General features: G+C 46.1%; 1 protein-coding gene and 1 long non-coding RNA gene across 2 annotated transcripts; one reads left to right on the top strand and one right to left on the bottom strand.

Moving 5' to 3' along the window:
* The first annotated feature begins 91,284 nt into the window (after positions 1–91,284).
* EPHB1 (EPH receptor B1) lies at positions 91,285–236,069 on the top strand. Its single transcript, XM_039256473.1, has 14 exons — positions 91,285–91,354; positions 91,460–91,615; positions 114,892–115,227; positions 136,571–136,695; positions 144,273–144,435; positions 151,421–151,529; positions 152,363–152,427; positions 164,427–164,549; positions 179,233–179,480; positions 187,252–187,467; positions 222,320–222,469; positions 229,424–229,617; positions 231,458–231,613; positions 235,589–236,069. Exons 1-14 carry the CDS (start codon positions 91,285–91,287, stop codon positions 235,695–235,697), a joined length of 2,220 nt encoding a protein of 739 aa, XP_039112404.1. The 3' UTR covers positions 235,698–236,069.
* On the bottom strand, positions 194,629–195,506 carry LOC120248231. The gene is made up of 2 exons (XR_005532530.1): positions 195,387–195,506; positions 194,629–194,922 (listed from the first exon to the last, which is right to left on the bottom strand). It is a non-coding gene; the product is annotated as an uncharacterized LOC120248231 (long non-coding RNA).
* Positions 236,070–246,899: the final 10,830 nt, after the last annotated feature.

Genomic DNA, 246,899 nt, shown 5'->3' with positions numbered 1-246,899 from the left:
TATGCTGTGCACCTCACTTTTTTGGGCGTGTAGACTCCCCGTACCGGGGGCACAGCCGAAGTTGGTTGCACTCTTCAACCCAGGCCAGTTCCAATCTCCAAATCCCAGTCCGCGCGCCCCACTGAAATTGCCTTAGACATAGCTTCCCAGGCAAACCCCTCGGGCAATTCCAGGCCCTCTGCCGAGCTCTGGGGGCGGAGTCAGAATCGCTGCTTCCTTCTCTGGGTCGGGCTGGCGCGCATGCGCAGGGGCTTGCCTGTCGGGTGCGCGTAGCCGGAGCCCGCTGGAGTGAGGAAAACCGGGTCCCTCTATGGCTCGTCACCCGAAACACGAACTCACAGGCAAATTTCCCAGTTTTTAGCTCTTTGCCTTCCCTCTCGAGTTCCAGCCTTAGCTGGTTCCTTTAAAGTCATTCCCGTCAAATGCAGTGCAGCTTGAAAGAGGCTTTCTTAATTGCCAATCCTCACAAATAAGCATATGCATCGATACTTGTCTGTGTGTATGGTATTATGCATCCCAGCCAACATGCAGCTTATTCTGAACATTTGCCTGAGGGACAGGCTGAGGTTCCTCATCAGCCAGACCACTTGAAAACACCCAAGTGACGTCATGGTCCAACTTACTTATCTGAAAAATGGAAGCCTGGGACAGAGAGCTCTGCTATTCCAGTTCATGTTAGACCAGAGTCCAGCCCATGAGCTCTAGACTTCTGCATGAAAAATGATATGAAAAATACCAGGTTACTAATATAAGCTTTCCATTAAGGATAGTAAAGCATAAACATGCACTTGCGCATGCGTGCTCTCACACACACACACACACACACACACACACACACACAGAACCCAAATAAGAACATGAGAGCTGTCCTCCGTTGTTGGTGCATCATTTCTTTTTTTTTTTTTTTATGTTTATTTACTTATTTTTGAGAGAGAGAGTGAGAGTGCACAAGCAGGGGAGGGGTAGAGAGAGAGGGAGACACAGAATCCGAAGCAGGCTCCAGGCTCTGAACGGTGATTGCAGAGCCCAGTGTGGGGCTCGAACCCACAAACCGAGAGATCATAAGCTTAAACCACATAAGCTTAAGTCAGACTCTTAATTGACTGAGCCACCCAGGCTCCCCTGTCGGTACATCATTTCTTAAAGGGAGATTGGTTTAACACCAAAACAAGGAGAAAGCAGGGGATCCCTTTGTCTTCAACTTAATGTGTGTCATCAGAATTCTAGAACAGCCTCATTACATGTTTCCAAAATAAAAAGAGAAAAAAATACAATTTCAGAACTTACATGTTTAAGAACTTCATCTTTATGAAAATCTTTGCAAATTTAATCTTTGTGAAAATTTCACCACATTACATTTACCCCTGTGTGCATATAGCTTTGTCACTTCCAGCAGATCTAAGTGTAGGAATAGCTGTTCTAGCCCGATCTTAAGATGAACGACATTTTCTTTCTTACCTTACACACCTCATCCAAACACTCACCTGGAGGGAACTTTAACCATGAAATGTTGGGCACTCGCTGTTCTTCAAACATTAGTCTATCATGACTCAATATTTTGAAAACAACAATATCAGTAGTAATAATTACTAACATTTATTAAGCATGTAGGATGTATAGGCACCATCCTTCCTAAGTACATTCTGTGCATTAGCTCATTGATTCATCACATACTGAATTGTATCCCCAGAAAATTCATATGTGAAAGCTTTAACCTTCCATGTGACTGTGTTTGGATTGGGGCTTTTAATAAGGTGATGAAGGTTGAAGGAAGTCGTAAGAATGGAGACCTAATCCGATAGGATCCATGTCCTTATGCGAAGAGGAGGGGAAACCAGCTCGCTCTCCATGCATGTGCAGAGAAAACGCTGTGTGAGTACACAGTGAGAAGGTACCATCTGCAGGCTCAGAAGAGAGCTTGCACCTGCTGGCACCTTGGTCTTAGACTTCCAGCCTTGAGAATCATGAGAAAATCAGTATCTGTTGTTTCGACTCCCAGTGCATTGTGTTTTGTTAGGGCAGCCCAAGCAGATTTGGAGTCGGTGCTTCCGACAGCTCCGTTGTGCTGAGGAGGACTTTGAGTCCCAGAATTGTGACTAGCATGTCTGAGACTGGACAGGAGTTATGGAGCTTGGTCTTGTTCCTGAGCTGGTAGCCACATAGGAGCTGCCTTCCACTGAGATTGGAGTGGCTGGGAGTTGGGGAGATAGTCTTCGCTCTTCAGTCTAAGCCCGTAGCCCTGTCTCTCCATCCAGTGGGGCTGCGGTGGTACAAAGAGAATGCATCCCAAGTGGTGGGCTCAGAGCTGGGCACCAAATGGGTGAGACCTCAGGAGATGCTAATGGGATGTGATGAGCAAATAAATGTATAGTATGCTGGCATTCCTATATCTTCAGCTTAATGTGTTCTATGACCATAGTCATAGAACAGCTTAATGATATATTTTTTTTCAAAGAGGAGCAGTTAGCCTAATGAATTGAGTAAACATGAGCAGAACGAATCATTGTCAGATTCTATAAATTGTGTCTTGGAGTGCTAACTGCGCTAATAAGAGCAACCACAGTAAATGAATGCACCATTACCCTGAAAATAGGACTATCAATACCAGAACATGCCTGCCCTCTCACCCTCCTGCTTATTGCTAATGGATGCTAGCTGGACAGGCTATGACCGACCGACACGTGGTACAAGCACTCAGGTAGCCATATCCATGTGGTTTTTACTTGTTATTACTTACAGGGATTTGTGTGTACAGTAATCCCTCCCCAAACACAGATTCTCTTTTTATGAAATTCTGGTATCCTTGGATTTATTTCTGTATACTTTGACAATTTCTGTTCCAGGATACTCAGGTTTTGAGTCACTGCTGCTGGAGATAATTTAGAAAGAGAGGAACTGGTGGGTGGTAGGAGAAAAGAGAGTGAGTGGAAAGCAGAGTGGTACCAGACGCTTCACAACACAGTCTTGGCGGAGGGTGTGTGATGCCTTCCTGGTCCGAGTCTGCTCGGGGGAAGGGGACTGAGATGTGCGTGACTTGGGGTCAAGCTTCAAGGCCGGAAGCTAAGGAGCTCTGGCTGTCTCTCCCTCATGCTAGTGAGCAGGCTGAGGAATTAGATACCCGCGGAGCTCTTCAGAGCAGATTATGTAAAGATTCCTGAAAATGATTTAAACTCCCCAATTAGTGTGTGTCTTCAGCATCTTAAGTGCTAGGGTTAGGGCCCAAGTAGCAGGTGATATAAATAAGAAAGGCTTTGACTATTTGATTGGAGGACAAGATAAGGCAAAAAAAAAAAAAAAAAGAATGAGTGTGTACATTGACTACACCAGAGCAGGAGAATTACAGGTGCTTTTTCAAAACTGTGCAGGGGGTGCCTGGGTAGTTCATTCAGTTGAGCATCCAACTCTTGATTTTGGCTCAGGTCATGATCCCAGGGTTGTGAGATCAAGCCCTGCATCAAGCTTCTTGATGAGCATGGAGCCTACTTGAGATTCTCTCCCTCTCTCTCCCTGCCTCTCTCCCCTGCTTGTCCTCTCACTCTCTCTCTAAAATAAAATAAATTTTAAAAAACTGTGGAGAGGGAGATTCTGAAAACATTTTAGCAAATAGAGGCTAGTAAGTGAGAATTACTAACATGGAAATCCTAATTATTACTTTAACTTATGCAACTTGTTATTGATATCCTTTTTGTGTGACATTTATACTTTTAGAAAACTGACTTTGTTTTTATTAAAATGACACATTTTTATTAACATTCCAGAGAAGATAAAAAGAAAAAATATAGCAAGGAAAGTAAAACATGACTTAAAAAATCCAGAAGCTACCATTGTTAAATTTAGGTCAATACCACTTTATACATGTCTGTATAATCTATCTTCACTATGATTGGAAAGAGAGATGGAGAATCAGAGCCAATTTTAGAAAACTGTGGTAATGCTAAATCTTGAAAACATTAATTTTCTTTAAATGTAACTGAAGAGAAAGAAATGAATACAAAATGGAGGAAGTCTCTCCATTTGGTGCTTCTTCATCACAAAGTATATTATTTCTTGAAAGATTCTCTTAAGATTAAGAAAGAATATTATAAAAATGATGAAATTAGAATCATTGTTCTAAACTTCTATTTCATTTTTAAGCAGCTGACAGTTAACCCCTTTCTATGAAAGGTAAAGAAATTGTTGTACCTCTACTTCTTCTCTTTCTTCTCCCCCCACCCCCCCGGGTTTTTTAAATTTTTAAAATTATTTTTTCATGACAAGGTTTATAACAACTTCAGAATGTTTTCATTTTCTTTCTATATTTAAGAGGCTGTCATGACTCCCAGTCGCCCCATCACAAGTTGTCCATGCTGAACTCATTATTTGGATTTATCTCTTGGTTGATTGAATTTCATTATCAAGTAATTGTTCCCTGTGGAAGGACTCTTCATTACCTGTGTTTCTACATCCATGAGGACACCTGCCTGTGATTGTCACTATAGACAAGTCTGGGGCTCGCCTACGCTTTCACTTATTCACCTTAGAGTGACTGCTTACTCTGTCTGATGGCTGAATACTTCTTTACGTTTAAATTCAGGAACTCCACCAAGTTGTGCCTTGGACTCTGCTGATTATGCCTTCATTTTCAAAATCATTTTTTCCTATTAGCTCTCTGAGTAGGCATCCCCTCTTTTTTTTTTTTTTTTTCCCCCTGACTGGGCCCTCTAGTTTAGGAATACCAGTTTTCCTCCATAGATTATTTTGAGCCTTTTCTTTGCTAATTACCTGTTTTTTAAATGTATGTACATGATCTTAAACTTGATCAATTCTGTAGCTACTTGTGCTTTATTAATTTTATGATGTTATCTTGATCTGTAGCTTGTTTCTTTAACTCTGCCATCTCCCTTTCTAATTTTATTCAATTGTTTTATCGTCTGGTTTTGAGCTTTGGTATTATTGAATTCATCTGAGAATGAATCCTTATGGATACTTTTCTTCTATTTCCTGAACTATATTTTTTTTCCCTACTGAGCTCTTTTTCAGTTTCTTTTCATGTTATGTTTCTGTATTTCTTCTTTATTTTTCAGACAGCTGTTAGCGAGTTTGCATATTTGTTCTATTGTTCCTTTCTTTTCGTTGTGGTGACTTTTAACAAGGGTAGCTAAGTGCAGATCTCCCTGTTTCTCTGAAGGACAGTAGGTGTCTCCTGCTGGACCCTCTGCCCACATTGACTGAGCCACAGTTGGAGTGCTGGGTCACCGCCCCCGACCCCCACCCCGGCCCTCTTTTCTGTACCTGGGGCAAGAGGAAAGCTCATCTGGGTCTGTACACAGTCTTTGAGGGAGATAAATATGTCTACTTTCTGCCTGGAACTTTGTTAAATGCTTCCAGCCAGGACTGGTCTTCCTTGAATTTGGGATGGGAGTAGGAGTAAAGCCTTGGCATTTGAATTCTTTCCCTGCTTCAGAGTGGAGCCCTACAGTTTATCTTTCTGAAAGGGTGTTAACCCTGGAAAATAAAAATAGATGTTTAAAAATTGTTTTTACATTTGTTTACTTTTTAAGAGACAGAGTGCAAGTGGGGGAGGGGCAGAGAGAGAAGGAGACACAGAATCCAAAGCAGGCTCCAGGCTCTGAGCTGTCAGCACAGAGCCTGACACAGGGCTCGAACCAATGAGCCATGAGATCATGACCTGAGCCAAAGTCAGATGCTTAACTGAGCCACCCAGGCTTCTCTAAAAAAAAAAAAAAAAAAAGATGTTTAGAAAGACCCTTTCAGCTTGCTTCTTTCTAGCCATCCAAATGAGGGGGTCCAGAGGGAATTCTCAGAACCCTAACCCACCAGTTGTGCCTCAGAGGGGCCCCACAGACCTGCATGGATTGCTTGCCTCACCCCTAACTCCAGTGCACACCGCTGTCCCCCTTGCTGGCTGCCCTTCTTGTGAGCCAGCATCCCGTTCCTTGCCTAGCCCTATCTGTGGCCTTCCAACTTAAGGCCTTTCCAGCATTGATCCTTCTGCCTGGCTCATGCCTCCCTTTCTTCCCCCTCATCCTCTAAGTCACATTGCAGCTCAGATGTCACAACCTCAAGGAGCCCTCACGGACACTTCACACAAGGCCACGCCTCTGTTGTTTGCCTGGCTCTGTTCTCCGTGGTGAAATTTGTCTTCTTCTCCAAGTTGCAGTGTGCAGTTATTTTCTTGGGACTTTCCCTCTGTGGCTGAGTCTAGAAGCAGGCCTGTTTCCAGGGCTGTTTTTTCTAGTCATCCATTTCTCCCTGTGACTCTCTCTGCCTCTATTTTTCCCAGCTACATTGTAGAAACTTTAATCCCAGGTGTACTGTAAGGAAAACCTGACTTTTTTTTCCTTTTAGTTTTTTTTAAAGGTCATATTTTAAATGGGCTTGATGTTGACACCTTAAGTGACGCACCGTGGCTATAGAGACCTGTGATTTATGGTGCCAAGACACCAGCCCTGAACCTGAGGGGGTGGTCCAGGGAGCGAATGGGCTGCTTTGGAGTGAAAATGAAGGCCTGAGATCTGCTCTCCTGGCTCTATAGGAACCTCTCACTTCAGGCTGCAAGCTTATGAGAACTTGGTGATGCCTCTGGGATAGGCGTCCCCTGCCATGTGGCAAACGATGCATGCTCCAAACTTCCCTCTGGCCCCAGGACCAGGTCAGTGTAGTGAAAGCAAGCTGCTTGTGCTCCTGTTTCTTGAGACAAAGGGGCTACAGCGAGACAAACATCCCATTAGTTTTGATCTCCTGTGTGCCAGGCACTACTGTAGGCATTTGAACATGAGCAAAAAATGATCCTGACATAGCGAAAGGGATCTTTGCTAGTGGTTGGGCTGCCGAGGTGATGCCCTCAAAATCTCGTGAGCCCACACCCTCAGCAGTTTGCTTCCAACAGAAAACAGAGTGTACGGGGTCAGATGGTGGCAAGGTGGAGCCTTGGTGGCTTGTCATACCTTCCTCTGTGCTGGGAGCTCCCGGAGGGCAAGGCCTCTCTCATTCATCCGTCCACCTGCAGTAAGACAATGGATGGAACAGAACCATGCAAGCCCCCTTCTTTCTCTGGTCCTACTCTTGTGGGCCCTGGACACCGCTGGTGAGAGGAGCCTCTCTGTGGTTTTCTGCCTCTTGGTTTTCACTGGGTTTGGGGCTGACTGGTGGTCTTCCCCCATTCCACCAGCCCCTGTGCTCTTCTGAAAGCCTTTGTCCAGAGTATATTTGTTCCCAGCAGGCATCTCAAGGTCTGGAACGATGCCTGGCTGGCCCGCGAGGGGGCTGTGCCCCTGTCCCTGCTGCGCGCACCACCAGGTTGCCTCTCTGCGGTGCTTGCCTGGTCTCTTTTGAAGCACGGCCGCACAGGCTGCCGGCTGCCCTTGCTGCCAAAGCACAGCCCGGGAAGCCATCCAGTCTCATCCCCATGCCAAGCGAGCAAGACCTGGGGAAACAGATAGATCTAATCCTGGCCTCGGAGGGGACAGCTAAATTGTCAAGCAGCACACTAATGGGGGCTGCTGACTGCACAGGTATCTCTGGGTTATAAATGCCTGGCACCAGAGAGCCTCCTAAGTCACACGGAGGACAACTTTATGATCCAGAAAGTAAAGAACTGGAGCAAGATCAGCTTGTGACAGGGAGCAATTGATCGGGGATGGGAGAGAGCTTGGCCCAGGAGCTCGGAACTCCATAAACCATCAGAACTCCGTGCTCCCTAAGGAGTCGTGTGCTGAGCGCGGCACGGGGAGCCCGGGAAGCTGTGTGAGAGCTTCAGAGGGCTATGTGGTGTTGGCCTGGAGCTGGGATTCCCTGCACCACCCCGGTTTATTTCCCTCATTCTCTCAGAATGATCTTCTCCTGTGGAAAAGATTTCAGTGGATTCTCTCCAGCCCCCTAAGAGCAGGCCAGACTCCTCAGTATGGCGTTCAGGATGCTGTGGGCTCCTGGGTTGGATGAGCTTTCCAGCTGCATTTAATGTCTTGGGTTTCCCCAAGTGTGACACACAGTTTTTACCTCTGGGCCTTTGTACAAACCGTTGATTGCTTTTCTCTCAAAGGCCATTCTCCCCGACTTTTTCCTCCTTTGGCTTGCTGTCACTCAGGCTTCTGGTTTTAGCCCAGGTGCCACTTCTTCCAGAGTTGGATGCCTCTTCCATACACATACCCTGTGCATATCTGTACATACCTTGTCACAACATTTATCACACAATGATGTATTTGCTATTTCTGTTTGTTTATCTCCCTGTCAAGATCTTGGCTGGAGTGGGGTGGGCAAGGCTGGTCTTTTACTTGTCATCTATTCCCAGGCTATGGGGTACTGTCTGTCCCATGGAGAATATTTGTTGAACAAATGAGTGAATGACTTAATACATGAGTGATATGATAAATAAGTAAAACAGCATGACACCATGGGGAAAAAAGTTGGCCCTCCCAGGGCATCCTCTCTTCCTGTCTGCCCTCCCAGAGATACAGTCTTCCCAGGACCGCAGGCTGCGTCCCCAGCCTCTTGCTCTGTGCCTGGGGATGCTCTTGCTGGTTGCAGTCACTCCAGATTCCTCAGTCCTTTCCTCAGAATGCCTCCCGGAATCCCTCGTGGGACAGAAGTCCCACTGTGCCTCTCTGACCGCCAGTGATCATGGGGCTTCTTGCATAACTATGGCTTGACACATATTTTGTTGTATTTTTTATTGTATATTTTGTCCCATTGTTTTTAACTTTTTATTTTGAGAAAATTATAGATTCTTAGGCAGATATAAGAAACAATACAGAGAAACCTATGTGCCCTTCATCCAGTTCTCCCCAATGAGAACATCTTGCATGACTGTAGTTCAATGTCACAAGGAGGAAATTAACACTGATCAATACCATCCATTGATCTTAGGCAGATTTCACCGGTTTTTGCATGCACTCACTCTGTGTGTGTGTATGTAGATCTATTCCGTTTTATCACATGTGTAGAATCAGAGGGCCATCACCACAGTCAAGATACAGAGCAATTTATTTTAAGCATCCTTAGTGATCCCCTTTTATAGCCATAGCCAACTCCCTTCCTCCTCCTCCCTCACCCCTGACAACCAGTCTATTTTCTGTCTTTATAATTCTGTATTTTAAAGAATGCCGTATAAATGGAATTACACAGTTTATAACCCTTAGGGATTTCTTTTTTACTCTGCATAATTCAACTGAGATCTTCCAAGTTGTATGTATCATAAGTGTGTTCCTTTCGATTGCTGAGTGGTATTCTATGGTATAGATGTACTTAAAAAATTTTTTAATGTTTTCTTTATTTCTGAGAGACACCGTGAGCGGGGGAGGGTCAGAGAGAGAGAGGGAGACACAGAATCTGAAACAGGCTCCAGGCTCTGAGCTGGCAGTCAGCACAGAGCCTGATGTGGACTCGAACTCATGAGCCATGAGATCATGACCTGAGCCAAAGTCGGATGCTTAACCGACTGAGCCACCCAGGTGCCCCAGTATAGATGTACTTTAGACTGTTTAACTTAATGAGAGACAGTTTGGGTTGTTTCTAGTTTCTGACAATTATGAATAAATGCTGCTATGAACATTCATATATAAATTTTTGTGTGAAGTTAAATTTTCATTTTTATACAGATGGACCATAAGCACATAAAATGGTGTTGAACATCATTAGTCATTAGGAACATATCAGTTAAAACCACAGTGAGAAATCACTGCATATCAATCAGAATAGCTAAAATTAAAGTTAGTGATAATACCAAATGCTGGCAAGGATATTAGAAACTAGCTCTCACACATTACCAGTACCATTCTGGAAAAGAGTGTTATGATTTCTTTCAAAACTTAAGACGTGATTATCACATGACCCAGAAATTGCACTCTAGGGCATTTTAATTGTATTTTAAAATAAGTTGGAAATAATTCATGCATAATTCATATTCATGGTAAAAAAATAGAAATACAAGTAAAGTAAAGGAGAAAAAGCTGTCATCTTACTATCTAGACATAACTATTAGTAATGTTTTGGCGTATGGTGTGTGTGTGTGTGTGTGTGTGTGTGTGTGTATTTTATAAAAAATGGTGGCATATACTTTTATGACTTTTTAAAAAATAATGTATTGTTTCTACCTCCATGTCAGTGGGTGCCTATGTTATCATGTTAACACTTGACTTTTATTAAATTCAGTAACTTATTTCACTAAACTGAGACCTGTAGGTCATTTCACTTTTTTTCTCCTGCTATTATAATAATACCTGATGAAGTTCCTTGTTCACATATGTTTGTTAACTTAATGGATGATATTCTAAAGATAAAGTCTAAGCAGAATTCTTGGATTAAAGTTTTCCCCATTTTTTTAGCTTCAAATTTTTACTTTTTATTTTTTAATTAATTAATTTTTTAAAATAGTTGATTATCAGGTTGGTTTCCATATAACACCCAGTGCTCATCCCCACAAGTGTCCTCCTCCATGCCCGTCACCCCCCTTCCCCTCTCCCCCACCCCCATCAGCCCTCAGTTTGTTCTCAGCATTCAAGAGTCTCTCATGGTTTGGCTCCCTCCCTCTCCCCAACTATTTTTCCCCTTCTTCTCCCTCATGGTCCTCTGTTAGCTTCCTCCTAATCCACCTATATGTGCAAACATATGGTATCTGTCCTTCTCTGCCTGACTTATTTCACTCAGCATAACACCCTCAAGTTCCATGCATGTTGCTACACATGGCCAGATTTCATTCTTTCTCATTGCCGTGAAGTATTCCATTGTATAGATGAACCACACCATTTGATAAAAATTTCCAGTTGCCGGTCAGAGATGCTGTCTTGATGGGTCCTTCAGATCCTAGATGACTGTGAGTGACCTCTGACTGTTCCCACCATGGTCCTTATAATTCACTTTGTTTTAGGTTAGTCTGATAGCTGAAAAATGCTGAATTTTAGCTATTTGAATTTAGATTTTTAAATCTGATTACCAATTGGACTAAATACTTGCTTGTCTTTCATCTGTTGTTAATCACCTGTTTATAGACTTTACCCGTTTTTCTACCGATTTGAATGATATGTACCTTCATCATATATATTTCATTTTTTCCTAGTTTTGTAATTTGATTTAGAACTATATTTTTGCAGCAAACCTTAAAGTTTTTCTGTAGTTATTCTATCAGTCTTTCTCCTTATGTGCTTTTCCCTCTGGTTCCCTCTTTGAAAGTCCTGTTTCCCCTGAAACTTACATAAATATTCATCTGTGTTTTGCCATATTTATTTTTATGGCTCAAATTTTCATCTAAGTATTTAATCCAATAGGGATTCATTTTGGGGATTTGGTATCAAAAAGGGCTTTAATTTGTTTTCCAGCAGCTACCTTGTGTCACTGAGTCATTCACTCTTTCCCCCGGACTGGAAAGGTCCTCTGCGTTACTGCCCATGTTCTCCTCTCTCCTCAGGTCTGTTCTGTGTCAGAGATGTCTGAAGCCACCTTATTCAACCTGTGAGCACTGCTTTGTCTCTCCAACATTATCTTGATTATTTTCCATGATGTGTCTAGGGTCTCTTTTTGCTGACTTTGCCTGGTGAGCCCATCTGGCTATACACACAGGCCTTTATCTTCAGCTCGGTAACATTTCATTACATTATATCTTTCATTTCTCTTGTGCTTCATTTGTGGATTCTATTTTAGGAATCCTCGTTATCTGCATGTGGCTCTTCATTCTCTATTTTCCAGCTCTTTCACCTTCTGCCATATTGTTTTAATTTCTTTGCCATTTGTTTTCTATGTTACTGACTTGATATGCTGAAGCTTCACTGCTAGTCTTCCCTGCCTGCAAAGTGGCTTTGTTTCTGTGATTGCATTTTTAGTTCCCTTGCTATCTTTCCCCTCTTGGAAAGCATCTTCTTTTCCATCTCATCCTGCAGATGGTGCCTTCTTGGGACTTTCTCCTCCTGTGGCTGAGAAGCCATGCTTTCTTGTACACACTGAAAAAGCATACGTCTTCCTGAATTTTTCTTTTGCGTTCCTGGGCATCTCGTCTTTAGAGGTGTACTCTTCCTTGGAGTCTAAAGAATGATGTTCCCATTCTGGTATATGCAGTGTTTTCCCTTTTCCTTCGAGCATGATGTGCTTTGTGGGACTTGGTGAGGCTCCACAAACAGGGTGAGTGGTTTATCCTGAGGCTCTCTTTCTGCTCACTTTCAGGTGCATTAGCTGCAGAGTCCTCATCCCCTGCTCATGTCTGAAATGTCTCCCTTGGTGTGTCTCTGCTCAGCACAGGGGGCATATTCCTTTGACCTACAGCATCTGGTTCTTTGTTTCTTCTGGTCTGATGCTGTATGAGAAGATTACATAGTGGCCCCTGCCAGTACCACTTCTGTGCAGTTCTCTCCTCACCCCTTTCCGCGAGTGCTCTCCGCTTTGGCCAGCAGCTGCCAGATGCTTGACGCCACTTGCAGGCCTTGGGCAACCATGTTCTATGCAGCCGTGTTCTGGGAAGGGAAGAGAACATAAGGGGTGAAATGGAAACTTCCTTGATCTTCAGCATAGCCCAACTCCTCCCTGGTAGCAGCCCGGGCCTCTGAGACAGAGACGGTGGGCGGCGCTTACTGCCTTTTTCCTCTGGCAGATTCTGTTTTGGGTCATTGTGTGAGGGAAATAGTGTCCTAACTTGAGTGGGTTTTCTCATCCATTCTGGTGCATCCTCCTCTCCCCTACTTGGACACTGGCTTATCTTTCAGTATTAATTTGAAGAAAGGTTGTCATGAGCTTTTGCTGTTTGTCTGACATCATAATAATTGTACTGAAAGACTGGGAGTGTCTTGGGGACTGCTCTCCCCACTTTGAGCCTGAAAGTCTTCTTCATGTAGTGTGTTAAATCATCTATCTATCAGTCCGGCCCCGCCCCTCTGCCTGACATTTGTCTGTCAGCTTTTGGAAAGAATTATAACCACAACACCAACAGTGTCTAACGCAGTGCCTTGTGCCTGCTGTCTAATAAGTAGTTTTTGAACTACACTGGGATATGATTGCCAAGAAAGGGAACATACAGAGGAGAAGGAAAGGAGAGTGGACAGGGGAACCTTGAGGGACATGGCAGCAGCAGGCAGAGGGGCATAGGCCAGTGAGGGAGGCACAGAATTCGCAGGCGCAGAGGTTGGGGGAGGGGAGAAGGTCTGAGGAAGCACCGGTGCCTGGGGGACACCAGAGGGAAGACCAGTCAACGACACAGTCTTAGCCCAGCTGGCTGAGAAGGGTGATGAGGGAGGAGATTGCATTCCTGGGCCATCACTGATGACCTTTAGTGTCGGAAGATAGTGACAGTCCTCTCCTGAGTTGGAAGGTTGAGCGGGTTGAGGAAGAGGAAGCAGTTCCGTGCAGACTGAAGGAAAAAAAAGAAAAGGAGGAAGAGAAAAAAGAGAGCCCGAGGGAAAATCAGCATGCCAGAAGGTTTTTGTTTTGGTTACTGATGTTGCTGTTGTTGGAATGGGGAAGATTTGATCAGCTTTATATCCTAAGGGAAGGAGGTTGTGACTAGAAAGAACAATTTGCAGGCTGAGAAGGAGTATTTGAAAAAGCCGGTCTGCTCTGATCTGCACAGGGTGAAGTCAGCCATGTGGACAGAAGACGTGGTCTGTGAGCTCCAGAGGACAAGGGCTACCTCCCCCTGGGTCCGGCCAGTGCCCAGTAAGGCAGGCAGGGCTCCTGTCAGTGGGGACGGGAGGGTGGCGGGCTGTGGTGGATTCACCTGAAGGGGACAGCGGAGATGGGGGGAGGGCGTGCCCCCTTCTTCTGCCTCCTTGCAAAGGAGGGAGCAGGGCACTGCCAGGCCTGGTGTAGAGAAAAGGAGAAGAATGAAAAAAGGTTCCTGGCAGCCCTAGGGCCCTGGGGCAGACTAGGGGCAGAAATTGGCCTCTCAGCTGGATGCTGGGTGGCACCGTGAGAGAGCTTTGAAAGGCTCTCACTTCAGGTGGCCTTTTGCCACATGCTGACATTGACTGCCTTTCTGGAAGGCTTGAGGAAGGCTTTGAGGCAGTGGCTCTGGTTTAGCCAGGAGAGGGGCTTCTTCTGGACCCAAATCCTCTTTTCCTCTCCTTTCGGGTATTGTGAGGTATTGCTCCCCATAGTCTCCGGAGACGCGAAGTTCATTGTCTGCGGACACACAGTACTGTGCTGTGGCGATGTCCTTTTCTGGTCCCCAGACACCAGGCAGTGCTTGTCCTCACTCCCCTCTGTGTCCCTGGCCAACCCCTCTCCAGGCATTTACCTCTCTGAGGGCTGACTTGAACTCAGCCAGCCTGGCTCAGCACTGTCAGCTGGACAAGAAAGCTTGTAAAATAGCCAGCACTGAACTTGGCTTATGATAGACTTCTGGGGTTGAAAAACAGGATCTTAATCTTACTTCATTAACTAATTAATCAATTAATAAATAAAACATCTTTGAGAACCTTCTGTGTGTCAGGTACTGATACCATAAAAGTGATGAGGCCATCATCCGTGCCCGTGAGGGTATATATCTGGTTCAATGAGGGGACACTCACTTAAATAAAGGCTTTTAAAATAAGGGGGAGAATTCATGTGAGGTGTAGACAGTCCATTTAAATGAGAGGCAGAGGGATGGATTAAGTAATCCCTGGAGTCCTGTCCCAACCAAGTAGTTTCATTATAAAGCAGGACCTGCAAATTGGCTTTTCCTTTCAGTTTTCTTCATTGCCCTTTCAAACAAATAATTAACCATGCAGAAATCATCCAGCATATTCTAGAACTCAATTCCTAGTACTACTCTCCAGAGTACTTGAACCGTGCCCTGGGGTTGGCATTGTTACAAGAAATTCTTGATGAGAATAATGCCTGATATTGTGCAATTGTGTGCAGTTGGCCTTCCTTGCATGGTTCTGTGTATGCACATCAATTACACGCATTCGGTATAATTTGTCTTTTTAAAATCACACCTTCTATTTCACCCCAAGAAGATAAATGGATCCTGCCTTGGTCCCAATTCCATTGATTTCTTTGTGATCCTATGGTGAAGCTATTATCAACACTAATCTCAAACCCTGCTAGGAGCCAAAAAGTCCTTAGAATACAGAATGCCAATTTCTGCGACTTCCAACTTCTTTTTCTTTTCACTGGCTTTTGTTCTGACTCCCTTCTCCTCATCTCATTTTCAAATATGATTTGATTATCATCCTGTGAGGTCTGTTCCACTGGCTCTGAGCAGAAACCTTTTTGACATACCCAGCCTGGAGGAGGTTGCCAGGGGTCTCTCTTGATGGAGCGTGACCCTCCCCAGGGCAGGGTTTCCCTGCAACTTTGAAGCCCCACTATGGGCTCACTTTCCAGAGGTGTGAGCCCACACCCTTCACCTTGCCGCTATCAAAATGGCTTTTCTAGGGAGAGGTGGAAGAAAAGAAGAAACATGGGGATTAGAATTGAGAGACTACAAGGCACCGGGGAGGCTTTTGACAGTGAACTCTGTTTGAAGATGGGGAAGCAGTGATGTTCGTAGGACTTGAAGGGATAAATGTCGGATGGTTATTTGCTTCCATTTTCCAGGGCAGTTCTGCAGCCTCCTGGCTGTCACACACCCCACCTTCTGCTGGACCTGTGACCATTTTCAAGATCTTAAGAGATCACATGCCAATTAAGAAGCATATTGATTAATTTTCAGAAGGCAAAACATCCAGTTCATTAAAATATTTCCAACAGTACAAAGGGCATACAGTGAAGAATAAATCTTTCCTTGCTGCTGACCCTGGGCCCACTGGCCTCCTGAGCACTGCTCTTACCCACTCCCGTGGAGCCTTTCAGAGACAGTCTATAAATCAGGCATGCAGTCAGTTCCTCCTGCTACCACCATTGTCCATGCCGCTCCTTCTCTTCTCCTCCTCTCCCTTTCTTCCCTCCCTCCCCTTCCTCCTCCTCCTCTTCCTCTTGCTCCTCTTCTTTTTTAATGTAATGTCTTATAGATGGTCCCATACCAGAACTCATAAGCCTGCCTCATTCTGAAGGTTTGGATGGTATTCTACTGTGTGGATATGCGATAACTTATTTTACTAATCCCTTATTAATAGCTATGTGGTTTGTTTCCTATCTTTTTGCCAGTAAAAATACTCCCCAGAAGAATTGAAAGCAGGGACTCAAACAGATATTTGCACAAAAATGTTTACAGCAGCACTATTCACAATAGCCAAAAGGTAGAAACAACCCAGATGCCCATCAGGAGATGAATGGAGAAAAAATGTGGTATGTCTACATAATGGAATACCACTCACCCATAAAAAAGAATGAAATATTGATAGATGCAACATAGATGGACCTTGAAAATAGTATGCTAAGTGAAAGAAGACAGACACAGAAGGATGAATATTTATGATTTCACTTATGTAAGGTGCCTAGAATCAGCAGATGTATAGGGACAAAAAAGAAGAGAGGTTATGTGGGAAGGAGGAAAAGGGAATGGGGGTTCTTGCTTAATGTGCACAGAGTTTTATGTTAGGGATGATGAAAATGCTTTGGGTATAGATAGTTATGGGTGTTATTGTGAAACTATTTACTGCTGCTAAATTATATGCTTGTAAGTAGTTAAATTGATAATTAGCATATAACATGTTTCACCACAATATTAAGAAATGATGATAGAAAGAGGGAAATAATGCTGCTAAAGCCTAAAAAGAAAAAAACAAACAAACAAACAAAAAAAAACCACACAAAAAACCCAGGATGCTGCTGCACTGAACATCTTTGTACAATAGAGAGCTCTGTAGGAAAGCACGTGTATTTGCCTGATACATCTCCAGGAATGGGGTTATACAATGACAGAGTGTGTGCATTTAAAGTTTTGATATGTGATACCAAACTTTCTTTTAAAAGATTTTGCTAGGTAATGCTCTGATGAGTGAGATACAAAGTTGGTTTGATGCCAAACACAGTCTGATAGCAAGTGTTTGGATCTTTGCTACCCTGACAGCTAAAACATGATGCCCCTGGTAGACTTAATCTGCATCGCTCTTTGGGGTTTATGCTTTATGTGTGGGAGACTCCAGAGATCAGGAGTCTTCTTGGTCCCAGGTCAAGACAGGAACAGGTCAGGAGCAGCCTGGAGGCACCAGGGAGGGCTGGCTGGCTGGGCTGACTCAATTTACTCCTTCCTTAACCTCCCTCCTCCCTCTGCTTGCTGCCTCAACTTTATCATGTGATTCATGGGGCCCTGGAATGGCATTTGGAAGAGAGCCTGAGGGATCTAGCTACCTAACCCAGCAGGAATCCTTGATCTGCTCCCTTCCCAGCCTTGAAAGCCTCTGTCCACAGCTAAGGACAGTAGGCTTACTCTTTCCTGATCCTTGTGGAGCCTGTGCTCCCATCAAGTGCATCTCCTGGATTCCAACCCATACTCTTTGACCTTCCAAAGAACCAGAACAAGGATAGTCCTTGCTTTAGCAGCTCTTAGGCCAGCGACTTGCAAAGATAAAGCAAGAAACATGAGGGTGGTGAGGGGATCCATGAAAAAATGAATTCTCTTCAAACTCTAGTCATTCATGTTCTTATTATCCTGTGGCTTCCACAGCAGCACAGAATTCTTTGGAAGGAACCTCTTCAGTTGAGAGGACAGTGGGGGATGCAGCTCTGTCCTGGATCAGGGCAGGAAGCAGGTAGTCAGTTGGCATTCCTTTGTCTTCTTCACAGAGTGCACTGCGGAGCCAAGGCTCCTTGATTTATGTACATTTATCCTGTCTGAACAGCACCTTCTCTTGGCTTCGGTCCAGAATTCCGAACCCCCCTGATCAATCTGAGTGAATCTTAGCTCACTCGCCAGCACTTGGGTCATTTCTTCCAGCTTTCTGTCACTTCCTGATATGATATACATTCTGTTAAATATTTTTCCTCCACGTTATGGATTAAAATGTTGATTAGGTCAGGACCAAGGGCAATGTCAGGTGGTGACATCCCATTCCTCAAGGCTGACAGGTTACAGTTGCTTAACAGAATTATTACTAATGGGATGGCTAAGGTCTCAGCCAACTGTCATGTCCATGGTGAGATCACGAGGGGCTCAGACTCTGCCAAAATCGAGATGCCCAGGTCTATGGGGAGAGCCATGGGGCAAATGGGGAAGGAGAAAACATAGTGCCTGAGTTCTGACTGCCATGGAAGAAGTAGATTGTGCAGTGAAAGTGATGGGAGGAAGGGAGGTCTCAGGACAAAGCACCGGCTCAGTGTGTGGAACTGAAATAGGAGAGAAGGATAGTTACCTTCAGACCTGTAGGTACAATTTGAGAACACAGATAATGAACATACACATAGTGCTTATCGTGTGCCAGACATGGTCCTATGCACACACATGTATATGAACTCATTTAATCCTCAAGCATTCTGTGAGGCAAGGGTATATTATCCCCATTTTACAGATAAGGACGCTGAGGCACAGAGAATGGTTAAGGAACTTGTACCAGAGTCATACCTCTGGGGTTTAAACCCAAGCAGGCTGGCCCCAGAGTGTGTGCTCCTAAGTACTACACTTCTGTGGCCTTGGTTAAGTGCAGCCTTCATCACATCATCTTATTGAGTGGATTTCAGTGAGTGCACTGGCATGTTCAGCTTCCAGAAAGACGACTTGGAAAATTCCAGATTTCAGAGTAGTCTCTGCAGGGCCCGCAGTGCCTGTAGAGTCTTCTCTCAGCAGAGTGGAAGACTGAAGGTGACCACTAGGGGTTGTTAGATAATCTCCCTCCAGAGGTGTCCCCGCTCTGTTGTGAATGCATGGCTGCATTTCCTAACTCATGGGAATGGCACAGAGCCAGCAGAAGAAGGTCTGCTTTGCCATTACCTGACACCTTGGTCTTTGGTCATTCCAGCTGTGGAAAGATGAGGCTGATCTAGAAGATAACTTTAGTGTAGTTATTGTCTTAAGCAACAGTTTAGTGTGCCTTGAGAGGGGGAACGTAAACCATGTATCTGAGTGGCTGTGAGATAAGTGTGTTCAGTGCTGGCAGACCTTTTACTGGTTGGGTTTGTCACTGGCCTGATGGACTTGCCTACCCATCACACTCTGCTGCAGAGTCACAGGGCCCTGGGTTGCCTGGGGAGACAGGGGCAGCATAAACCCACATCCTTCATTAGATCCAAGAGCAGCAGATGTGAGAGCAGGGGTTCTCAGCCCGGCCACAACGAGAGCCTTCTGGGAAGACCAGAAGTCCACCGAAGCCATGGCCCATCTACAGAGTCTGGTTCACTCCTCACACTTTGGGGGGTCGGGCAGAGATCAGGACCACTTGGACAATATTTCCAGGTGTGATTCTGAGAATCATCAGAGTTTGAGAAACAGTAGTCTGGAGTGTGGCTCTGAGTTATTTCTTAGAGCTTCAAGTAGTTTACTGGGCAGCTAAGGTAGTACAATGGGCAGGCTCTCCTGTATGTAGGTGTTAGTGGTGCAGAGGTAGCAGAGGAGAGAGAAGCTAAGGCCAGCCTTGGTAGGCTCACTTGGGAGGGGCAAGTTTAAGGATGGGCCACCGCCCAGGCTGCAGGCACCTGCCCAGGGCACCAGAACCCTGGCGAGGGCCAGAGGGTCTGCAGACTGCCAGAGAAACTTCTCAGTGCAAACCATTGCAAGATTTTCCTAACATCCTGATACTGGAAAATCTAGGTCTGTTGGACCTAGACTAGTTCAGTTGTAAGCTAGCTCATCTTCCAATCTGTCTTCTTTTAACCTCATTTTAATTATTTTTTTCCTTAAGATTTATACAAAGTACTAACTAGAACATCATTGAAATCTGTTACTTTAAACAAAGACCTTTCTGAGTATGCTTTTGAAGAACATTTTTTGTGAAGTGAATTCAAGCCCATTATTTGTTTTCTCAAGTAATACGCAAAAGTACCCAAAAAAAGGAAAACGAAAAAGAAAAAAAGAAAAAATTACTTCCTAATTCCACCACGGAGAAGAAATTAACATTTGGTGAACATCATCACCACATTCTTTCTCTGATAGAATGATAGCTAATTAGGTAAATTGAAACACTTTTACAAAAATAGAATGGTACTGTACACATTTTTAAATTAAAAGCAATATGTTTAATTTGATTTGAATTTAATAGACAAAAAAATTCGAATGGAACTTTAAAAAGTGCTGGAGTTCAGAAATATTTCTCTTCATTACAAGTTTTCAGTTTCTGAAAGAATTTCTGTAAAGTTATTTATTTATTGGGAGGCAGGGGGAGATGCTATTTTTTTATTCCCAGTTCTAAAATTTCAGTGTCTGTCTGTGTGCTGCCACTCTCCTGGTCCCAACTCTGGATGTCTTATGGTACTATTTTTACATGGAGCAGGGGTGAAGCACCTATGTTCTGTTCCTTGCCTGGGAGGCTTTGCCTTGCCCTCCACTCCCTCCAGTGCCATTCCCTGTCTTTCACTGGGTTTTTTATTTCAGCCTAATGAGTCCCAGGCTTTAAAGTGCACATGAATCGCTTGAGGGTTTGGGTAGATTGCAGATGCTACTGCAGTAGGTCTGAGGTGGGGCCTGAGGGTCTTTACTTCTAACAAGCTCCCTTATGATGTCAATGTTGCTGCCCTTAGGAACCACGGTTTGGTAGACAGTTTCTAATTTTTTTTTACTTCAGTATTAACCAGATTCCTTCCTCCCTCACCACCTCCACCCACCTGGCCCTCGCAGCTCATTGGTGCTGTGTTCCCCGAATGGTGGTGTTCTTGTCAACGCCTGGATCTTCTTGCCAGTTTGTGTGCATGGGGTGGCGAGCAATCTGCCTGGCTTTAAAACACATCGTGACCTAAATGTTTTTTTCCTCAGGACTGTGGACATTACTTCAGTGTCTTGTGGCATTGAGCATTGCCGTGGTCAGTCTGGGGCAAAGCCAGAGTGTTATTTTTTTAAATATATTATGTTTTTTAGGTGATTTGCCTTGTTCCACCTGGATGTCCAGAGGAGTCCTTCTTTACTCTTGAAGTTTAGTGATTCGCCAGGATATGTCTTGATTTGATCTTGGGACATATTCTGGCTTTTTCAGATGGTACTTTCAAGCTTTTAATTCAGGAAACCTTTCTCCCATAGGCCTGTGAGTGGTTGCCGCTCTCCCTTTAGTGTCTCTTCTGCAGAGCAACAATGATGCGTAGGGATGCATCTTTTTGTCACAGGTGCTGGGGGCTGTGACCCACTGAGGCTGTTTCCCTCCCTCCTCCACAGTCTCTTCTGGAAGTTCCCCTGGGTTGGGGTCTATCTGCCCAGGAGCCCTGAAAATGGGGGCAGAGGTAGAAGAACACCCTCTGGACTGTGCCACAGACTCCCACAATTTCCTCTGCACCTGGCAACTCTCATATGCTGGGAGGACTTTCTGGACGCTATATTGGCTTTTAGAGAAATCTGGAACTTACCCAATGTCTGACGTTTGTCAGCTTTCAGTACTCTTCCAAATTCCCCTGCATTTTTCTACTATGTGGATTATAGTGCTGGCTGTTTCTTTATTTTAATAAAGATTGATATTCTCTTCCTACAAGAAAAATCCCTTTTCTTTGTTTGCATTTAGCTGGAGATCTATGGGAGGAGGTAGAAGGCCTCAGAAACAACTTTGCTTTCCTCTACCTTTCTTTCTTGGCCAAGTCCAGGATGTGGTTTAATTTGATCCACAATTAATTGGCCTATTTTCCCCTCTCTTCCCAGATCAACTTGTCTAATGGGTGGGGGCACATAACCAATAAGTGCCTGGCACTCTGTCCCCATTGCCCCAGTTCCTGTAGCTGTAGCAACTCAGTTCTGAGGCTCCCATGGGCCAACTCCATGAGAGGGGAGTCTCTTTCAGCCCAGGTTCTCAGCTAGTGTCTCTGGGAAGGCTATTTTACTGGCAAATGATGAATGAGAAGAGAGTCTGAAACTACCCAACTCATTGACCCAGCTCCTTGGGTGAAAGCCACAGGCACCCATCGTTTCATGTGCTGTAATTTGCATATCTGTGCTTTATTGGAAAACAGGGAATGTTGGCTGGAAATACTTTAAGGTGGGCCAAACCTCACTTCTTCAGTTAATTTCAAGCCATGACATCATAATAGATGTGGCACCTGACCTCTTCAGAGTGAAGGCCGCCTTTCAGTTTCCAGAATCACTCCCACCTTTAACCCACTGGTAGGATTGTGCCCAACTGGAGGGGTGTCTTTTGTACTTAGGAGAAGGGAAAGTTGAGAGCACAGAAGTGGGCGTCACTGACCCACCTTGCTTGTACCAAAAGCCATGAAACAGGTGACGGTAACCTCATCATCTCAGGACTTTAGTAACAGATACCAGGGGATTGAGGAAGGTGTGGAGTGTGGTCTCTCCCTGTGATGCCTACCCAGCGGTGCTCACCCTCTCACGGATAGTGGTGAGATGGGTGCCTGCCTGTTGGGGAGGATGGGAGCTGAGCAGATTGCACGCACTGGGACGCAGCAGCCTGACTCATGTATCACCTCAGTGTGCCTCAGAGCCCAGATGGCAGAGGATACCTCTGGGACAACTGGCTGCCGATGTAGACAGACACCCTTAGTGTGGCAGCAGGAGGGGGAATGGGAGGACGGGTCAGCCCCTGGGCTGACAATCCTGGGACTAAACTCCACAAGGAAAGAAAAGTAATCTTGTCCAGATCCCTGCCTCCAGCCAAGATTGCAACTGCTGCTCCCCCACTCCCAGGCCATAGGTTGGAAATGATCTGCTTTTCTATAGGTGCTTGCTTTCTACCAAAACGCCTCCCTCAGACAGTGTCCCCAGCCTCCCTTGGTAACCAGAGGCTAATGTTACAACTGCAGCCATTTCCTCTCGGCTGTGGCTTTAGCACATTGTAAACACTAGATTGTAAAACTGACTCAATTACACACCTCGCAAGAGAGCTTATTTCTGCTTAAATTCAGCTACTTATACAAAGTCTGATGGAATAAAGTTGCTGTGGAAGCTGACGATGGGATTCCATGTTGTAGTGGGTATGCGTCTGGTGTGTGCAGGTGGTTAGGGGTACTACCTGGGTGTGAACACTCCCCTTGGAGGTGGGGAGGTGGGGAGAGTATGAGGAAATCCAAAGGGCCCGGGTGTTCCTCCTTCCCACCTCCAGGGAGCTGGAGCATGGGTACCCTGCCCGGTAGCCCAGCTACCTGGATGCTCCTGACTAAGGCTGTGACTTTTGAGAGAGTGGCTGGAAGATTCGGGAGAACTGGGACATTTGCCACAGCATTAAGTCCTAGCAAGTGCATCCACGTCATTAGGAGGGTGAGCAGGGCACAGAGGCTATTGGGAATGCATAGCATGGCCTAGACCCTCCCTGAAGTGTGGCTGGGGCTCTGGGGCCTGCCTGCCTAGGCTCCTGCCCAGACTGTCTGTCGATTCTGAGCACTGTTGTATGTTCTTCCAAAAGGCTGCCTTCCTTTTTTGTCTCTTTTTTGAAACACAGTCAATTTCTGTTACTATAACCAGGAATCCTCACTGATAGAAGAGTGATGCTGAGTTTTGAGTCAGACTTCCTAGGGGAAGGCTGCTTCTAGTAGAAAGACCATACCTATTGATTGGATCAAGAAATGCCCATTCCTAATTGAGTAAATAATCAAGTATAGGCTGGTGGTGGGCACTGTGCTAAACCCTAGCAATCGTGTGCCCTCATGGAGCTTAGGCACTGGTAGAAGAGACATGCCTGTCTAGCTTCCAGATCACTGTTCCACCCGGGTCCCATCTGGAAGGCTGCGTGCCTGGTAGGAGTATGTGCCATAGGCCATGTATCCATGAAGCAGGTGCCCAGCAGGCCTTTGTGGAGAGCCAGGTAAGGTTCTTGCACTCAGTAGTGGCAGCTCTTCTGGAGACTGGCTTTCATGAGGGCACAAATCACCCACTCCTTTATGGGTTATTATAGCTATTTCATCTAGTTTTTACTTTCTCATTTTATTTTCCTTTCTTCTTAATTAATAGACCTCAAGAGGGAGAGAATTGCTGGTCATGGCCAATCCTAGGTTTTATCCTCTCCCTTTAGGAATGAAGGGACACTGGGCTGCCAGGTGTGTATGTGTTTGGAGTGTTGGGAACCCCCACATCAGCAACCTAGGCTCCCACACAGTAGACAGTCTCCAATCCTGAGTCCTCCTTTGCAAGGCAGTTCCATTTGGGCTTGGAGCCTGATTGTACCCTTCTGTGGGCTGGGCCATACTTCCCATCTTCCAGTTTCTGTGCTTTTCTTGCTTATTTCTCCATCCCTAGCGATACCGGGCTTATTTCTCCATCCCTTTAAGTACCTCCGTCAGTCTCCATCATCCAGAGCCTCAGACTCTCTGGCTGGTCAGCATTGGCCCAGTGGCCTTTAGCATGCCCCAGAGAGCAGGCAGGGGTCATCTTCCCATGAAAAAGTAGCAAACATAGCAAACGTCCCTAAAGTGCTGATCCAGAGGTTCTTAACCTGGCCAAACTTGAGAACAGCCTGGGGAGCTTTTCAACAAATAACAATGTCAGCTCCCATCCCTCCCCTGTCATTCTGACTGAATTGGCCCTTGTAGGGTATGGGCAGAGTATTTTTTTTAATCTTTCCAGGTGACAACCATGAGATTTCAGGGTTAAACATTGTTTGAGGTCTCTTTTCCTGAGCTGACCCTTCAAGGAGGCACCAAGAAAAGGTTAGGAAAAGGAAGGGTTAGGTCAGAGATAGAGCTTGAGGAAAAAGTGGTGGGCATGGCTGGTGGGGCCAAGGAGAGAACCTAGGAGTATGGACTGGACTGTCAGGCTTTGCCCAAATATAGCCACAATCTTGATACATCTATAGCAAGAGGCACCCAATTGTTTCTTACTTTTTGTTTTTAATGGATCTGCCCTTTAGCCATGACTCTGGAGAAGAAAGGAGAGGAGCAGACCCTTTTAGTCTCAATCCCATCACTCTATATAGCTTATCCTTTCTCTGGTGGGGTGGGGGGAAAGGGTCTAAAGCAACAGTCACAAGAATTTGAGCTTAAGACAAGGCCTGGGAAGGAAGATGGAGAAAAAGTGTCTGGAACCGGGGCTACTTTAGGTGGTTAGTCCAGGAAGTCCTCTCTGAGCTGAGGGCAGGAAAATTAGACACCATTCCAGGCTTCCCAAGTATCATGAATTGATGCTTGGGAATAGCATTCCAGGCAAAGGACCCAGCAAGGACAAAGTCCTTGAGGTGAGAAGATCTTGGCAAGGTTGAGGTTAGTTCTGAGGAGTAGGTCAGGTGCTGTGGGGCTTGTAAGTTGTCCTCAGCTTACTTTTCTGACAAGTAGAGATGACCCTGCTCCTCTTCAGCATCATCTTGCCTCATCCTACGTAGGTGAAGGTGGAGATCTGGAAATTAAAGAGCCTTCGCTCTGAAGTAGTCAGGTGACCTATTTATTATGATGTCATGGCTTGAAACTATACTGAAGAAGGGAGGTTTGGCCCACCCTGAAATACTTTCAGCCAACATTCCCTGTTCTCCACTAAAGCACAGGTGTGCAAATAATTGCACATGAAATGATGGTTGCCTGTGGCTTTCACCCAAGGAGCTGGGTCAGTGGATTTGGTAGTTTCACATTTTTTTCTCCCGTTTGCCCATAAAACGGGAGAGACACAGCTTTTGCAGAGACACAGCTTAGGCTGAAAGTGTTTTCCCCCTCTGAGTGTGAAGGAAGCCACTAGAAAGTTTTGAAGAGGTAAATGATGATCCGACTTAAGTGAAATAATAATACACTAATAATACGTACACCCTGGCCAGGGTGTGTAGAGAACAGGTGACAGTGGAAGTCAGAGGGCAAGGTAGGGGTGCCTGGGTGGCTCAGTCAGCTGAGCATCCAACTTCCATTTCAGGTCATGGTCTCATGATTCATGGATTCGAGCCCTGAGGTGGGCTTTGCACTGACAGCCCAGGGCCTGCCTCAGATCCTCTGTCTCTCTCTCTTTTTCTCTGCCCTTCCTGCCCTTCTCTGCCCCATTCTCAAAAATAAACAAACATGAAAAAATAAGAAGGGAAGGCAAGGGGGCTGAGGCTGAAAGGGGCAGTGTCCCTCTTGTGGCCACCCAGCACACGAGTGACAGACAAAACTGAGCCCCACCAGAGCCTGGCAAACCAGGAGGGGGCATGCCATTCCTGACAGGAGCCCAAATCCAGCATCCTGAAGTGCAGAGTCCTCCCTCGAAGGGCTCAGGCTCCTCCTACTTGCCAGGAAATCAATAGTTATACCCCCACCCCCACCCCGCCTTCTTTCAAGATCAGAATAGGAATTTCACTCGACATTTGTGGCTCCCATCCCATCCGTTTGATGCCTTGCCTTTAAAAATATCTCTTAGGCTTATTTCTTAGGACCCTGGCCAGGAGTATTTTCTTCCTTCAGAGATTCCCAGGCAGTTCTCCCCTCAGGCCTGGGCTTTTACCAGCGAATGACTCTCTTCCCTTCTCTCTAAGCAGCGGATGAAGGCCTCCAGCTTGAGGGGGAGGAGGAGGCAGAATTGGCAGACTTTTTCTTCAGGCAGGCTCGGAAAGATTGTTTAAATTTAGGCCTTACCCTCCCAGAATGAAAATAAGTTATTTTTATGTGAGTAAGTGTTAGTTATTGAATTAAATATAAGTACAGGGCACTTCTCCTAATTTATAGCTCCATTCTGGTCGCTGAGGCAGTCTGCGTCATCCGGGCACCCTCCTCCACGGGCCACACTGGCTTCTCCCACCCTCTGTGCTCATCTGTCTTGGTTGTCTCTCCCAACTTTGTCAAATGTAACGTGAAAGAAAGGGAAATTAAAAGAAAACAAAAGAGAGATTTTCCAAGAGGGGAAATCAGATTTATCCTGAGGTAATTAAATGTGTAGGAAACTGAGAACAAAGGATTGCAAATAGCGTGTGTGTCTGCGTGTGTGTGAGTGAGAGAGAAAATAAATCATTATTTCCCAGGCAGCCAGAGCCCTCTGATGAATCTTAAATTCAGGTGCCTTTGAGGTAGAATTGGCAGCGGGAGCAGGGAGCAAATGTGGGCTTTGTGTGGCTGCAGCTGACTGCTCAGGTGTCCCGGGCAGCTGCACACACCGTTTGTCAGCTCCCCGTGTCTTCCCCGCTCTGCCTTGGGTCTGGGAGGGGAGGGGGGAGGAGTCACCGAGGGACCCATTCCCTGCCAAAGCTGGGAGAGAACCACCATCCACCCCCTTTATATGTAGCCTTCCTCTCCCTCCCACCTCCCTGCAGAACTGACTGGCCCTTAAGGGCCTTGGACTTTTTCTTTTGCCTTTCTCATCCACTAGGGGCTAAATACATTGGGGTCAAGGACCATATCCTTTATTGTGCATTCCTAAGTATCTATGGCAGGGTCTGGCCTACTGTGGTCCCTCAGTATGTGTTTGTTGAAGGAGTAAGTGAATGAATGAATAAATGAATGGGTCTAGGAGGGGCCCTCGTTCGTTCAGACACGTTAAGGTCATCTCACTGCCGTATTTGACAGATACATCGCCTATGCCTAGGCTGTGAGGTGGGGTGTGACTGGAGCTCCCAGAAGTTCAAGGTGTGAAGGAGGAGGAGGGAGGTAGAAGGTGGTGCTTAAACTGGGCCTTGACAGATGTTCCGTTTTTGTGAGGGTCCCTTAAGCAAGCAGCAGTCACCCCCCTCTTCCCCCCACTCTGCCCAGCTTAGACCGGTGAAGGCATTGGCCCTCGGAGAGACTGTGCTCATGAGTGGCCGGAAAGGCTTTCAAAGGCTATGATGGTCATGTTGAGCAAGGGCTGACCTCCTCGGGAAGCTTTCTAGAGCCATTCCTGTCTTCCAGCCTCGGCACTTTTGCTGATACTGTTAGTTCCTTCTGTAATAGCCGTCCTCCCCTTCTTCAGTGACCAGCTCAGATGTCACCTTCTCCCCCTTTGCAGATTCTTGAAACCTCTGTTTATGCCATGGCCACTGTCCACCCCGTCTCATGACTTGCTCCTGATCTACCTTTGCCTATGACCCAGCCATCCCTGAGCGGCACAGCCATCCCTGAGCGGCACATGAGTGACACGGCCAGCATCTCACTCAGCTAGCCTGGTAGCTGCTGAATGAACGCAGGGCTTATTGCCTTTACAGACCAATGTCCTAATGTTTTTTGAGTGATGCTGTGTGACAGGGATTTTACGTGGGCTTTGCGTGATCATCTCAATTTCTTCCTCAGTGCTGATAGGAGCGGGTCTTGCCAGCTAATGGGGACTGAAGGATAGAAATTTGGGGCTGAGGCTGTGCCCTGGAAAGGTTGAGGCAGAGGGGGCCAGAGGGTAAGTGGCAGCCTGGGGTAAGTCAGCCCGAGAACCTGTGCGTTCAGAGTGATCTTGTCCTTTTGCCAAGGCTTAGCCATCACAGGCTGCCCAGATGATCTCTGCCTGGAAGGCTCCATACTACGGCCCCTGCAGAGGCATCTGCCAGCAGCAGGCTTGGGTACTTGGGGATTCCTCCCCACCTCTTTCTAGAGGTCTAAAATTCTGCCATGAGATATTGTTATTATTTTATTGTGATAAAATACACATAACCTAAAACTTCATTTGCCTAACCATTTTTTTGAAATTAAAAAAATTATTTATTTTGAGAGAGTAAGGGAGAGGCAGGAGTGGGGGGAAAGAGAGAGAATCCCAAGCAGGCTCCACACTCAGCCTGAATCCCGATGCAAGGCTCCATCTCAAGACCACGAGATCATGACCTGAGCCAAAATCAAGAGTTGGATGCTTAACCAACTGAGCCAGCCAGGTGCCCCACTTGCTTAACCACTCTTAAGTGTACAGTTCAATGGTACTAAGTGCATCCTTGCTGCTGCACCTCCATCACAGCCTTCCATCTCCAGAACTCTTTTCATCTTGCAAAAGTGAAACTGTCCGTATGAGACACTAACTCCTCATGACCCGCTGGCCCTGGCCCTTGGCAACCATCATTCTATTTTGTCTCCCCATTTCCCCCACCCTCTAGCTTCTGAACTACCATTCTACTCTCTGTCACTGTGACTTTGCTGGGTATGCGTGTATATGGATGTGTGTGTTTATATACACACACACATATAAATTCATTCTACGTGTAAGTGAAATATTGTCTTTCTATGTCTGGTTTATTTCACTGAGCATAATGTTCTCCAGGTTCACTCATCCATGTTAAAACCAGCAGCAGGATTTCCAGCCTTTTTAAAGACTGTATGGTATTCCATTATATTATGTTATATCACAGTATGTATAATGGAATATATGTATTCCATTATAGTAAATATATATATATATATATATCACATTTATTTAATCATGAAACATTCTTTTCACTGGATTCTAAAGGTTCTTTAGTCTTTAATATGATCCATGTCAGAACAAATATCACTTTGGGGTACCTGCATGGGTCAGTCAGTTGAGCATCTGACTTTGGCTCACATCATGATCTTGGGGTTTGTGAGTTTAAGCCCTGCATCGGGCTCTGTGCTGACACCTCAGAGGCTGGAGCCTGCTTCGGATTCTGTGTCTCCCTCTTTGCCACTCCCCCACTCATTCATTCATATTCATTCTCTCTCTCTCAAAAAAAAAAAAAAACATTAAAAAAAATTTTTTTAAAAAGAACAAATACCACTTTGGACTAAAAGACCTTCAGGCTTATCCATGATATCAGCTTTATTATTCTTTGTGAAACTCAGCCTCACAGAGGCAAAACGCCTAGATGAATTAGAGCAAATGAATGGGGGGCCCTTAGTGGCATGATCTGAATATTCATGTCTCCCCAAAATTCATACATTGAAATTCTAACCTCTAAGGTGAAGGTGTTAGGAGGTAAGGCCTTTGGGAGGTGATTAGTCATGAATGTAGAACCCTCATGAATGGGATTAGTGTCCTTATAGAAGAGCCCCCGAGCGCTCTCTCCTTCCTTCAGCCATGTGAGGACTCAGTGAAAAGTCTGCAGGCCCAGAGAAGCCCTCGCCTGACCATCCTCTGACCGTGACCTCAGACTGCCAGCCTCCAGAACTGTGAGAGGCGAATTTCTGTTGCTATAAACCATCCGGTCTGTGGTGTTGTGTTATAGCAGGTCATGGGGAATAACACAGTCAGCTTGGTCAGAAAAGGTGGGGCTGCCTTCAGGAGGGTGGCTGGGCCTTTACACCTGCCCCCCCTGCAGTCCTCTGGGGCAAGAGAAGGCGGGGACGGGTGTATGCAAAGCAGATACCAGCTTTTTAAAGGGATTGCATTGCAGTTATTCCTCTTCTGGCCAAAGACTTATCTGCAGATGAATATTCCAGAAAAATGACCATTGTAGAAAACAAAGACTATACAGGAAATATAAAGAAAAACTGACAATCACCCAGAATACCACCACCTAGTGATCTTTTCTGCCAGCCCTTTGGTGTATTTCATTTTAGCATTGTGTGTGTATGGGATCGTATTGTAAGCAATTTTATATCCTCCATCCATTGAACATTACATTGTGATCATTTTCCCTGTCATTAAATTTATTTGAAGACATCATTTTTAATGGCTGCATAATATTCAGCCTTGTGGCTGATCCATAATTTATTTAACCATTTCTCCCTTTTTGAGCACTGATGTTCATTCTAATTTGTGAATATTATAAATATCCACAAATAATGATGCTGTGAACATCCTCAGACATAAATCCTTGGGCACTTTGTACTTATTTCTTGAGGACAGATTCCTGGATGTGGAAGAAAGGGGTTATGTATCTAGTAGTAGATCTGGATGCTTACTCCCAAGCTGCTTTCCGGCACTGTCTCCTGCTGAAGGCTTTGCCATAGGAGAAAGGAATGTCTTTGTTCTAGTTACTTCTTCTGCATTGAGCATTTCTTTCTTTCTTTCTTTCTTTCTTTCTTTCTTTCTTTCTTTCTTTCTTTCTTTCTTTTCTTTTCTTTTCTTTTCTTTTCTTTTCTTTTCTTTTCTTTCTTTCTTTCTTTCTTTCTTTCTTTCTTTCTTTCTTTCTTTCTTTCTTTCTTTCTTTTTCTTTCTTTCTTTCTTTCTTTCTCTCTCTCTCTCTCTCTCTCTCTCTCTCTCTCTCTCTCCCTCCCTCCCTCCCTCCCTCCCTCCCTCCCTCCTTCCTTTCTCTCTTTCTTTCATTTTTTTTTTTCCTGAGAGAGAACACATGTGCACATGAGGTGGGGGGAGAGAAAGGGGGGAGAGGGAGAGAGAGAATCTCAAGCAGGCTCCACACTCAGCGTACAGCCCAACTCGGGGCTCTGTCTCAGGACCTGAACCGAAATCAAGACTTGGCCGCTCCACTGACTGAGTCCCCAGGCATCCCAAGCATTACTGTTTCTTAAATCACTGCTAAGGTGATAGAAAAATCACTGTTTGCTAGCCTCTTAGCCATTTATTGTCCCTTCATTGTCTGCCCAATTTTCTAATAAGGTGTCATCATTTTGCTTACTATTTTTAAGTGTTCCTTATACAAAAAGATTATTATTATTTCCCCAAATGTGTTATAAATATTTTTCCTGGTAGGTTATTTGCCATTAAATTTTTTATAACAGCTTTATCGGGATGTAACTCACATACCATACAATTCACCCTATTAAAGTATACAATTCAGTGGCTTTTAGAATATTCATAGAGGTGTGCAGCCATCACCACTATCAGTTTTAGAACATTTCCATCATCCTAAAAAGAAACCGCATACCCATCAGCAGTCACTCCCCATTTCACCTCAACTTCCCCTCCCCCGGCCCCTGGCAACCACTAATGTACTTTCTGTCTCTATGGATTTGCTTATTCTGGACATTTTGTATAAATGGAATCATACAATATATGGTCTTTTGTAGCTGGCTTCTTTCATTTAGCAGAATGCCTTCAAGGTTCTAGCAGATCTTAGCATCTCCATCGCTGTTCAGTTTTGCTTATGATTTTTAATAGTAGAAGTTTAAAATTTTTATGTACTAAATGTTTTGAGCTTGCCTTTCATGATCTGCCCCCTCTCTCCTCAGGGCTTTTATGCTTAGAATGTCCTTTAGTTAAATTTACAACTATATTTTCTGGTAGTTTTTTTTAATGATTCATTAAAACATTAGAATAATTAAATCTCAGAGTAATATGTGGATATAGTCCTGTTTTAAATGGCTTTCATTTTTATATCAACCCTTCAATCCACCTGGCGTGTAGTTTAGTAAATAGTAATAGGTTGAGAGTCTAATTTAATTTTTTTTCCAATAGCAATTGTCCTGGTGCGTTTCTATCCCATTTACTGGGACTGCTTCCTTTGTAATTTATTAAGTTCCTAAATGTACTTGGGTCTATTTCTTTTTTTTTTTTTTTTTTATTTCTAGGAGAGAGAGAGAGAGAGACAGCATGAGCAGGGTAGGGTCAAAGAGAGAGGGAGATACAGACTCTGAAACAGGCTCCAGGCTCTGAGCTGGCAGTCAGCACAGAGCCCGACGTGGGGCTCGAACCCACGAACCGCGAGATCATGACCTGAGCGAAAGTCGGACGCTTAACCGACTAAGCCACCCAGGCACCCCACTTGGGTCTATTTCAAGATTCTTCTGTTGCGGTGCTCTATTTGTCGATGATTGCTCTGGTGCTACACATTCTAACAGTTGTAAAATGCAAGGGACAGACTAGTTATTAGACAGGTTACCTCCCTTTAGTCTTACTTCTACACTTTCTTAATTCCTTTACCCTACTCATCTTATCAGAAGATCTTAGATTTTTTTCCTTCAAAATCCTGTCCCTTCTTTTTTTCAAATTTAGTTTTGAGAGACAGAGACAGGATGAGCAGGGTAGGGGCAGAGAGAGAGAGAGAGAGAGAGAGAGAGAGAGAGAATCCCAAGCAGGCTCCCCCTGTCAGTGCAGAGCCTGACTTTGGGCTCAAACTCACAAAACCGTGAGATTATGACCTGAGCCGAAACCAAGAGTCAAACACTTAACTGACTGAGCCACCTAGGTGCTCCTCTTCTCTTCTTTTTAACAGTGCTTCTTCCCCTCCCCAAACCAAACACCGCTCATAATTTCATTGGTTATGTTGTAAAGTTATATATTATTTTGGGAATTAATTAGTCTTCCATCTAGGAACATATTCCCATTTTGTCAAATTTTATTTTATATATTTTAGTAATGTTTTTAATTTTCTTCATTTTGGTGCCACAATTTAGGACTATTCTGTCTTTGGTTGCTTTTGATATTTTTTTATTGCTGCTGTGAGCAGAGTTTTAGAAGTAGCTATTTCTTGTATTTAAAAAGGTTTTTTGTTTTTCTTTTCTTTTTTTTTACCTTTGTAATTGTCTACATTCCTGAACACTCTTTCTAATTATAAGATATTTTCCAGTGGTTTCCTTTGCAATTTCTGTGTCTGATCATACTGTCTGAAACAATGATTATTTCTTCATTTCTAATAGTTATATCTCCAATTCCTGTTTCATTTCTTATTGTCTTGATCTGATCTTCCAGAAAAGTATAAATCATTAGTGAAAGGAAACAAGCTCATTTTCTCTCTAATTTTAACAGAACTGACTTTAGTTGTTTCATTATTAAGAATAGTGTATGTTCAAAGTAGAAAACTAGGAAGAAAAATAATGTATATTTACTTGAAAGAATAAGAATACATTCAGTATATTTGAGATAAGCATATGATTTTCCTTATTGCTCAATTGACATGAGGTTTTGGTCAATGTTAAAATAAAAATGATAAAAACTGTATTTTCACTTTTGAGTATAAATCTTAGTTGGCCATGGTGAATGATGTATTTGGTATACGGTACTTTTATTTAGATGCTCACATCTGTATCTGTATGTACATTTTTATTTTATTTTTTTATTTTTTTAGTTATATTGGCACATTTTGGTATAAGGTTTTAGTAACTTCATAAAACAGACTATAGTTATATATATACATTTTTAATATCTAATATTAACTGATACATAATATTATAACTTATAATAACATATAATAATACATAATGTTAAAGCATGGAGCTACCATGTTTTTTAAATGTTTAAAAGAACCCCCTATACAAGTATTTAGTGTTGGAATCTTTTCCGGATATAAACTTTGGTAATTTTCTTATTCTACCTTCACAACTGATTTCTTGAGGTTTTTGTTTTATCCTGTGTCACACTCTGATAATTTACAATTTCCAGAAAAGCCATCCAATTTGTTGAGATTTTTCAATTTATTAGCAAGTGCTGTACAGAGAGATTTTTTTAGACTAGAAGGAAACACTGCTTGTGGCTGTATCCCTTTTCCTGTTACTTATGATACTTATTTTCTCTCCTTCTCATTATTTACAATAATAATATAGAGAAGTTTACATGTAAATGGGTTTTATCGCTCACCTCCAGCCTCACCATTCTTGAGTTCTTCATTTTGATTCATCACTCAGTCGGGTGGAGTGTGTTTTCAAGTAGTATTTTCTCTTCTAAATGATTCATGTTATAATTTTAGAGTTCATACATATCCTGAAATGCCTTCGTGGCTCCACATTTAGACCACGGATTATTGTATTGGTTGAATATGAAATTTCAAGCCACAACCGTTTTCTGCAAAACTCAATGGATATTGTTGTCTAACATCTTCTGTTCTTTGTGGTGTTGCAGAGGTGGTCTGAGGCGAGTCCTCCAGTGGTTATCTCTTTTTTTGTTTTGCTTTGTTTTGCTTTTTTTCCCTGCATGAATACTTGTAGATTTTTAAAAGTTCTTTTAGTTAACATTATTAGGTCCTTGAAACCTAATATATTAAAGTGTATGAAGTGTGTCTGTCTGTGTGTATATATTTGTGTGAGACAGAGAGACGGAGAGAGAGAGATTCAGTATGATGGGGAAACAGGCATTCTCGTTGCCTTCAAGTATATCTCCCATATGGTAGAGCGGTTTTTCCGCTTGGCACTGCTGGCATCTTGGTCCAGACACTTTGTTTGGAGAGCCATCCTGTGCATTGCAGGAGGTTGAGCGGCATCCTTAGTTCTCTACTCAGTAAGTACATGCCAGGAGCATCCTTTCCCTTGAAGTCATGATAGCCCCAGACATCCCCAGAAATTATGAAATGTTTCCTACGGGGCAAGATGGGCCCCTGTGGAGAATCTCTGTTGCAGAGGGTGGCGTGAGCTTGTGTTCTGAATTCCAATTCAGGAACTGAACATCCTGCGTATATTATTTCAGTTGGGCTCTAGTTCAAGCAAAAAAAAAAAAAAAAAAAAGTACGTATGTGTCTCAGTTTGTGTTTTTCACTTCAGCTTCCATGGCTTTACAATTGGTGGAACTCCCTCAGGGTTTAGCACTGTATCAGATTGTAGTTAATGTAGTGGCATTTGAGTTTTTACTTGCCTGGTTTTGACTGGTCTTTAGTGGGAACCTAGGAGAAACTGTCAGGCATTGCTGGCCAGCCACTGTTTAAGACCATTTGCTGTGGATTTTCTCACTCTGTGCACTTTTATACTTAAACTCTTAAAAAATTTTATTTTTGTTTCTTAGGGGAATTGCTCTTAATATCTATGCTGGTGTTTCGGGTGAATATATCACTGGTTTGGATGGTAATTTGGGATGCCCAGTGAAGCAGTTTCTTCTGGGCCACATTGAAAAATGGTCCCTCTGTGACCTTAAATATGTGGTCAACTCCTCAAGACCCGACGACACTTTTCTCAGGCCACGTGCGCTAATGACAGCTGAGCTGAGCTATCAGCATGCAGTCTACACCGTCAATTCTGAAACCAGGCAGTGATGAAAATCCCCTCTAAATGCAAAGAAGTGTGAGACGCAGTCGACGCATAGTGTGAAAACAGTTTGGCTGCATACCCTTTGCCCAACTTCATCTCAAGAGACTCGGGGAAAAAAACACAGAAACACCTCCTTTCCAGTGTTGTTTATTTTCACGTCATAAACTGTGCGGTGGGATGAAAACAGGGCCCTAGTGTGGCTCTGGTTGTGAAATGTGATTTTACTTCTTCTATTTTTAATCCCAGAGTGGGAAAGTTCCAAATTATCTGCAAAAGCCACCTTCTTTGAAACCTTTCAACGGCATGGTTTAGGAACAGCGATTGGTGGTGGGGCACCTGGGTGGCATAATCAGTTAAGTGTCTGATTTGGGTTCAGATCATGATCTCTCAGTTCGTGGGTTCGAGCCCCGTGTTGGGCTCTGTGCTGACAGCTAGCTCACAGCCTGGAGCCTGTTTCAGATTCTGTGTCTCTCTCCGTCTCTGACCCTCCCCTGCTCGCGCTGTCTCTTTCTCTCTCTCAGAAATTTAAAAAAGAAAGAAAGAAAGAAAAGAAAGAAAAAAGAGAGTGATTGGTGTCACCGGAATTTAGGAGGGACGTCCAATCCCCAGCCAGAGTGGACCATGTGTTTGGGGGTCCTTTTGCATTTGGCCTCTGACTCACCCCACGGGATGCACCCGCACCGTCTTTTCCAGGCTGTGGTGGGCCCGCTTGGGGGAGGGGCAGCTTTTCATTTTTATAATTAATTTTAGTTTTTATCAAAGTAGTGGATTTAAAAATCCAATGTGTTCCAAAATGAAAGAACATCAGCCTCCTGCCCACATCCCCCACCCCATCCTGTTCCCTGACACTTGGATCTGTTTCTTATATTTACTTCAGTGTTTTGAATTATGTGCTTAAATGCTACTTGTTGATACTGATTTAGACCTTATCTTTTGACTTCCTCTGGTGGTTGCTGAGAGTTTAGCTCTCTGTTTTGCTCTTCTCCATATTTTCCCTCTTCTTTTGTTTTACTAATACCTCTCTATTGCTGTGTTACCTGTCTATAATGTTTTGGTTTTACATATATGACTTTGGGATGTAATAGGTGCACAATATAAAATTTATCTCTATTTGTTACTCTCTGTAACTTTTTGATGCAATCCATATCATACTCGTATTATTATATTTGTGCAACTATCTTTCATTGCTGAGCTCAGTAGAGTAGTATATGGTTACTTTCCATGTACCTATGATAAAATTTGGGATTAATTAATTTCTCCATTTTTTCATTTATCGACTTTTCTGCGTACTCTTAGGTTGTCCCCCCTCCCCCCACCCCACAGATCTGGCCAAATCTGTCCAATTATAAGCAGGATTATATCCCAAATACTCAGAAGGTTCAATCTCCCACCTCCTTCCTGCAAGTGGGTTCTGCTTCTGTCCTGATCACTCTCTGGTCCTACTGCACAGTTAGTGTGTTAGGACTTTTCTTTGCTACTTAGGTGCAGTGTTTATGTGATGTGTACCCGTGCTCTGTTATTTATCTGCTTATTTGTTGGTGCAGTGGTACCTGCCTGCATGCTTCACCTTTGCCTTCCGAGGACCATGCCTCTGGGTGTCCTGGTGACCGAGCTGCTCATGTGGCTCTGTTAGGGACATGGGCATCGTGGTCCTTTTCTCAAAGTCAGTGTTCACTCCTTCCTCCAAAATGCATACACACCTTTGTGCACGGAGTCCCCTTCCGAGTGCTCCTCATCTGTGACGATCTCACACCTTTCTGTTGTTTATTGTCATTTAGTGGGGTTCCAGGAAGTTGCCAAGAAAAATGTGTGTTTGCGTCAGAGATTTGAACACAGATGGCTTTGGTGGCAAAAATCCACGTGTCTGAAGACTGTAACACCATGGGGGAGAGGAACCTGAGGCCATGGCCAAGAAGGACTAAGAGCCTCCAGGCTCTGAGGAGGATTCATTTTGTGTTGGGATAGGGTGTTACAGGAGAGTCCTGTCCCGCAATGTGACAATTAGGACAGAACCTGTAATTGTTTACTGAAGGTTTGGCTTAATGGCAGAGGAATAGACTCAAAGAGTCCAAGACAGAAGCTCACCTTGAAGACAGGGCAGCAGTGTCTCCTGGGGAAGATTAGCTCCCCCTAGAACCTTCTGTTGTGACAGCCACTAGTGTCCCCAGAATCATTTGTCACCCAGTCCTGCAGGAAACATGCAGGACAGCTGTTCTCTCTGCTGTGTTGATTCAGTAGGCCTCAATCCTCCTGGCTATAGAGTGGGGAGATTGTCTTCAGCCTTCTGGGGAATGTGCCTGTGAAAAACACAATATACATGAGTATTTGGAGGCTCCATGAAAGCCTTCGGTCATGACTGAGAACTAACTTTGAGCCAGGCCTGGCACTGAGGATTCACACACGTAAATCCTCATCCACAGTGGATTTTAATATCTTCGTAGGATGATGAGAAATAGCTCAAGCCAGGGTAATATCCTTTAAAAAGGAGAAACTGCTGCCTCTGAATAAATTGTTTGCAAATAGGTGGAAAGAGAGAATCAGGAAATGAAGACTAATAAATCACTAGACCTTTCCTGTTGCATCAAGAAGGTTCCATCTGATTCCTGTGTGCTCCAGCCTTGGCCCTGGAGCACTCAATAACGTGTCACAGATTCAGAGAATTTAGTTGCTGGAAAGGGACTGAAAGGTTCTAGCAAAACACCTTCCTTTGTAGATCTTGCCGCAGACAAGCCATTGTGCGGCACGCTCTCCCTCACACCATTAGTGTCAAACCTTCGTCAATATTTAAACATTCATTATTCAGAATTTCATTTCTCTGCTCCTCTTCTTCTTTTTTTTTCCCCCTCACTTGGAAAAGGAAAGAAAAACAAGGTTAGCAACTGTATCCTGTATTTTCGGCAGGAAAGAAATGAGCCACTTCAAAGCTGAGCTGATTTACTGGATAAATATATATTTAAGCTTTTGGGGACTTTAAATGTATATGATTTACCAGAGAAATAGGGGGCATCCTTCAGAATCCACTATGCAAAGATATATTGACACAATTTCAACTGTATGGTTATGTCTCTGATAAATCAGCCTGCCTCCTTCAGACCTTCATGGTCCACTGGAGATAAAATATGCATCACCCTTTAGGGGAGGGCAAGGGGCAGGCAGGCTGGGTCTGCAGGGAAGGATCTTGCAGGGAGGCTCCTGTGCAGCACAGAAGGCCGAGCCTGGGAACCTGTGCGAGGCTGCGGGCTCCTGACTGTGCATCTGTTGCGGGGTTCAGAAGGCTGTGACGGGCAGCTGTTGTCTGCCTAGGGGAGCTCTGGAGGCTGAAACCCTGTACAAGAAACTGGGGAGGCAGACTGAGGTGGAATGATAGCTTTAGTGCCTGGACAAGGCTCAGCTCCCGGCTGCAGCCAAGGGACCCTGGCCAGGTCCTGCGATGTAGCTTTTCCCAGGGAGGCCCTGCATGCAATCTCAGGTGACCCTGTCAGGACAGCTGTTGTGGCTTTTAGTAGCAGTGCTTTCTAAGGTTGCCAGAGTGGGGCTTGTGAATACATAAGCAGATGGGGGACCTGGGCCCTAGAGCTGGCTTATAAATGTAATGTTTTCTCACAGGGGAGTCCTTTGAAACTTCTCCTGCAGAGGGTCCTATGGGATGGACCCTGCTTGTAGGGTCTGAGTAGGACTTAACGACCAGAAAGAAGGACAGCTGACAGAGAGGCTGCCAGTACAGGTGAAGAAGGACAGGAGCTGAATATCAGAGGCTGAAATGGAGGCCCAGGGCTCACAGGCTCTCCAGGCTGGCGGGGTCTTCCCATGGGCACACCCGCTCCCTGCTGAGAGCTCACAGGCATTTCCAGGTTTCTCTTAGGCTTATAGCTTTGTCTTCTGCCCCTTTCCACAGAGAGGGACTGGCTTATTACCCATGGGGTTGGGTAGTGCTGTTTAGTTCCACGGAAGGGAGTGCTAGAACTGCATGGGAAAAAAGAAGTCTTTTATTCCAAGCCAATATTTACAATAATTACATGCAATAGTAAATGGAACTGAGAAAGCAAATTACTTTCAGTTTAAAGTAGATTCTAGGGGACACATCCTTGGGTATTTCAAGATGGTTGAAATCCAGTAGGTTCTGAGTTTGGGCATGGTCTCCCACTCAGGACTGTCCTGCTAGCCCCCACAGCTGCTCTCATACCCTTCACATGGGCCTGGCTCCCCTTGCTGGGAAAAGCGAAGCCAGCTGGAGACTTGGTATCTGTCGGCCTTGAGGTTCTATCTCAGCATCTCCTGCATCCACAAACATCCTTGTATGGTGCATGAGACATAAACTATCCTAAAGCATATTTGCTTGTGGCAAGGGTCAGATGACTGGCCCACGTGGAGGCCTATTGGTAACATGCCAGCACTGTGGTGTAACACAAAGAAGGGAGAATTGGTCCCTAGGAAGATTGGCACATGGGACTTGTCAAAGTATCTTGTCTGGCCAGATCCATGGGTTTGAGAAAAGGAGGGGCATGGGTGCATGGAAATCCCATTCGGAGCTAACATTTATTTATCTCTCCGTCCATCCTCCCATCTCCATCCTTTTACTGATTCCACATCCATCCACTGAGTATCCTCCAGGGACTACCAGGCTCTGGGCTAAATGCTGAGAAGCTACTCCTGACCCCCAGGAGCCTACGGTTGGGTGGAGGAAGACAGACCAAGCTATTTGCATGAATCATGTGGTGAAGCTGATGGAGCACTGTCTCTGGAGGACCAGAGCCTCAGGCCCATATTATACTTAATGGGGGCAGAGGATGGGTAGTGCCAAGGAAGGCTGGGAACAGTTCGACCAAGCTGCTAGGGCTTGCTTGAAATAAACGGGCTGGGGATTAATTAAGGAAGTGGTGGAATGGGCACACACCTGTCCTCACTGGCTAGGATGGAGTTGGGGGACAGGCTTGATGGCCTGTGAGGTCAGGAGCTCCTTGCGGCTTTACTATTCTGGGCCATGTCTACCATGTGAGTACCCTGCAGTGTACAGATGATTATGTCCTGAGATTGGGAGAGATGTGTCCCCTACAGGCTTGAACATCTTGGGTGCAACTATCTTTATCTAATATTAGCCCCTCCTTCTTAGACCTGTGGAGGGTCCTCCTAACTCATCCACCATGACAGTGTAACTGGTAGGTGTCCTGGTCCTTGCCTTCCCCTGAAGGTATGTCTGAACTTGGGATAGGTGCCTTAGCCTCTCTGGTAAGGGGGGACATTGTGCCTATTTAGGAAACTTCTAGAATAACAGGTTGTGCTGATGACAGGCAGCCAGTTCAGGAAACCCAAATGTGGACTCTATAGTTGGGATCTGGAGGCGGGTAGAGCAGTGGACTGAAGTGGCTGGGATCCGGAGCTGCAGGGACTTACAAAAGTGGGCACCAGGGCTTGACGAGCCATCACAATGTAGCTGTAAACATAGCCTTCTGCTCCTCTGATTCAGGCAGTGAAATACCAGGCGAGATGGGCAGGCCTGGAGCTCTGGGATGGTAACTGGACTTCCAGAAGATGAATGTGTTGTTATTCTGCAATCAGACAGTCTGAAGGCATGGGGCTGCATCCTGACCTGGGATACCACCAACCTCACACCCGGCTCTTTAACGAGAGAATTAGCACATTACCAAGGAGCTGGAGTAACTGCTCAGGCCTGGAAGCAAAATAGAGGATTTTCAGTGCAGTGAATCATTCTGAAACTCAATCTCCTTAGCCCAGATGCACACTGAAAATGAAAAGTTCACTCTGTTTCAAATCTCTATGAGATGGGATGAATAGTGAGATGAGACTCTGGCCTCTGGGAAGATTTGATCGAATCCTTCATAGTCTTGGCCTCAAAAACTGGAGAGGGTTCAGACCCTCCAGGTGATGTCCTTTGAGGATAAATATGCGGAGAAGCGCTTGTTAGTATGTAAGGGAGAAAATGATTGGTTCTGCATGAATTTGGCTTTCAAAGATCATTGGCACTAGTTCCCAACGTCAAAATGTTGGAAGAGACTTAGAAAGCATGTAGATTAAGTCCATTTTACGTAAGGGGAGACTGAGGTTCAGAGCATTTAGGTGACTTACATATGGCCAGGGAGAGCATTTGTGTCTCATCCATTCCTCAGCCCTCATCAGCACTGACTTCTTTAGAGCATTTTGCACTCTTTACTTGTAAAGTTGAGTGAACAGCTACAGTTTTGCATGGTATCTTATTTTCACACCAGTCTCATTCCTGAGCAAGCCAAGAGGTGCGAGGTTGAAATGTGGATTTTACATATTTTGGAAGTTCCATGACGTCTGCATGGAGTGTTGTGTGAATGGTGGATTTCATCAGGCCATATTTGCTCTGCTTCCTTAGCCTTTGACTAGTTGGATGGCTTAATGCAGAAAAGTTGCAAGAATTCTGCAGTTAGTGTTAGAATACTTTCCTGGTGTGCCCCATATCAGAGCCCCGCCCTTCATTGTCATCATCATTATTTTCACTCATTAGATCCCCCATCCTAAGGGCCCCAGGAACATCTGGTCCTATTCATAGAGCTCTGGTGTATCCCCTTTGTGCAAGCCTGCTCCTTTTGTCACCCTCACCAGAATAGACGTGAGGGGCCTGTTGGCCATTTGTAGCTCCAGTGGGGTAGATTTGCCAGGCCCTGGCTTATGTAACATCTGTGGGTTTACTTGTTACCTGTGGTGGCATAGGACAGCAAATCCTTAGACATTTGTCCCATGCAGAAGTGGGACCCATTTACCCTCCCCTTGAATCTGGGCTGGCCTGTGGCTAATTTGACCAATAGAATGTAGCAAAAGCAACACTTTGCCACTTCCAGGCCTTGCCTTTAGGAGCATGTGTTGCTTCCTTCTTGGTTTATTGGTGTCCTGAGCCACCATATAACAATCTAGTTACCCTGCTTAAGAGAGTACATGGAGAAGCCCTGATACTGCAGGCCAAGGGAGATGGGCCCAGCCGAGTGCAGCCTGCCAGCCGGCCCCATCAAGCTGCCAGCAGGTGAGTGAGGCCATCACGGAGCCTCCAGCTCAGTGCCACTTGGAACTCAAGAATCACCCCACAAAAACTTTTTACATATTAAAAGCATGAGCTTAGAGTCCAACTTCCTGGGCTTGAATCTCAATGCTGCCACTTTCTGATTGTGTGGCCTCAGGAAAGTGCTGATCCTCTCTGAACCTTAGTTCCAACACCTATAAAACTGGGGTAGCAGTACTTTTCAGAATTGTGAAGCATTCACCAATAAAGGTATAAAGGGGTTGGCAGATAGTAGATGTACAATAAATCCAAGCTGTCCTTTCAACGTTTTTCATTGAGCCAGAAGTCTCTCAAGTGGGGATACTTTGGGAATGTCTCCCTCACATGCACTCTGATATCCCGAGAGCCACCTGACTTGCCATTTTGGGGACCTGCAGTGTTAGAAGGGAAGGACCACCCAAAGACACTGAGTCTTGAGTGTGGGGATATTTGGTGAGCTGGAGGCCCATGGTCCAAACTGCAAAGAGCACAGGGACCACACACGGTTTGTAGATGAGACACGTCTGCCTCCACGGGCATGTCCATGTGCTGCCCATGTACACACGTGTGTGTGTGTGTGTGTGTGAGAGAGAGAGAGAGAGAGAGAGAGAGAGAGAAGGGAAGGAAGGGCTCAGAGGGTGAGGGTCCAGTGAGCGTGGCTGTAAGGAGCGCTGGAGGAGGAGCCGTGAAGTCTCAGGGAACCACGGCCGAGCCCAGGCAGGTCACTGCACTGCCCAGCCTCAAAGTAATGCCTGGAAAGCTTTTTCTAAACTGTAAAGCACTCTATGAACGCAATGCATTATTCTTCATAGCTTGACAAGGAGGAGGAGGAGATAGAGGAAGTGGACGAGGAGAAATCCGCCTGAATCCTCCTGATAACAATTTTACATCTATAATTCCTTCCCCTTCTTACGGCATGGGAATTTTATGGGGATTAGTGAGCATCCAGTGCGGAAGGCCTGGAGGCCCTTAGGAGAGGCTCAGCCTGGACTTTATTTAATGAATCCCCTCAGAGGGGATTTTCTTTTGTGTCAGAATATTCCCTGCTGGTAGGGGATGTCTTCCACTGCCTAGGGCCCCTTCCCTGGGTTTCTGTAAACCAGGAGGGGAAGGACATATCCACTCTGCAGCATGTCATCGTGGGTGTGTTGGTTGACTAACCTGAAATTCTGGAGCCGCAATTACAGTTTCCTCCCTTGTCGTCTCTGCCCTGGAAAGAATAGCTCCTAGCCCTGTCGTTCCCCATGGCTCCCCTGGGGACCCCTGGACTTTACTTGTGTGGCTCAGAACTGCTGGGATGTTGAGAAGCGTGAAATCCCTGGGGGGCCTTCTGCGGTCCATGGAAATGTGAGCCGTGCTGCTGGGTTCTGTGCCTGTGTGACATGGAGTTTGTTATGAATGCAGGTGTTCCAACTAGTCTTGCGTGAGGAACCCCGTGGTCTTAGCCTCCCCTCACAGCCCTGAACAAGCCCACCCCTCTGAAAATGGCAAGGAAGCTCCCAAATGGCATGGGCAGGAAAGTGAGAATTGGAAGCCCAGGATTTGAGACCATGACAATAGGGTGGCCAGACAAATACAGACTTCCCAGTTAAATTCAAATCTCAGATAAGCAGTGAATAACCTTTTAGTGTAAGTATGTCCCAAATGGACTTCTCACAAAGAATGATTTTTTGGTACAGGTCCTGTGCCATCTTTGGGATGTACTTACACTAAAAATGTTATTGAAATTCAGATTCATCTGGGTAGACATCCTGTATCCTATTTGCTAAATCCGTAACCCTTCCTGAGGAGGACTGCCCCTCCTGCAGTGGTGGTCGGGCCTTGCACACTGACCGGAGTTTGGCTGAGTCTGCACAGCAGCCTTCACTGAGATGATGGTCTCCTCCCAGCGAATTCGCTTGCACTAAGGTCAGTGGCCCCAGGTAGGCAAGGTGGGCCTTCTTATGGCTTATTATCCGGTCTGTCCAAACAGCAGGTGCATTGTTCAGCTTATCTGGAGAAACCTCATGATTCATCCCCTAATGCCCTGTCTTTAAGCATATTGATAGCTCTCTACGCCAAACAGCAAATGCTAGACTACTGAGTTGGAGATAAAGAAGTTAACTCCTCAGACTTTACTTTCTTGTTTATATGCTACTCTCAATTCAAAAAAAATATGGAATACCTGAGCCCCTAAATATAGTTGGGTACTTTTCTCTCTAGTGTTTTAACTATTAGTATACCAGACTCAAGCTTAATCAGGATTAGAACAGGGCTCTCTCTTGTGTACAAATATCTGTCTCAGAATGTGAAGCTCTCCATGAGGTACATTTATGCCCCTGGGCCTCCCTGGGGCCAAGGTCTCGGATGGGGACCTTCCTGGCATGAGCTCTCCTCTCTTCCTCCCTCTGCCCCTCCATCTTCTCCCCTCCCCTCCCTTTCTAGGGAGGCATCTGTCACCGTAGCTGGTTTGGGACGCTCTGAGGACTCCCTGTCCTCTACCATGGAAGGTCCTGCTCCGTCTCCATACCAGAAATTCCCAAGATGCGTTCCTTTGGTGGAAGTCTTTTGCATCCATAGAAATATAGTTGCTTCTAGTGTGGATGACACCGTGTGACTGGTTGGACCCTGTACCTCAGACTGTGCTCCGTAGGTCTTGAGTTAATGCTTGTGGAGGAGAAAGCAGGACAGAGGCAGATCTGCACATTGTCCAAAGCCCAGGAGGAGGACAGTAAAGTGGAAGCACTGAGAACAGGGCATGTTGGCTTCCCAGGGAACCCCCACCAGCCCTGCCCCTGGAGTCTCCTCAGGCCCCCACTCTTCCCAGGCTGACATTTGGCTGGGAGTGGAGGGTGGAGACTCACCTCGGAGTGAGAAGGACCATCACTGACTGGCGGATTTTGTGTAATGTGTACCCTGAGTAGTGAATTTATTAAGAAATGGGTTCTAATTAAAACTGAATTTATCTCACACTCAAACCACACTTAAAAAAGAAGTCTGCTTATATCTCTCCCCTATATTTGCTGCAGTTCCCCAGGATGACACGGGGCAGACATTTCTGTGTATGTCACAGTATGGTTGGGGCCCCTGTGGTGTGTGGTGGCTTGCTGCCGCCATTGCCGCTGTAGCAGGCAAAGGCAACGGGACTCATTTTGCGGCAGAGCCGGGCTGTCCTGGGGGAGAGCAGCTGTGCCTGCATCTGCCCTGAAGGGACGGTCCCCACGGATGCAGGCCAACGTCTCGCCCCCGGCAAGTAGCCAGGTAACTTCAGCTCAGCTGTGTGGTCAGCTGTGCCCGAGGGACTTCAGAGCGAAGGACTGAGCTCACAGCTGCCTGGTCAGACGGAACCAGTTCATAATTGCGCTTCTGCTCTCTTATTACTGCTGTTTAATACAGGGTGCATTGCTTTGCCTTTCTGAGTCTTACTTTCCTGGTCTGTAGATTGAGGTAATTATATTTGTTTCATAAGGTTGTTGGAAAGATCAGACAGGATAACATAGGCTGGGGTCTCTACACAGTGTCTTCCCATAGTAAATGTTTAACAAATGGTACTGATTATTATTAGAAAACATATTAATTGGGTCTGTAATGTCATAACACATTTGGTTATTTTTAAACTGATGCTTTTTAAGCTAAATTAAGCTGCTTCCTTAGTTCAACTGTATACTTAGTGCATGCACTGCGTAAAGACTGTACCTTCCCTGAAATGTGTTTCCCCTACATGTTCACCTTTGTGTTTTCTTTTCTTAATGTGTTTGATCTCCCAAAGCATCTCAGACACAGGGCCGAGTGTGAACAAGATAGATAGATATTCAGGAGATATTTGAGAAGTGCTGAGGAATTTAATGCTCCAGAGGTCCTCAAGATGTGCTCCATGGACCTCCCTAAGGGTTCCTTTTGGGAGGTCTTCAAGGCCAGAGCTATCTTGATAATAAAACTTATATGCCACTTGCCTATTTTTCTGTGTTGATACTTTATTTTTTTTTAAATGTTTATTTATCTTGAGAGAGAGAGAGGAAAAGAGAGAGAGAGTGGGGAAGGGGCAAAGAGAGGGGGAGGGAGAATCCCAAGCAGGCTTTGCACTGTCAGCTCAGAGCCAATGTGGGGCTTGATCCCATGAACTGTGAGATCATGACCTGAGCTGAAATCAAGAATAAGACACTTAACTGACTGAGCCACCCAGGTGCCTCTTATTGGTTTGATGGTTGCATGGATGGTGGGTAAAAACTGGATCTACCTGACTGAAGCTGGTATTTTTAATTCTTGCATAAGTAAGAATTAGAGCAGGGGTACCAAAGTGTTCTAGTAGTCATTCTGTTCTTTACCAACAATCACTCATTAAAACAAACCAAACAACCCCCCTTCTAGGAAAAAAACAATGTCAGTTTCACTTAAGAATATCCTTGATGGGAGCACCTGGGTGGCTCAGTCAGTTGAGTGTCTGAGTTTTGATTTTGGCTCAGGAATGATCTCTGGGTCGGTGGATTGAGACCTGTGTCATCTCAATCAACAGAGTGTGGAACCTGCTTAAGATTCTTTCCCTCTCTCTGTCCCTCTCCCCTGCTCCCTCTCTCTCTCTCTCTCAAAAAAAAAAAAATGGCCTTGATGAAGCAGTAATTTTTTTAAAGTCTTGATCCTTGAATACATGTCCTTTTACCATTTTGTAGGATGAAATGGTAAGTTCAAACTGTGGAGATGGAATCCAGCAATCTGTGGTTTAACAAGCCCTCCAGATGATTCTGATGCACCCTTAAATTTTTGAACCTTTAAATCCCTTTTGTTCTCCCATATGATGAAGAATAGAACTCTTACTCCTTAAAGTTGCTGAGAGATTACATAATACTCATAAAGTGGTTGGCGATGCCTAAGTAGGACCTCACCAAGCAAGACTTATTTTATTCTATTTATTTTTTAAAGGCTGGGTGTGTATGTATGTATGTGTGTATGTATGTATGTATGTATGTATTTTGAGAGGGAGAGAGAATGGGGGAGGCGCAGAGAGAGAGGGAGAGAGAGAATCCCAAGCAGGCTCTGTAATGTCATGGCAGAGCCAGATATGGGACTCAAAGTCATCAACTGTGAGACCATGACCTAAGCCAAAGCCAACTGAGCCACCCAGGTGCCCCAACCTGTTCTTATTTTGAAAGACAAGAAAGCCTAAACTATTTTACATCGTACCGAACCATTTTCTTGTCCATAGCCCCAGCCCTTGGTCACATTCAGTGGCCCCAAGCCCAGGGTGAGGAGTGTGGTTTGGTTGGAGAGGGAACAGAGATGCCCAGAAAGCTGAGGAAGGATAGTATGTGGCCACATCCCTGAACCTTGTTTCCTTTTCCTTCTGCATGAAAGTCTGCTGATATTTAGCTGCGCAGGTTCACTGGTCCTCCCTCAGTGAGGGACAGCACCCAACAGTTTAGTCAACTCCAAAAAAGGCCCTGATAGAGGGAGGAAGAGAAGTGAGAGCTTCAGGAGAGGTCAAGAGAGGAGAAATGTGGAGCAAATGAGAGCAAGTAACCGTTGCAAATGGCAGCTGGGGAAACAGAAGGTGAGAAACTGTCATTCCAATTTGCAGCTTGACAAAGAAAATGAATCAGCACCTTGGGAGACCGGTGCCTGAGCTTCCCTGTGTCACATTCTGCAGTCTGGCTTATCAGAGCCCCCATTCCTATGACCCTATTGAAGGTCCATTGGCATCTGCAAGTCTTCTTGTTAATTGGAAATGCATCAAACTGCACAGTCAGCAAAAGCCCATTGAGAATTCAGGGTCTCAGTAGGACTGACTGACCTATTAACTGCTTCTCTGCCTATAGCTCTCAGTGTATGTACCCAGAGTTTCCTGGAGGCAGTACGCTTCTTCTCCAGAGCATTGAATGATTGATTGATTGATTCATTCATTCATTCATTCATTCATTCATTTCTCTGTTCATTTGTTCTTTCTCTTAACAAACATTTATTCACCCACTGTGGCAGCCTCTTTTTACTCTAGACCAGTGGTTCTCAAATAGGGACATTTCCCCCCCTTTTCTCCCAGGAGGAAATTTGGCTTTTGGGTGTCAGAACTGGAGGGCGGCGTACAAGCAAATGGTGGTAGAGATGCTGCTGCTGAGCATCCTGCAATGCACAGGGCAGCCCCTGACAACAGAAAATTATTTGGCCCCAAATGTCAGTAGTGCCACAGTCGAGAATGCTGCTCTAGATGGAAACTGGGTATTCGAGGGTTACTGAGGGAGTGACTCAACATGAAGATGATGGATACCAAACTCTATCAGCAAAGTGAAGAGCTACACAGTGGGGTGATGGCTTTAAGAGAGAGCGTGGGGAAACTTAAGATTTTTCTAACAGTTGGTGGAGGACAGCGGTGCTAGGGAGGCCATATGTGACTGCAGATCAAGGTCTCAGGGGAAATGGGGAAGGAAGCCATCTTCAGCCTGTCCTTTGTCAAGTCTTAGAAAGTCCCTCCTCTCACTAAGGACCCATGACCTTAGGTTTGAAGCAGATGTCGTGGGGCATCAGGGGGCACAGTAGCCAAGTCTTTGCACCTACCACTCTGCCATGGGCAGACTCATGCTGGGATCTAGTCCCATTGGGTGGGTAGTGAGAGCTGTGTTCTGGCACCCATGCCTCCACAGCAGGGCTGAGGGACCCTTGATTATGGGACTTATGTGGCTTCTGGTTCTTCCAGCTTTGTGAGGAGGCACAAAGTCAGTTCATTCCTGTTTCCTTCCCCTGTGGGCTTGATTGTTAAGCACACACAATGTGATCAGGGAGGAGTAAGCATTTGGCTGTTCATTCATTCATTCATTGATCAAATAGTCCTGAACACCAACTTTGTGCAAGGCTCTGTGTGGAGACAGAGGTGATTAAGCCACGCCTTCTTCCTTTGAGGAATTCAGGTATCATGGACTGCTAACTTCTAGACCTTTGACCTCTGTTCTGAGAGTTCTTCCTGGTTAGAAACCTGAGATGGGGCAGAAAGCAACTGGGCTCTGAGTCCACAATGTTGTTTTGCTTTCAGCTTCTGATGGTACCCCAGGACAAGCAACCCAAAGGGCCTCACTCTGGAAGTGAAGCCTGCCTCCCCATTACCTTTCAATATTCAAAGCCAATGTGAGTTTAAGCTCAAGTACAGTGGGTTTTCCATTACATGTATTCAAACTGATATAAGAACAGAATAGAGGGAATGATAGAGGAATGCACGTATGCATGGCAGTCATGATGGCTGTTGGAGGGGGCTTTCTAGGATTAGACTATATGGCTTTTGCCTTATTTCTTGGTTTCATAGCCTACACTTTGAGTTAGATATGGCCCCTTTGAAGCCACTGAAAATATAATGACCATCTACAGCCGTTGTGAATTCCATAAAAGAGAAGACACTTTAATCCCCATCCTCCAAAGTAGCAAGGACATAATAATAAAGGACAGTCCTTTTGATGAAAGTGAATTTATCTTTATTAAAACATACTGCATTTTCACATTTTTGGCATCATGTCACAGCCTAATAATCAACGTGGTAGGCACTGTCCTCCTGGGGCCCTTCCTTTCCGCATGGAGGGTGAGTGGCCTTTGATTGCTAGGGCGTGGTGTCTGCTTCTCACAGCCGTGGGTCTCATCTCATTCAGGAGGGTCTCCTGAGCACCTCTGATCTATCCTAGTTACTGACAGAATAACTCAAACGTCTGTCACCATATTTAAGAGTCCTTCTATGCCAGACTTTCTGGGCTCTGTTATCTGATCTTTGAGAATGGCCAAAGGAAGGGCAGTGAGAAAGGCAACAAGCTAGACTGGAAGAATCATTTCATTCTCATCCACCTTTACTCTTGGCCTGGATCCTTAATCACTTTTTCTTCTTTGCCAGGTTTGCTTATTTTTTCTTTGAAAACCTAACAGCATAAAGGCACCAAGGTAGTGGTAATAAAACCTAACAGGACAAAGGCACCAAGGTAATAAACTGCTCCCCACCCTCCTTCCTATCCTGTGTTAATGACTTAGTCCCTTGGAGGTTCCCCCTTGGAAATTTAGGAATGGCTCAAGCAAGCTGTCATCTTTTGAAATCATTTCTGATCATAGCCTCAAGATTGATTAGCACCTGCTCTCCTATTTTCCCCACCCGCAGGCATCTCTGAGAGCAACATGCTGAAAAGATGACAACGGTAGGGACCTACGTAATTCATAAATGGCTCTGACTATATGGGTTTTGATGAGGCAATATGGAAAATGATTGCATTAAGCATTGCTATTTATTTACTTGACTTTGTACAGGACAATCAATTTGTTCATGTTCCGTGCCTCCTGTCAGGAAGTTAAACGGCAGAGAAGGCAGGCTGGATGCATTACCTCATTGCTCTAAGAGATGCTGTCACTTCTCAAATCACTTTAGATTGTTTTTAATAACAGCATCTTTCATTCCTGTCCACTGAGGGAGTGGAGAATTCTCTTTTCACAGAAAACAGGACACTGAGGAAGGTGAGGTCTGACCAGGAAAAGATGAGCTCATTTTTTTCTTGGACTATATGAAAATGCTATTTCTGTAGGTCAAATATCAGCAGTTTCATACAGATCAACCTAATAGTTTAGCACAAGCCTCTGCCAAAATGGGTGAATCTGTCCTAGGCAGGCAGGAATTGGTCCTATTTGAGCCTTTAGGGAAAAAAAACCCTCCAGATCCTCACAGAGAGAGCCAGTCAGTATTCAGCCTTGGTCACAGCAGACATCAGATTGGGGTTATGTAAAAAGATTGCGGGTATTACGAGGCTGAACTAGACTCATGGAATGGGCCCAATGACAAAACACATGCATCTCTGTTGTGTGTTGATGGAATATTTGGAGAATCTAGAAAATTTATCAGGATGATAGCTCGTCTCTGAATTTGAATAAAGTCTAGAAATTGGACTTCTTGGTTGGAGGGAAGGGCTGGTTAGAGAAAGAAAAAAAGAAAAAAATGCTTTTTATTTAAGAAGTAAAAAGTGTAAGAGAGAAATCTTAGACAGACAGTTGAATTTGAGTTTAGAATCTGCCAACTCTGTAGACAAGTTCTGTCGTCTCCAAGGAATAGCATGTTTCTTTTCTTTCTTTTTTCTCATTTGTAAAAGTATAAGGTTGGTGTGATGGCTAATTTATTACATCAACTTGGTTAGGCCACAGTATCTGTGTGTTTTGTCAAACATTATTCTAAATATTTCTGTGAAGGTAGTTTTTTAAATGAGATTAACATTTGAAGCAGTAGACTTTGTATAAAGCAGTTACCCTCTTTAACATGGGTGGGCTGCATCCAGTCAGTTGAAGAGCTTAATATATGTATATATACTTTTTAATACTGACATCCCTCAAGGAAGAGGGGGTTATGCCCGCAGACCTCTTCTCTACTTGAGCTACAACACTTCCCTGGGCCTTTAGCCTACTGATCTATCTTCCAGATTCTGGATTTGTCACTCTGTAATTGCATGAGCCAAATTCTTAAAATCTCTCTCCCTCTCTCTTCTCCCCCCTGTCTCTTTCTTTTTCTCACACACAGACTCTCACATACATGCAACCACACTCAGCCTGTTGATTCTGTTTCTCTGAAGAAACACTCTGTTTCTCACTAAACAGTGAATAAGATATTTTTTATGTTATCCCACTCTTTCATTCAAGGCACGAGGCACCTGCTCTGGGTCTGACCCCGCACAGGGTATGTTGACGTTACTCTAACCTCCAGGAGATCAAACCTGTCCCACTCCCTGCTGGGCATCTAGTTCTCTGCACAGCACCTAGCACAAAATTCATTCCTAGTAAATTATCATTTCCTTTCCATTTCAGCCCTTAAATCCTGGGTCTGTTCCAGAGGAGGGGGGGCTTGACTTGGAACTGGAGCAGGATGGTCCTTCTGGGACACCTTTCTGGGCAGATGCTAGGAAGTCTCCAGATGGGAGTACTATAAGCTGAGCATTTGCTCTCCTCTGCCCTGGACGGCATCAGAGCATCATACGCAGGTGAAGGAAGGTGAGTATCTCAGAGCATGGCCAGCTGAACTCGCCATTGTCTCAGCAAGCACCCTGATCATCTGCAGGGAGCCTTGGACTTTGCACAGCACCAGCTAGTGTGATGTTAGCTCGTCAGATCTTCACAGATTTATCATAAAAGATTTACATCGTATACATATTTATCGTTCTTTTTTCCAGATGCAACCAATTTCCACAAACACTGCATATTTATTCCTTATAAACTCAAATTTATTATAGATTCAATTTTCTTCTTCTCTGCATGGGCTTATCTTCTCCTTTCTGCATGTTTTGCCTGATTTTAGAGATGCTTCCTTCCAAAAGCGTCCATTTGTCCTTATGCTTCCCATGGCCTTATAGCTCCTTACATCCTACATAATATTTCTCTGGCTCTCAGTTTTTCTTATTTTCATTCAAGTAAATTAAGATTTTTAAATATGGAATTAACAGATGCCTACTGTCAGAAATTTAAGAAGCTAAACATAATAAAGAAGTAGGCAAAATATTACCCAAAATTCTGTTAATATTTTGGTATGTTTACTTTGACTTGTAGCCTCTTTTTCTAGTTCATTAGCATTTTGTGCCTAACAATCTAGTCTAAGCATTTTGATTTAAAAAATCATGAACCTTATTTTTAATGGCTGTCCATTTGGCTGTCTACCTTTGGGTATAATATCACATACAAAACAATTTCCGTAATATTGGACATTTGGTTTGAATCTGCTTTTCATAAAATGACTATGCATAACTCTTCAAAGAACATATTGTACCTACATCTCGTCTGCCTTTTGGGGTACATATTTAGGAAAGACTCGATCATAATGCTGGCTCACATCTAGTGAGCTGTCCCGTGAGCCAGGCCCTATGCTAAGTGCTGCCTGGTTGTTTCTGAAGCAGCCATATGGAACTGATAACCATGATTCCCATTTTTTAAAGATGAGCACACATCTTTACAAGGAGATTGAGTGACTGGGACTTGCCCGTGATGACCACTCAGTTAGCAAGTGCCAGAGCCCAGCTCTGAGGATGGACAGGCCCATGCAGTCAGGACCGGCCCCAGCCTGACACTTGGCAGGTGCCATCAGGTTGGCTGCTGTCATTTCTCTGCTGAGGCTTCCCCAGCCCAGGTCTGAGAATGGGGCTCATTCTTCTCTGCTTGTAGGGAGTTTCTCTCTGTCCTCATTCGTGTACCTTCCTGTCCTGTGGCCCAGAGGATAGGGAGATAGGATAAATACAGTACTTCCAAGGAGTTCTTCCACTTGGGGTTCTCCCTCATCCCCCCCTATGGCCTGGCCCACAGCTTTTCTCTCTCCCCTGTCCTAGCCTTAGTAGCCTGCCTGTCAGACTAATTCCCCAGAGAAGGAGCTGTGTCTACTTCTGAGCCCAGTCCAGTAGTGCCAGTGGCCATGGAACCAGAGAACCTGTACATCACTGTTGAGCGTCGGGCTGCTCCCTGCAGGGCTGGGTCCTTCTGCCTCCAAAGCTTCTATAGGGTGGGTGCCCACCACCCTCGTAGGAGGGGTGAGGCTCCTTCCTGCTCGCCGGCGCTCCTTGTGGGCCCGCTGACTCCTCAGGCCACTCTGCCTCCCAGGCTCTAGACACTCTGTGGACTCTTAACCACACTTGTCCTCCTTTTAGACGGAGCAGCCCCGCTAGGCTCTTCCCAGAATGCATTCTCCTCAGTGGGCACTTGAACTCTCTCCAGCCTCTGGAAGGGCCTGTCATGGGTGGAGCTGATATGATGCTCTGTGTTTTTACCCAGGAGGCAGCAGATTTCCCCATAAGGGTCAGAGCTGGTGTGGAGACTAAACTCAGGTGTGCTGACTGTGCCCTGGGGCTCTCCTGAGCAAAGGCAGGGCCGCAACAAGGCAGACATGAGATGGCAGCATCAAATCCAGAACTGGGAGAAAGAAGTTAAATTCTGTCTTTCTATTCTACTCTGGTCTCATTAGATTTCCATCAGATTTCATGCTTCCAAATGCATTTGCCACACGGAGATGCTTGGGGTTTCTTGGAGCCCGCAAAGACAGATGGTGGAGAGGGGTGGAGGCTGTATGGTGGGGGGCTCAGCTCTGAGGGCGGGGCCGACTTGCAAGCAGGGAGCCTGAGGAGTATGGGAGGGGATAGAAGGCAGGAGCCCCAAGGGCTGCCCGCTGAGAGGAGATTCCTTTCCAAGTGCAGATTCAGGGTGGCCTGCTTCTCCTCAGCTCTGCTCAGTACCATCCATCCATGTGGTCTGGGAGAAGGACATTCACTTAAGCAGAGTGGGCAGACCAAGAAATCCCTTAGGACCTGCTCAGTAACCTCTGATTAAAATCTTTACTTGGTACTTTGGAGAAATCATTAGGACTCCCCTCTCCCCCTGCAACACAGCAGGGCCACATCCTTCTTGATGCCTCAGATCATAGGAGCAGGTGAGGCAGGGACTGGAAAAGGAGCCAGTGCAGGCTCGGAGGCATCCTGTTTACACAGATGGGCTCCACATGCCACATGCAGCCCAGAGTATCTTTGGAGAGTGTCTTTTCTGTGAGAAATCCCTAAGCAAGGAAGGCTTATAGGAGAGGAGGTCAAAAAGCAAGAGATTACAGGCCAGAGGACCTGGGGGCAGGTGAAAGGGATGGAAAGCAGGCTCTATGGGAGCCTCACAAGCCGTCATCATCCAGCGCTGAGACCAATGGGTTCATTCTGCATCCTGTTTTAGGGACCACACCCTATTCTTCTTTTCTCCCTTTCTTCCCTCTCTATTATTCCTTTGTCCTCTGAGGAGTTTCTTATGTGCCCTAACAGTGGGGTTATCACATCCCCCAACCCCCTAGCCCCACACATTTTCAAACCGCCCTTCTGGGCCCATGAAGGACCCATCTGTGTTGTGTTCCTTCTGTGATACTTGCAGGTACCCTCCCCTGTCCTGCCTTCTCTCCAGGCTCCCTGTCCAGCTTTTCAGAGGGGTTCTGTCCCCCAGCTGACATGGATTTGGGCACTGTTTGTCCCTTGCAGGTTTTCTGGCACATTTTCCAATCTCAAAATCAGATTCCCTGATAAATGTGCACTTATGTTGTATGTATGCATACGTCTGTATATACACATATGCTGTATATATATGCATGCATATATCTGTAGGATATAAACAAAATCCTGTCCTTGGTTGCCTTTATTGAAAGCACCAGACAACCTAGGCTGCAGGGCTGAGCCCCACCCATTCAGGTTCTGTGTTCTGGCTTTGTCTTTTACATTAGCTTCATTTGAGCTCCCTTCTTTTAGTGAGTTTATTTTTCTCTCTCAACTGGAAAATCACATTTGATCAGCTGTAGAGAGCAATCAGATACCGCGACATTGGGAATTCGCCCCGGAGGCAGCACCTCCAAAGCTGGTACCGATTCTCTGGGGTGAGGTGAGACTCATGGAGGGGTGCACCCCAGCCCCGGGAGCAGTGGGTCAGGCGGATGATGGATGGGCACAGATGGGGCAAGAGGGGAATGAAGCAGCCACATCAGAGGCTGGAGAAGGCTATACTGAACTGAGCGCTGGAGCCCTGTGCATCTGGGTTTGGGCTGTGGGGTTCTGTGTGCCTCGTTGTCTCCCTCATTCCTCTGTTCTCCATTTGTCTTGATGAGCGTGGTTGCATAGGTGAATGGAGTGTCATTGTCTCGGCACTGGTGTCCAGCCCGTCCCCTGCCAGGCCGTGCTGAGTGCTGTGAATGGGAACGGTAGCCTGCCCGACTGGCCAGTGAGCTCTGCCCTCCTCCCTTCCCTTCTCCCTGTTCTGCTGCCAGTGAGCCACTGCAGGCCCTGGGGAGGCCACACCAGCGACTTCCTTGTTAGCCTGCTTTCCCCACCAATGTGGATCTCCTAAGTGTGGCTCTCTTGCTGCTATATAAACAGTTTGGGCAGCATCTCTGGCCCTCTTCCCATATAATCCTCCTGGGGGGGGGGCACATGGTGGTTCACAGTCCGGAGGGTCCTCCCACCACCCTCCTCATCCCACCTTTGTGTATCAGCCCAGAGCCTATCAAACACCTTACTTGCCACTGCTGTTTAACCATCCCCAGCATCAGAAGCTCAGCCTGCTCCTTCACCGAGGGCTGCCCGCCCCTGCCCCCACCACCGTGTACCTTGGCTCAGCCATAGCATCTCCTACCTACACACCATAGAGCCCTAGCTCCTTCAGCTGACACAGGGGGTCTGTAAACAGAGGTCTGTGGCCAGAACTATATGGGATGTGTGTGTGTGTGTGTGTGTGTGTGTGTGTGTGTGTGTGTGTGTGTGCTGTGTCAGGAGGGTAGTTCTTCTGCAGTACTCCACAGACCTCTCTGTATCCCAGTGTGCTCCTTAAGACTCCAGTAGGGGTATTTAGTATTTATCTTTTCCTCAACTCTTTGGCCACAGGAAGCTTTTCTCCTCAGAATCCAGTTTGGGGGAGGTGGTATGGGAGAAGCAATTTGTTTTTAAACTTGACTCCTCACTCATATTCATGAAAATGATCCTTGTGGCTATTATCAAATAATCATATTAGCAAATATGTCTCATGAACCACCTATGCACAGTGTTTCAGCTTGGTCCCTGTGATGTAGCAGATCCTTCTGTCCAAATTCTGTTCCGTGATAAAACTAGGGATTGTATGTTCAGCTTCTCGACAAGGTTTACTTGTGAGGTAGGAGCAATTTTATTACAGAAAGAGTCTGCTCTGAGTGAACACAATCATTTACTGCTTCACAGCGACTAAACTGACATTTAGAATTCAGGTGTCACTGACAGTGCTTGAAGTACCGCGTTATCTGGAATATTATGACATGGGTCACTTTTCTCCTGTAGGCCTGGTCCCTGGCAGCTCACCCCATTATAGGGAGGGCTCCTGAATTGCTTTTACTGGAGAGTAAACTCCCACCTGCTTGAAACAACTCAAAAGGGGGGAGAGTAGAAGAGAGAGGAAGAGGACAGAGCAGAGAATAAAGGAGGAGGGTAATCAGGGAGGAGAAAGTGTGGCACAGGCAGTGGCTTGCACCCCATGAGAAATTTGGGAGCAAAAGTTGCTGAGCCTCCTGGCTTCTCTGTCAGTGTCTGTTGCATGAGCACGGGGCTTTAACTGGTTTTAGGAATGATGGAGCTTTGCTTCCTAATGGGAGTAGGTGATGGTGGTGATAATGTAGATAGTCCAAAGTCTTAAATTCCTAAAGAAGCTGCATAGGCTCTTCAGGGCCCTGAGGAATGGGGATCCGGGTCCTGGTTCCAGCTGTGCCACTGCTAATGTGTGACCTTGGTCACGTCTGTGGTGTGTTTGGGCCCCGGTGTGCTCGTACATAAGGTGAGAATCACTCCTGGCCACAGTGCTCAGATGCAGTGCTTATGGGAACCAAGCGAGGAGCAAGGCAATGGGGAAGGATGGAAGTGTTAGTGTGCATGCACATTCCTCCCCTTCCCACCTCTCCCCTCCCCTCCCTCCTCTATATTTCACATACCAAAACCTTTTAAAAGTGCTTTTTAGTATATTCACAAATTTGTGCAGTCATCACCACTATCTTATTTCAGAACATTTTCAGCACCTCAAGAAGAAATTCATACCCATTAGTAGACTCTCACCATTTCCTCCTCCCCCTCAGCCCCTGGCAACTGCTAATCTACTTTCTGTCTCTATGTATTTACCCATTCTGGACATTTCATATAAATGGAATGATATAATGTGTGGTCTTTTGTAACTAGCTTCTCTCACTTTGTGTAATGTTGTCAAGGCCCATCTGCATGATAGCATGTATCTGTACTTTATTACTTTTTATAGCTGATTAATATTCCATTGAGTACATATGCCACATTTTGTTTATTTTCATAGACATGGAAATGACTACTTTTTAGTCCTTTTGAATAACAATAAGCATTTGTGTATGTGTTTTCACATGGATATATATTTTCAATTCTCTTGGGTTTAGTATTGGAAATTCTAGATCATATGCTAGCTCTATGCTTAACTTTTTGAAGAACTGCAAAACTGTTTTCCAAAGTGGGGGGGCCATTTTTTATTCCTACCAGCAATGTATGAGGATTCCAGTGTCTCAACATCCTCTCCAATACTTGTTATTGTTCATCTTTTTGATTATAGCTGTCCTAGTGGGTATGAAGTGGTACTCTTGAGTTTAAATTTTTTTATGTTTGTTTATTTTTGAGAAAGAGACACAGAGACAGAGCATGAGCAGGGGAGGGGCAGAGAGAGAGGGAGACAGAATCCAAGGCAGACTCTAGGCTCTGAGTTGTCAGCACAGAGCCCAACGTGGGGTTTGAGCTCACAAAGCGTGAGATCATGACCTGAGCCAAAGTTAGATGCTTAACTAACTGAGCCATCCAGGCACCCCTATTTTATTTTATTTTATTTTTTTAAGGCATTTTTATTATGATAAACTAAACATTACATGGAATTTCTCATTTAATCATTTAAAAATATTATTATTTTTTTTTGATGTTTTCTTAACATATTTTTTTTTTTACAAATAGTTTATTGTCAAATTAGTTTCCACATAACACTCACTGCTCATCCCCAAAGTGCCCTCCTCCATGCCCCTCCCCCCCTCCCCCCCACATCCATCAGTCCTCAGTTTTTGTCAGCATTCAAGAGTCTCTCATGGTTTGCCTCTCTCCCTTTCCCCCACCATTTCCCCCCTTCTTCTCCCCCTTGGTCCTCCGTCAAGTTCCTCCTAATCCTCCTATACGTGCAAACATATGATATTTGTCCTTCTCTGCCTGACTTATTTCGCTCAGCATAACACCCTCAAGGTCCATCCATGTTGCTACACATGGCCAGATTTCATTCTTTCTCATTGCCATGTAGTATTCCATGGTATAGATAAACCACATCTTCTTGATCCATTCATCTGTTGATGGACACTTAGGCTCTTTCCATGTTTTAGCTATTGTGGAGAGTGCTGCTATGAACATTGGGGTCCATGTGCTCCTATGCATCAGCATTTCTGTATCCCTTGGGTAAATTCCTAGCAGTGCTATTGCTGGGTCCTAGGGGAGTTCTATTGTTAGTTTCCTGAGGAACCTCCACACTGTTTTCCAGAGGGGCTGTACCAGTTTACATTCCCACCAACAGTGTAGGAGGCAGGCACCCCTATTTTAAATTGCATTTCTTTAATGGTGCCTGGGTGGCTCAATCAGTTAAGAGTCCAACTCTTGAGTTTGGCTCAGGTCCTGATCTCACAGTTTATGGGTTCAAGCCCTGTGTTGGGCTCCGTGCTGACAGCCTGCTTGGGATCCTCTCTCTTCCCCTCTCCTACTTGCTCGTGCTCTTGCGCTCTCTCTCTCTCTCTCTCTCTCTCTCTCTCTCAAAATAAATAAGTAAACTTTTTAAATAAATAAATCGCATTTCTTTAATGGCTAATGTGATAGAGAATCTTTTCGTGTGCTTATTGGGACTACTAATACATTTTCAGAGAGATGTCTCTGACTTTTTTTGCTGATTTTTAAATTTGTCTTTTTATTGTTGAGTTTTTAAGAGCTCTTTATATATTCTAGATACTGTTCCCTTTTCAAATATATGATCTGCAACTCTTTTATTCCTCTCTGTGTTTTGACTTTTCACTTTGTTGCTAGTATCATTTGGAGCTCAAAGCATTTAATATTTTTTTAAGTTAAAACAATTTTTTAAAATATTTATTCTTGAGAGACAGAGAGAGACAAAGCATGAGCAGGGAAGGGGCAGAGAGAGAAGGAACCACAGAATCTGAAGCAGGCTCCAAGCTCTGAGCTGTCAGCACAGAGCCAGATGTGGGGCTCAAACCCACTGACCATGAGATCATGACCTGAGCTGAAGTCAGACATTTCACAGACTGAGCAATCTACGTGCCCCTCAAAGCATTTAATTTTCATGAAATCCAATTTACATATTATTTCTTTCTGTTGCTTTTGCTTTTGGTGTCGTATCTAAGAAACCACTACCAAAATCAAAGACCATAAAGGTTTATATCTATGTTTTCTTCTTAAGAGTTTAATAGTTGTGGCTCTTAGGTTTAGATGTTTCATTCATTTGAGTTAATTTTGATAGTGCACTCTCTTAAGACATTCACCTCAATCAAAAATAAAACAAAGCCTCTAAGTTGGGCCAAGCCAAACCCTCTTCTGGGTCGCCAGTTTTGCAGGTTCTGAGCAGAGGGTCTCTAAGAGCTCTCTGCTGCTTCTCTGTCAGACTGCCTGCCTTTTGTGAGTTAGTGAAGAATCATCTAGATAGAACCCAAGGGAAGACAGTTTACAGCAGGACCTCCAGCAGCAGTACAGGCCAATGGTGGCTGTCCTGTGCTGGGTCATCTGAAGAGGAAAGCCATATGGCCATGGCCATGCTTCTGAGCAGGCCTCAGAACGGAGTAAGGCCTTGCCAGGTGAGATTGAAACCAAGGGTGGGTTCTGTGGGCTTCAGCCTCATGTATTTGCTCACACATGTCCTCCCGGAGCCCACTCCCTGGCCTGGTTTCTGGAGATCTGGGTCCTTTGGTTAGTTCCACTGTAACCAGCTATGTAATCCTATGTCACTCACTGTGAACCACTCTGAGCCTCTAGTTCTTGCTCTGAAACAGAACTTTGGTGACCTTATTAAAGATTTTGACATTTCCTTGGGTCACTCTGACATGAGATACTTCCAAAAGTAAAAATGGTTTCATCATGGAAGTGTTGAATAGTGTTTCCCCAAGTGTGTTAGCATACAAATGAGAGACACAGTGGTTGTGTGGCTGAATGACTGAGGAATACTAAATCAAACACAAATAGATTTCTTTATTAGGGGACTTTTTAGAGCCTTTCTTAGAACATATCATCTGAATCTGTTGGAGGGGGATGTGTTATGCAGCATTTCCTAAATTAGTTCAACTATGAAAGAAATATTGTAAAATGTGAATGTTGCCAATTTCAAACAATGTGAATGAAAGCACAGTCCTGGAGCCGGACTTCTGTCCATGAGTTGTGATGCTGTGTGGGTCAGGAGCCACATGATCTAACCAGGTGTATAGAAGTATGCCTCCCAGAGTAAACCTTGCACACTGGTGTGCCTACAACAGTCCATCAAGCTGACCTAGATTATGGAAGGAGACTCAGCCTGTGGGGTTTTCCGATTTTCACTCCTGACTGATCTGACATGGAGGGCTGCCCACATTCCTTTCTTGGGCAGCATTTAAGGGAGACAATGCCAAGAACCCCAGGATCCACCCGACCTATCCCACAGATCAGTGCGGCTTTGATCTTTGATCATGTCAGAGGTAGAAAGCCAGGTGTTTCTGGGCTTACTTACTCCCCAGCATTATTGGCAGTAGAACTGGCCAGGCCACTGGGAGACTGAGCCCTAGGGTTTTAGAAGGAGTCCCAGGCACAGGGAGGTAAGGAAGGGACTGACAAGGCCACTGCAAGGTGACCTTTCTCTTTGCATCAGCCCAGGTCATTAGCTTATCTATTGTGAGGAGTATTGGGATGGGATGGGTAGAGATAGTAACCAAGGAAGAAATTATACACAAACAATTGAATAATTTATTCAAAAATAATTTTATAATATATTCTTTTTATATTCTACTTAACTCCCCAACGCTACAGTTTTAGACACATGTTTGCATTATTTTACAGTCCTAAAGTACAGGTTAAGAGCTGCTTGACGGATAACAAGATTGGAGGGAGACATGGGGTGTGGAAGAGGGAGTCCTGTACCTTAGATGCGTAGATGAAAAGGAACGTCAGACTGTAGGCTCTCTTCTGCACATAGTAAAAAATAGTGCACATGGATAAGCATTCATTATACTGCTGTGTAAGTGTCACCAGTTGGGCCAACTGGTATATCTGGTCTGTGTTTTCTCTCTCCTCTCACACCTGGAGGCTTTTTGGGGTCAGCGAGGACCTCACAGATCCTTGCATAGGATCTTTCTTAAAGGCTAAGGAGTCCTGACCGCCCCCTCCCCCAACCCTCCTTTGCTGACCTGCTCTGGCTCTGCCTTGCCACAAGTCTTGTAAACCTTCTTTAGCAATTAAGTGTATTTCCTTGATAGTGTGATAGTGGTGAGGAGAAGCAGGTTCCAAACATCCATCCTGTTTGTTCTGGGTTACAAAGGTGAGACTGAGGTGATGTCTCCTCCTGGGGACATCACCACAGTCTCACCACGAGGGACTGTGCCCACATAACCACACCGCTAGGCTAAGAGCAGTAAGATCTCGAAGGAAGGCAGATACGGAGAGGAGTGAAAGATTGTTTCCGGCTAGTCTGAAGGACAGGAAGCCTTGATGAGATTAGAAGGACTTTTTAAAAGAGTCTTTAAAGATGGTAGTGCTAGAATAAGCTGAGATGGGGGAAGGACTCATGTGGCTTCTTCCAAGAATACATGAAGGGCAGCTGCAGTTATATGACAAGATAATGTGCTGGACCAGGATGTTCAGTCTTACATTCTAGACCCTGGGGGTTGACAGTTTAAAGCAGTTTGACACCTCTTTCTGTTTCCAACACCATTTCACTTGAGGTTCAGGGAGCCTTCAGAAAGGAGAGTGGTGCTCCTCTTAGTGCTTTATTTTGGTAATGCATGAAAAAGCTCATAGCTCTAAATACCATCTATATGCTAATGACTGCAGAATTTACATCTCCAGCCAAGACCTGAGCTCAAGAGTCATATATTCACCTGCTGGCTTGACATCTCCCCCAGGATGGCTAATAAGCTTTTCAAACTCAATGCATCCCACCCCAAACTCTTGATTTTCTCCTTCACATTGATTGCTTCCCACTCTTTAGCATCTCAGTAAATGGCACTGTCACAGGTCCAGGTGTTGAATCAAGAAAAGTTAGGTTATTCCTGATTCCTTTCCTCAGTATCTTTCCCAGCCCTGCTTCCAGTCCACTAAGCTCCATTGGCCCTTCCTGAAAATATGTTCCTGCCTCTGCTTTGTTCTGTCTCCACTGTAGGGCCAAGCCCAGTCTGCCATAGTTTTTCCTCTTATAAAATCCATTTCATAACAGCCATATTTGACCAGCCCTCACTCTGCCCTCTGATATGTCATTTTCTACTCTGTCCAGGCTCACCCAGTTGTAGCCACACTACCCTGTATGCTGTTCCATATCCCCCTAAGGTCATTCCTGCCTGAAGCCTTTGCTTTTGCTACTCCCTCTGTCTAGATCTTTTGTGTGGTTGGCTCTGACCTTAAAGTCTAAAGCACTCTCCACCCCTCATTCCTTTCCCCTCGTTTTCCCTGTTCTATTGTTGTCAAGGCATTTATCAATATATGAAAATTTCTTGTGCTTTAATTTATTGTCTGTCTCCACCTCTCCTTCCCTCCCTGCTAGAGTGGAAGACCCATGGGCCCTATGAGAGTAGTTTTATTCTTTGTCTACTTAATCATTGAATCCTCTGCACCTGCCACCTCATATGAACTCAAAAATATATTTTTAACATATTTAAAATGGAAAATTTCAAGCACGTACAGAAGCAGAGAGAATAGTATAATGAACCCACTTCTACCTATCACTCAGCTTCAACAATTTATCAACCAAAGGCCAGTCTATTTCCATCTGTCCCACTATGTTGAAACAGATCCTGGTTATCATATCACTTCATCTGTAAATATTTCAGTGTATATCTCAAAGATAAGGGCTCTTTGGAAAAAGTAAGTACAATGCCATTATCACTTAATTTATAGTATTCCCTTAATGTCATTAAATATCCAGTGAGTTGTCAGAATTCCCTGAATGTTGTGCTTTTTTTTAAAAGTTTGTTTGAAGTAGGCTCTAAAAAAGACCTTTAAATTACAATTGATTTATTCTGCCTTTTCAGTCTCTGTTAATCTATAGCTCTCTCTCTCTGCAACTTTCTTGTTTTTTTTCTTGAAATCTATTTGTTGAAGAAAGTAGGTCCGGCAGAGTATCCCATAGCCTAGGTTTGCTAATTGCATTCCAGTGGTGTTGCTTAACATGTTCCTCTGTCCCCTGCATTTCCTGCAAATTGGAAGTAAGAGGCTTGATTACATTTAAGTTTATTCCTTTGGAAATAATAGTGCAGGCTCATATTCCTCCATCAGGAGGCACATTGTGTCTGGCCGTCCCTCTGTGATGTTAGAGGTATTGATTCTTATTGTCTGGTTTCTGTATTTAATTTCAGGTTACAAAATGTTAACATTCTAATTCTGTCATTACTTCTGCATATATTAGCTGGAATACTTTTATAAGAAGCTTACCGTCATTAGTTATTTGATTACCCTGAGATATAGTTAACATAGGAAAGGCAGAAAAACACTTGATTCTTTCTTGTGTTAGATTTCAAGGTAACATTTTGGTTCCTACATCCTCCAAAGTTGACCAATGAGGATTTTATTTTAAGTATCATCATGAGCTCATAGATTTAAGTATGCTTGATGCATTTCAATCAATAGAAATATGCTGAATTAATGAGTGAATAATTGAACAAATGCAAATTTAGGAATTTCTGTAGGCTTTCGGTTTTTTCTTTCCAGACTTTATAGGCCCAGATTTCATATGCAAAACCATTGCATGATTTTTTTCTAGAGTTAATTCTATTCCTTGAATTTTTACTTAGTACTCTGGGGTTTAATTGAATAAGTGAAAAACAGGCCCTGCTTTTAGGAATATTCTTATCCATCTGCCACTGAACAAAACAGTTTTAATTAGATCTTGAATCACTTCATTATTGAAACCCAGTGATGCATTTCCCACCTGAGAAGGTGCTGGTCACTAGCCCAGGAGCAGTGGCACTCATCTAGGCCTGGTTCAGGCTCCTCTGCCCTGGGCTTGGGCCAGTTACTTCCGCTCTGTGCCTCAGTTTTCCCACCTGAACATGTAGGGATGATGGCAGGTCATTACCAGGGCTCTTTCTAATTCTTCTATGATGGGAAACTCTCCCTTCTCCCTACTACATGTGACCTCTAGGTACAGGCCATATGAGTGTCGGAAGGGTCAAGCAAGGCAGTGGTGGAGCCCTGTGGAGTTAGGAAGGAGAGGCCAGGAAGGAGAGCCCACTACACCTAATGCATCTGCTCAAAAAGAGCCGTGGCTGAAATGCATTTGCCAAAATGCATTGTGCTCTTTTCTTTTAAAAGCTGCCTAGAGTCTGGTGGGAGCAGTGGGTGCTCACCAGGTTAGGAAGCATTCCTGGGAGCATGTGGTGGTCTCTGAAGGAAGAAACACTAGGTGCTGGGTGCAGGAGCCTGGTGCTCTGACGCTTGAGGTGTCCCACCCCCTGACCCCACACTTCCTGGCAGGGCAGCCCCCACACCTTCAGTTCATCCCCCACCTGTCGCCGGGGCCTTCCTGGTGGCAGAGGAAACCTTGGCAGCTCCTGGCAGCCTTGCCCGTCTGGGAATTCAGACATTCAGAATGCCAGAGAGACCGCTGGCATTTTCCTTTTGTCCGTGCAGGGCTAGATTGCCGGAGAATCGATAGCCTGCATTCCAGGAGCTTTCTGATGAGCAGGCCTGCTGCTGAGTTGTCTGCATCCAGCTCTCAAATCACAGTCCTCCCCCCCGCCCCATTTTCCCATCTCTGTCAGCGTGCAGCCCAAGTCCCCAAGAGGAAATCAGTTTATCTGATGCTCACATGGATCCATGAGGTATCCAGACGTGATGGAATGTTTCTTTTTCCTGCTTCCTGACACTAGCTGCCAATAGCTAGGGCATGATGGGCTTTCTGTTAGCCAAGAATGGGGCCTTGGCTAATAAGGGGGTGTAGTGGCTTACATGGCATCATCCACGGCTCCTCTCATCCCCTCTGTGGGATGAAGGGGAGGCTCTTCTCCAGCCTCCCCACCCCACCCTCACCGTTCTCCTTCACTATTCTTTGCCTGGCTGTGAAATGGTGGGCAGCAGCCTCTAAGAGTGGGGAGATATGCTCTGTACTCCGCCAGGGGCTGCCATGGTGAGGCACCCACACCTTTCTTCTCAGCACCTTGTAAGTACTGGCTACCCTTCTCCCATTTGAAGTCCCTGGGGATGAAGGGATGGTCAGAGTTCTGTTGGTGGTGGGAAACTGTCCCATAAAATGGTTCCTGGCATCCTTAGATGGTTCCTGGCATCCATTTAGAAGGAAGAGAGAGCAGTGAGGCAACTGGAGCTCCATGTGGAAGACAAGCAGACCCTTCCCGCATACCACCTGCCAATACTAATTCAAAAATGGTCATAGACCTGAATGCAAAAACCAAAACTATAAAACTTCTCAGAAAAAAAAAAATTGTGACCTTGTAAAGAAAACTTCTTAGATATGACTCCAAAAGGACAATAAATAAGAGAGAAGATTGATAGATTGGACTTACTGGAAATTAAAAGCCTTGCTCTTCAGAAGGTACCATTAAGAAAGTCAGGAGACTTAGCACAGATATGAGAGAAAATATTTGTACCTCACAAATCTGATAAGAGACTCATATTCAGAATATAGAGAATCCTTAAAATTCAATAATTAGTCAAACAATTCAATTTAAAAAATAAGCAGAAGTTTTGAATAGGTATTTTGGTAAAGAAGACATATAAATGGCTGATACACACATGAAGAAAGGCTTGGCATCATCAACAAGGAAATGCAAATAAAAAACACAGTAAGATACTACTGCACACCCACCAGGATGGTTATAATTTTAAATTTAAAGAATGGAACACTGATACACTACTGGGAACTTACAGTTGCACAGCCACTTTGGAAAACAATTTGGCAGTGTCTTAAGTTACACCTCAATTAACGATATGACCCTGCAATTCCACTCCTGGTTTTCTACACCAGAAAATGAAAACATGTGTCCATACAACAGCTTGCATGCAGATGTTCACAGGACCATTCTCCATACTGGCCAAAAAGTGAAAATAATACATATGTCTGTTAACTGGTGAGTGGATAAATAAAATGTGGTATGTCCATACGATGGAACATTATTCCTCAATAAAAAGGAATGAAGTACTGATACACACTACAATATAGATGAAACTCAAAAACATTGAGTTAAATGAAAGAATCCAGATGCAAAGAAAATATAGATTGAGTGCATGAAATATCCAGAAAAAACAAATTGGTAAAAACAGGAAGCAAATGCGTGGTTGCCTGGGGTTGGGGGTGGGAGCAGTTATTGGCACCAAATGGGCATGAAGGAACTTTTGGGAGTGATGGAAGTGTTCTAAAATTGGATTGTGATGATGGCTGCACAACTCTATAAATTTACTAAACATCTTCACACTGTACACTTACAATTAGTTTTATAGTATGTTAATTATCCCTCCGTAAAGGTATTTAAGAAAAATGAAAAAAGGGAGAGAAGTAGATTCCAGCATGTGCTTTGCCAAAGGTACCACAGAAGGAAAGGGAGAAAAGGGGAAAGTGGGCTCAGGACCCTTTGGAACATGTCTCAGCTTCCAGGGAGGGTGCAGAGCTTATCTTGTCCAGCCCACTGAACTGAATCCCAAGCATCTTTGAAAAGCAGTCAACAGCAGATCATGGATTAGAGTCGGAGCAATCAGTTTGGTTCCTGCATCTGCCCCGCCTCCCCAAGTCTCTGCCTAGTGTGGGTTTGATGGGGTAAGAAGCCAGACTCTTAAAGGCGCCATATGAGAAGGCTGGCGGTCCTCAAGACAAGTTCATCCTCGGGACTCAGTGTGGGGAAGAGGAAGGAAAGGAGTAGGAGAAGAAACTGACATGCTCTGAACAGAGGAGAGGCATGGGTTCTTCTGGGAAGATGTCCTGGAATCCTATTTCCTGGAGGGAGGGAAGCTGGATGGGCAATTCACCTGAGCCTAGCTCCCCGGCTCCAGCTCCTACATCTATAGGGTGCACATAGATGGAAGCCTGGGCCAGCCGCTTTGTCCATTCATTTGCACACTCTGGCTTGTGCAAAGCCAGTACCTTCCTTGGCCACAGCTAGCTTGCAGAATGGAGGTGTCTTCTGAAATAGCAATCTGTAAGGCCAGTGTGCTGATGGCCAAGGACAAAAAAAGCACCACCTATTTAAGTGTGAGGCAGTCTAATGCAGAGAGAAGTTGGGAGCTGGGTTGTACTCTGCCCAGAAAAATCTGGGCATGCATCTTTCTTAGGGAGAATTCAGGCCCATGGTAGCAGGGGCTGGGCCTAAAAGACTCCAGTGACAGAAGACTCTTGAAATTCAAGAGAATTTTTTGCTTTCTCCTAGTGTGGCTTCAGATTCAACCTGCACTTCTTAGCACCTTCTATATGCTTGGCTTTCTGGACAGAGGCCTTCTCATGGATCTTGACAGGCAGATTCTCTTCTCTGGTCTCTTTTCCTTTGTTTTCTGCAACCTCCACCTTCTCTAAGCTTTGATCAGGTGCCCAAGCAATGCAGACCTGGGTTGAATGTTGATTCTTTCACTTACAGCTCCTTCCAGAGAAGGACCTTGGGATAAGAGTACTTGTGAACAGGTACCTCCAACATCTAGTGTCTAACAGCACAATGCTTAGCCCCTAAAAGTGCCTGGGGAGTTGTGGATATAAGTTTAAAAACCCAACAACCACTAAAGGGTTACCCATTGTAACATATACTTGGAGAATTGTGCCTCTCTTGGGTTTGGGCAGTGATGACCTAGAAGGTGAAAATGAGTTGACCATAGAGCTCTGAGTTTGCAGAATGATGCTAACCTGCTTATGGGCCATGCCTTCATCCAGATGGATCCCCTACTTCAGTCCAGTGGGGACCCATACTTCCATCCAAAGTCCCATGCCTCTATTCAGAGGGGCACCCATGCCTCCATCCAGTTGGTGCCTTGTGAGGACACCTCTGCCTGCCACTGCCACCACACATTCCCTGTGTGGGAATTAATTCAGAGCATTAAACCAAATGCTCTGAAAAGCTGTGCCCCTAAACTCCATGTGAGGGGAACCCTCAATCTGCTTCCCACCTCCGAGAGACCATCCTTTTATATAAGATAGTGCTTGTGGAGAGCAGGGGAGGGAGGCTCTTGAAAAGCAGTCCTGAGCTCCCTCAGGGCTATTCTCCTTCCCTTTTCCTTCAGCTTGATTATTATTCCAAAGGCCTCGTTATGGAAATTACAAAATAATGGTTCTGCAATTTGTGCATGTGTGGCTGTGTGCACGCTAATTGTCATCCATGTACCCTCTCTCAGAGGGGCTGCAGAAGGATCCACATGCAGCTCACTCTCTGCTGCAGCCTTGCCTCCCTCCCCTCCTGTCCTCTGTCACCATAGCCATCTCCCTTTCCCAAAGCATAGGGATGCATGAGTATCTGACCAGAAATGACCTCCCCAAGGCTACCTACATACATCCAGAGGCACCGAAGACTCAGAGATGTTCCTTGGCTAGAAGAGGAGATGTGGATCTCTCTTTGTGCAAAGCACATACTGTTTTAACAGAAAGCCTGTGTGGGGTGGTTTGGGGGCACTGGTGGAGATAAGGAGGCACAGTCCCCCTTGGCACTGGAATACTGTGGCAACTCTACCTCCCTGGTTTGCACCATCCCCCTGGGTTAGGGAGTTGTTTGCACAGCTGAAAAACGGAAGCTGCAGGGGAGGAGAGGCTTGTAGGGGGTGATGTGGTATTACTGAGTGATGCTCTGAGTTGGGTGAAATCTTGGCTCCAGAGGAAGGTTTGCAGAGTGGGTGGATGGAGTGGCTCTGAACCAGATGCCTTTCAGAAGGGGAAGCTGCGGCCAAGGCAAAAGGAAGAGAGGGCAGGAAGAGACAGGAGCAGGGACAACCTGCCCCAAACCTGGATTGCTCAGATTCTTTCTAAAGGAAATTGTTTTGTGGGGGACATCCAATCTTTCTTTTCAAGAAGGGGTAAATTACTTTAATGTAATTACCCCTAGGGACACTCGGGGCGGGGCAAAGGCAGAAGTTTCAGAGGGCCACGTTTGGACAGCATGAGGAGAGTGTGGTCCTGCGGAGAGGACCAGGGCAGGATGCGTGAGAGGAACTCAGAAGCATGTGCTATCAGCGGGACAACTTGGCATCTTTAGGATTTGAGTGCCAGTGAGATGGCTGGAGGTCATGACCAGAAGCTTCAACCCCACCTTCTCTAAGCTTCAATCAGGAGCCTGAGCAGTGTAGACCTAGGCTGAATGTTGATTCGTTCACTTACAGCTAACTGTGGGGCCTGGGATGAGCTACTTAACCCTGCTGTACTTGGGTTTCCACATTTATTTAAAGGTGTAGTGACAGCACCGACTTCATAGGTTGCTGGGAGAATCGAATGTGACAGTGTAGCTAAACCCTTAGCACACTATTCACCCAGAACACGTCCTTGTCCATCGTGGCTATTTGCTGTTATTATTGCCAATGGTTATTGGGTTGTTTTAAGAATTCAATGATATAGTTGTATAATTCCTGTTTAGCTCTAGTACAGACCCTGGAGTGTAAACACTGTGTATTCGGCATCAGTTGCTGCTTTCACACCCATCCTCTTCCGGGTCAGATGGACATCTTACATTCCAAATCTCCATCCTGTCTCCCACTAGAGAAGTGAGGAGAAAGAGGTGAGGGGCTGGGAGGAGAAGGAGGGCAAGAGCCTAGGATTCCACCTTACCCTCTCTGGGCCATCAGCTAAGCTCGCGAAGTCTTTGTGGAATTTCAAAGTCCTGATACTTTTGAGTATGCTCCTCACAAGTTCTTAGAATGTGTGACATAAAAAGAGGTCTTCAAGAAGAATTAATTTTAACCTATTTTAGTAAAAAGCTGTGTCTGTGAGGAGGAAGGGAATTGACATGGAAATATCGCAGGTTGTTTCAATTAGAAGCAGTTTTGATAGGAATTCAAAACTCTTGAAAGAGACGGGGACACAGAGGTCAGACTAGGCCCCTGAGTACTCTCAGATTGGCCACCAACTTCCAGGGAGTCTTTAACCAGAAGATCCTGTTGACCCTGGTCACAGCACTAACACTGAGGCAGGTGCAGAGGAAATGGCTGGGGGGTCACTGCAAAATGTCACATGTGCTAAAGCCCACAGGCTACTCACCAGCACTCCCAAAGAGCCACATCAAAGCTACTGTGTCTTTTCCCTTGCATACGTGGTGAGTGGGCCTCTCATTGGTGAGCTCTAATCCGAACCCACAGGCTAGCATTTGGAGCAATGCCATTCCCCTGCTTCCAGACTCTGTGAGCCTGGAGGAAGCATAAAAGGTGGTGGGGGGTGATTTTCCAATAGGTAATCCATTGAGTTGGAGATCGGATGCTTTTAAGATCTAAAAGTCAGAGGTCACGAGTGCAGAGGCAGGGCCTCAGGACCACAAAAGGACACAGAAGGCACCCCCATGTTCTCGTGGGCAGAGAGTTCAGAGCTGCACAGCTCCTGGTGGAGAAGGGGAAGGAGAGATGGAGGCCTGGGTACCTCTCTGTGAGGCAGATGAGACAGCCGCAGGAACCGGAAGATCTCAGCAGGAGATGCAGGCTGGAGACATTAAATGCAGACCCTCCCCAGCATGAATGATCGGCAGTGTAGGTGGGACTCAGAGTTAATAGGAAACGTGGTATTGCCTCAGAGGACTCCTAGATCTGGATCAGGGCCAAGAGAAGAGCCTGGGGAAGCCCCGGGTTCAGTGGGAGGACTGCAGGATCACCACGACAGACATGAGAACCCTAGGCCAATGGGGATATAAGGATAGTCTACAATAAATTAAACAAGTACCGGGATGCCTGGGTGGCTTAGTTGGTTAAGCGTCCGACTTTCTCTTAGGTCATGATCTCACGGTTCGTGGGTTCGAGCCCCGCGTCAGGCTCTGTGCTGACTGCCAGCTCAGAGCCTGGAGCCTGTTTCAGTCTGTGACTCCCTCTCTCTCTGACCCTCCCCTGCTCACGCTGTCTCTCTCTCTCTCCTAGAAATAAATAAAAAATATTTAAAAAAAAATAAAATAAATTAATTAATTAATTAAACAAGTACCCAAAGCCACTACCTGGGTTAGGCAGGACCTTGGACACAGAAAGGCAAAAGCAAGACCTGGGTACAGCCCATGCTCTGTGAGAGATGATGATGATGGTAGTGGTGGTGATCAGGAGGAGGAGGATAGTGATGAGCTGAATCTTTTGACTGCAAATTAGATATTTTTACATGGATTATTATGCTTAATCTCCAGCAGTACAGGTAGATACTCTTATTATTATGTACTAGAGTTATATACTATTACTATTATATGCTACGATTATTTTAACAGGAGCTATTATTATGTCTAATTTACAGATGGGGAGCCTGAGGCTTAGAGAGTTTGGGGACTCACCTGTGGTCACAGCTGATATGAGGTAGAACCAGAATCTATCTGTGGACCCCCTGACTCCATATCCTGTGCTATAATACAAGGCAGAGAGCATTGGTGGGGATGACATTATGTAAATGCATGGACAGTGCTCAGGGCATCCTGGGAGGAGACATTCACACCCACTAAAAAATGAGGGACTCAGTCATGGCTAGGGTGGAATGTGAGGTCAGCTCTAGGGGATAGGCCCTTTCAGGTGCAGAGATGGGCAAGAAAGACATCCAGAGGGCGGGATCCATGTTAGCAACATTTTGAAAGGCCTTTAACAGTCATATAGTAGGGAAAAGTAAAAAGAAGAGTCTGAACTCTTAGAAGTTTGTCTTGCCTCTACCCACCTTTTTGCTCATTCACCACGAGGACGTGAGTGCTGTTTATGTCCTGGCAGGCAAAGATACCCAAGGAACCAGGAACAGCTTGGCGGGGGAGGCAGGCAGGTAGACAGACAGCTGTCCCAGTGTGGGAAGTTCTGTGGTGAAGGCACCTGGGAGTCTAGGACTGGTGCAGAGGAGGGCAGTTCAGACACATGGGTGGGAGGCCCTCAGGCAGCTGCTAGGGATGGGTGGACAGGGGCAGCGAGAGGCTGGAAGTTAGCAGGGTCATCAGTCCTGAGGGGCCGTGGAAAAGCCACGTTCAGGCACAGGGCTTCTTTGCCAAGGCACGGAAGCCCTCGGAGGCATTAGACAGGAAAGCGACACCATGTGATCCCCGTTACTGGAAGATTTCTCTAGCAGGTGTGCAGAGGAGGCAAGCAGAAGTCGAGGAAATCAGGCAGGTGGTAAGAAGATGAGGGTCTGAACGAGGGTGGGGACAGACATTAGGAGATCTGACAATAGTTCAGAATGTAGAGACAACAGGATGTGGTGACTTTTGGCTATGTTGGGGGGTGAGGGGATGGTTAGGGAAGCAACAGGTTATGGGACATTTGCTGTGAGCCATCCACATGTCCTATGCACAGAGATTGGGAGCACAAAAGAAGGGGAAAACGATGAGGGCAGGGCTCAGATTCTAGCCCTGAAATGAAGCTGGAAATGAGAGGGAGTGGGGTGGAGGGGGTTCCTCTCTGTGACAAAGAGAAGCTTCTGAGTTCATGGCCGGTTTGGGGGGTGTGTGGCAGATGGGAGGTGGTGAGCCTTCTGTTTCTCTAACTAGAGGTTTTAATTGTGTGTAGTAGGCGGGAGTGAGTGCTACGTGGGTCAAGTTAATTAAAGCCTATATGTTATATATAATCATAATCAAGGCCAAGTGAGTCCCTCACATTAACGGGGCCTCCTGCTCCACCCTCTTGCTTTTCAGGAAGCCTGGGGCAGTCTTTGAGGCATCCTGGGGCCCCCTCACTTCCCAGGAGCAGATGACAATGGCACTCACACAGGTTTGTGTTTGTGATGGCAAAAGTGTGCAATAGTTCATCTAGGCAGAGAATGAAATCTTTGCTGGATATGGTTCCTCCCTCTCCCTTTGCAGGAATAGATTTTTTTTCTCAGCTCAGTAATATGCCAAGAAAATGAAATAAAAGTAAAGGGGAAAGAGAGAGACCCAGAATATGAGCGAGCCAGTGAGAGAGAGTGCACAAAGTGCCTTTAATTTGAATAGCTTTTCCCCATGTGAAAAAGCGACAGTTCATTGCAAAATATTTATCTTCATTACGGTTGGTATCATTATTGATGGAGAGGCCCTGCAGACTAATGGGAAAATCTCTCTAGGAGGCCTGAATCCAGATGAGCTCTTTCCACCTTCCTTTCGACATGCTGGGTGAGCATGGCTTTTAATTTCTAGGTGCCCCAGCTGACCCATCCATGCAGCCTGAGAAGGAAAGTCTTCATGGCTGGATCAGCCTCAGAGAGCTGGCAGAGGTCTTCCAGATCAGGATGTGATCTTCTCATGGCATGGACTGCTTCTTGCTTGCCTTTGGATCACATAGGTCCTTGCCGTGGGGCTGAGTGATGGATGAATGGCATGAGGGGGAGCGTGTGTTAAAGGGATAGGCGAATCAATGGATCCGGTTGAACCATTCATTTCTCTGAAGGAGCATTGTGGTCCAGAGAGGGGGCTCACACCCATCAGCTGTGGAGTCAGCCTGAGGTTCAGCTCTTCTTTCCCAGGGGCCCCTCTGTCCCTGTCCCTTCTGCTGAGATATGTTGTAAAACATAAATGAGAATGTGCTCTTGTAGTTGCTTTTGCTATTCAGAATAAAAGGAGCTTATAAAAATCAAAGTATCATTTATCATGATGGATGTTTGAGAGGCTCAGGTTAGCAGCATTGGAAGCTGTAACTCACAGTAAAATCAAGCCTCGTATGTGTGCGCCAATCAACAGCAAAGGCAAGGAGCTCTCCGTGTCCCCTTCTCCCAGACGAGCCCACTGCAGCCCAGAGTAACTGCAGGGATACTTACTTGTTCAGGACTTCACAGGTAGCAGGGTTTTAGGAGCTGGTCCTGGAACCCAGGTGTGTGGAGTCAGCACTCAGGGTGAGTTCTGAGCTGCCTGGTTGCCACCTCCTTTGACATTCTGGGGCCACATATTGAATGTGCAGCCCATGAGCAGGAGGGTCCAGGGCTCAGAGCTATTTTCCCATGCCCAAGTCAATGGATTAACACTGGAGGTACTGAGAACATCTCTGACTTTGAGGAATTCCTCAAGGGGAACTGAGTGTGTCTTCCCAAGCTCATTACCTGGTCTCAGAACTTTATAGCCATACTTCATAAATTGGTACCATGTGACATTTGGCTGTTTGCTTGGCTGAGACGTCAGGGATGATTTAGAGCTCCTACATGTGGGTTTCCAGTATGTGTCAGTGCATGGAGGCCTTTATGCATACCCAGCCACCTTCGGACCCAGGTTGACTGCTTTGAGATCGTAAAGATGCTGAGGAAGGGAGACTGGGCTTGGCTTTTCCTGTGCCTGCCTGCCATGGATGGCATCTGCTTGTCTGGACAAAGATAGTATCACACATGTCTGATGGGGGTGGCTCACCTTGTCCTGAGGGTATCATTCAGCACTCTGAGCACACATTCATGCCTCACAGCTGCAGCAGTGAGGCATCCAGGCCATGCCCTCCCTGCTTCTGTTCCCCCCCAACCCCGTGACTAGCATCCTCCACCACACGTCCATCTCAGCATATTACCGACACCTCCTTCTGTCTTGAACCGCTTCCCTTCCCCCAGGGAGTGCTATGGGTTTGAAATGATGGTCTTTAATCATTTCTTAAGTGACCAGCCCAGAAATCATTTCTTAGTGCCATACACACAAATTAAATCATAAATCCACACTGGGCCCTGCCCAGGAAGGACTGAAGTGCATGCAGCGTGATTCAGAGAAGAGAGGAGGCCTCCATGGGAGAAGGAAATCAGCATACACCTAGAGGAAAGGCTGGGGCCTTGGAGAGAAGGAAAAAGTGTCCCTACTGTCAGAACTTGGCTGCTATAACAGTACTATAGACTGGTGGCTTAAACAACAGAGATTGATTTCTCACAGTTCTCAAGGCTGGGAGATCCAAGATCAAGGTGCTGGCAGATTCTGTGTCTGGTAAGAGCCCCAGTCCTGGGTTGCAGACAGGTGTCTCCTTAAGTCTTCACATGCTCTTTCTTTGGGTACTTGCAGTCAGGGGGCGGGGGGAGGTAATGCAAGCTACTGTCTCTCTCTTTTTATAAGGGCATTAATCCCATCACTAGGACTCAACTCTTATGACCTGCAAAGGTACCACCTCCAGATACCATCATGTTGGGGATTAGGGCTTCAGCATATGAATTGGGGGAGGGGAGTGCAAACATTCAGTCCCTCAGACCTACTGACAACTTCCCTTTCACAGAAGGTTTCCTTTGCATTATTTCTGTTGTCTTGCTCTAGATAGAAGAGGTCCTGGAGAATGCAGACAGTTACGCTCTGGGCATTAGGAGGTACCCATACATCTCAGGGTTAGGGGGTCTGGGCAGATCCATCAAAAGCTGAGCTGTCTGTAGCCCACTATCCAGAATGAGCCAGGCTCATGAGGTTCTCGGATTACCTGTGAGAGGTCAGAAGGAAGGGGGCAAGCAGGATTACCTGGGAGAGTGAGGAACTGGGAGGCAGTCCTCAATAGAGATGCACTGATAGGGGCTGAGTATGGTGTTCCTGAACATGTCTATGATTCTGTTTATTTTGAGGCCCAAGTAAACATTATGTCCCCCTTTAAGACTAATTCCAGCCTATTTGGAACATCTGATCATCTGTCCCATGAAAACAAGGCCTCTGCTTCACTAGCTTGGTAATGGACATAGAGTAAGGACACTACCAAACTTTTAAACATCCTTGACTATTTCCTACCACTATGTCTTTGCACATGCCATTTCCTTTATCTAGAATGTCTTCCTTCATTTGATCTACCTAGTAAATCCCTATTCATGTTTCAAAACCCAGATCAGCTGTCATCTCCTCCAAGGGGCCTTCCCTCACTCCCAACTAACAGAGAGAGGGGACTACTTCTTTTCTCACTAGTCCTATACATGCTTCTCTGTTCACAGTACTAATGCTATTTTATAATTACTGTTAGCATTTGATTCTTCCATCAGGCTTTGTGCTCCTTGAGACTCTAGCTTACTCTGCTCTATATCTCTAGTGGCCAAGCCAAGGCCTGGATGTAAGGAGTGATGTTACTAAAGCCGTCTAATGAAGTGGTTGGGGCCCCAAGGTGAAAGAGCTGCTGCCTGTCTTTTCTTTGCCTCCAACGTGCTTTGTTTATGTAAGCCACTCACTTTCTGAGTTGAGATTCTGAGTTTCTTGCTCTGCAAGATGGAAGAAATAAAATCAGTACTTTGACTATTTCAGAAGCCTACAAAGAAGATGAAGCTGAGAGTGGGTTGGTGGGGGGAACGTGTCAAAATGCTTTAGCTCCTTGAAAAATTCCATTAGAAAGTCAAGGTGTTGGTATTGCAATTATTATTTGATTCCCAAATGGTGAGAGCGCTTCCAGAAATGTGCTTTGCTTGATGAACCAATACATTTTCAGCCCCCACTGATGAATTTGGGAATCGAATACCTGTCATCTTGAAATAATTGACACATCTTGGTGAAGCACTTACATTCCTCTGATGAAATTCTGGGTTCTTATTGAAAGCGAGGAGAAAGACGTGTTACATGGGAGCAATATTGTTTTATGGACCTTTATCTTGGTTATTAACAAATGAGCGTTACGTGTAGAAATGGGAAAGGGGGAATTCAGTAATGAAGTTTCATAGGATTATAATGATTATTAGCCTGATGATGATGAAATCCAGATTATATTGCATGTGGTTTCCTTGGCACTCACTGTTCTGTGGCCCCTAATGCTGATGGACAGCTGGCTGGCTACTTTTGTCCTTATACCCTACCCTGAAGTTATCTTGGAAGATAGGCTCCTTTAGCGTATTTGGACTGGGAAGTCAGTAAACAATAATAATTACAGGCACCCGTATGTCACGTCAATAGCAAATATCTTACATACTCAGAAACTGGCACCCACTAGAGGTAAGAGCAGTTAGTGCCACTGACCACTTACCCACAGGCTGCCGCTGAGCTGTCCAAGCACCCTCTAGAAAAGGCAACCAACCCACCATTTACACCCTCTTCATTTCCCTCAGCACACCGGAAGCTACTGGGAAGATGAATTTGCCTTTCAGAGTAGGCCTCTGCAGAGTACCCAGTGACCACATCCATACATCACCTTTTTACATCTGGTCAGGAATTCAGGTAGGCAGGGACTCAGAGGTCTCAGAGCCAGCATACGACATAGACCACACTTTTTGTGTGTTTTTCCCCTCCCTCTGGAGGCAGGGAAAGTAGGGCAAGATGTCTTCAGTAGGCAGAAATGAAATACACTTGTCCCTTTCCAAGCTTCTCATCTGAATTCACGTGCATCCTAATGCGTGTTCCTGAGCCTTAGCGCGCGTGCCCATAAACACAGATGGCCCCCACCCCCACAGATAACTTACCTTAGTAAAGAACTGGAAAGGGCATCAGCATTCAAGCCTGGCAGACCTGGTTTTGAATTCTGCCTCTGCCACAGACTAGCTGTGAAAATCAGGCCAGTTGTTTTACCTCTCTGAGCCCTATCATCATAGTCAGTGAAACCGGAGATAAGGACTATTGTTATTATGTTTTTAGAGGTGAGGAAATGGAGATTCAGACAGATAACAGAACTCAATTCCTATGGCTGTAAGTTGTCCAACCTATCACTCAGAGGCCTTTACTCTTGTCCCCATGAGGTTATGTTGGTCATAGTTTATATTTAATGTAATAGACACTAACTTTTGTTGCTTCCAAGGAAATTTACTTGATTTTAAAATATTCCAGCCAATTAGCTATCAAGTCTGTAGAATCAGGCAGGCAGCCCGTGTTCAGTGCCTGACTTCACCACTGACTGGGGGACCTTGGAGAACCTGCTGACCTTATTTAAGCCTCAGTTTACTCATGTGCAAAATGGGAATGATTGTAGCACTCTTAGGGCTGTTGAGTATAAAATGAGGTCAGGCTGAGCACCTGGCCCATGAAAAATGCTTATTTAAATGCCGGCTACTATTATTATTAACATTGGTATTCCTATCAACACAACTTTATAACCAATTTCAGCAGATGGTAATCAGCTTGGCAACCCACGGACCTTACTCTAGGAAGGTGTGGAGGGTGGGAGCAGGCTGATCCAACATCCCACCCTATCCTGTGCTCTGCAGGACATGCTGGTCTCTCATTTAATAAAAGAGCTTTCTTGGCCTGACCCAGAAGCCTGGGGGCATAGGATGGACAAGGAGGAGCAGGCCCCTCATGTTGCAGTGCGGAGAGAACCAGCAGAGTGGTCTCCTGTCCAGCCAGCCTCCTGTCATCCCTTCAGCCCTGGACTCCTTCCCTTTGGGCGAAGGCCTTTCCCAAGTTGCTCAGCAGGACCTGCCCCCACCTTTCTCTCCCCTACCCCCCACTCCCTTGGATATGTACCTCCTTCCCTAGGCCCTCCCTGATGTGGGGCCTTCAGTTGAATGGCTCTTCCCATAAGTGCACATTGAGATCTAAGTGCTAAGTGCACCCTTAACACCTCTGATCTTTGCTGCAAGCTTCTCCCTTAATCATGTTTAACTGACAAACCTGAAGTCAGTTCGTAATGCTAATGCTCATCCAGGAACTGCAAATCGGGAGGACACAGAGCATTCTGGAAATTACCTCTTGGCACTTGGGAATAAATGTTCACTCTGGAGAACACAACTATCCGATACTCTCCTGCCTCCCCCTGCAGCAGGAGCCCTCCCCAGCTGCTCTGATTGTAGCAGCTGTGGGTCTGCTCATGGCCTCCTCGAACTGTTCAGGAGGAGGGCATGCTCCCTATTCTAGAACCTGTGAACCCCATTTCTCTAGTCAGAGGCTACTGCAGATTTGGGGAGGTTCCTGAGCAAAAGTCACGGGACAGACAAAGTGGATTCTGCCAAATGTGTCTGCCTTTCGGCCCTTTGGATAAATGTCATCCAACTGGTGTGCCTTATCACGTTCACTCCTGCTTGGAGAATCTTTGGGGATGAGTATAACCTTGTGATATTAGTATTGATTATGTTACTTATGGTAGTTTCACTCTTCCAGAATAGACTCTGGGACTTGCAAAGGGCTACATCCACTGTGACTGCAGTTCAGGAGCTGAGATGGGGTGGAACAAATCCTCCCTGGCGAGGGTGTGGCAGAGCTGGTTAGATCTAACTTTGATTCCTCTGTGACCTTGGACAGGCCGCCTTTCTCTGACATTCTGCCAAGAGGCCCATGCCACACTCTTTGGCTGACAGACAAGGCCAAGGCCATGTGGAGGAAGGATTCCTGTCCTTTATGTGCTGATCAGCTCTGGTAATACAGCTTGAGAATTTCAGCCTCAAAGATTTTGCTCTATCATTACTGTAAAATAAAAATTATTCCTTTTGCTCACTTGTCTCACTTGAATAAATCTGTGTTACAGATTTATGTGTTTATGACTTGGTGACCTGGTGAGAAACTAGAGATTCCACTGTGCCCATTTCTACTCCTGGGTTTCTGTAAAGGTCACAGCAAAATTATTTTATCAAGTACACCACAGAAGGGGAAAATCTTAATCTTATATTATACATATGCAGCACTTGACCTTCTCTTGAGATGCAGCACCTCTTAGCTACACTTATTTAAACATAATGCGGCTCTTTCCCGGATGCACATAGAGAGAATAATTAGGTGCCCTGGCATCCCAGCCAGAGAGGAGGCTGCACTGTGGGGCTGACCTCCAAGATGAGAAGGATAAAGAGTTGAGGGCAGTGGGGGGCAGGGATGGGGTGAGCCCCCGGAGCTGCAGCAGGCTCATTCTGATGAGTGGGCCATGTGGGCAGGTAGAGCAGAACACTGTGGCTTGCTCTGCCTCCTCTATCAACTGTGCACCTTTGGTAAAGTCATTCCTTGCCTTCTCTGGACCTTAGTTTCCCCATCATGCGTATGGGATGTGCCATCTTTGATCCATGGGGAGTGGCTGCCTGAGGCATTGTGTTAAAGAATCTGAGTCCTGATCTGGGTCAAGTGGGAATGAGAGCTGTGATTGATTAGTGATGTCTGCTGTGGGTGGTATGTGAGGTAGTGATTGTAGCAGTGCTGGCTAACCTTGTTCTAGGATATTACTAAGGTCTTTCCCCACTCTGGCTACCTGCGATTTGTGGCCTTGCCAAAGCCCTGAAGCAAGGAAGCTTGGAAGAGGAAAACAATAACAAGCTTTCCTAACAGAAGAGTACTATTTGCTTTGTCAGGTTTTGGAGGGGAAATGATATTTGTGTGATGCATCCAAACATGGTTGGTTTTTTTTGTTTCTTTTTTCTTTTTCTTTTTTTTTTTCATACTTGCTCTGTGACAATCAGAGAGAGCAGGGCTATTTTTCTGGGTATGATGACTCACCAGACCCAGCCATCTGTGTGTGTGCAGGTGGGCAGCCCATGCCCCCTGGCCCACAGGAAAGAATGAGGAGCCCTGGGTGGCTTCTCACTATTGTCCAGCCTTGAGACACACAGTGAGAAGTCACCTTCGTCTATCTTAAGAACTTGGTTATAAATTATTTTTTTAAGGGAATTCATCAAGGTCTGTGTCAGGGGAAGTACTTAAAATAGGTTTTTCTCAAAGGGTAAACACTTCAGTTTGAAAATGTGGGAAGCCGCCTGACTTCCAGCATATGTCCCCCTCGCCTGCTGCCCAGAACTACCAGATTGATAGTGTTTATAGAACTTTGGCAGCCAAGTTCTGACGTTTACGGAGACAAGGCCTGAGGAGGGGACATCTGGGAATTCCCTACCCACCCCCCTGACATAGAAGTGGAAGCTTAGGCCTGACAGCCCTGGTGGCCCAATGGGCCCAATCAGGAGAGATGACCTTGGGGCCCCTTAGATCTGAAGTGATCTGAAGTGACTGAAGTGATCTGACCCTCATCTTCCTGTTTGTTGGGTCCCAGGGGCCCTGTGAAGCACCTCCTTGGTGATGAAGAGGGAAATGGGGAGGCCATACTCCCTTAAAAGTGTCTGTCCTGGCTACAGGCAGGGTACTTCTGCTCTCTTCTAGAGAACAGACCACCCACCCCATCACCCCTCCCCCAGCCCCAAGCAGGGACTAACCTACCTCTTTCACCATCTAGCTACAACCCTGACTCTCTTCCGGGAGGCCTTGCCCTGACCTTGGAGCCCAACACTTTGAGAATTCCATCCCCATCTGGCCATTTGCTACCTCTAGTTTGGGGGCTCCTCCAGGCCCCCTCCCACTTCTGATTCCCTGCACATCTGCCACCATTCCTTAACAATAGCCCTCTTCTTTCCTGATGTAAGAAAAATGACTCTCATCTCTAACTTGGGGCACATAGAAAGTTCCCCCAAAAGCGTGTTGCATGTAATGAATGAGACTGGCATATCACAGGAAAAGGCTCTGTGGGGCCAAAGTTTTAGGAAACAGCCAGGGGCTTTCAGCAGCTACTGGCTATCCTGGTAGGATGGGGGGGAGGGGCTCAGGTAGTGCCACATCTTCAGAATCCAGCGAAATAAAGGAGATGCAGAGCTGGCTCTCCAGCTAGCGGCCCTTCCCTGTCCCATTACCAAGTCCTGGAGGCTGTTCTGGCCCTGCTGAGGATTCCTGGGTCTGAAGACTGATGCATCTCCTCCTCAGTGCAGGGGCTGCCCAAGCCCTGTTTGCAGGCTAGCAGTTAGAGGACAGGCAAAATTGGGGAGCAGTCACAGCCAGCTCCAAGGGGAGCAAACCAGTCCCAGTTTCTGAGTCCCCACCCCCACCTTCCCTGCTCTGCGCCCTTTCCTAGTGTCTCTCCCGATCCCCTCAAAGTCATAGACACAGTGGACATACTGCCAGGACAGTGGATATTTAAAAAAGAATTCCAGAGGGGCCCCTGGGTGGCTCAGTTGGTTAAGTCTCCAAGATCAGCTCAGATCACGATCTCACATCTCAGAGTTTGTTAGTTCGAGCCCCACCGTTGGGCTCTGTGCTGACAGCTCAGGGCCTGGAGCCTGCTTTGGATTCTGTGTCTCCTCTCTCTGCTGCTGCTGCTGCTGCTGCTGCTGCTGCTGCTGCTGCTGCTGCTCCTCCTCCTCCTCCTCCTCTTCTTCTTTCTCTCTCTGTCTCTCTAAAAAATAAAGAAATATAATAAATAAATAAATAAATAAATAAATAAATAAATAAATAAGAACTCCAGAAAGAAGAAAGTGTACAGCTCAAGTGGATGCAATGTAGAGGGCGGATTCAGTGCTTATCTGCTGAATGAATGAGTGATCCCTATGAGTCACCAGGTCCTTCTTTTCTAAATGACTCTTGAATCCCTCTGCTTCTCCCTGTTTCTACTACCCTGATAATGATCACTCTTTCTGGGCCACTGTGTCTCTACCTAACTATCCCCACCCCTCCAGTCCTTTCTCTTCCCAGCAAGCAATGTGATCTTTCAGAAACAAAAGTCTCATCATTCTTCCAGTCAGTGTCTTACTTGAACCTAATAATGATGATGATAATAAGATAATAAGGCTTCTTGATGACATGAACTCAGGTTATATTTCTAGACACCTCCTCCTTGCCACTTGACCCATGCCTACCCCGTGCGTGATTTCTGCCTGGCCATGGAAATACTGCTCTCCGTTTCTTCACTGAATCACATTCTTTCCCCTCGGCCTTTCTACATGCTGCTCTCTCCTTGTGGAGGCCTCTCTGCCTCCCCTCACTAACTCATCTTACCCAATCTGTACAGCTCTTATTTAGTCTTTGTGTCTTAGCTTGGATGCTACTTGTCTGAGACCCTCCCAGATGGAGTTAGGTCCCTGCTCTGGCCTCCCCACAGGGATTCCCACTACTGGAATTTCCACTTTAGAGCCTGCCTTCCCCCACTAGCATGTCAGCTCCATCAGAGAGGGACTTTGTGTGTTTTGTATCCCACTGCCAAGCACAGCTCCAAGTAGAGAGTAAGGGGTCAATTTAAATAATTTAAATTCATCCTGGGTCCTCTCAGAAAACATCCAGTTGCTATTTATTGAGGAGATGCTACATTCCAGAAAGTTTATATACATTACATTGATCTTCACAAAGCTGTGAGAAATCTCTGTTTTACAGAAGTGGAGGCTGAGATTCGGAGGGTTAAGTAACTTGCTTAAGATCACACAACCAGTTAAGTAGCAGTTTTCCCAGACCGGAAGGCTATAATGTTTCCACTGTACCAGGTGGTCAAGAACAGTGGTTCTCAAAGTGGAACCTGCATCAGCCTCTCTTGGAGGACTTGCTATAACACTCACATCACTGCGCCCCACCCCTTAGTTTCTGGCTCCGTAGGTTTAGAATGGGGTCGGAGACTCTGAATCTCTGCAAGTTCCCAGAGGATGCCACTGTTGCTGGTCGTCTGGAGACCACAGTTTGAGAATCGCTGGTCTAGATTATTAGGAACCACCTAGGTTTGCTTGTGGCTACCCACCCCCTCTGACCACACTGACCTTGGATGGAGACTGAAGGATGCAGCTCTGAGCTCCCTTCTGAGAAGCTCTGATGCCTGCCACATCCAGACCTGGCCTTCGATGTGCTGTGCCTGGCTGCTCCCTGGGGACAGACTGCCATCACTGACAAGGACCTAAGTGTCTGCCCCTCCCCCCTTGGGACCCTGTACTTCTGTTTGTCATCCTTCAGTCCTGACTGGTAATCTCCCCATTCCCACTCCACCCAGGCAGAGGCCTCGGTCTCCATCCTGCCTCTTTAACAACTTCCATGCTGATTGATGCATTCGAGGCTCGCTGCTGCTGCTGCTGTCTGAACAGCTTAATAGCACTGGAAGTTACAGTCTTGTCTGTGTCGTGGTGCCTGCAGCATTCATCAATTTCAGCAAGTGTCACCAAGAGTGATATGAGTGTGTGACACAGCTAAGTATCCCCTCTGCACAGGCCATTACAGCTGGCACCTGGCCCAGGGAGGCAGAAACCGGAGACCCGTTTGGCTTCGTTTGTGCAGGTTGACATAGAAGTGCAGCTCCTGCATGTCCCCTTTAAGTGCTTTGCGTTCCTAGCAACCTTTAGGACTATCCAGAGTTTCTCCAGGCACGCCAGACCCCTGCTCTCTCTGTCTTGGCACATCATCTTCCCTTTGCCCTACCTTTCCATTTCTGCATCAGCTCTTACCCATCCTTCAAGGCCTGTCCATGTCTACCTTCTCCGGGAAGCCCTCCCAGCTCGCCTTACTCTCCCCAAGACCTCCAGCATGGGGCATCTCCCCCACTGCCACTGCCATAGAGTTTTTCTCAGTAAATGACCCACTCTGACCTGCTGTGCTCAGTTTAGCTCCCACTGGCATGTTCTGGGGTTGCTCAGGGAGGTCCGTTTCTGGAAAAAGCAAAGACTGCTAGTAAGAGTGGATGGGGGAATCTCAGCACAGGGGTCCAGCACCTCCTCCCTTCCATGGAGCTTCATGCCTGGGGTTCCAAAGCCAATAACCCATGGTGTCTGCCACCAGTAATGTGAAGGTGTTGGAGACATTCGGTCACAGGAATGACTACATATCAGGCCCCACGTGGGGCCACAAGAGCGCTGGGGAGAGCTGTGCAGAACCATGCGCATGCCCTGCAAGAAGCTCCTGTGTCCCTCCCCTTCTGCCGCCACCACTTCTCATCCCTTATTTCTCCGCAGCTGCCCACAGAGGCTCTTCTGCCTTTCCTACAGAGGAGGAGCAAAGCGCTGAGAGGAAAGGGAGATTTCAGGAGCAGAGAGCTGAGCTGAGGGGGATGGCCAGGAGCGAGTGCCTTGCCCAGCTCACTGTCGCCCCTCGAGGCAGGCAGACCTTATGAGCCGGCTGCTGGGCTGCACCTGCCTTGAGTAAAAGGCACCCGGTTCTTAGGCAGGGGATGAATATTCATGGGCATGAACCTTTGCAAACTCATTTGGGGAAAAAAATTAGATCAGGAGAAGTAATCAGATTATTAAAAAGAAAGCAAGGACAGAAGGCGGCAGTGGAGGGAAGAATCGCATTTAAAATGCAAGGAGAGATTTCCTTCCTGCAGAGTAGCTGTGACCCCCTGGACCATGCACCAGGAATAGTTAAGCTCTCCCACATTTCTACTGCATAAAAATGTTGTTTTTTGCAGCTTCAGTGGATGGGGGAGGGGCAGAGGCAATGTGTACCCTCCGTGTACGAAAATTATAAAATAATGTTTTGAGGTTTTCATATTATCTTCCTTGGCTATCAGAAAAAATCATGAGAGCTAAAGAGGCTATGGTGAGTGCTGAGTGACAGGTTAAAGGGCTCCAATAAAGATTAGATGGTCCACTATCTCCTGAGGAAATTGCATAAAAGTGGTTATTCCCTCTTGCTTCTATTAATTTCCTTTTCCTGGCTGCTTGGAAATGCTTCATAACCTGATGCTGCAGATGGGGACGAGAGGCGCTTTCCATTATCTCAATCACTGCACTGTTTATGAGACACTTAATCTGTTTCTTTATAAAGTAATAGTACTGTAGGTGATGGATTTAGTGTCACTGGAAGTCTGTGTGCAGGGACGGGAGGGGAGGAGGGTTCTCGAGAGCATTGTAAGCACCAGGTAATTTGTTACATGGTTGAGGCTCTGAGAAGTTGGGTGGGCATTTCAAGGTGACCTTCAGATATCAGCTACAGGTTGTGTGTACCAGTCCCTTGTCACTTGAAAAAGGAGTGAAACACTGTGTGTTTTGCCTAGGGAATGGCAAATACACTCATGCTTAGGGACCTGGTACTTAGGTCTTGTCTCTTCATCTCTGCCAGAGTTGGGGGTGGGGAGGTGCCACCGGGAAGCTCTACTTATCACCTGTCTGAACTGTGATCACTTGCAATAGAAGGAAACAAAACCCTTTTTCTTAAGGAAACAAAGCAATCTGGGCTGTGCTGGCATCAGAACCATACAGCTCTTCTACTTACAGGTGTCTTACTAACAAAGGTCTTGTGCCAGTATACAGCCAGGTACATGCGGCTCTTCTCTTCCCACCCACCTCCTGGAATAGTAATGAGCCCCTTCTGGCTGAGATAAGGGCTGGGTACTCTCTGACCTATATTTCCCTTCCTACCTCTCCCGTTCTTCCAGCTCTTCCCTTCTTGCTTTGTCTTTGCTTCTCCCGAAATTTGCCTCCTCCTTGTCACAAGAATATGTTCCCTCTGGTCCTCATCTCATAACGACAGACCTTCATCCTGAGGCACATCCCACCTGACCAGTCCCCTCAGCCTGTGCACACAAATATCACACAAGTCATCCCATATGGGAATCAGGTTTCATTTCCATTGTCTCCCTCCCTCACCTGGAAGGGTGCTTCCCAACGCCTGCCCCCCTCCCCCCACCTCCTGCACTCTGCTCTGTCCTTCTGGCAAAAGATCTCTAGCACCAGGCAGCTCTTCTGTAAACATTTATTGAATGAGGGACTCATAACTGTAGTCATTGTGCTGACCATACTTTTATATCAAGAGAAAGGCAACCCTGAGTTGGTTATTAAAGCAAAGAACTGTGCTATCTACATACAAATTACTTGAAAGTGTGGATATGTGCTTGGTTAGTTTATCACAGTATTTAATTATTAGTTGTGTAAAACCGGAGAGCATATAGGCAGGTATGCTGTCAGCAGGCTGCCCAAGTCCCCACCATTCTTCACTATGTTACTCCCACCTGCTTTACATATTCAGGTGACTTAATTTGGGCTGAGACTGCTTGCTTTTGCTTCCCTTGGCCTAAATACTCTTTGTTAGAATCTACCCAGAAGCTCCATGTATCACCTCTAATTAAAGCTGCATTTTCTCAAGGGGCAGCATTATTTTCTTATTTATTTTTCTACATTAAATTTTTAGTAAAATAACAATGTTGTTAACTTCTGTTTCTTACTAGTGGTGTCTGATACAAGATGAGTTAAAAAGGCTTTGTAGACTAGCCCAGCACTTTAACCATTATTTAAAGCATTAATTCTTTGAGAAAATATAGCTCAAGTATGCTTACAAGTTACGATCTAAAACCTTAATAACTGAATCTAGAAATGTTGCTTCTTTATAAATTAGGGGATGCCTAGACACAGGTTTTATTAAAATGTTAACTTATGGAATCTGAATATTAAGGAGATTCATTCATTTTATAATTACATGTAAACATATTTTCAGATGTAATGATTCACTCTTACACAAATCAGAAATAAAATGTGCAGAAGCACGTTCGTCACTTGGGTTCCAAGATCGATTTGCCTGCTTTGGGACTCCAAACTTATATTCTGATCCTGAATTCTAAAAGTTCCTGCAAAGAAAACTTCTTTTTTAACAGGGAGTGGGTAAGTAGTAGTAGAAAGAAATCAGCATTATTTAGTCATATTTGAGTTTATTAAATTCTAATGATCTGTGGGAGGTGTGAGAAGTGTATGTTTCTTTTTTATAGATCCTTAATACAGACGAGCAGGTTGAGGCTCTGAGGCATTCCATAACTCTCCAGTGGTCACCCAGCTAGGAACCGAGAGCCAGGAATAGGACCCAGGACTGTCTGATCACAGAGTGTTCACTATCCTGGAAAGGATGGAGTCACCACCCCTCCCAAGACCTCTCTCCCCAGCCTTTCTCTGAGCTTCTCTCCCTAAAGTTCAGCTTAAACCTGCTTTCCTCCATTTCCTCCCTCTGTGGCCTTCCTGGTATCTAGAGACTTCAGGCACCCAGTTCTGTCTTAGTTTCTTCCATCAGAAATCTTAGAGGAAGGCGCTTTCTAAACCCTCTGCTACTTGTGGATATCAGAATGATTGTTTATGCTGTTAACTTATTAAATGCAAAATGAGTAGGCTTTTAAAGGCTAGAAAGAAAGTGAAAACACCTTGTTCCTCTTGGAACATTAAGAAAATTACAGTGTAGCAGGGGACCCATGAATACATTCAATTCACAGTCTCCCCTCCCCCAGTTTCCAGGGAAAGGGCTTCTGCCTGTTTGGATAGCACAGGCCTGGGATTTCTTTCTGTTCTTCAGCTCCAGAACTGAATGGCCCAACAATACTGGATGATTTACAATGGAAAGGATCAAATGCTTCTCAGAGGAGACAAGCAAGAGATGTAGAAAGAAGAAAGGGAAGAAGAGAAAAGAAAGGGGGAGAGGCTTTACTGAGTGAACTTGGAAAGATAGATCAGTAAACCACATTATAGGATACTTTAGGTTTGCCACTTAGGGACACACCGATATTTTATTTGTTGAAACTTCAGTAAAAATGTAATTTTTTCTTTCTACTGAGAAGTTTTCTTTCTAATGTGCTGAGGTGGGTAGGCAAGCGGCCCATTTTCACGTGGGTTACAACCAGAAATCTTATTGGATCTAGACAACATTTATGCTAGTGTGTTTCATGAAACTTAAATCTCAAGGGATGCTCCACAGAATAGGGCTTCTTGGTGAGAAAAGAGCATCCTGTATTCACTTTTTGGAAGTTCTGAGAAATTCTGTAATAAAAAATGAGATTAGCTTTTTCAATGCACATTTTAAAAATATCTAGCCACAGAACGTTTTTGTAAGTAACAGGTGTTAACAACCCAAAGAACATGGACTCTGTGGAATACTCTTGGGCACTGCCTTTCCAGAGGATTCCATTTCAGAAATTATCTCTCATCAGAGATAAGCTCCTGCCCCAGAGCATTTCCAGAATAACTGAAACTCTGTACTTCACTTCAGGAGAGCAAAGGAGTGCAAAAACTTTCCCAGCATAGGAAGTAGTTCTTTCTTCTTCTCTTAGTAGAAAAGCTGTGAATATTTTTCAATTAGTTTATACGTATATCATCACTATCATTTCTCCCACTGTGTAGTTCTGGGCAACTTTTTTAACCTCTCTGTGTCCCAATTTTCTCATTAGCAAAATAGAGATAATAATAGCTACCCTATAGAGTAATGCGTGCAAGGCACTTAACAAGAATGTTTAACAGATGGTGACTACTGCTGTTATTAAAGAATACTCTGTACTTTCTGAAGGGAACAATATATTAGATAAGATGAGCTTTGTGTAAGTAGAAGCCATTATAATGGTACTTCTGTTACAGTGACAATCACGTTGTATTATAATTGTATGACTACACTAGATCAAGAGCTGCTTGAGGGCAGGCTCTATTCTCTAAATTCCCTGAATCAGTTTCTCAGAAGAGTTGCAATAAATGTTCGTTGAATGAGTAAGTGAGGAAGTCAAATAAGTTGACCATGCAGTAAGTTTTAGTCTGTCACAAAGGAGGGTGAGTCAAAGCAAGTTTCCCAGGGACAAGAAGAGTCTGGAGCTGTGATGGTGAGGAAGAGCCTAAGGGAAGTAGGGCAAGCAGAGGCAGTCTTTTGAGGAATCTGCAAAGGAGGAGACCAGATGTCTGGAGTAGAGAGTCTCTGTAGATGAGGCATGTTGAAGGCCTTAGGGATGGCCTGGAGACAGACTTTTTGGGGCATGGCTTCTCACAGCCAGACCACACAAAGAACTGAGAAAAAAAATGCTTCATATATGAGGGTACCTCTGGTGGACATTGTGCTGTACCAGGCATTCCAGACCTTTTGCACTGCAATGTACATGATAGATGACACTAACTGTGTGACATATTCTCTGGTGCACTGACTGAAAACCCTTTTTTTTTCTTTTTGTCGCACCCCCAAGCATTTCAAAATGCAATTAAGGGAGAGTGATGTTGTTAAGCCAGTAACCTTGAAATCACTTTAATTTCTTTGTAAAGAATCACTCATGAATTTCAGTTCTTTACTATCATTCATAACAAATGCTTGTTAACACAGCTTCCAGTGTCCCTCATGTGTATTGCAACATGACATTTAAGAACTATGGGTCCAGCCCATTGTAAACCAGGAACCCTTTCCATCTGAGGATATCAGGTGAGATTTTTTTCAATGAGTGGTTCAGGGTAAGGCCCTGGCTGTTAACCAGGTGGAAGAGGGAGGGAATAACCATTTATAAAGCACTTATGTCTCAGACAGTGAGCTACACATTAGATTCATTTTCTCAATTAAATCTCTCGACACACCTGAAAGGGAAGCATCATTATTCATATTGTTCAAGTGAAAGAAGTCATTGGTACCAGGAAGGTATATTTCACTAAGGATGTTTGAAGAATTGGAAGTGTTAAATAAGGAGTTCCTCAATCTGAAAAGCTCACTTTGTGCAAAGAGAGGTATCTCAGTGTCCTTTTCTGGGGGGGCAGAATCTTTGATTTTCCACCTCCAGGGTCTGACTGACACTCTTCGATTAATTCTCAGATGATCTCTTTGTTTTCCAGCCTGCCCTGCCGGGATGTTCAAGGCCAGCCAGGAAGCTGAGGGGTGCTCCCACTGCCCCTCCAACAGCCGATCCCCTTCAGAGGCGTCTCCCATCTGTACCTGTCGGACCGGCTATTACCGAGCGGATTTTGATCCCCCAGAAGTGGCATGTACTAGTAAGTGTCTAGTAGGAACTCTGCGCTGTTGTTGAGTTTGGCTCCCTAACAGTGCAAGTGCCTGGTCTGGGGCAGGGGAAACTAAGAGCGAAGCAGAAATGCTCCTTGAGGTGCTGAAGTGGACAGCTCCTGTGCTGGGCATGCAGACACCCTCTGCTTAATAGCACAAGGTTGAGATTATTGTGTTCTTTCTTACCTTTCTCCCAAATGGGAGAGTCTTCCTCCCACCAAAGCAAGGCAGCTTCTTTCCACCAGATGTTAAAAATCCCAGCCTCAAGAGTTCTTGAGTGCAAAATCAGGATCCATTACTCGACTGCAATAATCCCTAGTCCCCTTCTCCAAGAAGGCCCGTTGGTCCTGACAGCTGAGAATATTCTCTGTCTTCACTGTACTTCCTGTATCTCTGTGACTAGGTTCCTCTCAAAGTCTAATAATTTTATTAGTTGCCCATTTCTTTTGTAATATGCCTTCTCAGTTACCAAAGAAAGGTCTATGTGTGCCAGGACCAGATATTCATCTCCCTGTGTCCCTTCCAGTGCCCAGTATGGTACAGCATCTGTGTATCCCTGCCAAATGATAAGACCAGAGGCCGGGCTGCAGCATGGGTCTCTGAGGCAGAGACTCTGTGAGCTGGGGCTAATGCTTGGGCTTCACCGCTCTCCCATTCTCTGTTGTAGAGGGAAGGACAGTCATCTTGCCAAAAGTGGATGAGTGGCAACTCCACTCCCAGGGTGTCTCAATATTCTCCTCCATAATCCTGGGGAGACAAGAAGCACACAGCGCTTTAAAGCACTTGCTCCCACTCTCCTATGTGTTGTAGCCCTGAAACAGACATGATTTTTTTGTTTTCAGTATTCTCCTCATACTTGGAAGTCAGTGTTCCAGGCTTGCCCCTAGTTATGCCACTACTTTCTTCTGTATTAGATGATGTTGTCTGACTCCCTCGACTTCCCTTCACCTCTTTGAACCAAATCCCTTCCTCTGATCCCCAGGTAGAAGGGCACAGAGGGAATGTTTCATATATACCTGCAGTTTGATGCATAGGACAAATGACTCAGGTCTGTATAGAAGACTTTCTTAATTCTAGCCTTGCAGTGTGTGTAATCTTCGCTGGGGAAAGAAATGAAAGTGTCTTCTAGATCAAGGTTCTGAGGTCGATCAATGCTTATAGATTTGAACTGAGGAAAAGCTCATCCTCTTGCAAACTGAATTTCCCCAGACCTCCCTCGCTAGTGCTTGACATGAACAGGAATTATTCCATTTCTGCTGACTGGAGTCCTTGTCTTCCTCTGGTGGTATCATCCCTACTGATTTCTGAGGTTCCCCTGTGGGTCTCTGTGAGCATGTGAAGCATTGTTTAACGTACTGCTTTAGAAGCTGAACCACTGCTACCTGGATGTTCATCCCAAGGACTAGTCTCCATAAGTGCCGATGCATAAGCCAGGGTCTCACCGCTCCCCTCCTAAAAACATTCCCGTTTACTTCTGCCATGAACTCTCTCTGGCCAGGCTCCCTCTGCAGATCAACTCATGCAAACAGAAATCTGGGCCTCCAGCTTCCCACTTCAGCAGACATACCCTGTAAATCCATCCAGCCCCTGGATAAGGTCACCTACACAGATGGTAGGTCATTAACCAGATGCTCAGGATGCCGGCGTGGGGCTGTCCTCCTTGCTGTACAGCACCTCCCTTGTCCACCTCTCAAAGCTTTTCTTCCAACCACCTAACCTGATGTGCTTGAACCAGTAGGACCAATTCCTGGAATAAATAGCAATGTCCCAAAGCTTTCAGTCTGCCCACTGTGGACCCTCCACTCTGCTTACCCATGTCCTGAGTTCACCTCGTTAAAAAATCACACCTCACTGGCTTTTCTCTCCCATCTCTGGTCCAGCTAGCTCTGGGGATAGGCACACCTTCCTCACCCCGTGTGGCCCCACCACAATCTCCCTGCCTTATCCAGAGCGGGGGTGAATGCTAGACTTGCCCGTGTGTGTCACCACATTCTTTTACATGGTTCTGTGCTCTCGTGCCTCCAGATGTAGAGCACTAGGGTCAGACCAGAAATTGCCAAATCAAGGCCACATTTGTCTGTAGTAGTCAGGCCCCTGAGCAGCTCATGGATGCATTATCCAGTCCCTGGTCCTGGCCTGTGGAGGCAAACACTTGGTGAGAGAGCCAGAGGCCAGGCCAGGCTGCAACACAATACTAGGCAAAACAAACGTAAATAAACCTTTTATTTTATTGAGCCTCATTATATATTTGATTTATTGTGTGCCAGGGAAGTACTGTATGAAAAAGTCAATTTGTTGGCTTTTATAATCTCATTAGGGTTTCCTTTTAAAGCATTCTAATTGGAGGTGCCATCTGTTCTCTTAAAAAGGCATCACGCGTCACCACAGTAAATAATTTTTCAAATACAAGGAGCATATCTGGAACCATTGAGGCCAGGCATGGCCTTGCCCTATAGCCTTGGGGGCCCTGACTGGTTCTGCAAGTGGAGCAAGATAGCCAGGCATAGGCCCAGCCTGGGAGAGGTGGGGTGGGGAGATGCAGGTGCTGGTTTACTTTTGCACATGTAGTTCTCCATCCATCCAGTCAGGAAAGAGTTATGACCCACCGGGACCCGGTGAGGACCCAGGTACCACCGGGACCCGGTGAGGACCCAGGTAAGGGGGAGCTCTGTCCCTCAGTGGGTATCTATAGGGCGTAAGTGGTGTTGGGATATAGGGATAAGGTTGAGTGTGTCCAAGAGCCCAGGGCTCAAAGTCTGGAAAAGCCTCAGGGTTGGCCTTTGCCATCATCTTTAAAGGAGAGTCCTTCATCAGTCACACTCATTTACTGATAACATTGAAATACTTAAAAAAATCTTATGATTTAAAATGTGTTCTTTTACAAAGCTAAAATACCTATAGTGCATTAAAATGTGTATTTTTAATGAATCCTGTTGGTCTCCTGGGACCAGCAGATATGTATTCATAGTAGTTTTCTAGTGTTAAAAGTGTTAATTTATTCTAAATTAAACATTTAGAGTGCATGATAACTTTTGTAGCCTTGTGTGGGCATTTCTTCATTTTCTTTTTATTCTCCTGGGAAAGCCTAGGCCCTTCTTGACATCTGAGAGTCCCTGGCGGTCCTGTGTGTTCAGCATTGTTTTTGACAAGGTTAGACTTAGCAGGGATTTGGGTACACCCCAAGCCAGTGCCACAGGGGCTGGCGTGAGCTTTGCACGAAGTCCAAGGAAGGGGCCCCCTGGGCCCTGGGCCCGAGTGTGATGATGTTACTGTTGCTGCTCTGTGGACACCCACCTCCCTTCTTCCTTCATCATCCTCACACCTCTGCCAGGATTAAGCAAAATAGTTTTATAGTCTTTGGCACAATGCCTGGTTCATAGTAAACTCTCAATCGATGTTAGAACATGCTTTGCTTACATCCCTGGAAAGTGTGAAGATTACAGCAGATATGGAAGCTTCCAGCTTGGTAGAGTTCTAAAAATAAAAGTGATGTTCCCAGGGAGAGTCCAGGTTGACGCAGCCTCTAGGCATCACAGCAGAACCCACTCTGTGGCCCCAGACCACTTGGCCTGAAGGTGCTGATGAAGGCAAGTGAGGTTATGGCCACTTGGAACAAATGCACTGTGGGAGAAGGAGGGAGGTACAGACTGAGCATCCCAGACTCCAGGTGCTCCCCAGAGGGCTGAAGAGCTGGGCAGGAGAGGTGGCCAACAAGACTGCCTTCAGTCTTCAGGGTGCAGGGCCCACTGAGTCCTCAGGGTCAGACACACTTCTTTTCACAGGACGGTCTGGTGGCACAGCAGATGTGACATCGTCAGCAGAGAGGGGGAGAAGCCAGGAATGCACGGGAAAGTGCACAGCAGTGTGAAACCAAGCACCAAAATGCACATCTTTGGTTTTAAATAATTTCTAATTTACTGGGGGACGAAATGGAAAGGAGGAATTTATGAAGCAGGTAAAAATAGATAATTATGCCTTATAAAATTGCTGTCTGTGAAAAACTGCAGAAGGACTGGTGTAAAAATAATTACCTTGCTACATTTCTGACCACCAAACCCTTTTTCTGTCACTCACATGGAAGAAACTTTGATGAATCACAGAGACAAGCTAGTGCTTGTCTTGCTTCTTTATTTCTTCTTCAAATGCAGTGGATTTCCCTCTGCTGTTTTGACCATAGAAATGTAATGTGGGGACTTCAGAGATCATTGTCTTGTCCTCTGGACCCTTCTGCTGTGAACCCTCTGGGATCCCCTGGAGAGCACCTGACCTCCCTCCTGACTCACATGCAGAGGCTGGGAAGTGAGTGGGGAAGGAGGAGCTCTGGGTGTGGCTCCCAGCGGTGTGCCCTGATGTCCAGTACAGCTGTGTGAGCAGGGACTTCTCATCGGCAGAGCTGGGCATTATGGGACTCACAGCAGGAGCTTGGGAGAATAACATGACAGATGTCAGTTATTCCCAGAGGCCCTGGGATGAAAGCTCAGGTCTGTCTTCCTCCAATGCCATGAACTCACATACGCTGAGAGCTAAAATTTGGTAGCCCTTAGGAGGTTGCTGCAAATGTCCATGGGAGTAATTCATTCTTGAATTGACTTCCTACATGGAAGAATAGGAATCCACTCTTCCCTCCCCCATTTCTGAACACTCCAGTTTCTCTTCCTTAAGCTCCTGCTTTCATCCTTTAAGGGGCTCCCCTTCTTTCATCCCAACAAACGTAGGACAGCAGGGTGGTCCCTGAGGCACAGAGTGTGTGCTACTTGAATGGACTTCCCTAAAGTGTGGCATTTCCCAGGCCCTACTCTTTCCAGACAAGCTGAGTGGATTGGAGGAGGTGCCAGGGCCCAGAGGGTGGGAAGTGCCTCTGGATGGCAGGAAAATAAGGAAGTGCTCTGCAGCCAGGAGTGATGGCCTTCAGGGCATTGTGAAAAGTCTGTAAGGACATAGCCTCATAAACCTTGTTCTACCAGTGTTGAGTCCTGCTGGGCCATGCTCCACCAGATCACCTGTTTATTCTTTACAGCAGTGGTCTTTAAATACTTATTTTTGAGAGAGAGAGAATCTGAGGCAGGCTCCAGGCTCTGAGCTGTCAGCACAGAGCCTGGTGCAGGGCTCAAACCCACAAACTGTGGGATCATGACCTGAACCAAAGTCAGACACTTAACTGACTGAGCCACCCAGGTGCCCCACAGCAGTGGTATTTAAATGCAGTCCCTGGGCAAGGAGCCTCAATGTTACCTAGGAGCTGGCTGGAGATACAGATTCTCAGTCCCTCTCTAGACCTACTGGATGAGAAACTTGAGAGGTTGAGGGGTGGGGAGGCAGTGATCTTAGTTTTAACAAGCCCTCTAGGTGATTCTGAAGCATTCTAAATTTTGAGCACATTGCTTTAAAATAAGGTTGAGTTTCTCTGTCCTCTGCTTTATGGCTCCTGGAGGAGAAAGGCCACTGAATGAGTTTCTGCAGACTGGAACCACAGGGCCTGCCCCTCCGCATTAGTGTTCTGTGTGCCAGGCTAGAGAAAGAGAGACAGAGACTGCAGACCCCTGCATGTGGAAGAGCAGGGGTAGGGTGTGACATGAGAGTGAATGTGGGAGTGTGCATCGATGGTTGTGTGTTTCAAGGGACAATCTCACTGGTTCTCAGAACACTCCCACCTGTCCTGGCTCTGTGTCCAGTCTTTCTCCCTCTGGGGTAGTTGGAGCAGTAGGGAGGCCTCTGGCACGACATCAGCTGGGGCTGTGGGCATGATGGGAAACAGAAGTGGGTGGAGGTCAAGGAACATGGTCTGAATAGAGCAGGTTCAGGGAGGGCTGAGAGAGAAACTGAGGCAGAAGGAAAGTGAATGTTGGGGAACGTTCCCCTGAACTCAGATGGAGGATTGGGCAGGGAGAGAATATAAATGGGCGATGGGCTCATTACTCAGCTGGTCTTCCACACCATCCAGCAGGAAATAGGCCAAGAGGAAGTCTTAGGGGCTGCCACAGCAGACAAACAGGGCAGGGACCCCTTTCCCCCAGGATCACAAACATGCCACCTGAGTCAGGGATCCAGTTTCATGAATTGAGGACTGCTTGCTTGTCTACATGCGCGCTTTGGGGATAATCTTTAAAAGCATTTACCTCTTTGAATGTAGGAGTGGCAACATACTGAAGGAGGGTTCCTTTACCCATGGCTTATCAAAGCTTTAGTAAGAGATACACCGTCTATCGCATTGTATAGGTAAAAGACTGCTTGATTTTACTCTGATACATGATCCATGTTGCACATGAAAAAATATCATTTGTGTTTTTTAGAGGGAGGTAGCCTGTGTTTCCCTTGAGGTGGAATTTGGGCAGGGGTCATAGATGAACAAGAATCCTAGGTCAAGCTGTATTGCAGAGTTTGGCTGGTTCATCCACCTGGATGCAGATTTGAGGGACTGTGACAGCAAGTTGAAAACTATTTATAACTGTCACTGCTGTTTCAGAAAGGGTCAGTGCTGCCTGTGTAAACACACTTCCACACTTCTATCATCTACAATTTCCTTTCACAGTTGTTGACCCAAGTGGGTATAACCCTTAGGAGGCTTTGGAGAGCTCTCAGTTTTAAGCTGACAGCCAGGGACACGCTACATTTCTGCTGTGGCATTTCATCACGAGGGCGTTTCGAGTCACAGATGGTTAACATTCAGAGCAGCCTTCTAGGTCTCCCCACCCAAATTCTTCCTCATTGTCAGTCTCTCTCCAACAACCCTGAATGTTGTGATGACAGACAGCTGATATGTTTTGCGAGACAGCTCTGTCCCATTGCCAGGCAGCCAGCATCCATCACCGAGGAGTCTTCCGGCCCCTGAGTTGGGTACTGCCTTCCCCCTCTCCTCACCCTTGGTCTACCATGGAGGACCAGTGTTGTGCAGGCCACCAGTTGCAGTGTTTAAGGATGAATTCCTCATCCTTTGTGAATCCCCTACCTTAGGCTAACCACCTGTTGTGTTATCTGTTCCTCAAGACATGTGATTTCTGAACTCCACCATCCTAGCTGGCCTTTTCTGAATCTCTCACATTTATCAGTAAAACTCTCAAGATGTGGTAGCCAGAATGAAACGTGTGACCCTCAACCCAGAGCATGGTTCAGTGGAAAGGTGATGGATCTCCTCCTCCTGCGCCTGGGATACTGTGGATTACTCACTGTGGTTGCAGTCCCCATGCCCTAATTCCTACCAGACTTTCGGCCACTAAACATCTGGTGGTTTTGTTTGTCCTTTCAGGAAATGCTGCCCCTTTGGGTCTTTTCTTTTCTGCACTGACGAATGTGACTTCAGAAATTTTGTCTTGTGGATTTAGTTAGGCATAGTGCACTGTCAAGTCGAGATTATTTTGAATACTGATTTTTGTTGTCTTTCAAATGAGAAGTGTTAGCATAATTGTTAGGACCGTAGGCTGTGGAGTCTGTGTCTGGGTTCAAGTCCTTCTTTGCTGCTCGCTGGCTGTGTGATGTGAGACAAGTGACATGGCTCCCCTGTGTCTTTATTTGCTCATCCACAAAATGGACAGAGTATTGGTGTCTGCCTCACTATGTCATCAGGAGTATTACATATCATAATAGTATTGAGAACACTGTTTGGCATATAGGAAGCACCCAGTGAAAGTAAGCAATATCATCTTATGATGATTAATAGAGTCGCTCATCCTACTTTGATGCTATTTTCAAAGCAGCTAAAACCTAAGCACTGACATTATCACTTAGCTAACATTTCCTCCTTTGGTCCACAAGTATTAGTGTGCTTTCTTTAAGTTACCATGGTTGAAATCTAGGCATACTCTCTGTACGCTTTTTCTCCATAGACTCATAAACATTTGGAAAAAGAAACAATGTCATTTGGCCTGACTTATGCTTAGAGACACATGCTGGTTCTTGTCCCTCTTTGCTTGAGGCCCACAGAGCACTGACTTAACTGTGAAGTTTCAGAAAGAGGAGGGGATTGGGATAAATTGTAATCCATTCTCTTCTCTCTTTTGAAAATGTGGAAAGAAACCGTCCACTCCATGGTTCTAGAACCCTGATGCCAAATTTGCAAGCTCCGGTCCCAGGTGGGGCTGGTCTGGGATGCATGCTGGAACTTAATGGTATGTGTAGTTCCTGGTTCTTAAATCTTCCCTGCTCCAGTTCTCTGCCTCAGAAGGGAAGACAGTCAGGAATAGGTGACTCTGCATCCTTTGTTCTCTGCCACCACCTTGCCTCATCCCCAGGAAGGAAGGAAGATGCCTTGCCTTACTTTGCACACTCTGAATATTCTTCACTAGTTGGAGCTGTTCGGGTATAGGACTCTCTCTGTCCACTGGACCGAGAGCTCTTTGACATGCTAATCTGATTTATTTATTTTTTCCCATCTCCATGATCTTACGTAGTAGGTGCCCAACACAGTTGAGCGTTAAGAGTCCTGCTGTTGGAATCAGGTAGCCTGGGGTTTACTCTCGGCTCTGCCCTTCCCTTGCAGTGTGGCCTTGGGTAGATTATCTAAGTTCTCTGAACCTCTGTTTCTTTTTCATAAAAGGAAGATATAGTTTGTTATTGTGCCCACTATGATGGTATATGTAAAATACCTCAGTGCTCAAGGACATGTGGTAAGTGCTTCATAAATGATTGCCCTTGTTATGAATAAGGATAAGAGGTGAGTCAGGGTGATATCTAAATTGCATAATCCAGGGGCGCCTGGGTGGCTTAGTCGGTTAAGCGTCCGACTTTCGCTTAGGTCATGATCTCGCGGTTCGTGGGTTCGAGCCCCGCATCGGGCTCTGTGCTGCCTGCCAGCTCAGAGCCTGGAGCCTGTTTCAGAGTCTGTCACTCCCTCTCTCTCTGACCCTCCCCTGCTCACGCTGTCTCTCTCTCTCTCTCCTAGAAATAAATAAGACATTAAAAAATAAATAAATAAATAAGACATTAAAAAATAAATAAATAAACAAACAAATAAATAAATTGCATAATCCAGAATAAGAACAGAAGAAAAGTGTGGGGGAAATGGACATTTTAGAGCAAGTATCCCTGGAGATCCATTCTAGGTTGGCTGAATTGTGACACCATCACCCCTGTTTCCACCCCATCATAATGTGATCTCAAATCTTTGTATCATTTGTGCAGACTATTTTGGTCCCCAGATTCTCACAGGTGGTCCCCAGATGACCTTCTGATTCCTCCACTCTTCCCTCTTCTATCCATATTATTCGGTATCAGACCCTGATCCAGTTCTGACACCAGAAGGCCAAGCCCACATGTCATGGTGGGGTCTGGGATGTATCTCACTCCTAGACCTCTGTCTAGTGTTGTCTCTTTGGTGACCGTTCAAGGTCACCACTGTCAGTCAGCCCTGGAACCCATATCGATCCACTCTACCACCTTGCTACTGACGATTGACCCTGAGAGCCAGCTTTGGAATCTACCCTCAGCTCCATAATGACAGGGGTGGGGGGGGGGGTGTCCCTGGCTCCACCCCCTCTTTCATTCCCTGACCCTCCAGTTGCCATATTGGAAACCTGGTATCAGCCAGTCCTTTCTCAATCCAGAACTGTGACCTTCTAGATTTCCTAGTTTGGTGACACATGTGAATGTGGCAAGGATGCCAGAACCAGAGATCCACATATATCACGATGGATCACTTGTGTTTGACAAAGCCCGGGACACCAGGTGTTTTTGACTCTCATCAAAGATTTAAAAGAAGGAAGCCACTTTCAACTTAGTGTGAAGGTAGATTACAAACATTGTCCAGAGAACAAAAGCCTCCTGAGTAATTATTGATCTTCCCTAATGGGAAATGTATAAGAGAGATGCTTGTGGGCCTGCCAAGAGGTTTCTGAATTGTGTGGGAAAGTGGGCAAAGTGAACAAAAATGGATCTCATAGTCAATTTGGATATACTCATGCTCTCTGAACTATGTGTGGTGTACGACTGGGATGCCAGCATTTTGTGATTTATTTTGAAACTGTGTGTCAGGACTTCTGAGAAATTTTGCACACAATTGGCTGGAAAGTGCCCAGTCAGAGCCAGGCACCTGAGAACTCCTATGATGTGGGGTTGGCTGTGGGCTTAAAGACTGGACTCCCCAGTGGATAAATGATCACGAATGACTTTGCAGAGGAAAAGTAGGCTTCAGTCGGAGGTCAGCCTGTGGAAGGACCAGGATTCCCTCCAGCCTGTGCCAGAGGCCACCCTCCAGCCCACTCCGTCAGGAGTGCTCAGAAGTCACATCAAAAAGAGTGACTTGTCTCAGAGGCAAAAGGGCAGAGGGCCAGAGGTTTCCTGGACACAAAGGTCCCTCTCCATTCTGTAGAGAGAAGGTCAGGGCAGTGGTGATAGTGGTGTGCTGTGTTCTGCATGGCTATGGCCTCAGACTTGCAGGAGATCCCCAAGGTGGCCTTTTGAGCATCTCCTCTAGGTTACCTCTGAGATCTGTTAACCTTGGAAATGGGGACCAAGGATGTTCAGTGTTGCCATCTGGAGTCAGGCCTTCATGGCATCTGTGTAGTGAGATGAAGCTTGGTATAGGCTGGCTCTGCTGGACCAGACTTATACACAAGGTGGGTGATTTGGTGGGGGTGAGTGGTCCGGGGGTGGTGGGAAGCAATGGGCACTGCCAAGCCCTGATGGTGCTTACAGATGGATGGCCACTCAATTCCCACAAAGAGCACGCTATCTGCCAACCAGTAAAGGGGAACAGTGTGTGAGGTAAGGATTTGTTCTCCTTGAGAGCGAAGGACAGTCTTTGTACCCATACTCAGTGAAGAGACTTGTGCCTAGAACTATAGCCCCTGCTCAGGACATGAGGCCAAGGCCTCTTCTGAGTAGACCCTATATGCTGTGTGCCATGGTGCTCTACCATGCCAGCGACAGCTGATTAGAGTGAGAACGCCTGCATGTAATAGCTGGCTCTGACTGAGGTCTTAACTCATGTGAGGCCAGCACGGTGCTAAGCCCCTGACATGGATCTTCTCTGTCTCACAGAAGATAATATAGGCATTCCTTGTATTCCCAATTTATAGTTAAGACAACTGAGGCCCAGAAGGGCTTACACATTAATGAGTGGCTGGGCCTGGTTTCACCCAGGCCTGACTGTCAGGGTTCGGGGCTCTTTACCCTCAATGCTAGGCTGCTTCACTCAGGAGGGAAGACCCTCTGCCTCTTCTAAGGTGGCATGGCACCAATCTAGTGACAGCCTTTTTGGGACAGTGAAGGATCACATTTCATCAGCTAGGACTCATGTGATCTCTAGCATCTGGGAAGCGTATCTTCCTTGAGACTGGGGAAGAAATAGTTGGGCAGGGGAGGCACCAGTGACCTCTACTGTGTTACATAGCCCCTCTGGGTGGGCATTTAGGCTAACTCCATCCTCTCTTCAATATAAACAAGACTGCCACAAAAATGCTCAGACATACCTTGGGGGGCACATATGCTTGTATTTGTGCAGGAAATTCACCTAGAAATAGAATTGCTGGGTTGGTGGGCACATACGCTCAGAAAGCCAATCAATATTACCCAAGTGCTCTCCCGAAGGACTCAACCTCTTTACACCCCTAGTGTGTGCCTTGCAGAATTCTCCGCACGTGGGCCAGCTTTTACTTTGTGCCAATTTGACGGATCTCCCAGTATTTCCCTAATTATAAATTAGGGTGTAGTTTTCATATGTTTCTTAACCAGTTTATTTTGTCTTCTGGGAATTGACTGTTCATAACCCTTGCCCTTTTTCTATTTTAAAAAATTGATTTCTAGATGCTCATTAATTATATATGACATTCTCTGCCCCCCTCCCCTGCCCCAGCCCTCCACTTATTTTTAACTCTATTTATGGGTATAGTTTTTTGTATGGTGGGGAGTTTGGGTCATACTGACGTTTTTAATTTTAAAACTCAAACCTGACTATCTTTTTGGTTTTGGGGATTTGCATATTGGCGTTTTGCTTGGGTTTGGTGTCTGTCCTTCTGTTCTAAGGTATAAAAACAGTCTCTTATATTTTCTTTTAATTCTTTATATAGTGTTTATGTTTAGCTCCTTCCTCCATCTGGAATTTATTTTTTTGTGTAGGATGTGATACTGATGTTCTGTTACATCTTATTAAGTATAACATCCCATCAACTCCACTTGTATTGTCCACATGTTAGTGAGATGCCCCTTTTATTATTTACTAGATGCCTGGCACATACTTACCTTTATGTTTTCCTGTGGAGAGAATGTTCTGTTCTGGCATCACTTCTAAGCTTTTCTAAAGATGGTAGCTTTATAAATGTTTCAATAACTTGTAAATCAAACCCCTACGTATTTGCCATTTGTCAAAAATCCCTTGCCCATTCTCAAACACTTTTTTTTTTTTTTTTCAAGACGAGCTGTGAAATCAGCTTGGCTCATTTCATTAAGCAACCCTATTAAGTTGTGGGGTTGTATTGAATATATGGATTGCTTTAGGAAGGTCTGTCATTTTTATGATATATCTCTCCATCCAGGAACATGGTATTCAAGTCTACGTTGGTGCCCTTATGTGAAGTTTTATAGTTGTCTTAATATGGGTATTATTACACAGGACTTGTGAGATTTAATGCTAGGTATTTTATGGGGTTTGTGGCTATTGTGAGTAGGTACCTTTTTTCATTATATTTTTAAATAGGTTCTGGTTATTGTTGAGAGATGGCTCCTTAGTAGTGAGCTTCCCATCTGTGGAGGAATCAAACAGAGGCTGGGGCACCTGGATGGCTCAGTAAGTTAAGCATCTGACTTTGACTCAGGTCATGATCTCTCAGTTTACAAGTTTGAGCCCTTCATCAAGCTCTCTGCTGTCAGCATAGAACCTACTTCAAATCCTCTGTCTCCTTTTGTCCCTGCCCCTCCCCCACTTGGACACGCTCTTGCGCTCGCTCACTCGCTCTGTGTGTGTGTGTGTGTGTGTGTTTGTGTGTGTGTCTTTCCCTCTCTCTCAAAAATAAATATTGTTAAAGCCAAATAGGCTAGCCAACCAGGTAGGGACTGTAGAGGGCATTCTCCACCAGGGACACACCATGATCTCCAAGATTTCTTCCTGTTCTTAGAATAAGTGTGTCTATAAAGTGTCAGAATGGAGGACTTGATTCTGGATGACCTGTACCTTTCTGGGAGGAATACCTACTTTTTCAGTTTCTCTTTCTGTTCCCTTGGCCTTGAATTGTTCTCTTTGGAGCCTGGATATTTTCTTTTTTTTTTTTTTTAATATTTTTTAATGTTTTATTTATTTCTAAGAGAGAGAGACAGCATGAGCAGGGGAGGGTCAGAGAGAGAGGGAGATACAGAATCTGAAACAGGCTCCAAGCTCTGAGCTGGCTGTCAGCACAGAGCCTGATGCAGGGCTCAAACCCATGAACCTCGAGATCATGACCTGAGCCGAAGTCAGATGCTTAACCGACTGAGCCACTCAGGTGCCCCAGGAGCCTGGATATTTTCTATGTACCTGGAGAGAGGCACACAAGTTTCTTTTAGAACTGAATGCAATAATGCCTGGAGGATCTGTCAGTGCATTCCCAAGGAAAATTGAATGAACAATCCATGAATCTGGGATCGCATCTCCACCAGCTTTGTCAGTCAGTGGTGTGTGTAGCTGTAGCACAGGTGCCCACATCCCCTGAAGACTTTGGATGACTCAGGGCAGATCTCAGTGAATTTTTATATCATAATCTTATACACAGGGCATATAGCACATACTAGGGTCTCAATAAACACGTCTAGATCTATCAGTCACAAATCAATCAAAGACAAGGCTCAGAGAGTATAAGTGACCTGCTTATGGTGCAGGCCCTGTGCAAAGCTGGCCCTCAGCCCTGGTCTTTCCCTTGTGAGTCTGGTGTGTCTCTCACCACTCCACAAGGCCACTGAGCCTCATTGCAGGGTTGGGAAAGAGGTCTTAAAGGCCGTGTCTTTAAGATGACATGACCTATAGCTCTCCTTGACTTGAAGTGTCTCCAAGAAACCTGCAGGAGAGAGTCATGTCAAAGTGTCCCTGTCTCTGGCCATGCCTTGGGCCACAAATAGAAGATTCACCTTGTATACCTCCCCCATGCAGGTAGTGGTGGGAGACATTCCTACTGAAATAAGCGACTTTACAGGTATAGGCGTCTCAGACATCCTCCAGGGGTCCTGCAGACTTGTAGATATTGAACACTTGGGCTTCAGCTCAGACCAGATAGAGGGGCTCTCTTTTTTCCCCAGAAAGTGAAACTCACTCCCTCTCTCCCAGACAGTTAGCTCCCCTGAAGCAGGAGAAACAAGAACTACTTTCTACAAACATTGTTGTTGGGCAAAGTGTGTAACATTAGGTTCTCTGATGTTCCCGAAATCCCTCTCAGCGGGGTCCCTCCTTGTTTTGACTAATCATTTCTTCCTATTACTAACTGTTATGATTAGGAGAATTGCCTGAGTACAGGCCCAGTGTTTCCAAGACCCTAATGAGCAACACGTGCAGACTTGCTCATTCGTGCTGGAACTGCGGCTGCTCTGTCTCAGTAGGGAAGCCACTGAAACAGCTCTGGAACAAGAGCTTCCTGCCATCCTGAGAGACCCATCCCCCACCCCAGCACCCAGCTGCATTTGAATTACTCCTGCACCTTACAGTCTTAGGTGCCCCCACCTTGGGTTGGAGGAGTTGCTGAGGATGAGCTTTGAGACTGGCCAGGCCTGGACTCAAGTCTTGATTCTGCCACTCACCAGCCGCATGACTTGGGCACGCTCCTTCATGTCTCTGAGCTAGTTTCCTCATATGTAAAATGGGTACAATAGTTCCTACCTCGTCGAAAGTTGGGAGATGGGGTTTTATTAAATAACATACCAAAATACCTAAGGTAGTGCTTTGCATATAAGGCTTGTTATTAAAACAAAACTCGGGATTCCATATAGAACTCCAGGAAATGGAAACCAAACCTCTGCTCTTGGAAATGATCGTTGTAGGACTATACTCTAGAAAAACAGCTGATATTAATCACTCAGTGGCATAAAGCAAACAAGTTCCACCAAATCAATGTCTTATCCTTCTGATGTCCATGCAGATGGCACAGGTGTCTGTCCACAGGAAGCTTATGTCCCTGGGTTCATTTTAAACTGGTTCTAAAGGTGGCATAAAACTGTCTCTGGAAATACTGGGATCTAGGAGCGTTAGGAAAAATAAAGCAACCTGAATTCCCCAGGTTTCAACTACCTCTCCTCTCTGCCCCAAGGGGAGTTTATATTTTGAAGGGACCATTCAGGGTGTCTTGCTTGCAGTGGAACAGGCACCATTCAACTTTCCAGCCCTGCTGCCTCAGGCCTCCAGCACAACTGCCTCTTTGGAAGGGACACCTCAGAACTTGACACACTACCATCTTCACACTAAGCAAAACAGTGTTCCAGATGTCTGGTGCTCATCACTCACAAATTGTAGACAGTCCTTGGTCTGTTTTTTGTAAGGATATCAGTCAAGCCCTTATAAGCTTCTACTATACTATTGAGTGGAAGATGCCTCACTAGCCCATTTTGATGCCACTACTCAGCATCAGGTCTCTGATAAAGTACTTGTGGTTTTCTGGTTCGTCTTCAAACAGCCACCCCGCATCCCTCAATAAGACCTGAAAACTCCGGCTGCCACTGACTCCTGTTATTGTGGTGTTATTAGTGCCTGACATAGAACCTTAGCAACTGCCCCCCTGCTGTCCTGGGCACCTCTGTGAAGGGAATGGGAGCACACAGGCACATACCCCTCTCCAAGGTTCTGAACCAGCATGGTACATGACATCACAACCCTTTCCTTTAGGACAGTGGGCATTCCTGTCCAGTCTCTCCCAGGAATTCTACACCTAGTGCAGGAATGATGGGAGAGGAATTGGTGTCTCAGGATAGAAAGAGAGGGAGAGAGAAAGCTGAACTTAGGCTGGGGAGTGTCATAGCTACACATGACACCTAAAAGAATAAAGAGAAGTTTCTTTGTTTGGTATTGTTTTCAAATAACCAGTTACCATAGAAGGAACTACAATTGAATCTGAGTTAACTTCATGGTTTCTGATTGCAAAATTTCCCTCTTTTGGCTTATGTTATCTTCCAACCTATCCTGCTTTCAGCTCTGTATGCAGTATTGAGGTCAAAGGCATAACAACCAGCCTGACCTGGTTTGCTGCATATTTTGCCTCCATAAAAGAGCTTGCCATAACTCTCCAGCTCCATATCCATGTCTGCCTCTGTTCCTAGACTCCTATATATCTCTCCATAATATCTCAAAGAACTTTCTCTTTTTTCCAGAAAGCTTCCCAATTATTCAGACATAGTCTTAATTATCTGTGTCATGGTGAACAATAAGTAAAGGGATGTCCCAATAGTACTGTCATTTTTGGTACCCAATCCTGGGCCACCCCACCTATGTCTTCCTGGGCCAAAAACCACACCATGGTTTTTGCACCATCCCTACTCCTGATGTCATTTTATGATCTCCCTTTCCATCTCCTCTTAACCCTTAGCCTTTATTAAAGTATTTTAATAAAGTCAGCTTTCCAAACTACCATCTTGACTCTGCTCAGCCACAAAAATATTATTTCTGCACTCTTAACTTAAAGTATTTAAGAATCTTGAGTATCATTTGTCCTTCTTGGCCCATTCCCAGACTGTATCTCAGTCCTTCCTCCTAAAAGAATATTGAGTTGAGGATATAGTTTGCTGTAGGAGTAAAGGAGGTATTTCCCTGCCCACAGGTGAGAGAGGACAAGCAACCCAGATACCCTGTCAAAGTCAGACCACCTCTTGAGAGGCTAGGGAGTAGATATACGGGAGCACAGGAAGTAAAAAAGAGCTAGATCCATTCTGGAGACACAGCCCCATGCCCAACATTAGGACTCTCCTCCTTCCTGACTGTGCTAGCAGGGATTAGTTACCCTAAAGTGTATAGGCTAGAGCACATAGCCTCCAAGTCTATACATGTAGCTCCAGCCTATAGACAAGACTCCCAGACACCATCTCTGAATATTTTGTTCTGCATTGATCTTATCTTTTCCCAGACATCTGTAACTCTGTGTCTGTATTAATTACTTTGATCCTTAACTGTATGTGTCCACAGATTCCAGGACTCCAGGGGTGGGGTCTTGCCTCACTAGAAAGCATCTAGGTTCCCCAGCATCATGGGCTATGGCCTACATAGCTTTATGGTTTTCATAGTGCGCAGCACAGATCTGGGAATAGGGTCTCTGCTCAAGGAATGAGGGGCTGCACAAGATCAGTTTTAATTGGATGAATGGTATAGGGTTCCAAATCATCTAATAATGGCAATACTAATAATAATAGCAACTGGTACTTATAGGAGTTCCTCTGTGTACAAGCCATAGAGCTGAACTCCTTTGGTATATTGCCTCATTAAATCCTTAAAACTATCACTTCAGATGAGAGTAGGCTCAGAAGGCTTAGAAGTTCACCATCTCAAGGTTCACCAACAAGAGAATATTTCTGAACTCGGTTGCTGTGAACATCTAGGGGGTTCATTGGTTAGTTTCAAGAACTATGAACCTCTCAGAGTCTCTGAAAACCCATGTTTGTGTTTTAGCATTTGTCCATTTTTTTCCTGATGAAATTCTTTTCTTTCGTTTCCTTTCCCTTCCTTCTTTCTTGCATCAAATCCTTCAAGCTGTTGTTCACACAACCTGGAGGATCTCAGCCTGCACACGGGGTCTCCCTGGAAAGCTTCACCTCATCATTGTTGTCACCTGCACCAGCTCCTCATGGGGAGGGATGCACAGATATAGATCCTGGTGCAGCAAGGCTGGACCCTGCCTGGTTGGCACCTTGGACCAGGCTGAAGTTCGCAACTAAATTCTGAGACCAGGAAGTTGGCCTTATTAAGATTCCTGATAAAGGAATTGGCTTTCAGGGCTTACCTATTTTCAGCAGATTTTCCATTTGATTACTCAGGAGTGCTCTTATTTCCAGCTTAATGCCTACAAATAAACTCACCCACTCTCTTCCACCCACCCTGCCTCTCTATTCTTTAAAAAAAAAAAAATTCATCTTGCCCAAATCACATTAAGAAGCAGGAGATTCTGTCTCAGTATGGCAACACTTGGGCTAATCCTGTGTCTCTAGAAGGATCTTTTCTTCTTAACTCTTTGAGGCCCCAGTGCCAACTGTACTCACACAGGCTGAGCCAACCTCTCAGACACATTCTGGAAAACACAGAACCCTATTCCCACCACCCAGGGCTTACCATGCCCCTCCCACTTAAGCCAACTCAGTGGTTTTCCCATCTTTTAAAAGGACTGAGTCTCCTTAGCCCTTTTCACAGGAAGCTTTCATCAGTAGTAACCGTGGCAACAGATCAGAAAAGCTTCAAAAAGCCTGTCTGTATGTAATTAAGAAAAACGAGGACACGGACGCAAGAGCAGGGGGCTTAGACAAGGGGACTGTGGCTCTTAGCCTCTACCACTGCATGCACTGAGGGCTTTTGCTGATGGAGATGGATTTTCTTCTCTCTCTGACCTCCCTCTCAACTCCGCCTTTTAACATTTTTGTTTGGTTGCCTCAGTTGGCCTCCTTCCTGGGGATGTTGCATGGAGCTCTGGTTCTGGATAGTTACTCCCCACAGGGGTAGGGCCTCAAGCCCAGGGAGTGGTGCTTGGAGTGGTAGAGGTGGCCTAGCACCTTTCTCTAGGGAGGTTTATTCAGAGACCAAATGTGCTCTGGCTAGACTCTCCAAACACAGGTGAGGCTGAGCAGCCTACTGGCAGGAATGTGCCCTTATCCTTAGGCTGATGGAGCATTGCCATTTTAGCCACCCAGAGACTGGGCCCTAGCTTGCCCTGCCCAGAGAAGGCCTCCTAGGAAAAAGGGCAGGAGCTAAGCATTGTTGCATTGTTGGGAGACAAGCTTTTTTTTTTTTTTTTTTTTTTAATTTCTTTAATGTTTATTCATTTTTTTTGAGAGAGAGAGAGAAAGAACTTGAGCAGGGAAGGGGCAGAGAAAGAAGGAGAGAGAGAATCCCAAGCAGTCTCCAAGTTGTCAGTGCAGAGCCTGATGTGGGGCTCAAATTCATAAACCATGAGACCACTACCTGAGCCAAAATCAGGAGTTGGATGCTTAACTAACTGAGCCACCCAGGTGCCCCGTTGGGAGGCAGTCTTAACCTGGGGGCTATTTTGTTTCATAGCACTTATTTTTATCAGAAATTATCTCATTTATCTCTATGTTTCCTTCTTTCCTATCTGTTTTCTCTCACCAGAATGTAAGCTCCATGGGAGCAGAAGCTTGTCTGTCTGGCTTTTTCCTAACCTCTGAGTGCCTAGAATAGCATGGGAATATTTGTTAAAGGAGTGAGTGAGTAGTGAACAGGATCCCAATCATTGTTTGTGGCCCAGACTTGGGCTGTCTCTAGAGATATGTACTATGAGCCCGGGCACTGTGCTGGGCTCAGAAATAGCAAGACACACTCCTACTCTTGAGGACATGGCAGGAAAGGACACACATCAAGACATATTTTGGTTCTTCTAGCTTTCCTTGAAAGGAAAAGATTCAGATGCCAGCAGTTCTAGAATCAGTAACTATGACCCCTAGAGGGCATGCATTCATGCCCCACAGATGGATTTGCTCTGGAAAGCAGCCATGAAAGAGAGGGGTGCAGTAATTGCTTTATATGAAGGCTGTGTCTAAATAAACATGAAAAATCTTCTTGGAAACCTGCCACTTTTCTTCCTGAGTGGGGAGTAGATGTGGGTCAACATCAAATGGGATCTTCCCAGCTGCTAGGGACACCACTGTATCAAGGAAGAGGAAGTCCTCTCCAAACCAGCTTCTCACTTGCCACTTTTATCTCACTAAAGCCTCTACCACTCAGGGCCATAAACAGTAGGTCTTCACTGTTACCACAGCTGTATCCTCCTTTGCCCCGCAGCAGGGCATCTCATGCTGGGATAGGATGATCTTAAGTCATACACCCTGAGCAGAGGTCAAAACCAAGTGTGAGAGGCCTCCTCTGAACAAAGGAGCTGGGGCACCCATGGAGACAAGCCAGCCACAAGCCCCCGCCCACCAGGAGGCCACACCGTGGTGAGGACAGCACAGAGGAAGAGAACATCACAGTGCAACAATGGAATCTGTGTTAGCTTCTAGAAATGGGCTTACGGAAGCCCACAGGTGGGGGATGGGGTAAGTAACTGCAGGCATCAGAGAAGCCTCCTGGTGGAATCGAGTGCTAGATCTTGGAGGGTGAGCAGGAGTTCATCAAATGGATAGGAGGAAAGGAACTGCAGACAGAAGAGAACACTGTGCAGAGGCCCAGGGGCACAAAGAGAATTTAGTGTGCACGGGAAAGCACAGGAATCTTCCTACAGGCCACAGTATAAGGGCAAGGGTCAAGTGGCCAGGGATGAGATCATGAATGACACGACTACATGGGGACGTGAAGGATGTGGAAAGGAAGTAAACTTTTGGGCAACTTCAGTTTGAGCAGGGGAACATGGTGACCTCATGGACATTTCAGAACCCACACTCTGACCGAAGTGGAGGATTGACAAGAAGGCTGTTGCTCTAGGGCAAGAAAGTCCACAGGGCCTGGAATTCTGAAGGGGTGAAGATATTGAGGAAGGGAACATTCTGAGGACAAAGAGATGGGACATTGCTGTGGTGACAGCCTGTTTGTGGGGGACACAGACAATGTGACTGTCAGGGTCTGGCTGGTGATCATGCAGGGTGTCAGGGAAGGGAAGGACTGAATGGTGTTCCCTGCTTTTGTCAGGTGGGATGCCAAAGGAAAAACAGTGACAAAGGGGTGGGGAGTATCGGAGCTGCGCTTGGCCAAGCGAGGAGAGTGGAGAGCCTCCAGTTTAGAAAGCCTGGCCAGGGGGTGAAGAAGAGAAGGCATGCAAGGTAGAGAGATGCCAGTGAAGGTGCTTTGGCTTTTAAAATGGCAAATATTTGGGGCGCCTGGGTGGCTTAGTCGGTTAGGCGTCTGACTTTCGCTTAGGTCATGATCTCGCAGTTCATGGGTTCGAGCCCCGTGTCGGGCTCTGTGCTGACTGCCAGCTCAGAGCCTAGAGCCTGTTTCAGAATCTGTATCTCCCTCTCTCTCTGACCCTCCTCTGCTCATGCTGTCTCTCTCTCTCTCCTAGAAATAAATAAAAATATTTTTAAAAAATAAAATAGCAAACATTTATGGAGTTTAAGTGGAGAGGATGGAGCCAGGGGAGAGGGTGAAGTTTAAGGTCATGGGAGAAGGAAGATACTTCACATGGGGAGGCCTCCACAGGGTGAGAAGGATGGGTGGTTACTCTCCCGGGCAGTACCTATCTCTGCTCTGCCACCCAAGGCTGCTTTCCAGCGACGGCATCCCAAGGATGCAGTAAGATAACATTGTTAGAGAAGCCTTCCACACCCAGCAGAGAGCAAGCGCTGGACGGATGTATTTGTGATGAGTGTGAGAGATGGTGGCCTGTGACAGAGGCTAGGCTGTCTGCTGAGACAGGGAGCAGTGGCACTGACCACTGGGAGCTTGTGGTCCACATCTCATCAGTCTGAGCAAACAAACGTGTCCAAGACAGGCACTGGCCAATATGCACATTAATGAATAGTACAGCGTGAGGTGACGCTGGCGCGGCTGAGTAAGAACCCACCAATGACCATGCCACCTACCCTCTCAGCCTAGCCGTGTGCTGATTTGAGATGAGATGGATGTTTATCCCTGGGCAGATGGGGTGGGAATTCTTGAACGCTATTTGCAAGACTTCAGTAAAAATGCTTCATGAATCCTGCCCTGTCACAAGCCTATATGAAAGTTGTGCTTTAGCTCAGGCCTAATGGGCTTTATATAGTACAGTACTGATTTTCTTTCACGTTTTAATAGAATCGATTTAATATTTGCTTTCTGCTCTAGCTGCTTGCCGTTGACTGATTCAACACAGAATCCTTCCGTGGTGCCCCCCGACCTTGTTGTTATTCCTTCATTTTGTTTGTTGGCATTTGATTCCTGTCTTCAGCATGAACCACTTTACACATGTCTTCGTTCAACTGGTGACAGTCACGTGTGTGAATTCTGAATGCATTACTATCCAGAGCGGCTGCTCCAGCAGACCCACTGTTCAGAAGGGGGGCTTCTGGGTATGATTCCTTTTAATCATTAGACACTGAGGAGATACAGTGCTTAGCTTGGGAACCTAGGGCTGTGATCTGTTCTGTTTCTGGGCCGGAGATTCTCAAAATGCCCAGCATTGTGGCTGTTAATTCAGAGATATGTTGCCTTCCTACAAAGGACTAGGTTTTCTAGAATTTAGTATTTAACAAGGCATTTGGGAAGACTCCCAATGAGTCTTACTGGTTTGTAGGAGTGAGAGTCTGTTCAGATCTCCTGTTATCCGTGAACAGATCTGATCATCAATCTTTGGAGTACCATACCAGTGTAAGGCCAGAGTGGGAAACAGCTTTTCCTTCGTAGGAAAAGGTAGCTGTTTTTCCTAACAGGCAGCGTAGGGCTACTGTTAAGTGCATGAGCTTTGGGGTCAGGCATACATGGGTCTCCATACTGACTTCAATTCTTACAGACCATATGATCCACAGCCAGTCTCCATTCTCAGTTTTAGTTTCCCCTTCTGTAAAATAGAATTAATTTTTATATCTTCCCAGGTAGATAGGTGTAAAGCAGCTAGCAGAATGTCTGGAACAAGCCTCTATGCTCTTCTCATGTCATGGGGTAAAACCTGGTGGCTGTATGAACCTCCCAGCCAACTTTGCTTCTTATCTTCATTAAAGCTTGGGCACTGTGAATATTCATCTATCCAGGTGATCTCGCAGCAACAGAGAAATACCCCCAGCACCTAAACATCATGCAGACTCCAAATTGTGTGAGGTTTTGTGTAGGATGCCAGGATATGTTAGGGCTTTTGATGAGCCACTCCCATCCCTCAACCCTTGAGTTCTACACCAACTAAGAAAAGACAGGAATCCAGTAAGTGTCTACTACGTATACATATTATACCCTAACACTGACTAGAGGAAGTGCCTTGGGCCTGAAAACCAAAGGGCTTGAACCCAAATCTCTGCACCCTCCTCTCCTTTGGCACACATGATTGCCACTGTCCCCCCTGGGACAACTGAGAGGAGAGCTTAGGCCAGGTTGTCATCTCTGTCCACCATATGTTCTTGGAATGGATTATAGCATGGAGATTTGGGATTGACAGGCTGGAGGTGATACATGCGTGTGACAGGGAAGGAGATACACCAAAGGCAGATAGAGAGAGGCTGGAGGAGGAAGCTTCTGCCTAGCCTCACTGGGCCCTTTTTTGTCTCCCTACAGGTGTCCCATCAGGTCCCCGCAATGTCATCTCCATCGTCAATGAGACATCTATCATCCTGGAGTGGCATCCACCAAGGGAGACAGGCGGGCGGGATGATGTGACCTACAACATCATCTGTAGAAAGTGCCGGGCAGACCGTCGGAGCTGCTCCCGCTGTGACGACAACGTGGAGTTTGTGCCCAGGCAGCTGGGCCTGACCGAGTGCCGTGTCTCCATCAGCAGCCTGTGGGCCCACACCCCCTACACCTTCGACATCCAGGCCGTCAATGGAGTCTCCAGCAAGAGCCCCTTCCCCCCACAGCATGTCTCCGTCAACATCACTACGAACCAAGCCGGTGAGTCTGGAGGCACCTGTGCTCCTTCTGTCTGTCTCTGTGGCTGGCTTCCTGTCCGTCCCTATGAAGGAACGAAGCTGCAGCCACACCCATTCTGCTCTCAGGCCTCCTCCCGGGAGTGAAGGTGTCAGGCGATGGGCATTTGTGGACATGGAGGAAACATGGCAGAAAATAGTGTTTCACCTCTGAGAGTGAGCTGGGTTCTGAGGGGTATTTTCATGCTCAGCATAAAAGAGGTATATCCACAGCAGCACAGAACCCAGTACCCTGCATCCAGCTGGGGTTCAACAAATGCCTTTGGAAAGACAGATGGACAGACAGGTGGATGGATGGTATGGACAGACAGATGGATGGGTGGAAACCCTGCATGATCTTGAGAACCAGTGCCACTTTATCAGAAAACCCAATGAAGGAAGCTTCCCAGAAATCGTGTGATAAAGTGAGGATTGCCTTCATAGATTATTTTTCAATTAAACCATGTAATTCAAGAGTGCATTCTCCTGTATAGTTTGCTTAAATGAATGCTCCACTGTTATAGAGACTTCAGGTAGTTGGCAGTAGATCACTCCTGATGGCCAGTGCATCCCTGTGGCGTGCACAGCTCACCACACATTTTCTTCTCTTCTCTTTATTTCTCTATCTCTCACTCTTCTGACCTTTTCTCTTTATTACTTTTTACACCTCGTGTGACAATCCATTTCCTTTAATGTCTATTTAGCCAGCCCATTCATGCACTCACTCACTTATTTATTTATTTACTCACTCATTTTTAAGAGATGGTTAGTTAGTGCCTGACATGGGCCCAGCTGCGGATTAGACACTGTGAGAAATACAGTGATACTTGCACACCACCGTTCTTCCCATAAAACTTATTAAGTGAAGAATTTACGGGGCATAGACACAAAATACGAATCTGCAGCCTGGTGTAATCTAAGCGTGTGTGCCGTACACATGCAGTAAATACCAAGGGAGTTAGAGAGAAATGAGCAGTCTCTCCCCTGGGGTGATGGTGCAAGACTGCAGAGGGAAAGTCTATAGGCAATAGGGGTCGTGGGCAATGGACTGTGATCTTATTTGGAATTATGGATTTTTTTCAATCAACAAATTCTAGAAGGACAGCTTGTTAGTGGAATAGCTGGAGCCAAGCACGTCTCTTTTCTGTCTCTCCCTCCATGCAGCTCCCCCTTCCTAACCTCCTCTTCTCCACTCCGTCCTTGTCTGCTCCTCACCTCCCCATCCTCAGGCTCCTTCTGCCTCTTTCAATCCCAGGCATCTTTGATGGCAGATGATTCTTGGGTTTAAGCTGTCAGAACTCAGGAGAAAAAAAGGTGTTGTAGGAGAGCATAGCTGTCCAGATGGCTGCGTTGTTGCTGTGAGCATGTGTGTGTTCGTGTGTGCATGTTTGTATGTATGTGTATGGTCACGTGTTTGCATGCATGCGTGTGCCATGAGAAAATAGGCGTGGAAGTGTGGAAGTCTCCAGCTGGTGACCACAGCCCCAGTGCCATGGAGACAAAGGTTGTGACAGTCTGTCTCACCCAAAGAAAAGGAATGGTAATTTCTGCATCACGTTGAGCATGGAACATGGGCAGCCTTTGTCAGCAGTGTTTCCCTTGGAGAGTTTAAGGCAGAAAACTGGCTGAAATATTTTAGTGTCCCAGCTTCTGGGACTAATAATCCTGCCAGGCTGTCATGTCATGCTGGGCTTGGCTGTCTGCTCTCTCTCTCTAAGAATGTGCGAACAAACCTGCCACTTATGGCGGTTTGCTTTGATTCCTGCCCCTCCCTTTCCTTACCCTGCTATTCCCGAACCTGCCCATCTGCTTGTCTTGCCATCTGCAACTTCCCGGGCTGCAGAGGCGCTGAGGGACCAGGGCTTCTGCAAGGGGCCCAGTGTTGCCGGCATTCCAAACATTTGTTTTGATCTTCGCTCATTTGCGCTTCCACCAGCACATTTCTCATGGCCTTTGTTCCCCGTCCAGTGGGCCCTCTGTTCCTAACCTTCCATGATTTGGGGGTCCCAGCTCCATCCACATGTTCCAGTCTATGATTTCTTTTTGGGAATTCTGGAATTTGGGTGTCAGAACGTTTATAGTCAATAAGAGAAGGGTGCTTCTCGGTAGCATATGGTTGTTACAAAACAAATGACAAGGGGGCCCATAGGTCCTAATCTGTGGGCTTTGGGGCTCTGAGGAATTTGGTGCTATCACAGCACTTTGGCAGATCCACGTGTGAGTGCAAATTATTCTTAACCAATAGATAACTCTTTTAAAAGATGAGATCTTTCAAAATAAACACTTGGGCCTCTTTCTCTTTTAAAACAGTTTAGAAACCTGAATGAGTGACACCGTTTCTAAGAGATGAAAGAGAAACTAAATAGCAGGCATCATAAAAGCCATATCACTCAGATCCATTAACGGATGGGATAGATGGACCCATGCAAGTCCACAAGTCATGACATGTCTAATGTCTTTCCAGGGACCCCTGAGCTCTTCCACTCAGGGTGAGGTCCAGCTCAGCACCCCCACCCTGACCTCATGGTATGGCATGGTCCCTGCCACCACTGTCCTACTGTCTGGGTCATGAGTAGGTAGATGGAAGGTAAAGAATTTGATCCAGAGCTGTCCTGGAATCAATTACTAAATCAAATGATAAGGGCTATCAAGGACCTGTTCTGGGTCCAGAACTGCCCAAACTGAAATAACTGGGGACCATTGAATGGATTCTGACTGAGGAGAAGTGAATAATTATTATCATAGCTTAACACTTCATGTCTGTCAGTTTGTTTTGTTTTGTTTTTGAGTTGACAGAGAATTTTGGAATACATGGACTCATTTGATCCTCATAGTTACCTATGCCTCAGGCATTGTTTGTATGTGTCGGACAAGGAAGAAGAAGCTTAAAGGGGTTTGAGAATCTAGGATTAGAAGGGGCACAGCAGGGCATCACCTCTGATTCTGCCTTCCTGTATCCTGCCCTTAACAGTGGGCAGTCCCTCTGAGCATGGAGAGGGTTTTCAGAGACAGCCTGTGCCCTCCGGCTCAGAAGGGCACCTCACTGTGCACCCTCTGTTACTCTTCCACAATTTTATTTGTGACAGGGAACCATAAAAGATTTCCCTTGCCTCTGGATCAGAACAGAGATGAGTGTGTGTTTGTTGAGGGATCCAAGGTGTCCCCCAGGGTGAACTGAATCTTGACAGTGTGTGTCAGTAAAGGTCACACAAGAGAAGTGTTTGGATAAGTTGGCTGCTAGGTGGTCTTGGACTTCATCTGAAGCCTGATGCTCATGAGTATCAGACTCTATCCTGGGAAGCTGATTGCTGCTTTGGGCTGGTGCTTCCTTTGCTTGGGAGCTGCAGACCACATTCATGGCTGGGCATGCAGCTCTTACTGTTCAGACACAGAATTGCCATGCCCTTCTTTCTCAGGGCCGCTCAGGCACAACTCACTGATGCTGCCTTCTGCTGCCGTCATGAACCCTGCCCAGTGGAAGCTCAGTCTTAGCTGATTGAGGTATCCAATCATAAGGACTGGTTGGCATCAGTCCATCAGAAGAAGTCACCATGAGGCTTTTCTTGACCCTCCGGGCTGTGATCTAGGACCATAGGAGATGTTATAATCGTCTTTTGGTCTGTAGTGCACACCAAGACAAGCATCACATAGGGAACACTGAAGGATCTTTTGGGTCCTGAGATGCAGAGGGCTTCCATCTCCTTCCGTAACAGCTTCAGCCATGTCTATAGTCATGACTACTCAAGGATCTCATATTGCATGGAGAGTATCAGGATCAGATCCTCACCCAGCCCACAGGCAGTGGCAGAGAACTACTATTTTTAGCATCTTCAATATGCCAGGCGTCTGCCAAGTTCTTTACAAAGTTGAAGTGGATCGGACGAAGAAACCAGGGTCAGAGTGCTTTCAGAATTTGCTCAGCGCCTCACAGGCAGCAATGATGTTTCTAGGTTTCAAACTCAGATTTGTGGCCATTTTATCCTCCAACTGATCAAAAATCGCATTACGGCAAGCTGGGTAAGTTGTAAGCTCCCTTTAAGCCATTGCCACATAGCTGGGCCACTTCAGCTGTCAAAAAAAAATGTCCATCATCTTTGGTCAGGATTGGTCATGAATTATGCAAGCTCAGATTTACTTGAGGTCTTCAGGGATGCAGCCTTGCACTGAATTCAACTGCCTTGAGTTTAAAATAGACCAGCTCAGGTGGAACTCTCTCTGTTCCAGTGGCCAAGCGATCGGAGAGAGGTTGTTATCACCACTAACTCCTGCAGTCACTCTCTGGCACCTGGCCCCAGATTCAGACTGATGGCTGGATCATCTGGCTGTCAGAGAGAATTAAAGTGAATGACAAACTTTACTTCTCTTTTCTGCCAACTAGATTCAGAGTGTCAGAGTTGGGGAAGGGGACCTCAGAGGAAATCTTGGAAAAAATAAATAAGACAAATCAGACCGGCACATCTTAGAAATCAACTTGCCGCAAAATAAAGTCAGTGAATTTAGGACCATCTAAGCCAGAGAGAACAAACCCAAAGGCCCCCGAGGTTTGGCTGGTGGTGGAGAGGAGCAAAGCACGGACAAGTGTCAGGGAGCAGGGAGTTGTGAGAGCCACAGAGGACTGTAGAGAACAGGGTGAACCTCCACTCAGCTCCAGCAAGTGATGCCACACCCAGCAGGTCCGGAACTTAAAAGCTGAGAGCCTAGATTTAAAATGTTGACAACTAATTAGAAAATTTTAAAGCACCTGAGAGCCTAACAAATCCAATTCTAGATTTGGCCTCTAATTTAGAGGGCTATTCTGATTTAGCCAAGCCTGAGTGGCATGTGTGCTGTTTGGGTCTAGCCCTTTTCCACCATGGAGCAGTCACCTTTCTCACCTCTTGAGCTGGGTGTGGCAGAGGTGCAGCAGGGGTCCCTGCATCTGGACCCCCATTCAAGTTCATATCACTCGTATGAGTGATGATCCCTCCTTCCTCAACTGTAAAATGCAACTAATGACACCTGCTTCCGAGTGCTTTTGTGACAAGCAAATGAAATGGGACAGAAAGTGAGTTTGTGAACCATGCTATGGACAGGGAGATGAGCATCATTTCTGAGCTAGATGGCAATTTGCTGGACTCTCTTCCTAGGCTGTTTCCTTCCAAGGCCCCCCATTCGTTTGTTTTGGGACTGATATCATCCCCACCAGATAAACGGCAGGTATGGGTTTGTCCATTCTTTGAGGCAGGAGTAGGCCTTAGAAAGGCGAGTAGTGGAGTCCTAGTGAGTTGATGAGGGCAGCGGAGCCAGAACCTGTGTAACTGGCACAGACTGATCCTGCCGCTCCACGGAGCCTGTCTGTCCTTCCTTCTCTTGTATTTGGAGAAGCAGCACCTTGCCCCTTACTTTCATGATGCCATCAGCAGTATCTATATCTTACATTTATATTATGCACAGTCCCTGTATGCCCCACTGTGCTATTGCATGTGGAATATTAAGATATTCGCTATGCCCACGGACACAACCCATTGCTTAATTTTGTTTAAAAGATAGTGCATTCCTTCTATTAATGGTCATAAGCCCCAGTAGTTTGTCCATTTTTAAGGCATTTTTGAAGCTCCTAGACAATTAAAGTCACTCAGAGATGCTACTTTTTCTACAAAAGAATTACCTAGCCCACCCATTCCTCTGAACACATAACCCAATTTGCATTATTCCTTGGTTAAATATAGTATTTGCATGCATAAAGAATAATCTTTGAATATGAAAAGGAATTTTACGATATTGCAATATATCGAGCTCTTTGGAGGAAAGATATTATGTAAATCTCAAAATTAAATATTAAAACAATATTACAGTGCTGCCTGTAAAAATTTAGAGTGTTAAGATCCATATGCTGAAACCAGTTCATTTTTAGGGGCTGGTCTCATTGGAAATTAGTAGGCGAAATTTGCTCCAAAGCAGAGGAAAGATTGAGTCAGAACTTTAAAAAGACTGAAATGACTTTAAAGAAAACTTTCATCGAAATTAATAAAGAAAGTTTAAAACCCTTAAGTAAATGAAATTTTCACTGTTCTATTCAATTTCATAGCTCATTTCATTGGTTTCTTCTCATTGTTAATTCTAAAAAGATTGTTTTTATTGTTTCTTAAGCCTTGACATTGAGAAGGAAATTTTAAGTGGCCTCAGAAAGGTCTGGGCCATTTGCAAACAGTTTTGTGTTGTCTGTGGAGCAGAGTAGGTCAGCAGGAGTACTGCTCAGGGTCAGAGTCATGGCTTCCACCCCTGCAGCCTTGGGACTCTCCACTAGATGGTGAACACTATGGAAAATCAGATTTTCTTGCCTACCCCAGCTCCTTGAGGGAGGGACCACACTGTACTAGGCATGGGGAGACTTGATAAGTATTTGCCAGGATCCTTTAGTCCCTACATAGGAATTAGTCCATAAATGTTTACCTGCAGGGTGGTGACAGCCAGCCACCTGACTAGATACCTTCCTCCTCTGTGGCTTCTAGAAGGAAAACTGAAGGGAATGATCTTAGGATGATACCAGCAGCTCTGATCCACTTAGAGGAGCACAGAGAGATTCACCCATACTCAGAGGGGTTTGTTTATTTGTTTAAGCACTTCAACTTTGAAAATGTATTCATTCATTCAACACAGCCTTGTGACTGCTTTCCACAGGCCAATTCATTGGTTCCTGCTTCTAGGGGCTCCCATTCATTCAGGTTCTCAGCAAACATCACGGAGGCTTTCTGTGGGTCATACACCCCTTTAAGCACCAGGAACAGAGGAGCACCTTCCACCAGGCTATTGGTCCTACAACCGGCTGTGACACCAACTCTCACTTTACAAAAGTTAGGATGGAACCGCATGCCATCCATAGAGAGCATCTCAGCCTGCCGCAGCTGCTGCTGAAGAGTGACAGTGTTGGGTGGGCTATTGTTTTGCTCACTAACTGACCAATTTGGATTTCTCACGGACAGATATCATCTGCTGGGCCGTGCGGTTGTTGCGTGTGGGTATTCTCCCTGTTCTGGGTTGTGAGCAGTGCCTGGGGATGCTACTAACAGCTGAGAATGCCCTGCCTTGCATCCCTGCTGGGTTGATGAGAGGGCTGTGGGGCTCGGGGCACCATTGCTCATTTTACTCCACCTTGGGCCAGGCACTCCAACTATGTGGCTTGTTGAATAAAAATGGGACACACTGCTGGCAGTAAGATTGTAGTAAGTTCCTTACCCTGTTCGAAATCCAAAGAGATTGCAATAACCCTCCTTATGGAGGGAACTCACAGAGGGAACTTCTAGCTGGATTGTGAGATAGTTGCCATTCGCCCCGTGGCCTTGGCAAAGTACGTGGGAGGGAGGAGGAGTTCCCGTGATGTGTCTGCCCTGCCCTCCTCTGGCATGTGTCAGCTCCATGAGCCACAACCATAATCTTCAGGACAGCATGCCTGTATCTGTCTTATTGGTTATTGTTCCCCAGTGTCTAGTTAGGTGCCTGAAATAATAGAAGTCAATAAATGTTTATTGAATGGATTAATGAATTATCAAGCAAACGTATGAATGGATGCCTCACTCTTAGCCTCATCCCAGGCATCAGCAAATGGTGCAGCTTGAGCTCTCTCTGTGGTCTTTCCTTCCTCAAACATCTTTAGGCGGGTGCTCTGATTGGAATTACGCCTCTACATTCTTCCAGATGTTGCCGAGACCTGCAACTTCGTGGGGGCACTGTTCTCCCAAAACATGGCTCTGTGGGGGACCCTCTTCTGTGACCTGGGCTGCCCCTCCCTCATGGGCAAGGACCCAGCTGTTGGGGCAAGCAAAGCTGGGGGTAGGGAGATGGTACACCAACGCTGCTGTCTGTCCACCAGCATGCCAACTCCGTGCCTGTCATTTTCACAGCACCGGCCACGTTAAACAGGCAGGAGCACCAGGGGTTTTGAATGCCGCAATTAACAAAACAGTAATCAAGCTAAGTGTTTAATTTCAGAAAATTAACATCTTCTCAGAGCGGATGTGAAAGATGGAGAAAAAAGGCACATGAAATGTTCTGGGTAAATAAAGGCAACACCAGACCACAAATATTTTCCAGTGCAAGAGAGACTCTTGCCAACCCTCTGGCCTTGGGATCAGTTTCCTTCTGAGACCTGAGCTGCAGGATATCAGTGATAGAATTGAGCCCTAGGATTTTAAAATTTCTTTCTTTCTTCCTCCCTCCCTTCCTTCACTCCTCCCTCCCTCCTTCCTTCCTTCCTTCCTTCCTTCCTTCCTTCCTTCCTTCCTTCCTTCCTTCCTTCCTTCCTTCCTTCTTTCCATAGCAAATACTGTATCTGTCCAGAAAAACTCAAGGGAACAAGGGCCCTCTCTGAGTATATCTGCCCCATAGAAATCTTGATGTGTGTATTGTCCTTCTCCAAACTGTACTAGTTATAAGGATGACACAGTGAGTTCTTGAATGTACATTAGTTTTTCATGTCCTTAAGGCTGTATTTTTTCTGGTAGACTGTATGACTCCCAAGGGAAACGACCAGATCTCACTCCTCCAGTAACTCCTGTACGTCAGCTTGGTGTCCTCTCCTCTGGGATGTCCTGATTGGCCTTATATAATGTTCATGGTCTTTGGTGCCTCATAAACTGGCAGACTGGCATTCGTTTGCAAGAACAGATTTGCTGTGTGGGGAGGGAAGCTTGTGAGGAGATGAGTGTGCAGGGGACTTGATGGAGACAAGACGTCCAGGTGTCTGTTGTTTATCTGATGTTCTGGAAGAGAGTGAGGGCCCAGGACAAGGAGTGGGAGGCAGCTTTGCAGGAGGAACAGGATGAAGTTTGAGTGCAACAGGCAGCCTTGAGGCTAGGTGATGAGGTGCCACAGTGCAACAGGGAGGTCCGGCTCTCAGAGGTTGTAGGGCTTGTGCTGAACATGGCCACAGGTCCTCAGGGAGGGAACTGGAAATGTGGCTTAGTGAATAGCTTTCCTAGGGGGGTGTCTCACAGGCAGCCAACATAGTTAACAGAGAAAACAGCAGGAAATTGAGTGGATGGCTTGGAAATACATAGGAAACATTCCAGGGCCTCCCAGAAGTGTTCAGGGATGGTGGCAAGGGGAGGTGGGGTCAGTTCTGTGCATGTGTGATTTGTGGAGCTTTTGAGCTCCCAAGTCGAGGTATTAGTTATGCAGTTGGATATTTTCTCTACAATGTGGGAGATAAGCTTGGTTGCTGAGGGTGAATGGAGAAGTATTGAGGTCCAAAGTTTGAGAATGGCAAGTTTGGCAGTGCCATTGCAGAGAAGGGAAGATGGGATTGAGCAGAGAAATTCTGCATTTCTAGAAAGCGTGAGGGCTCCTTGGAAGCCAGTGATCATGTGTTTACAAAGCTGCCCATCTGCCCTGTTGCGAGACTTTCCCAGCAGAACATGGCTGACCCTACATGAAGTTAATTGTGAATGTCTCTAGGGACGAGTTTTGTTGGTTGTGTCCTCAGAAAAGGTAAAGGCAACTCCCACCTGAGGGTTGATAGAGTGTTGCCAATTATGTTCTTGCAAAAATGGAACTGGGCTGAATGAGGAGACGCAAGTAAGGAAGAGGGCTGATGCGTGGGGTGGAAGTCAGGGCCAAGTGGGGTAGACGGGCCAACAAAAGTTGCACTAGGCTCATCACAGGTTGCCAAGAGGAGGGAGAAAACTTGAATTTGTGGCTTTGAATATGGAACATCAGGTGAGGCTGAATCCAAGGGGCAGATGGGGAAGAGTTGTGGGGGTCGGAGAACAGAAAGTACACTATTCTGGTGGACATGGAAGTCATTCACTAAAGGGCCAGTCCTGGGATGGAGAAGACAGAAGCCCAAATCTTCATGAGTAGGGACTGGTGATGGAAGGGAGTGCACAGTGGCCCCGGGCTTAGAGTGCGGTGGCCCAGCTGAGTGACATTTAACAGAGGGTGTGGAAGATGGTGAGCATGATGTAGAAGTAGTGACTGGAAACACAGCCCACTTCTCGACCCAGAGCCGTGCTGGGCATGAAACTGTAAACCACCACCCTTCAGAGGGCTGCAGGACCAACGTGTCCCCAGGAGTCAGAGTCAAGGGAAGGGAGACCTGTACCGTTGTGGGCATGGTGACATGCAGAGAGGGGCTCACAGCTAGGCACTGCAGGATGGAAACTTGCCTGCAGGATGAGGGGGTCTGGGCCCCATGGCCAGAAAACTTCCATCTCCAGGCTCAAGGAGGACAGTCACAGAGACTACAGGCACAGCGCACAGCCTGGTGTCAGTAGTGACAATGTCAGTCTTAGGATGATGGTGGTGGGTTTCCCAGCTGTTGGGTGGGGGGGGGGTGCCCTGCTGAACATGTGTGGGTGACGGCCAGGGAGCAAGGGGCATACAACCTGCTGTAGGGTATCCTTTGCTCTCTCCCATGGCCTATTCAGAGCCAGGCATTCTGTGAACTGCCTTCTGTGATCAAACATGCAACAAATGGGAGCTGCCATTGTGCTTCCCATACCCGGAAAGAATGACAGGCCTGCAAGAGGCAGAGCTGACGGGTCCATCCTCAGCCTCGCTGCGCAGAGACAGGCACCGCCTGACAAGTGCCCCTCATACACTCACATATCCTTCTAGAGCCTCCCACTGCCACAGGGCCACAGCATTCAGGTGTGCATCCTTAGGGCCATTTCCTAGTGTGCTTTCTAGTTACCCCAGCAGGGTGAGAGAGCCAGGTGGGGTGACCTAGGAGGGACCCAAGTCCCCACTAGCAGGGATGCTTCCTTCCGCACAATTCCACCTCCCTGCTGGGAACCCCTGATATCTCTGAGGAACTGCCCCCCCACCCCGTGCCCCTGCCCCACCCCATGTGGGGCATCCTTAGTGCCTAGTGCCTGAGTGCAGGGGGAGGGGAGTGATGGCCAGAACCATCATTCCTACTCTGCTCTTGCCTGCTAAGGACTTAGGGAAGTCACTTTTCCTCCAGCCTTCAGTGCTCAAATCCATAAATTTTAAGAATTGGCAGAAAACCAAATGACCTCAGATGTCCTTTCAAAGTTTTACATTCTGATTTCTAGACAAATAGATCTCAAATTTGAGTGTGCATCAGAATCCCCTGGAGGGCTTGTTAAAACACAGATTGCTGAGCCCTACCACCAGCGTTTCTGATCCAGTATGTCTAGAGTGGGGCTCAAGATTCTGTATTTTGTGCCAGCTCCCAGATGATGCTGGACTGGGATCACATTTTGAGAACTAGCAGAGTCAGTTGGATGATCCCAACGAAGAACCCCACCTTCATCAGCACTAACATCACAAAAGAGAACCTCTGCTGTAAACCTGCATCCCCAGAACGGCCCCCAGCCTCCACCCCCCAGTTGTCTCACCCCCTCCCTTATCTTGGAACCAGGCCCTTCGTGGATGGACCCAAGATGGGAGCACATTTCTGGGATAGAGGGCTGACTCAGCCACCCAGGCCTAAAGCCCTCACTTTCTCTCCCACTCCTGCTCCACTGAGCCCATGGAGAGACTCAGCCAATATTCTACAACAGAATCGAAATGGTACCACCCCCGCAAAGCAGTCCTGTCCTTAGTTGACTCCAAGGTGAAGAGGGAGATTGGAACAGGGCGTCAGGATCATCTCAAGGCAAGCCCAGAGCAAAAGCCAAGAAGCCACTGTCCACAATAGGAGAAAACAATTAGAAACATAATTAATTCTGCTTTTGTATTCATATCCAGTCTCCAAACTAATTGCTTATTTGTTTAATCTACTTTGGCCAGAAGTGTTACTGCACCAAAAATATTTAATGAGTCAGGCTTCCTAATGTAAAATTCAAGCATATTTCTGCAGTGAAATGAGTTTTCATCATCAGAGGGAGAACCTGTTATCTGAGCAATACCTTCTCGACAAAGTTATCTCCTAGAATAGAAATGTCAGAGGAAACCCAATTCCTCATTTGCACAGTCCGTCTGTGTGCAAACTGTTCCTCTTTGTCTTCAGTAACTGGTGTGCCTGAAGTCTTTAGTTGACATTTAAATCTAGATTTTAGTTTTGTCCTAAGAATGCATTTCATGTAAGGAGCAAGATATCCCACCACCCCCAACTGCTCAGTCCCCATCTCATCACCCACACCTTTTACAAGCACCCATAATTTAGTCTGAGGCCTCAAGGGGACTTTGTGGAGGCTTCCCAGCAGTTTTGGATCTCTCTGTGAGCCCTTCAGAGTCTGGATTGGGAAGATAGGAAAGGGACTGGCTTCAGGGCTCTAGGACTCCTGCTCCTGATTCACCCTGAGCAGCTGAATTGTTCTGTTTCTCCTTTAATGCTTCAGGGAAAATTCTGTTGGGAGAAAGGATTCCATGACTCTTAAAAAAAAAAAAAAAAAGAAAAAAGGAAAATTAGAAAACTGCTAATGTCAAGGTAGCATTTCAGCTGAAACCTCCTAGTGAGGTACGGATGACTCCAGCCTCCTGGCCTCTGCCTCTGGGCCACGTAGAAGCGCTCCTGTCCCCCAGTCTCCAGGACAGCTATATTCAGACCCAGTCTGTCTTCCTCCCCAGGTAGACTCCACCTGCTCCCCAGTAGGCAGTTCACGACCTTGCCTCCCCTGCCCCCTTCACCTTTCTCCCTGGAGGGCCACTATTCATGTTAGGTACAGGTACATGATTTTCTGACCCTTTTACTTCCAGTGTCTTTAGAGAAGAGACTGAAAACATTCCACTAAGAGCAAACCTTTATGGAATATCTGTTATGTGTTAACACAGTAGGAAGAGGCTAAACACATGACTTCTCCCCTAAAGAGTTTATTCCAGTGATGGAGAGCAGAGATGAGCACCTGGAAAGTTAGATCTGTCCCAAGGTGGCAGTTACAGCTTAATGTGAGTTACTAAAATAAGGGCTTTTAGTGGGGAGGCAGGAGAGAAGGGGTAGGCGTGGTCAAGCTGGGGTGAAGGCAGGGTAGTGTGTGGTTCTGAAGCCTACTGGATTATGAAAAGATGTGTCAGAGATCCCCAAAGCTGGGTTCTGCTGGGACATGGTGTGTGGAGTAGTTAGAGGAAAGCAGTGGGATTTTCTATGGACCAGTGGGAGGACATGCCTGGACCGACCAGTGGCTGCCACGCTGCTAAAATGGTAGAGCGGACACTGGGACTTTTTCCAATGGGGAACCATTGAAGATTTTTGAACATCAGAGGAACCTGGGTGAATCGAGTTTTGGAAAGATTCATCTGGCTGCACTGTGGTTTGAAGTGAAGAGGCCCAGAAGTGTACAAGAGAGGTGGGGCAGGATATCAGGTGTGAGGAGATACAGGTGACAAGACCAGGAGGGGGACCAGGACAGAGGCAAGGAAGCATCCATGGCCCCTGGGCCTGACTCACACTATCAGATGGGTGGGCCATGACCAATCCTCTCCTCTGAGCCAAAGGTCTCTTTGTCCTCAAGGACAAGGCACCTTATGGTTTACATCCTAGATTACTTCCAAGAAAAACTTTCAGTCCTCTTGAGATGTCACAGGAAACCATCTGTCTTCTGGAGCACTTATCAGACCAACCTCTGGGGAACCCTGCCATTAACCTTCCCCTTCTCCAAGCTATTCTTCTCCATCACTTCCATTCTGACTGGGCAGACATGTTTATTTATCCCTTCAAAGATATTTATCAAATAAATACTCACAACTGTCACTGGATTGTGCTTTTCACATTTACCTCCGGAACTTTGCCCAGGCATTGATCTGCATATGTCAGGAGTAGTGGATCAGAAGGAGACTGTGAGGTGGTTGCTAAGACCCCTGGCCTGGAAGACTAGTTCTAAGTGGAAGGAGCTATGGGCCATACAGGGTTTACCCTCAGAACATTTGAAAGATCCATAACATAAGGATTAATACTCCTGTTTTACAGTTGATGAACTTGACCCCAAGAGGTTAAGTAACCTTAATCCAAGACTGCACTATAAGCAGATGGCAGAATGGGAAGCCGCATGTCTCTACAGCGCCTCCATGTCCTATAGTTCTTCTCTAGATTTGCCAATTCCTACTGTCCTGGACTGGGCCCTAGGGCCCTGACTGTTCCTTACCCTGCCTTGTTTACCTCATAGCTGGCGTCTGTGGTCTAACAGATAGCAGGTCATTAGTCCAAAGATGGTTTGGCTGGAAAAGGCTTTTCCAGAAAGAATAGAAGAGGTTATCATTACCATGTGATCCAGCAATTTTGCAATTAGAATATATACCCCCAAAACTGCAAACATAGGTCCACACAGAAACTTGTACATGAATGTTCTTAGCATTATTCGCAACAGCCAAAGTGTGTAAACATCTCAAATGTCCATCAACTTAGGGACATGTGTCCTAGAAAAAGCAATGCCTGGGAAGGTAAAGAAGGTTACTAAACCTCAGAGGTGCACCATTCAGTCTGGGACAGCAGCATCTCTCTGAGGGGTCACTGGAAGGACCTTCCGTCTGCTGCAGACACATGGCAGGGCCAGGAGTGCTCCCCCACCCTGCTCAGCATGAGTTGTCGTGAGGAAGGAAGGCGGGCTCCTCTTTCCTTGGGCCTCCTTGGCAAGTTCAGATATGAAAGTCTCCCTAAGTGGAGAGGTCATTTATCTTCCAAGAGACTTATGAGGGCTGTCACCTGAGCCAAGGCAGAGGGGACTCAGCTGTGACCTGCACCGTAGCTCCTAAGGTGAGTGAGAGGTGGTCTCAGAACAAGGTCGCCCCTGGCACAATTTCTATCTGCAGAAGCAACATTGCTGTAGATGCCAAACTTTGAAATCCAAGTTTCATATTTTTACGAACACTTGAGGCATTTTACTGCAATAGATCGACTTAATTTTGGACAGTATGTGTTTGTTGCTATTTTTCTTTAAAACTACTTTAAGTACTTTTGTTGTCTTACAATATTTTAACACAGCAAACTGTTATTTATTATTTCTCCAAATGGACTATGGTTAAAACTGTTGAATTATTTTAACACAAAAATCAATTAAGACATTAGGAGGCAATTTTTATTCAACAAAGATAATGCATTAGAACTTAGTACTTGTCCTAGAAAATAAAGCATCAACGCATTCTCATATCTTGGGGTTTGAGATGCTTAATTGTTGGAGGAGGGGGGTATGCCCTTATCAGATAAGGATAACAGAAAGGATCAGCAGAAAACGTTGAATATGACTGAGTTTGTAACTACATTGAATGGCCAAGGAATGTCCTAAACATAAAAGGTATGGTCCAGGTGAACCTGAGATGTGACAGCAAGGTTTCCATACATAAAGACTCAAGGTTTCAGATTTGTGGATAACTCCTGGCATAGATTCATGCCACCCTCCCAGACCACAAGCACTGCGATCTCCTTTGGAGCCTTTCTTACCAACAGAAGGCTGAGTGGTGCCTGGCCAGGCCCAGCTCAGAGGCCATAGGTGGTGACCTGTGACCAGTTTGGGTCCAGTTCCACATTTGTCTGGTGTCACTTGTGTGGTTTTTCATAACTTGCAGCCGGGGCCATCCTGTTCTGGCAATTTATCCACATCTCATTTGTCAGCTCAGGCAAGAACATTCTGTACACTTTCTCTGCTGTATGTGATATACTATCTTGGATCTGCCTGCTTCAAAAGCAGTTTGGGAGTATGATCTCCCCAAAGTCTTCGTTGGTGAATAAGAGGCAGTGACTCACGGACTCAGCCTGCCTTTGCATTTTCTCCATCCCCCAACCGCTTGACCAATGGACGTTAAGTCTCTCTCTGTTTCTGATTCATTTATTTATTTGTTTGTTTGTTTACTTTTGAGAGACAGAGCATGAGCAGGGGAGGGGCAGAGAGAGAGGGAGACAGAGAATCTGAGGCAAGCCCCAGGCTCTGAGCTGTCAGCCCAGAGCCTGATGTGGGACTCTAACCCATACACTGTGAGATCACGACTTGAACCGAAAGTCAGATGTTTAACCTGCTGAGCTACCCAGCAGGCACCCCTGCTTCTGACACATTTAAAGGGCCTCTTATTATTGGTGGTAGCCTCTTTCTTTGGACACTCCTCATTCTGGTTCTGGTTGTTTTTGAACCTAGCTATTTTACTCAGTGCTTGACAGGACATTTTGCCTTGCCTCTCTATTCTCTTCTTTGTATCCTAAATTCTTGTTGTATCCAGCCTCTTTATTTTCCTAAGAAGGAGTGCAGGAAAGTTTTGATGATATTTGGGGATTTCCTCTTTAGGACAAATACATCCTTCTTGAGCCTTTAGCCTTTCTTCCAAATAGTCCCTAGGGTAACTCTTTATTCTTACTTTTTCTAAAGAATGGCCCATATTTATTTCTTTGCTAAATTTCAATGACATTATGAACCCTTTATTTATTTTTTTAATGTTTCTTTTAATTTATTTCTGGGAGAGAGAGAGAGAGACAGCGTGAGCAGGGGAGGGTCAGAGAGAGAGGGAGTCACAGACTGAAACAAGCTCCAGGCTCCGAGCTGGCAGTCAGCACAGGGCCCGGCGTGGGGCTCGAACCCACGAACCGCGAGATCATGACCTAAGCGAAAGTCGGACGCTTAACCGACTAAGCCACCCAGGCGCCCCTGAACTCTTTATTTTCATTTTCTTCTCTGCATAGAGTATTTAATTTAGTGAAGAGCATTCTTGTGATGCAGAGACCTTTTCAAGCATTCAGTGAAACTTTCTTCATCTGAGAACATAGGTTTATGGAGAAAAGAAAGGACTTACTGTTGAAACCAGGATATTCAGGGTTCTGAGGGGCTGCTGCTTGGCATTAACCTTCCCACCCCTCTCAAATCTGACTTAGTTTTCCTAGGTGGTGTTTGAGTGGATATCTGCACTCATTTTCATTTTCAGTTTTGTTGGAAGCTTTTATAGCATGCAGAACACCACATTTAGAGGTGGCGTTTGCACTTGGAGAAGGAGGAAAAAAAGTTTGTCGCTGTAGGTGATCACCAGTGTCAGACCACCAAATGTAAGCTGTCTTGGACTTTCAGGGAGGAAGTGTAATACTCTGTTTATCTCTCCCATGTGCTAAATCCCATCTCAATTAAAATGGAAGACATTTAGAGTGACCCGTGGGAAGATGAACAGCCTGCAAGGGGGCCTGTGAACATCTGTCATCACCGTAAATCTGAGCAGTGTAGGCAGCGGTGACCCTTACCCTCTGGCAGCTTCTCCCGGATCCATGTGCTGATTGGCGGCTGGGAGGTCCTTGCTATCTGTGGCTCTGGATCGCTTCTGGATCACCCTGCTCTATGATTGCCTCTTTATCACCTGACTCCAGCTACATGCCAAGGATATTCAGGGGAGGGCTGTGGCTTTTTATTATTTATCCTTCTGTCCCCAGTGATTAGAGCAAGGGCCTGGCACAATGTTTGGCAAATATGTTGAGTCTTGAACGATGGTTTTCCAGGGATTAGAGGCAAAAAAAAAGAACCACATCCATCAAAATTGTCAAGTCATTAGGGTTAATCTTTCCAATTTTTAATCCATGGTGTTTTAGCTCTTGGGGCAGAGGAGGATCCTAAAAACCAATATGGTGCTGACAGGGTTGGCAGTATAGAAGTCATGTTTCCATGTGAGCCCGAAAGGGCAGCTGGAGCTGCACAGTAAGTGTAGTAGGGTGGGAAGCAGGTTTTCCTGGACCATCTGTGTTGGTGAGCCCACCAGGATCCACCCCCCTGCCCTGACTCCAGAAACTGCCCCACCTTCCTCCTCTCTGGGGCTCTGCACAGTGCGTGCAAGGTTGGGAATGCTGGCCATGAGCCATCCCCACTTACCCATCCAGCCTGTTGCTAACTCTGTGCTCAGTTCCTGGTTTCCTTTTACGTGACTTAGCAGCAGCACTCCACACATCCTCTCCTCCTAGAGACACTCACTGTCACTTGACTTCTAGGTATTCACACTCCCCTGCTTCCTTCTAGCTCATTGGCCTTTCCTTCTCAAGTCCCTTGGCTGTTTTTCCTCCTCTCCTGAACCTTAGATGATATATTCCCTTCTCCTGATTCTCGTGATGATCTCTGTTAGTTCTGCTGCTCTTGGTATCTCTGACAGACCAGTGGATCTACACTGGCATCTCCAGTAAGGACCTCTTATACATGCATTTGCCTACTTTGACCGCTCCTGCTGATGCCTTGCCACATCTCAGCTGATAGCAGCTCAGGCCAAAAACCTTGGAGTCATCTTGGCTCTTCTCTTTCTTCCACATCCCACATCCATTGAGATGTTCTAAATCTTTTCGGCATCTGACCACCCCCATTATCACCACCTCCACTGCTCCGAACCCGGTCCAGGTAACCACAGTCTTGCAGCTGGACTATGACAACAGTGTTAAGATGGGGCTTTCAGCTTTTGTGTGGCCCCTGCATTCTATTTTCAGCATCACCCGATGCTGTTAACATGCAAGTCAGATTACGTCACTCCTCTGTTTGCCCCCCTCCCATGGCTCTCCTCACTCAGGGGAGAAGCCATCATCTGTGGCCTCATCTCTGCTCTAGTCCCACCGGCTCTTAGCTATTCCTCTGAAACAACAGGCTGCTCCCAGTTTAGACCTTTACCCTGGCCTTTCCTTCTCAAATGCTCTTTTCCCAGGTGCCTACATGGCCCTCTCCCCTCCTCCATCCCCGTGCTGCTGCATCTACTTCTCAAGCAAGGCCTTGCTGACCTCATAATTTAGAATGGCAGGCTTCTCCCATAGAGCTTCCTCCGTTTGGACAATTCTGTGTCCCTTCCCCCCTGCTCATTTGTTCTTGTTGTACTTAATATTTTAACATACCTTGTGATTGATCACATCTGGCCTTTGACCACCCCCCTCCCCCACTAGAGAAGAAACTCTGTGAGGGCAGAAGATTGTATTTCACTCACTAAGGACCTCTAGAACCTAGAGTGGTGACTGGCACGTGGCCAAGGCCCAGTGAACATTTGTTTAATTCGTTCATTAACGGACCTGTGCCATGATGCTAAGTTAGGAGGAAGAGAAGGTGTGGTTGATGGTTGAGTTGGGATCAAAAAGTATTTCAGCTTACTAGATTAATAGGCCAAATGTTACTCCATAAAGGTAAAAGCATATGTATAAACCCGTGTAGTCAAACTGACAAACTACAAACAAAAGTTGAGGAACACACCATGAGGAAACCTAAAGGTTATATTTGATAGTGATTTCAGAATCAAATGGCAGGGACATGTTTTTGATCCCCCCCCCCCAAAAAAAAGGCTAATGGTCACCTTAACTGATATCTGGTACACAGATCGTGGAAGATACTAGTTTCACCCTAATCTTTGCTGCATAGACAGCAGTGAAAGAATTGGATTTACCTCTGGGCCATATGACTAAAGAGAGATTTAGACAACATGAGCCCCGTTTGGAAAAGAGCCACCTCAGGGGGCAGCATGTCATGGGAGAAATGTTCATAGGATCTGGCTGTTCTTTTCAGCAGGAAAAACTCGGGGGAGCCCTAACTAGCTTCTTTAGCTATTTGACAAGCCATTCGGTGGAAAAGAGAACATTCTCTGTTACTTCAGTCGGTGGAACTGAGATCAGTGAGAAGGATACGAATTTCAGATAGGCAGAGGAAGACATGCAAATCAGTGAGAGCTACCCAAGGATGAAGCCACAGCTCCTAGAGGTAGTGAGCGGCCAGTCCCTGGGGATGCAGTGGGGCCCAGCAGAGAATACTTGATAGGGGGATTCAGAACTGCATTAAGTCAGGCCCTCCATGAGGCAGACGCCAAGATGGGATTGGAGGTGAGAGATTGACTGGGGAGGTGGTAGGGGAGGCCAGAGGAGGCCGGCAGAGCCATCAGATCACAGTGAAGGAGGGAGGGTAGTAAGGAGGATTAGGTGAGGAGACCCTTAGACTGCCACGCTGTACAAAGAGACGTTGGTGGGTCCAGTGGGGAGTCTTTGAGTGAAAACTGCCCAGCAGAGGAGTCAGGAATGGGATTATCAAAGTATCCTTACTGCTTTCAGTCATTGGCTGGAAGCAGCCCGTGGGACATGGGGCCCTGCATGGATGTGGTTCTGGTTTCAGGGCGCAGCAGCCAGGGCCAAGAGTCAGCTATGCTCCCAGGGGTGGGAGCCCTGAGAGGCACCTTTTCAGGGCCACCCCAAGGTCCCCAGTGGGAACCCTGCGGGGCCTCTGATTCTAAGCCCTCCTAACACCACTTCTCACACTGTGCTCTCTGATGGCTCCCTGGACTGTGGGCATCTTCACAAGTGCTCTGCAGCCCCTCCCCTGGCCTGGGGGCCAGCTCCCTGAGAACTCACTGAGAGCATAGTGAGTAGAGAGCATGGTGATCCCCCATCCCCAGACCGGTAGCCGTGTTCTGGAGGGGAATTAACTTAAAGTGAGGATAGTAAATGTCAGCCCACCACAGTCCCCCAGAGAACCCCTTGTAAAGTGGAGTTCACATGAGGAAATGACCTTCGTCGCTGCAGAAGTGCCAGAACTAAACGGAACAGCCCCTAAGCAGAGCGCAGACTGAAGCCTCATCCATTATCCGCCTCTTCTCTAGAAAGACAGCCCTCATTTATTATTTCCAGACTGTTTTCATTTTATTTACACCGTGTGAAAAATGTTGAATTGAGAAATAAATAATATTATTTCCTAACAGAGATTTTGGAATCACTTCACAGATTTTGGAGTTATTATCATGTTTCCAAATGTTTGGTTTGTATATCATTTCTTCATTTATATTTGTGAGCTCTTTATTGCCAATGTCCTCATTTGGAAAACTCCGACAGAAGTCTGAATGAACTCAGTTGGTAGTCTGTGTTCGTGTCTTTTTGAGAGCTGCCCCCTCTCTTTCTTTTGAAATGCAGCAAAATCTTACATGCAGTTTCAGAAAGAGACATTTGCTAGAACGTTCTTTCTATGGCAGTAATTCTGTACTGACCAGTTCTAGCCTCTCATTACCATCCCTTGCCTCCAGGTTCTCTTCTCTACAGGAGTTTAGCCCATTAATGCAAGACTGAGATTCCTTCAAAACCTTCTGCTCAAAAACATCCCATTGTGCTTCCTGTCCCACTGGTTGTCATGCCCTCCCTAACTGGCTGTGGCTTCCCCAGGCCACAGTGCTTTCATGTGATTCCTCCAACCATCTCGTCTCTTTGTGGTCAAGCCTTTCTCCTCCCTGCCCAGAAAACACCTTGTCCATTCCAGCCCTGCCCTGACACATTTAGGTCCTCCTGTCCTAAATTACCACCTTTTCTCTCCTTTCTTATCCATCCTCCATTCACTATGCAGAACCCAGAGGAAGTTCTGCAGATCAGCTCAGCTGGGAAGAAAGAAAGGATAGGTTCAAACCCAGAGACACTTCTCTCTTCATTTATCTCTGAAAGACGATGTGTTTCATATACTTGAGGATCTGTTCATCTTCCCTGTCTCTTCCTCTCTCCACAGCCCCTTCCACTGTTCCCATCATGCACCAGGTCAGTGCCACCATGAGGAGCATCACCTTGTCGTGGCCCCAGCCGGAGCAGCCGAATGGCATCATCCTGGATTATGAGATCCGGTACTATGAGAAGGTGAGCCAGCTCTGTCCCCAAGCTCGCGAGACCCAGGGCCAGCTACCGTTCAGGGGATGGTGACCATCTGAGGACTGGAGGAAGTTATAAGGGAGGGAGGGATCTGCTGATGGAGGCCAGAGGCTCCTTGGAGAGTTCGTCAGGTCTTCCTTGACAAAAGTCTCCAAAGTCCAGACTCTTCCTGTGCCAACTCAGAAGAGAATCTTCCAGCCTACCACCCTGCTGTCTAAACAGCTCACTGGGCCTGTATGGGCAGAACCAATCCCATTTTTCCCAGTCATATGCTTGCTATATTAATATAGATGCTGCAAAGATCCAGGTGTCCCCTGAACTTCCCAAAGATTTTGTGGGCTTTGTAGACTTGTGTCCTCTAAAGCTTTTGATCATGTTCTTCCAATATAAGTTTGTTTATTTATAAGTCATATGCATGTACTGCTGCAATAGTATGTTTATAGAAATTAAAGACATGCAAATGGAAATTTTAAAGGATGAGATAGAAATTAATAGAAATTTGTGTGCTGTCCACTAACTGCTCTGTAGCAGCTGCTCCTGGGGCCTGCAGCAGGGTGCTACTACCAGGAGTAGGGAGGTGGTGCCTTGTGGAGCTGCTCCCCTTGGTCTCTGTGGGGGAAGCAGGCCCTCCTTCCCACCATGTTAAACTGCAGCACTTGCAAAATCCCAGGAAAACACTGACCCAACACATCATTCGTAAAGACACCAGATTCATTTTTTGGTTCAGCAAATATTTATTCAGTGCCTGCTATTTGGCAAGTACTATTCCAGGATGTACTAATGATCCAAACAAAGATTCCTGCCCTCAGAGAGCTTACTTTCCAACAGAAGGAGACAGAAAATGAACATTTTAAGAGGCCTATTCAGCTGTTCCACTAAAAACAGTCCTGCTAGATTACAGTCAACTAGAACAACAGTGATGGTGGCTTGATCAGGATGGAAGGAGATGGCGGGCGAAGCAGAGTAGATTCTAAATATATAAACTAACGACAGAGCAACGGCATTTCTAACAGTTTGGACTTCAGATGTGGGAGGGTGTCCAATAGAAGGATGCAGCCACCATTGACTTAAAAGGGGACTTGTTATGGTAGAGCATGTTTGTGGCAAGGGAAGGGACAGAAGTTTAGCTTGATGTCTAAAAGACCTCTGAGGTAGCCAAGTAGTGCAGGCAGCTAGATGTCCTTGCCTGGAGCTCAGGAGAGAGGCCGGGTCGGAGAAGTCAATCTGGAAGCTGTCAGTATGTAAATGAGCCTGGCAGAACTCTCCAGTGGGTCAGTGGAGGGAGGATCAGGGACCGAGACTCACAGTCATCCAGCATGAAGGCAGGGTTGAACAGTGGCCCATGACTGCCTGGGGAAGGAGCGCCCTAGTTTCTAGTGCCCTCCATAACTAACCAGCTGAGCAGCTGTGGTCAAATTATGTAACCACTCTGGGTCACATTTTTCACATTTGTGAAATAATAGCAATTTATGTCCCTAAAAGTGGAGGGCCAGATGGATCACCAGTCCATTCTGTGAGGACCTACACCCTTCTGCCTGGTGGCCAAACTTGCAAACAAGGTGAGGATTAGCTAGTGTTCTATTCCATTTAGAGGATATTGGGTTTTGTAGACAGTTTATTCAGATAATTCAGTGAATTGGGGATAATTTAAACCATCTGAATTCATAAGCAACCATTATATCCAACCAGCTTTGAATTGGGAGCCTTTGTTTGCTAGATATTTTTTATCAGTTAATAAAGTAAATGTTGGCTTTCCACAGTGTTTTAGACCAATCTTTCTGGACCAGTTGTCCATACAGTCTCATTTCATCATCAGAATTGACTTAAGAGTTTGATAGAGTCATGTGTGGCCAGCATATGATGCATTGTCAGAATCACAGAAAGACTCTAACAGTGCCCCTTCCCACACACACTTGAACTTGAGCCTTATAAGCTCACTTCAGAAAAACAATAGTAATTTCTCCCTAGTCTGCTCCTCTTGGGTGCCAGCAGCTTTATAAGCATTATCTACTTTTCTCCTCACTACTCGGTGTGGTAAATATTAGTATCATTGCTATGGGTAAAGAAGCCAGTGCACAAAGTAGTTCAAAATAGGACAAAACTTGCCCACGACCACATAGCTAGGAACTGAGACTGTCACAAGTGGCAGTTCTGGAGAGCAGCTACGTACATGGGAGCCACTGGCCTCCCACTTCATCTGCCCTGCCAAAGGCACCCACCCTAACATAGGTGTGGGCTTTGTGACAGGCTCCTGCTTGTATCCCCTGGCTCCTGGTTCCCCAGTCCACACCCAAGCTCCTCTGCTACTTTTCCCTTTACGTGCAAACCTTCTCTTTTGAAACACTGTAATTAACTTCAACTCTTGATGCCATGAAGGAAGCTTATTCTCCCGTTTCAGACCACGTCCCTACTTCTCCGTAATTTATACTAATTATTAACAGACACACATGCACAGCAGCTCAGTGCCTGAGGCAGCTTCCACACCTCAGTGAAGCATATTATTGTCCTCACTCCAGAGGATAAAATGCTTTCCTTGGAAACACAGAAGGTTCTTTGCCAAAGCACTGGTTACCATTCACTATGTTACTAGACCATTCAGTCTCCTTCACTTATAAAGTGCTTGACTGTAAGATCTGTTACATTGCCTGGACCGTTTCTAATACAAATAAAGAAAAGGACATTACCCCGTGAGGGTATTTTGAAATAACCACAGTGGTCATAAATCATCATATATTGCGTACTTGTTATGTGCCAGATATTCACAGACACATTAGCTCTGATCTTGAAAAGAAATGAAAAGAAAGATACTTGAAAGCCAGATATAACCAATTTGTAAGTGATGGAACTAAGTCGCAGAAAGGTTAAGTGACTTAGCCATGACCACAAAGAATCAAAACTCTGGACGTTTTTGTTATATTTCAGTGGTACAACCTTCTGAGTTCAGTAAGGAACTGGATAATAATCATGCTGATGCCGAGGATCTCAAAATTAATGTGACCTGTGGAATAAGGGAGTGTATCTTAATTTTAAATCCAAATGCTTATAAGCAGAATGATCTGCCTACCTGCTCCACAAGGCTGGCAAATGCTGGTCTTTAGAAAATGCAAACACAGTAGAACTCAGCCCAGTAGATATCCTGGATTCACCCCGAAGAAATAAAACCCTCATTCCTCCGTTCTGTGCCACTTCTTCTAAGCCAGGAAGTCAACAGAGTTTTTCCATAAAGGACAAGATAGGAAATATTTTAGGTTTGTGGCCATTTAGTCTCTGTCCCAACTACTCAACTTGCCTTTGTAGAAGAAAAACAGCCGTAGGCAATATATCAGAAGGTGGACATGATTGGGTTCCAATAAGACTTTGTTTACAAGAACAGGTAGCTAGCCATGGATTGTAGTTTTCCAACCCCTGCAAACTCACCCTGGGCCTCCTACCTCACATCGCCCTCTTATTTTTTTTTTTCCCCTTTTTTTCTTTTTTTAAAATAGTTTATTGTCAAGTTGGTTTCCATATAATATCCAGTGTTCATCCCCACAGGTGCCCTCCTCCATGCCCATCTCCCCCCTTCCCCTCCCCTCCACCCCCATCAGCCCTCTTGATTTATGCTTGGAACACCTTTCGATTTCAGCTCTATAAATAGAATCGATGAGGCTTTCGCCTCCTCCAACAGCTCATTAATAGAGACCTCTGATGCCATCGAGCTGATGACACTCCCAGAGCCTCTCCATGTTCATCTCCTTCCCATTTTCATATGCTTCCATTTATCATCCTCTCTTGTTTACTGTCTTGTAGCACTTTTCACTCCTGGTGTCAGCGCTTGTAGGCGAACCATGGGAGGGGCATCTACATCTGCTCTCAGCTGTCTTCATGATTAAGCGCTTAGACGCTCACTTGCTCTTCATAATAACTGTCTGGGCCAGAATGGGCTGGTTTAGGCCTTGGGAATTTCTACCCTTCAAATTTTAGGATCATTTTCTCCTAGAAACTCTTTCAGGCCTTGGCAATATCTTGTGCTCAATCAATTGGTTCCAATAACTGGTCTGAAGTGTGGTGTTTATTCATTCATTTAGCACTGAACCCTTTAGCACCCCGGCAGTTTGGTGCCAGCCCTGGGCTACAGGTTGGGGACGGCAGACCTCTCACATGCTTACGGAATCAGTCATGAAACAAACAAACAAACAAAGCAAGCCCTTGCTCTTTGCTCTCACTCATTTGCCTGAAGTTTGATTAATGGGTTTGAAAGGAAACAAGGATTAATACTCATTTTAATCACTGAACTTCTTGAAGAATGTGTGGGCTCTAAAGCGATAATGGGTTAATGTTTTGTCCTCACATTCCAAATACTAATATGCTTAAAGACAGTTTTCAGTAAGAAAGCCACGTAGTCAATCTTTCACTTCTTTCAAGCAGTGCCTAATTCCACAGATTCCAGTAAAACCGGAGAATCCAGCTACCCGGATTTTGTAGCAAAGGGATTTTGTCCTAATTTGCAAGGTGATTAGATGATTTTTATAGTGTCAAGTCTTGGATCTCCAGTGTGTTAGGACAGTAATGACCAACCTTCTGGCTAATATCCCTTCTATAGTGGGCAGTCTTCTTTCTGGTGGATCCCTGATTGGGGGTGGGGGTGAGGGGATCCTCCCTCTCTTTAAATAGATCAAATAGCAATCCCTCCCAGGGGTCAGTGGATAGCCCATTCATGAGGATGAGCATGTAACCTTCAACTGTCTATTCAAGCTGACCTCTAGCCTGTGGTTTCTAAAAAGTGCTTCCGAAGCATGTGTCCCCACCCCAATGTGTCCCCACACTCCAGATAGGCCCAGTTGCTTGCAGGCTTCTGATGTCTTTGGGCCTTGCTTTCATGTGTTCTGTTCAGTTCTCACTCTCCACATTTGACCATGTGGCTGATTTCTTTCACCTTTTTCGTGACTCAACTAATGTCACCCTCCTGATCGCCTTACCAGCCCGAGCTGGGTGACCCTCTGCTCTTTCCTCACAACCCCCTAAGTGGCCTTCTGCCAAGTCACTCAGTCAGCACCGCTGTCAGTATCTGAGTATTTTCTGGTCCATCCTACAAGTTTTTGCGTCCCCAAGGAGAGGGGTCGTGCCTTGGTCCCTGCAGCTGTGTGTAGGTAGCCCCCAGAACGTGGTAGTATGTCATAAATGTGGCTGCCTGGCTAAATGACTGAGTGAATGCACAACAGGTCACTTCTGCCTTTGCAGGGTAGATGTTTGCATATTTTAAAACAATGGCAGTTTTTTGTTTTTTTTTTATCATTGCACTGTATTCTTTTGTTCTGGCCCAACTCCCCAGAATTCTGTTGCTTGTCTGAGGATGTGGCTTACACATCTCTTGCCATCAGCTCTCCCCTCATTTGTCACCATGCCCCTCAAACCATTGTGCCTAGAACTCATCACAGAACCCTAGATCTGCACACGGGACTTGGGGGCTTCCCTCTCAGTGACCTAAGCTCTTCATTTTCACCAATGTCCCCATTTCGCTCTGAGGCTGATGGTATAGACAGGGGCAGGCCCAGATTTGAAACTTTTGTTCCTGCACACTTGGAGATAACCCACAGTCTCCATGATGCACACATGAAAATGATCAGAGGCCAGGCTGGTGTAAATGAGGGAGCTGAAAGGAGGGTGTAAAGATAAAGGACAGTAATGAACAGAGTCCATGGGAAGAAGGGGCATTAGAGATGTAGGCATAAGGAAACTGCAGGTTGCAGAAGAGCACTGAAGAGAGGCATTTTAGACTCTGGGAAAACCACCTAAGCAAAGGCCCTGGGACTGGGGGTGTGGCCTTTAGAGGGACAGGGAGGTGGCAATATGGGGGATGTGAGAGACTGGAATTGCTTCATAATGAAGACCCAATAAACCTAGATTTAGGAGTTTTGTTTTTATCTGATAATAACTTTAGGGAAGGTCAGAGATTTTTTTATTTTATTTTATTTTATTTTTGAGAGAGAGAGGGAGAGAAAATGTGAGCATGAGCAGGGGAGGGGCAGAGAGAGAGGGAGAAACAGAACTTGAGGCAGGCTCCAAGCTCCATGCTGTCAGTACAGAGCCCCCACGTAGGCTCGAACTCACTAACTCTAAGACCATGACCTGAGCCAATATCAGACGCCTAACTGACTGAGCCACCCAGGCACCCTGTTAGAAAAGAAGTTTGGATTTGGTGGAGGGAGTAGCTAGAATAAAAGATAAGAGGCTGCAAAAGTCTAGGCAAAAACCAAATGTTACATTACATAAGATTAGCAGTAAAGAGGGGCGCCTGGGTGGCTCAGTCGGTTAAGTGTCCGACTTCAGCTCAGGTCATGATCTCACAGTTCGTGGGTTCGAGCCCTGCATCGGGCTCTGTGCTGACAGCTAGCTCAGAGCCTGGAGCCTATTTCAGATTCTGTGTCTCCTCTCTCTGCCCCTCCCCTGCTCACGCTGTCTCTCTCTCTCTCAGAAATAAAAAAAAAAAGTTTAGCAGTAAAGAGAGGAAGCATCCTTTAAGGGCACCAGGCATGGGCAGGGGAGTCAGAAGGCTGAGAAAAAGGAGCAAAATCTGTGCGCACCAGAGGACACTCATGTGCAGATAACAGAGACACAGAGACTGTAAAAGACAGGGCAGAAGGTGCCAGGGAGAGTGATGGGGATGGAGGGCTGACCCTTGAATATGTGAGAAGGGACAGGGTCTGTTCTCCAGGAAGAAGGGACATGTCCTCCTGATGCTGGTGGAGAGGGAACTGGAAGTTGGGACACAGACACAGGCCAAAGTGAAGACAGAAGCAGGTATGGGAGGTGGCTTGGCATGGCCTCAGGCTCTGCAGCAGAGTGGACACTAAATCACTCCGCTAAGGACTAGGACTTGTGGGAGCTTAAGGGGTGATCTAGAATAGCCATGGTGAGGAGATACTGAGTGAGGAGAGAAAAGACAAGACTTCAACAGAAGTGAGACAAAGGACGGGGGCACCTGGGTGCCTTAGTCAATTAAGTGTCTGACTTTCAATTTCAGCTTAGGTCATGATCTCACAGTGCATGAGTTTGAGCCCTGTGCCAGGCTCTGTGCTGACAGTGGGAAGCCTGCTTGGGATTCTCTCTCTCCCTCTCTCTCTGCCCTTCCCCCACTCATGTCCCCCCCCCCCATCTCTCTCTCTGTCTCTCTCTCAAAATAAATAAACCTTAAAAAAATAAAAAATGTGCAACAAAGGGCTGATGCTTCCCAGCTTGCTTCTACTGACATCAGAGACACGACAGGATTTTGCAGAGCTGAATGTGCACTGAACCCTGGATGAGGAACAACTAGAAGATGACAATGAGCCCCCCAGCCTAGCCCTGAGATACTAGCCACTTGCTCAGAGCCTTCGTTTTAGAGCATGGCCACCTCAGGACACGGAGCTGATCCTTCATTCATTCCCTTGGTCCAGGCCAGACTGTCCCCCATTCAGAGGGAGGGCCTGGGGCCTGTGGCAGCTTCTAGCAGATGTGTAGGACCAAGATGTGTGCTCTAGGGTGGAGCAGGTGGGGGCTCAGCCCCCAGGAGGAGACCGCAGACCGTTCTCCTCACTCTCTTTCAGGAACACAATGAGTTCAACTCCTCCATGGCCAGGAGCCAGACGAACACGGCGCGGATTGACGGCCTACGGCCGGGCATGGTGTACGTGGTGCAAGTACGTGCCCGCACGGTGGCGGGCTACGGCAAGTTCAGTGGCAAGATGTGCTTCCAGACGCTGACGGATGGTAAGAGGCAGGCCAGTGCAGTGGTACAGGGCCAGCACTTGGGGGAGGGGAGGCGGCCCCGAGAAGCTGCCAAGTGCCAGCCTCTCACTGGATTCCAGTGTGATCCCCTTGGAAGGCTTTGCCTTGGGGAGGGCGTGGGAGCATGTGCTCTTGCATCATTCACAAGGCAGGGCACCCTTCTCAAGTCTGGCCTGTTTCTCTCCTAACATCGCTGGGGTTTGCCTTCAGTGGGTCTCTGTACCACATGCAGAGAGGTGCCGCCATGAGACCCACACGCACCTCAGGGCTCATGTGCCCTCCTGCCTCAGGACCAGGGACCAGATGCTGCCGTTGTTTTGCACTCACTCCCACTTCACCCCTCCGTTCTGGGTGACTGGGAGCTGAGCTCACAACCCAAGTGCACAAGATAAGGTCTCCAGGAAGGACACGGAGGGGCAAATTTGGGGATGCAGCAGTCCCATGTGCCCAGTGTCTCAGCCTATTTGAAACACTCTCACATGTGATTCTCGTCATATATCTCCAGTGATAACACACAGATGCTGTCTTCTAAACCATTCCCCAGGCCAGAAAGCCTGTCACCCAACATACTTCCATCTTTGGGCTTTGTTAGTTCCCCACTGTGACAGTCTCTTCCAGTCCTCTGAAACCAGGCTTTTAAATGGTTATGAAAACCTGATTTCCCTATAGCCTGAGCACTGAGCATGGGGTATCTGACTGTGTTCCCTCACTCTTTTTCTTAGCCAGCCGTTTACCACGGCATATGCTTTCATTTATCTACTCACTATCTGTTTTATTTATTCATTTGTGAGCTGTTGCCTTATCATTTTCCAAATACCAGTCTCTTCTCAATGCCCTCAACTGAAAGCCTTTAATTTTTTGCTTATTACTTAAATTATATCCAAAACAATCTGCCCTTACGTAACATTTTATTTTAGGTTGGCACTCTCTGACTAGGCACATAATAGGACTTGAGGTTTTATATTGACTCACATTATAATTTTTAACAATTTGAAAATTCACCAGAAACATTTAAAATCACAGGATTTCATATGCAAACCATTATATGCATTTTATTGTGAAAAACTGCAAAGAAGCCATTGCTGGTGGGCATTGTAGGGGGAGGGCCGTGCCCCTGAGCTGAGAGGTGGCTGCCTCCGTGGGGTGCTTGCCCCTTCCCAGTGATTTGTACCCGGATGCTTTAATGTGAGTTGTCTGGCTTCTATAGGATTGGAGTTTGCAGCTCGTTTTGAGTTCTTTTTAGGTGAATCTTCGCTCATGTTTTGAAGATGGTGAGATGGGGTGAAAAGCAAGCCAATTTATTCAGATTAATAATGCTGCCGGAATGAAAAGAACGCCGGCTGTCTCCTGTTCCTTAAGGATTCTGTCTCCTCTTTGCACCTCACTTACCATCTAGATTTATGGGCACTGTGGCAGCAGGAAGTACACAGGATTAAAAACCCAAAACTCAGAATGCTCTGAGCACTGGTCTCTTGGCAATTCTGCTAGACAAATCAAGAAGTAACAAATTTCTCCCAAGAAGACTATTCCTTTTACATTTGGCAGTTAAGTTTTATAAACCCAAGAGGGGCTAGATATAAGAGAGTTTTGGTAAATGGCCAAATTCAGGAGTATTTATCTTAATGACTGAGGTTTGCACATTGGTAGTAATTATGTTCACTGAGGCTTCAGGCCATCTTCAGCACAAAGGTGAGGCTGAAGGTTGATCAGTGATAGGGTCATTGGAGCAGGGAGGGCCTATAGGATTCCACCCAGGGTCAAAGACCACGCTTTAGGCAGGTTTGACCTCCACCTAACGGCAGAGCAACCATGGTCCTGGGCTGCTATTAGCTACAGTGTGCTAACCTTTGACTTAGATGCGTTTTTTAACCCGTTCATAAAGCAGGATATCTGAATGTTTATCAAACAGTCCAGGCGATTCTTATGCTCCCCGGTGTTTGAGAATCATCCTTCAACTCTGTGAGCGAAGGAAGACACTTCTAAAGATAAGGATGTTGGTTCTTGAAGTCTCTCACTCTCTAGAAATCAGTTTTAAAGACTGAAGGTCACATTGCTTTATGAAGTTTTTAAGTTATAAAGATGTTTTTTATGGACTAGTCATTTTGGTTCCTTGTTTTGTTTTATTTTTTGCCAAAAAAAAAATTTTTTTTAAGTTTAATCACTTACTTGGGCGGGGGGGTGGGCAGAGAAAGAGAATCCCAAGTGGGCTCCACAGTCAGTGCAGAGCCCAGTGTGGGTCTCAAACTCCCAACCCGTGAGATCAAGACCTGAGCTGAAACCAAGGGTTGGATGCTCAACTGACTGAGCCACCCAGGCACCCCTCTCTGCCCCCAATTTTTTTTAAAAACACATGTTATAGAAAGTTCTCAGCTGAAAGCTGAGAGAAACTGAAACTCTGCTTTCAGTCTTTAAAATGTATGTCTAAGCTCACCTAAAGGAGCTAGAGGCAGAGCAACAAGAACGCCCTAAACCCAGTAGAAGAAGAGAAATAGTAAAAATTAGAGCAGAAATAAACAACATAGAGACCAAAGAAACAATTGAACAGATCAATGAAACCAAGAGTTGGTTTTTTGAAAAAGTAAACAAAATTGACAAACCTCTAGCCAGGCTTATCAAAAAGAAAAGAGAGAGCACCCAAATAGACAAAATTATGAATGAAAATGGACTTATTACAACCAACCCCTCAGAAATACAAGCAATTATCAGGGAATACTATGAAAAATTATATGCCAACAAATTGGACAACTTAGAAGATATGGACAAATTCCTAAACACACACTCACTACCAAAATTCACACGGGAAGAAATAGAAAACCTGAACAGACCCATAACGAGTGAAGAAATCGAATCAGTGATCAAAAATCTCCAAACAAATAAGAGCCCTGGACCTGATGGTTTCCCTGGGGAATTCTACCAGACATTTAAAACAGAATTAATCCCAATTCTTCTCAAGCTATTCCAAAAAATAGAAGTCGAAGGAAAACTCCCGGAATCATTTTATGAAGCCAGCATCACTCTGATTCCCAAGCCAGACAGAGATCCAACAAAAAAAGAGAACTATAGGCCAATATCCTTGATGAATACGGATGCAAAAATTCTCAACAAGATCCTTGCAAATCGAATCCAGCAGCATATCAAAAGAATCATCCACCAAGATCAAGTGGGATTCATTCCTGGGTTACAGGGCTGGTTCAACATTCGCAAATCAATCAATGTGATCCATCATATCAATAAAAGAAAAGATAAAAACCATATGATCCTGTCAATAGATGCAGAAAAAGCATTTGACAAAATACAGCATCCCTTCTTAATAAAGACTCTCGAGAAAGTTGGGATAGAAGGAACCTACTTAAACATCATCAAAGCCATCTATGAGAAGCCTTCAGTGAACATCATCCTCAATGGGGAAAAACTGAGAGCTTTCCCCCTGAGATCAGGAACACGACAGGGATGTCCACTCTCACCACTGTTGTTTAACATAGTGCTGGAAGTCCTAGCATCAGCCATCAGACAACAAAAGGAAATCAAAGGCATCAGAATTGGCATAGAGGAAGTCAAACTTTCACTCTTCGCAGATGACATGATACTCTACATAGAAAACCCGACAGACTCCACCAGAAGCCTACTAGAACTGATCCAAGAATTCAGCCAAGTTGCAGGGTACAAAATCAACGTACAGAAATCGGTTGCATTTTTATACACCAATAATGAAGCAACAGAAAGAGAAATCAAGAAACTGATCCCATTCACAATTGCACAAAAAACCATAAAATACCTCGGAATAAACCTAACCAAGGATACAAGAGATCTGTATGATGAAAACTATAGAAAACTTATGAAGGAAATTGAAGAAGACACAAAGAAATGGAAAAACATTCCATGCTCATGGATAGGAAGAATAAATATAGTTAAGATGTCATTACTACCTAAAGCACTCTACACATTCAATGCAATTCCAATCAAAATTGCACCAGCATACTTCTCAAAACTAGAACAAACTATCCAAAAATTTGTATGGAACCACAGAAGACCCCGAATAGCCAAAGTAATACTGAAAAATAAAACCAAAACGGGAGGGATCACCATCCCAGACTTCAGCCTCTACTACAAAGCTGTCATCCTCAAGACAGTATGGTATTGGCACAAAAACAGACACATAGACCAATGGAACAGAATTGAGAACTCAGAAGTGGACCCAAAAATATACAGCCAACTGATCTTTGACAAAGCAGGAAAGAATATCCAATGGAAAAAAGACAGCCTTTTTAACAGATGGTGTTGGGAGAACTGGACAGCAACATGCAGAAGAATGAAACTAGATCATTTTCTCACACCATGCACAAAAATAAACTCAAAATGGATAAAGGACCTGAACGTGAGACAGGAAACTATCAACACCCTAGAGGAGAAAGCAGGAAACAACCTCCTTGACCTCCACCGCAGCAACTTCTTACTTGACACATCCCCAAAAGCAAGGGAATCGAGAGCAAAAATAAACTGTTGGGACCTCATCAAGATTAAAAGCTTCTGCACAGCCAAGGAAACAACCCAGAAAATTAATAGGCAACCAACGGAATGGGAAAAGATAGTTGCAAATGACATTTCAGATAAAGGGTTAATATCCAGAATCTATAAGGAACTCACCAAACTCCACGCCCGAAAAACAAACAACCCAGTGAAGAAATGGGCAGAAGACATGAACAGACACTTCTCCAAAGAGGACATCCAGATGGCCAACAGACACATGAAACGATGCTCAGCATCCCTCCTCATCAGGGAAATACAAATCAAAACCACACTGAGATACCACCTCACGCCAGTCAGAGTGGCTAAAATGAGCAAATCAGAGAACTCTAGATGCTGGCGAGGATGTGGAGAAACGGGCACCCTCCTGCACTGTTGGTGGGAATGTAAACTGGTGCAGCCCCTCTGGAAAACAGTGTGGAGGTTCCTCAGGAAACTAACAATAGAACTCCCTTATGACCCAGCAATAGCACTGCTAGGAATTTACCCAAGGGATACAGAAACGCTGAGGCATAGGAGCACATGTACCCCAATGTTCATAGCAGCACTCTCCACAATAGCTAAAACATGGAAAGAGCCTAAGTGTCCATCAACAGATGAATGGATCAAGAAGATGTGGTTTATCTATACCATGGAATACTACTAGGCAATGAGAAACAATGAAATCTGGCCATGTGTAGCAACATGGATGGACCTTGAGGGTGTTATGCTGAGCGAAATAAGTCAGGCAGAGAAGGACAAATATCATATGTTTGCACGTATAGGAGGATTAGGAGGAACTTGACGGAGGAACAAGCAGGAGAAGAAGGGGGGAAATGGTGGGGGAAAGGGAGAGAGGCAAACCATGAGAGACTCTTGAATGCTGACAAAAACTGAGGACTGATGGATGTGGGGGGGAGGGGAGGATGGGCATGGAGGAGGGCACTTTGGGGATGAGCACTGAGTGTTATGTAGAAACTAATTTGACAATAAACTATTTGTAAAAAAAATAAAATAAAATAAAAAAATAAAAAAATAAAATGTATGTCTATAGGGTGGCCTTGAGAACAATATCCTTATCTTTGGAAGTCTCTTTCTCCCCCCACAGAGTTGAACGGTGATTCCTAAACTTTGGGGAACATGAGAATCGCCTGGAACATTTGGTAAATATGGAGATAGTCTGCTCGTCACTCAAAGATTCTGATTCAGCAGATCTCAGGAGGAACCCAGAAAAAAAAAGTCATGGTTAATTATCAGGCTCAGGTGATTCTGATGCAGGACATGGAGAACTTCACTTCAAGGGCTATTGTCATTAGGGTTACCAAGTAAAATACAGAACAGCTGGATAAACTTGAATTTCAGATAAAGAACCAACAATACTTTAGTCTAAGTATCTCCCATGCAATGTTTGGGTATACTTATACTAAAACATTATTTATTGTACATCTGAAATTCAAATTTAACTGGTCAGCCTTTTAAATAGTGTGTCTGGCAACCCTAGTTGTAATAGAACATATTACAAGCTTGATCTCCATATGCCTCACTCCTTGATGCCAAGTGAGGAAATAACCACAATAATAATAATAATAATAATAGCCAGCTAGGCCAAGTGTTTTCTATGGATTAAGGAAAAGAGTATTAGGATTTGGGGCACCCATGATCATACAGACATTGCAAAAGGTGCCTCACATAATTTGATTTATTATTACTTATTTTAGCAGAAAGGAATCTGAGGGTCAAAGAGACTAAAGACTTTGTCCAAGATCACAGAGCTCACATGTGGTAAAGCCAGGGTTTAGAGGAGCTCTGTTCACCTCTGTGACTCAGGGGCTTCCTTTTCACCTGTGTAATATAGCACGGTTCTAACCTCGGCGGAAGCCTTGATGCTGTTCTTCTTGAGTGGGAACTTTGGAGCGCCAGGCCACTTCTCCGGTGTGTCTTCATCCTCCACAGCTCCTGGTGTAGCACCTGCTGCCCAGTTGCCGATGTCCTTTAAATATCTGCTCAGAGAATCTGTATGCTGTGCTGTGTTTCAACACCTGTGTGTTTTCAAAGGTCCTTCAGCAGTGGTTTTTCTTCTTTCCCTTAGACTTATCCCTAGCATGACTGACCGTCGTTTGAGAGACCTTCCCAACAAGGGGATGTAGATTGGCGTCACCTCTGCTGTGGGGACTCATGTCATCAGCATTTAATTCTGAGCTTCTCTCTGTCACTGCTGTTTTGTTTGTATTGTTACTGTCATTTGCTTTTAGTTGTTCTTATTTGTCACTAGGAAGATCATTTTTAGTTTTAGTTGGTCTTCCAGCTCTGAAGCACGGAACTTGGTGTCTCCATATACATACATACATACGTATATACATACACACACACATATATATTTATAATGTCTTTAGCGTCATGCATTGAGTCCCAGCTGTATGCAAAGAGCACACAGGAAGGACTCTAATGCCCCTTTTTCACCTAGATGACTACAAATCCGAGCTGAGGGAGCAGCTGCCACTGATTGCTGGCTCAGCAGCAGCCGGGGTTGTATTCGTGGTGTCGCTGGTGGCCATCTCCATCGTCTGCAGCAGGTAGGCCCTCTACTTCCACTCCCACCTGCTCACCTTGGACCCAGGAGGCCCCTTTCTGCATGCAGGCCCCTCCCAGGCCACGCAGACTGTATGGGGCCTGACCATACACAGCCATGCTGTCAAGCTCATGGTCCTCCTCCCATCTCAATCTACAGGCAGCCTAGAATTTGCCAGATGTTTTGTTTTCTCTGTCCTGGGATAAAATCCTCCATAAGCACTGGGCAAGGTGATGGGTAAACAGCATCCATCTTCAAACCTTCTTTGAGTCCTCCTCACCATCAGAGTGGTGGTTAGCATCACACCGTGTACCACAGCCCATCCTGGGGTCAGAGAGCCAAGGCCTTCAGCAGAGGGCACAAGGTGGGCAGGCAGGAGGGGAGCTGAGGAGGAAAACAGGAACTCCAAGTTCTGCACAAGGGCGGGCCCTGAGACCTGGCGACTTTTTAATACTGTTGCTACTGCCTTTGGGGTTTAGCTCAGATTCTGCTGCGGAAAGCACTGTGGTTTGCTTTTCCAGAGCAGGTCCGCGGTACAGCCCGCATATTGATGGGTGTCCTGAGAACCTCTCCCCAGGCTCTGACGGGGACCCACGGCCCTGCCTGGTCTCTGAAGAACCTTGACTTGAAAGCAGACCCAGCTGCCCATGGAGGTGGTCAGGCCAGGACGCAGGATAGGAGCTAAATGTTAAAGTGGGAGCAGCCCAGTTCCCAGTCCCAGGAGATGGCCAAGAGAGCCCCCATTGAGACAAAGGAACTGGGGTGGGGGGATGCTCCTGGAGCAGAGCAGTGGGGGTGCACTCCACCTAAAAGGGCTCCTCTTCCTCGCATCCACAGGAAACGGGCTTACAGCAAAGAGGCTGTGTACAGCGATAAGCTGCAGCATTACAGCACTGGCAGAGGTGAGTAGAAAGCACATGCCCGCTGCCTGGTAGAGCAGGTGAGTGCTTCGAGTGCTCCTGACAGCCAGACCAGCCAGTCCCAACGACAAGCCCCCTTCCGGTCCCCAGTGCCCCAGAAGCGTCCTCTCTCTGCAGGTCTCCAGGGCCACAGGCTGCCCGCCCCATCTGCACTCTGCCCACTGTGGGCACTCATTGGACATCTGGTGGGTAGATTATCTTCCACATTGATAAGCCCGTATAGGACACAGAATGTTGGGGGGGGGGTGAAGATTGGGTTTAGCAAGTCAATGAATCCTGAAATCAGACTCAGTGGGAAAAGATGGAGGGTTCTCTATTAACATCTTCTGCCTTATCTTATCCAATTGAGCGGCTGGGGAATGTGTTAACCAAATTCACAGATAAGCCAGAGAACATGAATGTAGGGAATTAAAAAGATAGCAGAGCCCAAGAGGCCAGAGTGTTGGGATATCTCCCAAGTGTTTTCTTTTAAACAGTGCCTTTGAAAGTTTTTCTCACTCATTATCGTACCCATCTCTTTTTTTTAAAACAATGTATACGTAGTATTTTTATAACTAAAATTTCTCCTTACCAATGTACAGTGTAAAGTCCTAGCCAAAACTATTCTTTTATCTGTGTAATTGCAACATTGCAGAATCTTAAAAAAGGTCACTTAGGCCACCTCTCTACCTCCAGAAAACTTTGATCCTCGGGACATGTTGTCTTGCTAAAGAACTCCTTTTAAATTCCACAGATGCCCCACCAGAAACCCATCCCAGTACTCTGCACTGTGCCCTGTCGTGCGCGCGCGCGCGCGCGCACACACATACACACACACACTCAGCATGCCTTCAGTGGGCAAAATTTTTCATGGACCAAACTCCTCCCTTCTCTAAACCCAAGGCAGAAAAGTGAGGCCAGGACCTTCGCCCAGCAGCTCAGAGGCGTTTGCCTTCCGGCACAGCCAGTGCTAACTGGGACTGTACAAAGGCCGCCCTGCAGATATGGCTTTGTTCTCTGGAGTCTTTCAACCCAAGACCAAGAAACTGCCAAGGGTTTGTAGAGGACCAGGCCCCTGGTAGCTGGCTGCTATTCCCAGGCAATCATAGCTGGGAGGGAGGTGACAGCTCAGAGTGGGCTCAGAGACACTGAGACTTGCCCACAGAGAACCAGGGCAGCCTCCAAGCAGCAGCACAAATGTGGGGGGGTGGGGATTGGGAGAGTGGTCCCTTCTAAGGCTACCGGCAAAGTTCCTACAACACTCAGAATCCCATATACTCCCCTTCCTTTCTCTGTCCAGGCTGCTGTGGGCCTCCATTTCACCCAGTTGTAACTGCTTTCAGAGAAACCTTACTATGTTCTCTTTCTTTCCCTATGTCCTGACTCAGTGCCTCACTGCAAAATCTACAGATGTGTTTACCCATTTTGACCTGTGCATTTGCCCTTCTGGGCAGAGCCTTCACTTCCCCAGATGAAAAACAAAGACTTCCATTTATCTCTAATTCTCAAATGAAGATGCCCACGGCACGTCAGAATTACTGGAAAGGCTTTCTCCATTTCCCTGCTTCTCTGCCTCTGCCTCTGGATTTTGATACTGACACACCAGCCACCGGCTCTGGGTTGACTCTCTGCCATATTAAAAGCCACTGTGGGGGCACCTGGGTGGCTGGGTTGGTTAAACAGCCAACTTCGGCTCAGGTCATGATCTCACATTTCATGGGTTGGAGCCCTGTGTCGGGCTCTGTGCTAACAGCTCAGAGCCTGGAGCCTGCTTTGAATTCTGTCTCCCTCTGTCTCTGCCCCTCCCCCACTAATTCTCTGTCTGTCTATCTCTCTTTCTCTCTCAAAAATAAATAAAACATTAAAAAAAAATTTTTTTAAACAGCCATTGTGAAGCCCATTTCAGATTTAGCATCCTGTAACCTCTTTTGATGAAACATTTAGAGATGACCATGTCAGACTGAATGCAGAGGCTGCAAAACTAGGTTCAAAAGGAGGAATGCCGTTTTGGATGCCCTAAGGTGAGAATAGGGTGCCCTAAGAAGGACCCCCCTCTTTAAAGTTAGGCAAGCTAAGCCTCACCACTCTTCGGTCAGGGTACTGAGGGTCCCCAAGCATGAAATGCAGATGCAGCTTGGTGCCTTTTGGGCCACTTCCACCTGACTTCTGGCCATCCTGCTCTGGAGGGGTAGGCTTTGCCGGCCCAGCACATGGCACCTGGATGCACGCAAGTTCTCTTCCACAATACTTAGGGGCCCTTTTGGGGGACTCTCTCACCTCTAAGACCAACAGAAGGAGGCTTCCCTAGTTCCCAGGCTCCACAGAGAACCAGGACACAGTCTGCAGCAATAGTGGCCCTGCAGCAGCCAGTGGGGACAGCTAAGCACACAGTGCTGACAAGCTGCACAGTTGCTGTCCCCAGCACTCAGGGTGGACCAGAGCCAGGACCCTTGGCTGCTTTAGAAGTCTGTCTTCTTTTTAATTCAGCTCACCTCTTATACGTGTCCTTTCCCCTATTCATAACTGTTCTTTTTATCTAGTCCCTGAAACCTGGCACCTCTTTGCTACCTGGTTCCCTAAATTCATAGTCTCATGCATTGAGCTGCATTAGTGCTTTTCTCCCGTGCACATCCATCACTCTGACCTAAGCTATTACTGTTGGAGAATCACAGCCGAAGGACTGGAGAGCTGGGGGAAGGCTCAGCACACTTACAGCAGAAGAGAACACTCCTGGCTCTGATGGAGAACGTGTCTGGCCTAAGACAGGGAAGGGGGAGGAGTATTTAGTTATGAAAGGCCTCTCTTTAGCACAAATCGGGAGCTTTATTCTGGTAGCTCACTTCAACTCATCTCACCTTGGCAACTGCTTAGTAGATTGGCATTAACCTAGGAAGATTAAGCGACTTCCCCAGGTCACGCGGCTCCTATGTGGCAGTTAAGTCTGGCTATAGAGCCCATGCTTTTACCATCTTGAGGAGGCTCAGGGTACCTGGTGGAGCAGGGGCAAATCGGGTGAGGACTGATTCCAAGTGTCCTGGTTGGTGGTTTGTTCGTCCCCACTCTGGGTCCCACTGCAGGAGACAGAAAGATCAGTTATGTCTGGGAAGACTGTGTGCACATAACTATACCTGGACCATCCACATGCATGCACAGCACTGTGGGGTGTGGCCAGCAGCTGCAGCTCTGAGGACTTCCTGTCCAAGGAGTGACAGAAAGCCTGCAGCAGCTCCCCAGCTGTATTCATCAGTGCCCAAGACAGTCCCTCCTCTCTTCCCCATGGGCAGGGAATAGGGTGTCTCATAGAGAGGCCGGAGGTTTCTGCCCTCCCAGACTCTCCTTTCAAGCTGATGGAAAGGCTGAAGGAGAAATAACTGAAATCTTTGCAGATGGAATACCTTTTCTAGCTTGTGAAGACATGGCAGAGCTGTTCACTTTGAGAAAACAGCATGCTCTCTAGGGCACTGGTTTATGCCCTCCTCCAAGCATGGAGCACAGCATATGAGCATGTAAAGAGGAGGTTGGATTTGGGAAAGGCGAGTTGGGAAAAGAATCTACTGGACGTGGTGCTGGATGCTTGGACAAGGGGCCTGGAAGCCTGTGGTTCATGTTCAAGGATGGGTGGGTGGGACTGTGGGTTTCCCGTGTCCCAGAAGAGGCAGACAGGTGGTGTGTTCCCGTGATTTCTGTGAGCCAGATATCAGAAGGTGCTTGCTGGCTGACTAAAAATTGCCTGGATAGGATGATCCCGGTAGGCCAGGGTAGGGTTGAGAATCAGAAAAGTTCCAGTTGATTCTACATTTGGGAAGCGCTACTGGGTATTGATGCCGCTTACATAACCACATGCCCGATAGTGGCTGAGGTCTCACTGATTTCTGAGTTGGGTGAGGTGTGTAGGGGTGGGGAGAGAGGAAGAAAAGAGCTTGGTAAGGGGTCAAGGGCTTTCAGAAAGCAACCCTGACACAACCATCTCCGTGGTACAGGTAACTGCAGATATAATCACGGATCTATTCTTAAGCCTTGAGAAAAGCAAAAACAAATAGGTTACGTGCCCAAAGACCAGCAGAAGCCCTAATTCCCACCTAGGGCAAGAGGACAGAGCACTTAGATTACAGAACAGGAGTGTGAACTTGATCCCTGCCAAATGCTTGTAGAGACCAAAGTAAATGGGTTCTGTGCATCTACAACTGAATTCAGTGATCACTGGGGACCACAGAAGATTATTAAGAAAAAAAAGCATGGGGACTTCCCCTCATCTCGTAGGGTTATACATTTAGTAATTTCAGCAAGAATTGCATATGTAGGGAATTTCTTTTTTGGCAAAAATATTTGATGCTCTCCTAGAGGAAAGGATTGTAGAGTGAGTACGGACCTTGTCTTCATACCTGAAGAACATGAGTTAGTGACTCCTGTCAGCCAGGAAGGAGTCACCAGCTTTATTCTAGCCCTTGTCCAATTCAATCTCTTATTCGTTTGGTTGTTTTTTTAAATTCGTGAGTCAGGTGGAAGCCTAGGGATGCTTATCAAGTTTGTAGGTAACAGTTGGAGAGCATAACTAACACCGTATAAAACAATCAAAATTCAGAACTATCCAACAGCTTTGCATACTAATTTGAAATCTGCAAGATGAAATGTTAGAGGGATAAATCTAGAATCTGGTGTTTGGGTTTAAGCAAAAATAAGGCAGCACAAAAAGGAGACCTGACTTGCTATTCATTTGTGTGAAAAATGTGTAGATATTTAGTTTACCACATACTTAATATGAGTGATGTATAGTGGAGTAAAAATCCAAGCACTTTTATGGATGCAAAACAATAGTAAAAAATAATGTAGACACTTTACCTGTATTAACTCATTTAATCCTCATAATTGTCCCATGAAGTTGATTTTGCATGTGAAGAAATATCCTCAGAGAGGACAAGTACCCTGTCCAGAATCCTGGAATTAGTGATTTACAAAATAAGCTTTTAAACTCAGGTCTGCCTGACTCTCTGGTCCCCAGATCAGCAGCCTGCCTGTTTAAAGGGCCAAGTCCTGATCTCTTCCCTCAGAGACTTGGAAACACCCTTTCAGTGCTGGAGAAACATGGGCAGGGATCAGGCATGATGCATTCATGGCAAAGGAGGGGAGATGGTATTGTTGTGCTTCATGAGGTTAAGTGGAACCATCTAGTGAAAGATCAAAGTAGGCAGATGTTGATTCAGTGTAGAATACCCTCGCCCAGACTGGAGCTGTCCAACACAGAGCCAGGCTGCTTTGTGGGGACGTAAGCTCTCTGTTCTTGATAGCGTTCAAGCACAGGCTAGGTAGTATCAGTAAAGGATGTTGTAGAGTGAACTGCTGCTCTAGGTGGGAGCCTGGACTAGATTAGACCCAGAAACATACCTCGCTCCAAGATTCCACATCCAGCTTTCCCAACTCTGGGTGGTAGAAGTGTTTCCAAACTATAGAGGACCAGCATCCATCCATACCACTGGAAATCACTTTGGGTACCAGGGTGAAGGTCACGTGGACCCTCTGGAGGAGGAGACAGGCTGGATACTTTGGCTGCCTCTTCTGGAGGTATCAGGAACGCTAGTATCTGATCATGAGTCAGTGAGGGCCTATGAGGAGAGGAGGAAAGACCCCCAGGGGCAAAAGGTGGCTGAGTTTTCAATGGGTGTTTATTAAATGTCAAGTAAATCCAATGAGCAACTCTGTGGCTGTCAACTTTGGGTTCCCAGCAAGACTTCAGTCGCCCAGAACCTGCAGGCCTTGCCTGGAAAGACCTGCCAGTGCTGGTCATTGAGGTCAGGAAGCAGGGAGGTATGAAACTCTTTTTCCTGAAGTACTTTCCTTGGGAGCAAGTAGCCTGCGGTTGACTTTCCTTCTCCTAGAGGTATAGTAGGCAATTACTGTGGTTTTAAGAACAAACCTAAATATGTGGTGAAAACTTCCATGTAGAAAGTAGAAGGAAGATCCTCCTCAGATCCATGGCTTTTCCACTGAGGCTCAGTGCCTCCCACAGGGCTTTTCTCTGATTCTTCTTCAAACCTGGCCAGGCACCCAGAACCTCTGCTCCTTCCTGGAAAAAAACAACTTATCTATTGCCCTGGTCATGACCTTCAGAAGCAGGTGGAGCACACTGCTTCTACTTCCCATCAAGCTTTCCTGGTAGGTTTACCCCACGAAACTGCCCATCACTCAACAGCTTCAGCCACCACTCATGTGCCTCCTATATCCACAACTCCAGATTTAGACTTCCAGCTCTATTTCTATTCTGAGTTCTGACTTCCAGACACTTGCATATTTTATCTGTGCATTCATACTATCAAAGAACATGCTCAAACTTCCCTGATGCTGGGCTTCCTTTCCCAAAGTCTGTTACCTGGTTGACAGCACCTCTTTATTCCAGAGGTCTTGGCAGTGATTTGGATTCTTCTTGTCCCTCTTTATTTCTCCATCTTTAATTGCTCACCAAGTGCTATGAATCCTTCCTTAGAGATTTCTCTTGCCTCTTCTGTTCTTCTCATTGCAGCACTCTGGTTGAAAACTCTGTATCTTGCACCTTAATTATTGCAACAACCTCAGAGCTGTTTCTCAGCCTCCAGCCCCTTCCCCATGACATACATGTGAACTTTGCAGCCTGCCAGCCAAAGGAATTGCTTGGTGCCTTGCTCTCAGCGCATCCCTTCCTAGCTCATGGAAGAGTTATCAGCTCTGTGTGTATGATGGCATCCCTCTTAATGCCTTTGTTTGAAAGTCAAGGCCCTCCAATGTAGTACCTCAGTGCTCTCCCACCTCAGTCCCCCCTTATCACTATACATAAGCTGGTCACACTCTCCTCGCTTCTCTCTGAGCTTTGCCTTAGATACCCCAGGCCTCTCCTTCTCCAGTGCATGACCATGTGACCTGTCCTTTTAGGATTCTAACCTTGAACACTGACATCCATAGCCCTCTACCTTCTCTGTTTTTTGCAGCATTTATAGCTCATTTCCAGGTGTGGGCTCCTGACTTTAGACTCTCCAGCACTGTTTCCCAGTTATTTCATATCTACATCATTTGAAGAACCTCATGAACTTTGCTTTTCCTGTAGCTCCCATAGTCACTAGAACAGTGCCATCTGGGTGTCCTGTCAAGGTTGAGAAAAATGAGGGGTGATCAATGTACTGAGGGAGAGGATTGGATGAAGTCCTCCCAAGGACTGGATTTTATGTGCAGATCCCTAAATTGCTTCACTCTTGTGCTTAGATGTCTGGACCAAATTTAGGTGAGTCACCAAGATGACAAAGTCTGCCTTGGATCCAGAATGGGGAACAAGGAAGCACACTTCCCCCTTTCCCATGGCTCCATCAAACGTGCTAGGACACAGGATATCAGTGACTGCAAACAACGCAATTCACTACCTCTCCAGAGCCATACTGTGGGATTCCAGGAATCCTCAGCCAGCAGGAGGTACTGGGCCCTTCCTGGAACCCCTGAAGCCTCCCAGGCTCTCTTGCTGTCCCACTCCCAAGATGTTCATGGCACTGATTTTGTATTTTCCAAGTGCATGAGAAGCCTGAAGAGCAGCGTTCCATCTTCTCCTTCAGGTGTTAATCCTCAGTGTCACACACCATTTAGAACTATCCCTTTCTAGGCCTCTTTTTCCACCCTGAGACCTTGGCACTTGCAAGAAGGTCTGACTCTTTAGATACACCCCACCACATCTGCCAGCACCCCCAGACTTTGTTCCAGCCTGACTTACTGATGTAGGGTCTCTAATAATGGCCAGGAGTTTCTTCTGCTTCGAGCACTTCTCTGTGCCGTGCAAGAAGGCTCTGGATGGTGGCTAAGTCATTCTTCCCCAGACTTAAGTGCCTAAAGCATTGGTTTGTGGGTAAGATTTGGCTAATCTCCTAGGACTATGGTCTTTTAAAGCTTGAGGCAGTCCAGGCTGCAACCCACGGCCATAGTATAAATGGGTTTTGAGGTCAAAGAACAAACATAACTGCAAATTAGTTCTTTAATAGAAACTAGTGAATTAGAAGAACATAAAATTGAAGATTCTTTTTCTTTCTCAAGGCACTAGGAATCAGAAGTTTAGATCTTTACATACTACTTTTGTGTCAAAGGTACGTCACCTATGTTAAAAATGAGAAAATAATTGGTAACTGTAAAATATTGTAATTATATAATATTTGCGATAATAATGTGAAACACTGTATAAGGCATTATAAAATACCTTACGTTATGAGCTATATTGCATCTGATATTACTATTACTACCAGTGATAATATTTCCCCAACAGTCATAATCTGAGAACAATTTCTGAGCCTCATCTCCAAATGTTTGGCTGTGCCTGGCTCCGCAGCTGACTTGAATTCCTCGTTCACTGTCTGGTGATTCATTGCACTAAATACCATTTTCCTGATAATTAAAAACTGCTCACTGGCAAGTGGGAGCAGGAACAGGCTGATGCAGGATTTATGCAGAAACACAAAATGAGCCACAAGACAAATGACCTGTTCTGCCTAGCTAAAGGCATTTTTTTTTTTTTTTTTCTCATCATCTTCGGGGACTTGAGAAAGCCTAGCGGTAATGCCCGAGAGAGGTCTGCAGACATGTGTTATTCCAGGCTGAGGTAAATGCATGGAAGCCATTATGTGCACGTGCTCAGTCAAATCACCCTCCTGGTTTCCAACACTGGATCCCTGCCTTACCCGAGGAGTTAGGCCAGGACCCTCCGCTAGGTCAGCCCTCTCAGACCCTCATCAGAGGAAAAGCACTGGAGCCTAAGCCATTTGATGATAGGCTTTTGTTTTCAGTTTCCCTTCCACAATATAACAATGGTGTCTTCAAGTTCAAAGAAAACAAATACTCATTCCTGTATGCAGAACTTCCCAGTGACGTTGCATCACCCCTCCCAGGCTCCTCCATGCAGCTTCCTCAACTTTTTGTCAGGGGCTTCAGTGACAATCAGAACCTCAGACCCCAGTCTAGCAGTGACATCACGAGCACTTGCTGCCCCCCGACCCCCACATACACATTTCCTAATTCTACAAGGTAGCAAACCTCTCCTTGTGAGTTAATTGCACCCATCATTGAAGTATGAACTTTCTCCCACGTTGGTGCATCTAGTTGCCTATTACTGGCCTGAAAGAATGCTAGCACCATCAGGACATGAGCCGTTCCCCTCTGGGAGTAGGTCCTTCCCAGAACTGATGGGGGCTAATATCTGTAAAGCTCATTAACTCCGTATCCTTTCTCATTCATCCTTATAGATGTCTGTACTTGCAAACTGTTCATTACTGCACATTTCTAGATTGTTTAATTAGTCTTTGTGGAAGAGTTCCTGTAGGAGAGCTTAGCATACATCACTTAAAAGCCCTTGATCTAAAATAACGAGGTAGTTATTCTTAAAGTAACTAATATAACTCTAAGTGCCTTACATCCTCCACCGCCCACCCCACCTTCCTCTTCCTACCTCCCCGAACACTTCCTGGAACCATTTACTGATAATAATCATGAGAACGTCAGTCTGAGCCCTCCCTGTGTACCTCAGGCACTGTGCTAGGTATGTCATTTGCTAGGTATGTTCTTTAATACCACAGTCATCATGGGAGGGATGTGCTGTTTCCTCCACTTGCAGAGGAGAACACTGTTCTAAGAGGGGTATGTGGATTTGCTGTTTTATGCCAGGCTAGTAAGAGGCTTTGGGGTTCTGTCCTCACCTATAGGCCCCAGGGTCTGTCTGGGCTCCTGGCCTCCTCTCCTCTCAGCGTAGCGCAGGATTCAGGATTCGGGGAAAGTCGCAGGTTGTTGACACTGACCTGCTGTCCACTTTGCATTCCGAGTGAGTCTGTTGTCTCACCTCCTGCCCTTCAGTTCACACTGGCCAGCTTCCACCCATATAGCATCTCCGTTTCTTCGCCTAAACGCTCTCTGGCCATGGAGCCTCCCTGCCCACCTGTGCAGCAGGCCAGTCAGCCCCCACTGAAGGCTGGTGGGAACCTGTGTGTTTATACCATGGCTCCTTCCATCCAGGGTGGAAGCATGAGATCACCCACACCAACTCCCAGTTGGTGCTTTAGCTACCCACTGTGGGAAGTGGCTTGAGAACACACTTTTTATAGGCTGCCTTCCTTGCCCGATTTTACGTCCCCACTGACCTATCAGAGAAGCCATGTGGCTTTCAGAGCCCTTTCTCAAGGGCTGCTTCTGGAGGAACCCAAAGTATGACCACCTGAAGATGCTGATCTGACTTCCTTAGACCCTGTCAGTCTGGTTTCAATCATTTTTGCTCTTCACTTGTTTGTCATACTAAATGAGAAAGAGGTGAACCCCCACCTCTATTTTCCTTTTACTCCATTATTAACAAAGTAGAACACTGGCCTCACACATGCGTGTGCGCTCTCTCTCTCTCCCTGCCTCCCCACCTCTCCACCCCCACCCACATTCCCCAGGGATCAGAACATTCCATATAAAGGTGAGGATCTCTCTATATGCTTTGTCCAGATTTCAGGGGGCAGATTCCAAAGTCCATGTTGTCATTCTCAAGTTTCCAAGGAACATTCTAGAATGGTGTTGACCATCCTAAAGCAACCCATTTAGCATGCTAGGAGTGGTTTTATTTAATGACTGGGAATAACCCATCTTTCCAAAAGAGCGGTTCTTCTGGGCATGGTATCTGGCTCTGACTTAAAAAACAAATCCCCCTTCATTTCTCTGCTGCATCTTCCTTCTCCCTCTGGACTGTCACTAGCACTTTGAATCCTTGCCTGAATTGTGACCAAAGCAGCATGAACTTGGGGGAACTGTAGACTCATCAGGATTCTCTGGGTGAAAAATGTCAAAACTGGACCCTAAGTGTAGGGCTGAGAGTCAGCAGAGATGAGCTGCGGTGGGGGGGCACAATGATCAGGGACCCTGGAGAGCTGCCTCAGCCTTGGGTCCCAGCCACGGGGGCTTGGCATGCCTGCTTTTCCAGACCTGCCTGCCCTGCTGACCTGATGCTTCAGTGACAGTGGTGGCAGGCAGAGAGAACACCCACTCTTCACAAGGATGCCGTGCCGGACTGTGTCGCTTAGCTGTCCAGGCCTTGTCCTACTCAACACACCAGCACCAAGATAGCAGTTTCTATATTTGGCCTTAGGACCCATCAGACATGCTGAAAATTACATTGTGCATGAATCCGTTTGTTTCTTGGGTTCCGTTGCCTTTTTTCCCCTCTCCTTCACTTTTGAGTGTATTTTTTCTGCAGTGACAATTCTCTGTTTCGTCCCCATGCATGCCTATTTATCTTGCCAGTGTAAACATCAGTGACAAAGTCTATATTCCTCTTTGTACTTCTCATTCACCGTTTCGTTTTTCATACTTCAGTGTGTCTGAAGGCACAGGCATTCATTACCATTTTTCTTTCGTTCCACCTCATTTTTTTCTATGTAGACTTTGCTCTTTTCTCTATCAGTGTTTTCTAAGCTTTTATCTTCACATTTTCTCTTCTGGTATTCTGTCTTGACACTTCTGTCTTGAGGTGTTTCTAATAGCAATTTCTCCTTCTTCTTCTTTTATTTTAATCCATCCTCATCCCTCTTCCAGCCGTGGCCACAGCCGTCAGTTATAACCTTAAAGGTGGCCACCACTCAGAAAAGTTGTCAGGTTGATAAATATTGATATCTACCCTACCATTTTACCACCACTCTTCTGCTAATGCATTTGGTTGGCATCAATCAGTTTCTTTGCCTTCTGTGAGCGCTCAGTGTGGGAGCTGGTCCCGATCTGTCACTTATAAGTAATCTGCTCCACATTTCATCAAGAGCTCTAAAAGAGAAGAAAAAATGGAGGAGAAGTAGAGGACAGAAAACCAAGCTAGTGTGGCCCAGAGGGAAGGGAGACGGGAAGGCCCAGTAAGGCAAAGAGAGGCAGTCTGGTATGTACGGGGGACGGCCCCCCCCCCAACTGTACCCTTACTGCTGGGGACAGCAGCCAGGACTTACCACCGTGTCCTCTTTGGGATGTTAACCCTGCTTATCTCCTCTAATAAGGCTCCCCAGGGATGAAGATCTACATTGACCCCTTCACTTATGAGGACCCCAACGAAGCTGTCCGGGAGTTTGCCAAGGAGATTGATGTATCTTTTGTGAAAATCGAAGAGGTCATCGGAGCAGGTATGGCTCTCCCCTCCCCTCGTTTCTGTTCTCTTGGTGTCCAGACGCCTTCTTCCCACCATTCTAGGTGTTCTCTTTCAGCATAAAAACTCATCCCATTGGGAGAAGAGTTTCTGACATTTCTCTCCCCAGAAGATGAGTCTGAACCATCTATAATGTGTGTCTAGGGATCTTTGGGGGACCTTGATCACGGTGGCCAGGCTTGATTGGAGTTGCAGAGAAGTTAGCTGTAGTTTTGAAAGATTCATACATAGCTCCAGAAATGGACCACCAAATGCACCAAAAGAGAGAGAGCCAGGGTACACAGTTGAGATGACTTTGAAAGAAACAGAAATGTTTAGAAGCTGGACAGAGGGTCTCACTCACTCACAATATCTCCATGGCTCTGGATCAGGATTTCTCCCCAAACTTTTAGTTCTCCTATTCCTACACACACGCATTTGGAGGCAGACCATGATGAACTGAAGTGAAGAGGGACCGCTCTTTCCAGAAGAAAACCCACCCATAACTGTATTTCCTACAAAAGATCTATGACATGAACAGTAACCCAAGCAAGTTTCACTTCCAAGAAATATGCATGCTCTCCTCCATCTCACTGTGTTGGAATAGCAATCCAGCCCAGCAGAGAACTAACTGCCTGAGATGCTCTCAGGAGATCCTACCCAAAGACTGATTTAGAATTTTCATCTTTCCTTAATGGATCAGTAGTTGAGTCAGTTTGGCAATGGACCCAACCATATTCATGTGAATGAGTAAAATATCCCCAAATATCATCACTTTATAAGTAATTTCTTTACTGGCTCCTTTGTCATCTATTTTGAATCGTCTTAAAAGATGTGTTTGCTCTGTGTCCTCTTTCCTACTTTCATTTTCTTCTGCAATGTCCTTTATCTTTTCTTCGTCTTCCGTTCTTATTAGCCGTTGTTCGAGCTCTCTTCACTCATATGCTGTAGTCTTCTTTTTAGTTCCTGTGTTTAGGAATGTTTCATTCATATCAGTATTTGGAGAGCCATGGAGTTGCCTCTCCCTGTGACATTTTAACTCGATAAAATATGCTTGGTCAAAGTCCTACAGACAGCCACTTCATATATTATCTTTAGGGGGAAAGTCACTATCCTTCCATTCACTGCCTCTCTTAATGCACTGAGGGGTCAAAAAGGCATCTGTGAAATTGGAAGTCACATTTGAAAGCTTGCTCCATTAGACTAGCATTTTCATGCTCTGGACTCCCTCTTAAAGAGCTCCACCTTCATGGCATCTCTGTGGTGGCTGCTGGGACTGTCCCTGTCAGGACACAGCTTTCTTCTCTCACTGACCCCTCAGGAGTTCCAGCCGGCTAGCCATAATCTGATCCACACGAGTCTGTACATTTTTTCCCATTGACTTTCATTAAATATGTTACTGAACCACAACTTTCACTTCTGTGCAGATAATTTTCTCTTCCTCTTTAGATGCTGACATATTTAAGGATCATGCCTTGGAAGGCTGGATACCAGATAAATTGGATTACTTCTAGGGGCTCAGATTTCTCCAGTGAACTCGAAAGAGTGTTGGAGAGGCCTGCTTTCAGTCCCGCGCCCATTTGCCCACATTATTAATTGTTGTTATGTCATGTGGTAATGGTGCTAGTGATTTTAATGTTGTTATTTATGTCATATGCTTCAAGCAATGTGTTTCACCCCAGAGAGCACGTGTCAGCCCCCTCCCGCCTTTGTCAGGGGAAGAGTAAAGAGCCTTCTCACTTTATGACCCTGCCAGGGAGAGACAATTTGGGGTGAGCTCACCAACTGCTGGATGCCTATAAAGGGACAATCGATGGCCCTGCTCCATCCTTCACTTTCCATTTTTGTAGAGCCTGTGCTGCTGTTGCTGTGTTTGTGCATCCTGCTCTGAGAAGGTCAGCCCTCTCTGTGGCTCTCGTGGTAATGGGGAGGGATCGATACATTTAGCAGTTTATGAGATGCCCAGCTGCACGGGGTAGACTTGTGCCCGGTCCGCCACTGACCACCCTCTACCAGACGCTCATCTCCTCCTGATTCAGAACTTCCAGAGCTAATCCCTGCAGATATTAATTCACTATGTGTAACTCGATGCAGTTTTAACAGAAGATGCTCCTAGCTGGAATCAGTCCTCACACCCCAGCTCTTTTTCTCCTCTGTCTCCACGCTTGCTTCTCCCACACCCTGCCTCACGGAGACTGGCTTCACTTTGTGCTAAAAGAGCTGGTGTGAAGGTCAAGTTAAAAAGAAAAGAATGTTCTAAGGTAATATTTATACGGTGTTATTGGCAATATTCCTCTTCGCCTCCTGGCTGATTGGGAGCATGGGGCAAAAACTGGGTTGCAAAATGGTAAAGAAACATGAAAAGAAGACTCAGAAGCCATTTGTCCTTCCTTTACTGGTGGACTCCTTCCCTCCCTCCCTCGACAAGCTCTTATTGAATACTACTTGCATGCTGGATGTAGGGTTCTGGAGATGGACAGACAGCAACCCTGCCCCCCTTCAGAGGTCTGACAATCATAGCAGGAGATAGGCCAGTAATGTGTTCACTGTTTCACACAAGACAGGCCTGTGCAGAGTGTTGGGTTGCCCAGGAGCCGTGTTCAACTCCTTGTTCTGGGAGTGGGTGCAGGCATCAGGAAGGCTTCACAAAGGAGATGACCTTTGGCCTGAGCTTTTGAGGATGAAAACAGTAGAAAAAGCAAATTTTTGTGAAACTCATTAGAGAATGAGACAGTGGCCAAAGAGGAAAATTGTATGATTTAAGAGAAATGAATCCGACCTTGTAGCTGCAAGATGCGGGAACTAGCTGGCGCCAGCTCACAAGAGCCAATTGTGTATGTCTCTCTCCAGCCCCATGTTCAGTGACACATGTTGGTAGGTTAACATCAGCCACGGTGGGAATATTTACATAGTAGGAATTGGCAAATGCTACCAATGGGAGGTATTTGTTTCTTCATTTCTTTGCTTTCTGGAGAGCTAGTAGTTGAACACCTACTGGCACACCCCAGCCTTCCAAAGTGTGCAAGGTTATTTCAGAGAGGATGCAGAGGAGCCCACCTCTGCCTGCTGAGTATAGAACCAGAGGAGAGGCTTATGATCATTTCAGGAGGGATTAAGTTTAGAGTTCAAGAAGATTCTAATTCATTGAACACTGATTCTGTGCCTGGGACCATGGTGGATGCCGGAGAATACACTGGTGCCTAACAGTCCTTGCCCGGTAGCGGTTATTGTCTAGCACACACACAGTGCCACCCCATGAGAGGAGGGGAGGTGATTGACAGCTCAGATGAGGGGCCCAGAGGACACATAGTCTTGGAGGTGGAGGCTTGATAACAGGAGAGAATCCAAGGAAGATGCCTAATCCAAGACCTTAGGGACCCTTGACGATATGAAGGCTTTGTATGGGCTGATACCCTGTGTGGCACTTCCTGAGAACGTGGAGGAGAGAAGGCTAACAGGGAGGCATTTCCTGAGGGTAAGTATCAAGCACTGAGTCTGGAGAATGAGGCTGAGACCAGAGATCCAGAGGCTATGGTATGGATTTTATCCTGTAGAAAATGGTGACGTCTTATAGGTATCTGAGCCAGTGAGGTGATAGGAATGAGATTCCGGGGCGGTGAATCTGATAGATGCTATGTTTGGACTGAACTGTAAGGAGGCGACGGGGAGGGGTGGGTGAGGCCTCAGAGGTATGGAGACCGTATGGGGCTCTGCTTGGAAACATGGAGAGGGTTTGAGAGGACTGCTGCTGGGATGGAGGTGGTCAGGAAAGCTGTGCTCGAGTAACTAAATGGATCTAAGCCAGAATGTGTCCAAACATGGTGAATGGAGCTGATGGGGGGACATGACAGGGAGCTTGTGGCCAGAAATGAGGGGCATCAAATTAAAGCCGTTGAAGGGAGATGAAGGCTGAGAAAGGCTGCCAGGCGCTGGAGGGTGAGAGGGTGGCAGTTGTGCATGTGAGGGAAGGCCAATAAAGTCTAGAAACTGTGAGGCTGAAGAATTGCAGCAACGGCCCAAGTTTCTTCTCAAGTTGTTGAGGAAGTTGTACAAAGGGATAATAAGGGGCACCTGGGAGGTCAGCCGTTAAGCATCTGACTCTTGGTTTCAGGTCAGGTCAGGTCATGATCTCACAGTTCATGAGTTTAAGACCCACACCAGGCTCTGTGCCAACAGTGCAGAGGCTCCTTGGGATTCCCCCCTCTCTCTGCCCCTTCCCTGCTCTGTGTCTCAAAATAAATAAATAAACTTCAAAAAAAATTTTTAAAAGGCTTACACAAGAGTAACTGTGAGCCAGTGTGATGGCATCCAGGAAGACGGAGCAATAATGAACTTATTAACCATTATGCAGCTATATGCCCATCTTTCATCATCAGGCTCAGAGTTCCAATGACAACAGGGTGATCTTGGGATTTTGTTAGTCCTGTGCCTGGCCTGGTGTGGCACTCAAGTGTTCAATCATATATTATTTGCATGAATTATTTGAATGAAAGCAGGTCCTTGTGGGGAGAGTATAGCAGGGAGGAAACTCTGGAGAACTGGGCAGAGCTTGGGAGGATGGAGAGAGCCTAGAGGGATCCTGGTCACTTGGTGCTCCAGAAATGGCCCAGCGGGATAAAGGCTGGCCTTCCTCTTCCCCTGCAGATAATGCACATTATTGGTCTCTTTAGAGAGGGCAGCAGGCCTTCTGGTGTCTTTGGAGAATATTAGCAATCTGTGACCATGAATCTGACTAATAGGAGCCATCTCACAGGTCAACTCCAAGGCATTGGTTAGTTCTGATCAGTTTGATCCATAGACTCGCCCAAACCATAAAGCAGGGCTGCCATCTATAATTAGGCCCCTTGGCATGAATGTCACTCTGGGTTGTGCAGTGTGTAACCTGTGTAACTGTAGACAGCAGCCCTGATCATGACTTTCAAGTGCATGAAAAGGTAGGTAGAGGCGTTAGTAGAAGGTGGCTTCCAGAGGAAGATATGGCAATTGTATTTTATTAATAAATCTCCTCCTCTGACTCCAGCAGCTGCCAATTCAGCATTTCCACAGATGGCTTATTGTGAGAGAGAGGCAGGCTTGTGGGGAGAGGGCTCAGTGAGGAAGGCTGGGGAGGGGAATCTGTGATGTGCACAGACCAGGAATGGGGCCATCAAGGCCCACCAGTACTCTCTTTGACGAGGATGGATTCCTTTTGGTACAAAGGCCACCAGCCAGCCTGATTCTCTTGGGCTTATTCGAAGTGAGGGTGGGCCGTACGAGGGTGGCCACATCCTGGATGGCAGTCACAGCAGGAAGGGTTTCCAGAAAAGAAAATCAAATAGATGTCTTGAGTAATTATAATTAGGACAGCTGGCATATATTGAAGCTGCACTGTGGATATATTTTATGAGCATTGTCTCACTCCACTCCCATAACGTGACTTAGGGTGTATGATTGAGTGAGTGTGTGTGCGTGCACGCATGTGTGTGTTTAACTGGTAAGGAAATCAATATTCAGAGGATAGCTTGCCAAAGGTTGCACTGGCAGCTGAGTGAATGGTAGAGCAAGAATTGAAACCCAGACACGGCTGATCTAGGTCTGGTGAATGTGACCCCCGCATACCTACGCTTTGGTTACTGTTCTGGAGAGGAGCAGTTAAATATCCAAGGACATTACTTCTGATGGCAAAGTCTGTCTGGGAGTTTGGAATATGCATGCCTCCTTGCTTGTGATGATGGTACTGTCCTAGAATTCAGATTGCCCATAGGGGAGGCGCCCTCCTCTTCTAGAATGATCTGTAATCTCCCTTAAGAAGGACAAGGATGAGGACCAAGATACCTATCATTTTCAATTATATGTGCTTACTTACATAATGAAAACAATAAGTCATCTCTAGGTAGGCAGGAGTCTAATGACCGTGAACGGCTACAAGAAAAGAGAATGTCGGCTTGCTCTCACCATGTAGGCATTAAGTACTGTGGACACCATGACTGTTGAGCAAGTTCCGTCTCATCTGCTCCAGTAGCCTAGTAATGGGGACCTGGGGAGCTCTGCTGGAAAGGAGGAGTAGGGTGGTGATCAATAAGGAATGTCTGTGCTGGGTGCAGGGTTAGGAGACAGCGGAATCCCTGCCACGGTTTTACTATCCTTGGTTTAGACATAACCTACTTACCTTGCACAGGCTAGTGTGATAAAACTGGCTGGAAATCATACTTTAAAACCTAGTTTAAATTTATGCTTTAAAAGTTCCTTTTCTGGTAGAAGCTTGAATTAGTAACTAGAAGCTCTGCTTTCCTTTTTTCCCCCAAGGCAGTTTGTGACTTCAAAAACTGCTTAGAAAAAAAAAAAGTGCAATTGTGTGTGTAGATTCGCACGGCACACAGCCAACAGCTACTGCTTCAAATACCTGCTGGCAGGTTGGATGTTTCGTTTTCAAAAATTGAAAATTCTTTCCTTCTGATTTTATATATAACAGTTGAGGCATTTAATGCTACTTTTCCTCTCTTCCTCATTTTGTCAAGGAAAGGGAGAGAGAGGAACTGGCAAGGAGCTGAAAACTTGTAGGGAATAATTTCCGTAGCTGTCTGGAGGACACTCGCAGGAACTGGCTAAATTACCCTCAGCTGACAGCCTTGAGGGCAGTGGTCTTCAAACTTGAGCCCGGCCTTAGAATCACCATGGAGGCATATTAAATATCCTGTCACCGGCACCCCACCGACTGAGCTTCTGACCCACCAGATCCAGGTGGAGCTTGAGAATCTGTATTTTCTAACAAGTTCCCAGGTGAGGCTGATGTGTTAGGCAGAAACCACGCCTCAAGAACCACTGGCCCCCAAACTGGCCTGACACTGGAGCCAGGGAGGTCCTGGACAGAGGGAGGTTTGGCTGTAGGAGAGGCTCCAAGGTCAGCCTCAAAGATGCATGCCAGTCAAAGTCCAGCCAAGACCAAAATTAGGCTGGCTGCAATTACTGTCAGTAAAGGATCTACATAGAGAGAATCGACCATAACCACTACGCAGTCATTTCCTATAAACACCTATTTTAGATGTAATGTTAATGCTTGATTTGTCGAGAATATTTTTAGGTGTTATGAATTTTTATCAAAAACGGAAAAATGTATGGCCGTGCTTTGGAGCACATGTAAAAGGAAGCTCTTTGGAGCTCAGATCGTGGCAAATCAAAGCATCACAGACAGCAAGTTCTGGCCCTAATTACAGGAGAGTGTCAAAAAGCAACAGTAGTTTCTTGAGAATGGTATATGAACCTGAAGTCAAAGATCAAGGTGACAGTCTCTCAGATTGTAAGCCATACAAGGCCTCAGTTTTCTGTTACTAAGAACAGCCATATGCCCATCGACTCCCGCTCTCCATGAGGCTGTGGCGGTGCCCGAGAGCCAGAGCCCCCACACTCTAGCACCCTAGGCTCACCTGGGGACACCTTCCATACCCTGATTCCTGGCAGGAAGCCCTGCTTTGTCTTGGCTCCCACTTGTTTACAGAAACCTGTTCTTCCTCCTTTTTCTCTTCCAGAGCCCACCCTTGAGCACCACCCACCTCATGCCCCTACCCCTGGCTTGTCTTAAATCACCACCCACATGTGTCGCCCACACTTTATAGTTTACAAAGCACTTTCTCAGAGACTCAGCACCCTGTTAGGGAGCGGTGGCAGTCGATCCTTCCTTTTTATTGTTTATAAAACCAAAACAGCTGAGCCTGGAGAAGTGAAGTGCCCCAAGTGGGGTGGCTGGGCTGGTGTAGACACGAGCTGCTTCTTCCACTCCCTGCTGGAGTTCCCCTCCCAGCGCTGGGACCACTTAATGACAGGGTGGAGCACAATGTCCTAGAGAGAGAAGACTACGGATTAAGTGGCTTCCTTTGCAGTTGGTACTTTGAAAACCTCTGGGCTTGGAGAATATGAAGTCATTTCTTTGCCAGACAGGAAAGGAGCTATTTTTGCAGAATCACTGTGAGGCCACTGCTACCCAGTGACTACAGAGCACATTCCTTAGAGCGGTGGTGCTGCTACCACCATAGTGACTGAGTACAAAGCCCATCTCTCCCAACCCAAGGAGAGCATGTTGTTTTAACATCTGCATCTTTCTAGAGCAGTTTGGGGTTCACAGTAAAACTGAGTGGAAGCTACAGAGATTCCCCATATGCCCCTTGTTTTGCACATGCGCAGCATGTCCGCCATTATCAACATCCCCCACCAGAGTGGTCCATTTGCTGATGGACCTACACTGACATGGCACCACTACCCCAAGTCCAAGGTTTATGGAGGGTTCATTGTTGGTGTCGTCGTACATTCTGTGGGTTTGGACACATGTATAATGGCATGTATCCACCATTATAGTTTCAGACAGAGTGGTTTCAATGCCCTAAAAATCCTTTTAGGAGAGCCCATTTTTATTTTATAATTTTTTTAAAGGTGTGCAGAAACAATTTTCTTTATTATTATTATTTAAATTTACATCCAAGTTAGTTAGCATATAGTGCAATAATGATTTCAGGAGTAGAATCCAGTGATTCATTCCCTACATTTAACACCCAGTGCTCATCCCAACAAGTGTCTTCGTTAGTGCCCCTTGTCCATTTAGCCCATTCCCCCACCCACAACCCATCCAGCATCCTCAGTTTGTTCTCTGTATTTAAGGGTCTCTTATGTTTTGCCCCCCTTCCTGTTTTTATGTTATTTTTGCTTCCCTTCTGCTATGTTCATATGTTTTGTATCTTAAATTCCACGTATGAGTGAAATTATATGATATTTGTTTTTCTCTGACTAATTTCATTTAGCATAACATACTCTAGTTCCATCCACATTGTTGTGGCAAGATTTCATTCTTTCTGATTGCCAAGTAATATTCCATTGTATATATGGAGTGTGTATATATATACACACTCCATCTGTAGGTGAATATTTGGGCTCTTTCCATACTTTGGCTGTTGTGAATAGCACAGCTATAAACACTGGGGTGCATGTGCCCCTTCAAAACAGCACACCTGTATCCTTTGGATAAATACCTAGTAGTGCAATTCCTGGGTTGTAGGGTAGTTCTATTTTTAATTTTTTGAGGAACCCCCATACTGTTTTCCAGAGTGGCTGTACCAGTTTGCATTTCTGCCAACAGTGCCAAAGGGTTTCTCTTTTTCCATATCCTCGCCAATGTTTGTTGTTACCCGAGTTGTTAATTTTAGCCATTCTGACTGGTGTGAGGTGGTATCTCATTATGGTTTTGATTTGTATTTCCCTGATGATGAGTGATGTTGAGCATTTTTTCATGTGTCTGTTAGCCATCCAGATGTCTTCTTTGTAAAAGTGTCTATTCATGTCTTTTGTCCATTTCTTCACTGGATTTTTTCTTTTTTGTATTTTGGGTATAGAGTTTGATAATTTCTTCATAGATTTTGAATACTAACCCTTTATCTGATATGTCATTTGCAAATATCTTCTCTCATTCTATCCGTTGCCTTTTAGTTTTACTGATTGTTTCCTTCTTCATGAAGATTTTTTTTTTATCTTGATGAGGTCCCAATAGTTCACTTTTGCTTGTTTCCCTTGCCTCCAGACACATGTTGAGTAAGAAGTTGCCGCGGCCAAGGTCAAAGAGGTTTTTGCCTGCCTTATCCTCTAGGATTTTTTTAAAAATAGTTTATTGTCAAGTTGGTTTCCATGTAACACCCAGTGCTCATCCCCACAAGTGCCCTCCTCCATGCCCATCACTCCCCTTCCCCTCTCCCCCACCCCCATCAGCCCTCAGTTCTCAGCATTCAAGAGTCTCTCATAGTTTGCCTCCCTCCCTCTCCCCAGTTATTTTTCCCCTTCTCCCCCATGGCCCACCATTAAGTTCCTCCTAATCCTCCTATACGTGCAAACATATGGTATTTGTCCTCTGCCTGACTTATTTCGCTCAGCATAACACCCTCAAGTTTCATCCATGTTGCTACACATGGCCAGATTTCATTCTTTCTCATTGCCATGTAGTATTCCATTGTGTGGATAAACCACATCTTCTTGATCCACTCGTCCGTTGATGGACACTTAGGCTCTTTCCATGTTTTGGCTATTGTTGAGAGTGCTGCTGTGAACACTGGGGTACATGTGCCATGTACATGTATGCATGTATGCATCATGCACTCCTATTTGCATGAAGATATTTGCAAATGACATATCAGATAAAGAGTTAGTATTCAAAATCTATGAAGAACCTATGCATCAGCGCTCCTGTATCCCTTGGGTAAATTCCTAGCAGTGCTATTGCTGGGTCATAGGGGAGTTCTATTTTATAATTTTTTTACAAAAAGCTATATGAGGGGTGCTTGGGTAGCTCAATGGTTGAGCATGTGACTCTTGATTTCGACTCAGGACATGATCTCACCAGTTCGTGAGTTGGAGCCCTGAGTCAGGCTCTGCACTACCAGATTCTCTCTCTTCCTCTCTCTCTTCCCCTCCCTGCCTCTCTCTGTCTCACACACACTCTCCAAAATAAATAAACTGGAAAAAAAAGAAATTAAAAAAACTGTATGATGAAACCCCTACAGAGGATACAACTTAAAGCTCAAGTATTAGAAGCACTGCACCTGAAAACCAGTCAGCCGCAAAGATTAAGCAATGAAGTAACATTTGTCAGTTAAGAAAGTCACATGAGCCACACCGTTCTATGGAGCTAGCACTTGCCAAAGCCACACCTTCTTCATTGGTCTCTTCCCTCTTGTGTTCCTTCCTTCTGCTCCCGAGTGTATAAAGCCTGCACTCTGGGGCAGGCACTGTGCTGTAAGAGGCAGCCCATATACCAGCACTGCTTTCCGAGGGACCCAAAGGTGGTGTAATAAATCCCAGGAATTCCAGGGCCTCCGACAGCTCCCTAATCCATCTGAACTATGCCTGGGTGCTTTAGACCCATGGTGCTCCACCTGGCTGCACGTCAGAGCTGCCTGGGCAACACCTTGTTCAAAGGGGCCCACACTTAGTTTAATGCCCTGCTGTCACAGGCTTGAAATCCTTCATAATTTCTGAACAAGGAGTCCCGCGATTTCATTTTGCACCTCGATCTGACCCACAAATTATGTAGTTGATCCTGCAGGCAGCTTTCAAGTATCTCCAGGCTCGGGGTGAAGCCAGACCAGCAGATCAGATTTCCCAGAGGTGGGACCCAGGCCTGTGTACTTTGGAAAGCTCCCCAGGTGACTGCAGTGGGTGGCCAACTTTGGGAACCACTGGTGTGGGAGAGACGTCCTTACCTGGGGTGTCCTTTGTGTGTTGTAGAGGACATGGGATTCACCTGGAGCCCTTTCCCAGACTCCACACACTGTTGTAGAAACTGATGTAGAAACTGATGAATATTCCAATTCCTAAATATTCTGATCCCACCGGACCCCAGGCAGGAAGTTTCAGTGAACGTGACCTTTGTCTGTGAGACAGCCCCACTGTGTTTGCAGTTCCCTCGTGTGAGTTGCTGTAACGGACTGCACGTGAACTGTCAGGACCTGCACAGTTGGGACACAGTGGTCCCTTGATTGTGACTTCATATCCATACGGCGGTGTTCCCTGTGACACTGCTAATTGAGCACACCCATCGAGAGCGGCATGGCAGGAAGTGGGATGGGCCTGGGCAGCAACCCTGGCTCGGACTCATAGCTGTGGAGTTTGGGCATGTTTTCCTTGTGCCCCAGTTTCCTTGTTAGTAAAATGAGCATCGTAATACCCAACTCATGAGGGTGCTATGAAGATCAAGTGAGATAAGACATACAAAGAGCCTAGCACATTGCCTGGCACATAGTAAGTGGTCTGTAGACTTTGGTATCCTATCTCCTCTAAGGCAAAATGTCCTCGACTCCTAAACTGTCCTTTTACTGAAAGAAAATGTATCTCATTATTATAGCAACAAGGAAGAAATACTGATATTCTTCAATTGGCATACTTATCAAATATGCAATTTGTATTCATATAGCTCATGGTTAGGTCAAGGTGTCAGAAGGGTGGATTGTACATGTACAGGTACATGCACATATTATAGATCAGACATATATACACACATATATGCATGTGTAGACGCATGTATACAAATATAGACAAGTGCACATATATGTATACTGTATACACGTATATGTACATATACATATGCACACATATATGACAGACCCCTACTGTGCAGTACATTTAAAAAAATGCTAATTAATCCAGGGCTCCTGGTAGCTTAGTTGGTTAAGTGTCCGACTATGGCTCAGGTCATTATCTCGTGGTTTGAGGGTTTGAGTCCCGTGTCGGGCTCTGTGCTCACAGCTCAGAGCCTAGAGCCAGCATTGGACTGTGTATCTCCTTCTTTCTCTGCCCCTCCCCCACCTGGACTCTGTCTTTCTCTCAAAAATAAACATTAAATTAAAAATAAATAAAAAGTTAAAAAAAAGTTTCTCAACTGAACAACAAAAGTAATGCTTATTATAACCATTCAAACATCAAAGTAACCTAAAAGTAACTAAATTAAGGTGACTAACATTACTTCCCCACTCCTATTCCTATGCTTGTAGGGCAGCCATTTTTAAACATATCTTTAATTTGAAGTTTAAATAAATTTTACATGGATTTTTTCCGTTGTTTTTCTTCTGCTTCCACACACACCCTCCATTTGGGTACATACTGCATTGCCATTCCATAATTTTCTTCATTTAACAGTATAATACGGACATGTTTGAAGTCAGTGCATATGACTCCTCCAGTGGTTTTCAGTATCTGCTGGCATTCTGCAGGCTGGACGCACCACTCTCCCTCCATCCCCTGGTAATGGGCATTCTGTATCTTGCTGGAGAAGATGCAGCAGCAAACAACCTTTTATAAAAATTTAAATACTAGTACTTCTACTTCTTTGGGATAGAGCAGGGATAGAGTCTCCAGCAGGTTATAACCCAAGAGCAGACCAAGCAAAAGCCAAACAAGGAATAGTAAGTACACCCCCACCACCACCACCACCACCTTTCATTGGCGTGCCAGCCACATCCCAGGCATCAGTGGGCACTCCAAGCTGTGAACGTGAATGAGACACAGTCTGACTTAAAGCAGTTCATTCATCAAAGCAGCATTCTATTAAATGTCAAAACCAGGGTCACACATGATATATGTCTTAAGGTCCACATTGAAATCATCCTAATGGTGCTGAATCCAACCTCTACTCCAGCCCTAGACTCTAACAAGTCCCACTGACCCTGGAGCTTTGCATGAAAAGCCCTTTCATGCAGCTTCCTTCCAATTACGTTCAAAGTAGGGAAAAAAAAAAAAAACGTCCAACTAAATCACAGAGGTCATGTTAACTTCCTTTCCTAATTCGGCCAGTGGTTTATCCACTCACAGTTTGCCCCCTCATTTTCTTCCAGAAGCTAAAGGTGAAAGAGAAACTTCCCCCGGCAGAAAGCACTGTGTCTCGTGTCGGGCCTTCGACACACATTTCAGCGATGCATTTACAAGAAGATAACTAAACAGTTAGTTACAAAACCAGGCTAAGTCGTAGAATAACTTTTGAAAGCACATTTAACAGGATTCAACAGATTTTTTAAAGCAGCTCTGAAATAGTGTTGCCAGAATTGTTTTTACTCGGTGATTTTTACTGCACAAATGTTTAAATGCTGTGGCACCCGTGGAGATGTGCAGCTCATGTTTGCTTGGAGAAATCACCGACTGTTCAGCTGCCAGGAGGGCATGGAGCCGCCAGCCTCCAGCTGCAGCGCCTTCAGGGCCTTCAGCTTCCCTGCAGCCCCTGCCAGGGACTGAGTGTGGAGGGAGGCTAGAGCTCAGGCCTTCCTGGAATGGGTGTTCTTGACTCCGGAGCTCCCCAGAGGAGGAAGAGGCTGACCGGTCCGCCTCAGCCAGGTCTGCATTGCGATCTGGAGCTCTCCTTGTCCATTCTTGCATCCTCCTTCCTCTTCATAATGTCAGGACAGCCTTGTGATCTGGGACTCTGGCCAATCTCGTTTCCTCCCCTGCTATGCTGCACGGCGTCTGTTAACTTCCCCACCTCACTTCTCAGTGTCTGCTTTCTGGGGTGTCTGATTGACACAGAACTTCCAGGGCAATGTAGGAACATCTCGTTCAGAGGGCCAAGGAGCCCGAACATGTCCCCCGGCCCCTGGACGTTCTTGCACCAGGCTCTGCTGAAAATGAATTATGACCTGCCAAAGTGAAACTGACCATTTCGTTTCCATTATTCAGCTGGGACACAAAAACCAAATGTGAGGAAAAACAAACTCATATATACTCTGGAATTCGACTTTAGTTACCCAAACTCTTTCTAAGAACTAAGGCGAAAAACATTATTTTGGTACAACTTTGGTGTTTGCCATGAACTGAGTAGGACCAGGGCATCATAGTTAAAATGAGAGGACGGGGGCGTCGGACTTCGGCTCAGGTGATGATCTCGTGGCTTGTGGTTTGAGCCCCTTGTGGGGCTCTGTGCTGACAGCTCAGATCCTGAAGCCTGCTTCAGATTCTGTGGCTCCCTTTCTCTCTGACCCTTTCCATCTCATGCTCTGTCTCTCTCTCCTTCAAAAAACAAATAAACATTAAAAATCTCTAAAAAAATAAAATGAGAGGACATTATTTCCATCCCTGTCACTTTAATTTTGGTTCCACTTGGAGCACTATTGTTCCTGGTAAGCTTCCTTCCCTTGTCCTTCCACAGACTGAGAAGGAAATGAGTGATGATTGCATTCTTATTGCAGGGGAGTTTGGAGAAGTATATAAGGGGCGTTTGAAACTTCCAGGCAAGAGGGAAATCTATGTGGCCATTAAGACATTGAAGGCTGGGTACTCGGAGAAGCAGCGCCGGGACTTCCTGAGTGAAGCAAGCATCATGGGCCAGTTTGACCATCCCAACATCATTCGCCTGGAAGGCGTGGTCACCAAGAGTCGGCCCGTCATGATCATCACGGAGTTCATGGAGAACGGTGCTTTGGATTCTTTCCTCAGGGTAAGAGCGGCTCCGGGGTCTGGGTGATGTTCGCAGTGTTGAATGCTGGGCAGACACGTCTGCATGAGGGTGAGCTGCCACATAGGAATCGCCTGATGAAATGTGGGTGGGCGTTGGAGATGTTCGCGAGGGTGACAGATCTGTTCCTGAAAGGGTAGAACAAAGAGGAGCCTGTGGACCCCTCAGAAGGAGGATAGCGTAGAGTAGGGCCTCGATAAATACTTGTTGGATGAATAGAGGCGGGTGAAGAATGGCCATCGGCACCTGCATGAATCACGGAGATTGAGGAGACTTCAGCTGCTATGCTGCCCTGTGTGATTCACACAGACGCCAGTGGCCATCTCTGCCTTTTCTCCGGCACAGAGGAAGCACCCTCCCCGCCTGCTCCCTTCATTTGCAGCTCAGAGATACAACAGTCTGCCCTTGTCTGATTCCCGGGCCACCCGCCCTCTGAAGGGGTAGTGACGAGGCAATGTGGCTCCAACCTACAGCAGAGGTGGGGGTACCTCCAGGCCACTGACGGCAGGGTCTGTAAGTGATTGTTGTCAAAACATGCTCATGTGGAGTCATGCTGGAGTCACTTTCATTTCTAAGGGACATCACAGAGTTCCTCAGAGCAGGGGTGAGTGAGAACAGCCATGATGCTGATGCCTGCAGAGTGGCAGCTGACTGAGCATAGGCCAGTGAGCGAGTCCTGCCTCAGCTGAGGCTTGAGAGCAGAGAGTACACGGGCAGCATCACAATGGAGCACGGCCTTCTGAGTGAGGACTTCAGGGTAATACCAAGTGGCAGGCTGTGCATGTCACCAGAGCTACCAAACAGTAGCTGCGGCTGCAGATCAAAGGATCATTCATATACTTGGTCTTGAAATATTCATGGGGTGAGCACTGTGGTCACGCCCCATCCTGGGTGCTGGGCCTACAGAGATGAAAGCGACATTGCTCTACTGCTATGTAGCAGATCACCCAAGAGTTCAGTGGCTTAGCACAATTTATTTTGTTTGTGAGTCTGCAGTGTGGGCAGGGCTCGGTGGGGAGATCTCTGTTCCATGTGGGATCAGCTGGGGCACTTCAATATCTGGGACCCGGAATCATCCAAACGTTCACTCACTCATCTGTCTGACAGTTGATGTTGGGTGTCAACTGGTGTCTTTCCAGGTGGCCTGCTTGGGCTTCCTCGCAGCAAGCTGGGTCCCAGGAACAAACATCCCACGAGAAGGCAAAGGCTGTGCCACTCTTGGAACCTAGCTTCAAGCCCCACAGCACCCTTCAACTACTGTGATATGACTCTCCAGATCCAAGGGGAGGAAATGGGCCCCACATCTTGATGGGGGACAGCAGCATGATGTTGTCTTACACATAAGGGATGGGAGGGCCTATTGTGGCCCCCCCCTTGGAGACTACAACCTGCCACAGAGGTCCCTGCTCTGAGGACCTTCGTGCCCCAAGTGCCCAGCAATCATCTGCCTAGATTCTGCTTTTTGTTCTGTGTGTGGTGTAAAGAGGTGTCATAAGGCTGGAGGAACTGAAATCTTCCTGGGGAAGCCAGGGAAGGCTTCAGAGAGGAGGGAGAATGATCTGATATTGGAGAATGAGGAACCCACCAGACAGACAGGGGGGCAGGCAGGTATGACAGAACAACTGAGCTGTGTATTCAGAGTTCAGGGCCAGCATGGCCTGTCTGTTAACCGTCCGGCAGCTGGTGGTGGCTCCAAAGCTCAGAAGCAGGGCTTGGGGCTGCAGTGTGAAAGGGTAGCCAGGGGACTTGTCTAGAGGCTGCATTTGCACATACTGAAACTACCTTGGCAGGGTGAACACGCACCTTTGCCTCCTCTGGGTTATTAGGCAATAGTGGCTTATTTTTGAACGAGGGGATGTGCGGGGACAACGGATGGGGCAGATGTACTTTGCCTGGTACAGGCTCCTTGAGGGTATGTGCCATGCCTTTTATTTTGAAACCCCTAGTGCCTAACACAGTGAGCACCTGATAAATGCTACTTGGATTTTTTTTTTTTGATTTTTTTTTTAAAAGCCATAAAAAATTATTTCTGGCACAAAAATGTGTGGGAATGACAGGGGAAATGTACTCATCCTGAGCGTCCATGGTCTCTTGTTCTTGTGGCCGGACCTCTCATGTCAGAGTCGAGTAGAGACTGTGCTTCCCTGGTGGCATTCGTTCATGACCAGGGATCTTCTCGTGAAGACAGCTGACTAAATGTGAACAGAAGGCCATGTTAGGAGAAAAAGGACTTTCTGGGACCAGCCTCCAGACCGTTTTAGGAGTCATTTATTTCCTGTGAGTTACTTGATTGAACTTCTCAGAGTCACAACACGATTTAAAGCCTGTGATCAGACTTTCTCCCTGAAACATGCAGGGAACAAGGAAATTCATTCTCAGGAGGCTGCAGAGAATCAAAACCCTACACTGATGCTCCATACAGACCTATTTCCATGCGAGGCCCAAGACCTGCAGACATGGTGAACACCAGTATTTGTCATGATGATGAGGCCTGGGGGTGGGAGAAGAGCCAGAGGCAAGAGGGGAACACAGAGAGGCAGAGGAGAAGGGATGGCAAGTAAGGAGTGGCGGGGCAGGCTACGCCAAGAGGAGAGGGGAAATGAAGCGTTTCTGACTCCTCGCACGGCATGGAGACAGGTAATCTATAAATCTAATTTCAGCCTTACTACCAAACCCTGGAGCATAGCAACATTAATTGATGTATCTGCTGCTTGGTAAAATTGAAAAGTAGGTCATCAGTTCAGTTCTGCAGGGTCCATCTTCTGGGAAGTAGTATAATTTTAGGCTCACCATTCAGAGAAGAAAGGAAAAGAGTTAGTCCTCAATTTGTGCAACTGCCCTTGCCCCGAGACACACACACACCACACACACACACACACACACACACACACACACACACCCCATTTACACTGGGCACAGCAGCTTTGGAGAGTGGCTGCAGCTCCAGCTTTGGGCCTGTGTCTGGGAGGCTGTGGCCACTGGGGATCCAGTGGGCACACTGGCTTCTTGCAGCCCACCCACTGCTTGTCTCCCATTGCAGGACTTAGAATCCTGCACCTTCTGGAAGGATTAGAAACGCCTTATTTTCTAACCACACATTCCATAGGTTCAGTATTATCCATGTTTTTAAATGTCTGTGTCATGGATTGTGTAGCATACAAATCCATAATAGATCCTGTTGGCACTGGTGTCTCTCGCATGATCTTAGGAATGGCCCCTGAAGCCCTCTTCAATGTCCCGTGCCATAGCCAAGAAGGTCAACATGCTCTGTAGACCCTTCTTGCCTTGCTTGGCCTTGTAGTTGCTGCTGGGTCATCCACTGATGGTCATAACTGGAGGACCCTTGAAAGTTACTGAGAACTATCAAATGCAGACATTTCTTATCAGGGAGGCTCATTCACAGGCTGGAGTGCATGACCATAACCCAGAGATCAGGAGGAGAATGCCAGACTGGACCTCCTGAGACCTAGGTTCTGCTTTGCACTCCGCCGTGAGTCACCAGTGGCCTTTAGCAAATCTGTTAACTCAATTTCCCAATCTATAAACTAAAGGCATTGGAATTGAATGATCTTGAAAGGTAGGGTTCTTACAGTTAAAAAAAAATCTATGATTCATTCTCTTCAAACAAATCAAATAAGGGTTTCATTTCCTGAAGTGGATTTGTCAATGAAAGTTGAAATACCTAAATCCTTCCTGCCTAATAAAAGGGCCAGCAAGTGGCGTCAGTGAATTTGCCAAAAAGCAATTTCAGCAGAAAGCACTTCATGAAGGGAGGAAAGTTTAAATCACTTCACTGTGCTGTATTTCTTCTCTGTACTGCTTTTTACTGTGTGATCAGCGTGGAGCCTGATCCTTTCCCAGTCACTGAGAAAACTGGGCTTTTTCTGACGCGTACATCTTGGTATGCTGATGTTCCTCTCTTTGAAGGTTCTTCTTGGGGAGTTAGACCAATGAACTGAACTTAAAACAGTTGAATGTGTCAGGGAATCTTAATAGGTTTATGTCTTTAAGTTTCACCAGGATTATGAACTCAACAGGCGGGATCCTGTCTTATCATGAAACGTGATTACCCTGCAGGTTCTAAAGAAAATATGTTGCCATCACAAAGTCAGCATATTCCATGGAAAAGGCCCTGGACGGGAATTTAAAGATTCAAATAAGAGTAGCGTATTTGAGGTACACATGTCTCTACTTTCTTTTTCTATGACCCTGGCAGACGTCATTAATCAACCATGTCACTTTTTGCTACAAAGCTTCTACACAGCCTTCTCCACACATTTGAGGAAGGCGTTACCAGTTGATCACAGATGGAATGTCAGTGCAGAAGTAATTTGCTATCCTGGACTTAGATTCTTGTGATAAATCAAAGCCACACAGAATAATTTAAGGCTGATCACTTAAACTTTGTGGACTTCGTCTTTTCTGAAAGGCAATAAACTGTTGCCTGCCTTTCACAAAGGAGGATCAAACATATTCCATCAAGAATGACTTGCCATTCAAAAGTCAAGAAATAGAAGAAATCATTTTAGGTAATAAATGACCCAGATTTCAGGCCTGCATCATTAGGCCCCAGTCATCCACTGCTATAGCTGGGGTGTGGAAGGTTGGGGGTTTACTGTAGATGCCAACCTGTGGAGCTCAGAATGCCCAGGGACGAGGTTCTCCTATGTCTGGGATCCTAAGATGTGTCCCTAACATACCAGGAAGCTGCAGAGAACCCAAGTCCTGGCACCCGGTGTCCTCAGACTCTCTCACCAGGCTCAGGGAGAGCCGATTTGTGAGACATGGCTTGGCTGATAATACCAGCAATCATTGCTGTCTTAGTATTCACAGGCACCGAGCTAAGCCCCTTCACATATATTGTCTCATTTAACCTCGCCAAAATCCTATGATGAATGGACACTATGTTCTTATTTTACAGATATGGGAATGATGGCCCTGGAATTTAACATGCCCAAGGGCACACAGCCAGTGAGCTGCAGAGCCTGGGTCCAGTGCAGGTCTGTCTGTCTCCAAAGCCTGGACTTTATTTTTTAATGTTTATTTTTTTATTTCTGAACGAGAGAGAGAGCAGCACAAGCAGAGGAAGGGCAGAGAGAGAGGGGGAGACAGAATCTGAAGCAGGCTCCAAGCTCTGATCTGTCAGCACAGAGCCTGACATGGGGCTTAAACCCACAAACTGTGACATCATGACCTGAGCCCAAGTCAGATGCTTAACCGACTGAGCCACACAAGTGCCCCAAAAGCCTGGACTTTTAACTATTTCTTAGTCTTTGTTCACCCCAGAAACTATAAGGGCGACTGACCTAAATATTAAAACAAATCCCATGGTAAAGCTGCTCCATGAAGGCTTCAGTGATTTAAAGTAGAAATAGACCTATTGCCACACATTCTTCCAACATTTCTCTTCCCAGAGCTGTTTACTACCACCACCGATCCCCTCCCCAGAATCTATCTACAGGCGGGCTTCTTATGGGAGACATCCATTTTTAACCACAATGTTGTCTACACTTACAGAGAGGAAGTAACAAACTGAATTGGAAAAATGTAACCCTTGTGACTTGTAGCTGAGATACATTTTCGAACATACAGAAGTTGCATGACAACTTTCTGGGGAGGCAGGTCCCCAGAGACCTACTTAGAGAAAATGAATGGTGTTTGCAAAAGCCTGGCTAACTTCTTGAGGAGGTGTTGATTGAAGTTCATTAGCAAGGAGGAGCATTCGTATCACTCACAGCACATCCAGCTCTGGCAGATGGGCGCCATGTGCTGAACAACAGTCAGAGTTTCCAGAAAGCAGATCTGCACTTCCTTTTGGAGTTGGTTAGGAGAAAATATTGCAGAGAAGCATTCCAGGCAGGCTGGGAGGTGGTTAAGGTTTGAGTTAGAAATGGCCAGCCTGGAGCTTGGGGTGTGTCGATCCCAGTGTGTTTGGGGGTCCTGCTCTGGGAGGGATCTGAGGAACGCATGAAGGGAGGATCGGTTTGCTCACTCTGATTGATCCAGGGGCAAAGTTCGAGAACACAGACCCAGGCTTGCAATCTTGCAGGAGGAAGTCTTCAACATTCACACTATCATAGTTATACCACTTGATTGGCAGGGTTTTCTCTAATAAACAGGGTTATTTTTGCAATGGCTGTTTTATTTTCCATATTTATTTTTGCATGGAAAATGCTTTTGTAGAAGTTCATGCATAGATGTGTCTCACACATACATAAGTGAGGTAGTACACATGAATGTGTTGTGTATCACCTCACATGCAATGGGTGCTTAGTAAATGGGAGCTGTGCACTATTATGCCTGCTGTGTTTCACAGGAGGGCGCTGGGGAGTGGCCGCCTTGCCCAGGGTCTGTGTCCAGCAGTAACTTAGACTAGACCCTGGGTGTTCCGCCTCCTCTCACCTCTCCCCCAGTCAAAGCATCTCAGTGCCTGGGCCAAGCTTACTTAACAGAACACTACTTACAGCCCTTCGATGGAGCAGCTGGGGCTGGCCTAGAAGAGAAAACATGTTATTGGCAGCAAAGCACAGCATCCATTGATGTAACCAGTGTGTGCAGAAGCCAAGACCCAAGGGCTTTGGGGAGGCAGGAGGAAGGCTGATACTATCACTGAGGTCTGTCGTCAAACCTTGAAGGAGAGCATCCACCCAGGAAACAGTGAGCCCACCAGTGACTGGAGAGAGGGCAACACTGTAGGTTGGCTCCCGTTCGCTAAGAGGGTCAATGCTGTACGTTGTGTGTGTGTTTCTCCTGCCACTTACCCTTTGAGGTCTTTATGGCTATCCCAACGTCAAGATGGACACCTCTGGTAGGACCCAAGGAAGACATCTTAAGCATTTAGTTCTGGAAACAGGGAGAGATGTAGCAGTCATTAATGGAGCGCATGTTTATTGAGCTCTCTCTATTTTAAGTTCCTAGCACTGGGAGTACAATGGTGACAGGAGAGAGGGTTTTGTCTTCAGAGCCAAGCAGCAGAGGCCGATGGGTAGGTGTGCCACATACACACCTAAAACTTGTGATATGTGCTAAGAAGAAAAATAAGAGAATCCATGAAAGACAGGAAGATAGTAAGAAAATGCTATAGTCATATTTGGAGGGGGGGAGTAGTTATAGAGTCATTCTCTCTGAAGAAGGGACACTTAGTGGAGACCTGAAGGGCAGGTAAGTGTTGATTGTGGGGGAGACCAGAGGGGATAGCAGGTATAGGGGCTCCAAAGAAGGAAGAGCTTGGCTTGGGAAAGGACTGAGAGGTCACCAGTCACTGTGGCTGGCAGCTGAGGTGGTGGCTGATTCCCCCGGGGTCCCATGAACCATGCTGAGTTTGGAGTTTTTCCTTAATGCAACGAAAGGGCAGCTGTTGTAGAGCTTGAAGCCAGGGAGTGGCATGGCCTGATTTATGTCTTACAAAGATGGTTCTAGCTGCTGTGTAGAGAATGGATGGCGGGGGGCAGGTGCGGGGAGGCTGTTACAGGCGATGGATGATGGCGACTTGGTTAGAAGGAAGGCAGTGGAGATGGAGAGGTGTGGATGGCTTTGAGATGTACTTTGGAGGTGGAATCGACAGGGTCGGCAAGGCAAGGAGGAGAGAGCAGAGCACTCAAGGAGAGGGATGAGGTGGGGAGGGCAGAGGGAGAAGTGAGCAGTACAGCCAGTCAGGGACGGAGGCTGACAAGCAGCAGGGCCGTGGCACCGCAGCTTCTGTTTAACCCCGGAAACCCATCTTGATCCCAGTGCCCTTTGTGTCTTGTTACAGCAAAACGATGGGCAGTTCACGGTGATCCAGCTGGTGGGGATGCTCAGGGGCATCGCCGCGGGCATGAAGTACCTGGCCGAGATGAACTATGTGCATCGGGACCTGGCCGCTAGGAACATCCTGGTCAACAGTAACCTGGTATGCAAGGTGTCTGACTTTGGCCTTTCCCGCTACCTCCAGGACGACACCTCAGACCCCACCTACACCAGCTCCTTGGTGAGTCCTTCTTGGTGTTCTCAGTAAAAGCATGACATGAGTAAAAAGTGGCTGCACACGGCTGGGCGGGGGACCCATGGAAAGGAACACTGGGAGGGACCAGCAGCTGAACTTACCTCCCACCGAGGCAGGCAGGTGCCCGATGGAGAAACAATAGCAGCTGGTTGTCCTGGTTGTCCAGGTAAGCATTTGGGCATAGGCTGTAAAGAAGGGTCAGGGTGTCTGCTCTGAAGCCACGGTGTTCTTGGCCAATGGGAAAAGGACACTTTGGAAGAGGTGATTTGGAGGAATCCGGGCAGTTGGACCGTGGTGTCAGAGACGTCCATCTGCAGAAGTGGGTGCCGGTGGGGTTGGGTACTGTGTCACCAGGCAGACCCTTGGTCCCCTCCTCTTTGTCTCTAGTGCTTCCAGACAGCTTAAAGTACCATCTCCGTGATGAGTGCTCTTTCATAGGCATTTGCCACTCAGCTTCCCCCCTCCACAGCCCAGGCAGCTCTCATCGCCTCTGTCTTGCTGTCTGGTTCACACAGTCCCAGTCCCAACCATGAGAGGTCCAAAGCAGAGCTCCTGGTCTCCTCTATTTCCCACCCCAGTTTTTCCAGCTCCGTGGTTGCACCAATTCAATGAAAGACTGAAACCTAGGAGTCGCCCTTGATTTCTCTCTGCCTTACCATCCGTGTCCAATCCCTCGGCAATTCCCATAGATTCAGATAAAATCTGCCTCTTTCTTTCCATCTCTGCAGCCCCCCACCTTATTCCAAAGCACCATTGTCTTTCACCTGGTCCCTTCTGGTCTTCCTAAGTGTCTTCTTGGTTTCTTCTTGTCTCCTTACGTTCACTCCCAGTATATTAGTATAAAAATAAAAACAATACAGAGAAGAGGAAAAAAGATAACCAAGAAACCATAATCTCCCAAGGCAGGGATCAGTAAACTTTTCCTTCAAGGCCATATAGTAAGTATGTTAGGCTTTGTTAGCTAAGAGGCAGCCTAGAAGATATTGTGTAGATAGTTAGGTAACCCTTTAAAAAGGTATAAATACCATTCTTAGCTCATGGGCTATAAAAATCCAGGCGACCGGATAGATTTGGCGCTCAGGCCATAGTTTACCACCATCTGTCCCGAAGCATTGATTTTAATAGTTAGGCATGTCTCTTTTCACACCTGCCTCATTGCCCAAAAATTAGAAGATTTTTATTTTATAACAGTGGGATCATACTATGCCTGTTGTCCTGACGTGCATGTCTTAGGGGCATCCTTCCTGCCAAGCTGCTTTTCTCTAAGTTTGTGAACATTTACACTCCACTGAGAACATATGGTGACCATCTTCCGACATCCTTACCAGCACCAAGGACAATCGATCTTTACCAGTTTGTCAGTCCAAAGATGAAAAGCGATACTTCATTTTGTTTTAGTGTGCATTTCACCTGACTGCTGGGGTACTACTTTACTGTCTTCTCACACAGTTAGTGGGATTCACGTTTCCTCTTCTGTTTATTGTATGTACATGCCTTTACCTGTTTTCTACTGGGCTGCGTGCTGGTTTCTTTGGAATTTATAACAAGCCTTTTTACATTAGGGTTGTTAAACCTATGTCTCCATATATGATACAGTTAGTTTCCCCTTACCCCATCTGTTGTTCTTTGGATATTGTTTATGATATCCTTTGGCTTCCAAAAAAGGTTAATATTCTTCTATTCAAAAATAGGCATCTGTTCTCTTGTACAGTCAAAGATATGGATCTTTTCTATGTTTTCTTGGGTTTCCTGGTTTATTTAAAAATCTCTCTTCACTCCAGGGTTATAAAGTGCTTTTTTTCCTGTGCTATCTTATTGGGGGTTTTGCTCTATACTTAAATATTAAGTACACCTGAAATTTATTTATTTTTCTCAAGATTTCATTTTGGAAAATTTTCAAGCATATAGAGAGCTTGATAAAATTTACAGAGCATAGCCATTACCCACCACCTAGGTTTTAGAATGACTATCTTGCTCTGTCTGATTTATTATATAACCAATCCATCTGATCTATCCCTCTGTTCATTCTTCATTCCATCCTGTTTTGTTGATGCATTTTCAAGGTTCATGTACCTCTTGGTCATCTGTATGTCTTCTTTGGGAAAATGTCTATTCACCTCCTTCACCCATTTTTAATTGTTTGTTGTTGATACTGAGTTTGATTTCTTTATATATTTAGATATTAATCCGTACTGGATACATGATTTGCAAATATCTTCTCTCATTCTGTAGCCTGCCTTTTCATTTTGACGATGGTATCTTTTGATGTTCAGAGGCTTTTTAGTTTGATGTGGTACCATTAGTTTCTGTTTTTGTTTCCCTTACCTTTGAATCCAGATCCAATATAAAACATTGCTAAGATTAATGTCAGGGAGCTTGCCACCTGTTTTCTTCTAGGAGTTCTATAGCTTTTGGTCTTACATTCAAGTCTTTAATCCATTTTGGCTGATTTTTGTATATGTTATAAGATGGTGGTTCGATTTCATTCTTTGCAGGTAGATGTCCTGTTTTTCCAACACCCTTTATTGAAGAGATTGCCTTTTCCTCATTGTATACTCTTTGCTCCTTTGTTATAAATTAATTATCAGACTTGCATGCGTTTATTTCTGAGTTCTCTATTCTGTTTCTGTTTTCTTGCCAATACCATACTGTTTGATTACTATAGCTTTTGCAGGATAGTTGGAAATCAAGGATTATGATAGCTCTGTCTTTGTTCTTTTTTCTCCAGATTATTTTAGCTATTTGAGGTTTCCTTGTGGTTCTTTGTCAATTTGAGAATAATTTGTCCTAGTTCTATAAAAAAAAAAAAACGCCCTTAGAATTTTGATAAAGACTGCACTGAATCTTTGCTTTAGGTAGGATGGACATTTTAACAATATCAGCTCTTCTAATCCATAACCATGGAATGGCTTTCCATTTATTTGTGTCTTCTTCAGTTTCATCATCAATCTAAAAGTAGTTTTCAGTGTACAGGTCTTTCATGTACTTGGTAAAAATTTTTCCCAAGTATTTTATTCTTTTCGATGCAATTGTAAATGGGATTGTTTTCTTGATTTCTCTTTCTTATAGTTTGTTATTCGTGTGTTAAAATGCAACATATTTTTGTATATTAATTTTGTATCTTACAACTTTACTGAATTCGTTTATTAGTCCTAACAGGTTTTTTGGTGGAGCATTTAGAGTTTTCTATATATAGGATCATGTCATCTGCAAATACAGCTGTACTTCTTCCTTTCCAATTTGGATGCCTCTTATTTTTTTTTCTTGCCTAATTCCTCTAGCTCGGCCTTCCAATTCCATGTTGAATAAAAATAGGGAGAGTGAGCATCCTGTCTTTATCCTTCTCTTAGAAAGAAAGCTTTCAGCTTTTCACTGTTGAGTATGATATTAGCCATGGCTTGTCATACATGGCCTTTATTATGTCATATATGGCCTAAATTATAACATTTATGCCTTACATTAAAATTTTTTTATGTAAAGGATTTCCCATATGATGTTCTTGTATATATTAGTTAGACCATTCGTTGTGGTTTTTGTTGTTCTTCTAACTGATACAGCATATAAACTCCTAGACCTAAGAGCTTTCAGGATCCTCCACAATTGTTATGTTCACCTGTCTCATGGTATTTATCATATTATTTCTCAATTTTTTGCCTTTTAATCATAATAGACATGGGGCGCGTGGGTGGCATGGTTGGTTAGGCATCCAACTTTGGCTCAGGTCATGGTCTCACAGTTCTTGAGTTCAGGCCCCGCATCAGGCTCTGTGCCGACAGCTCAGAGCTTGGAGCCTACTTCAGATTCTGTGTCTCCCTCTCTCTCTGCCCCTCCCCTGCTCATACTGTCTCTCTCAAAAATAAATAAGCATTTAAAAAATAGTAAAAATAAAAATACAAAGAATTTATTTGCATGAAAAGTATGTATTGAGCTGCTGCCATGTGCCCGTACTGGCCACAGGGCAGGGACACAATCAAGATCAAAAAGAGACATTGTTATTGTTGCTACTCTCACATCACTCACAGTTTAATGAGGAAAGGAGACATTAGTCAGACACAGAGATAAATAAGTGCATAATGACCAATGGAGAAAAGAGCCATTGTGTTCTATGAGAACATCAACAAAACAATAAATAACAATATAATCCGACCATATCTAGGGGAATTAAGGAGAGCTTCCAGAAGAGGAGATGTTGCTTCAGCAAAGATTTGAAGAATAAGTCACCCAAATGAAAGGAGAGGTTAGAACACTGAGAGACAGGAATAGCACATACAAAGGCCCTGTGGTAACAGTAAAAAAAAAGGAACGTTAAAGGAGCTGATGGAGGACCCCTATGCTGACAATTTGGGAAAAGAGGAGGAAAGTGGCCAGGGAGGTCAGCAGCAGCCTCCTAGACTCCTGTGATGGAATTCAGGGCCTCAGCACAATGAAGTCATTCCAGGGCTCTGTGTGTGTGTGTGTGTGTGTGTGTGTGTGTGTGTGTGTGTGTACGTACACACACAGGTACACATGATCCCACGGTGATGAATTTTCATTTTAGAAAAATAAACTGGCTCTTTTCTTGGCTTTCCCTTCTAAAGTCTTCTATTCCCTTCTTTCAAGAAGGGAAACAAAGCACTTTATTGCCTTTCTTCCTTTTATCTTTCAACAAAAAGCCACTTGGCAAACACAGTCGAGGTAGATGTCTTGAGCAAGGGAAGCATCCCTTCTAGGTACCTAGAGCCATGTGGGAGAGCGCCAGCAGCCAAGAAATGTTGGGATATTAGCTATTTGCAAGGAGATGAGGAAATTACACTGGTGATAATGGGAGCTATTGGGAAAGGAGGTACAAGTATGGAAAACATGAAAACTAAAATGAATTATGTAGTGTTGAGTTGGAATTGAAGGTATTGGTGTGAACTTGGGGTTTTTTAATATATAAAGACATAGAGGAAAAAATACAAGTTGAGAGTGGCTCAAAGCAATGACACCACCTACAATACAATTACCTATATGTAGAACCTGTGAAATTGTTCCACAGGCTCTGGAGACTCTGCTTGTTCTTTTCCGAACTTTTCCTCTCTTCCTTATAACTATCTTTAAGTTCATTGATTCTTTCATTTGCCATCTCCATTCTACTAACAGAAAGTTCCTCTAGTGATTTTTTCCCTCATATTGTCTTTTTTAGCTTTATAATTTCTTATTAATCTTTCTTTTATAATTTCCAGTTATCAACTGGGGCTTTTTATATTTTTATGCATCATAAGCATATCTTACTTTACTTCACTGAGCATGGCTGTAATAGCTGCTTTAAAGCTGACGTCATTCCAGAGCACCTGTGTGGCTCAGTCAGTTAAGCGCCCAACTGTTGGTTTTGGCTCAGGTCATGATCTCACGGTTTGTGAGTTCAAGCCCCACGTCAGGCTCTGCACTGGTGATGGGCAACCTGCTTGGGATTCTCTCTCTCCCTCTCTGTGCCTCTTCCGTTCTTTCTGTCTCTCTCTCAAAATAAATAAATAAAATTAAAAAGAAGCCAAGGTCATCCTGAGGTTGGCATCCTTCTTTCCCATGAAAATGGGTCACATTTCCCTGGCTCTTTATATATCTAGTAGTTGGGGATTATGTACATTATGTATGTTACAATGTAGAGCCTCGAGGTGCTGATACATTGATCCAAAAAGTGTCAATGTTTCTGATTTAACAGGGCAACCTGCAAACTGTCACGTCTGCAGGGGGAAACCGCTCGGATTTCATGTCCTGTGGTTTTCAGTCTGTCTCATAATTGAGTGATTCAGGGGTCAGCCAGAGCATCAGGGGAAGTTCATTTCCAGAGGTTGGGATTTCCTCTCCCCGGCTCTCCTCTTTCCAGGGAGTCACCCCAACCCCCAAGTCTCCAGCACCCCTGATTATCCTGGGCTCCTTCCCTTGGTTCCTCCAGCCACAAGGGGGGGGGGAGGATTTTCAGCGGAGTTTTTGCCACAGGGCAGACAGACTCCTTAGAGCAAAATTGCAGAAGGTGAAACTCACCTTGTGCTGTTCTGTTTCTGGAATGCTCAGGCCGTTTTCCTTTATCTTACTTCCTTTTCTTTTCTCTTCTTATATTTTGTTTTACTCACCAGAGAGTCTGTTTGTTAGAAGCACACCCCCTCACACCAAAACTGGAGGCTTCCCCTTGTTACCCTGAATCAGCAGTTCCCTAAAACAACCCTTAAGACCACTGTACTCTGTCTTATACTCCGTCTTAATTCCCCTATTTCATGCCGTTCTTTCAAGACGTTTTTCACATCATCATCTTCTAATACGTCTTGTTTTACTTTATAAGTGAAGACCTCATTAATAGCTATTAAACTTTTCTAGTTTTCCCTACTTGGCTCTGAGCTTTCATCTCTCATTCTGTCTTAATTCTCCACCATACTTTTCCCCAGGTCTTCCTCCTCTAAATTGCTATTTCTAGCCCCAGGATCATTTCCTTCCCACCAGACTCCCGGAATAATGAACAGATAGAATTTGTTCCTTTGTGCTTTCTTATGGTTGGAATAAACCCCCTAACCTAAGGAGTTCTTAACTGCTGGTAACATTCCCACCCATTAAGAGGGACAGATATATGAGCAGGGCTGGGCTCATACACCTGTATGATTTACAGGGGTTCAAATTAACATTCCTAAAGTCTTAGCTTGTGTGGGCAGCCATAACAAGATACCATAATCTAGATGGTTTGAACAATAGACATTGATTTGGCACAGTTCTTCTGGAGGCTGGGAAGTCTAAGATCAAGGTCCTGGCAGATTTGGCTCCTGGAGAGAGTCCTCTTACTGGCTTGCAGATGGTCACATTCTCCTTGCATCCTCACATGGTGGAGAGAGCAAGAGCTCTGGTCTCCCTTCCTCTTCCTATAAGGACACTGATCAGGGTCCCACCCTGATGACCTCATCTAAACCTAATTACCTCTCCAAGGCCCTACCTCCAAATACCATCCCACTGGGGGTTAGGGCTTCAACACATACATTTGGGGAGGACACAAGCATTTTTGACTTCACAGGTCACATTCTGATTGTGACTGGTCCTGTCTTCTGTTACCAAGAAGGGAAAAAAAGCTCACACGTGCCAGGAAAAGTGCCACATCTTTGATTAACTATTTGTATATGGGGCCCACACTCACATTCACAAACCTGATTTTCACCCTTTATCAGCTCATTGGTGGACACATCCCCACCAGGACCCCACAAATCTTCTCTGCATGGTTGGTGGCTTTCTGCGGGTTAAGTCCAAAGCCCTAGTTGGGTTGGCTTGCTTTCTCTTCTCATCAGTAGGAAGAGTCCCCATCCAATCCCTTTGTGAGCAAAATCTTCCCTTCTTAGTATTCCACCAGGTTCCTTCTGCCAAAGTAGTGTCAGCTCTCCCATCCCGCAGAGCCCCAGGCTGTCTCTCCGAGAAGTCTCCAGCCTCTGCTCCCTGCAGGCCTCCCTGTTTCATCATGAACCAAGCTCCATCTTCAAGGTGCCTCTGATCTCCCTCAGCCCCTTCCTCTTTGCCCCCTCCTGCTGCTCCTTCATCTAGTCTCAGGCCCTGGCTCCTCCCACACCCTGTGTTTCTGCAGCTTCTGATGCTTTCTGCCTTCCAAGCCCACTGGTCCCTCCTTCTCCTTGCTTTTTCTCTTCTAATGTCCACCAGCATTCTCTGCCCCCCTCTGCCCGCTCTGTGAACCTCAAACAGAGCTGTTCCTTGAGCATCTCCCCCTCATGGCAGGAGGCGGAAGCCATCTCCTCAGACAGTTTGCCAGCAACACCCTTGTCCTTCCATGAGGGCTTTCCCTTTGCCAGATCTTCCTTCCATGCTGCGCTGCCTGCTGCCGCTGCTCCCTTCCCACGCTGACTGCCTGGACCGGCTTCCACTTCCTCTAGAATCTGCCCCACCTGTGTCAGACTCACCTCCTGCACTGCTCTGGGCCCCAGGCTTGGAGGGCCCATGCCTGCCATGGGACAAGGGACAGCCTTTCTTGGGGGGTGATCCCTATGGGCGCTTGGCCCCATGGCTCATCCTGTACCTGCTGTGAGAAATGCGCCCCCCCCCCCCCCCCCCCCGCCGCCATGTGCTTGCAGAGGCCCTCTTTCCCCTGCGATGAATTTGCGTCATCCCGGGTCACAATGGAGGCAGGACCTTTGTCTCATCCTCCCCGGTTACTCCCATGAATTGCTGTCTAGGCTGCAGCCTCCATCCTCGCTGTGTTTCTGGGGGCTGACATCTGCTCCAGCCACAGTCAGTTCTGTGCTGAAATCTGTAGGGCCTTGGCTTTCACAGAAACTTTTACCTTGGTTCCATGATATCATTCTACCCCTTTGAGCCCTATCTTCAGCCAGGTCTGCTGGGAAAGGGGCAAAATGACCCTCTCCAGAACTTTCTTGCTCTCTGGTATGGCAGAATGGTTCTTTGGCATGACAGGAAGAATGAAAGACTTGGATTCAAACCGCTTACAGAGGTATATTTGGCCTTAGGTCTCCCCATCCATAAAATGGGATTTGTGAGAATTTGTGAGATTCATAAGACCCCACATGACATAAACTAGAAACAACCCCAGGACAGGTCCTGCGCTGGTCACGGCTTATGGGACTGTCATCTGTGCTGCCATGAGTGCTTTCCATGCTCTCAGAGCCCATCCCCCACGGAAGACACACAGAGACATACATTCTCAAGGATAACTGGTAAAAATAAAAAAGCCTCTAACGTTCCCTAATCCTAGTCACTCCAAAACAGAAAACAATAAAGCAGAGAGCCTGCAGCATCTCAGGAACAGATGATAGTCACAAAAGACAATTAAGGACCCTTTTGATAGGATGGCCATGGAAGGATTCTGGAGAAAAATTCTCCAGAGGGAGCAGGAAAAAAGGCGGCTGATTTACTGTGTCCACTGCCACGGTGGTGTTCACACTTCACTGCGTACCAGAATCCCCAGGGAGCTTGTTAAGGCACGGATTTCTGGGCCCCACCCCCCCAAGTTTCAGATCCATAGGTCTGAGGTAGGCACCCAGGAAGCACAGTCACACAAGCACCCAGATGATGCTGATAGCACTGCCCTGGGTCCACATGTGGGGGTCCACTGAACTGAGACTATTTCAGGGAGCGTATATTACTTCACACGCTTGCATTGCAAGAAATGTCAATTATTTTTCAAAAAGCAAAGTGAGTCTGACAGAGTCCTCATCCTGTCAGACTGGGAAAGGAAATGCATTTTACATCATCTTGGAACTCTTCCTCTCTCCTCAACCCCTGGGGGTGTGAAGACCCAGGGGCCACTCGTGGATGCCGTGTCTCTGCATAGTCCACAGCCCCTGTGCCTCCTCACCTTCGTCTGAGGAAGCTGGGAAGGCAGGGTACCGGTGGAGGTCCCCACCCCAGAGCCGCACACCAGCACCTGCTTCCGGGGCCAAGACCCTCACACTTTTCCTGCCATTTCTCCCCTGCTAACCCAGGTCCCAGAATATGAACCTCTCTCCCATCCATCAGCTGTTTGGGACAAAACAAGAGACATTAATCAGCCCTAGAGATCCTGTGGTTGGTGTTAAAGAGTTAAAAAATAATACTCTTTGTAAAAGAGTCTTAAAGAGATCTATGTTTACCCTCAGTCTGGAGATTCTTCCATTCCATAGAATAAAAGTCATGTAAATTAACACCTCAGTCATATTCATCGTCATGGTCATCAGTGAAGTGGCTGCCCATACACTGGGATTGTGCCGAGCGAGAGTTTTCTTGCTTTGTGTTTTTTTTTGGCCCTCATCTTCTGTAAGTAAATAAGTACTTAAGGAAGGAAGATAATAGTTCAGGACAACCTGAGGGGTCACCCATCCTGGGATACAGAGTTCTTTTCTCTCTAGGGAACTGGCTTTGGGGGTCTTTCAAAGAGGGAATCCACAGAGAAAAGATTGAGGGGGGGTCAAAGCCTCAACCTTAGGGCCCTCTCTCTGCCATGTGCCAGGCTCTGAGCCCAGCCTGCACAAAAGTGGGTGCTGCACACAGACTGAGACTCCCTTCCCTTTGGCACACCCCAGAAGAGTGGTGAAACTGCCTCTCTGTCCCCTGAAATGGCCAGGGACCCAGGGCAGAGCTGGGAGCACAGGCTTCTCCCTGTCCAGGCTGCCTAGACTTGCTGCTCCACCAGGGGCCAGCAATGCCATTCACGGCCCTCCTGGGGGACACACTGGCTAAGTGACTCTATGACAGGAGTGGAAGACTGTGGGAATTTTCCTAAAGCCCATGGTGAGCCGCTCTTATCAGCAACACACGCAGGAGGCGTGTGTGTGCGTGAGCGCGTGCACACACACACACTCACACATAGGTAGTGCAGTATACACATACAGTGCACAAAGCATAGTCAAAGACACACAGAGAAATGCACACACACCCTGAACTCCCCAGAGGCAGACACAAACCTAAACTGGTGGAGGGTGATAGCTGGCAAATTCTTTTCGTTACCGCGAATTCAGTGCTATAGGACTGCTTTAGATTTTTTTTTTCTTATAATAGACTTAATACGTAAAAGGTGCAAAGAAAGCAGCAAATTTTCTTGGAGATAATCCTGCAGGGCTTCAGGAGAAGGACCCTGTCTACACTTTGCAGCTCCAACTTGAAGAAGCTGCTACTCAGTAGGCCACCCTCTGCCAGACAGGTTTTAGCGCAGACTGGGACCCTTGTCCTTTAGAAAGAGGAAGGTTTGGGGCACAGGCTCCGTCAACTGAGTGTCAGACTTCGGTTCAGGTCATGATCTTGCGGTCTGTGGGTTTCAGCCCCGCATCGGGCTCTGTGCTGACAGTTCAGACCCTGGAGCCTGCTTCTGATTCTGTGTCTCCTTCTCTCTCTGCCCCCCCCCCCTCTCAAAAGTAAATAAACATTTACAATTTTTTTTAAAAAGGAAAGGAAGGTTTGTTGGCTTTCAGTCCGATGACCCCAGGTCCAGCTCTCCTCCTCCCCACGGTTCCCAGCAGCTTTTACATTTAAATCATACTTCTCCCTGTCTGATCCGTGGCTTTCCTCATGAGGCCGTTTTCAAATTATGATTCCTCGCTCTTCTTTCAATCACTGAGCTTGGGTAACAGGCGATCTCTTGGGTGGATGGAAAATGGAGAAGAATGAAGACAAGCAAGGAAAAGAGGGGAGCCCCTTTAATTGCAGCCAGAATAAAACTGAGACCTAGTCCCCTGGAAATTCTCCTGTAGCATTAATTAAGCTGAAGGAGGAATAATTCAAATGCCACTCTACCCCCATGCTCTGCAGCTCAAATAATTCTTCTTCCTGCAGTTCTGCCACCTCCTTGCTCTGATATCTCTCCCGGGTCACTTTGTCACCAGATGCTCAGTTAGGGATATCAGGCCCTGACTGAAATGCCCTTTTAAAAAAGACTCAGCATAATTATTATTAGTAAGGCCAGTATATTATTAGCACGAACGAGATCAGGATGGGATTTCAGAGCCCCTGGAGACTGGAGTGAGGCATGAGGCAGCTTTCTCGGGAGCACTTCTCCCCACTTTGAGCCTGTGTAGGCCCAGGCAGGCAAAGCCCTCGTCCCTTGGTGCCATCATCATGCCCGTCATCACAGAGGAGGGGCCAGCAGGTTGAACGTGGGCCCATGCAATGCCTCCACTAACTGTTCTCCAGCCAACACATATTTCTGTTAAGTGTGCAGTCTGTGCACAGTACAGCAATCAACAAAGCAGACAGTCCCTGACCTCCTTGCTTTTCCTTCCTGGCAAAAAAGATGGACATGAAATAACTAATTAAGCAATTAGCTATGTAATTACAATTGTGAGGTGCTGCAGGGAAGTATGTATCAAGGGTGTATCACAGGAACCTGAAGAAGGAACCCCTGGGCCGAAACCCAAGGGTAGAGAAGAGAGAATTAGGGGGACAGTATGGCCAGGGCCTCATGGGGATCTGTCCCAAGCAGGATACAGGCACACTTGCTCAGCAAGGACACAGTGTGGAGGCGTGGAGGCTGTCGGTGGAGATTGTGCTCAAGCATGGAGCAGAGAGAAGCAGCTTTCCCCTCGACACAGGCACAGGGGGTGTTGGGAGAAATGGCAAGCAGGAGTGAGTCAGCACCGAGGAGTAGGGACTGTGTGAGCAGCCTGAGTGGGCCCAGAGTAGCTCTGATCCAACCTGTGAACTCTGGGGTTATAGGAAGAGAAGAAGAACCAGAAATAGGAGCCCAGGTGCCAGTCTCCCGGGCCTGGGCTGGAGAGCCCTGTGAAGAAATGCAGGACTGCACTCCCAGCAGAGGGTAGCGAGCCAGATTTCACCTTGTCTAGTGAGGTTCCAATGAGAGTCAGTCAAAGAGTCAATGAGCCAGTCAATCAAGGATCATTGATTTCTGGCAAGAGGCAAGGACCTCTGTTAGAGAAGGAAATAAACTTTACTTATTTTTAATATGTTGATTGGCAGTAGTGCCTGTAAATCATTCACTAAGATATAGGCCTATTTTCCTGATTCAGTGCTTAATAAATAAAAGTGTGGGGCCATAAGCTGAGAGGAAAGAGATGGCTTTCAGCTGAGATGAGAGAGATGGGTGGAGTAGACTCCCAGGTGAGTTAGATAGGAACTAAGCAGTAAAATGGGGCACATAAAAGGTACTCACTAACTGTTTTTGGAATGGATGGATAGCTGGATGGATAAATGGATAAGGTTACAAGGCTTAGAAGCTGAGGGTTTTCCAGAAAGAAATAATAGTCTGATCAGAACTGAGAGGCAAAAATGTAGCCGGTATGCTCATTGGGTAGTGAACAGGCTGATTTGGCTGGTGTTGGGAACAGGGTTGGCCAATAAAATCATGCCATGTTAGTCCTCGCAGGGCTCTGTTATCACACAACTGTGTTTCCCAAAAAAAGATACATTGGAATCCTAACCCCCATACTGATGAATGTGGCCTTATTTGGAAATAGGGTCTTTGCAGATGTCATCAAGTTAAGATGAGGTCAGGGCACCTGAGTGGCACAGGCAGTTAAGCATCGGACTCTTGACCTCATGGCTACTGAGTTTGAGCCCTGCATCAGGCTCTGCACTGATGATGCAGAGCCTGCTTAGGATTCTCTCTCTCCTTCTCTCTGCACTTCCCCCACTTATGTGCACTCTCTCACTCTCACTCTCTCTGTCTCTCTCAAAGTAAATAAATAAACATAAAACTTTTTTAAGTTAAAACGAGGTCATACTAGATGAGGGTGGACCTTAAAACCAATCATTAATGTCCTTATACGACAGGGGAAATCTAGACAGATGCACACAGAGAAAAGATGGGCATGTGATGATGGAGGCAGAGATTGGAGGGATGACTCTGCAAGCCACAGAAGGGCAAGGACTGCCAGCAAACACCACAAGCTACAAAAGGCAAGGAAAGATTCTCCCCTACCGATTTCAGAAGGAGATTGGTCCTGCCGATGCCTTGATTTCGGACTTCCAGCCGCAGAACTATGAGACAATAAATTTCTGTTGTTTTCAGCCACCCAGTTTATGGTACTGTGTTAGGACAGCCCTAGCAAACTCATGCAAGTCCTAAGAGGCCAACTCTACCCCAATCACTGGACAGGTGGGCAGTGAGACCACAAAGGATGGAATGTAAGACACAACATGGTCTTGGATGTACAGCTGGAATTTACCTAGATTCAGGAGAACCTTACTACATGACAAGTAAGAAAAACATCAAAAAAAAAAAAAAAAAAAAAACCCANCAATCACTGGACAGGTGGGCAGTGAGACCACAAAGGATGGAATGTAAGACACAACATGGTCTTGGATGTACAGCTGGAATTTACCTAGATTCAGGATCTCCTTACTACATGACAAGAAAAAAAAACATCAAAAAAAAAAAAAAAAAAAAAACCCATAAGCCTGGGGCGCCTGGATGGCTCAGTTGGTTAAGTATCCGACTTCAGCTCAGGTCATGATCTTGCAGTTTGTGGATTCAAGTCCCACATCAGGCTCTGTGCTGATGGCTCAGAGCCTGGAGCTGCTTCAGATTCTGTGTCTCCCTCTTTCTCTCCCCCTGCACCACACACACTCGTGTGTGTGTGTGTGTGTGTGTGTGTGTGTGTGTGTGTGTCTCAAAAATAAATATTTAAAAAAAATTTTTAAACACATAAGCCCATTATCATCATTGTTTGGTGAGTTCCTTGGGTGGCAGTGCATCTTTGTGGGAACACTGCCTTCAAAGACCTATGGCCAGAAGAGATGCAGTAACTGGACCTGCTCAAGTTTCAAAAGCCCTGACCAGCCCTGAGACCCTGGGAGTCTTTGCAAACCTCGCTGGAGGTAGAGTCCTATCATTGTGAGAAAAGTTGATACGGAGGGTGGAGGTGCCCATCCTGTGCACCCAACCTAACAGGGCCGTCTAAATGTTTTTCTTTATTTTTTTAGAGAGAGAGAGTGGGAGCAGTAGAGGGACAGAGGGGAGGACAGAGGATCCGAAGTGGGCTCTGCACTGACAGCAGCGAGCCTGATGTGGGACTCGAACTCACGAACTGTGAGATCGTGACCTGAAACAAAGTCGGACACTCAACCAACTGAGTTGGTGCCCCTGACAGGGCCTTCTAGTAGGGCTTGGCCTATGAGCCCTTTACAGGGCAGAGCTGCCCCACAAGAAGAGTCCTGTGGGTCTAGCAAATCTCTATAGGGCAAGTTGTTTATCCTAGAAAGGGAAACCAAGCCCTTCCACCCAGCCCTCCAATAGCACATAGAAGCAAGAGTGGTTTTCTAAAGATTCCACTAGCTCAAAACCAGTGCTATCAAGGCTGAGCCTGTTACACTTCTGCTGAGAAAGCTGAATTCAAAATCTGAAGGCAGCCAAGACTCTGTCATCCAGTACGGTTTACAGATCCGGAGGTAAAAGAGTGAGAGTGGGAATACGAGGAAGAGAGAATGAGAGAGCAGAGTGAGGAGGGAAGACTAGGAGGGCACCTGGCCAAAGGCCTCTCACTGAATCATTCCGCGGCTACTCTAGCTGCAGGGGATCTGGCGGGGACGATTACAGAGGTGAAGATTTTATTTTAATCCTCCCTCAAAAGCATTCAAGTAAACCCTTTCCCTGGGAGAATGAGAGAGTAAGAAACAGGAAAAGAAGATTCTCTGTGACAAGACCCACATAGACCTCCACTAGTATTCCTCACTTAGAGACACATGCCATCTGGGCATTTGATGAAAAATAAAGACGAGGCCAAAGCCATGGGTCCGACTTGTGAGTGGCAAGCTTCTTCCCTCTCCTCATGGCAACTCTTTGCTCTGTTGCAGGAAGATAGTTGTTTTCTTGGTCAGCATCAGCTACCCTTTCAGAGGGACCTGTGGCTTCATTCCTTTATTGTTTTGTGGCCGAGGAGCTGAGCAGCGGGGAGAGGGGAGGCAAGGTGACTAGAGCAAGGCTGACCTTTGATTCATTTATCATGTGAGAATTTTCCACTAAAATGCAAAGCCTCCCCCGAGCTGGGCCTGGGTTTGACTTTGCAGCTTCACATCTGTCCGCTCCTTGTCAGAGGGGTTGAGCAAGGGTGCCTGATTTTGTCCACACACATTTTCTTACTTCATGTCCATTAGAGGTGCATGTGTTGGGCCACGCCCCAGGGCTCGTACCCATCAGTAGCCAAGGGGGCCTGACTTTGGGCTCCAGAATTTCTTTAAAACTTCTCCTTTGGAAAAACTTTTGGCCCAGCCGCAGGGATCATAGCAGATGGCAGGAAACCCAGGGAGACTCTACCCTGAATTGTCAAGCACTGAGTTCATGTACTTTAAAAAAAAAATTTTTTTTAATGTTTATTTATTTTTGAGAGACAGAGATAGAGCATGAGCAGGGAAGGGATAGAGAGGGAGGGAGACACAGAATCCGAAGCAGGCTTCAGGCTCCGAGCTGTCAGCACAGAGCCCGACATGGGGTTCGAACTCACCAACCGAACCGTGAGATCATGACATGAGCTGAAGTCGGATGTTTAACCGACTGAGCCAACTGGGTGCCCCAATGTACTTTGTATTTAGATATTTTACCCTGAGCTTTGTATTTAGATGTTTTATCCTGAGCAGTTAAAAGGGCAAAGGCTTGGCCAGGAAATGTTGGGGTAGGAGAAGGAGGGGGTGCATGGCTGCAGGGAAGAGAGGGGAGACCCTGACAGGGGGAGGGGCCAATGTGCTTCCTAAATTACTGCTTCCTATCTTGAATAGTAGGCTTCTATTACCTTAAAATAATGGCTAGTATCCTACAGTAACTCTCAGTATCAGAAAAGTACTTTAGTAAGTAAGACACTATCATTTAAAATGCACTATTCAGTTTTTTGGTTGTTTATTTGTATTGGCTTTTGATACCCATTATCCTGTCAGTCACCATTATCTTCAGTAGCAAACACACTAAAGTCATCCTTCCCTTGCTTTATTTTTCAGAGTTTGCATCACGTTTCAAATCACGTAGCATAATTTGGTCCACTGGCTCTAATGACAATTCCAGTGCACGACTCCACAGTAGGTAATTCTGAAGGGTGGTCCCCTCAGCAGGTATAAGGACAAGGATGAATTTTGAGCCAGTAACATAGTATGGGTCCTGGCTCTGCTAATTATTAACTTGGGATAAGCCTCTCTGAGGCTCTATTCCATTATCTGTCATTTGGGAATAGTATATTATACTTGGTCTATATCACATTATTGTAAAGATCAAAGGAAAAATATTGTACTGAAGGAGATTTAATAAATTTCTAACGTCCTATAAAAATGTGACCAAATAAAAGTTACCATAAAAGCTGATGAAATAGAATAAATTATTCTCCATCTCAATGAAATACATTTTTCCCCTGATTTTGGGGGGGGAGATGGGAATCTGTTGCAATAACATATGACAGGCCAAATATAATTAGCAGTGCATGAGACTAGTTCCATTCAGTTAATAACACAAGTGGCAGGATCTTTTTTTTTTTTTTTTTTACAAATAGTTTATTGTCAAATTAGTTTCCACATAACACTCAGTGCTCATCCCCACAAGTGCCCTCCTCCATGCCCATCCCTCCTCCCCCCCACATCCATCAGTCCTCAGTTTTTGTCAGCATTCAAGAGTCTCTCATGGTTTGCCTCTCTCCCTTTCCCCCACCATTTCCCCCCTTCTTCTCCCCCTTGTTCTTCCATCAAGTTCCTCCTAATCCTCCTATACGTGCAAACATATGGTATTTGTCCTTCTCTGCCTGACTTATTTCGCTCAGCATAACACCCTCAAGGTCCATCCATGTTGCTACACATGGCCAGATTTCATTGTTTCTCATTGCCATGTAGTATTCCATGGTATAGATAAACCACATCTTCTTGATCCATTCATCTGTTGATGGACACTTAGGCTCTTTCCATGTTTTAGCTATTGTGGAGAGTGCTGCTATGAACATTGGGGTACATGTGCTCCTATGCCTCAGCATTTCTGTATCCCTTGGGTAAATTCCTAGCAGTGCTATTGCTGGGTCATAGGGGAGTTCTATTGTTAGTTTCCTGAGGAAGCTCCACACTGTTTTCCAGAGGGGCTGTACCAGTTTACATTCCCACCAACAGTGTAGGAGGGTGTCCGTTTCTCCACATCCTCGCCAGCATCTAGAGTTCTCGGATTTGCTCATTTTAGCCACTCTGACTGGCGTGAGGTGGTATCTCAGGGTGGTTTTGATTTGTATTTCCCTGATGAGGAGGGATGCTGAGCATCGTTTCATGTGTCTGTTGGCCATCTGGATGTCCTCTTTGGAGAAGTGTCTGTTCATATCTTCTACAAGTGGCAGGATCTTAATATAAAATCTAACCAATGTAATGTAAAAAATGGAAACTTGGGGGCACCTGGGTGGGTCAGTTGTTTGGACATCCCACTCTTGATTTTGGCTCAAGTTATTATCTCACAGTTCATGGGTTCGAGCCATGTATTGGGCTCTGTGCTGACAGGACGGAATGTGTTTGGGATCTCTCTCTCTCTCTCTCTCTCTCTCTCTCTCTGTTCCTCTCTCTCTTTCTCTTGCTCTCTCAAAATAAATAAATAAACATTTTTTTAAACAAAGAATAGAAACTTGGATAGCAATGAGACTGAAATTTAAATCCTCTGGCTCTTCTAACATGCTATGTAACCTGGGTGAGGTGTTTACCTCAGGAGCTTCAATTTTCCAATCTGTAAAATGTGGGTAACAACCTACCTCTTAGTATGATTGCGAAAATTGGATGATACTAATTAAATATGTAAAGTGCCCAGCAGAGCAGTTGGTGCCCAGTGGATACTTGACAAATATCCATTTGCCCTCACCACCTCCGAGGAACCTCTTAAAAATGGGAATGGAGACATAGCCTGTTCTCTTAAAGAGCCTGCTCCTTTGATTCAAACTCACTCAGTCTCTGTCTGATAAATGGGGGAATGATGTCAACATAATGTGCAAGTCCCATGGCTTCATAGGATCTTTCCCCAGGATATTTACATCTTGAAGCAATCGGGGGCAAGATTTCATACAATCATAGAAAAAGCCTTAGCAAAATCATAAGAACTTGAGAAAAAAATTGAACATTGACAGAAAGACCGTTCTTGTGCGCAGACAGTGGCTAAGTTCATGGTTTCCAGAACTGCTGTATTTTCCACTGTTATCTGGTGAATCTGAAGATGTGGAAACTGTGGAAACATTCTCCTGTGTGTTAAATTTTAGTTTTTGGACAAAGAAGACTACACTCTGGATCAGATTTGTAATTTTGATGAAACTGATCTCTCTGAGATGTGACTGCCCCCACGTCCTATCTCTTCTACAAAGAAACACAAAATCCAGGGTTTAGGCTGCAGAAGGAGCGACGACAGATATGTGGGTGCAAATGCAAGTTGTAATTTACCCATACTGCTATTTTTATTCAGATTATTGTGCTTTTGTTACATTTTGAATAGTTTTCTCCAAAAGTAATTTTTTCTCACAGGCTCTGTTATTTTATTGTGTCATTTCACAGAATATGAGGTGTTTTTTTTTTCTTCCAAAATGTATATATGACATTGTAGCAGAAATGCTTGGGTTAGGAAATTAGAGTCCATTCAGTCACTTTCAGGAAGCATGCACTCCATTTAGGCATAATAAATACTTGACCCGTCAGCAGGCCTAACCATTTGAGACAGGAAAAATTTCAGGGTCTTCAATAAGAGCAAAATTAAAAGAACCGGGTTGGCACCTATATGTAAATCAAAGGAAAGGAAAAATGTGATATCACTTCCTGTATATGAGTCTCTGGGATGTCTCTCTACCCATGTGGCCAGTGCTCTTCTCTCCATGTGCTCCATTAATAGGGATTTTCCAGTATTTTCATCGCATTTCACACCATGTAGTCTTTCTCAGGATAATAGGTCCATTGACAGACATTTGAATACATAAGACTTCACAGTAGGTAATTTTGAAGGGTGGTCAGGAGCTAGGTGATGGGGAGACCAAGCTGGGCTCCAGGCCACCGCCCTGCTTCAACTGCAGCAGCTTCTGTCTTATCAGTTTGAGATACTGAGCTTTTAGCAAGCTTTCCTTTCAAACAAGGGCTTTGCCAGTACAAGTGTAGTATTTGGAAACTATAGGCAATCAACTGTGATGATAATAGGTTATTTTATGTGGTCAATATTTCTGTCCCTAATCATATTCCTTCCGGGCCTAAGACACTCTACAGACCATGCTCATTATTGGTCTTTGAAGAAGATCGCAGGGAGGGGCGACTGGGTGGCTCAGTCAGTTAAGTGTCTAACTCTTGGTTTCCGAAGCTCAGGTCATGAACTCACGGTTCATGGGATCGAGTCATGTGCTGGGCTCTGTGTTGACAGCATGGAGCCTGCTTGAGATTCTCCCCAGCCCCCGTCTCTTTCTCTCTCTCTCTCTCTCTCTGCCCCTCAGGAGCATGCACTCTCTCTGTTGCAAAATAAATAAATAAACCTTAAAAAAAAAAAAAAAGATCCTAGGGAAATTTTATTACCTTTTAGGAGCTTCCAAGGTAGGATATTATCCCTATTACTTTCTTTTTTTTCTTTTACTGTCTGCATTGAAACCATGATAGAAATGTCTTGGGGCTCTCCTCACTGGCTTCTCTATAAGAACAATTTCTAAAGGAACTGCCACAGTTTGGTCAGAGAACTCCTTTAAAACTTTTTACTTGGATAAGATTTCCAAAAAATTGATATGATTTTCAATTTTGTCAAAACTGATCTCTTCTAGGAGTGAATACCCTCCAGGTCCTGCGGTCTAGGGTCAGATCTTACAGTTAGTTGTGGTGTCTCTTCCATCGCCTTTCATGTGGAACAATTCCACTGTCTTTCTTTGTCTTTCATGACATTGACTCTGTTTTAAGGATGATGCAGTCACTTTTCTCATTAATAGAACATTCTTCCTTTGGGGTTTTTCTGATATTCCTCATAACTAGCTTCAGGTTCTGCATTCTTGGCTATAATCCTACCTAAGTGATGTATACTTCCTAGGTTTCATACCTCAAGATACATGAGGCCCACGTGCCCCTCATTGGTGGTATGAATTTTGATCACTTGGTCAGGGTTTTGTCCAATCTCTCCACTGTATATTTTCATACAATATATATTAAAATTTTCTCTCTTGGAACTGATAAGTAATCTGTGGGAAGACAGGCTATGCAAATATCCTACTCTTCATGGAAATTTCTCCCCTAGTTTTCACATCCATTGACGATTCCTGTCTGAACCAATCTTCATTATCATGGCTGCAGGGTGATGTTTTCCGACTCCAGCCACCCTGTCACATTGTCATTGATATTTTGGATGGTAGCTCCATAATCCAATCAAATGTTCCTTTATTCTACTTGGAAAGTCAACTGAATAACATTCTGGAGATCCCTCTCTTTGATTTTTGCCTGGGAAAGTTTTGGAATGACCTTTGGCTAAATACATTAAAATTCTCATCTCTTCCCAATTCTTATTTTAGGCTGTTGCCTTGCAGACCTGGTCTTATTCCATCACTCTGCACTCTGCCCCACATCCTCCATGTAAACAATCTGATTTTGTGGAGGGGAGAGAGAACAGAAGAAGGGGAGAGCAGACAAGTTCCGCTCTGCCTACAAATATGCTGGCTCATTAATTCCTACTTCTCTGCCTTCATGCCTGCTCTTCTCCAGAGATAGGATGTCCTGCCCTTCGCCTGTCCTAATCCCACCCATCCTTTGCCACAGGCAGGAGAATACATCCCTGGAGGCCCCAGGAATGTGACAGTCTTAGAGGTCTTGGGAAATACTGAAATGTTCCTACAAGATACAGAACCTCTAGGAGATTCTCCAAGACCAGATGAGAAGCCTTCTGTTTATCATGTGCATTGGCCATAGATCTTGAGAACCTTCCAGGTGTTCTCTTGACTTGTGGTTGAGGATTATCTCCTGAGCCTTTTGGGATCCTACAAAATGGCGACTATGGGTACTAGACCTCAGGAGATCAGAGATCTGGTGGAAATAGTAACTGGGGTTTGAGGGGGTGGGGCAGGGGTGCTCACAGTTTACCAGCTCCAGATAAAATGGATTCTGAACCCTCTGAAAAGAAGGTGTCTTGGACTTCAGCAGGAGGTGCTGCCATGACTCTCACAATTACAGAAAATTCTGGAACAGAGACCTGGCAGTACGAGGCTGTGACAAGATTAGGAAGGCCCTAAGTCCTGTAAGTGGGACTATTGATAATAGCCACTACGAGCTATAGGGAAAGACTCAGATCGAAGGTTGGAGGAACAGAAACTGAGGCATCTCCTTTCCCACTCTCAAGAAGCCAGGTGCCTTTGAGACAGCCATATGGTAAATTTATTCATGGCCAGGGCAGCAAAGACCAGGGATCTAGACCTACCAGGTTGGGGGAAATTGCATCTGGGAATGTGGGAACAACCAGGCATTGGTTTTCTAAGGAATAGGGAAATGTAGTGTAAATCCTAAAGCATATCTGAAAATAGATCAGTCACCAGTGAAAGGACAGCTAAGATGGTGGCACCAGTGGCCAAAGTCTAAATCAAGCTAGAGATGCCAGGCCACCCAAGCAAGGGTTCTGTTGAGCAGACCTGTGCATGCCTGCCAGAATCCTCATCCCTTTTGAGTGACAGATTGGGAACAAGCACAGGCACCTGGGCCCAGGGTCCAGCCTCTGCCATGTCCTCAGTGCTGCTCTTCCAGCCTGCACCTGGCTGCAGGTCACTCCTCTCCTCCAGACTGCTCAGTTGCTCCCCAAAGCCTCTGCCACACGTCTCACATGCCACACACGCCTCACATGCCACACACGCCTCACATGCCACACACGCCTCACATGCCACACACGCCTCACATGCCACACTGCTGAGTCCTGCAGTCTTTTCTCCCTGCCGCTAGCCTGGCTTCCTCTTTTATCAGAGGATCCCCAAGCTTGAGCGTGCTGCTCAGTAACTGTTTGCGAAGTAAATTAAGAGATTAATTAATGAGTGACAATAGGTCTCTGGTGATCTGAGATATCAAGTAGGAAAATAATGTACCTAGGGACCAACGTGGCTGTCCATAGCAGCTGGGTTCTTCACAGTGGGAAAAAAAGACCCATCGGTCTCTGCTCTGCCAGCCCTGGACATGGGCCCTTCTCTCTGGTTCTTAATAGCTGTTATCGCCAGCCCCACTCACCAGACTTTTGGCTGTCATAATCCCACTCCTTCCAGCCACACCTGGGGGCAAGGACTGATCCCAGAGCAACCAGAGAGAAGGGAGCTAGCTTACTAGTCCAACTTACTAGTTCAGCCCATCTGACCTGAAAAAAGAAGTTTCTGGAATGCCTTATTTTTTAATGTCATTATGGTTTTATGTATAAAAGTGATGCTTAAAAACATCAAAACATAGTGTGTTTAAAGCAAAAAGTGAAACAGACTTCCCCTTCTCAATTCCCAGAAGTCACTGTCAATAACAGTTTGGTGTGGGCGTATATATTATACATAATATGGTCTTTTCATTGACTTACTTTATTACTTAAGAATCTTTCATAGGGGCACCTGGGTGGCTCAGTCAGATAAGTGTCCAACTCTTGATTTCAGCTCAGGTCATGACCTCACAGTTTGTGAAATGGAGCCTGGCATGGGGTTCTGTGCTGACAGTGTGGATGGAGCCTGCTTGGGATTCTCTCTCTCTCCCTCTCTCTCTCTCTCTGCCCCTCCCCCACTTGCACTTGTACTCTCTCTCTCTCTCTCTCTCTCTCTCTCTCTCAATAATAAATAAACTGAAAAATCCATCAGGAACATGATCTTTTCCTCTCTTAGTACCCTGCTTCATGTCTTTGGAGACTTTTCACTGCTGTCCTTGTAAGCTTCTGCAGGTTTCCTTCGTATTAAGGGACAGTAGAAATCACTGAACAAGCTCTCTTTGGATGGCCACCCTGTCACTTCTGCTGTTGCATCATTTCAGTGCTTTAGTGAATGTAGATGTCTCTGCACACTTGTAGAGATATCTCTGTACAATAAACTCCAAGAACAGAAATTGCTGGGTTCAGGAATGTGCACATCCTACATTTTTAAAAATACCTTCAAGCTTATAATTCTAAGAATAAGAATAATATACTCATATACTCTTTTTTCCAGATTCTTTATTATTACCACTTCACCTCCATTTATCATGTGCCTGCTCCCCCCTCAAAATAGAAGGTTTTTTCCTAAATTCATGGAAGAAATGTTGGCTTACATTATGGCTCTTCATCCCCCTAGACATGAGTGTCGCATTTCCTGAGAATAGAGATGCTCTCTTACGTCACCACAGTAGCTGCCACCTTGGGCAATTAGATATGGATAAAATACTTGTAACTAATCTACTGTCTGTATTCTAATTTTGTTAACTCACCCCAAAATGTCCTTTCTTTTCTTAGCACTTTTCTTTCTAGTACAGCATCTAGTCTCTGATCAGAGATTGCATTTTGTTGTGTTTAGTTCATCTTTTTTATATGAAGTACTTTATTATTTTTTACATTTTTATTTTTTATTTTTTTGCAGATATAATTTTTTTTTACAAATAGTTTATTGTCAAGTTGGTTTCCATATAACACCCAGTGCTCATCCCCTCCATGCCCATCTCCCCCCTCCCCCTCCACACCCATCAGTCCTCAGTTTGTTCTCAGCATTCAAGAGTCTCTCATGGTTTGCCTCTCTCCCTCTCTCCCACTGTTTCCCCCTTCTCCTCCCCCATGGTCCTCCGTTAAGTTCCTCCTAATCCTCCTATACATGCAAACATATGGTATTTGTCCTTCTCTGCCTGATTTATTTCACTCAGCATAACACCCTCAAGGTCCATCCATGTTGCTACACATGGCCAGATTTCATTCTTTCTCATTGCCATGTAGTATTCCATCATATGAAGTACTTTATTATTTTTTCATATAATTTATTGTCAAGTTGTCTAACATGCAGTGTTCTATTGGTTTTTTTAACCTGAACTATTTTCACAGCCTTCCTTTGTTTTTTATGATCCTTACATTTGTAAATAATACCGTTCTTTTTTTTTTTTTTTAAATAAGATCTTCTTCATTTTAAGTTTGTCCCATTAGACCCAGGTTACACATTACACATTACATAAATGAGGGCGTGTCCTCAGGGTATCACATCTGGAGGCACATGATGTTCATCTGCCCCTCGTGGTGATGTCAAGAATTGCACATTTTAGATTCTGATAGAAAAACCTTTTGCCAGTTTATACTCTTGCCAGAGTTTGTGAGAGCTCCCTGTGTCCCTATTTCCTCCCGCTCACTGGGTACCATCAGTCTTCTTAACTTATTTCTGGCTGGTACACCCTGCTTGTTAATGCTCTATTTTAAAAAGAAAGCGATAGGAGGACCTGCCCGAGTGTCTTGGTCAGTTGAGGCTCCATCTCTGGATTTCAGCTCAGGTCAAGATCTTAGAGTTTGTGAGTTTGAGCTCCATATCAGGCTCTGCGCTGATAGCACGGAGCCTTCTTGAGATTCTCTCTCTCCCTGTCCCTCCCCCACTTGTGCTTTCTCTCTCTCTCTCAAAATAAATCAATCAACAGTTAATAAAAAGAAAGCAATACATGTTTTTTCCTGTTTCGCTTTGGGATACATTTTAATATTTGTATCTGTCAGCAAATGCTCCCCAAACATCAAAAGTGCAGTAGACTCACATGGTCATTTGTATCCCAATGCTTACCTGGACTTGGGCAGTCTGGGGGTCACAACCGTGCAGGTGGGGTGGGACCTCAGTCTGAGAGTCAAGGGCTCCATGCTCTGCCAAAGTAAAATAGCAGCTAATCCTTTTTTTTCCCCATTTGAGAGAGGAAAGCCACCACCTGCTCTCCATACATGAGGACACATTCTCCCATTTATCTTTCCTTGCTCTTTCCTGTCACCGCTATTAGGAAAAGGCAGCACAGGATTTAGAATGTGAGGACCAGATTCAAGTGCCCTCTCCACCTCTGATCTGTATGGATCCAGGCCACCCTACTCTCCTTGGCAGCTCCCGGTGCTTGTAAAACGAGCCTCAGAATACCTGGTTCACATAACTGATGTGCAAAGTGCATGGGAAGGAGCCGGCCTCCCTGATTGGTCTTTAGGGCTGGCTCTGCCCTCCCTGGTCACCCCTGTCCCCACGGGAGGAGGACGTGTGGCCCAGAGAACAGGCCTCATGCCTGGAGGCAGGCGGAGCAGCTCACTGCACGCCTCACACTGTGCCCGCATCAGCTAGCAGCTCCTCATACACCCCTCTGAGATAATTAAGCATTATTATCCCTATTGGCAGGTGGAGACAGTAAGACAGAGTGGTTAAGTGACTTGGTTATAACTGCTGGGACTGTTTGAGAAAGAAGCCATGCCAAGAAGGGAGTGCGGTTCAGAAGGACAGAAGAGCTTAAACTATTTAATGTGACTGATTATTTTAAAATAGCTGTTGGAGGGTGTGGGCAGGAAGAGAGACGAGAAGTGTGACTAGTGGACATTAGTAAGGCACCCAAAACTACACTGTGAAAAAGGAATATGCCTAGTACATCTATTAAAATGGGTTGCCGTGGATGGACAGTCTGTTAGATGCTTAACGTCATGTGAAGAGGAAGGAAGAAGTTAAAGGCAATAGTCAACTCAGGGAGGATAATGGAATAAACTCCATAGGCTTCCCACATGGCTGGACAGGTCTCCAGGAGGGTTGGGTAGGGGCCGGCCTCAGTCTGCAGGCAGAGAATCTGCCTGATTGGCAGCCCAGGGACGTTGCCATGGGGGGTGCAGCCCTGCCCCAGGAAGCTTGAGTGTCCTTGTGCACAGGACAGGAATGGAATGTGAGAAGAGTGTGGTGCCTGGGCTCAGAGGGGAGACACATGAGGCAAAGGTAGGACAGCCATATGGGTCACTGACAGAAACGGGGGACATGGGGCAAGTAGTGACCCAGCGGTCACTGCCTGAAAAAGGAGAGAACAGGGGCTGAGAATGGGTAGCAGTGAAGCAGTGGGGGTGGGAGCTTTGGTGCTCAAAAACAACATCAAAAAAGCACAATTCTTGCCTTTTTCAGAGAAGCAATGGATACATACTGGACATGGCCCAGGAAGTGAAAAGTAGATAGTAGGGTGACTGACCAGCCCCTTCCTCAACACTGTTCCCTGATCCTCCCTGACAGCTTAGTCAGCCAAAGGGCCTAGAGGCCCACCCTCCCACCGCACGTTGGGAACTGGGTATTTCAGTTCGGCATTGTGGCACATTCGTTGCTGCTCACCAGGTCCTTGAGGAGGACTGGCACCCTCCCTGGGTTACCAGCAGCCCACCCTCTGGGAAGGCAGAGCACAGAGAATCTACAGCCCACCGGACCACTTTCTCCAGCCACTCACTCCAGAGGCTGACTTTTCAGAAGCCTTGAGAGCAAGGCCCAGGCTTGTGGGATTGCACCAGGAGAGACCAAGCCTGTGCCATTACCGAGCTGATTGCCACCTCAGGATTCACTGAACAGTGCCCTCCTCAGGGCAGACGTGGCATTGTTCCCCGGCCTGGCCCAGAGGCCTTGCCTCTTGTCAAGTCAATGGAGGCCACCAGTGAATTATTTAGCCTTTTGTCTCTCCACCCTTTCTTTTTAATGATAAACTCAAGAATTGCCACGTGACAAAGTAATAATAATAATAATAATAATCATGCCTGCCCACATCTCAGCCATCAAGGGCTGTTTGGAGGATGAGTAGTAAAAGACAGCTGTTTGCCCTGCTGGAGTAATAGAGAGAAACGGCATTTGTTTGGTTGAACAGGATTTTTTTTCTCCAGCTGGGAAACGTCACCAAGTGGCCTTTCTGTTCTTCACACATGAAACACACACTATCATCCGCATATTTTAGTTAATTTATGTCCAAATAGGCCTTTCTCTAGCTGCTGGAAAATGATATTTGGGCTGCAATTACCTTTCACAGCATCTCACAGAAGGGTTTCGGTGCTCACGAAGCTCAGGGGAGAGGGAACGAGGACCCCGCCTACTGTAAATCTCTCCATTTGTAGTTATTCAAATCACATATTTTATTACGAGTACGAAATGCATTGTGTCATTCATTCTGGAGGAGCAACTAATGCTTCAAGAAAAGCTTTGAAAAACATTCTATTTAGAAACAATTTTGTCTGCAGCCAACGCAGTGTGTCTTTTTGGGTTGTCTTTTCTCCCAGCCCTTTTCTCTGTTATTTGTGTCATTTGCATGACAAATAAGACCATCCTCTCCGAAAGCTCACCTGTTCCTGCAGCCTGTTTCTCACCTAAAGTTCTAATTCTCTGTATGTTGCATCATAATCCTTAGCATGGTAATAAATTACAGTGTCACCATCAAGATTGTGGCTTCTGGAAAGAAATAAGCAGTGGGGCCAGATGAACTCTCTCAGAAGATGGAGAGACTGTTTTCATGCAAATTCCTGGCATCCTGGGGAACTAGGAACAGCCTCTTTATTATATAGACTCAATTGCAATTCAGCAGCCAGGAGCCATTTCCACTGGCTGTTAGAAGCTGGTAACACTCAAGAAAGAGAACCTTTTAGGCAGAACCTGCTTTTCCTTCCTGGCTGATACCCGTCTTATCTGGACAAATCACTGTGTTGGTTAGACTGGGGGGAAACGGGTCAGTGTACTTTCTTTCAGAGTGCTTTTAAATAGAAACATGCATTCCGAAACACTTTCTTAATTTAATACTTAGACCTCTTGGTCCAGGGCAGTAGGCAGTGACTAGGGAACAGGAAGAGGGTGTGTCCCATGGATGCAACCTGGGGACAGGACCATCTGCATCTGAAACATCTACAGCGTGCTGCGCAGAGCCCCTCTCGCAGGCAGATGCCTTACCCGGGCTGGCCAATTGCATAGTCAAGATGACCACTGTTCCATAGGGAGTGTCCCAAGGCCACTTCCAATCAGACATTTTCTGTGCAAAGGAAACTTCACCTTGTATTTCTCTTGGGCCACAGATGTACTTGATGGAAACTTTGGGGGAAACCAGCTTACTGCCTTCCCCCACCCCCATCATTTTGAGATCCTTTGACATTTAGTGCATTCTTGGCAAATACTTGCCATATATATAGCCATTCATTCTCTCACCTGTGGCAGACATCACTCATTAGTCACAGCCCTCTTCCTTGATGAGCCCAGATGAAGTCTCAGAATCCTAGTCAACCCAGCCATTAGTGATGCTCAGAGTTATACTCAAGATGAGCCCTCACTCAATCCATGATTTATGCCTGGTTGATAAATGCCAGTGGTTCTCAAAGTGCAGCAACCACAGTGAGAACCTGTTGGAAATGTAAATACTCAAACCCTATTCCAGAACTGGTAAATTGCAAAGCCTGGGTTAGGGCTCTGTGATGTGTGTTTTAACAAGACTTCCAGGAGATTCTTATCTACACTCAAATTTAGGAACCACTCTTCTGGGCCAGTGGTTGTGACTAATGACTGCACATTAGACTCACCTGAAGCATGTTAAAATGTTGAAACCTACCAGTGCTTAGGCTCCACCACAACCAGAGACTCTAAATAAATTAGAATAGCCGCTGGCATTAACAAAGGAAAATAGAAAAGAAAAGAAAAACCTTCTCCAGGGTGATTCCAATGGGCAGCCAAGTCAGAGAAGCACTAGGCTAGGTTTTGTGGGCATGCCAACGAGAAGAGCCTTGGTACCGCCTTCAACTGTACAGCTAAGATGCAGCTACCTAAGCCTGGAGTGGCCACCTGGGTCTGCGGACACTCTAGTAAAGGAGGGGCCGATTCCCCCTCAGGAATGTCATGCCTCTCCGGTGAGTAGGAGAAGTGATGGTGACTCCTGCATCATTGTCAGGGCTGCCTTCTGACTGTTGTCCACACTAGAGGTGCCGTGGTGCTGCCTTGAAGTTCTCACCACACAGCACTCACATTGCTTCAAAAGGCAGTTCCTCAGGGTGTACACTGACCTGGGTTTGATCAATAGCACAGAAGGCCTGGCATTTCATCTGAATGTTAGAGGGGTCTCTCACTCCCAATTCCTACTGCCCCCTAATGGCAGCCCATGGTAGCTCTGCCACCTGGGAATTTAATAGCAGTCATTTTCTATTTTAAGTTTGTTTATTTATTTATTTTTAAGTTTATTTATTTTGAGAGAGAACACAAGTGGGGAGGAGCAGAGAAAGGAGAGAGAAAAAACCCCAAGCAGGCTCCACGCTGTCCATGCAGAGCCCAATGTGGGGCTTGAATTCATTAACCCTGAGATCGTGACCTGAGCCGAAACCAAGAGTCGGACACTTAACTGACTGAGCCACCCAGGCACCTCTAACAGCAGTATTTTTTAAGTGAGGGCCTAATAAGTTTGTATATACTCAATGTATTAGTTTCCTATAGCTGCTGTTACAAAGCACCACAAACTAGGTGGCTTTGAACCACAGGAATTTATTCTCTCACTGTCCTGAAAGCTACAAGTCCAAAACCAAGGTGTTGGCTGGGTCATGCTTCCTCCCGAGGCTCCACAGGAGAATCTTTTCCATGCCTTTCTCTCAATTTCTGGCTGCTTCTGTCAATACTTGGCATTCCTTGGCTTGTAGGTACAACGTTCCAATCTCTACCTCCATTTTCATCTGTTATTCCCTCCTATCCATTTTTGTGTCTTTACGTGGCCGCCTTATTCTGACACCAGTTGTTGGATGTTAGGGCCATCCACCAATCCAGTATGATCTCATCTTACTTGGTTACATTTTGAAATAACCAATTTCCAAATAAGGTCACATTCACTGGTACAGAAGGTTAGAACTTGAACATATTTTTGGATAGGAGGAGAGGGGACACAATCCAACCCACACACCTCAATAGATCTTGTTCTTGTTTAATGGTGACCATAATACACAATACACCAAGTGGTTTACATATATATCATGTTGGCTCTCCACAACAACCCCAATGGTTTGTTTTTGGTTTTTTGGTTTTTTTTTTTAATATAAACCTTTTGGAGAGTTGTTTACTGTGAAATTCAGAGACATTGCATGATGCTCTTGGTCATAAACCTATTGCTTCCAGAGTTCAAGGGAATTCCACATGCAGCATGATCCCAGTATTTGATGAACAAGTCTTTTATCACCATACTCAGTATTCATGAGTGTCTGGATTCCTGCTATATCCCCACTGAGACTTCATCTCACACAAAATGGCAGAGGAAAGTATGGTAGCAATGCCCCTCGCCCACAGAAGTGATACTTTTATGGGCATCACTAGGATAAGTAATCAGCAAGGGGAATTGGTGCTATGCTCAGACTTTGGCCTGTAAAACTCTACAATTGACGGAGTTTTAGAACCAAAGCTATGAGCGGTGCCTACTTAATCTTACTGTGCCAAGAGAGTGAGCTGGCTGGGAGGCATGGGGGCTATCCATTGATCCTTGGGAGTGGAGCTGCATCTCATCACCAACTGCCACATCCCCACCAGGATGCCGGGCAGCACGGGTGCTGGCTCTAAGCTTGTTGCAGGCTGGCTGAGGCTGAGGGACTTAAAGTACCTCTACACTGACACCTTTCACCTCTTGGTCACACCTGCTGGTAGGTGTGGCTGTGCTTTATTAGCAGTTGACCCTGAAGATGTCTAGGTTAGAATTAATCCACTGCCACATAATCTTCTTTTAGTCCATCAAGGCACATACACCCACGCAGACACATCGTAGTTTTTCTTATACCACAGTTAAGGCATGATTATTCTGAGCAGTGGATTTCAAACTTTTGAAGAATTTCTCGGCAGCACAACCAATAATGCAAAGTTTTACACAGAAGGTCAGCCTGTAAGTCCTTTGGGGAGCCTAGGGCCCTGATGGTGGTGAAATGCTGCTCCCTCCTCTTCCCTTCTCCCTCCCCCACACCCAAACAGTGACCCCCTGTGGCAACTCTGGGGAAACCGGGGTCCCTGCAGAATGTAGACTGCCTTTGCATCCCTAGAGGTAGCAGTCATTGGGTGCCTTGGAGAAGCCCTGCGCCATGAATAGTGCTCTCTTAAAGCCCAGGGTCGGCCTCCTTTTGCCTACATGGATGCAGATTCCTTCCCAGTGAGCCTCATCTGCTCCTCCGCCTTAGAATTATTCCCTCATGTGCCTTCCCATCCAACAAAGCAAATCACTCCTTCTCTGTGGTCCTTGCTCATGCCTGCATTGAAGAGAGCCAGCGACTCTGAGAGCACTTTGCAGCTATAGGAATGCATCGGCCTTGGGCCTTCCGGCCCAGACTTCTCTTCCAGCAGGAGGACCATCCTCACTAGCAAACCTGCTGTAACACCATTCCACTTCCTTTTCTTCTGGTCTCCCTCCATGGGGCTGGTCACTGTGCTCTACATTAATAGCTTTCCTTTCACATAACCAAAGATGAGTTAAATAATCATCACCGTAATTACCTCTGAGCATCAGAAAGCAACGCTCAGGAAGTGATGTTTGAAAAGCTTGGAGGAATAGTTTAAAATTCCCAGGAATGAAAGCACCCATCCCTATGTCCCCCTGAGGTTGCCTTCCTTTTGTTCGCCTCAGAGGTCAGCATCTCCTGCTCTCAAGGCTAAGTGGGAGAGCTGGCGTGACAAACTGTCATCTGTCTGTCTTGGAAGGCTCTTCTGGAAGGCTCTGCTCCCTGCTGGGATTGGTGGGGGAGGGGGGAGGGTGGCCATGACAGGCCAAACTCAGTGTTCAGTGAGGCCCAACAGCACAAGGTGGCAGGGGGGCTGAGGCGCTCTGCCAGCGTGCCCGGCTCCTCCACTTGAGTTGGAGGAGGGAGCGACTCAACAGCTGTCACCGGCAGCCCCTGAGGTCTGCTCCAGACTTTGCAGAGAGGACACCTTCAGACTCCCAAACTGCCTTTTTGAAATTCAGAAGAACCACACTTTCACATCCTCTCCCCATCTCCCTGACACAGACATACACACAGAAGATAAGCCTAATTCTCTTACTCACAGACCCACACAGCCAAGCTTTCTCTATCTCCCTCTCTCCTCTCACACATATTGATGAGTTCTTACTCAGCCCTGGGTTGTCTGTCTCTGTCTCTCTGTCTCTCTCACTCATACACACACACACACACACACACACACACACACACACACACACACGTCACCTTAATTAAACTCCTGCTGTCTCCTGCCTCACTTCACCCAAGTATTCTGAGGGAGCAGAAACCCCTCCGCTGGGCCCAGGCCTTCTCCAGGTGTGGTGTCCTCCCCAATAGTGGACACTGGCCTCCAGGTGTTTGCTGACTCCCGGTTCTCTGGCCGAATTTTCCATGTCTCTGCCCAGCCACGGGTACCTTGTAGATAAAGCCAGTGAGCTCATTCCTGCTCTGGGGGATGGTGAGAACGAAGCACCCTGTTGCTGCAGAGGCCCAGGCCTGCCCTCCAGGCATTTGTCATATTGCTGGCATTTGAGCAGAGGACGTCTCCCACCCCAACAGCCTTTGGTCCTCTGGGGAAATCAGGACTGTCTTCTTTGCAGGAAGCTGGATGTGCCTCTGGGGAGGGCCTGGCCTGGCAGCTGTTATCCCTCCCAGGCCCTGGTCAGGAAACCAGATATAAATACACTTTGCTGCTTGCTCCTTTTTCTGTCACTCGCACTCAGATTAACCACTTACACATTTTAAAGGTATTTTTTGCCGAAGTCCAACATGCGTCTCTGGTGATTGGAACCGATCGTGAGAGTGGTCAGTATAAAAATATCCTCCTTCAGCGGACGCATGAGGCAGATGCAGAGGGGAGGGAGGGAGCCTCGGGTATTGTGCGGGCAGAGCCCAGACAGAGCGCAAGGCCAGGGAGGGAAAGCCTGCTAGCTGGCAGAAAGAAATGAAAATGAGGATCATATTCGATCTAGCGGTTGATGAGCTGTGGAGGGCTGCGTTGACGAGTGCCCCCCACTTCACCCTGGGGTGCAGAGCCCCCAGGAGGCATTGGTGCCCTGCCCTCCGCCCCCTCCCTGCACTCGCCCTTGGGACTGCCAAGCTGCAACCATGCTGGGCTCCCCCTTGCACTTAGTTATCATCCTCGCTCTTACCTAGGCACCTGCGCACGCTCCTCTCTGCCTAGAACTTCCCTCCTCCCGCCTCTTTGCCTGATAAACTTCTCCTCCTCTTCTGGGACTGAGCAGATAGTGAAGTCACAGTTCAGGCACGTATGGCACGCCAGGCCCTGTCCCAGGCACTGTGTGGGCAGTAACCCTCATAATCCTCCCAACAATCTGACTGCATAGTTGTGATCATCACCCCTGTTGTGCCGATGAGAGAGTGGCACAGAGAGGTTATGTAACTGGCCCCAGGTCACACAAGTTGGAAAGGGCAGTTCTGGTATCCAAACCCAGACAAAGGCTCTAGATGTCCTTAATCCCACAGGACACTGGTCTTCTGGCTGCTGCTGGGCACTTTCCCTGCTCACTACCTGTGTTAGGGTGTCTGCTCTGGTTCTCAGAACACCCTCTACCCCCGTCAGCCTCACACTTGTCACTTTCCATATTGTTAACAACACATTTTAAGTGTCTGTTGTCTTGTCCGCCTCCCTACTCCCTGTGCAGCTTGAGGGCAGGGACCATGGCTGGCTCATCTCTGGGACACCAGCTCCTCAAAAAGGGCCTGGCACAAAGCAGTGCTTGCTGCCTAATGTTGGCAGGGTGAATGGATGGATGGATAGCAGTCCCTTCAAACAGGCCAAGGTCTGGCAGACAAGCTGAGGACCAAGAAGAGAGCAGGTTGGAAACGTCCAGTGTGGGGTTGGAGGACAAGGAGGAGAAGCAGACCTAAAAGTAAAAAGTGTCTACCTCCAGCCTTGGAATATCAACCTCCACTGAAAGGCAGGGGGATGGTGGCACCTGCAGAGACTTCAGCGCCGGGCCCATTAAACCCAGTGCAGCCCATGGCTGTCTGTAAGCTGCAGGGCGAGGAAATTCTCCTCCCCCCCGGCCCCCTGCAGGAGGTGGAACATGAGGAAAGTGATCTTGTAGTAGGAGGCCCCCACTTTTGTGTTTGTTTTGCTTCCTCCTGACCCAATGTTGTGAAGGCTACAAATGCTGCGGGAAAAAGAGAGCTGCACCTGGCATCTCCCGCCTCCTGGGGCCCATCTCCTGTAGCAGGGAACTGCATGTTGGGGTGCGTGTACACCATTTACACTCCCTCTACCACCCACCTCCCCAACAGTGACATTAAGATCAGTGTTCCAGGAGTTGGGGACCAAAGCTTCGGTACAGCCGCGGCCTCACGGGTGGTGTGCCCACAATGGCGTGAGACCAGCACAGGTAACACAAATCCTCCTTGAGCCCCTGTCTGCAGGTGCGTATTGGTGGCCTGCCCATGGGGCATGGCCTATCCTGGCTGTCCTAACTCACCAGACGTGAGGGCAGGGAGTGGAGAGGATGTGCATGCTGACTTCATTTTCTCCTGCCTTCGACTAGAAGCCTGACAGTTGGGCTGACCAGCTTCTCCTTCTTCCAGGGAGGGAAGATCCCTGTGAGATGGACAGCTCCAGAGGCCATCGCCTACCGCAAGTTCACTTCTGCCAGCGACGTCTGGAGCTACGGGATCGTCATGTGGGAAGTCATGTCATTTGGAGAGAGACCCTACTGGGATATGTCCAACCAAGATGTGAGTGTTGTCACAAACCCCCATCGAAGGGTTCCCACAGCCAGGGGCATGCCAGCCCCTCCTCTCTGGCTTCAGCTCAGGGCCTCACAACCAGAACTTGAGGTGTCCAGGCAGGGGATACAGACACCCGTGCACCAGTGTTTGAACTAATCAAAGAGTCCAGCGCAGAGATATGACAATCCCCATACCCCCAGAGCCAGTAAAGGTGCCTGGGCCAAGCCAGGAGCCCCAAGGCTGGTTCTGAATGGCTGTGGACTATGAAGCAGAGCAGGCCCAAAGGAAGCAGGAGATTCTGCCCTGCTTCAAAGCCCACAGCCTGTGTGTTGTTCCACCCCTCCACCCCCAACAGAGGCAGAACCATGCTGGTCTGTGGGCCGGGCCTCTGACAGATGTGCTGCCTTGAGCCATTCGCAGGATCTTTGTAGCTCACACCTCTCAGCTTTAAAGAGAGAAACTGGAAAGGGCCCTTTTTTCCTGAGAGTCTACTCTTCTGGGGGCCTGTCACCTGTCACTGAAGGAGGAGCTGAGCAAGCTTCCCAAAGTTGGTCAGATTCCCATGGCCCACAGGAGTGGAACCCTGTCTGAGTGGAGGTGATCAGCACCCCTCCAGGCTTTAAGCATCTGAGATGCTTTAGGCAGAGGTGTTCCAGATGCGACCCTTTGCTTCATAACTATTAAACGGGGAGGAAGCCTTTTGAGAATGATTTGCTTTGTTAAGGCCCCAATTGAAAGTCCTATCGGATTTTCACACTGCCTTTGATCCCGAGCTATTCTCCCGGACCATCCCACTTTTGTATTTTTAATACATGCCTTCTCCTCCCCCCCCACCCCCCCCCCCACAGCTGAGAGGGTTGCAAAACCTGCATTCCTCTGTTCTTACTCTTCCCATCTCCCTGGGGGTGGTTATTCTCTTTCCCAGCCTAGCAGCAAGATGAGGCAGGGCTATCCCCGGTCCAGATCAGCCCCACCGGGCAGCCAGCTGCACCATAAGCAACTCCATGCTTGGGTGGCCCTGGGGCCCCGTTAACTGGAGAAATCTGGCCTCAGCAAGCCCTCTCTCCAGCCTGAGGTTTAGAGCCATGGCAGGTGCTCATAAGACTGAGAAAGGTGGTGATCTGGGAGCTCAGGAAACATTTCCCAGTGGGACTATGAGGAGGTGCTGGGCTCCTGCTGTGACCATGCGCCCTGATCCCATGGGCACAGTGGCATCAGCCCAGGGCAGGTGAAACGGCTGCATCGTTAACCAGGTCCCAGGGCCATGTGTGGTGTCTAGGCCCCCTCTCATTTATGATTATCCATGCCTCGCCTCTGCCCCATAGTATGTCAGAGCAGTAAGTGTCAGAATAGAGGCCGAGGCTGCATTCATGAAATCAGCTGCACCCGGCTGCATTCACACCGTCAACTGGAGCGGTAATAAATGTGATCTAGAAAACATGGAGGCCCTTTCCTGAGACTCTAATCCTATTAAGAACAATTCAGCACACAGAATGGATTATGAAACTGTCTGACAAGCAATATTTGACATTCAAGATATTCTCAGCAAATGAATTTACCTATGCTGAAAACTAATGGAATTTCTGATATTAGACTTCCAGAATTCCCAAATCATTATTTCAGCAAACACTCATTGCTGCTAAGCATTGTGCTTGCTGGTTCCGTTCTTGGCCGTTCACAGTCCAGCAGCACCTACACGGGGCTGTGGGAACATTTAGGCTTGGGAGGGTGGTGAGAAAGGCTTCCCAGGTATTTGATGCTAGAGCTGTCTCTCAAAGGGAAGAGGAATGTCTCAAAGTAGGAGTGTATTCCAATTTTGTTGTATTTCTCCACCATGAAGCCCCTAAGCATTGTCCCAAGTGCGTTTGTGCTCTGGGTGGAAAGTGGGGGGTGCCTTTTGCCCATCGGAGTCAGCCCAGCCTGAGAGAGAGCCAGGAGGGGCCGCAAGTGGCCGGGCTATAGCCACACTCATCAGAAACCGCAGTAAAGGCGGCAGTAAAGGCTTCTACAGATGACAGTTGAAAGGCCTTAAGAAAGGGAATTGCTGAGGCAAGTCGGAGTGCTGGTAATTGGGCTTCCGGAGCCCGGGAAGGTCTTTGAACATGTACAGAGAGTTTGTCAGCCAGGGAGAGAACTTGGAAGTTCTGCTGCTTGGATCTGATTGACAGAGATAATGAGAGTGGCAGTGTCTGTGGAGAGGAGCTGGGGTTTTACTGAAACATCAGAGCTCAACTTAACCCCCTCTGCCCTGGTTCCTCCACTGCTCTGAGCTTCTCCACTTCACTCTCCCCTGCGGAAGGTGGAACAGGTCCTGCCCAACTCACTAATGGGAAGTGCATGGGCGGGGGCAGCCAGTAGCCTACTGAGGACTCAAGGGCCAGTGGAGGGCCCCCTCTGCTCATCTCCCAAGAAGCTCCAGTCACTTACCCCTGCCCCGCCCAATGCCACCAGCCCCAGCCCCCAGCACTTCTCCAGGTACAGGGGAAACAAAGGCAGCCCCTCTCCCCTCCCTGTCCCTGCTCTTTGAGGCCCAGGGCATTGGCTTATGCCAGCCTTCAGAGGCCTGAAGAGTTGCCGCAGACCACTCCAAGTGAGCTGGCGGCCTGCTCTGCTCGGGTGACAGTGGCCACACTTGCCTGGTTCTCTTAACCACCACACCCTCACTCTTGCTTCTCTCTGGAAATGCCATCTGATCTCAGCCTAATCTCTAGTCTTTTCAGCATCCATTTATCCCATCCTGTTACAGACCAAGGAAAAGGGCCCAGGCCTCACTCCAGTTTTCAACTCTGCTCAGAAGGACACCCTACACCCCCCACCTTGGGCCAAATCTTCCACACAATTCAAATGTGGTGCTCATGTTTACAGCCATCAGGTGGCCAAATGGAAGGTGCTTCTCCAGGTCTCCTCCCTGTTTTCCACACCTGCTAGCATGGCAGGTGTGACAGAGAATGATCCCAAAACCCCATTAGAGGACCACAGTGATTTTTTTGAAGTAATGATGTTTTAATCTGATTACAAGTTCTGTACTCAGAAAATTTGGAAAACACCCAGATCCTTAAAGAGAGTAAAACCCTCCAAAGGCATAAGGCTTCAACGAAAGACTTGGGGAGATAAATGCTACCCATGCGCCAATTAATGACTTAGGTAATTTTTTCTTCGGGGTGGAAGGTAAAGGCTTTCTTTATCAATGTGCAAGAGGCATCAATGCTCCCAGAATACAACTTGAACAATGACAACAAAATTATCTAGAAGAGATAGCAAATGTCATAAAGTCCCATTTTGTAAACACGAGCATGGCTATCCTACATCCTAAAAGGTGACAAATAGGGATTTAACAATTAGTCAACCCCTCTCTGTTGTGCTTGGTGCTCTCAAATCACTGTGTCCCTAGACCTCCTAGTGCCCAGCAACAGAACAGCAACTTTCTTTGCACAGTTACTGTAATAGACGTGGCAGGAATGACAGCCCCCATCTAACGAAGATATGCCCTCTACCATTCCTTCATGTGTATGGTGCTCAACATCACTTCACTGTGTTATGGAATCTTCCTAATAACCATATCTGGGCAATTTCCAGAAGTCCAGTGGCTCTCCCAAGGTTCTGGAGCTAGTAAGAAGTGAAACTAGGATTTGAACCCAGGCCTCCAGTGTCTTTGCTCCTAGCCACAATGCCATACCATCACCAGTGCCATGTGGGGGTCTGCACTCCTGGCTGACCCCCAAGGAGGAGGGATCAGTAGTTCTGATAGCCTCTTAAAAAGAAAGTCAGTATACCAGACAAGCATGGGAAACACAAAACAAATGCCAGGACAGTCTTCAAACCTTCCAACAAGGTGGCATGCGGAGGAGACCAGGGAAATATAGCTAAGTTGCATTTAGCCCAGAGCTCACAGACGGAGGACTCCGTGCGTGTATGGGTCCCCCAGCCTCTTGGTGCTCTGCCAGGAGTGGTTGGGTCACCTGGTCACACCATGGAGCTGTACCCCCTGCAGAAGGGCCCTGACTCCAGTGCTCCTTCCTGTTACAGGAAGACGGGAGGAAAATTTGTCAGTGGGAGGAAGCACTATGTGGGGCTCTGGCACCACATAATTTGAGCAGAGATGCTAGCAGTTTAGGGCAACCCGAGCTGCCATGCACTGGAAGACTTTGGGGCCCCCTGTCCCCAGGAGAAGTTGAATATGGACACTAGCCCTTCCTGCCAGCCCTGACATAAAGAGCTCATGGGTCCATTCAGTTGATAATCCCACTTTTCTCGACAGTGGGCGAGGGCTCTGTGACTGGGCCCCTCAGTCTGGCTGCCTAGGAGGAGCTGGAAAGGGTGCCAATTTGTGAGCCAGGCTGATGGCAGTGATGCCTGGCCACTCCTCCTCATGGATTACTTGGTTTAGCTCCATACCTGTTTCCCACCATGAAGACATCAGACAGCTTCAAGGATTCTTCTTCAGGCCAACGTTACAATCACAGCCCCACAGAGGCCTCGGGAAAGTGGGCTTCAGGGTGTTCCAGACTTAAAGTCAGACACCCCTGCGATTTTTCCTCAGTCCTACCATTTCCCAGCTGTGGGTCCTCAGGCGGGTTACTTCACTGGGTGTCCCTCTGTTTCCTCATGGGGAAAATGGGCCGTAACGTCCTCCCGAGAAGAAAGCAGGTAATTTGATTGACAGGAGTTTGGCAGGGGTAAAAATTTAGTGGTGAAGCAACATATTATTCAAAAGTTCCTGGTCACTGGTTTGTGTACGGTACTGATATTGGTGTGGTTTGGATACTTGTTTGTTTTTCCACCACCTGGAATAGAAGGAATAATACACCTTGATTATTTCTAATGACTTCGGGTCATTTTATCTCATGCCCCACTCCATGTCCTATATACTGGGCATAGAACTTGTAAAAATACAAGCTGATTGAAAATACTTTCTCACCAATCTACAAGGTTAAAAAAAAAATCTGTTGAAATGAATCTGACATTTTTTCAAATAGAGGCAAAAACACCTGAAAATCCCTGAACTCCAAATTATTTCCTTTGTTGTTGAAGGTGCTTGAACTGTTTATTTTAATATAAAATCAATGTATAATTATTATAGAAAATAAAAACACAAACGAGCATGAAAAGCACTCACATGCCTACCTGCCCAGAGGCAACCGCCATTAACGCCATGCTATCTATTTTTCTGAGGTCGTTTTTATGCATGTGTATAATTACTGTTTTGTGGTTTTGTTTTGATTTTTGTTTTTACAAAAGCAAGTATACTATACCTGCAGCTCTGCAGCCTGCTCTTTTCCCTAAGATTTTGGTGTGAGTATATTTCCATTTCAATAGGTACATTTTTACAACATCACTTAAAGGTACTCCTTGTAAGCCAGGCCTTCCATTGTGGTAGGAGGGCATGTAATGAACTCACATGTTTAGCACTGAGTTGTTGACAGTTATTTTTGCTATTACAAAAAGCACAGAGCAGGCATAATTGATTTAAATAAATTGGAAATTAAGAAGTAAAGAGTGAAGTAAACTCTTGAAACAATGTGAAAAACAGACCAAAGTATATAAAGATTCTAAAATCTTGACAAAATTATCCCCTGGAGTCTGCAAAGATTACCAAAACTTCATTGGCTATATTCATTTTAGTTCACCTTGTTATTTTGACCATTGTCATTGCACTTACTTGGTTTGTGTAGCCAGAGTCTCTTCAAGCCAGTTTACATTGCTGCATCATGAAGATCAAGGCGAACAATGCACAAGAAGCCTCGAGAGTGGCCCTAGCATGGAGTAGGCTATTAAAAGCTGTTACTTCCCTCCTTTCTCTTCTCTTAGCAGTGTAAGGATGAGGCCATCACAAGCTTTGGTGAGGGTCCTTTTTTTTTTTTTTTAACATTTATTTACTTTTGAGAGACAGAGACAGAGTAGGAGCGGGAGAGGAGCAGAGAAAAAGGGAGACAGAATCCAAAGCAGGCTCCAGGCTCCGAGCTGTTAGCACAGAGCCCAGTATGGGACTTGAACACACAAACTCAGGTCTATGAGATCATGACCTGAGCTGAAGTTGGAAGCTCAACTGAAGGAGCCACCCAGGTGCTTTGGTGGCGTTCCTGTATAAAGAAGAAATCCATTAGGTGTCCTGTGTGCCGTCTCGTCATCACCCCTAGTGCTACCAGCTGCCAGCATTGGGCCCAATGTCTTCTTTAAGAGAGGAGAACCTTGGGGCATCTGGGTGGCTCAGTCGGATAAGCATCCGAATTCGGCTCAGGTCATGATCTCACAGTTTGTGGGTTCGAGCCCCGCGTCAGGCTCTGTGCTGACAGCCAGCTCAGAGCCTGGAGCCTGTTTCAGATTCTGTGTCTACCTCTCTCTCTGACTCTCCTCTGCTTGCTCATGCACTCTGTGTCTCTCAGAAATAAATAAAATATAAAATAAANACCTCTCTCTCTGACTCTCCTCTGCTTGCTCATGCACTCTGTGTCTCTCAAAAAAAAAAAAAATATAAAAAAAAAAAAAAAAAAAACTCAAGCTATTCACCAGCTCATCCTTTTTTTTTTTTTTTAATTTTTTATAGTTTTTGAGAGAGAGATAGAGCATGAGTGGGGGAGGGGCAGAGAGAGAGGAAGGCACAGAATCTGAAACAGACTCCAGGCTCTTAGCTGTCCGCACAGAACCTGCTGCAGGACTCGAACCCACAAACCGTGAGATCATGACCTGAGCTGAAGTCGGACACTTAACCGACTGAGCCACTCAGGCACCCTTTACCAGCTCATTCTTTAGTAAGCATTTATAGAGATCTAGTGTGTGTCAGGCTTCGCTGCGGGTACTAGGGACAGTCTAGGGAGAAAAGCCAAGTACATGTCAAATCCATTATGGAGAGAGGCATTTGAGCACAGAATGAGGGAGGCTCCAGTCTTGGGAGCTGCTTTGTGAATGACTGGCTGGTGTCTCATCACCCAATCATACCTGTTCCCATGTGTGTCACTACAGGTCATCAATGCCATTGAGCAGGACTACCGGCTGCCCCCACCCATGGACTGTCCAGCTGCTCTCCACCAGCTCATGCTGGACTGTTGGCAGAAGGACCGTAATAGTCGGCCCCGCTTTGCAGAGATTGTCAACACCCTGGACAAGATGATCCGAAACCCGGCAAGTCTCAAGACTGTGGCAACCATCACCGCCGTGTGAGTCTCATAGAACCGGGTAGTTGCTAGGTGTGGCTGGTCTCCTAGGCTGCTAGCCTTTTGATCCATTGAGAGCAAGGGTGAGGTGGCTAAGATTATCCACTAATGAAAGAAAGTCCAAGACTTCCTCTTTCCTTTTTCTTTTCCATGTTTCTAAAGTATTCCCTGCCTCCAACATGGGCTATAAACAGATACCAAGATATCTGTCTGGGTCTCCACTGTCTGCTGGCTTCAGATAGGCTGGGCACTCACTGGGCTCTGTAATAATTGAATGTATCTGATAGGAGTCGTATGAAGCTCCACTTCTGGGAGATTCTCTTTGCAGAAGGCACACTTTTTGTTAAATACACCAGGAAGAGCTCCAGACTTGGAAACTTGGGCAGCCTTTAGCAACTAAAGGCCCTGATTGCTATGGGACACAGAAATAAAAAGCCATTGGATTTGTTGTGAGCAAACACACAGAACTTACAGCTCCTGTCAGTAACTGTCAGCTGCATATTATTCCTCTCTGCACTGCAGTGTTAACTGATTTGTTAATTTATCTTTCAACCAAAGTGTGGTATGCATGTATGTGCTAAGCGCTGCGCCCCTTGCCAGCAGTACAGAATGAACAACATAGACATGATTCGTGTCCTCATGGAGCTTAGAATCATTTAGGAGGGGAAAGACCAGATGATCTCCCAAAGAAATGCAAAATTGGGACCTTGACAGCCACTGTGGCGGGGAGGTGCCTGGTGCTGGAGAGCATGGGTATGTACCTTCCCTGGTGTCTGGGAGGCATCCCTGATGAGTGTTACTTCAGTTGAGCACTGAAGGGAGAGAGTGCTCGAAGTGAATGAAAGGAAGACTGGAGTTGAGGGACAAGTGTTCCCGACCAGGGAGCAGCATGAGCAAAGGCTCAAGGGTAGGAAGGACAGGGCCAGTGTGTTGAGTCCAGTCTGTGAGGAGACTGGGTCAGGGCTGAGGCTGAAAGGTGAGCAAGGGCCAGATGCTCCGAGCATGTGGGCTCTGCTAGGAATTCTGGGCTTGATTTTCAGAGCAGAGCACCCATTGAAGGATTTGATAGGAATCTGGGTTAGGGTGAAGGTTATGAACATGATTGCACCTGCAGTTTTCAAAGAGCACCAGTCCACAGTGTGGACCTTATGTGGAGGGGAAGGAGCATGCGTGAAGACCAACAGGAGAATTTGCAGCAATAATGGCAGACAAGATAGGGTCTTAAGTCAGGGTAATGATGCAGAAAGAGGTGGATGAGTTTGAGGGATTTTGGAGGTCAAATCTTTAATTTTTGGTGAAGGACTGGGCATGGGTGTTAGGGGTTGAGGGATATACCAAGGTAGCACCCTGCTTTATGAATTGGATACCAAGGTGTCTGCTTTGAGAATGTTCCAGAGAAAATCAGCAGAGGGTTGCTCTGTTCCATTTATTTCAATTAGCTGAGGATAGAACCAAGGGAAAAAAAATGATACCAACAGATTTGGGAAGGTCGTTGCGAACTTTATATATTTTTCACGGTGGAGCTTTGGATGGGAAAGCTCTAGGTTCCGGTTTACAGCGGAGTTCTGGGCCTTCTCTTCACTCCAGACTGTGTCAGTCTACCTGTCTGAGCTGGCTGATGTGAGACCGGGGCCATAGGCAGGGGTACCAGCCACCTCGCCTCCAGAAGTCATGCCAGATCAGGAGTCTATAAGGAAAGAAGGGTCAGCACGGGGCTCCCCTGTAATCTTCATCTGGTCAGGAAGGCGTCCTCATCCTATATGAATGCTGTCTGCCCAGGGTGTGGCTCTATACATGCACCCCTGCAGCTGTGGGGTCACCTGCTCCTCTTTCTCTGTCTCAGGCCTTCCCAGCCCCTGCTAGACCGCTCCATTCCAGACTTCACGGCCTTTACCACCGTGGATGACTGGCTCAGTGCCATCAAAATGGTCCAGTACAGGGACAGCTTCCTCACTGCTGGCTTCACCTCCCTCCAGCTGGTCACCCAGATGACATCAGAGTAAGTGATGAGACTCGCCTCTGGGTACCCTGTGGGTAGCGATCACTTGTCCCTGCTATTGCTCATGGGACAAGTCTAGATTTCTGGCCTCACCCCCAAAGCTCCACTTCTGTCTAGAACCAGGCCTGGTGGGGAAGCACCCTGGAAAGATAGGAGGGGGTGGGGTGGGGAGGCTGAGGTCATTCTGGCCCCAAATGAGAGTTCTTCGAAGTCGTGGCCATGTATCATTTGCCTAATCATCAAGACTCTCTCCTCTGCTTGTTTTCAAACTTAACCCATCAAAAAGAGCATCCAGATGGAAAGAACACAGCCAGCCAGCACTTTAAACAACAGAGCAGGAAGAGGCACTACACTGATTCAGCAACAATCTCAGACGTGTGGGGAGCTCATATTCGTACTTAGATAGCACATGTGAATAAGCATACATTTCCATCTCCCACAAATTATTTACCAGTCTGCAGCTCCCACAGGAGTATGGAGGAATATGAAAACTAAAATTATTCAAATAAGATCAGAAGCAGAAAGGGTCTTAAAGATCCATTAGTCCATCATTTCCCCAAGAATGTTCTGAGCAGCACCAGTTCTGGGAAATGTTAATAGGTTCTCCTTGGAAAAAAGGTCCCACGGTCAAATAAATTTGGGAAATACTGTGCACTTTATCACCCTTTTGGAGATTCACTACACATATTAGCATTCTAAAGGCCATGAGAAATCCTGAAATAAAGAAACCCATTTAAAATTATTAAATACTGTGGAACCGTATTTTTGAGGGGCAGGGGTTTTGTAGAACTGTAGTTTGGGAGATATTTATCTACTTGCACTCATTTCATTTAGCAGATTCAGAAATTAGGTGAATTAGTGCATGAAGCCTCAGTGCTCATGGGTGCAACACAGGGGCCAAGGGCTGTTTCCTGATGGCTAATTCCATCCCCTTCTATCGGTCCACCCCTGGGACACAGCAGTACCCGTATGTGGTAGCACACTGGAATCACCTGGGAAATCTTTAAAAAATATTTATGTCTGGGGCACCTGGGTGGCTCAGTGGGTTAAGTGTCCAACTTTGGCTCAAGTCATGATCCCATTGTTTGTGGGTTTGAGCCCCACATCAGGCTCTGTGCTGACAGCTGGGAGTCTGGAACCTGCTTCGGATTCTGTGTCTCCCTCTCTCTCTGCCTCTACCCTACTCGCTCTTGCTCGCTCGCTCGCTCTCTATCAAAACTAAACATTAAAAAAAGGTTTTTTTAAATATATTGATGCCTGACTTCCACTACCAGATCTTCTGGTTTAACTGGGATGAACTGAGACCTGGGCATCAGGATGTTTAAAACTCCCCAGGTGATTCTAATGTGCAGCCAAGGCTGGGAACAACTTGGTAAGGGTCAAATTTTGAATAGCTACATCCCCCCAGAGAGGCCTTCACTGGCTACATGGGCCACAACATTTATAGACAACATGAGGTTGGTGGCTTGTGACACACATTTCCCAAGGTAGAGGACTGCTCGGTCCTCCAAGCAATTGGCGACAAATGCTTATTGATCACCTGTTATATGTTGGGCAGAGTGCTAGGTGCCGGGATTCACTCTCAAAGTGGGCCTGTTGCTGAGTCCCAAGGGAGAGGTGGGCTCCCATCATCCAGCCCCAGCAGTTGAACCTCAGAGGAACAGTTTCTGTCCCAGACTCCTGCTTTGCAGTCAGTCTTCCTAGTGTCCCACTCTACCTCTTTTTTTTTTTTTTAATTAATTTATTTATTTTGAGACAGAGCCTGCAAGTGAGCTGGGGAGGGACAGAGGGAGAGGAAGAATCCCAAGCAGGCTCCACGCTGTCAGTGCAGAGCCTGACGTGGGGCTCAAAACCATGAGATCATGACCTGAGCCAAAACCAACAGTGGACGCTCAACCCCTCAACCTTCTGGGCCACCTAGGTGCTCCTGCCCTACCTCTTGGAAGTTGATTCTTGCCAGAAATGATGGAAGCTCCGCTTTCCCTAGGGAGACGTCTTGAATATGCATCTACCCTAGCATCCACTAAGCAACAGAATTCATTTTTAAAATGTGGGTTCATTTTCTGTTCCTGCTGTATGGAGGCAGCCCCTGACACCATGAATTATCATCAGGCACCAACAGCAGCAACAAGAAAAGCAGCACTTCCCAGTGGAAAAGCAGCCTCCCCATCTTGCAGAGCTGGTGTGGATGTCTAGGTGACCAGAGAGCCCGAGTTCAGGGGTGGCAGGGTGCCTGTGCTGCTGAGGCCATGCCTGCTTCCTCACTGCGATGTGGCTGTGTGTGGAGCCATCACCCCCTAGTTCCCCACAACTGGAAGCATCCAATGGAGTAATTTCCTCCGCCTGGAAAAGGAAAAATTAAGGGATTTAGTTAAAAGTAAAAAATGCCCATACACTATTGGAGCAATTTAGTTTGTTTCTTGAGAGATAAAAGATGAAAAAAGAACATGAGCTACTAAATAAAATACATTGCAGGACAATTTGTGAATTCAGAATTCAAGTGTGCCTCTCAGCAGCATTTGCTGAAAAGACATGGACGATTTGACAATCTGAGGCAGCTGCAGCTCTGAGGGGACTGACCGCCAGCTGTAAGGGGGGTTGAGGAGAGCACAGGAACCTGCTTGTGGGTCTGGTGGGCAAAGTGATCTGCTATGCCAGGGACAGGGGCTTTTGGGGGAATATAGTCAGGACTTTAGAATAGTTCTGAGAGCAGGCCTTACAGGGCGGCTAAAAACCAGGTAGTCTTGAATTTGAACCCCAGGCCCACCACCAATTACCTGCTGTGGGATCTTGAGCATGTTACTTAACTTCTCTGAGCCCTACTTGCCTTTGTCCATAAATGAGCAAAATATAATAGTTTTTGGTAGAAGGTTAATGAAATAGTGCATGCAAAGCACTTGGCCTACTGCCTGCCTACAGGATGCACACAAGAAACAACTGCTGCTAAATTATTATTATTGACCTTGAGTGGTTTGTCAGTTTTTAGGAAATACTTCCTTAGCTATATGTGAAATAGTATATGGCACATGAGAAGTACTCGAGCAATGCTATATTATTATTATTATTATTATTATTATTATTATTATTATTAACTAGGCAAAGATGCACAGGTCTCCCCAAAATTAAATATAAGCCATGAACTTGAAGATGAGTACAGTCGATGGGGTACCTGGGTGACTCAGTTGGTTAAGTGTCCAACTTCGGCTCAGGTCATGATCCCATGGTTCATGAGTTCGAGTCCCGCATCCAGCTCTGTGCTCACAACTTGGAGCCTGCTTCGGATTCTGTGTCTCTCTCTCTTTCTCAACCCTTCCTCTGCCCTCCTCTCTCTCTCTCAAAAATAAACAAACATAAAAAAAAAAAAAGATGAGTACAGTCTAAACTCCTATCCTAAACATATTACTTAAATTCCTGCCTGGGCAGATATTTGAAAGTTATTTTGAGATCACCCTTCTTAAAAATTCATGACATTAAAATTCAAACAGAGGCAGAAAATGGAAACTCAGGGGAAAAACATCAGAAAACCTAGCAAACCCCGTATCTTTTCAATCTCAGTGGGTGATCACTAATTTAGGCAGAAAGCTCCACAGCATAACCAAAGCCCCATATAGTGTGTGCTCAGAGTGTTAAAACACACACACACACACACAAAAGTTCCAGTCCTCCTAGGGTCATGGAAACAATGAACGGGGGGCTTCTCCAGCACCCATACGTGAAGAACAGGGCACAACACTTCTAGGATGGTCTAAGTTGGGAGGGGTCATTGGAGACAAGGGCCACCGCGTGAAGCAAATGAGACTGAGCAAGAAAATACCTATGTAAGCAAAGACTTGGGTAAATCTGACTGTTGGATTTTTAAACACTTTTATCTGCCTACCCAACTAAAGCAAGAGCTTGCCTTCTATGATGCGGTTTGATCCTTGAAAAGCTGCTCTAACACTAGCATGCCCTTTTTTGTCTTTTTTTCCCTCCTAGAGACCTCCTGAGAATAGGGGTCACCTTGGCAGGTCATCAGAAGAAGATTCTGAACAGCATTCATTCTATGAGGGTCCAGATGAGTCAGTCACCAACGGCAATGGCATGAGAACTCTCATTTTCTGGGGGGAGGAGAGGAAGGAAAAGGACCAGGCTTAAGAGGGAACCAGAGGTTGACCACTGTGGAATGTTCTGGAAAGATTGGTTTCTCTACTAAGAACTGCATTACATCAGTGAAGAAGACTGGACCTGTTCTTAATAGGCAATCTTCGTTTCTCAGTGACAGAAGCATGTGTAAGATGCCGTGGGAAACCAAAATATAATAATGAAAAAAATGAAAAGGTATTATCCAACAGAAGTGAAGACCAAACAATATCATCGAGGCAACCAAGAGTAAACTCTGCTCCCACTCAGGGGGCTGGAGTCACTGATCCACAGGAAGAAAGAGAAGGAGGTAGAAGGAAGAAACAGAGGCAGTTTTCCATTTTCTTCCTCACCAATGACATTCTTTTCTTTTCTCCTTTTGTACTCCTCCCCACGAGCCCTCTCCCTTCTCCCACATCCATTTCCCTTTGCTCATGACTCGTGTAGGGAAGTTTCTTCAAACAAACCCCAGCTCCTGAGTCTCCAGATGTCGTTCTGTCAGTTGCCAAAGGACTTTGCTGACCACTGCATGGGGGATCCAACCAATTCAATTAATGTCTTCATATTGAAGAAGAGATGTACCTTCAATTGAAAACCTTGTTTTTCTTTTGTTTGCATTTTCTGCAAAAAGGAAAAAGAAACCACAAATTGGAAAAAAAAGAAAAAAGAAAAACCTGTTTCCGTGTGCAAGAGCACACACATGTATGTCTGTGTTATAAAAATGACTGTGCTTGTTCGTAACAGATGCAGACAAGAAAGAAGAACGGGAGATCTTTGCCCCCTGGAAAATCCAAAGGGGCTGGAACATGTTGTTGGTTTGGTGTTCTGGTTGGCCCAGTTGGCCTATTGGCTCAATGGGGAGAGAGGGCAGGGAGAAAAGTAAAATGAAAGGGGAAAAAACTCTCAGGAGCTTGCAAATTCAGACAGGAAACAGGTGAGTGGTTTGAATTGGATGCAGTGTGGGCCATTCTAGAATGATACTGACTGATTAGTTATTCTTGGTAACATCTGAAGGAGAAGGAGAAGGAAAGTGTTTCTGGAGAATGTTCTTCCACATCCCTAGAATCTGTAATTCAAGAGATGGCAAGGGAGAATTCTTCTTACCTTATTTGTGGACTGGTTTAAGCCATGTGGCATCCGAGGAATGTTTCAAATGTGTCTGTGTTTCTCCTCATTCCTTCTTGTACCTCATTGTTCAATTCACTTTTGTAAATTCCACCTAACATTTAAATATTTTTAATTTCTCCTTTTATCTTAATCTTCTTGCTAATTTTATCTGTCTAATTAAAATGAGCAGAAGCATGTCTGGGTTTACATAGAATGGTGTCAGAGTGTGTGTTCTCAGACCCCAATGGGTCCATCCCCAAGTTACAGGAAAATCCTTAACAATGGTTGTTCTTTCCCCCATATGAGAGGGAAGGACTACATCCTGGATCCCGTGCCTCCCAAGAAGCGCAGTACAGTAGAATCACTCTCGCTGATGTGACCCAAAGGAAGAAGTGAATAAATATGAGGCTCTGAAGCCTCAAATATGCAGCTTAGGAAGTCACTGGCAGATAAATATAAACAATCACCGATAATACACCATCAGCCCTGATTTCAGTGTGCACAGTGCATTTGGGAAGTTCATATCCAGGCCAGTTTTGTCCAAGCCACTGAAGACTATTTTAGCCTGCTTGCTTGTAGTGTGTCTGTGAACATGCAGGTGGAGGGGAGGGTATGAGCCAGTAAATTGAGCCATACTTCCCATGTAGCTTATTTCATTCGAATTGAAGGTGAGATGACCCTTTTCCCCTAGTCCTCAGCAGCTCTGTAATTGGGGAAGTCTTAACTTCTGAAGCTCCTTCAAAGAGTCTCATGGGCCTACGGGGTACAGCTCCGATGCAGGAGAGCCCCATCTGAAAGCATCACCTCTGTGCTTAAGCCCTGGGAGACAAAGGGAGATGGACAGAAGGGTCTCAGCAGATTTGCATATGGTTACAAAGGGCCCCAACCCAGCCACGTAGTGCATAGAAGAGAAAATTTCCCCTTATTAATAGCTTACCAATTCCATGCACAATTTGCTAATTTCCCCCCAAAGACCTCAATCCACGAAATGTCTTAAAAGCCTAGGCAATTCGGCTAATCTATTCTCAATTTTCTACAGGAATGAATTTTAATTTGTCACCAAATTTCTCAGGCAGCATCCTTAACCTGAAATCTTCACCATGCTTCCACCAATGCCAGTCCACCTTCTGGCTGTCAACAAAGCAAGGTTAAGGTGAAGGTCGGGTCATGCCCTCTGGCTTGGTTTCACCATAAGATCCCATAAAGAGAGACAGAGTGTGTGTGAGAGAGAACCCAAGGGCACTCGGGAAAGCATGAGGGCTCAGCAAAGCCAAGGCCAGGGTACCTGGAGGTATAGTTATCAGTGGGAGGGGCATGACTGAGCTCTGAACACACCACCTCTCTGCAGATGCTCAGCACAGTTCCACATCCCAGGTTCCCCACCCCACACCCTGAAATGTGGTCTCTCTCTCTAGTGATGGAGACACCATGCCTTCCCTCTGTAGCACAGGGCCAGTCATTAACCTCTTCGAGCCTCTCGTGTATAGTCAGCTATTAGTAACCACCTTTGATGAGACCTAAGTCCTGAGTGGGTTCTCTATGCCAAGCACAGTCTAAGTACTTTACATCTATTAACTCTCTTCTTCCTGAGCATCTTACATACTCTTCAAATGAAGAAACAGAGAAAACCTTTCCTATATCACCCAGGGGTGGCATCAGGATTTTGACTCAGCAACCTGATTTCACTCTTACCACTTTTCCAGGGGCTCTCATACTTGAGCATGCACTAGCATCATCACCTGGAGGGTATGTTAAAACACAGATCACCAGATGCAACCAGCAAGTTTTCTGACTCAGTATATCTGGGGTGGAGTCCAAGAAGTTGCCACGTGGTGCTGAGGCTGCTGGTCCAGGGACCACACTTTGGGAACACTGCACCACACCAGCCTGCCTTCCTGGAGTTAGTAATAGATGTAAAGTTCTTGACTCAGGGAGTGATAGTAATTAAAATTCTTCAGCTACCTGCAAAGAGAGGAATAAACCCTTACCCTCTTGGGCATGGAGCAACGGGAAAGGCTGGTCTCTTGCACAGGGGGTGTTTGTGCCCATTGACAGTTTGTTGCCCCAACACTTTACTTACACCCTCAAAAGAGCTCCCTGGAGAGAATGCTCACTGGCATCAAGACCCTAGACCTCTGAATTTCAGTTAGACAAGTTACTTTATCATCTGGCAGAGGATAAATTCCAATTCAGATTTTTTTTTTTTTTTTTTGAGAGAGAAAGAGCAGAAGGCGGCATGTGAATGAGCGGGGTGGGGGACGTGCAGAGAAAGAGGGAGAGAGAATCCCAAGCAGTCCCCATGCCTAGCGGTAAGCCCAATGTGGGGCTTAATCCCACGACCATGAGATCATGGCCTGAGTGAAATCAAGAGTCGAATAATCAACTGAGCCACCCAGGCGTCCCCAGATTTTTTCTTTAAAACACATTTTGCACAATGGACAGAGGTCTGTGGCCCTCTAAACCAGGCTAAAGAGATAGAGTCAATGGCTGTGCTATGCAGCCCAAGATATTACTTACAGAGAGGGGTTCTCTTCACAACTGCAGCCACCAAGGGTTGTGTGTGTGAGGACTTCACAGGGGATAAGTGAGCAATATTTAATTAGTGCTCCTGGCTCAAGGGTTATGGGAATGTAAGTGATTTGGGGAAAAGCCTTAAAGACTGTGACCCACCTTTCTCCCTGCCCCTCTCGAATAAAGGGAGAGAGTAATGAATGATACCAAGTAGTATATCTACAGAGGTGTTTATTGTATTATCTGAAGATCACTGGAACTCATAGATATCAAAGAGGTATCTATACTACTAAAATCATATGCCTGTTCCTGCCTGCCACCTCCCTCTTATGCCCCTGCCCCTTGCAAAGTTACGGGTAGAGCTGGATCAGTGAGGTCCCCTAGGATAATTGAAATCAAGTAAGGACAGAAGTTACTCTTGGCCATGCATTTGTGAAAAGAACAGAAACCAGTGAGAACTGAAGAATAGAACTCCAGGAATACTGGGGGCAGGAGAAGTGAGATACCCTGCAGGAGGGTGAGAATCCACAATGTGTCAGTTAAAAGCGCAAGGTTCTAACAGCCAGGTTTTGTTCTAAGAAGACCTTTGTAAGCTAGCCTGGGAACATCATTATCATTTCAGAAATAATAATGGCTTTGGCCCCCACTGAGTAAAGGCATAATTAGGTCCCTGGCAAGTGATGCAGGGAAGAAGCACAGCCATGATGGAGCACTAGCAGCAAACAGGTATCATCCAGAATTCTCTGCCACCAAGAAGGCTCAAAGGACACTTAAGATCCATGTCAGAGTAACTTTTTCATTCACTGAGAAACCTCCTATAGAAGTTTCAGGACCATTTTCAAAAGTAGCCAGAGGTCTTGCATCATCTAAGATATCAATGGGGCTAGTGGTTGGTGGTGGTAGAGGGCAATCACTGAAGCTACCAAAAGATTGTCAAGAGGGGGAGGGGGTGGCTGGATCACAGTGAAAGCTCATTCAAGTTGATTGAAGTCAAATGGTCACTATGTTCATCACCGGGGAGTCTCTTGAGACCAGCAATTTCCAAAGGAGAATAGGCCCACAGGGCCTGAGAAAAAACTCTTGGTATCTCTCAGAGAGTGCCAGCCCTGGTGGTGGGCAAGTGGGGATGGATGTGTTCTGCACATCCCATTTAAGGGTAAGTGGAATGGACAACCTTGGGCAGTAGTGGATGGACCTCCATTACACACCTGGGAGAAAAGGAGAGCCCTCTGCCCCTTTACCCCACCCCCAGCATCCCTCCTGAACTGATGCTGTTACTGTAGGCCCTTGATGGGTTCTCTTGTTGCTGAGTCATGACTCGGCACACAGCATTGATTCTCAACCAGAAACTCTGGTGCTCCCCAGAGTGAGATTAGACACAGGTCATGTCCTAGTCACCTCTATACCCAGCACCCAACACACTGCCTAACACATGGAAAATGCTCAATATATAGTTGGTGATTTCAATAAATCGGAGTTGAGAAAGTCTTGCATATCATTCTTTTACCTACAGAAGTCCATGACCTTAAACATCATGCTTTTAAAGAAATTAATCCCTAGGTATTTAGTTGGAATTTTTTTTTCACTTACTCTTAACTGCGATCAATTGTAAGCTATTCTAATTTTAGTTTTGTGAAGTTTAACACACTCCTTTTCAACCCTGTCTGCATCTTTCACACAATGTCACAATCTTCCCCAGAGGACCAGCGGGGGAAGAAAGCATGCCACCAATTGTCAGTCACTGTGAGAAGTCCCCACCTGAGACACAGCAATGAACACAGCACCATCTTTGGCACGACAGAGGCAAATAAGAAGGTCATTGAAGGGCAGTGAGCAGCCCATCCTTCTGAAATTAGAACCAGGGCTCCTGTCCTGCCAGGTTGACATCCGGCTGGGCAGAAAGGATGGCGAGACTTCCCTCACCAGGGAAAACTTTGTGTCTTTCACCACGCCCTGTACACTGAGATTTTCTTCCAAGAGTTGTTTTACCTCTCTAAATCCACCCTTATCCAAGATTCCTATAACCACTCCCACCAGAGGGGGAAAAATGCTGAATTAAGAAAACAAAATATTATGGACAGATAAGCTACTTCCAAGGTACTGAGATACCGAGTCCATGCTATTTTTCTAAAATGTAGAGATACTCTCCTCTTTAGTTTTCTTTTCTGCTCTTTAAATTTGTATTTGCATGTACATTAGGAACTACTGTAGCTATGGAAATGGCTTTCTGACACAGAATAGAGGGCAGGTTCCAGCTACAATCTTTATAGCAGAATTCAGCTTTGTACAGAACTTCAACAGGGAAATAGAGAGGGCTATCAGAGCATAGAGAAGGTCACTGCCATTGTCCTGGGGGGGGGTGTCAAAGAAGGCATCCTTGAAGGGGTGGGGGGGTCTGCTAAACTGGGACCTATGGAGTGAACACACTTAACAAACTGGGGAAAGGATATGTTAGTGGTGGAGCCGGCTTGTAGGTGGAGGGAATAGCATGGGAAAATATTCAAAGCCATAGAGGAGATGGCATGTTCGTGGGGTGGCAGGCTGTTCAACAAGGCTGTAGAACAGAGTGCTAGGTTTGGGTGCTTGGAGAGATAGGCAGAGGCTATGTCATGAAGGATCTCACATGGCATAAGGAGTCTGGATATTATTCTGAATCCAACTGATAGAAGGTGGGTTGAAGCACGGGAAGTATATTTTATGTAAATCACTCTGGTCACAAAATGAAAAATGGAGTTGGGGGGAACTAGACTCAGTTCTGAGACACTAGTTAGGAGGCTGGTGTGGTAATGTAGGCAAAGGATGATGGTAGCCTGGGTGAAGGTGTGAGGTAGCAGTGGGAATGGAGTGATTCAAGAAATATCAAAGAGGTAGGATCAGCAGAAGATGGAGGTGGATTGGCTGTCAGGACAGAGGGAGGGACAGAGTCAAGGATCACATTCCAAGATTCTGGTTTGGACAACTGAGTGGCTTTGTATACCATTTATTGAGATAAGGGATATATCTTATATATAAACTGAGGTGGGGGGACACAATTTGAATTGCCCACGGGCCATTGGATATAGGGGGTCTATAATTCAGCAGAGCGAGCTGAACTGATGATACAGATTTGGGAGTCATCCTTCATCCAGATGGCCATTAATGCCAAGGGAGTGGAAGGTTTTACTGCATGTGAATGTAAAAGCAAGGAGAGAAGTGAGCCCCCATGGAACCCTGAAAAGCAGCCAGATTTAAAAAATATCCAGGCAAAGGGAGGCTCACAGAGGGATCAGGAGAGAGGAGCCTTGCAGAAGATGAGGAAAATCCAGGAGTGTGCAGTGTCTGTGAAGCCAAAGAAAAACCTTTCACAGGGAAGCAGGGGCCCCAGGGCCCAGACCTGTTAAGGAAGGCTAATATGAGGTAGGGGTTGCAAACTGCCATGGGTTTAGCCACAGGAGGTCATGGATGCCCTTGGTGGGGCAGTTTCAGCAGAAGACACTGCCTGGATTGAAGAGAGAGAGGACATCATAACCTTTCAAGAAGCTTGACATCAAAGAGGAAAAGAAAATAAGGAGGTATCTGGATTTCATCCTCCTTTTGGTGGTTGTTATTTTGTTTTTTAGTGGGAAGCCTTGAGCCGGTTTGAAAGCTACTGAAACAGAATCCATGGAGAGAGAGACAGAGACAGAGAGAGACAAAGAGGAGGGTCATTGAGAGTGGGCCGGAGAAGGCAGGGGGCACAGCCAGAGGAAGGAGCAGTTTAGAAGGCATAGCCAACCCAGTTGGGTTTGGAGGATGATGAACAACTGGAGGATAGATGGCATGAGCTCCTGGCAGAACTCCAGCTCACTGTCCAGCCTCCTCACAGTCTCATCACTTAGTTCCCACAGCCTCTTGCACAGACAGTGGAAGAGCCACAGTTGGATCCATGGGCCTTGCCATTACAACATTGCATGTTGGCAGTCATGTTTGTTTCTGATGAAGGGGATGGCAGACAGTATCAGGTCCTCTGAGAAACAAATAGGAAGCATCACAGACCCACTTCTCACTCAGAATGCCTCTGTGGCTACTCCGCACCAAAGGAACAAAGTCCAAAGTCCTGATCATGGAATGGAGGCCCACCTCTCTAGCTAAACTGCCCACCAGCCAACACCTGCCACCTGTCCAGACCCTTTCCACCTGTGTTTCTGTACTCATGGCTTTTCCTATGCCAGGGACCCCTACATCCTCCAGCCTTCGAGCCCATCAGGACCTAGCTCCGGTGTTATTGGTCTAGTAAGGGCACCTGAGTCTGCAGTCAGGCCCCTCCATCTCTATCTTCTCAAAAATTGTCCTTAATTCCATCACATTCAACCTTCTAGTGAGCACCTTGGACCATATTCATCTGTTTATCTCCAGGGCCCAGCACAGGGCCCACATATAATAAATGTTTGTCATGGGTAAGGCATGGACAGGCCCAGGGAGACTACCCAGAAGGAAGAAGCATTTTGGGAGGGTTGGGGTCAAGAAATAGATGAGCTCAGGAAATAGGCTAAGAGAGCCTCAGTGATAGAAATAGAAGAGAGGGGGAGAGGCTAGGATAGGAGGGTAGTGAGGGGCCACAGGCAGTCACCATGGCATGTAGGGGTCAGCAATGGGAATAAGAGTGACTTCATGTACATCCTAAAAAGTGGAAGGGCCCGTTTCTCATTGCCATGTAGTATTCCATGGTATAGATAAACCACATCTTCTTGATCCATTCATCTGTTGATGGACACTTAGGCTCTTTCCATGTTTTAGCTATTGTGGAGAGTGCTGCTATGAACATTGGGGTACATGTGCTCCTATAAATCAGCATTTCTGTATCCCTTGGGTAAATTCCTAGCAGTGCTATTGCTGGGTCCTAGGGGAGTTCTATTGTTAGTTTCCTGAGGAACCTCCACACTGTTTTCCAGAGTTCTGGAAAGCTGTACCAGTTTACATTCCCACCAACAGTGTAGGAGGGTGCCCGTTTCTCCACATCCTCGCCAGCATCTAGAGTTCTCTGATTTGCTCATTTTAGCCACTCTGACTGGCGTGAGGTGATATCTCAGTGTGGTTTTGATTTGTATTTCCCTGATGCTGAGCAACAATGAAATCTGGCCATGTGTAGCAACATGGATGGACCTTGAGGGTGTTATGCTGAGTGAAATAAGTCAGGCAGAGAAGGACAAATATCATATGTTTGCACATATAGGAGGATTAGGAGGAACTTGACGGAGGAACAAGGGGGAGAAGAAGGGCGGAAATGGTGGGGGAAAAGGAGAGAGGCAAACCATGAGAGACTCTTGAATGCTGACAAAAACTGAGGACTGATGGATGTGGGAGGGAGGGGGGATGGGCATGGAGGAGGGCACTTTGGGGATGAGCACTGAGTGTTATGTGGAAAATAATTTGACAATAAACTATTTGTAAAAAAAAAAAAAAAAAAAAAAATATTAAAAAAAAAAAAAAAAAAAAAAAAGTGGAAGGGCCCGACCACAGGACCAACCAGGCAGGCAGGCGGGATTGTGCTATCTGTGCTTTAAGGTTAGGTCTTAACCATAGGGCAGAGCCCAGGGTCAGGATCCCAGATTCCCAGGAACTACAGTTGTGGGATGGGGAGCAGAGACTGATAACAGCAAAGCAGAACTCCATGCATTCATTCATCCAACATGTGTGACTACTACTACTCAGCCAGGAAGCTAGGTCAGATAGGTCAGGGAGGACCCTCAGCTTTTCCACTCAAGCTTAGGCAGGTCACCAGCCTCCTCAGCTGCCGCTTCCCAGCACTCACAGGGGACAGACCCAATGAAACTGGGTGGAGACAGGGGTGGTCTTGGAAGACTTTCTCTGCTGCAGGACACAGTCCTAGTGTGCACTATGCAGATGGCAGGTGGGCAACTGCATGAGAGCCAGGGACTCTAATTGCCCACAGCAGAAACTAACAGCTTCAGAGAGTGTCTCACATCTAACCTGTATAAACAAAACACACTGCTTCCAAATCTGAGCACTTAGCCCACCTTTTGCTGGTCTTCTGTGGTTCTGTGTAACTCTGAGTGGTTCCATTTTAACTCTGAGTCCACTCATCCCACCCCAGCCCTGACCTCATATGGAAGCAATAGGCTTGATGACCACAGAGCCCTGCTCCCCCCAGCACACATTTGGAAAGGTCTGGAACCAGGATACAGAGCATACAGGTGCCTGGCTCTCAAGGCCTGTGGGCTTCCTTGGTTTGATCACAGATCTCTCAAGAATCTCTGACCACAGTGAAGAGATTTTCAGAAACAGATCAGGTGATTATGGCTCCCATACCACGTTTTGGTCTAGGAGTGAGAGCTGGGAGTGTTCTACATTTAGAATTTATTTTTTATTTTAATGTTTGTTTATTTTGGGGAGAGAGGGAGAGAGAGACAAAAACAGATCACAAGTGAGGAAGAAGCAGAGAGAAACGGAGACATAGAATCCTAAGTGGGCTCCAGGCTCCCAGCTGTCAGCACAGACCCCTACACGTGGCTCCAACTCACGAACCATGAGATCATGACCTGCTGAAGTCAGACACTCAACTGACTGAGCCACCCAGGTGCCCCTGCATTTAGAATTTAAGTGAACCTTTTTATCAGCTAATTAAAGGAGGCAATCCTGGGGTAGGGGCCAGAATAAAGGCCACTTGAGAAGTTCTCAAAAATAATAATCACAAATTCAATTATATAATTAGTAAGAGAAATTCCTGTTTGTTTTTGAGTGTTTGCTATGAGACAGGAACACCGAGTATTTATACAACTAGTATTACTCAGCCCATGTGAAAATTAGTTAACTAATAGTAACACTCAGAGAAGTTCAAGCGTCTTGTTTTAGATCACACTGAAGAGCCAGGATTTGAAACTAGGTTATTTACCTGGAGCGTGTTCTCTGAATCACTAATCATTCTGCCACATGAGACATCTGGGAATTTTTTTTTAATTTTTTTTTTATTTCTAGGAGAGAGAGAGAGACGGCATGAGCAGGGGAGGGTCAGAGAGAGAAGGAGTGACAGACTCTGAAACAGCCTCCAGGCTCTGAGCTGGTAGCACAGAGCCCGACGCGGGGCTCGAACTCACAAACTGCGAAATCATGACGTAAGCGAAAGTCGGACGTTTAACCGACTAAGCCACCCAGGCGCCCCAGACATCTGGGAATTTCTACTGGCCACCTCAGTCCTGTCACATAGCACAGGTGATTTGTTTATGCTCCAAGGCTTTGAGTCTGTAAAATGGGGGTACCATTACCTAGTGCACGAGGTTTTCACACAGGTGAGATGAGGGGCCACATAGAAATCACTTAGTCTACCATAACTAGTGAAGAAATAGAATTAGTTATCAAAAATCTCCCAACAAATAAGAGCCCTGGGCCAGATGGCTTCCCTGGGGAATTCTACCAGACATTTAAAACAGAGTTAATACCCATCCTTCTCAAGCTATTCCAAAAAATAGAAATCGAAGGAAAACTTCCGGACTCATTTTACAAAGCCAGCATCACTTTGATTCTCAAGCCAGACAGAGACCCAGCAAAAAAAAAAAAAAAAAAAAAAAAAAAA

Source organism: Hyaena hyaena, unplaced genomic scaffold (assembly GCF_003009895.1).
Source record: "Hyaena hyaena isolate Hyena2069 unplaced genomic scaffold, ASM300989v1 scaffold_575, whole genome shotgun sequence".
Lineage (NCBI taxonomy): Eukaryota > Metazoa > Chordata > Mammalia > Carnivora > Hyaenidae > Hyaena > Hyaena hyaena.
Note: the sequence above shows the minus strand (reverse complement) of the source record. Positions and strands in the feature narration are given on the sequence as shown.

Bases quoted from the DNA above. Each gene is read 5' to 3' on its own strand.
- EPHB1 (XM_039256473.1), top strand. From the start codon at position 91,285: ATGTTTGAAGAATTGGAAGTGTTAAATAAGGAGTTCCTCAATCTGAAA. The intron at 144,436-151,420 runs GTAAGAGGCAGG...TTTTTCACCTAG, and splicing joins CTTCCAGACGCTGACGGATG to ATGACTACAAATCCGAGCTG. The intron at 231,614-235,588 runs GTAAGTGATGAG...TTTCCCTCCTAG, and splicing joins GTCACCCAGATGACATCAGA to AGACCTCCTGAGAATAGGGG.